Source organism: Lissotriton helveticus, chromosome 8, assembly GCF_964261635.1.
Source record: "Lissotriton helveticus chromosome 8, aLisHel1.1, whole genome shotgun sequence".
In the NCBI taxonomy this organism is placed as follows: Eukaryota; Metazoa; Chordata; class Amphibia; order Caudata; family Salamandridae; genus Lissotriton; species Lissotriton helveticus.
The window spans coordinates 1,687,630,515-1,687,910,623 of NC_136069.1; the positions used below are offsets into that span (position 1 = coordinate 1,687,630,515).

At 42.6% G+C, this 280,109-nt stretch overlaps 1 protein-coding gene across 1 annotated transcript; it reads right to left on the reverse strand.

Moving 5' to 3' along the window:
- Window positions 1–37,412: 37,412 nt before the first annotated feature.
- Window positions 37,413–220,562, reverse strand: LOC144774090 (extracellular calcium-sensing receptor-like). The gene is made up of 6 exons (XM_078659116.1): window positions 220,339–220,562; window positions 214,696–214,987; window positions 110,976–111,800; window positions 71,427–71,654; window positions 59,263–59,386; window positions 37,413–38,335 (listed from the first exon to the last, which is right to left on the reverse strand). Exons 1-6 carry the CDS (start codon window positions 220,560–220,562, stop codon window positions 37,413–37,415), a joined length of 2,616 nt encoding a protein of 871 aa, XP_078515242.1.
- Window positions 220,563–280,109: the final 59,547 nt, after the last annotated feature.

Consider the following 280,109-nt stretch of genomic DNA (forward strand, 5'->3'; position numbering starts at 1 on the left):
TATTCAAACAAAAGCATGGATCATAAAAATGCGCAAACACCTTGTAACAAGAGGAAGCAACAGGTTTCTTCTCCTCCTGTTAAATCTAAGGTGGTTGAGTCAAGTGAACCTTCTTTGTCATTGATTCTTAACGAGATTCAAGCACTTTGTGCCAACACAGACACAATTTCAGCTTTTAAAAATGTGCGCAAAGACATCGCTAGTACGTGAATGAAAATGTCTGATATTTCAATTAAACATAAATGACAATAAAGTTAAAATCAACGCTTTCTCTCTGCTTGTGGCAAAAATCTCTAATATGTCTGCTCACATTCTTGATATGGAAAATCATAACAGACAACATAATATGCACATTTTTAACTTGCCAGAGGATGTTGACGGTTCCAAATGCATATTATATTTGGAGAATCTGATACCTGGTCTTCAGAACATCAAATTTCCTGAAAAATGTGAAATTGATAAGGCGCATAGGATTCCATCACATCGTAATCCTTGCCATACAAAACCTCGACAAATGATTTTTAAAGTTCTTTGCCACCATCATTTGGTTTTGATAAGAAAAGCAGAACCAGAAATTCCTTCTTTGATGGTCAATGGAAATAATATTTTTTGCCAACAAGACTATGCTAAAGAAACCATTTCTATCCACAAGGAATGTACTGCTCTTCGTCCTGAGCTCAAAAGTCTTGGATTTAAATATGGTCTTTTTGACCCATCAACAATGCGTATTTGGAAAGATAATTTCTCTAAATCCTTCCAACGACCTGAAGATTTAAGATTGTTCCTGGATCAGCATTCATAGCATTCAATGTATACTCATGACTCTGCTACCTGAACATCAGTTTTACAACTTGTCCTGACCATTTTTATGGTTATATTCACAGGGGGCTCCCAACAGTTTCAGTCATGCTTGTAAAGTGTGTGTGCGTTTCATTCCTGTTAATGTTTAGTGTTTGTCGTTTTCTTTCCCCTATCTCTCTTTATCACCTGTTTTGGAGTTACTATTTTCCACTCTCTACCTATATCTTTGTCTCCTCTTCTTGACCTTCTTTTTCTTTCTTTTTCACCATGGCTAGTGTTCATATTATTAAAATAGTTTCTTTAAATGTCAAGGGGTAACGTCATCCTGTAGTTGTAAAGTGGATATTTGTTTTATACAAGAAACTCATATTGATGACAACATTTTAGAGCATATAAAAAATGGATTTATAGTATTGTCTCATCTCCTGCAAATGGCAAAAAAATGGTGTTGCTATTCTTTTTGCAAAAAGACTACATTGCCAAATTCTGAGCAAATTTCAGATACAGATGGAAGATAAGTTCATGATTCGGTTATGTTTTTATTAAATGTTTATGGTCCTACTGCTGATGATCCTCACTTTTGGTCTGTCCTGACAATCTGAAGTTCTCAAATTAGGTAAAGTTCCTCTTATAGTTGGTGGAGATTTTAATGTTATATCTAATCCCTTATTAGATTGATTATCTCTTACTAAATTTCGAGCTTCTAAAGTTTTTTTTGCTTTTGAATAATTTCTTCAAACTACAAAGCTAGTTGACATTTGGAGATTACATTTTCCCACTGAAAAAATGTTTACAATTTTTTCTAACCCACATAATTCTCGTTCTAGACTTGATTATCTATTAATTTACAGACAACTAATTACTCCAAGGTCACTCCTAATATTGGTAATATTGATATTTAGGATCATGCCTTAATTTCTTTTATTTTGAAATTGAATTCTAATGTTACATCGCAATCCAGATGGACAACAAATACTGGTATTGTTCTTAATGAACAAAATAAACCTAAATTCCTAAATGCTATACATGATTACTTTTTTCTTAACCCTGAAGGCTCTACTTCTATGGTGAATAAATGGGACACCTTTAAACTTATATTAGAGGTGTTACTATTTCTCTTATGGCCCATGACAATTAAACTGTTAATGCTAATATTAAAAATTTGGATAAACAAATTTCAAAATATGAGAGACTTTTTATTACGTCTAATGACACTCAATAAAGATTCACATTACAGAACTTAGATATGAGTTTAACTCAATCCTTAGCAGAAAAGCTGGTATTCAGCTTTCAAATTCTAAAGCCAAATTTCGCATCAAAAAAGATAAAACATAAATAAATTCAATTCATGGCTCTAATGGTAAAATTGCTCTATCCCCAAATGATATTGTTAATGAATTCCTGGATTTTTATACTACTCTATATAACAAACCACATTTTGACGATGCCTCCTTAATTGATTATTTCTTATCAAATTGTGGTTTACCCAAGATTTCTCAGTCAGATAAAATTGAACTTGACTTAACTATTATTCAAGGTAAAATTAGATTAGCCATAAAATCTCTTAAAATAAATAAATATCCTGGTCCTGATGGTATTCCCGCTGAATTTTATAAAGAATTTCAGTTACAGTTTATCCCTAATTTATTTCAACTTTTTCCTTTTTTTGGTTTTACGGGAACTAGTACCGGTTCTTTTAATGAGGCTCTAATTATTGGTTTACCCACATCTAGTAAAGACCCTACCCTTGCAGTAAATTATCGCCCTATCTCTTTAATAAACCAAGATTGTAAATTGTATGCTAAAATACTTGCTTCTAGATTATCCTCTGTATTACATTTTATTATTCATCCAGATCATTCTGGTTTTATGTAGAATAGACATTCAGCCAATAATACAAGAACCGTGTTGCACGTTATTGAACAAGGATGCACTTTATCTCTACCATCAGGAATCCTCGCATTGGATGCTGAAAAAGCATTTGATAAAATTCACTGGCAGTTTTTGTTTCATACTTTATTATCATTTAATTTTGATGACATGTTTATCTGTATGATTTCTGCTTTATACCTTACACCTCCTTTGTTTATTAACGGCCACATTTCTAATCAATTTTCTGTTCTCAGAGGTACAAGACAAGGTTATCCACTTTTCCCCCTTCAGTTTCTTCATGGCAACAAACCCTTGTTTCTATAAGAAAATGTGATAATCTTACAGGAATTCATATCAAGGAGGTTATTATTAAAACTTTAGCATATGCTGATGATGTATTGTTATTTATTAATGATCCTTTAGCCTCATTCCCTTCCTTACTTGAAATTATTTCATTTTATTCCACAGTTTCTGGATAAAGGTAAAATATAAATAAAACAAAATTCTTTCCTTTAAATATTTATTGCACTCCTGATATGATACCTGTGAATGATATCATTTGGCAAAATGATAAATGGAAATATCTTGGAATTTAATTTTCTTCATCTATGAAATCAACAGTATCGTTAAACTGTGACTCCATCAAAAATGTTATTAAAGAATAACAAAAATAAATGGTCTTCACTTCATCTTTCATGGAGGGTTTCGAATGGATTCTATAAATATGACTATCTCACCAAACAATTTTGACATTCCTCTCCAAATTTCTTTGGAATAGTAAATCATCTCGTATCAGTTATAAAAAATTTAAAATACCCACGTGTGTAATGGAGGCTTTGGATTACCAGATTTATTATATTATCACAAAGCTTTTATCTTAAAACAGAGCTCTATTTGGTTTCACCACTCTTTCTTAAATAACCCCCCTACTTGGCTTTTAATTGAAAAGACTTGAATAGAACCTTGTCCATTACCCACTTTGTTAAATATGTCTAATAAATCTCAATTTGTTTATGAATCTGTTATTTTAAAATCCACCAAGCTAAGTTTTTATGATTTGGATTTAATTTTTCAATCACCTATATCTTCTACCAAAGATATGTCATTATGGTATAACACTGTCATAAAACTTAATAGAAATGTTAGATTTTGGTCCTCATAGATTAAAGCTGGTATTTATTTCTACCTCAAAGATGTTCATCACAATAATGCTTTCTTATCATTTGAAGTTTTGCAAACATATTTTCTTTTACCTTCTTTTTTTTTTTTTAAATATGATTCACTATGTAACTCTATTTTAGATTAATTTCCTCATAGAAGTCCTTCTAATGTTAAATCAGACTTCTCAATTTATATTCAAACTGTTTCCACTTTACCTCATGGTGTGTCTATTCTATGTTAAAACATCTCCATCTCTCAAGGAACCAACATTAATGTGATAGAGCGCGCGAGGTCACCCAGCCAATAATTTCGCCGTTTCCGGCTTCGGGCCCATATACTTTCAATTCACAATATTCATTGACAGGGCGACTTCACGGGCTGGTACCAATTTGTGTGAATTCCCTACTGTTATTACTCAGTGTACCCGACTTACCATCCACCGACACGGGTACCTATGACCTCAACGGATCAGGGAGCTAGCTGTAAAAGGAAAGGCAGCAAAATACAAACTCAAAATGACATTCCATACTGTTGTAAAATGACCACGGACAACTGGAAGTTTTAAAAGCTTTATCTAAAGTTCGTTTTCATTAAGCATCAAGTTTACAAGAATAAGGCAATCAATAATCAAGATAATGAAAAGTACATAACTATAGAGAAATAAAGTCAGAGTAATCATGGAAATGCTAATATGAGATGCAATAGGAAACGCTATGAATTTAAGGCAACAGTTCTTTAGACAGTTTAAGTAAGGCCGTTCTAGGCCATATCAGAAAATGACAAACTGCAATGCAAAATATGATTTCTAAAAGGTAGGGTAACATGGGAACACGTTATGAAAATATGCAAATGACTTTACGTTTCAATAGTTGCGGCAAAGCATGGAAAAATCAACATGTGCAAGGTGTCTCTTTATTGAAGCAAAAGACAGAAAAATAGAAAGGTGCAAGTTTAAAGAACTTAGAGCAGTATTTACCTAGACTGGTGTGGAAACCAAACCCTGGCCACGGGTCAGTTAAGGATAGGAAACCCTCAAGGAAGGATACCCCTCAAAGGACAGCAGGTGCAGAATGGACACCCAGGACAGGACAGGATACCCTCGGATTAGGAATCAGGACAGGACCTCAGGACAGGACAGCAAACCCTCAGGACAGGACCGCTCAGGACAGGACCGCACCCGCAGTTTGGAAGCAACGCCTGCGCTCCACCCTCTCTGCAGCTATCGATCAAGACCCCGATTGGGTCAGCGAACTCCCAGCAAAGTGCTTCGCCAGCACTTTAAGGTTCAGTAGAACCTTAGTCTATGGTCAATTTCGGACAGAGTGCTCCGCAGCGCTCTGTATCTTCAGTCACCTATTGAGTACGATGGGTCAGTGACAGGTCAGCTAAACCAGACAAGTCGGACAATTTCCCTAGGTGCACCCAGGGTAGATATACAGTTTGGGGACGGTGTACCACCCCCCAATGTTGCAAAGTGTCAGAATCCCTCAATTTGGATTGGTCCTAAGATAGGATTTGGGTAACACACCAATCAGAATACACTATTTGGAGGCCTTATTTACATCTCAGGGCACCGCCTAGCAAGATTGGGGTTCCCATGAGAAAGTTGCGCAGAATACAGGCAAAGAATACATTTTTGCAACATATTAGAACAATATCATGACGTTGCGGGGCGAAGGTGCTGTTTCCCAGGCTTGCTTCTGGTATCAACCTTCTTTGGCAGCTATTCAATGCCGAGATGACTTTCGGCGAGTCTGCGCACAAGTACCCTCCAAGATGGCTCTCAGTTCAGTCAGACCCCCATTCCCCGCGGTACATGAAAAGTAAGCGAGAACAAATTAATACATAGAAATAACATTATGAAAACACATCACAGGGTTTGTACTTTCAACTTATCACTAAGAAATATACTTATGCAGTCTAAATGTTAGCTACATATAAACAGATACAAGAGCAGTGGCACGAGCAGTACCACGTTATTGGCAAAGCTATGCATTACGCATGCGCAACTATTTCCCTCCAACTCTGCAAACACATCAGGACACGTGAGTGTGACTGACGCATGCGCAGACACTTACTTCCAAGCAGCGGCCATTTTAAAAGACTCAAGTTAATTATTTTAGTAAAACACATAGGCAAGCTTCAGGGAACCTCGTTTAAACATAGAATAAACGTTAGTAAGACGTACACCGTATTACTGGATTACACACGGGCGAGGTTCATGAATAAAGCACGTCGCAAATGCGAAGCTTTGCTTCATCAAATGTGATCTCAACATTTTAGAATAATGACCTTTCAACCTCTTTCTCTATTGATACATGGAAAACTATTTGGCTTAATAGTATTTCTGGTTGATTACCTGTTTCGCTCCATCAAACTAACTCATATATTTTATATAACTGTTTATGGACTCCATTTAGATTATTTCATGCTAAACTTCTTCTGTCTTCAATTTGTTGGCACTGTAAGTTACATACTGGTTCATTACAGCATATACTTTATGATTGTCCTTTTGTTTTTAAATTTTGGACTGACATTTGGGTTATTATAAAAAAAGATATTTAATATTCATGAAGATGTTTCATTCAAATTAATAATATGCAAATCTGATGTTCTTTCACAAAAAGTAACTGAATTCGAAGGTAAACTTTTAATTTTTAATTGTCAGCTGCTTTAAAATCGATTACAACATGTTGGAGAGATGTTTCATTAATATCTGTTCACGCTTGGTGGTCTTGGGTTATTTTTGCTAGAAGTGGAGCTCAGTTATCTTTACATGGTATTAATCATAATTCTAACTCATCTCATTCTTTTTGAAAACCTGTAGATATCTATAATTCTTCTTAAATAGCTTTTATTTCAAGATATCTATTGTTATTATAATAATCCGGAGTTTAAATTTTTAGTAACCCTTTTTCGTCACTAATATAATACAGTTTTGAATGCTCCTTTTCCCTCCCCCTCTTTTTAATTTCTATAAATATTATGCTTACTATTTTACCAATTGGAATTTAATTGATGTTCTCATAATTTCTCTATTGTTATTGGGTATTTATTCTGTACTATGTTTTGTATTGTCTCTTATTATTGATTTATTATGAAAATTCAGTACCCTTTTTTGAACACAAGACATATACAATCGTGGTGGAAGCCAGTTTTATTACTGCTGTTTTTCACACAGGGTGAGACAATGACTATGGATGGACTTGTCATGGAGTGTTGGTCTCACGCCTTAGCTTCATGGTCAGGTCTGGTTATCCCTGCGTGCACTGATGTTATGTTGACAATGACAGTGCTGTGTCTTTCAGGTTGGCCCGAGTTAGAGACTTCTTGTTTTTGGTGTGTTTCAGGTGACATCAACCTATTTGTGTATGGAGGTCGCTCTGTCGTGGACAACGTGTTTGAGGATTGGCATTTTCTGCACTCGAAGAAGCTGAGCTGGGAGAAGTAGGTGTGTTTGTGATGAACCCACAGGAGCAGCCCTCGATTCTGGATCTTCATTCCCTGCTGCTAGACATTCTTGTTGTTACACGTCAAGCCTTGGTCACCTTTTCCCTGCCCCTAAAACTAGAAAAAACTACAAGTCCCAGAATGCCATATTAAGGAATAGTTGGTATGCCTAACCAGAATACCTTGCTGGCGATCAGCTGACTTGCTTCAAGCATATAGGCGGTCAGCTCGAGTCATCAGATGCTTGGCTTCCTCTTCCTCTGGACCACGCCCCGTTTTTGCTTCACTCGAGGGATTGGAGGCCTTCGATTCTACAAACTTTGGTACCTGTCCTGTGTGAGTCCTTTTCCTGAAATTGGATTCCGCTTTCCCGCTCCTTTTTATAATCGTTTTGTTTGGCAGCATTTTTATTTGCTGCTTGTCTTCTTTTCCTTGCGCGTCCTGTGATTCAGTTTTGTTTCGGAAGGACGCGGACGCCTCTTTCTGGAACGCGTTGTAGCTTGTGCTGGCTCCGCTTTTCTGCCGCTTCGGATCCATGCTCGGCAGTCTTTTTTTAAAATGTCTTTATTTTTTTTGGCATGAGATTTTACAACTCGGTTTGTTGACATTTCTGGGCTATTTCCTCGCGCATTTTCTCCGTTCGTGGAGGTCTGACTAACAGCGCCCCTGAGCCTCAGGTAATTTCATTATATGCATGCATGTATTTTTTTTTATCAACCATTAATGGATATTAGATACGGTTAAGTCTCTGTGTTTATTTTTGTTTACTTGGAATATTTCTCAGGGATTATTTTGTATGAACTGAACTTATCTGGATACAGTTGTGGTGATAAGACATTTGACATCGCACTGGAATATATTCATTAACCTCTGTGATGATCTTCTGCAAGTATGGAGAGACTTTGAATCAAACCAACTTTATTAAGAAACTTGATTATTGGAATTAGGTTCTCTATCTGAATTACCACGAAATCAAGCCCACATTGCTTGATTATCAAGGAGCATTACCCAGCTCATTCAAGATCATATTCAGGTAGGTCTGGGGTGGCATACAAGGCTATCTACATATTTATATTATAAAAGAAAACAATTATCTAAAATTTCTCCGATTGCTATTTTCTTGTCTTCCTGCAGGATTGCCTTCTCCCGACTTATTTAATCTGACAGAACACCCTGGTGGTCCTTCCGCTTCTCTTCACTCCTTACGGGAATTAGCACCCCCAGTTTAGTCTCTGTGTTCTGGGGTGGCTGTAACCTCTTGGAGTGAACAGATGACATCTTCGCTCCCATGGATTATTGAGTTGCTCTGTCCTGACACCCGGGACAGAACTCGAGAACCCCCAAGCCTACGAAAAAGAGGAATCCCCTGAGCGAAGATGAATAAGGGTACTTCCTGTGACACACTCATGTCTGATCCCCTATCCCTAGATAATCCTGAAATCACCAATTGCTGAGTTAGAAGCCGCTGTAGTTAATCTGCAAACAGAGCTTAAACTTGTAAGGGGAGAAAACCAGAGGCTGGTGACTGAACTTAATGTTTTAAAGACCCAAAAACAAATAGAAACCTCTAGAGCGGACACATTACCCAAACCTAAATGCAGTTATAGGTACCTTCCCCTAACTCTACAACTGCCCCATCTGATTCTATGCCTCCCCGGTTAACGTCACGGTTGTCACTCCATCACAAACACCTTTAGCCATGCCCGAACAGTTCTATGGAGACAGCAATAAGTACGCTGTATTCATGAATCAGTGTCAGTTACAGTTCCTATGTCGTGCATCCTCCTTTCCTGATGATGCGGCTAAAGTAGCCTTTATTATATCTTACTTAAGTGGGAATGCTGCTCTTTGGGCTGTGCCCCTAGTAGAAAATAACAATCCCATTTTATATGATTTAGCTCAATTCAAGGACAGAATGAGGAGCCTTTTTGCTCGACATTCATACATGCAGGCTAGCGATAATGAGCTACTTAATCTCAATCAGGGATCAAAAGACCTATTGACATATATTACCACCTTTAAAAGACTAGTGGCAGAGACTCAGTGGCCTGAGGAGAAGCAAACATCTTTGTTTTATAGGGGGTTAAAAGATGAGCTCAAAGATATTTTGTCATAAATAGTGGACCCTCTGGAAAAAAATTCCTCTTTGTTCCTCTTTCATAGATTTAGTTGTAGAACTTGATCATCGTTTGACAGAACGGAAAGGAGATAAGAACAAGGGAGACTTTATATGTCTTCTCCTCCCTAGGAGTGAAAAGAGAGAGAACAAAGACCAGAGTGAACCTATGAGTAAGAGGGCACCTGTCTCAAGAGGAACGAGAAAAATGCTAGAGACTGCCCACAATGACCGAAGATTACCGTGAAAAGTGCTGCAATAGGTTGTTGTCGGAAAACTAGTAGACTTGGAGAATACCGAGACCGCTCCTCCAAGTTTATCCTTGCCCGAGGTGTCACAGTCGCTGTCTACCACAGTTCCATCTGTACCTGAACATTTCGTCATTACAGTAGTTTTTATACTACAGTCTCAACATAGAAAGTCTATGTCAATATTGTTAGATTCAGGGTCCACCGGAATTTTTTTAGACATATGAGTGGCTAAAGCTCTCGGATTGGAGTTCATTCCTAAGCTCCATAACGAAAACGTAAGAGCAGTGGATGGATCGGAATTGTTCTCTGGGTTAGTAGAGTATCATACCCCTGATCTTGTCATGGTATGCGATAATGGTCACTCGGAAGTAGTATCTTTTGATTTAATTGATACCCCAAATTTTGGGGCTATACTTGGAGTGCCCTGGCTCCAGTTGCATAATACGCACATAGATTAGGTCTCTCGAAACGTGACACTTAGATCTGCATACTGTATGTTATATTGCTACAAAGAGTCAACCTTATGGCAAACTCCCTTATGATGTGCACTGTCCACTACTGAAAAAACTAGTTTACCTCAGGAGTATCTCGAATTCTCTGACATCTTTTACGAAGCTAAAGCGGTGGCATTTCCTCCGCACCGATCCTATGATTGCAGAATAGATTTGATCCCTGGTGAAGAATTGCCTGTTAGTCGGGTATACGCGTTAACGGAGTCAGAGTCTCAATATCTCTATGAATATATGCACAACATGCTAAAAAGAGGATTTATACGCCATTCAACATCCCCAGTGTCCTCTCCCATTTTTGTTATTCCTAAAGGGGAAGGGGTTTGGAGAGCATGCCTAGATTATAGAGCCCTGAACAAGGTGATGATAAAAAACAAATATCCGCTTCCACTTATCTCCTCCCTGTTGGACCAGGTACGTAAGGCCAAGATTTTTACCAAGTTAGATTTGAGAGACGCTTACCATCTGATCAGAATACGTGAAGGAGATGAGTGGAAGACGGCCTTCCGCACTAAGGGGCCGATTAGGATTGCGGTTATTCCGCATCCTCCGTGCCGGCTGAAGCCACCGCCGGCCCGGAAGATGCGGATTCACCACTGCGGTGATTGAAAAGACCCCGCCAGATTAGGATGGCAGGGGGGTCATCTGCGGACGGGAAGACCGTCCGCTGCCTTTATGCCGCGGTCGCCTTCCGACCATGGCGGAAAAGCTCTAATATGGTGGCGGTGTCTATCAGACATCGCCAGCCATATTAGGATGTATGCGGAAACATGCTTTTCCACGGCAGGTTTTCCGCTGTGGAAAAGCATGTGGTCTTTTGTGGTTTTGGGGCCCGTTGCGGGCCCCCAGGGGCGATGGGGGGTGCACATGGGGGGTACCTATGGTACCCCCGTGCCTTTGCATGCACAAAGCGGCAGGCACCGCGCAGTGCCTGCCGCTTTGCGCACCCATATTTAACATTGCGGAGGGTGCTGCTTCAAGCAGCACCCGGTGCAATGTTAACTATACGGGATGTGACCGCCAGGGTGGCGGTCACATCCTAATTCCAAGGGAGGAAATGCCGTAGGCCCTGCGGACGGTCCCTCCACCTCAGGGGTGGCGGACGGACGCAGGTCCGTCTGCCATCCTAATAGGCCCCTAAGTTCTGATTATATGAATATTGTGTTATGCTTTTTGGATTATGCAATGCCCCTGCGGCATTTCAATTTTTTATTAATGACATCCTCCGAGAATATCTTGATATCTTTGTTAACATGTAAGATTGATACTACAAATTTTAAAAGAGCGTCATCTATTCGCCAAGTTAGAAAAGTGTTTTTTCCATACACAGGAGGTGGATTTCTTAGGTTTTGTTATCTCCCCTGAGGGGGGTTCACATGGACCCTGCTAAGGTGTCGGCCATAATCAACTGGGTTAGTCCTAAAACGGTCAGAGAAGTACAATCCTTTTTGGGATTTGCTAACTTCTATAGAAGATTCATACATCATTTCTCCGACTTAGTAGCACCAATAACTAGGTTACAAAAGAAGGGAGTATCTTTTAATTGGGATAACGCTATGGAGACAGCTTTTTGTGAATTAAAGCGCAGATTTACATCAGCCCCCATCATGAGACATGCAGATGAGACACAACCATATTTTGTTGAAACCGATGCCTCTCAATATGCGGTAGGAGGAGTATTATCGCAGAGAGATGTTAAGACAGGTGTTCTACATCCAGTCACCTATTTCTCAAAGACCCTATCACAAGTAGAACAGAACTATACTATAGAGGAGCGAGAACTTCTGGTTAAGATGGCTTTCCAGGAGTGGCATCACTATCTGTTGGGTTCTCACCACACTATAACAATCTACTCTGTTCATAAAAATCTCCAGTTTTTTAGGTCTGCTAGAGCCCTTACCCCTAGACAGATGAGATGGGTATCCTTCTTTAGTGAATATGATTTTGTTATTACTTTTCACCCTGGCACTAAACACGGAAAAGCAGATGCCCTATCATGGTTAGGAAAGGATCATAGGTACACAGAAAAACCCCTGCACCCATTATTCCAGAACAGAAAATCATAGCGGTGGGTGACAATCAAATCTTGAGCTCTGACTCTTTCCTCAAGTAGAACAGGAATGTGCCAAGCTAGATCACGAACAATGGTTAGTGTATCCTGAAAACAAGATAGTTAAAGGCTTGTTTTATCACAACAGCAGTCTGTTTATCCCTTCAGAAGAGTTAAGACAATTAGTCATAAAATGGTGTCATATCCTACCCATGGCAGCTCATCCAGGTGCAGAGAAAACTCTAAAAATCTCTCAGAGATGGTTTTGGTGGAAGGGAATGGCACAAGACATTTCCTCATTTGTCAAGGCCTGCCCTACGTGTGCGAGACAGAAATCACAACATTGTGCCCCTGCTGGTCTCCTACAACCTTTACCTGTCCCTAGTCATCCCTGGCCTTGTATCAGTATGGATGTGATCATGGACCGTCCAGTGAGTAGAGGATATTCCGTCATACTAGTAGTAGTGGATATGCGATCTAAGATGGTGCATTTTGTGCTCTAAAAAAGATCCTGAAAGCTAAATAGTTAGCTGAAACCTTTATTGAACATGTGATAAAGTTTCCTCGGCTACCTTCTGTTACTATATCAGATAGGGGACCTCAGTTCATGTCATAATTTTTGGCAAGGGCTGTGCACTGCACTTCACATAGACCATAGACTCTCGTCTGCTTGCCATCCTCAAACAGACAGACAAACGGAGAGAACTAACCAAACCCTAGAACAGAATCTCCGTTGCCTATTAAGTACCATAACTAGTGACTGGGTACGAGCCCTTCCATTAGCGGAATTCACTTATAATAATTCCACACGTTCCGCTTCCAAGATCTCTCCCTTCTACTTTGTTACAGGCTGTCACCTTAGATTTCTCCCGTTGCACCTCCCATCTGAGATGTTAGATGTACCAGCAGTCACAGAACATTCCTTAAATCTATATGGGAACAGGCTAAAATAGAATTAACTGTAGCTAAAAATCAGATCAAAAAGTACGCTGACTGACATCAACAAGAAGCACCCGCATATGCGGTGGGAGATCAAGTATGGTTATCTACAAAGAACATTAAGTTACCAGGACCACGTAAATTGCATCCTTGTTTTTTGGGTCCCTTCATGATTTTACAGGTGGTTAACCCAGTAGCTATGAAATTAGAACTGCCGACAGATATGTGAGTCCATCCTGTTTTCCATACATCACTTCTCAAAAGCTATGTCCAACCTTCATATCCTTTACCACCCTCTCCTCCCATTACTGTGGACGGCAAACTAGAGTACGAGGTTAAACACATTTTAGATTAACGTAGACACCTAGGGAAGTTACAGTGTCTTGTAGATTAGGTAGGGTTTACCCCGGAAGATAGAACTTGGGAACCAGCTGAAAACGTTCATGCCCCTTCTTTAGTAGACACAAGGTCTGAGATGTTAGATGTACCAGCAGTCACAGAACACCATAAATTACTTAAATCTATATGGGAACAGGCTGAACGGTTGAGTCTCTGTGTTTATTTTTGTTTACATGGAATATTTCTCAAGGATTATTTTTATGAACTGAACTTATCTGGATATAGTTGTGGTGATAAGACATTTGACATCGCACTGGAAGATATTCATTAACCTCTGTGTTGATCTTCTGCAAGTATGGAGAGACTTTGAATCAATCCAACTTTATTAAGAGACCTGATTATTGGAATTAGGTGCTCTATCTGAATTACCACGAAATCAAGCCCACATTGCTTGATTATCAAGGAGCATTACCCAGCTCATTCAAGATCATATTCAGGTAGGTCTGGGGTGGCATACACGGCTATCTACGTATTTATATTATAAAAGAAAACAATTTGATCTAATTTCTCGGCGTACTATTTTCTTGTCTTCCTGCAGGATTGCCTTCTCCCGACTTATTTCATCTGACAGAACACCCTGGTGGTCCTTCCGTGTCTCTCTACTCCTTACGGGAATTAGCACCCCCAATTTAGTCTCTGTGTTCTGGGGTGGCTGTACCCTCTTGGAGTGAAGAGACGACATCTTCGCTCCCCTGGATTATTGAGTTGCTCTGTCCTGACACCTGGGACAGAAATCGAGATCCGTGACACTTGTGGCCACAGATCAGGCCTTCGCCTCTCCTCGTAGGGCCGGTGCTCACACTTATAGTTGGTATTTTATACCATTGCTTTACGGAGCCTGTTTAAATATATTGCATCTGCTATTAATGTTTAGAACTCAGTAACCCCTTTAAAGACCCTCAATTAGTATTGTCCAGGTAGTGCCTCTTTAAAAAAAAAGAAAGGGCGCTTTAATGCCCTTAAGGCTAAATACTGCACACAAAATTACAAATGTATATTTACACGTGGAATACACTGTTGGCGAAATAGCATACCAAGCAGTACGTAAGTTCTTGCTGGGAAACTCCTCTAAAGGGGATTAGCAGATAGAAAGGATGCAAATCATGTACCCTACAGAAAGGTCACTACCTGTGCTGTGCGACCCTTTGCTCACCTGCAGGTCCTAAGCTCTGCAACTCGACCTGCCTCTACCAAGCCTACTGCAAAAACAAGGACTCTTAATTGTTAACATAGTGAGGCCTACAGAAATTGACAAAGTAGTCACAATCAATATGAAATAAAAGGATGAACAAGTGTAAGGCAAATATTACAGATAATACTAAAGCAAACAAACAATACAGTGAATTCACATTCACGAAATAGGTGCTAGAAGCAACCACAACAATCCTTCTTAAAGTTCAACCAAATGGAGACAACAGAACCAGAGGAAACGGTTAATAAGGGAAAGTCTGTTTATTGCAGAAATCTCAGCAATATTATGCAACGTGGGCTTCAAAGGGCTCAGGTGGTCTCGGAGGGCTCAGGAATCCACCACTGGTAGCTGCGGGAGGCTCCCACAATGTAGAGACCCTTAAACAGTGATTTGACATCTGTATTATTCACTTTTTTGTGCTCAATAAACATAAAAGTAGAGGGGACACCCTTGATGATAGGGTATGCAGACAAAATATCGAAATTAAAATATCGATATACAATAATATCGATGTTTTAATATTGATGGTATAGTATATCGATGTGCCATGATATCGACAGACAGAATATCGAGATTAAGGTATGTATGTTCGAAATTTTGTTGTTTAGTGTTATGTATTTTATTTTGTTGTTTATATGTTTGCTAAATATGTTTAGAAATGTATGTTTGAAAATTAGTAATTTTTTTAACATTTTGCGTTTTAGTATTAGAGCGGGTTGTGGGTTTATAGGGGAATAGGGTGGGAAGTAATTTAATAATAATTAATTAATTAATATATGTTTGTAAATAGTTTTAATTAATAATTAATTGGTAATTAATTAATATTAATTAGTTAATTAATTAATATAGTGTTGTACATATTTTTAATTAATAATTAATTGGTAATTAAGTAATATTAATTAGTTAATTAATTACTATAATTTTGTACATATTTTTAATTAGTAATTAATTGGTAATTAATTAATATTAATTAGTTAATTAATATAATTTTGTACATATTTTTAATTAATAATTAATTGGTAATTAATTAATATTAATTAGTTAATTACATTAATTAGAGTAATTTTTTAATATATATTTTTTTTGTTATTGTTAATTAATTATTTGGGAAAAATTAATATTAATTAGTAAATGTAATTAATTATAGCTAATGTGCTAATATATTTACTTTATTGTTATTGTTAATTAATAATTAATTGGTAATTAAATAATGTTAATTAATTTTGGGTAAAGGAGTATTTTTAGGGTTCAGGGTCCGTTTTCAGTTCTTGGGTAAAGGGGTATTTTTAGGGTTCAGGGTCAGTTTTCAGTTCTTGGGTAAAGGGGTATTTTTAGGGTTCAGGGTCAGTTTTCAGTTTTTGGGTAAAGGGGTATTTTTAGGGTTCAGGGTCAGTTTTCAGTTTTTGGGTAAAGGGGTATTTTTAGGGTTCAGGGTCAGTTTTCAGTTTTTGGGTAAAGGGGTATTTTTAGGGTTCAGGGTCAGTTTTCAGTTTTTGGGTAAAGGGTTTTTTTTAGGGTTCAGGGTCAGTTTTCCGTTTTTGGGTAAAGGGGTATTTTTAGGGTTCTGGGTCAGTTTTCAGTTCTTGGGTAAAGGGGTATTTTTAGGGTTCAGGGTCAGTTTTGGGTTTTTGGGGTAAAGGGGTATTTTTAGGGTTCAGGGTCAGTTTTGGGTTTTTGGGGTACAGGGGTATTTTTAGGGTTCAGGGTCAGTTTTGGGATTTTGGGGTACAGGCGTACAGGGTAAAAATAAAATAAATTTAAATTTAAGTTAAATCAATTAAATGAAATTAAAAAAAATAAAAGTACATTAAATTATTAAGTTTTTAATTTATTTTAAATGTATATGTATTAGTTTTAATTTTTTAATTATGTTTTAATGTTTTTATTTAATATTTGTTAAATTATATGTATTTTAAAATTATTTTTACATTATTATTAATACATTTAAAAAAACGATATTTTTAATTTCGATATTTTTGTACTACGATATTAATTTTTGGATATTTTTGTACTTACCTTTATGAAGATATGACTCCGATATTTTTGATTTCGATATTTTTGTGTCGATATTTTTGTATGTAGATATTCTGTCTGTCGATATTATGTCATACATTCACTGGAGAACCGAGGAATCCAGGGAGCACGAAGGACCCACGATCTCTGGCCCTCGGGAAACATTACCCCAGGTTTCTGTGTTATTTTGATTATAACTCTGAACTGCAGAGATCCTAAACGGACTCCGACTTTGGCCCTAGTTCTCAGACCCTTTAACTAGAACCTTTGTTTTTTGGGTCTGTTCTATTTATTTTTCTTTTTTACATTTGCTGTTGTAAATAAAAACAAACCTTTATTTGATCAAATTCACTGGATAGCGCCTTTTAAGCAACTCCTTGTGCTTTGCTTTATCAAAGTTTGAAACGTCAAGCCTCGAGTGTTGAACGAGCAGCCTCTTGGAGTGTCAGGATCCAGTGAGGACTGTGTCATGAGGCGAGCAGGGTGATGGTACTCAATGGCCTGGGACTTTAGTGGTAAAGGACAGGTATTCAACCGAGGACTGTCCCTGCTGCTACAGGACCCGGAGTAAAGTTCTGCCAGGAACCATGAGATGCTCTCCGCTTTGTGTCCTTCTTTGCATCACCTCCTGTGTGTTTGGTGGTCTTGAATGTATACTTTTGAATTGACCAAACAAGATTGTTCCTTATGTTGGCCAAGAAGCCAGTTGCTTTCAGGAAGGTGCGTGAAAGGACACTGATAAGACGTCTCTTTATGAGAAAGGATACTGATGAGACATCTCTTTGTGCAAAAGGACAATAATGAGATTCCCTTTATGCAAAAGGACACTAATGAGATTTCCCTTTGTGCGAAGGGAGAGTGTTTATCCCTTTGTGCGAAAGGACCGTGATGAGGCTTCCCTTTGTGCGAAAGGAGAGTGTTGAGATATCCCTTTGTGCGAAAGGACAGTGATGAGACGTCTCATATTCCGGAAGGACAATGATGAGATATCCCTTTGTGCAAAAGGACAGTTATGAGATGTCCCTTTGTGCAAAAGGACGATGGTGAGATGTCCCTTTGTGCGAAAGGACAGTGATGAGACGTCTCTTTGTGCGAAAGGACACTGATGAGACGCCTCTGTGTGCAAAAAGGACAGTGATGAGATGGTTCTTTGTGCAAAAAAACACTGATGAGACACCTCTTTGTGCAAAAAGACACTGATGAGACGGCTCTTTGTGCAAAAAGACACTTATGAGATGCCTCTGTGCAAAAAGACACCGATAAGACGCTTCTTTGTGCGAAAAGGACAATGATGAGATGCCTCTTTGTGCAAAAAAGACACTGATGAGATGCCTCTTTGTGCAAAAAGACACTGATGAGACGCCTCTTTGTGCGGAAAGGACAATGATGATAGGTTCCTTTGTGCGAAAGGACAGTGATGAGACGCCTCTTTGTGCGAAAGGAGAGTGTTGAGATATCCCTTTGTGCTAAAAGACAATGATGACATATCTCATATTCCAAAAGGACACTGAAGAGACGTTCCTTTGTGCGAAAGGACACTGATGAGACGTCCCTTTATGCGAAAGGACACTGATGAGACGTCTCTTTATGAGAAAGGACACTGATGAGACGTATCTTTATGTGAAAGGACACCGATGAGATGTCTCTTTGTGCGAAAGGACACTGATGAGACGTCCCTTTGTGTGAAAGGACACTGATGAGATATCTTTGTGCGAAAGGACACTGATGAGACGTCTCTTTATGCGAAAGGACACTGATGAGACGTCTCTTTATGCGAAAGGACACTGATGAGATGTCCCGTTCTGCGAAAGGACAGTGATGAGGCGTCCCTTTTTGCTAAAGGACAGTGATGAGACGTCTCTTTGTGCAAAAGAACACTGATGAGACGCCTCCTTGTGCGAAAGGACAGTGATAGGATGCGTCTTTGTGCGAAAGAACAAGGATGAGGTGTACCATTATGCTAAAGGAGAGTGTTGAGATATCCCTTTGTGCAAAAGGACAGTGATGAGTCGTCTCATGTTCCGAAAGGACAGTGATAAGAAGTCCTTTTTTGCAAAAGGACAATGATGAGACTTCTCTTTGTGCAAAAAAACACTGATGAGACGTCTCTTTGTGTGAAAGGACAGTGATGAGACGCCCCTTTGTGTTAAAGGACAGTGATGAGACGCTCCTTTGTGTTAAAGGACAGTGATGAGTCAGCCGTCTCTTATTCTTTAAGTCGGTTCAGATGGTGAAGGCCGTGGCTTCCTGAACTGTGTCCTCATTTTATGATTTTCTCCCCTTTTAGATCCCAGTGGAGGGTCCGGTTCCCGAGAGACGACATTTGCACAGTGCCTGCAGTTGGGAGGTGGGTTGCCTTATCGCTGGAGGTTTGCGTGTGAAGGGTCTGCCACTTGGGTCTGTGCTCTTCCTAAAACCAGCAGCTACTGGCTTTGTGTGGTAGAGGATTGAAACCCACCCCTCCATTGTCCCCAGGTAAGACCATGTGTACAACAATATCACCAGCTTATTTGTTTATAGTTCTATTAATTAAATATTGGCCATGAAGCTATTTTCAAGGAACAATGCTGATAGCTGCATAACGACTGCAGTATTCTGGAGGTCGTTTCGATGTTGAGATGCCCTTCTGGTGGGAGGTAGGGATTAAATACAACCATCACACTGATTGCTATGTGGACTCCCCCCCCCTCTTGATTGAAAAATATGCTACCTTACAAACACTTTCCTGCAAAATAAAATATTAACTGTGTCAGAATGTAACCAATCCCAGCAGTGGAGTGTTTTGCAGGCACTTTGTGCCTAGAACCTCTTATGAGCACTAGTTCTGCTGTTTATGGCTATCAAGTTGGTTGGGAGTTGTATTCTGGCGTTGTCACATTGCTCACGGATGCCTCAAACACCACTGAAAAAAAACATTGAAATGTCGATGTTCAGAGCTTGGTAACAGAAGGTTTGCAGCATGTTACCTGTTGCAGATTCTGCCCAGTCCTTCTCTGTGAAGTTTAGACCTTTTTCTCAATGCTGAAAACTCAACATTTTCTTTGTGGTTTTCCGAAGCATACATTGCCAGTAAATTGTGGACTTCCCTGGAGTCCTTAGGCCAAAACACCGGTTTACAGAACATCTACTGGAACATTTCTATACCCAAACCTAAGGTCCAGGCATGGGTGCAAGTTGTGCATGGCATGTGTCTCTGAAACAGAACAATCTGCAAACAGGGTTATGTTGTGCCTCCTCTTTGTGCCATAAGCTTCGGCCCTGGTGCCATCTGAACCCAATTCCTGCAGCAGTAACAGGCTCTCGCTTTTGCTTCCTTCTCCTTCCAGGTACTCTCATACGTCCTATGTGTACAATGGAAAACTCCCGCTGGGGGGGGGCATTTGAATTCACTCTCCATCGGTCCCAGGAGTGACTGTGATCGTCTTGACCTCTGGTCAGGCCTCTGAGTTCAAATCAACACCGCAAGTAGAAAGCCTCGCTCCCCAACCATTTAACATTTACTATTCTGTGTACCATGATCAGTGAATTTATGTATGATCTACTCAAACTGAAGCCGATGAGGAGAGTGCCACCTGCTTGTGTCTCTTCAGGTCCCTCAGCATCACATTGCTTATCGTGATAAGCAGGTACCTAGCCTTTTCTTCACCGGTTAGGTGTGTTTCTGACATGAGCCTTACTAGGAAAGATCAGACATTGTAAATAGAATTTTTGGGTGGCAAATGTTGGCCAACTCCATAGATTTGAAAGCTGCCAGAAAGTGAGCATTTGACAGCTGCCAGAAAGTAGGCATTTGAAAGCTGCCAGATAGTGAGCATTTGAAAGCTGCCAGATAGTGAGCATTTGAAAGATGCCAGATAGTAGGCATTTGAAAGCTGCCAGATAGTGAGCATTTGAAAACTGCCAGATAGTGATCATTTGAAAGCTGCCAGATAGTGAGCATTTGAAAGCTGCCAGATAGTGAGCATTTGAAAGCTGCCAGAAAATACGCATTTGAAAGCTGCCATATGGTGAGCATTTGAAAGCTGCGAGATAGTGAGCATTTGAAAGCTGGCAGATAGTGAGCATTTGAAAGCTGCCAGATAGTGAGTATTTGAAAGCTGCCAGATAGTGAGCATTTGAAAGCTGCCAGATAGTGAGCATTTGAAAGCTGCCAGATAGTGAGCATTTGAAAGCTGCCAGATAATGAGCATTTGAAAGCTGCCAGATAGTGAGCATTTGAAAGCTCTCAGATAGTGAGCATTTGAAAGCTGCCAGAAAGTAGGCATTTGAAAGCTGCCAGATAGTAGGCATTTGAAAGCTGCCAGATAGTGAGCATTTGAAAGCTGCCAGATAGTGAGCATTTGAAAGCTGCCAGATAGTGAGCATTTGAAAGCTGCCAGATAGTGAGCATTTGAAAGCTGCCAGATAGTGAGCATTTGAAAGCTGCCAGATAGTGAGCATTTGAAAGCTGCCAGATAGTAGGCATTTGAAAGCTGCCAGATAGTGAGCATTTGAAAGCTGCCAGATAGTGAGCATTTGAAAGCTGCCAGATAGTGAGCATTTGAAAGCTGCCAGATAGTGAGCATTTGAAAGCTGCCAGATAGTAGGCATTTGAAAGCTGCCAGATAGTGAGCATTTGAAAGCTGCCAGATAGTGAGCATTTGAAAGCTGCCAGATAGTGAGCATTTGAAAGCAGGCAGATAGTGAGCATTTGAAAGCTGCCAGATAGTGAGCATTTGAAAGCTGCCAGATAGTGAGCATTTGAAACATGCCAGATAGTGGGCATTTGAAAGCTGCCAGATAGTGAGCATTTGAAAGCAGCCAGATAGTGAGCATTTGAAAGCTGCCAGATTGTGAGCATTTGCAAGCTGCCAGAAAGTAGGCATTTGAAAGCTGCCAGATAGTGAGCATTTGAAAGCTGCCAGATAGTGAGCATTTGAAAGCTGCTAGATAGTGAGCATTTGGAAGCTGCCAGATAGTAAGCTTTTGTAAGCTGCCAGATAGTAGGCATTTGAAAGCTGCCAGATAGTGAGCATTTGAAAGCTGCCAGATAGTGAGCATTTGAAAACTACCAGATAGTGAGCATTTGAAACATGCCAGAAAGTAGGCATTTGAAAACTGCCAGATAGTGAGCATTTAAAAGCTGCCAGATAGTGAGTATTTGAAAGCTGCCAGATAGTGAGTATTTGAAAGCTGCCAGATAGTGAGCATTTGAAAGCTGCCAGATAGTAGGCATTTGAAAGCTGACAGATAGTGAGTATTTGAAAGCTGCCAGAAAGTAGACATTTGAAAGCTGCCAGATAGTGAGCATTTGAAAGCTGCCAGATAGTGAGCATTTGAAAGCTGCCAGATAGTGAGCATTTGAAAGCTGCCAGATAGTAGGTATTTGAAAGCTGCCAGATAGTGACCAATTGAAAGCTGCCAGATAGTAGGCATTTGAAAGCAGCCAGATAGTGCGCATTTGAAAGCAGCCAGATAGTGAGAATTTGCGAGCTGCCAGAAAGTAGGCATTTGAAAGCTGCCAGAAAGTAGGCATTTGAAAGCTGCCAGATAGTGAGCATTTGAAAGCTGCCAGATAGTAGGCATTTGAAAGCTGCCAGATAGTAGGCATTTGAAAGCTGCCAGATAGTGAGTATTTGAAAGCTGCCAGATAGTGAGCATTTGAAACCTGCCAGATAGTGAGCATTTGAAAGCTGCCAGTTTCTGAGCATTTGAAAGCTGCCAGATAGTGAGCATTTGAAAGCTGCCAGATGGTGAGCATTTGAAAGCTGCCAGATAGTAGGTATTTGAAAGCTGCCAGATAGTGACCAATTGAAAGCTGCCAGATAGTAGGCATTTGAAAGCAGCCAGATAGTGCGCATTTGAAAGCAGCCAGATAGTGAGCATTTGCGAGCTGCCAGAAAGTAGGCATTTGAAAGCTGCCAGAAAGTAGGCATTTGAAAGCTGCCAGATAGTGAGCATTTGAAAGCTGCCAGATAGTAGGCATTTGAAAGCTGCCAGATAGTAGGCATTTGAAAGCTGCCAGATAGTGAGTATTTGAAAGCTGCCAGATAGTGAGCATTTGAAACCTGCCAGATAGTGAGCATTTGAAAGCTGCCAGTTTCTGAGCATTTGAAAGCTGCCAGATAGTGAGCATTTGAAAGCTGCCAGATAGTGAGCATTTGAAAGCTGCCCGAAAGTAGGCATTTGAAAGCTGCCAGATAGTGAGCATATTAAAGCTGCCAGATAGTGAGCATTTGAAAGCTGTCAGAAAGTATGCATTTGAAAGCTGCCATATAGTGAGCATTTGAAAGCTGCCAGATAGTGAGCATTTGAAAGCTGCCAGATAGTAGGCATTTGAAAGCTGGCAGATAGTGAGCATTTAAAAGCTGCCAGATAGTTAGCATTTGAAAGCTGCAGATGGTAGGCATTTGAAAGCTGCCAGATAGTGAGCATTTGAAAGCTGGCAGATAGTGAGCATTTGAAAGCTGCCAGATAGTGAGCATTTGAAAGCTGCCAGATGGCAGGCATTTGAAAGCTGGCAGATAGTGAGCATTTGAAAGTTGGCAGATAGTAGGCATTTGAAAGCTGGCAGATAGTGAGCATTTGAAAGCTGTCAGAAAGTATGCATTTGAAAGCTGGCAGATAGTGAGCATTAGAAAGCTGCCAGATAGTGAGCATTTGAAAGCTGCCAGATAGTAGGCATTTGAAAGCTGCCAGATAGTGAGCATTTGAAAGCTGGCAGATAGTGAGCATTTGAAAGCTGGCAGATAGTGAGCATTTGAAAGCTGCCAGATAGTGAGCATTTGCAAGCTGCCAGATAGTGAGCATTTGAAAGCTGGCAGATAGTGAGCATTTGAAAGCTGCCAGAAAGTAGGCATTTGAAAGCTGCCAGATAGTGAGCATTTGAAAGCTGGCAGATAGTGAGCATTGAAAGCTGCCAGATAGTGAGCATTTGAAAGCTGCCAGATAGCTAGCATTTGAAAGCTCCCTACACTGCTCACTTGAGAGTATGAAGCTACCAGATGTAGTTGTGAGAACTGTCCAGACTGCCTGCTCCGCCACTCTTCACCCTCTGCTGAGGCTGCCAGCATAGAATGATAGTGAATTTTCCTGATGTGGTCAGAATCAATGGTGAGACCACTTTGTGCTGGGATGGTCCATCTCAGAAGTAGCAGCCTCCACTATACTCTCCCTATCCCTTCTATGAAACCCTTGTGCCTGGCAGTGGGGGTGATTTCAAATGCATCCTCTTTGTATTTAGTGCAGGCTTCTCATGCCTGAGAGGAGCTCACCTGACCTCCTTCTCTGGTGTGCAGACCATTTCCCTTCATAATAAGCCTCCAAATGGAGGCCAAGACACATTACACCCGAATCAGCCCAAACTGCTCTTTGTGGACTGGGCAGAAAATCCATGACAACTGGCCAGCTACAAAAAGAGGCTTTAGACCTTTTATTTTAGAAGCCCCTCTTGTTATTCTGACAGCCCACTTTGACAAAAGTATTATAAGCACTAACCCCCTCAGTCAGTACATGCTTCATCTACGTCAGTCAAACAGCGAGAAAACTCAACGATCCACTTATAGAATGAAGACAGTGACCACGCATGGGCCCTCTGTTGTTGTCCATTCTCCCATCAGGCTGTCCCTCTGTCTTTGAAAGCCTGTGCAGGCTCCTTGTTGCTGTGCCCAGACAAGAGGACGCTCATCCTGTCCACAAGAGGCACTGAACTGTCCCTGCGCGGAAGAGAATCCTGAGTCCTGGGTAGACCGCACAAAGCGCATCTGGCTCCATGTTAACTGGAAACATGTTGTGTGGTTTGAGGGAGCTGTGGGGAGGTTTTGGGCTTGTAAGTTCTGCTCAGGAGGAGATTGTACCTTCTGGTTTTCTTTGTTATTGTGAATGTAATTTTCACATACTCTTTATTGAAAGTCTTTTCCCTTCTCTAAAGTAAAGCAGTGACTAAACATTGAAGTTACTTATTGATGTTCAATTTAATACATCATTTGAGTTTATTAAAACCATTAAATACACTATGAAAATTTAGTTCTACTTATTGACCGTCCTCCTTTTCAATTTGTCTATTTTACAGAAACACCTCTAGCTTTAGAGGAGCGTCAATGGTCCAGAACACTGTATGCATCTCCAGTTAGAATATTTGCTGTTACAACCCAGTCTCACCTGTGCCAGATCCTCTCCTTGAGCATTGCACAGACTACATTGATGGTTTCTCCAATGAGAACCCTTACCCTTGCAAACTGGGTCTAAAACGGCAGCAGATCCAGTGTTCTTGGCCCTCATTCTATTGAAAGCGTACAGTAAACTGGCAACGAGACACGATCAGTAAGACTCAAACATAAAGGAGTAGACTTTCCAGATAGAGGCATCTCTTTATCATTTGCCAACCCACATATATTGATTGTTTTTCAGACTATGTTTGAGTAAGCCTTGTTAGATTCCACATGTCAAGGGTTCTGTGCAAAGCCCACATGTGCTGGATGTCATGAGTTTTAGTGTGGCCATTTCCAAGAAGAGAGAGCAGGTTATCCTAGCAAACTTTCTAGTTCCCAAAAAAAATGCATCGTAGATGTCCAAACAGTGTTAAATTTCTGACCGATATCTACCACAGGCATACATGTCCTCAACCCTAGTCCTGCCTGGTTCTGTCACATTGAATGTAGGCTTTGACTGCTTGGCCTCGAGACCTAAGCCAGTCAAGTGCCTAAAGGGAATGTCTTGGCTGTCTAGTTTAGCGTGCACCGGTATCGTGTGCCAGGGACACCAGAAGTAAACCACATTACCCACACAGTATACTGCCCAGTAACCTCTGACTGCCCCTGGTCGCACTTACTCACTGTTGGAGCACAGCGGATACAGGTTGGAATCCACACCTTCTCAAGGTGATCATCATGGCATGGGCCAGCGCTGGTAGAGATCTGGCCATGCCCCTGACAGCTATTGCACCACAAATACATTCAGCAGTTGGCCGTGATCTAGATGTGTTCAGCTAGTTTCTGGGTTAGACAGGAATAGAAAAGGAAACAAAGCAACCATAACAATAAAAGGTCTTGCAGTGGCGCCTCAGGGACCAATCTGCTCATATTTACTCAGGATGTACACTACACAGTACAGGTCCTTTGCAGTGCCATCTTGTTCCAGCCAGCACCACTTTCAGGGGGGGAAGCTTCCTGTTCCAGTTAAAGATAATTTTCTGCCATGTCGGGTCATGAGCAGCTGAGTCTGACGTGGGATAATCGGTAGATGTTGTCCTGCAGTCCTTTTTTTTTTTTATTTCTTTATTGAAATTGCAAAGGTAAATGTCATACATAGAAGCAACAATCAGTACACATCCACATATGTAATATAACATAAAACATTTGTTAAGTTGCGCGCGTCATTCCCACATACAAATCAATTCCAGTATAAAGTATGCTTCGAGGTACAACGCGGCTATCCAGTGGGTTCTGCAAGTGCAGACTTCTTTAGAGATATATGCAGCATACCCTCACTAAACAAGAAGAACAAATAAAACAAAGAAGAAAAGAAAGCACCAAAACAGTCCGCGATCTCACCCCGCCTCATCAGTAGTATAGAGGAAGTTTCATGTGTTCTTCTGGTGTTGAAATATAGACCGTAGTACTCCCGTATTCCATTAGGGGGGCCCAACCCCGGTCCCTCCCCCGCAGTCTCCACCACCTCCCAAAACTGATCGATCTGTGCTCTCATCAGAATGGGCCAGCAAGTATGTCCTCAGCGGTTACCAGATGTCTCTTGGTCTGGACCGGACGGGCAATTCCTCCGCATAGACACTAAGACTATCCCTGCAGTAAACCAAATCAGCCAGCCAATCCTTCAGACCTGGGCGTCTACCCTTCCCCCATGCGATCGCCACTCTTCTAGCCGCCATGAGCAGTGCCAATCTCACCAGTTTGCCACCTGCACCCTTAATGTGGTGGACACAACACAAGAGGCACACCAGTGGCGTACAGGGGACATCCACGCCGGCCATTTCACTCACGCAATTCACTACTGCCTCCCAAAAGGCAGCCACCGGCTGGCAATTCCAGGCCAGGTGTAGAAAATCCGCGCCATCTTGACCGCATCTCTCATACCGTGCCGTGTCACGCAGGCCATATTTATATAATCGTGCCGGCGTGTAGTATGGTTGATGTAAATACTTATAGTGTATAATCCTAAGATTACCATTCATACTTAGCGTACCAGTCAACTCGCATACATGCTTCTAGTTGACATCCGAGATATCATCGCCAAGACATTCATTCCATTTAGCCCTACTTTCATCCACATTTCCTTCCGATTCCTCCTTAATCAGCGCATACAATTTTGATAATAGATGTTTGTTATTAGACACTGTGAGGACCATCTGTAGCGATCTCAAAGGTGGGGGCTCCTCCGGGAAGGTAGTGTAGTGCTCTCTAGCCGCCCCCCTCAGTCTATGTACCGCGAATCTGAACATGAGTGTCTGATTCACAACATGTCCAAGGTCCTCTTGATCTAGGAAGGTGCCGTCCGAGGTATATATCCTTGAGGTGAGTAATACCCGCCTCTCTAAGCACTCTCATTGATGGGCCCTCCCTGGTAACTGACAGCCGTCCATGCCACTCCAGTCTCAGGTCGGGCGCGTAAAGCGGCAGCTTCTGCGCCATTCGTCCTATACACTGCCATGCAGATATCGTTGCGTCTACTGAATTTATCTCTGATTTAGGAGTACCCCTCGAACTGTGTGTGACAATGCTATGCAGTGGGACCGGTGCCGCACCCCCCTGTTCCACCGCGACATGAGGTGTGAAAGCATGCGGTCTGCACCAGTAATACAGGTATTGAGCCTGTGCGCTCAAGTAATAGACATAGAAATCTGGGACCGCAAATCCGCCACGTTCATATCGCAATGTGAGAGTGGACCATTTAACTCTCGCGTGCTTACCACCCCAGACCAGACGAAGCAGGTGTCTTAAAGAAGGCTAAGTTCAGTACTATTGGTATGTTCACAAATAAATATAGAAAGCGGGGCAAAACCACGATTTTGATGAGGGCTATGCGATCTGCCAACAACAGCGGTAACAATAGCCAACTCTCAAGATTCACACAGGCTTTACCGTGGTTTTCCCGCACTACTGTCGTCGGATCGCGGTGCACCCAGACTCCCAGTTTATCTGGAGGCCAGACAGACATCCAAACCGTACAAGCTCTCTGAGTAGTTGGAGCAGAAATCGGGATGGCTCGCGCACAAAAGCACCATGTCGTCTGCATAGAGGGAGATCGAGACCGGTCGGTGATTAAAATTGAGGGCCGTCTCCCTATGCCTCTGGCGGATAACACAAGCGAGCGGTTCCAGGACAACTGCAAACAGCAGGTGCGATAGCGGGCAGCCCTGCCGGGTGCCTCGCCCTATCATCAATGGTTCAGACGTCAAGCCACCAACCCTCACCCTGGCCGACGGCGCTGTATACAGGACCGTTATCCATTGGAGAAACAGAGGGGGGAACCCCATCCGGTTCAGGACATAATACATGTATCGCCATCCTACCGAATCGAACTCCTTAGCGGCGTTGAGTAGTACCGCCGCAGCCTCCAGCGAGGGCTCTAGCACGTGGAACATAGAGAAGAGAGTGCGCAGATTGTGTGACGTGGACCGCTATGCATTAGGGGCTGCAGTTTAGTGGCTATGATTTTCGCCAGGATCTTCGCATCTATGTTGATCAGGGACAGTGGGCGATATGTTTCACACCGCTCCGGGGGCTTGTCCTTTTTAAGAAGTGTGATGATGAGTGCCTAACGAAGGGATGTATGAAGTATCCCCACCTCATGCGCTTCTGGGTAGACTTCCAAAAGACGCGGCGCCAGGAGATCGGCATATTTTTTGTAAAACTCGACCGGGAGCCCATCTGGGCCCGGCGCCTTCCCATTGGCTAGTGCTGCTATTGCCTGCTAACAGCCTGCTTGTCGATAGGGAGACACAGGTATTGGCGGTGTGCATCAGACAGCCATGCACACGCTATACCATCAAGATATGTATCCAATTCCTCATGAGATGGCGCAGTACGCTCGCCATATAGGTCAGAGTAAAAGCGACGGAATTGTTCCGTTATGGCCTCTGAAGCGTAGTGTTCACCGCCCTCATCATCCACTATACGATCAATCCGGTGTTGCTCCAATCGCGTTCTAATCTTGGACGCGAGCGTCCTTCCTGTACGGCCCGCTTCACCATAACACCTGGCGACATGTCTGCGTGACATATATTTGATTTCCGCCTCCGCCTGCTCGTTATATTCCGCAAGCAGTTCCGCTATTTTGGCTAGCGTGTCCAGATCCAGACGTTGGGCGTAATCTCGCTCTAGGGCGCCGAGATCAGACTCCAGTCTCTGTAGTCTCGCCCGAATATCCCGTAGAATGCCCGCCGAAGTACCTATACAGGCCCCTCTGATAGTGACCTTAAAGGCCTCCCATAACGTTGCTGCATGGTCCACCGTGCCCGTATTAAGCTCAAAATATTGTACTATTGCGTCACGTATTGTTTTGTCATAGAGTGGGTCCAGAAGCGCCTCAGGTCGCAGCCGCCAAATAAAAGGGCGACGGACTCAATCCAGGCTCCTCAGCGACAGCCGCACCGGATTGTGATCCGACAGTGTGCGAGCTAGAATTACCACCTCGCTCACCCTCTCTAGTAAGTCTTCCTCCACTAGCCAGTAGTCCAGTCCCGACCAGCTGCCGTGCATTGGTGTTGCATGCGTGCCCTCCCGTTTGTCCGGATGTCTCACTCGCCATCCTTCATGCAGACCAAACTCTGTCATAGCGCGCAATATGCTCGAGGTGACCTTGGGGGTGCGATGTGTTTCTGGATTGGATTTGTCTAATTGTGGATCGAGATACATGTTCAAATCGCCTCCCCATACTACAGGTGCCTCCGGCCATTTACGCAGCCGTGCACAGATCCGGGCCATGCAGTTCGGGTAATCCACTATGGGACCGTACATGTTCACAAACACTAGAAGCGTGCCATCGCACATCTGTCCTCCTCATCAGCATACGTGTGTACCATCTTGAAATCAGTCCCCCTTCTCACCAGGAACAACACCCCCCGCGCATAGGAGGAATAAGATGCGGCAAATTGGAAGCCCGCCCATCTGCCCAGTGCCCCATGGACTGTATTCGAGGCTAGGTGTGTCTCCTGCAACAGTGCTACCTGTATGTCATGTCTAGTTAAGTAAGCTGCCACCTGGCGACCCTTCTTGGGGGAGTTGAGCCATCGCACATTCCAAGTCAAGCAAGTACAGTCGGCAGACATCACGTTAGGAAAGGGACATTAGTAGTGGATGGCGATAGGGATGTCTTTGCAGCGCCCCCCTCCGGGAACCGGAAGGCAAAATATTATACAACACCAACATCACTGCATACATTGAGGCTCGAGATATATGTGGGAAGAAAAAAGAAAAATATACAATCATCAACTTCAACAAATCGCCTCCCCTCCGCCCACCGCCCTCTCCAACCTCCCAATCAGGTCGAGACCAGCCCCCCCGCCCCTCCCCAAGCTACAACTACGTGGGTGATACCCGTTGGGGGAAGAGGTACAGCTGCGTGTAACCGCACCAAGGTGCGGTCGCCAGAATTGGTCCCATGTTCGAACCCTGGGGACTCCGGTATCAGTCACACTATGAGAGTACATAGACCCCTCCTGAGCACCAGGGAGAGCTGCGAATGTTCATCAGCGCCTCGCATCCCGTCTCCTCCCCTCGTTCCGCGGCCACAGGTCTGCGGTGTAATCACGCATGAAGAAGTCGCCCAGCACCACAGCTCCGAAAGAGAGGACCATCATCGTATGCAGTAGTAACTTAGTCCGCATCTTCCAGGCCCGACTCCTGCCATTCCGGTGCTGGTTGTTGATCACGTGGTCTGCCTTTGCAGATGTGTTTCGTGAATTTCAATGCCGATTTAGCATCAGTGAAAAAATGATTTTGCTCCTCAGGAGTCACCTTCAGTTTCGCGGGATATAGCATGACGTAGGGCACCGCTGCCTCACGGAGTAGTTTTTTCACAGGTGCAAATTCGCGCCTCGCAGATTGAACCATTGGGGTGTAATCTGGGAAAAAGGATAGGGTGTCACCTTTGTATTGCACTGGTGCCTTTGCCCTGGCCTCAAGAAGGATCGAGTCACGATCAGCATAATTAAGGAGCCTTGCTTTCATTGGACGCGGCGGCGCGCCCGGCTTTGGTTTGGGCCCCAGCGACCTGTGAGCTCTCTCCACAATCATCACGTTGGACAGGGCAGGTCCAAAGAGTTCACGGAGCATTCCATCAATGAAGGTCTCCATCTTGTTAATCGGTGTTGTCTCCGAAAGGCCTAGGATACGCACATTATTGTGTCTAGAGCGCGCTTCTAAGTCCTCGTTCTTCGCGCTTATTACCTCTAGGACCTTTTCCATTTGTAATAATTGTGTACCCGCCTCAGCCTGCGAGTCATGATCATCCGAGACCCTGTTTTCCAATACATCTAGGCGCTTTTCATGCTTGTCTACCTTTTTTTTCACAATATCCAACCCAGTGGCCAAGGCATCGATCTTGCTATCAATAGTCTTCATCCCGGCTCGCAGTTCGAGCAGGATAGTGCGAGTGTCATCATCAGCCCCATCCTGTGTAGAGGAGGTCCCTCCAGTGGCACCTTGCTCCTGCGCTTCCTCCGCATGACGCGTCTGCCGCTTAGCCTCAAATGCCAGCTTGGCCTGTCTCGGTTCAGTCTTGCCCATCGCTTCCACTTCCGCAGTCTGGGCAGACGACGCCGGTCAAATCAGCAAGGGGGTCCTGGCAATATATCGTCCTGCACAGCAGCCACTCGTAGTCAACGGCCGTCTGCTGCACGCCACGACCACTAGGCAGGGCGACCTCTTCACTTCCCCTCCACGTTGGTCAGTAAGCGGCCGCCAGTTCTGCAGGCCTACCAGCGGTTCTGGGCCCCCACCTCGCGCAACCGGTGGTGTGCGCTGCACCTCACCGACCCCCCCCCGCTGCCCGCGGCCCCCACAGAATGCCCGCTCCGGCCTCCCCCTCGCCCTCAGGCTACAGTGGTCCCGAGGGGCGCCGTGTGCGGGCCCGCGGGAAGTGCTCCACAGAGACCCCAGACAACGTGCAGACCAGCAGGGCACCGCGAGTGGCTTTGCTTCGGCCCAAACCCGCCCAGGCTGCACCGCACAGTCCCTGCAGGTCGCACTTGTTACTGCATGCGCCCCGTGAGTCCCGCTCAGCCAGCCCCCACAGGCCTGACCTCTCACAAAGCCCCCACTCACCAACAGGCACTGTTCTTCTCTGCTCCTCCACCGCAGGGCATCAGCACTTAGGTCGGGTGTCTTCCAGTCAGCCGCCACTCTCCCACGTCGGATTGGCCTCCTCCGGAGCTCCGGACCGGGCTCCTCCCGAAAGCGGTATCGGACCAGCACCACTCGCGTAGGATCGGCTCCCCGCAGCAACAGTCAGACAAGCTCCGCTGGGCAGTCAGGCGGCGCCGTTCACGCTTGCCGGCGCCCCGCTCTCTGCAGCCTAGGCTCGGCCCTTCCTCCAGGCGCTCTCACTGTGAAGTGCGCGAAGCCGCCATCTTGTATCGCCACGCCAGCCAGGTTTCACCAGGAGTTTCGGGGGTGCAGACGCGGTGGCGGTCCGTCCGCAAGCCAACAAGTTGTGCATGTGCTCCCCGCGGTCCCACAGGAGCAATTACGGGCCCCAGTCAGGGGTATCAGGATGGTATTCGCCCGGTATATGATTCTGGCTCACGGAGCTCCCTTACAGGGCAGCCATTCCATGTCGCGCAGTAGCCACACCCCCCTGTCCTGCAGTATTTGTGTTGAATCTATCTTTTGACTTGTGGTGTTCTTGCTTTGCAGGCATTGCTGGGGTGGCCAGTGATGCTCCACAATCACAGCAGCATCCTCCTTACTGATGAGATGTCCTTGCTGGTTTTGGGTGGTGGAGGGAACTGCTTCTCCTTCGGAACTCACCTGAACCATCAGCCTGTTTTATTGGACTTGGTGGAGATCCTGTGAACCTCACTGCAGGAAGTGAAATGGACTCTTGATCGTAGTCATGCTTGCATCAACAAAGGAGCCTTCATTGTGCTACTTGTGACCGGCCATTGTGTGGTTCAAAACAGAGAATCCTAGTACTCCTACAAGCTCTGCAGATGGAGGGATTAACGTGTCATGAAAAATGTTCTGGACAATCATGGCTTCACTGATGTGCATCTTTGAAATGTTAAAATGGACTATTATAGTTTGGCAAACAGAGAGAATATTTTCATATGCAGCTAGTTGACAAGCAATATCTTAAATAAATTTGGTAGGACACATCTGAGCCTCCATAGTTTGGAAAATTCCTCAAGTCACCTTTTGTTGCCAGCGGGTCCTCGATTTGGCCTGACAGACCCTTTTCCATTGGGCTTCTGCCCAGCTTTGCTTTCCTTCAAGGATGACCTGTGATTGGTTGCGTTGATAGCAATGCTAGCACCCTGATCGATCGTAGGATGTATCTTCAAAAGCAGTTGGAAACAAAGCATATGCCGAGCTATTTTGTGGTAAGGTTAACTTGGGGGACAAGTCTCGCAAGGTGACTAGCACATTCCTACTAAGAACCCCTTCATTTGATTTCTGTCTGCCAGTGGGCATTTGCAATCTGGTAAGTTCGCCCTTTCACATGTTTGAGGTTGTTCAGTAATGGCGTGACACGTCCGACTCAATGCTTTTAGAATCTATGGCAGCGAGTGAAACCTGTCCCCATGCTCGTGGTCTGTACCTGAACACCTAAATCCCTCCTTTCCCCTATATGAGACCCATCGGCTTACAGATCCCTTTTGCTGCTCTCTGCTTTGTAAGATCATATGTTTTTGTACAACTCTCGCATATCATTTCTTGGTTCTCCATGATCTTAGATCTGGAGGATGTGTTCTAAGAGGGGAGTTGGTGAGATGTCCTCTCCTTGTCTTCTCTGGGTCTGCTTTTGCCACAGTCCTTTTTTTCCTGCCTTAACTCCAAACGTACTGCTTTAAATGCTTTGAACCCAGCATCACATGTTCTTTCAGTGCAAGCCGTAAACAACTATTTTATGTAGCATGCAGCCTCTTCCGGGTGTTTATCTGCACAGGGATTCGGAGGGTTTCACACAAGAGAGAAATTATGCAGACACCTTCTGTTCACGCTTCTTAAGGAAATCACTGGATCCCAGAAATGAAGGCTTGTTTCCTTAGAAGTTACTGTGGAGGCCTTCTGAGCAGCCCAGAGGCCTTACTATTGCTTGACTTCCACAGAGGTTTGCATTTATACAGCATTATCTGAAAGAGACCATAGGTATAGATTCCTTACCTTAGATCCGCACCTCGTATGTCTCTGGTGCCTGGAGCGCGACCACGACTCGAAGTCCGGCTACTGGGCCATGAACCCTAAGTCTTTGCTGGAGCAGTCCTGAAATATTTTGAAGGCCCGGCAGTCTACTCCATGCCGTTCAAGGTCCCGGTCAAGGGGAAGGTCGCAGACTCACCACCATTCATCCTTGAAGTCTTCGCACTCCTCTGGTAAGTCGAAGCACAAGAATAAGGCGAAGAAGCATTGTTGCTCTTCGCCCTTCTCCCCGTCCGTCAGCCAACACGAAACAGAACCCAGAGCATCGTCACTCTCTTGCTTCTTCCTCGGAGCCCGCTGGGTTGGTACTGCGCTTCCCTCTTTTGCCCATGGCCGGAGCCTCCCCTGTCCAGCTTCTTGCATTTTACGATGCGCTGCACAGAATCTTTGGGCAGCCCGGCTCCGCAGGCGGGCCTTCGGGACCCACGACCTCAACTGGGGGCCCTGGGCCTTCGATTCCGGAAGCTATGGCAAAAAGCAGTGTTCAACATAGCATAACTCAGTCTTCCTCAATCTTGACGACTGGCCTTTGGAAGGCGGGCTCGCTCCTGGCTGTCATCTCCCACCTCCAGACTACTGCGGACCGCTTGCACTCGCTGGGGTCCACTATCAACATGCCGAAGTCACGCCTGTTTCCCTCTAAGAAGCTCCTTTTCATCGGAGCAGTTCTGGATACAGAGCAGTTTCAGGATTATCCTCCCTAGCAGCGAGTCTGGGATATTCGGGATATGATATCGATGTTTCAGCCTTTATCCCGGATTTCAGTGAGAATGACTCTGAGATTGCTAGACCTCATGGCCTCCTGCATCCCGCTGGTATATCATGCCAGATGGCATATGCAGGCTCTTCAATGGGACCTGAAGTTCCAGTGGGCGCAGCATCAGGGCTGATGTTGTCCAGATTTCAGAGGGGACTGTGAGTCAGTTGCAGTGGTGGCTAACGAACCAAGTTTGGGTCAGAGGCAGATCCCTCTCCCTTCCCCAACCAGAGTTCACAGTGGTGACGGATGCGTCAGTCCCGGGATGGGGCAGCCACATGGGAGAGGCGGGGATCAGGGGTCTCTGGTCTGTCATTGGAAGGGTAGTGCAGGCGTTCATGGACAACACCACTGCCATTTGGTACTGCAACAAACAAGGCGGGATGTGGTCGTGGACCCTATGTCAAGAGGCCTTTGGACATAGCTGGAACATCACAGCATATCCTTGGTGGTGCAACACCTGGCGGGATCCCTGAACTACAGGGTGGACATACTCAGCTGGCGGTGCATGGTGGATCATGAATGGTGTCTTCACTCGGAGGTCGTGCAAGGTCTCTTTCAGCAGTGGAGAAAGCCTTGGTTAGATCTATTCGCCACCGAAGAGAACGCGCAATGTCAGCAGTTCTGCACATTGGATTTTACAGGGCGGCACTCGCTCAGCAACACCTTTCGTCACAAGTGGAATTGTGGCCTGTACCACTTCTACCCAGAGTGCTGAAGAAGATCAAACGTGACTGGCCCAAGTAATTCTTGTGGCTCTGGACTGGGCACAAAGAGTCTGGATTCCAAAGCTATTACACATGGCCATTGATCCTCCAATCAGACTACCTCTTCGGGAGGATCTTCTGTCGAAGCAGGGGACGGTTCTCCACCCGAACCTGTCCAGCGTCCACCTCCTTGCGTGGAGATAGGGCGGGGACAGTTGACTGCTTTCCTCCCGAAGTCTGTAACGTCATCTTGGCAGGAAGCCAAGCGGAAGAAGGACTCTGAGTAATGCAATTATCAGTAAGTAATCGAAACCTTCCAATAGCATTCTTACTTTTGAAGAGTTGAAAGAATTAATGAGCTGCTTTCTGGAAGTGAGACTCTCTGGTTGTGGCCTGATTTTGTTGAATACCTGAGACAGGATGTAGTGGTGTGTCCTTGATCACTGCTCGTGTGGCTGTGCTCTGAACACAAGCTTCTATTGCCATTGTCTTTATCTCTTAAAAACAGAGAAAAGGAGTGCAGGGACAGTAATATATTTTTCATTTTTTAATTGAACTTGGCAGGTGTTAAAATTGAGGCATTTTTTCATTACACTATGAAAACCAAAGACAATTTATTATAGCACCTGGATACATGGTGTTTGGTGCTTTTTAAGCAATAACATAAACCAGCATTGATAATCACCTATTCAAAACAAGTATGAGATACAAATCCTGACTGTGTTGTACGTTTGCTTCAACTCACATCCTGCAGTCTGGTCCGCTGTTCCAGTAGATGAGCCACTGGATGGAGTTTCTGCTGCAGATCTGCTTGGTTGAACTAGAGTTTAGATCTCAGGTGTTTTTATTGCTTGTGGTATTTATTTATAAGTTCTAGAGACATGGACAATGGTTGCCAATTCTGTCTTTTTACTTTCTTGATTGTTTAAAATATATGTTCTTCAATCACATGAATGTATTATATGCTCGGCCAATCTCATCCAAAGATAAGAATCATGTTCACCTTCTGAGGCACAGCTGCACCTAAGAGTAACTGAGCATCAATGACCTTTCTTGGGATCTCTGATTAGATCAGAAGTTGTACCAATTTGCAATACCTTTAGGAGAAGGTTAGACCAGCAGATGGATGGCAGAGCATTTTAAAAGGAAGTTAGGATGAATGCTTCTTTTAAAGGTGAGCAACACTGGCATTTTGTGACCATACACATGAGATTTGGAAATACCACCTGATTGCCATTGGGCTGTATTTGATATGTTTAAATTTAGGACAGGGCGACCTAGGATTTAACTTGTGCAAGGAACAGTATAGACAGATATTTTGTGACATGGTATTTCTTATTTGTGCACCATATGCTTACAATTGAAAGTAATAAAAATTAGCCATTGCAACGGCTTTCCGATGTCAAAGCTGTTGACGTTGCAAATGCTTGTTTTATCTTGTTTTTGGAAAGCTAAAAGTACATTGTACACTTACTATAGTTTACTCAGAATGGGAAGCAGCGCCCAAAATTGATTTGAGAAAAAGAAAATAGAGACTTTCATACTAAAAATCCAGCATTTCTGTCCACAGGGCAGGGGAACTTGACCTACTGTGTCTGCTTTGTGAACTGAGGTGAGCAACAGGAAAAGGTAATAATGAAGCTTGCAGCTCCCTTTGCCAATCATTTATTACACCAAAGTGGCATTAATAACCAAAACTACATGTCTATTCACTTCTTAGTTCAGGACTAACAGGCGAGATTATGCTGAAAGGGCAAAAGCCATGACACTTCACACTGTAGAGAGATAGGGGGTTCAATAGCCTGCTGTCTTGCAAGGTACAATATTTGTTGTGCATCTTATTCTCTATTTATATGATTAAAATGTGATTTGCCTACTAGATGTTCTTTGGTGTTTTTCTCAGGTCTCAGCAGAATAATATAGCACTTGGGAAAAAACATGCAGCCCAGCAGCCCTGCACTGGAGCACAGGATGGCAAACACCTCCACGGCCACCATGTACTTCCCCCGTGTGCTCAGGTACGCAGGGATGAAGGAGATCCACACACTGACAAACACCAGCATACTGAAGGTGATCAGCTTGGCCTCGTTGAAGCTTCCAGGCAGATTCCTTGACAGAAAGGCAACTACAAAGCTGACTGTGGCAAGGAGGCCCATGTATCCAAGCATGCAGTAGAAGAAGATGGCCTCTCCTTCATTACATTGCAAGACGATTTTCTCATTATAAGACATTGTGTTCAGTTCTGGAAAAGGTGGAGACCTCAGTAACCAAACCACACAGATAAGAACTTGTATTAGACAGCAAAGAGAAATGACGCATTTTGGTGTCTTGGAGCCCAGCCATCTCTTTGCTCTACTGTTGGGATGTGTTGCCTTGAATGCCATGACCACAATAAGCGTTTTTGCCAAAACTATGGAGACATTCAGGGAAAAAATGACTCCAAAGACTGTCTGCTGTAGCATACAGGTGAGCCTCCTGGGACGGCCGACCATTATGAAGGCACAAAGGAAGGAGGCCATGAGGGTGATGAGAAACAGGTAGCTGAGCCCACGGTTGTTGGCTTTCACAATGGGGCTGTCTCTGTATTTAATGAAGAAAAACAAGACATATGCAGTCAGAAAGACCAGGACAGCAGCTGAGGCAATGAGGGTCATACCCAGCGGCTCTTCATAGCTCAGAAACTCGATAATTTTTTTGATGCATTGATCACGCCTCTCATTGGACCACTGGTCATCAGGACATTTTAGACATTTCACTGTATCTGAAAAACAGGAGGGTACCGTTCAGTAGTTTTAGAGAGGTTCTGTAAGTATGACTTTAGGAAATGGAAAGCAGCATTTTATCCTGCGGTTCAATAAATTTTTTTTAGCTAACAGTGGACCAGCACTTCTGAAAAAATAATGAATTTTTTTATTTTTATTTTATTTTTTGTTAGCTAGCCATTAAGGTGTATTTTGAGTCTGAGGACTGAGCACTTTATTTCCTACACCAAATATATGTAACCTGATTAACATCAATGTAATTGATAATTATTTCCACAAAACTTTGGCCTATAACATGTAGGCAAAATTGGATGTTATTCAAGGAATGCACAAAATAATGACAACACCAGAAGATGTAACAAACACGTATGCAGCAGATATGTTATTTGGAAACCCATATGCAAATGTGTACTGTCATTTAACAAATGAAGACACATCTTCCCTATGGTAGGAGAGTGTATGCATGGAGACTGCTTCTCTTTAATGGTATTTTTGAATGATGTTTCTAACTGCAGATTCTTAACTTGAACGCCAGGCTGGATCTGAAAACTTTTTAAGGTAGGTTTCCCCTGCATCACTAGGTGTGCTTCTCTGCGTAGACTTCATTCATCTCCAAAAGTAAGGGGACAATGCTTCAGATTAGCATCACTCCTGTGTACCAACGTTCATTCCTGTCTATCCTAAATTCATATCCAGATCTCTGCTCTCCTTTCCATCAGTCATGTGACAGCATCCAATTGAAATTTAGAGTGCAAGGGAAACATTGTTCCCTCTTAAAACAACATGCTTCAAACCATGACGTGACTGCAGAAAATAGATTTCGATCACAGCTGAGTCTTAAGATACTTGGTTTCGAGACATGATGCTAAGTCGTGCGATGAGTGCGCCCTCATGCACCGAAGGAGATCCAGGACTGCAGAGCTTCATGTCACCAGGACACAGGAAGATGTCACAGGCCTTGCAGAAGCCTGTCTCCAAGTGAGGGTATGGACCCACTTCAGATGCCATTCCTGCAAGCATCTGAAAGCGAAGCAGGACTTGACCCCATCCCACCACTATATGAACAGAGGAGTTCTGTAGTAGGGGATCTCTGTGTATAGTCATAAACTGTGAATAGTCCCGCCCATGTGCGCGGACCCAGGAGCAATCAAAATAGTCTCTTAAGTTGTCCTCTTCTGCAGTCCTGCATAGACACTCAAGAGAAAATCAAAGATAAATATTGGAGCCTGAAATTAACGAGCTCAAACCAAAAGGACAACATTTTCAGATACTGGTTCTGACACCGATAGTGAACAAACACCATCAGGTCCATATAGACAAACCTATGATCAACAACCCTCTACTTCAAGGCAGTCTTTTTTAGGCCAGGACAGGAGAGTTTCGGGTCCACCTTGGAGATCCCGGGGTGCAAAAAGAGGATGGTTCCGCAATCAATACATGCCAGGACAGCGGCAGACTCGCAATCAATATTATCTAAACTTCAACTAACAGAAGCAGAAACAACAGTCTTGACAGCTGGACTATCTTTTGTTCCAACGAATAGAAAGGAGGAATTTCAAACTTAATTAGAGCTGTACAAGTTCTTTCTTATGATAAGACTCAAAAATGTATTTTCAAACAAACCACCAAATATTGAAAAGAACACTACTGGTCTACGCCATCCATCTACATGTTTTCCTCCAAATAATTTGGTGGCTAACGAAATTTAAACTTTTGAGAATGCTGCGATTATAAAAAACTGAAAACATCTTCAAAAAGAATGATTTCTTCAAAAATAACCAGACTAAAGCTGAACAACGGGCCCTAAAAAATCTTCAATCTCTTTCAAATAGCATCAAAAAACCAGCTGACAAAGGTGGAGGGATTCTTGTGGGATCTCGAAGCCTATAGAAAGGAGATGTTGAAATTACTAACGGTAGAATCCCATTATAAACAACTATCTGGCAATCCCACAGGCCGCATACAAACACACATTTCAATACTGAGCCAAAGAGGCCTAGAAGGAGGCTGGTTAAGTGAAAACGAATCAGCCTTTCTTGTCAACAAATCACCGACAGTACCGGCCATATATATTTTGCCAAAAGTGCATAAAAACACACAGGCCCCACTGGGCAGGCCCATTGTGCCTGGGTGTAATTCAATACTCAAACTCCTGGCACAATATTCTGAATTTTTCATCAGGCCATTTGTGATTGAGTCTCAGACTTACATAAGAGACACTACTGCATTCATCAGAGTTTTAGAAAATCATGACTTTGACCCAATGTGTGAGCTCCTAGAATCCATGGATATAGAGAGTCTCTACACAAACATTCCACAAGATGAGGGTCTAATGATTATAACTGATTTATTAGACACCAGGACGAGACCACATAATGTACCTACTGAATACATAGTAGACTGTATAAAGATCCCTTTATGTGAAAACTTTTTTCTGTTCGAGAAAACATTCTACCAACAACTGAAAGGAGTAGCAATGGGGGCCGTTTATGCCCCCAATATAGCAAACATCTATGTGTCCAATTTCGAACATAAACACATCTATGAGGCATTAAATCCTTTTGCTGCCAACATCTCTTGTTGGCTGTGGTATATAGATGATGTTTTCCTAATTTGGAAGGGAAGTAACCAGCTGCTATTAGATGTCCATGAATGGCTTAACACCCAGAACGCTCATTTGAAATTTACACTTGACAGTAGTAACAAAGAGATGAACTTCTTAGATATCACATTCAAAGCAGGGGAGGATAACACACTTTTTACTACTCTGTTTACCAAGCCACCAGCTAAAAACACCCTACAAGAATACAGCAGTGACCACCCGCAATCATTTAAGGATAGCCTACCCTTCGGGCAGTTTCTCCGTTTACGGAGAAATTGTACTCGTAAACTTGATTATTTCCATGAGGCAAGGACATTGAAAATCAAATTACATGAAAAGGGCTATCCCAATAAACTGTTGAAAAGATCATTAAAAAGGGCATGGTACAATAACAGGGAAGCGCTACTGGAAGACAAACAGAAAATGAACCAACCACGGTTGGTATGTGTAACAACTTTTGGTACGGCCACCAATCAGATCAAGAAAACAATAAATAAGCATTGGCCTTTACTTTCATCACTACCAGAACTGGTAGAAAAACCCATGTTTGCAGTTAAACGTGGCTCCAACTTCAAAGACCATCTAGTAAATGCCTATAATACAGTGGAGACCAACGTAGTTGATAACATGAGACAATTAGCACCTGTGACAGGGCATTATAGTTGTAATCATTGCACTGCCTGTGCCTCCACAACTACCAAAACATTCTTTGAACTTAATGGAATGATCATAACAACCAAACACTTTTCTAATTGTAATACCACAAACGTGGTTTACTGTATAGTCTGACCTTGTGGGTTACCATATATTGGCAAAACAACCAAAATGGTGAAAAAACGGATCCTGCAACACGAGTCAAGGATCCGCTGCAATACTGAAAATGCCCCCTGGTAGAACAATTTCATCAGGCTGACCTGGTGGGTCACAGAGGTAGTTAAGCCCACTATCAGACAAAACAATGTGAACAAAATCCTCACATTGAAAGAGAACTGCTGGATATATAAGGCTGACAGCATTAAACGGGGCCTTAACTCAACGACTGAATGGCATACTTTAGCTTTTATGACGTAGATCTATCACAACTACTGCAAAGGAAAGTTTATAAGGAGTGTGGATAAATGTCGAATTGTAAAATGTTGTATATCAGCTTGTATCTTTTCAACTTTCAACATTGTGATATAATATCCCAAAGGTACATTTTAATCTATATCTTCTATATAATCAATATCATTTATTAGAACTACCATTGTGTAACGCTTTGTCTTTTTTTTCTTACAAATGATAATTTGTTATGGAAGAAGATACTAACTGAATTATGATATGTTGTATACTTGCTTATATCAGTTTGTCTATGAACATTGTGGTGTAACATCTTCATTGTACAATTTGGGTTCTAGACAATGAAGCTCAGTGTAAAATTGTCATCAAGTCAATGCTTCTCTTAGATTGATTTCTAATCTATGAGCTTTATCACATGTACTGTTCGATATGTTATGTACAGGGAAGAGGTGTGGCGCCATGGCCAGGGCGACTGACACTGGACGCTGGGGGTCGCGGTTTGATCCCTGGCTCTGGCGGCAGGCGTCTACCTAGCACCATGCAACTCTGGGCAATAGCTCGCTTAATCTTCCCAACGGCCCCAAGCGCTTTGAGACCCCTTCGGGGGTGATTTGTGCGCTATACAAGTACTGGATTTTTTTTTACATGTTTTGATACAATTACAGACCTCTTGGATTGTGAGCGCAGATGGTATATAGAAGCGACAGTCAACCGTTGAAGATAAACTACATGCCATACAATTAATTGATTTAACCAGAAAAATTCAGTAGTGGTTATCTCAAATACAATACATAGGATTTGATCAAAGATAATTAAAACAGTTGATGGTTTGATATATATGCATTCATCTAAAACAGCAGTTGTACATGAATCACCATAAACTTACAAGAATATTTACATGTTCCACTAACGCTCGAGTGTAGTTGGTATCATGACAATACAAAACCACAACCAAGATGACGTAATGCTGTGATTTTAACATTCTAAAATTGCTTGACCTAATTCTACGCAGCAGAATTTGTCCTTATAGAACGGTGCATTCATTTAACCAGGTGATATATAGACACCCAATTTAGAATATCATATTTAAGATTTCTTCATTTTGATATTTTTATCATGAGCCATAATGACGATCACAAAAACCCTATGGTAATATCGAAACATCCTATAAGAACTGGGATGTTTAAGATGGCCGACTCTTTGCGAGACTCTCGGAGATCATTTTAGTTCCGGGTCACATGATTTAACTATCCAAACGCGCTACCGCACCATATCGAGGCTATCATGGAAGTGTCATACGGAAGCTCCGATACGCTACGCCGGATTGAACTTTTCAGGTGAGTAACTCGAATACGCTAGATATCAGACAAAAACGACAGACTCGCTGCATTTGCACATCTTTCCGTTTCAATTCCCTAAACAAGTGAATTTAGTACGCTTGGCATTATATAAACGACAGACTCTTTATGATAGTGCCCCATTTTTGTCACTGATCTTAGTCTATTTATTAACAGCACGGAAGCTAGTCTCTCGGTTTTTGAATCATGAGGGGTCGGTTTCTGAATCGTGAGGATGACATTCACTGTACTAAATTGATACGCAAGCTTTCTGACGGCGATAGGCTTCAAAATTGTAGGAAACTATATTTTATTCTTTTTTTTTTTAAAGCATCCTTGGCATTACACAAATGACAGACTCTCTATGATAGCACCTTATTTCGGCAGACACTGCTTGTCATTGATCTGAGTCTATTTACCGATAGCACGAAAGCCAGTCTTTCGGTCTCTGAACCATGAGGGATCGGTTCCTGAATCATGAGGATTACAAATACAGTATTACATTTATACGCGAGTTTTCGGACCGCGATACGCTCTAAAACTGTTTGGAAACTATATGTTTTTTAATAATGAAATACAAAATAGCGTTCTAGGCACATGAGAGATTGAATTATACTATGCTCCTCACGAGATACAGTCAATATTTTTGATGTGGGATGAAAGGCTTTAAAGTACTATATAGGCAATTTAAATATGAGCCCGAAATTTCCAAATACAGTTAAATATAGAGCCATTGCATTTATGGTGGACATTGCTACACCTTAATGAATATCAATGCTTGGCATTCAATGAGATAGGAATGTAAGTAATAATCAGAATGATACTACTTATCCCTAGATCTCAAGCACCATTTTGACCTAAAGTTAAGGATTAAAGGACGGCCGATCTCTGAAGAATGATAATCCATAATTGAAAGGAGGTAATTCTTTCGTTATTTTGAGCAGCGATGCCTCATTAAACAATGAAATAAAACAGCGCTCTAATTGCATACATGATTTTTACTTCTAGATGGATAACATAAAACTCCAATGTGATTCATTCAACCATTGGTGGATACATACATGAGCAGATTAGGATCACACTGTGAAGTAAGTTGCTTTAAAATATACAATTGAATTGATGACTGTAAATGTATATAATTTGACACGGATATTTATGAATTATTGACAACAAGATAGTTGTTTTGCCTCAGAGATGGGAGGCATCTATAGACACATGGAACTTTTTGAAATTTGTTTTGTGAAATCTGGTTAAATCTGTATTGACTACAATGACATATATATAATTTATTAAACTATGTTTTTAGGGGTCACTACCGTTTGCACATTTCTCTGTCCTGAAGATGGTCTGAAGGATTAATTTAAGTCAAGACCGAAACGTCAACTATACAGTCCTTTTCCCTGTTTATGATTAATATACATTGGTGATTATTTTATTGTGGCAGAATAGATGTCATCGAATAACTGAATTTAGGATTGGACTTTTTTTTACAAATGAAGTATAGGCTGATTCGACAAAGTCCGTGTTCATTTGTTTAGCATTGCGATCAACAATTCCTGTTGATATGTACCCTTTAAATTTACAAATTATATAAAGACAAATTTTACTAAAGAATATTTTTCCATGTGTCCATCTCTGTGAATTTACTGATCAATTGACATGAAATGCTTTGCTTGTAATTATTATAATATAGATTCTCATACTGAAAGTCGTTAGTTTGAAACAGAGTCCCTTGCTAGCATCTTTAACCTTACATTGTCTGAAATTACAAGGCTACACTGGCCAGCACTTCATCCTGAAGTGAAAAAGGATATCCAAATAATATTGAAATGTATACATTTGCTAAGTTTCACAAATAGAGAAACTCCCCTTCACAAAAATCCTTTGTCATGATGGGACGGAAGGGTTGGACAGACCAGCCCCATAGGCTGTCATTATGTGTGTGGAAAAGGGATACTGTGCCTTTAAGGATACCTCTAGACACCTCTGGTATCCCATGATGCACAGCCAAAGGATAGTTACTTTCAGTTCTTTTTTTTGGCTCCTGCTAGCAGGACCCTGGAGCATTGAGCTCTACCTTTATTGATATTTCTTCAATTTGTGGAGGTTTTTTGATAGTTTTAGTGTTTCATTCGACATCTGGGGCCTTTATCTTCCATTTGCTGTCCTTTTTGGGTAGCGAAGCAACTTCTTTCTTGTCACAATGCCAGCTTTATTTGAGAAGTGCCCTGAGTGTGGCAGGAAGAAGGCCAAGTCAGACTTTCACAGGGTTTGCATACTCTATCTTCCATCATCTCATGTTCCTGACTCCTGTGTCATCTGCACGTCATTCCCCAGGAGGACTCTGCGTGACAGGGAGAAGATCTTCAAGGCCTGGAGCAGAAAAGACATTAGGATGTAGGTGGGACCTCTGAGCATGGAGGGACTTTCATCTTACTCTAGCAATGCATTGGCCTCTGGGGGGCTCCCCAGTCACAAGAAGGTCCAGAAACGGCACCGGTCGACGTCGACGGCAACCATGTCGACGTCAAAAGGTATGACGACGATATGCTCCCCGTCAACCTGGGGTTCTAGGTCTAAACAATGCCGACGAGCAGCGTCGAGGGGAAGGACGTCGAGACCTTGGACGAGGTTGACATCGAGGACAACACAGACGACGTCGACACATCATTGTCGTCAATCTGGGACCCGGAGACATTGGCGCTCACCGTCGAGGCGACACCACCGCTTGCCGTAAACGTCGATGTGCAGGTCGCCGTCAAAAAGGAAATCCATGCCATCAAGGAGCAAGTCGACATTGAGAAAGAAGTCGACGTCGAGAAGGAGGTCGTCATCGAGAAGCCTGTCACCCTCTGTGGTTAGGATTTCCACATCTGAGGGTTCTAGGTCCCGGCGGCACCGGTGTTCGCCATCGGGGGATACTGCCTCCAGCGCACCCTCTTCGAGGCCTGCCCGCAAGAGGAGGAGAGTGATTTGTACCTCGGACTCGAAATACTCCAGGACCTATTCACCATCTAGGTCTCTGGAAACAGACCAGCCTGTGGCTCCTTGTCTGTCACTTCCTCCTCCTCCAATTCCTAGTCCTCCTCCACTTTCTCCGCCGCCTCCACCTCCTCCTCTGGCTCTGCTTCCGCCACCACCACCTCCCCAGCCGTCTGTGCTGGTGATTCCGGCTGTGCCCAGAAGGCCGAGATCTCGTTCCTGGATGGGGCATCGCTCTCGCAACCGGCACAGATCTTCTACCCGATCTCGACATCGTCACCGCTGCAAGAGGTCATGGTCCAGGTACACTATAGACACAGACTCCTCTAGTGGTGAAAGATATGTCCACCTACGAGGGTTTCACCAGTCGATGACATTGGTATGTTTCAAGATGTGCTGTTAAGGGGAGCGGTGAAACTAGGGATCGCACTGGCTGTGCCTGCCCCATCCACCTCTGTCATCTTCGAGACACTACAACGGAAGCAACTCTCTTGCCCTCTGCTTCCTTTAGTGCCCGGTTTGGAGGAACCGGCTATGGAACTGTTTCTGACGGCTGCCTCTGTGAAGTTGGCTCCATCGAGACTTCAAAAGAAGTACAGGCCCCCGGACTCGGATCCTGCATTCCTTCAAACCAATCCTCCTCCGGATTCGGTAATGGTGGTGGCGGCTAAGAAACAGCACTCTACGGATCCATCTTCTACTGTTCCACCGGACTAAGAAAGCCACAGACTTGATTCAGCGGGGAGGAATGTCTGCAGCACAGGAGCCACTTCCATGAAGGCAGCAAGCTTGACTGCTCTCTTGGGCCGATATGACAGCTCCTTGTGGGAGTCTCCAACAGTTCGTTGAACTCCTCCCTGGGTCAAGCACAAAGACTTTCAGGAGGTTCTTAATGAGTGTATGATGGTGTTGATGGAGCGAGATAGAAAACAAAATTTTGTTTAAACTCGCAAAGTCACATTTCCATAACATGAATAATAATATTAATAATTTGTAATGTATCGTGTTAATACAACCTAGATAAAATTTTACACATGGGGGGACTAACATGTGTGCTCATAAACGTGCATAAATGTTGCATCTTTTGTTCGTACAAAATAATAAAATAATTTGTCGTTTTCGTTTTTGTCATTACTAACTGCAGCAAACTTAAAAGAAGCATGTGCTTATTTTGCTTTTCCTTGTCCATGTGATGTCATTTCCACTATTCTAGGTGCACATAAGTCTCATGGATTAATGAAGACTGGTAGATATAAATGCTGCTTTATTTGTTTGCATTTTGCTAGGTAACATTAGACTAATCGGGAGGGTTAATTAATTAGTAAACCTAGGGTGGATACAGAATCAACATTATTTCTTACATTAATACTTTTCTTGTTTTTGTTTATTACTAGAAAGCATAAGTTGCCTGCTTTTGGGCCTAGTTTGCTCGAGTTTACTATAGCTGAATTTTACTTCTGCACAAGTCACGAGAAGCCCATTCTGAAAAAAGTGTTCGTCAAAGCTGCATTCACAAAGCAAAAACTGATGTGTTGTCATCATTCTGTCGGACGTGGCCAAGGTCGAATATGTGATAAAGGACAATTTTGTCAGCTCTAACTTGGCACCCGCGGAAACGAAATGAACACTGTGAGAATATTGATTTACAAATGTTGCAAACCAAGGAAGCTCCTGGTTGCATTCGGAAAAGGACAATGGTCTTTAAGAAACGTGACCTAATGGAACTTTTGAAAAATGGGTGACATGTCACTTGTCACTCTCAGCCAATGGGACTTCGAGGATCTTTGAAAACTTTCCTTCACTTAGTTTAGTTAGCATAGAAAGGTATAAAAAGTCATGCCCTTAGGGATGGGCTGGCTGCTGCTTTCTGACTTTCCGATGAGGGTGAAGTGCTGCTGAACTTTGCGTGGAACACGTAAGAATCCTCAAAGAACTTTACTTTATTTTCCATTTATTTAGCTTAGCTAGGGACTTAGGTTTTAGAAATGCTAAACTGCTAAATTCTTACTTAAACTTTGAATTTCTTACTAAATTGTGTTTTTCTCATGAAGCTTTTCAAACATGCTTACTTTAATGCTAATAAAATTACAATAATAAATTTACATTTTGAAATACCATAATTTAGTAAATAAAATCTTACTTTTGACAAACAAGCTGGTCTTGATTATTCAGAAGTGCAGGTTACTATTAGCTAGATCCCATCGCCAATGGTGGTCGTTTAAATGGTTAGGATTTATTCTAATGATAATATTCCTTCCGCAGATGTATAAATTGTATATAGTTTGTAAATAATATGTATATAGATTTAATCTGACCACCTGATTCAGTAGGCCCAAAATATGTCATGTTTATAAATGGGTCCATAAGTTAGTGTAGAATTTCGTTTATAGGTTATGAAGTTGGGTAGCGTTGTTTATGATATATTTTCTATAGGCCGCTGGATCAATTCTCTGGTAGCAGAAATTGATGGTTGCTAAGGGTAACCAAGGTAATATGTTGGTTGCTAAGGGTTACTAAAGCGTTATGGTATAGAAATAGGATCGATGTTTTAACACATGTTGAGTTTGTTTTTCGTGCTATCCGTAAGCTATACCGGTATAGATTGTGTGGCGAGAAATTAGTCACGCAAGTCATCTGTTCTGTTTGCAGTGATATCGTCGAGTATCACAAGAGGTACCGCCGTGTACCATAGTGTTGTCGCCGAGCAGCACAGTGTTAGGGCTAGGTGTGAATCTTGTAAAGTGAGGGTTTTCTAAGAAATTAGAGCAGCATGAGAATAGGGACAAAGCGCCTTCCATAAAACTCACTGTGATAAGAGTATTAGTTATATCCGAGCTTGAGTGAAGGGCAGAGTAGCGTCGGTGCATGATTATCTATAAACAGGTTAGAGTCCTGTAGGGGTACATGTTTTATATCTATAAACAGGTTAGAGTCCTGTACGGATAACGTCGTTATTTTGCTAACGGTGCATGATTTCTATAAACAGGTGAGAGTCCTGTACGGATTTCATGTGTGTTTGAAATTAGGGAATTTTCCGTGTGAAAGTGCGAATTTGATTTGTAATTTATGTTCAAGTGGAACTCTTAGAACTGTCACTTCGCAGTGCGTTCAGAGGAAAACGAGTTCATAATTTTACGTGTTAGAAGGGTGGGGTAAGAGTTACTCTACCGACGATTGAAAATTATCCTTAGTGTGAATAGCGCCGACTATTCCGAAGTGTGGATACTTGAATGTATGTAAACTATCCTAAATAGTGAAACGAACAGATGAGTCCTTATTGTCATTGTTAAAGAATTAATTTACACTGAAAAGTGTCCTTAAAATGGCGCTGTGAAAAGATCTTGTGAAGGAGGGGTAAGCGCTAGGAGTGAGAAGCGAGAAACCGCAGCTGCTGTATACGTCACAGAGCCGCGCTAGGATTGGGTGACCTACGTCACAAGCTATACTCTGATTGGCTCTTGAGTCTCTGACGACCTGTAAGCTGATTGGTCCTTCAGAAAAACTCCATTTTTATTCGTTGAGCAGGAAACTGACGTAGCTCAACTGTCATTGGCTTGTTGGTGTGTTTCGCGCACGGATTGGTTGCTTTGCGGAACATCCCGGAAATATTTTACGAACGATTTTACGAATTAAATTTAACTTTTAAAAATGAGTTATCATTTTAAACATGTCGAGAAAAAGCCAACATTATTTCAGAAACTTAAAAATTTATTTTCACCCGACAAGAAAATCGAAACGCGAGGTGGTAAATTACTTCATAAGTATAAAACACCTGCAGCGTACATGTAAGGTGAATATGGATATCATACTGTTTTATGGTTTGATAGCTGGAAACGTTATACTAAGAACGACGGTATTTTAACTTGGCCTGATGATGGTTCATTTAATGTAAAAGTCTTGAGAAATTTACGAGAGAAAATGAACGCTCTTATTCCAAAACCGAGACCAACTCAATTCGAAGCTTTAGTTGAGTGGGAAGATGAGATGTATCAGTTACAAAGAGAAGCTAGTGGAATCAAAAGAACTACTAAAACTCCACCTTGGAGAAGAGAAACTCATGAAGACAGATTGCGAATGTGAAGTCAAAATTCTGGCAAAAAGAGGATGAGAAATTAAATGGCAAAATGCTTGAAAATGTTGCAATTCACATAGATAAACCAGTTAGTGGAAAGCTTTGCATTAGAAGAGATAATACACTTTTTGATAATTATTTTGTAGGTGCGAGTAACTGTGAAGATACTTATCAGATTTTGGGAGGTTGGGGATTCAAAGGTGGAAAAGATCCAATCTTCCCCAGGATTTATTTTGTTTGTGGTGACAAAGCCTACTACAACCTTCCAGACCATTGGTATGGAACTTGTTATGTGGGAATTGTTTTTCCTAAAGTGTTTCATGTTGATAGAGATTCAGAAGGATTGTTCAAAATTCATAATTATGTAAATAGAGTCAAAAGAGAAACTTTTACAGAAGTTCTGGGAGATATTTTTCAAGCTGTAATACCTTTTGTTGGTATAACCCTAAATGCAGGGAGAATTAGAAAATTGTCCACAATTGTTGACAGATTGTCAACAGACACAGCTGATGGATTTCAATTAGTTAATGTCGAAGTAGTTGCAATCAGATCTATGGTGATTCAAGATCGTCTTGCTTTAGACATACTCCTAGCAAAAGAGGGAGGAGTCTGTGGCATTTTACATGTACAACATTGTTGCACATATATACCTGATGAAAGTAAGAATATTGAGATGTACATTAAAAACATTACACACATGCATTCTGAAATAATTCCTTTAGAAGAAGATGATTTTACAGGGAAACTTTCAAAAAGATTCCAAGCTATTAAAAATTGGTTTCATGATATTGGTAGTTCAATTCTTGGTAAGATTTTGGCACCTTTGATTATAATAGTATTCATTTTTATTTTGACAAAAATAGGTTGTTTGTTGCATAAGAGAAAGAAGCAGTTGAAAGAAAAGAAAAGAATCTATAAACTTAGAAAAGAAGAAGAAAGGGAGATTGAATTACAGGAGTTACATAGAGAGCGTTATGCTAATTCCAAAGATTATGCAGAAACAGATTTTTAGGATTACTGATACAAATGAATTTGAATCAATTTCTCGGAAATCTAAATTACCAAAATTTTGGGTGTTGGTGTGGTGATTTGTTAATCACCAGATGAGGGAGTTGATGGAGCGAGATAGAAAACAAAATTTTGTTTAAACTCGCAAAGTCACATTTCCATAACATGAATAATAATATTAATAATTTGTAATGTATCGTGTTAATACAACCTAGATTAAATTTTACACATGGGGGGACTAACATGTGTGCTCATAAACGTGCATAAATGTTGCATCTTTTGTTCGTACAAAATAATAAAATAATTTGTCGTTTTCGTTTTTGTCATTACTAACTGCAGCAAACTTAAAAGAAGCATGTGCTTATTTTGCTTTTCCTTGTCCATGTGATGTCATTTCCACTATTCTAGGTGCACATAAGTCTCATGGATTAATGAAGACTGGTAGATATAAATGCTGCTTTATTTGTTTGCATTTTGCTAGGTAACATTAGACTAATCGGGAGGGTTAATTAATTAGTAAACCTAGGGTGGATACAGAATCAACATTATTTCTTACATTAATACTTTTCTTGTTTTTGTTTATTACTAGAAAGCATAAGTTGCCTGCTTTTGGGCCTAGTTTGCTCGAGTTTACTAAAGCTGAATTTTACTTCTGCACAAGTCACGAGAAGCCCATTCTGAAAAAAGTGTTTGTCAAAGCTGCATTCACAAAGCAAAAACTGATGTGTTGTCATCATTCTGTCGGACGTGGCCAAGGTCGAATATGTGATAAAGGACAATTTTGTCAGCTCTAACTTGGCACCCGCGGAAACGAAATGAACACTGTGAGAATATTGATTTACAATTGTTGCAAACCAAGGAAGCTCCTGGTTGCATTCGGAAAAGGACAATGGTCTTTAAGAAACGTGACCTAATGGAACTTTTGAAAAATGGGTGACATGTCACTTGTCACTCTCAGCCAATGGGACTTCGAGGATCTTTGAAAACTTTCCTTCACTTAGTTTAGTTAGCATAGAAAGGTATAAAAAGTCATGCCCTTAGGGATGGGCTGGCTGCTGCTTTCTGACTTTCCGATGAGGGTGAAGTGCTGCTGAACTTTGCGTGGAACACGTAAGAATCCTCAAAGAACTTTACTTTATTTTCCATTTATTTAGCTTAGCTAGGGACTTAGGTTTTAGAAATGCTAAACTGCTAAATTCTTACTTAAACTTTGAATTTCTTACTAAATTGTGTTTTTTCCCATGAAGCTTTTCAAACATGCTTACTTTAATGCTAATAAAATTACAATAATAAATTTACATTTTGAAATACCATAATTTAGTAAATAAAATCTTACTTTTGACAAACAAGCTGGTCTTGATTATTCAGAAGTGCAGGTTACTATTAGCTAGATCCCATCGCCAATGGTGGTCGTTTAAATGGTTAGGATTTATTCTAATGATAATATTCCTTCCGCAGATGTATAAATTGTATATAGTTTGTAAATAATATGTATATAGATTTAATCTGACTACTTGATTCAGTAGGCCCAAAATATGTCATGTTTATAAATGGGTCCATAAGTTAGTGTAGAATTTCGTTTATAGGTTATGAAGTTGGGTAGCGTTGTTTATGATATATTTTCTATAGGCCGCTGGATCAGTGTCAAATCAGATCAGCAGTGCGCAGCAGTGCGGCTGCGGATACCTCTCTCCTGGCTGCCCATGCATACTGTCACGGTGTGACTCTGAGGTGACACTCCTGGTTGTGGCTTGCCTCCCAGAAACCGGGGGCCCAGCAACGGATTGCTAACCTGACCTGACCTTTTCGGGTTTCACGCTTTTTGGTGCCCATGCAGACGAGGAAATGTCTCGCATGAAGGTGGAGGTTGAGACGCTCAAGGCTGTTGGCTTGCAGAAGCCTTAAGAGCAACATAAGACTTTCCGCCCCTACCAACGACGCTATTCTTCCCAGCGGTTCCAACATGGGCAGGGTCGTCAGGCTGGACAGCAGCAGCAGTTTCTGCGGCAGCCCTTCCAGAGACTTCAAAGGGGCAGAGGCAACCAAGTTTTTCTTTCTTGTGCGCAAAAATGACAAAAACGAGTTCAGGCCTATTCTGGATTTGCGGGAAGCAAACAAATGGATTCGCATAGAAAAGTTCTGCATGCTGTCCCTGCACCAGATTTATTCTCAGCTACATCGAGGAGACTGGCTTTGCACCATAGATCTGCAGGACGCGTACTTCCATGTCCCAATTGCAAAGAAGCATCGGAAGTTCCTGTGGTTCCTTGTTGGCATCAACCACCATCAGTATACAGTACTTCCGTTCGGCCTGAAGTCTGCGCCCATGACTTTTTCAAAGTGCATGGCAGTGGTTGCAGTGCACCTGAGAAAGAACAAGGTGTTTTTATCCGTACCTGGACGACTGGCTGATCAAAGCATCCACGTTCCAGGAAGCTCAACTACATTTCAACAGGACGGCTGTTCTATTGAACCAATTGGGTCTGCACATCAACATATCTAAATCTGTCCAGACTCAAGTTCAGTGTCTGCAGTGCTTGGGAGCCTCCATCGATACTCTGAAGCCAAGCGTGTGTCCTTTGGAGGAGCGAAGTTTATCGAGCCTTCGGAAGGCTCAGACTCTCATGTCCATTCCAACTATGAAGGTGAGAACGGTGTCCTCTCTCCTGGGGTCGCTGGTCTCTTGTATCTTTCTCACGCCACATGTACGCCTCTATTTAAGGCCGCTGCAGGAATGTCTGGAGGATCAGTGGGAACAAAAACGAGGGAGCTGGGAAGACAGGATCCAACTGTCTCAACACGCTCTACAATCCCTGAAGTGGTGGTCTTCACCAGCGAATCTCCTCAGAGGGATTCTGTTCCACAAAGAGATACCAACTCAGACCATTGTGACAGATGCGTCTCTCCAGGGCTGGGGAGCGCATTCAGATCACCTTCAGATACAAGGCACATGGTCTCAGACAGAATCCATGTATCACATCAATTTTCTGGAACTCAAAGCGGTTCATCTGGCACTGAAAGCCTTCCAGCCGTCCTTTCGGACCAATTCCCTGCTTGTACAGATGGACAACACAACAACAATTTATTACCTCAATAAGCAGGGGGGCTCAAGATCGCGCACACTGTCTCAGGAAGCGCAAGCGATCTGGAACTGGCTGATGCCCAGGGGACTGACGATAACGGCGACCCATCTGCCAGGTTTGCAGAATGCTCAGGCAGTCGCGCTCAGCAGGCTCGTTCAAGAAAACCACAAATGGGTCTTAAATGACAAGGTGTTAAGAGACATCTTCGCAGGGTTGGGCACTTCAGAAATCAACCTGTTTGCCACCGCAGAAAACAGCAAATGCCGAGACTTCGCTTCCAGGTTTTACCAACTGGGGATGCTGGGGAATGCACTGTGGATCAACTGGTCGAACAGCTTTCGCTACGCTTTTCCACCCATTCCCTTGATCCCGGCTGTATTGATCAAGCTGTCCCAGTCTCGAGCCAGGATGATCCTCATTGCTCCGGAATGGCTTCGGCAGTGGTGGTTCACCGACCTCCTACACCGGTCTCTCCTGCCACATCTTTGACTACCATGTCGGCCAGACCTTCTCACGAAGTTCGGAGGGCAGATGGTGCATCCCCACCTCTCGTCGTTGAGTTTGGCAACATTGCTCCTGAGCTAGTGCAGTATGGACATTTAAAGATTCCTCAGAACTGCATGGAGATACTAAAAGAGGCAAAAAGACTGTCTACAAGGACTTCCTACGCATACAAGTAGAAGAGATTCTGCATTTGGTGTGCCTCTAAGGATACCGATCCTACATCCTGCAAGGAGGATGTCATCCTTCCGTACTTGTTGCATTTCGCTAAACCGGGCCCTAATTTTCATTCCATTAAGGTTCACCTCAAAGCTTTAACTGCGTATAGGAAATGCCCTACACAAACTTCCTTTTTCCAAATCCCTGTCATCAAAGATTTTCTGAAAGCTTTGAATAAGGTGTTTCCTTCCATTATGTGCCCATCGCTTCCGTGGGAGCTTAATGTGGTGCTGTCTAGGTTGATGAAGGAGCCTTTTGAGCCTATTCATAAGGCTTATCTACAGCATTGTCCTGGAAGGCAGCTTTCCTTGTGGCTATAACATCAGCTCGCAGGGTGAATGAGATCCAGGCCCTGTGTTGCCATCAGCCCTATACTGTGTTTCATGCATCTAAGGTTGTGATGAGGACTCACCCTAAGTTTCTTCCTAAGGTGGTGTCCGTTTTCTATGTGAATCAGACGATCATTTTACCAACGTTTTTTCAACATTCTTACTCTCTGGCGGAGAGGTCCCTTCATTCCCTTGATGTGAGAAGGGTGTTGAAATTCTACTTTGATAAGACTAAGGAGATTCGTAGAACAGAACAATTATTTGTTAATTATGGATCAGCCAGGACTGGTCTTGCTACCTCTAAACAGACCATCTCTAGGTGGATTGTGTCCTGTATTACCAGAAGGCTAACAAAACTCTAGGGGTTAAGCCTAAAGCTCACTCGACCAGAAGCAAAGCAGCTACAGCGGCTTTCCTGCGCAATGTTCCCATTGCAGACATCTGTAGGGCTGCCACTTGGAAGTCCGTTCATACCTTTGCTAAACACTACTGCCTGGACTCTGATGCCAGGGCAGATGCTCAGGTTGGGCAAGCTTTGCTGAGAAATGTATTTGCACAGTAGTGGTTTTGTCTGTTTCTTCCACCTCTGGGTTGGTTTATTTGAGATGGGCTTGCCATTCTATTCACAGATTATGACTAAACACAGAGATCCCCTACTACAGAAGGAGTAGTTTCTTACCTGTAACTCCAGTTCTGTAGTAGGGGTATCTCTGCTATAGTCATAAGTGACCCGCCCTGCTCCCCGGTAGATGAAAGGATAATATCCTGAATGCTACAGGCCTGGCTTTATACACCTTCAAAAAGAACTGAAAGTAACTAGCCTTTGGCTGTGCATCATGGGATACCAGGGTCTCTAGGGTTCCTTATGGGCATGGTATCCCTTTTCCAGACACATAATGACAGCCTATGGGGCTTGTCTGTCCAACCCTTCCTCTCTATCATGACAAAGGATTTTTGTGAAGGGGAGTTTCTCTGCAGGACTGCAGAAGAGGACAACTTAAGAGACTATTTCGATTGCTCCGGGGTCCACGCGCATGAGTGGGACTATTCACAGATTATGACTATAACAAAGATACCCCTACTACAGAACTGGAGTTACAGGTAAAAAACTATTCCTTGCAAGGGTTTAAAGGAGCAGTTGATCTCTCTTCCGATCTCTGATTGAGGAGCCAATCCCGGAGTTGATCCCGGCGCACCCAAGTTTCCCATTTTCTCAGGCAACACATCAGCAATTCGAGGCCTATGGGCCAACCGGTCCCTACTTTCTGACTGAGGTAGCGCTCCAAAACCGCAACAGCTCACCAGTCCTCATAAAAATTGAGGGTGATCTGCTGCTTCCACTGTCTGTTTGGCTCTGGCTTGCCAGCTGATGATGGTGGCAATGGGGATAATTTACCCCACTCCTCCCACAATAATGATGACAGTCTTCACATGAATTTACAGGAGGCTAGCGGGCTTAGTACTTCCTCTGATACAGGGTTGAATTGTCTTCTTGGGCCCCCAATGGAAGAGGATGCTTCCTTTGAAGTGGTAATTTGATGAGCAGCTGAGGTCCCGGATCTCCAACTGCCTTGAGTTGTAGTCAAGACAAATGTCCTTATTAAAGTTTTGCAACCTGGCCACCCTTTCAATCCATTTCACCCTGCAATCCCACTGACCTAACTAGAAGTTCATGGTAGGCCAGGAGCATTTTCAGTTTGTTGTGTTCCCATTAGGTCTCATCAGTGGCCCTTTGATGTTCACCAAAGTGGTGGAGGTCAGAGATACTGGTTCCCCTACCTGGACCAGTTGTTTGCCACTGGATTCAAGCAAGCCGGGCTGAAGACAGCTGGAATGCCAGAAACCGGTCCTCGGAAGCTTGTTTCTGGTCCAGGGAAGACATGGCTTGGCAGTTCGGGCTGGACTGTTCCCATGAGGCACAGGGTCAGACTGATTTGCATATAGCCATGTCTGAACTGGGGTGGCAGAGTGGGCTAAAGAACGGATATGGATTAAACCCAGATCTTTTGACTGGGTGTGAGTGTTTGATTGATTCAGATGCTCCGTCCATCACCACCCCCTTTTGTACCGCTTTTGGCCGCAATAAGTGTGGCAGGGTATGCTCAGACGTGAGTCCCTTGCTCACTTTGCCACTGGATTCAAGCAAGCCGGGCTGAAGACGTCTGGAATGCCAGAAACCGGTCCTCGGAAGCATGTTTCCGGTCCAGGGAAGACATGGCTTGGCAGTTCGGGCTGGACTGTTCCCATGAGGCACAGGGTCAGACTGATGTGCATATAGCCATGTCTGAACTGGGGTGGCAGAGTGGGCTAAAGAATGGTGATGGATTAAACCCAGATCTTTTGACTGGGTGTGAGTGTTTGATTGATTCAGATGCTCCGTCCATCACCACCCCCTTTTGTACCGCAGTTGTTGTTAAAGGCAAGCTCACTTGTAGACCACCTCCAGAGAACGGCGAATCTCTTGACAACATTGGTGCTCACAATCAATCAGGCTTAGTCAAATCGGATGCCTTCTCAAAGGACTCCTTTCATAGGAGTTATCTCGGACAAAGTGCAGTACAAGGCCTTCCCTCTGTCTGAAATGGCCCAGGACATTTGGGCTGTGATACAGATATTTCATCTTCACTCCTTGATCTTTTTAAGAATAGATCTTGAAGCTTCTTGGCCTGCTAGCCTCCTGCATCCTACTTGTCAACTACACCAGCTGGAATATGCAGGTTTGGTAGTGGAATCTTGAAGTCCCAATGGACCCAGCACGAAGGCAACCTCTCAGAAGCCATCCATGTTTTGGAAATGACAGCATGTAATCTGCAATGGTGGCTATTCAATTGCAATTGGACCAATGGCAGTGCCTCTCCCTCGGGCTGGGTTGTGGAGGTAGTGATTAGAGGACTCTGGACTCCAGCACAAACCTGGCTACATACTTTTAGGGCAGACAATCTCAGCTGGTGCTTCACGAATCGGATCTGCATCCGAAGTGGCACAAGGCATCTTCCGACAATGAAGAGAACCTTTGCTAACTCTTTTTACTACTGTTGAGATTGCACAGTGTCAAACATTTTGCACATTGGAGCACAAGACTCCTGTACGCCTTCCTGCCTTTGCCTGTCATGCCCCGAGTTCATATGAAGATCAGGAGCAACGGGGACAAGTCATCCTAGTGGCACCAAGTGGTGCCATCAGAGTGTGGTACCTGTATCATCTGGGCATTAGTCCGGTCCCCTGATCGCATTTCCACTCCAGAGCATCTTCTGTAGCATCAGCATGGGAGGGTTAGGCACCCAAGCCTGCTCATTATACAGCTCTGTGCATTAATGATATGAACCATCAAATGATTAAGTATTCTCTACAGATATGACCTACCTGTACGATTGCTCACTATCTAGGTGTGTAGGGACTTCTTTATATAAACCTTTTTAATTGTTTTAGTCATTATTATAGAATATTTACTATCAAAGGTGAGTAAATGTGGCATTAGCAGAGTAAATGTACACTTGTAAGTTTAACTTGGCGATATGTTGAACATTGATATTGTGCATTTGATACAAGTATAGGTTGATATTATTGACTTCAGTATTCTGACAACTAAATTATCCGATATAAGTGTCATCCAGTCCACCCGATCATTACAATGTCCAAGGGCAAAAGCAGAAACATCTTGCTCCACAACTGTACATTTGTCAGTGACTTTTTAGTAGTACTTAACATCCTCAATATAAGAAACCCAAGTCCACCTGTGCCATTGCTGACCTCTCCCTGGGAGCAGGGGATACAGTCAAAGCAGCACACGGGCTCCCCTTCTCTGGCGGCCTTTCTGTATCCAGGAGGACAACTCTCACTGCAGACAGAGCGGGGGACCTGCAGGAAGAAAAGATGACTGTATTCAAAAGATGACGTACATGGGTAACACTTTATGCCTGGTTAGGATAAACACCTATAAGCAGGGCTGATGTAATTATTATGTTTTTTATGGGGTGATACCAAAAAAGGGGCTTACCAGTCCCAGACTTCTACATGTGTTCACACTGAATTTGAACTGTTGCATGGGGGGGGACACTAAATCCAATTCACCTACCTACCCACCAAGCCATGTCTCACGTAATACTCAATGTCTACCCCTTTCTGCTTACATTTTATCCATTGCCCTTACTCCTGAAGTGAAATACTTTTATTTGACATTACTAACACTACTCAATGGGGGTGTTGTCCCTTGTATTTCACAGAATCAGTGCACCTCAGAACAGGTGCTATACTACATATAGGGCAGTACCTGTACTTTTCCATAGTTCTCAATACTGCTGCTATATTTTACTGGAACGTTTGATGTCTCAAGCTGTGACCAAAATCAAAGGCTCCTTGCTAGACCAAAGTGGCTGGTGCATCTGGCTGGATTTGGTAAGGCAGTGAATTTCACTCATGCCCCAGCTTTTATATAACAATTAACTTGTGTACCAACGTGCAAGGCCAAAACACTATCTAAGGAGACTATTGCCTAGTGCCAGGGTTGCATCTTTCTTCTACCATCCTGTAGTTCTTACCTCTTTATCACACTCATCCAGGTTATATTTCAGCCCTGCTTTCTTCCTTTGTCACTATTTACCCATATTTCTCTTCCCCTCCTTTCTCTAATTTTCTCGGGCCAATCAATGTCTGATGATGCAAAATAATTTCCAATCCATCAAAAAAAATGAGTGTCGGTGTTCAGCACCTGCAACCACCCACAAAAAGTAAGCACTGCATTTACATTACTGTTGGTAATACACTGCATTTGCTGAAGTGCCTCTCATGGCACTGGACCAGATGGCAGCCAGGAGTGGGCAAGGGTGAAATGGAGTGTGTCATTCACAACAACAATAGGATCCATTCTGTAAGCTCATCTAATGCTTCCTCCTGCTTAGAAGGATGTGTTCCGTCAAGCTGAGGTGAAAATGCCAAAGGGCTCTGGCTGCTTCCCCTTATGGATTTACTAAGATTATATAATCTGTGCTCAGTGGCATATCAAGATGCCATGTGCCTTTTATCAGCCTTGGTTGGGTGCCTAAAGACAGCATAAACAGGGTGCAATGAGTCTCCAGCACCTCATTAAACTGTACATTCCAAGCTAATGATAGCAACACAACTGCTGCAGAAGAAAGAACAATACAGCCCCAAAGAACTGTACTCTACAGGTGAGAAGAGACAACTTGTTTTGACTCCTTAGATGCCAAATGACCTTCCTCTCAATTCATAAATACTTCATTCTCACATTGAGCATTGTGACTGCTCTACTAATTCTTGGACCAGCTTTGTTATTGTTTTTTAAAGGGGATTGTAAGCACTTGTTCTATGAATGCATGCTGTTGCCTGCCTTGCAGAAATACATTTTTGCTGATGCACATTAGTCTGAAAATGTCAGAACAGGCTGGTGCTTGTGAGTGATTCGGACAGAGTCTGTCACAGCTGGCCACCTTTGGCACATTACTTAAAAATATCTCTCAATCCTCTTAACACACAAGGTAATTACCAGACTGAAGAAGGAGATAACAATCACTGGCCTAGATGCACTGAACCTACATCAGATCGTCCACAAACCCACACATGTTGCTGGACACATTCTAAATGTAATTTTTGCTGATACAGAACTAGTTACCTTTCAAACAATAACTCCACTCACATGGTCAGACCACCATTTGCTTGCTTTCCAACATAAAACAACCCTGCAAGCTACCATGGAACAAACTCAATTTTGAACACTTAGAAACAGAGTCAACTTCCAGTACAGATCTAGATACAATACATTTAGTTCAAAAACTATATGAGTGGCTACAGGAAGCTTTTAATATCCTAAAACCAATAAAACCAACATAGCAGAACAAAAGAAAACAGACACCTTGTAGAACTACATAACTAAAAGAGATAAAACAACAAATTAGAAAACTGCAACGTGCGTTTCTCAAAACTAACATCAATCAAGACAAACCCTGCCAACAGAAACTTAACAGGTTATACAAAGCAGCTATCAAAAAAAATCCCAAAATCTAAAACAAATACTATTCAGACAGAATAAAAAATGCTAAATGTGCAAATAAAGAATTCTATCAAATTCTCACTGAAACAAAATTGCGTAGCAGGAGCTCATCCCATTATTCAATATTTCACAGACAACCTGGCAAATCATTACATGGCCAAAGCATACACATTGGACTCATATTTAAAACTAAAAAAAAACAACAGCACCAACCCTTTTCCAAAAAAACAATCCAAGAATATGCTAACCCAGCCTCTTCATTTCCTTGTAACAAATTCTACTTGATGAATTTATGGACCTGATCGAAGCAAGCAGGCCTGTCGGCACTCCTTCTGACCCATGTCCACCCCAAACCATTAAGAGAATTCTTCTAACAACCTCTGCTGCCACACCAGTAAGAAGAATCATCAACAATTCCTTAACTACAAGAATATTTCCAAAGAACTAAAAAAGTCATACCTACGCCCATTTACTAAAGAAAACAAACCTGGACCCACTGAACCCCGACAACTACAGACCGATTACAAATGGACCTTTCCAGAGCAAACTGATAAAAAGAGCAGCATTGGCCCAGATGTCACAGTTCATTGAAGATTATGCGATACTTTCATACTTCTAAAAGGTATTCCACCAGAAAGAGGCACTGAATCTGCCCTTGTTGCCTTCTAGGATGACCTTAAGAATACAGTTACCCAGAATGGGGTTGCTTCATTACCTCTCTTTGACCTCTTGGCTTTCTTTGACATGGTTGACAATGACACTCTTATTAAAAAGACTCTACGAAGCAGGCAGAGAGAGGACTGCACTAGACTGGATCACATCCTACCTTTACTACAGAATTAAAATGTATTTCATACCCCCCCTTTCTCTACCAAACCATACTTCACAAAAGCTTGGGTCTCTCAAGGCTCTATCATCTCACACATGCTTTTCAACATCTACATAAGGTCATTACCAGCTCTAGTCAACCAATTTCACTTCACATGCTATAACTATGCAGATGACACACGCATACTCCTTAAACTGGAATGCCCCAAATTCATTGGAAACCCACCCATTTTCAGTTGTCTCAGAGACATGGATGAATGGATGACATAGAGCCATCTCAAATTGAATGCTTCCAAAATGGAAATACTTGTGTGGCGACTGAAAAAATGATGACCTCTTCACGTATGGACTGATGATCTGGTAACACTGCCAAAAGTATTGAAGGAAGTAAAAAAATCTTAGAATTATCATGCACTACAAGCTATCAATGAATGTTCAAGTGGTCAAACTGGCAAGATCAATTTTTGTTATTATAAAAACTCTGCAACCATCTCCCCCCACCTGGGATTTCAACAAAAGGTCCAGGCAACCATCTCTCTTGTTCTGTCCAAACTCGATTCCACAGATCATCTTTGACAAATATGAAAAGTCTAAAACGGATTCAGAACTTCCAGATTACTCTTACGTATAAAGCCAGAAGCCCACATCTCCCTGCTCAGAAAGCCCTACATTGGTTACCGGTTTACAGAAGATCCACATTCAAGCTGCTTTGTATCACTCACAAAGCAATACATTCAGAATAAAATCACAAAATACATTAATCAAAGGAACCTCCTCTCTCGAGTTTCACCCCGCCTCAAAATCCCACCATACAAGAATAAACCACCCTCCACCTCCTCTTTACTCATCCCAAACCCCCTCCTACTGCTATGAACGTCAAAACATTTTTTAGATCCTTCCCTCTTCTATTCCTCCACACTTCCGTTTAAATCCAAATAGCAGACTAGCATGTTCACCGCTTAAGTAAATTTCATATTACCCTATACTAATTTCCCCACTAGTCCTGTTTAGGTTCCGGTGTCGCATGGGACCTGCCAAAAAGCGCTTCAACACCTCATCAGGGGTAGCAAGCACTATATAAAGGCAAACCCTTCCCTCTTCTATCCTTCTACGCTGAAATCAAATTAATTTCCTGTTTCCATGCACTATTCGCTACTAATCCTTGTTGGGTTCCGCAGTTCGTGATACTCGCCGAAAAGTGCTTTATCACCTCATCAGGGTAAGAAAGAGCTATATAAATGCAAACCTTTCCCTCGTCTATGCCTCCACTATCCTTCTCAATCCAAATAACAGACTAACATATCCATCGCTCAAATTAATTTAATATTTGACTATACTAATTCACCACTAATCCTTTTGTGTTCCTGTGTAGCAAGCGCATCGCCCAAAAAAGTGCCCTGATGCCTTGTTAGGGTGTCAAAACCTGATACCAAATCCGAACCTTCCACAGGAGCTGAATGGCTGAAGACACTAGATGAATATTTCCCAACTCCCCAATTCCTCTGCGCCAGAATAACTCTGATATCAGAAACAGGGGGGAAACGGGAATGGGATTGAAAGAGAGACTGCCACACTGGTTTTGTCACTGGATTCCTTCCTGGGGGACCCCTGACTGCACCTGTAAAGAAGCACAGAACTAAGACACAAAACTCAAACACTCTAATTAAATGTTTTGCAAACCAACATTCTATCTGAACTATACCTTAGTGTATGTGGAATTTGCCTCTCTCTTATGCCAGTTGAAGAATTAAATAAAACATAGATTATTCTCTATGTATATATATTGCAACTAAAAAGACCTTGCAATCAGGAAAAATAAACAATGTCTTCCTTGTCTTCTCTCAACAGGTATGAAAATCCAAAGAGACAACTGAAGCAACTGGTATGGAGGTAAGTACAAATATATATATATATTTTTCAGCTTACATGTAGTCTGTAGAATAATTTCTGTACTCAGGCATTTAGTGTAATTTAGAGTCTAGGAAATGCCACTGAAAAAACTGTCGAAGGAATTCAAGGACAACTTAGTAGGAGCAAGAATAATTGTTCAAAATGAAATAAACATTAATGCCTTCAAAATATGTCACCACCAGTTGACAATGTTAAGTGTGAGCAGATTGAGTCTGCTTCTTTAAATGAAAACGATAAAAAAACAAATGTTCAGGCATTTCACTGTGGCTCTGCTGACATTTATACTTGCTTCACTTTTAAAAGATAGTTCGTAATGTTGATGATCCTTCTGGAAAGCAGCTGACAAGAAAATAATAAACAGCTGAAGAATGCAAGCTAATTCACACTGACGCTGCATTCACCAAAGTCTCTTGAAGCCTGAAAAACGACGCTCTCTCGCTCCGAAGATTTTCTTTGGACATAAACAATAATTTCCTCAGGAACTCTGCATGCCATGTACAACCGGAGAGAAGCTTCAGTTGAAGTGCGCAGTTATTTAGTAGCACGAGCTACTTGCAGCTGAGCTGTCACTGAAAGCGGAAATGGCTAGAACGCTAACATTCACCGCCATGTTGAGTTGGGTGAGAATGATGAACAGACCTAACTATGGGCCAGATGTAGGTAGGCAAATACCGGTCGGAAACGGCCGAAAATACCGATTTTCGGCCGTTTCCGACCGGTATGTGGATATTGAGATGTAGGGGCATCTAAAATTACAGAACCGGAAATTTTACCGATTCTGGAATTTTACCGATTCGGTAAAATACAGAATTTGTAAAATTACCGAATCTGTAATTTCAGATGTAGGTAGCACTGTTTTCAGTGCTACAAGGGTTTACGAATTCTTAATTTACCCCCAACTAGTAGTTGGTGGTAAATTAAGAAAACCATTTAAAAGGCATTTTTTTTGCTTTTTAAACAGTGCCATGTTGCAGACATACATGTGCACCCATGCGCAATTGAGGGGTGCAACAGGGTGTCAAAGTGACACCCTGCCACCCTTCAATATTTCCCACAATTACCGAATCGGTATTTACCGATTTGGTAATTGACATTGATTCCTATGGGCCTCAAGGCCCATAGGAATCAATGGCAGTTACAGAATCGGTAAATACCGATTCCTTAATTACCGAATCATACCGATTCGGTAATTAATTCGGTAAATATACCTACATCCCGATTGCCAGTTCTTTAATACCGAATCGGTATGATTCGGTATTTAAGAATCGGTAATCGGGGATTACCTACCTCTGGCCCTAAGTGTATGTAATCCCTGCGCAACCAGGTGACTCCAAATAGCTGGGACATGACGGAAAGAGCGACAATGTTTTAAATTGAAAGAGGAACTTTTACTTCTCAACCGGTGTGAATCTTGAACCAATCTGACACAGGGGCAGTAAGCGATATATAAATGCAATTACAATAAGTAAGGCAGTCTTAACAACTGCTACTTCCTTTTGGCTGCATATGCATGTATTATGCCTTTGTATTAACTCTGCCTCCGTTGACCTAGAAGTGCTACTTGCTGTGGCAGACTCTAGTGTTTCTGGTGTAGCGTGACAGACATGCCTTGTCCTCGGAAATTCTTGCCCTGCCTATGCATGTCTATATTTTCTGTTGCTGTGTTCGCCTTCCTTGTTGTTACTGCAGTCTTTTCTGAGCTATAGCATCCGATGACTTGACAGTACCCCTGCAAAGTCTCCCTTTTAAAGGGAACAGGCAAGTTGTATGCTTCAAGTCTATGAGCATTCCGTTTCCCACCCGCCATCCTTGGGACCAGGAAAGCAATGCAGGAAACTCCCAATCCCAATTATGATGCATGGGGGCTTTCACAGTTGCTTGTTTCTAAAGTAACACATGAACAGCTTGAGGAACTGCTAACCTGTTATTTGGCCGGAATGGCCATGAAGTTGGTTTGACCCATGATTCTGATGGAGGCGAAGAAAAGTCAATCTTGTATCCTGGTCTGACCACTTGAAGGACCCATTGGTCTGAGGAAATATTTTTCTCAGGCCTCTATGAAATAATGTAGGCAACCTCCTTCCAAAAATCCATGGTAACTTTCAGCATTGATAGGACCACTGTTGATTTGATTACATCTGTTTCTGGTTCTTAAATTTGCAATCATTCTAGTTGTTCCTTTTGACTTCCTGGACTGAGTTTGAGCGGCTGCATGGAAGGTTAACTAAAGCAATACTTCCCATAACTCAAGGTCAAAGAAAATGATATGTACTGTTGCTGCAGTTAACTAAAAGAGGAAATATGTGCTCTCTTGCTAAACAGCCTATCTATCTTCTCTTCCGGACCAAACTGCTGAGTGCCTTCAAATGGCAAAGAAGGAGCAACCGATTTTTGTGCTGTGTCGGTATGCCACTCTTGACATTCTGTACTGGACTAGAAGCGAGTTTAGTTTCCTGAGGAGGGGTGTGATGTGGGTCCTTCTGGGTAAGTCAAGTATGAGTCTTGCAGCTGAGTTCTGTAATATTTGGAGTCTCTTCAGCAGGTTTACTGTGATTCCTACATAGAGCGTGTTCCTGACGTCCAGGCTGCTGGTGATGAGTGCCTGCGTAATGGTTCTTCTGGTGTTTACTGGGAGCCACCTGAAGATCTTGCAGCGCATTCGCAGGGTGTAGAAGCAGGCGGAAGGGTCTGCGTTGGCTTGTTTCTTCATGGATAGCTTGTTATCCAGGACAATACCTAGGATACGGGTCTGGTAAGTTGGGTCAGGAATTGCGCCGAGCTCTACGGGCCACCATGAGCGGTTCCTCAGTGAGATGTTGTTCCCAAAGATGAGGACATCTGTTTTCTCTGAGTTGAGTTTAAGACAGTGGTCCTTCATCCAGTCTGCAACTTTCATCATGCATCTGTGGAAGTTAAATTTCATGGTTGGGGGAGTCTTTGAACAGAGAGAGGATGATCTGTGTGTTGTCAGCATAGGAGATGATGTAGAGGCTGTGTGATCTGACAGTGTCGGCCAGGGGGGTCATGTAGGTGTTAAAGAGGGCCGGGCTAGGGGAGAACACTGTGGGACCCCCAGATGACATTCCTTGGCTCTGAGGTGAACAGCGGCAGACAATATTTTGGCTTCTGCCAGAGAGGTATGAGGCGATCCATTTGAAGGCATTTCCTTGAATGTGGTGAAGTCTGTTGATCAGGATGTGGCGAGATACAGTGTCAATCACGGTGGAAAGGTCCAAGAGGATGAAGGCTGCTGTTTAACCGTTGTCTAGGAGGGCTCTGATATCGTTAGTGGCTTGAATCAGGGCTGTCTTGGTGCTGTGGTTGGTTTGAAATCTGGATTGGGAAGGGTCCAGGAGGTTCTGTCTTCTAGGTGTTGGGTGAGTTGCTGGTTAATCTCTTTCTCAAGAACTTTTGCTGGGTAGGGGAGTAGTGAGATGGGCTGGTAGTTCTTTAGATTGGCTCGGTCGGCAGATGGTTTCTTTGGGAGGGGCCTCACTTCAGCGGGTTTCCATTCCTCAGGAAAAAAGGCTGCGGTGATGTATGTGTTCAGGACCTTCCTGAGTTTGTTGCCGATTGTCTTGCTTCCTAGGTTGTAGACATGGTGGGGTCATGGGTGCCCCAGAGTGCAAGGAGTTCACGATGGCAGTAGTGTCTAGCGTGTTGAGAGGTTCTCGGTGGGTTTGTAGGTGTATGGCGTTTGTGTTCGTGGGTGTGAGTCGGTTGATGCTGTCTGTTTCGGAATGTTGGCGTTCAAAGTTTTCATAGATGGTAGAGATCTTGTCATGGAAGAAGACTGCAAGGTCGTCGCACAGTTCCTGGGAGGGAGTGATGTCATTTACGATTGGTGAACTCCTTCATGATGATGAAGAGTTCTTTGCTGTGGCTTGCACTGGCTTCAATGTGGTCTCCTTTGGTGTTCTTTGTTTCTTTCAGGAGTGGTGGTACTGGTTGAGAGCAGGGTTGTAGGTGTTGCGGTCTTCTGTGTTTTGCTTTTGCACCACTTCCTTTTGAGTGCAGTTCCTCATTGATCCAGCTTGCTCTTTTCTTCAGGAAGGTCCTGCCTTTGTTGTCTTGGCGGGGGTGATGGTATTGGCACATTTTGTGATCCACTGAGCAAAATTATTTGCTGCTTGTTTGGGGTCATGTGTAAGATCTGGGAGGCAGGAGCAGAGTGTATCATTCCACTGGTTTTCTGCTACCCTTCCAGTCTCTGCGCATGAATCGGATGGGGCCGGCACTTGAGTAGTTGGGTCCTGTGATGGTGAAATGTACACTGTGGTGGTCGGACCAGGTGAGTGGTGTGCTGTAGTGTGGATGTATCTGACTGTTGCTGGAGGTAAAGATGGGGTTGAGGGTGTGTCTTGTGATATGGGTGGGTTCGGTAACAAGCTGCTTGAATTCGATGTTGCTCATGCTTTCCAGGAGGTCGATGGAGTTGCCTTCACTGGGTTCGTCAAGGTGGAAGTTAAGGTCCCTCAGGAAGATGAAGTTCTCCGAGTCGATTGCTAGTGGGGCGATGATGTTTGGGATGGTGTTGCAGAAGCTGGGGTGTGGTGCTGGTGGTCTGGAGGCAAGGGTACCTCTTATGGTGCTTTTCCCATCTGTGTGGAGCTGGTATTCCATTACTGGTGTTGGATCGTTGGGCAGGATGTGCAGCGGATTTTGTCCCTGTAGATGATTGGAATTCCCCCTCTGTGCTTGTTGGTTTGGGGTCTGTGTATGATCGTATAACCTTCATAGATGGCGGTAGCAATGTCTGGTGCGGATGCAGGGTAAAGCCAGGTTTCTGTGAAAAGAGAATGACCGGGGTGCTGGAGGAGAGCATGTCCCAGATCTCGTCAGCACGTTTCCCAAAAGAACGTGCATTGAGTGGGATGCCCTGGTGGGTCGCTTTGGGGGTCTTGGTTTATGTAGCTAGCCAAGCTTCTTTGGCGGTGTTGCTGGTGTCGTTGGATGCCTCAGTGCTGATGGTGAAGAGACAGTGTCAACAGGAGGATTGTCCTTTGGTGGTCCATGGGGATGTGCAGCAGCAGAGATTGTTGGCATATCTGGGGTTCTGGGGCTCGAAGGTCTGCTGCAGTGTATCTTCGTGGGGTCAAAGAGCCAGGGGTCCTGGTGCTGGGTGCGGTCCAGGTGTGGGTGGGCACAAACAGGCTTGCTTTAGTCGTGGCCGCGCAGCGGCTTCCATATGTAACACTGGGTAGTGGGAGGGGTCAGCAGAAAGGTTAGAGCTAGAAGCAGTGGAAATGGCAAAAAAATAAAAGGCACCCAAGAACTTACAATCAGCAAAGTCTGATGCAGATGTGGCAAAGGTGCAACAAGTGGAAATTAAGCAACATGTGGAAACCATTAGAACACTAAATTAGACCAATAAAGTAACAATAGCAAACAATCTCAGGCAGTCAAAGTTTATCTAGCGGGGTCGAACCAGGAGCTCAGGTACTTCTGTGCAGTCAATGACCCTGGGAAATTGTTGCTGGTGTGAGTAGCAGCAGGGGCGAGCGGAGCTTAGCGCCACCGAGGTGTAAGGCTGATCTAAATATCTTTACTGGTGAGCATAATTAATGACTGCACTTTAAAGAAAAGTGGCATTGACTATCATGACATCGAGAAACACTGACACTCCCATTGTTCAAAGACAACTACATCCGTCTTGAAGGTTTCCTTGCTGGAGGCAAAGGTAATGCCTCAGTTGGACGTATATTGACAATTATAGGGCACCTCAGATCACTTTGGAGTACAGGTTTGTAGCTAAATGTGTGAGGATCTTTGTAAGGGTCTTTGTGGAGTTCTTATGCACCACCGTTCCTGTTGAATTTAGGACTTCTTCTGGACTAGGTGGAGAAATAGCATTTTTATGCTGGGTGAAAGATTCTGCCTGGAGTTTCTTCTGTGATCACACCACAAAACAAAGGGACCCCAAAGGCTAGTCATTTTTAAATAATTTTTCCTGTTCATAAAATGAACACTGTATCGCCAAAGCATTTCTGTTGAGCAGCACACAAATGCAATTTAGGGCAAACAAAGTCTTAACTGCATAATAAACATAGATGTGTATGCGAAGAAATGCAATATAAAAGAAAAGAAACTGCCTTGAAAAAATAACTTTCATACAATTAAGTCCACATAACAGCATTAGGCATCTTTGGAGCCTGATATAACCTAAGAAGTTCAGTTGACAGCCTGAGCCTACTAACCTGCACCCGATATGTGCTAGAACCACTGGGGACGGGTGTGTGTGTATGTGTTTTAGGGTCTCTATCAGAGTATCTCAAACTGAAGAGGATTCCCTGTCTATTTCTCACTTTGCTTGAATGCTGCCTCCACTTCCACACTTGGACCTCGACCAATAGATGAGCGTTGATAAGTGACCACTGTGTCTGTTTTTAATCGGGGGTTGCGCTACACTGGCCAGCAGTTCCTGTTCCTCCTAACTAAGGTGGTGGCATGTTGGTTTGTTGAGTTCTTCTGGTAATACTATGCTGCACAGACCCATACTTGTTATCATTAGCTCACTCCTCTTTACCAAGATAGGTTGCACCATTCTGGAACCTAACCTAAGGGGACATTTTAGATAGTAGACCATAGTTCACACCAAGGGACTGGTTAGTACTAAGGTCTACATATGATGAACTGTGGGAGTTTGTAAAATATTTGTTTGATATTAAGTTGAATTTATGCAATTTAATTTGAAAATCATGAAATACAATTATTCAAAAAAAGTTTGTTTTCAGTAAATGTGGTGCTTGGAAATAAGCGAGCTAGCGCATGAATGAAGAGGTGAACCATCATACAGTTTTTTAAAGGTGGGGACAATGTCTTATAAATATGTATGTTTTACCCTAAGTAAAACTACTTTTAGTGATATAATTAACTCTTCTCTCAAGGGTTTTTGTGGCACACACTTTGTTATTGTTTCTTATAGTATTTATCTGTGATGCTTTCTATAAACACATTTTTCAGTTTTGGGAGGCACAATAAATGTGTAGTAAGCTGAGACTAAAACAAACCACTATACCAAGATAGTTCACGGTAGTATTTTTTGCCAAAGTGCTCATACCAACACTGGAAAACAGTTGAGTGTGACACTGATGATAAAACAAGAAATGAAGCTAGGACATTGTGATTGAATGAACAGAACTTCATTTTCACCTGAGAGGACCCATCCCCCCACAGGATGGTGCTTGCGTTGACTGTTATGGCTTTACTTCCAGGAGCACGGGGGTCAAATTTTCCCACTTTGACAAGATGGAAGATGCCATCTTCAGAAATCTGAACATTAAGGATGTCATACGAAGCAGGCGCGTCTCCATACTCATCGAAGTAGATTTCTTCCCCAGTCCGAGTTTTAAAATGCAAATTTTTTAGATAATGGAGAATCTGGGGAGAGAAGCAAAATGAAAAACAAATATCATTTTCATCTGTTAAATTTAAGTTTTTTGTGAAGCATTACAAGCCACAAAGTTGATGTTTCAGAGAGCTCAAGTAGGGGTGGGGTATTGAATGAGAGGCAGCCTGTCTAGTCAATACCAGAAAATGGTGTTAGTGCTCATGAACATTGACATTGAGTCACCAGGATAACGGGAAGGGAAAGCATGCATCAACATCCTCCTAAAGACTTCTTTGAAACTAAAGCAAAGTCACTGATTAGAAACTACCCAAAGTAGACGTGGTTCTTAGAACCTTGCTTACTTCCTGTTCATGCTGCTAGCATGGTGTTTAGCAAGGGCAGAGCTATTGGTATCAAAAGGCAACCAAGTGGTAGTAGCTGCTGCCACTGAATACCCATGATTGACATCCATATTGCTAGAGGTAAAGGGCCTGACTCAAAAAGATGTATATTGACACAGGTGTAGATGTACTGCTATTCCTGTGTTTAACTCTCCGCTTTCTTCCTATTCTCTATTTCCTACTGGAGATTTATACCTAACTGTAGACGTACATGCATCAATCCCTCCAGAAAGAGGTTGGAGCCTCCTGCAAAAAAAATTGTAAGTGTTAAGTTACTACTGGAAAATGTTCACATGTGGGTGGAGTTCTCCAACACTGGGCTTGAGAGCTCCCGCTTGGAATGTTGATGGAAATTAAATAAAGTTCAGTATTTAAAAATATTTGAATGTGTAAGATAAATGTAAAATATTTAATACTAACATGGAACTAATGAAATATAATTTTAGAGCACAGTAACTCATCAAATTAAATATAGTATAAAAATAAATATGGCAAATATATTAATATTATCACTTTTCTTTCAATATATCTTATTTATGCGGCACTTTAAGTCTGAAAGGGTATTGATGTGACTTATATTGCGTACTCCCTTGTATGTGGAGAAAGCCAAGCCTCTCTGATGAGCTATAATGATTGAGTGAAGCACGTCAGAGGATGATTTTATTCATTCAAGGTTGGTTTGGTTGGTATTGTACCAATTCAAAGCTATACTACTCTGCCTGGAGTGGTAAAAGGCTTATGTAATTTTACAACTCGGCATGAATGGCAATGTTCTAATCCTGTTCTTAAAGACATCACAGTAGAAATAGCAAAATACTTTGTCCCTTTCTACCCCTGCCTTGAAGGCACTGTGCTAATCCTATGCTTAAACACTTTTCTAGAAAAACAGAGTGTTGCTGGTATTGTAGGGTGCTCTATACAGGAGCTGCTCTCCATTTAAACTTGGAAACTACCAAGAGTTCTCTGATATATATACGTCGAGGAGAGTACTCGCTCTGTGATTGCTGACAATAAAATCACCACTGCTGACAGGACTGATGGTGTGATGGCGCTTTATTAAAAAGCTTGAATTCACTAAAATAGGAGAAGAGGTCTGCACCTGTTTCAACCCGCGCTGACAGCGGCCAGGATTGTTTCGATATATCTACATATGAATATAGATATCCTACTGACGGTCGCCAGTAGGTAGGTATAGGTGGGAACTAATTTCCAAAGGAAAAACATTTTATTGACTTTCCTATAACTTTGGTGTTGTGTGACCAATCTGCATACACATTTCCCCAACAGGAGTCAAAGTACATTCCGTGTGTCATGGAAAGTTTGGGGGTGATCCTTGCAGTGGGGGCCAAGAAATAGGGATTTAAAATAAGGGTGCATTTGTAATGTTAATTCCCATAGGAACATGTTTTCTAACTTACAGCCCGAACCGCTCGACAGAGTTACATCAAATGTGGCAGAAAGGTAGATGTTGTTACGTAGATTGTGCTTTTTGTTATTTGGTGCAAATCCGTTCAGTAGTTTTTGTGAAATTTAAGGTGAAAATTCTAGTGATAACTTTGGCCGCAGATATTTCGCGTCTGCGTGTTCTAACAGGAATGCTGTGATTGGGTTTATGCAACTTGAAGAGAAATTTGCAGCCACCATTTTATCTATCTATCAGAAACGGTTCCGGGGCTAAAGTTTTCTATGAAAGCAAACATAAGGAGTCAGGGTTGAGGTACTCTGACCCCATGTTTTAGACATGTAAGTGACACTAGTTATGTGTCCAAAATAGATTTTTTCAATCACGCGCAATTTTCGTGACGATGCCACAATCACCAGTCCGACTCCTGTGTACCATTGCGGAGACATCATGAATATTGCGGCTACACCGTGAATATTGAGGAAAATCAAAAATATAAATAATTGAATCGTTAATACATATTGTATTATATTGAGATTTTGATAAATGTTTTAATAGATATTTACATATTGATTTATCTAGTGTGATGGTTAGATTTAGTCATATAGGTATAATTTTTTAATGTGGTGGTGGCTATTGAATTCCGGATTTTGCTTTCCACTTTCGCGCCATATCCGCAGGGATCACGCTTACTGATGTCGGTGCCATCTCAAGCCTCACTCCGAAAACAGAAAATGGGTTTTAAAGATGATTGTCCTAGAAATACACTAGAAAAACATTAGTTTGAAATGTACAGTAATACACCCCTAGTGTGTAAAAAACTATAAATGGGTGCACATATGTGTTTTTCACTTTATGGCAAAGGTGCGATTATCGCCGTTAAGGGCATTGTTGTGCCTCCCTGAATAACTGCGAAAACAGAAAATACGTTTTAGAGATAGATTTTTAAGAAACTTAGTACAAAAACACGAGTTTAAACATGTTTTTAAAGACGCATGTATATAGTAATATGGGTAGAGCAATGTTTAGAATACATTTTTTTAGTTAATATTTTTGGATGTGCTGGTGGCTGTTGAATGTCTGCTTTTCTTTTGTGATTTCACGACATATTCATGGCAATCTCAATATTGTCGTGAAGATACCCAAAAACTAAAAAAAGGGATTTTTATTCAAATAAATAATATTTTGTGTACTAAGGTGGTCCTGACAAGAGCCTTTGTGTTGAATGTGTGTATATGACAGCTACGCATAAGACCGGATGCAGAGTTTCAGATTACTTAGAAACACTATGTTGCCTTCGTCTGTAAAGTGCACTCCATCATTTCTATAAATTCCATGCATGTCAAAATGCAGATTGTTATAGATACAGCCCATGCGCTGGTCTCTGAGGAATGCGAAAACATTTCAAATAACATGTCTTCCGGCTTTGTCAGTCTGTGGACAGAATTCATTTGACCACTTCCATTTCAGTCTTTGGCCTATATTAGAGTATACTAAGACAGTGGAAGGGAAAAGTGACATCAGTTCTGCAATGGCATCTTGCATTAGGATTTCCAGCCCTACCCCAGTCAATGTGCCTAGGTCAATGCCAGCACTGCCACAATTATGTGGTGAGGAGCTTTGTAATCCACAATGGTAGTAACCAAAGTCAGCAACTGATTAAACTTCAACTCTCTCTGGCCAAGCTAAGTAAGCTCCACATTTAGCAAACCCAAGTCCCTGTCAATACTCTTTTTTGAACCAGCTTCAGCCCAATATACATAGCTGTGGCCAACCACCCATAGTGTAAGCATTTTGAAGTGAAGGTGAAATAGTAGTCGGGGGAAGGCTGTAGCTGAATGATATAGTCTTCCAAATAAATTGGAAGTGCTTTCTTTATATATATATATATATATATATATATATATATATATATATATATATATATATATATATATAAAATTCATTTGATATTTTCAGTAAGTAAGGGAATGCAATTAGAAAGTACGTTGGATGCATTAAGAAGCAGGCCTATTATTGGCTGTTGTTTTAAAATAATACGGGCATGGATATGGTTTTAACCCCTTCAGCGCTGATGACAAAGCCAGCTCGTCATGGGCGTTACCTGCATTACACGCATGACGAGCTGGCTTTGTCACGATACGCGCGATTTTCAAATTTCAGCGAACAGCGGGAAAACCCGCTAGCGCGGTAGAGGTTAAATCTGGGCACTAAACCACGCCTGTTGTATTCCATTTGCCAGTAGCATTCTAGAATGTGCTGTGAACTTGTGACCTACTGGTACCACTGGGTTGCTAGATGCATCTATCTAACTGTATATTGAGTCAGAGCGTTATTTTTATACATTTGAGGAGTTATGACACAATTTAAGTAATGACAAGCTTTACATTCCAACTCAGGACTATGTAATAAACTGTTGTGCAGTATCTAAATATAAAAAAAAACTGAGGGAAAATATTAGTTTGGACTCCCGTTTTCTTTTTACGATTATTCCTTGATCATCATGAAAAAATAACAGACATTCGGAGACAGGAACCTCCTTTTGAAAGAGAGGGAAGTGTTAACAGATGCTAACCATTCACAAGTGCAGATAGAATATACTAAAATGAAAGACATGATTTTATTTGCTGCCTTTCTAATGATCTTAGAGAGGAAAGTTAAAGAGGTTGCCATTTTTTGGTTGTTTTGTATGAGAGTGGTGTACCATTGTGCTTGTGCTTAGTTTTTACAAATCCTACAAGAGAGCTAAAACAACAATATAATCTACAAACTCAATTCACTGGATGTATATAACTTTTTAGCTATTTTAAAAAATACATTATAAATGAAGATGTATATGGGATTTTTATAAAAAAGAGTATCAGAGTGATATGAAAAAAATATATGAGATGAACTGTATCTATCAGAGGGAGTGTTTAAGATGTTAGCACTAAACATTTTGGTAAGCAAGAGAAACATGAATTAGTGCTCCTTTATACCACTGTGTAGTTTATAGAAAAATAACAGTATATTATTGTTCAAAGTTGCAATGAGCAAGGTACTTAAAAGTAAGAATGTTTTAATGTCTAAACATTATGTGCAGAATATATACATCTATGTTTTTGCATTTTGGGAGTTGTAGTGCTTTTGGTCACATTATCAAGCAGGAGTAGTGTAGTCAAAAGTAAAACATTAAAGTAAAACATTAAAAAAAGGAAATTGCTCTGTGCCTGTATATGTATTATAAAGTAGTAATATTTGTTTGGTATGTTGTGTGAGTGGTATGTGATTTTTTTGTGGGTGCAGATTGTTATATGATCTGTGGGACTCGAGTTTATTTAAAGATGTAGAGATCTATCTATTTTTGGAAAGATGGCTTAAAGGTGTATATCTATTATGGAATCACATATATGTTTACATGGTGATCTATGTTCTTTAAGGCTAATGAAAATGGCATGTATGTGATGAGGGTGGTGTATTTCTTTAAACATGCTCTGATTAAAATTGAGGAACTTTTACAGTGCAGAAGGTTTGTTGAGAGTACTTGTGCTACTTTAATTTTAATAGGTGGATAACTTTTCTTTGAGAAATGCTGAATATATGTTTCCGCACACAAGAAAAATTTGAGAAATGATGTAGGTGTGCCATTAGGAAAACATTTTGTGCTTTGAAAAAGTGAGATTTGTTGTTTTCAGTTTTAGAAACTTACTATTGCATGTGAATAGCAATGTATGCCCGTAGAGAGGCATGTATCCAAATAAAAATAGAGTGTGAAGTCTAGACTTTTCTGACATATAGGTCATTAGAAAAAGATAGTTACACTAAAACAGATAGTTTGATACTGACAGAAGAAGTTCAACAATGAGTTAGAGCTATAGTCACAACTGTTACGTATCTAACAGCAATGGAGATACTTTACAATCACCTAAACACTACTCAGGCAGTTATCGAATCATCACGCACTATGTATTCAGTTACTGCATCACCCAGGCATTTACACATGTACTCTTCCAATCATGGAGGCACTAATTATGTTCTCCTTAAAGTACGCAGGCAACACCTATGCATTCATCTAATCACTAGGCACTAACCATTCACACATACAGTCACTAAAGTTGTACCTGGGCAGTTATTCAAACACCTCCTCAATGTGCGCTCCCTGCACAGATATGCCGTAGTGGTCTGGAACCTCCACGACAACCTCTCGCCAGATGTCACCTTCTTCACTGAAACCTGGAACAACGCCTCTTCTGTCCCCAACATCGCCACCACCATCCCTGATGGATACAAGATCAAGAGGAAGGACCGCACCCACCGCCCAGGAGGAGAACTCGCTATCACACATAAGAGCTCCCTCTCCAACACCTAACATATCCACTTCCAGACACAGACCGCTCCGGAACCACACTTCGTGGCACCCTCGCCTACAAATCCCCATGACCTTTTGCCTCGTTCACCACTACCATTGCTGACCTCATCGCACCCCACGCCACTGCCTCCATGTACTACATACACATCGGAGACCTGAACTTCCACCTTGACAGCCACAGCAACCCCAACTCCACCGCCCTCTGCAACAACTTTGCCAACCTCAGACTGAGCAGCTCTTCACCACCCTCACCCACAAGGCAGGACACATCCTCAACCCCATCTCTGCAGTAGGGACCAACATCTGCTTCAGCCACACATCACAGCCACTATGGACAGACCACCACTCGTACACTTCTCCTTCAATATCACCACCAATCACAAGCCCACTTCATGCCTACCACAAAGGAATTGGAGCAAGATCACAGAGTATCACCTCAGCTCCACCCTCGTCCACGACCACTCCTCCACCAGGACCAATGGCAACACTGCAGCCAAGGAACTACACCACTGGATCACCAGCTGCATTGACAAGCTTGTCCCCCTCCGCAACCCCGACAGACAACACCCCCTGAAGGCCACCTTGTTCACAACTGACCTCCAAGAACCTGCGGTACAAAATCCTCACCAACTCCAGCAACTGGAAGGAACTCTTTAACATCATCCAGCAACTCATCAAACTACCCAGTAAAGCCACAGACATCACACCTTCCCAGGACCTCTGGAACAAGCTTGGCTCCTACTTCCACTTGAAAATCAAGGCTCTCTATGACAACTTCAGTGAACAGGCTCCAAAACGACCGTTCCCTCCTGTGATGACAGCCAACCCACCATCACCACCTGGACAGCGGTCACCACCGAAGACACCACCACCACCACGACCATGAACAGCACCCACTCAGGAGCCCCCATGGACCCCTGCTCAGAGCACATCTTCCACAGATCCTTCACCTCCCTTGCACCCGAGCTGCGCCACACCATTAACACCAGCTTCGAATATGGCATTTTCCTTGATGCCTGGAGGTGGGAAGAGGACAAGCCCCTCATCAAGACCCGACGGACCTGTAAAACTACCGTCCCATCTCTCTCCTTCACTTCGCAGCCAAAGTCACAGAGAAAATCATCAACTCCCAGCTAACTACCTTCATCAAAGAGGACGTCATCCATGATCCTTCCCAGTCCAGATTTCGCAGAACCACAGCACCAAGACCGCCCTCCTTGCCACCACCGATGACATCCTCACACTCCTCGACCAGGGTCTCACCGTGGCCCTCAATCTGCTAGACCTCTCCGCAGCCTTTGACACCGTCTCCCACTGTACTCTGTCAGCCAGACTCCACGATGCTCGTATACGGGAACCGCCCTTGACTGGATCGCTCCTTTCTCCCCGGCAGAACCCCAAGGATCAGACTCTCATCCTTCCTCTCCGAACTCACAGCGATCAACTGCGGCATACCCCAAGGATCATCGGTCAGCCCCACGCTCTTCAATATCTACATTGCCCCCCTTGCCGCCATCGTCAGACAGTATGGACTCAGCATAGTATTATATGCTGACAACACCCAGCTCATCCTCTCCCTCATGAAGAACTCCGAGGACACCAGACTCAGCTTCCAGGAAGGAATGAAAGACATCACAGCCTGGATGAGCAGCAGCTGCCTAATGCTCAACTCAGAGAAGACAGAGCTCCTCCTTCTCTGACCCTCCGCCACCTCCTGGGACAGCACCTGGTAGCCCTCCACCCTCGGAAACCCACCCACCCCTAAGGACCATGCTTATAACCTCTACATCATTCTCAACTCCTCCCTCACCATGATACCAGATCAACGCCGTCGCCTCCCCCTGCTTCAACTTCCTCTGCATCCTCTGCAAAACCTTCAAATGGATCCCCCGAAACCAGGAAATCCGACACCTATGCACACATAACTAGCAGACTGAACAACGGAAAACGCGCTCTATGCTGGAATCAACACATCCCTGCTACACAAACTCCAGACCATCCAGAACACCGTGGCCAGACTCGTCCTCTGCACCCCAGGATGTGAGCACATGACCCAACACTTGTGAGACCTCCACTGGCTCCCCGTCAACAAGAGAGTAGCCTTCAAGCTAATCACCCATGCCTACAATTCCCTCCACTACATCGGACCCAAATGCCTCAATGAAACAGTATATTTTCACATACCCAAAAGAAACATCCACTTCACCAACGTTACCTTAGTAGAAACCCATGCATCCACAGAACCAGAGCAGGTGGAAGAGTCTTCTCTCATGTCGCAGCCAAGGCATGGAACGAGCTCCCAGTAAACATCAGACGCTACCCTACTCTGCACACCTTCAGGAAGAACCTCAAGACCTGGCTTTTTGACTGACCAGGAGCTGCACCCCTCGTGCCTTGAGACACTCACCGGTGAGTAGCGTGCTTTAAAATTCCAAGATTGATTGTTGAAAGCATTTCCCTGCCTGCTAGTGCTCCTGCCCAGTGCTCCAGGGATTGCTCATCTCGGAACATCATCACTGAGCCGGCCCCGGGAGATGCAGTCCCCAGGGCCTTTGTATGGTTCAGGAGGGTGGGCTGCATGTCCCCCCTCCCCTTTATTGAAAGTACCAGCCCTGTGATTGATGGGGTCAAGGAGGCCGTTCTATGGCTCAGGGAGTGGGCGGCGTGCCCATTCCGCTAAAACATACCCCATGCCTCCTCCCCTGGCCCTGGTCCACCCAGGAATGGGTCTTTCAATAGAAATGTGTGGAAGCCCACACTTTTTTTTTTCCATCAGATTCCAGGGAAAAACACCTTTGGTCACGGACCACCAGTTTTAGGGGCCAAGGGTATTACTGCCCTGCCCTCTATGTCTTATTTTTTTAAATTTTCCTGCATCCTAAGATGGCTGCCGCCACTTCCTGGTTAAAGTGGTGGAAGTAATCAGATCCCAGGATGATTTATGTCGGGTCCGCAGATCCTCAATGGCATGATATATACAATTTTGTGACCCTTTATTTTTTCAAAACTACTGCATGGATTTTCACCAATACACATAAAGTCCTCTTTCTGGGCCAACATCTAGCTTTCTGCCTAGTTTGGTATAAATCTGTTCAGCCGTTTGGCCTGTAGCTCTGTCAAACATTTCATTGGAAAGATGAATAGGGAGAATGTATTTTGGGCTCCACTGTTTTGTTGCTCCCCGCTTGATGGATCAACCCAAAACTTCCCATGTGTAAACTACTCACAAAGTAACACTTTTGTGGAAACACAAATAAGGCTTTTCCTAATTTCCTAAGGAAACATGATCTTGATAATAACTTCCCATGTTTGTGTATATATATATATATATGTATTCACTGAAAAAATCCAAGGTTACAGGGATGGTATAGTTAGGAAATAAAATTGAAGAAGCCTTAGAAATGTATTGGAAAAAACAAAGCTTACACGGCCGATATAGTTAGGAAATAGAATTTAAAAAAACATTTGAAAGTCACTGAAATAAACAAATGTTAAAGGGACGTTATAGTTAGGCTCTGATTTCACTCCTACAAAACCAGTAAAATTCAGCAGTTATAATTAGCTGAGCTAACTATATCTGATACCCCAGCAGTGCGCTGCTCATGGTCTCAAATATTACATCACTAATTATATGGTCAGTGACATCATTGATGACATCTCAAATAACATCATTGATTACATCACTGATGATATCACCAGTGAGTATAAGTATTTTCTAAAAGTTTATGATTGTTAAACATACTACAAAAGTGAAATTACTATACTAGGTGCACTACTAATGAGTAGTACTACTTCTAATGTATATTATGTGAGTGACTGTATATGCATGTGTGAGTAGGTGCCTGAGTGACTGCATAGGTGTGGGAGTGGCTGTATGGGTGTTTAAGTGGTGTGTGAGTAGCTATGTGGGTAAGTGAGTGACTGTGTGAGTAGCTGTATTGGTAAGTGAGTGGGTATGTGAGTGAATGTATAGGTGAGTGAGTGGATGTCTAATTGGCTGTATGAGTGATAGACTGGATATGTAAGTAGCTGTATGGGTGAGTGAATGGCTGTTTGAGTGGGTGTTTGGTTAAGTGAGTTGGTGTGTGAGTGGCTGTATCGGAGAGTGTAGTAGTAGTAGTAGTAGTAGTAGTAGTAGTAGTAGTAGTAGTAGTCAAAATTACTTTATTTGGTATTTCATTACCATAAAGCATACATGTACAAAAACAATTTAAAATAGCAAACACTTAAAAGTTCCTTTAGTTAAAAATGTATTTTCTCATTTTTCATTTACAAATTAACCCAGACATTATCGGTGGTCTGTTTCTGCTTTTCGGCTGTATCGGAGAGTGAGTGTCTTTATAAATGGTTATATGGATGAGTGAGTGGATGAGGGCATGCTTGCATGGAAGTGTGAATGGGTATGTAAGTAGTTGTGTGGGTGTGTGAGTGAGTGTGTAAGTATTTGTGTGGGTGAGTGAGTGCCTATTCTGAGAGGCTGGCTGTATGGGTGAGTGAGTGTGTTTGTGATTGACTGTCTAGGTTATTATTGATTTTGTATTGTTTTCATGTATTAACCAAAACCCGTTTGTTTTGTTAAGTGTTGTCTAGAAGCGCCGGGGATATGGAATAGTGGGTGGTACATGGAAGCCACACTGCAGTGAGGATACTTGCCAGATGAAGCTAGGGCCAGATTTAGGAGGCCATTTACCGGTCGGTAACGGCGGATTTCGGCCGTTACCGACCGGTAAATGGGTATTTGGAATGTAGGGGGCCATTTTTACAGATTCGGTAAATTTACCGAATCGGTAAATTTACCGATTCTGTAAAATACTGAATCGGTATTTTTACCGATTCGGTAATGGGCAGATGTAGGTGGGACTCTTCAGAGTCCCTAAGGCCTTACAGATTCGGTATTTTACCACCCAATCCAATTGGGTGGTAAAATACCGAATCCAGGTGTGCATGCACATGTGTGCATGCACACCTAGCCATGTGACAGACAGACATGCCCTTAGGGCATGTCTGTGTGCCACATGGCACACATGCCCGTCTTTGGGGTGCTAGAGGGTGACAAAGTGACACCCCCTGCACCCTTCCAAAAATCGGTATTTACCGAATCGGTAAATACCGATTCGGTATTCCCCATTGATTCCTATGGGCTTCAGGGCCCATAGGAATCAATGGGCAATACCGAATCGGTATTTACAGAATCGGTAATTACCGAATCTTAACGATTCTGTATTTACCGATTCTGAAATACCTACACCCCCCCCTCTATTTTACCACTTCTTAAATACCGAATCGGTAAAATTCGGTATTTAAGAAGTGGTAAATAAGAATTACCTACATCTAGCCCTTAGTGCGTAAAGTTAGGTAGAACTTGAAGCACTAAATAGAGATTTCTTGTATAAAAGTGTGAATAAGTAACAGCTAAAGAGTTTGCTGGTGAAACTTTGGCATTATATCACCTAGAAAAGTTAAGCCTGAAGGAGTAACAGGTTCTTTGATGCTTGTGTGAAGGGTAAGCTGAAGAGATTTACTCGTAGCGAGTGGAGAATAATTAGGAGGGATTTACTTGCAGTAAAAGAAATTGTCTTTTATTTGAACTTTAGTCAATCAGGCACAGTAGCGAATGTTTTATGTTGTTAATGAATGAATTTTGCATTAAAAAGTGAAAAGAATTAAGTTTTTGTATTACCTTGCAAAGGAGGGCGTCAGTCACAGTGGTGTGCTGATGTCACAGGGAGTAGCGCTGGTATTGGTTGAGATAGAGGGTGTGTAACATCGCTAACATTTGTAAAGGAGGGGTGGGTGCAGGAGCGTGAGAATGCATCTCACAGGAGAAGCAGCGCAATTATTGGTTGAATTTATTTAAAATCTAATCGTTGATTGGTGATTGAAAATAAGAAACGTGCTGGTATTGGGAAAGCATTTAAGTGAACAATTGAGTATAACTGCAAAATAATGTGGCATCTAGATCCAGCAGGTATAGGAAATCGACTCGATAAGAGGTACTTACGGTTTGCACAAGAACAGTACATAAGAGGAAGACCTTATATCATATCTTAATTTAGTTTTTCCATAAAATATAGACTTTTTTCAAAAAGGATAAAGCCATTAAAACAAGAGAAGGGATTATTATTCCACCACCAAATACACCCGCATCATACATGATGATAGAGAGGGGCTACCACACTTGTGTGTGGTTAGAAAACTGGATAATGTACACTAAGGAAGACCCTATTTTGGCATTTCCAGAAAATGGTACCTTTAATGGTAGGATTTTGTACAATTTAAGAACCCGCATGAATGAGTTAGATCCTGGACGTAGATTAACGCAGTTTGAAGCATTAGAAGAATGGGAAACAGAGGCTTTTGAGTGAGCCAGGCCCAGAAGTGACAGAAATTGGAGTAGAGTCTATCTCAGATTTCCCAGAGAGTCAAGAGATAAGCAAATGAAAAAATGGAGACAATCCATGTTAGTGGAAGGATTATATCCTGTATTAACTTTGGAAGAACCTTCAGGAGATAAAAGAAAACGAAAAATAATATGACTAGTGGTCATTCAGAAGATGATTACCTTGAGGATTTAATAATGAAAAATCCACTACCTTATCATGAAGAAACATATAGAATAGACCCTAGTGCTCCATCCTTAAAGCCACCCTTGATTCCAAAGGTTATACAAGAGACCACTTTGGAAAGGGTACTACAAGAAAAAGAAAGAAAAGCAATAAATAAACAGAGAATTGAGTTAATTCTGAAGATTATCCAATTAAACACGAGTCCTGAAGCCTTGACGATACCGGTAACTATAGGTCCTGTTGTTCCCTTGTATGGAGATAAACAGCCATGGCCTAAAACTCATGTTTTGAATACACCTGTAGTACAACCAAGAAAGGAAAACTTAATAATTGATGACCAGGCAAGTGAGTGTGAATCAGTGATTTCCCTGATGGATTTATCTATAAGGGAACCTGTGGGTGGTTCGATCAGGAGAAGCACTGCTTTGGCCTCTAGAGAAGTACAGATGGAAACCTGCACAGGAACTAGAAGTGCCACAGTAATAACCCCAGAAGAAATAGAGAGGTGGTCCAGAGAAGTAGAAATACCGAAATCACAGCCAAAAGTATTAGACATTTTTAAATTAAGAGTCGAATTAGAAGAAATGATTGCTGGAAATGTGGGATTGGAAAGGTTAAATACATTCAGTGAAGAAGAGTTGTTATTCATATGCAGGAGTATCACTCGAAATACAAAAACGTTTCATGAGAAATAGATGAATTTGGCCTCTGACATGGGAATTGACAAAGGTAAATCTAAGGTGTTACAGAAACCTTACCGAGCTGAAGTTTCTGACAAAGATTTAGAAAACATGAATATGTCAGGATGAAAATTACAAATAAAAGAAGTATTGTTGTTGTTATAAAATGGGGAGATCTAGACAGCTGGAAAGCTAGATGGACAAATAAAAAGATAGAAGCTCAGGCAAATCGAAATACATCCAAGTATTTAATGAAAGAAACTGAAAAGGTTGAAAGGTTATGCCCAATGAGAGAAGTGCCAGGAGGAGGGTATGTACATGTCCCATGGTCCCGACAGGATATGTTGTCATTCACAAATGACTTCTCAAAAATTAGAGAGAAACCTGTAGAATGGTATTTGATTTGTATTGTATTGTATGATTTGTAAAGGTTTCAAATGTATTGTTAAAAGATTTAGATGGTTTATTTGATGTTGTTCCTGCAGATTTGTGGACAGAATGTAAAATTACAATAGATTGGACCAATGACGAGTACCCTAGAGACCCAAAGACAGGAGCCCTGTCAGATGACGTCATGAAAAAGTACCATCAAGTAATAACTTATTTGAAAGGAAAGGTACCCCCAAAAGAGACAGATTGGATGAGAATAGACAGAACTACCCAAAATAAGGATGAATCAGTGCATGGATATTGTAAACACCTTTTACAGGTATTCAAACAGTACAGTAGGTTAGAAAACATTTATACCAAAGACATGACACATTTTATTTATTGTTTTGTATCAGGTTTGAGACCAGAAATTTCGCAAATGATTAATGATCATAAAATCTGCTGGTAGGCAAAGCCTGTTGACGAAATTCTTAAGTATGCAAAATATTGTGGGGATGAAATTGACAATAGGCAAAAGAATTTAGAAGAAAAAGTAATGTGGGCACAGGTAAAACTAGAAGAGCAACAGGAACTCTAGTTAAGTCAGCAGAAAAATAATCAAGGGAAAGGTGAAGTTCAAGGAGAAGGAAGTGGGGGCAGACCAAGGGGAAGAATGAACAGGGAAGTGGCAAAGAAAAAGCTTCATTGTCACCGGTGCGGAAAATTGGGGCATTTCAAGAAAGAGTGTAAGGCTGTACAAAGTAATGTCCAAAATGAAAATTTAAATCCACAGACAGAGAATGCGGTGTCAAGGAAACAAAAGCAACAGGTAATACAAAACCAGTTACCCTTTGCCCATATGCCAGATTTTGGGAGTCAAGCTAAATTCAGTGTGGATACAACAAATTAGGAGTGAAGTGGCAAGAAAAACGTAGTGACACCACAGTTTCTTTTGCACGACACATTTTTTGAGGAGGATAATTACTGACGGTGCCTGAGAGGGGGGAAGAGGAATGCGTACCTTGCGCATCCTTGCCGGTAGATCAGTCGGATCCATACATTTAGGAAAAAGTTGAGGGAAATGATGTTAACTTTTTGTTGGGCACTGGTGCTACCCGTTCTACTGTGAGAACAGTGGATGTTCCAAACCTACCCCTCTCAGGAGAAGCGATCCAAGTAGTGGGCATTTCTAATAAACAAATTAGGACCCCTGTTACAGAACCCATGGAAGTACGAATTGGAAACTTTACAGAAATGCATAAGTTTGTTGTATGTGACTCAAGTCCAGTAAACTTACTAGGCAGGGACTTGTTGTGTAAAATGAACTGCACAAGCTTGCACCCCAAGTGGTGTTGAAATTCAGACTCCAGACGAGGATGGAATCTATAAATTAATGCTAGCTAAACAGGAAGCTGAAATTAAAAAGATTACCATAAAAGATTTACCAGAAGAGCTGCAGAATACCGTAAATCCTGATGTGTGGGATTTTACCAGAAAAGAAGTAGTATTAATGGCAAATATAGACCCGATAAAAGTGACAGTAAAAGAAGGTGCAGTTTACCCCAATACTCGACAGTACAAAATGAGCCCAGAAATAAAAGCAGGTGTTGCAGCAGAAATTGAGCGTTTGGTTGAGCAAGGCATTCTAAAAGAAATAATGAGCAGTCCATGTAATTCACCTATAATTGGCATAAAGAAACCAGGCGCAAAATATAGGGTTGTGCAAGACCTGCGCAAAATGAATAAAATTGTTGTCCCATGTTGTCCAGTAGTGCCAAACCCTTCAGTAATTTTGTACCAGATACCATGTGGTGCCGGATGGTTTACTGTAATTGATTTATGCCACGCGTTTTTCTCCATTCCATTGCATCCAGACAGTACATTTTTATTCACGTTTAAGTTTGACGAGCATGTATATGTCTCGAATCGTGTTCCTCAAGGGTACACCGAAAGTATATCGATTTTTAATCACATTTTAAGAAAATGTCTTGAATCTTTGGTGCTGCCGGGACAGTCTGTTCTGGTGCAGTATATCAACAACCTATTAGTTGGGTCCAAAACACGAGATGACTGCATTGTTGACACAATTGCATTACTGAATCATTTGGCTGAAGGAGGACATAAAGTGTCACCTGAAAAGCTACAATTTTGCACCACATTGGTGAAATATCTGGGACACCAGATAGAGAGAGGTGTAGGAAGAGTGACTTTAGAAAGAATCAAAATAATCAGAAACATGAATTTGCCCTAGACACAAAAAGAAATAAGGATGTTTCTCGGAGTAGTGGGTTACTGTAGGCAGTGGATTGTGGGATTTGCAGCCCTAGCTAAGCCATTGATACAAATGACAAAGAAAAAAGCGAGAGACCCAGTAGAATGGGATGAAGAGAGCATGACTGCTTTTCTAAAACTACGAAACTGTTTGTTTCAGCTCCAGCATTAGGGATGCCTGATTGTTCGAAAGAATTTGCACTATTCTGTGATGCATGAGACAAATGTGCACTTTCAGTTCTGTCCCAACCCCATGGTCTAATGTGACGTCCTGGGGCATATTTTTCTGCTACACTAGATCCCGTGGCATCTGCTTTGCCAGGATGCCTAATAGCGGTAGCTGCAATATGCATGAGTTTAGAAAAGAGTGAGTCCATTATAATGGGACATTCTGTAACCGTGCAGTTGTGATTTTATTGACAAGAACACGCACTCAGTGCCTGACTCCTAGTCGGCTGACTAAGTATGAACGAGTAATTCTAGTTGCAGAAAATGTAACAATTGCTAGATGGACTGTCCTGATCCCAGCAACATTGTTACCTAATTCACATTTTGAAGAGGTAAGGGAAGAAGTCGAACATGATTGTGTCGACCTCACAGAATAATGTACTAAACCACGCCCAGACATACAGGAAGAGCCACAAAAAGATTCAGAGTATGAGCTATTTGTAGATGACTCATGCATGCGACATGAGGAAGGAGGATTGAGTGCTGCTTATGCTGTGTCAACATTGGGTGGTATAGTCGAAGCATCCTATTTACCAGGAGTCAAGTCTGCACAAGTAGCTGAATTGATCGCTCTAATAAAAGCTTGCAAAATTGGGAAAAATTGGAAAGTAACCATATACACTGATAGCCATTATGGTTACAGGGTTGTGCATGACTTTGGCCAAATTTGGATGCTAAGGGAGTTCATGACTTCTTCAGGTACTCCTATTAAAAATGGATGTTTTGTAAAAGAGTTGCTTGAAGCGATTCAATTACCAAAATAAGTGGCTGTGGTCAAGTGTGCTGCTCACCAATCTGGAAATGACAAAGTGACAGCAAGTCAAGTCAAGTCAAGTCGGAATTTATATAGCGCACTACATACCCAGAGGGTCTCAAGCCGCTTGAGGAAGGGGGTAGGTTTATTTATCGAATATCCAGGTTTTAAGCTATTTTCTGAAGGCTAGGTGGTTTTGAGTAAGGCGTAGGTGGATGGGAAGGGAGTTCCAGGTCTTGGCCGCTAAGTAGGAGAAGGATCTTCCCCCCATGGTGGCTTTGTGGATGCGCGGCACAGCGGCGAGTGCTTGGTTGGACAAACGCAGCTGACGGGTGGGGGTGTAAAAGGAGAGGCGCGTGTTGAGGCAATCAGGTCCAAGTTCGTATAGGGCTTTGTGTGCGTGGGTAAGTAGACGGAACGTTATCCTCTTGTTGATGGGGAGCCAGTGGAGGTATTTCAGGTGAGCGGAAATGTGGTCTGTGCGGGGGATGTCTAGTATGAGTCTGGCTGAAGCATTTTGGATGCGTTGGAGTTTTTTCTGCAGTTTTTCGGTGGTACCGGCATAAAGGGTGTTTCCGTAGTCCAGACGGCTTGTAACCAGTGCGTGGGTGACCGTCTTTCTTGTTTCGGTGGGGATCCAGCAAAATGTTTTTTTGAGCATGCGTAGGATGTTGAAGCATGATGATGAGACGGCGTTGACTTGTTTGGTCATCGAGAGTGAGGAGTCCAGGAAGATGCCTAGGTTCTGTGCGTGATCCGTTGGTATGGGGGCTTTTCATAGTGCCGTTGGCCACCAAGAGTCGTCCCAGGCGGAAGGGGGTGCGCCTAAGATAAGGACTTCAGTTTTGTCCGAGTTTAGTTTCAGACGGCTGTGCTTCATCCACTCGGCTACTTCTTTCATCCCTTCATGTAGTTTGGTTTTGGCGGAGATTGGGTCTTTGGTGAGTGAGAGGATCAGCTGAGTGTCATCAGCGTAGGAGATGATGTTGAGGTTGTGTTGACGTGCGATGGTTGCGAGGGGGCTCATGTAGACGTTGAAGAGGGTGGGGCTGAGTGATGATCCTTGCGGGACGCCGCAGGTGACTTCGGTGGCCACTGACTTAAAAGGGGGGAGGCGGACTCTCTGAGTTCTTCCAGCGAGGAACGAGATGATCCAGTCTAATGCTTTTCCTTGAATTCCGATGTCTCTGAGGCGTTGTATCAGGGTGCTATGGCAGACTGTGTCGAAGGCTGCAGAGAGGTCAAGGAGGATGAGGGTGACTGTTTCTCCGTTGTCCAGTAGTGTTCGAATGTCGTCTGTTGCTGCGATGAGGGCGGTCTCGGTGCTGTGTTTGGCTCGGAATCCAGACTGAGAGGAGTCAAGTGATTTGTTGGTTTCGAGGAAGGCGGCAAGCTGATTGTTGATGGCTTTCTCAATGACTTTGGCAGGGAATGGGAGGAGCGAGATGGGGCGGTAATTTTTCAGTTCGGTGGGGTCAGCTGTGGGCTTTTTCAGAAGGGCGCTGAGTTCGGCGTGTTTCCAGCTTTCTGGGAATGTGGCGGAGTTCGGGGAGCAGTTGATGACGTCTCGGAGATGGGGTGCAATAATGGAGTTTGCTTTGTTGAAGATGTGATGGGGGCATGGGTCTGTAGGGGATCCTGAGTGGATGGAGTTCATTAGGCGGATGGTGTCTTCTGTGGTTCTTGGATTCCAGTTGAAAAGGTTATTCGGAGGAGTTACAGGTTCGAAGGTAAGTGAGGTTGACTGGTTTACGGGTTGGTTGTCAAAGCTGTTATGAATGTCGGCGATTTTGTCATGGAAGAATGAGGCTAGGGAGTCGCAGAGGACTTGAGAGGGGGTGATGTTGTTTGAGCTGGCGGTGGGGTTGGAGAATTCTTTGATGATGTTGAAAAGTTCTTTGCTGTTGCGGGCGTTGTTGTCTAGTCGGTCTTTGAGTGATGATTTCTTGGCTGTCCGGATTAGTTGGTGATGTTTGCGGGTTGAGTTTTTGAAGGCGGCTTGGGAGATAGTGTTTGGGTCTTTTTTCCAAGTTTTCTCGAGGGAACGACAGAGCTTCTTGGATTTTTTAAGGTCATCGTTGAACCAGGGGGCGTTCTTGCTGCCTTGTTTGGTTTGATGTGTTTTCAAGGGAGCTAGTTTGTCGGCGGTTTGGGTTAACCATTGTGTGAAGTTGATGGCGGCTTGGTTAGGGTTCGTTGAGTAGGCCGGGGGTTTTTGAAGAAGCGATGTGGAGATCTGGTCGATGGTGATTTTGTTCCAATTTCTTCGCAGAGTTGGTTGAGGGAGGTTGTGGATCGTGGTCTTAGTGTAAGTGAAGTGGATGCAACTGTGGTCCGTCCAGTGGAGGGGTGTGGTGTGCGTGAAGGAGATATGCTTGCTGGAAGTGAAGATAGGGTCGAGTGTGTGTCCTGCATAGTGTGTGGGGGTGTTAACAAGTTGTTTGAGTCCTAGATTGGCGAGGTTGTCCAGGAGGGTGGTAGTGTTACTGTCGTTGCTCTTTCCCAGGTGGAAATTGAGGTCTCCCAGTAGAATGTATTCTTCCGAGGGGAGGGCGTGTGGGGTGATGAAGTCAGTGATGTCTTCGCTGAATCTAGTGCGGGGTCCTGGTGGCCTGTAGAGGAGGGTGCCTCTAAGTGTGGTCTTGGGGTCGGTGTGGATCTGGAAGTGAAGGTGTTCGGCGAAAGCTAGTTTGTCTTCTGAGCTGGTTGAGACGCGGATGGTGTTCTTGTGGACGATGGCGATGCCTCATCCTGTTTGGAGGGTGCGGTCCTTACGGATGATCTTGTAGCCGTCCGGGATGGCTATGGTGATGTCTGGAGCTGAAGAGGCATTCATCCAAGTTTCTGTTAGGAAGGCGATGTCCGGAGAAATGGTGTCGAGTAGATTCCAAAGGTCGATGGCGTGTTTGTGAACCGAGCGGGTTTTGAGAAGGATGCATTTGAGGTTGTTGGTATTGGATCTTTGTTTGATGTTTGAGGGTTTGGTGTGGGTCTTAATGCAGCTGAATTTGCAGGAGTGGCAGGTGAAGGGTCCGTGGGTGTGTCCTGGTGCTGCTTGGGCGCAGTTAGGGAATCGGCCGGGGTTAAGTGCTAAGAGGGTGGAGGCGTTGTATGTAATGCGGGTGGGGGGGTGGTACGGGAGCCATGGGGTCTGGCGCTGGGCGCGGTCTTGGCGCGGACGGGCATAGACGGGCTTACCTTTGGCGCACCTTCGGCGCGGCCGTAGCGCGTGGACGCTGCGCGTTGGGACATCTGCCTTAAATGGATAGTGGAGGGGGCGGAGCATGGGAGGGGCAGCTGGGAGGCGGTCGCGGGGAGGTCGAGGCGGGCCAGGAGAGATGACAACAACAACAAAATGGTGGCTAACAGAGTCAAAACGAAACCGGGGCACAGTCGAAGTAAAGGCAGAGCTATTTCCACACAATTACAGACCAATGGTGGGTCCGGCCAGAAGCGCTATGTAAACAAATGACAAGCAGCTCACAAGTAATTGCAGAAACGAGTTGCGTGCAGAAGCGCGGTGTTATTTCAATATGTGCAGAATGCGAAACCAGTATTCAGGCAGCAAATTACAAAGGTAACAGTTCTGTGCAAGAGCGCTGTATGAAATCAATGCAAGCAGCACTGTATGGAATCAATGCAAGCAGCTAACGATACCAGTACTCGTTCCAGGGCCAAGGGAGCGTGGGGAGCGACCGTGCAGGAGCGAGTCCAGGCGGTCACAGCGGGAAAGTGTTATGCTGACCAGGTAGCCCAACATTGTGTCAAATACTAAATGGCAGTGAACAAGAAAATCGATGCATGTGGATCAGCTGTCAACTTATGTTACTTCAAGGTGTAAGAACGTGGGAGGAAGTGAGAGATTTACAAAATGTTGCAAAACAAAAAGAAAAGGACGAATGGAAGAAAATAGGTTGTCAGAGAAGGGCTGAAGATGGTGTTATTGTTTACTTGAATGGGAGACCTGTATTACCAGACTGTATTCTTGCTCCTATGGCTAGGATGTATCACAGGGAAACACATATAGGTGGAGACGCAATGATAACGTTGTTCAGACAAACTTGGTTCAATGCGAAGTTCAGAAATGTAGCAGGGAGTCTTTGCCAACGGTGCTTAATTTGTCAACAAAGGAATCCTGGTAGGAAATCAATAGTTTGCCCCGGGAAGATTGGACTACAAATTGATTTCATTCAACTACCTCCTTGTCGAGGATTGAAATATGTCCTTGTCATTGTCTGCCTATTTTCAAAATGGGTGGAAGCCTACTCTACTCGGAGGAATAGCTCCAAGCTCCTTCGGTTTTCCAATAACGATTGAGTCAGAACGAGGGTCTCATTTTAATAATGAAATAATTTGCACTGCACTGTGCATACTGCCCAGATGCTTCGGGAGTGGTAGAACAACTAAACGGTACAATCAAGTCCCAATCTTGACTGGGAAAGCTGTATGAATCTACCCAATTGGAGTAGCCTGATGCTTTACCTCGTGTTCCGATGGGACTCAGAAGCATTTCAGACAAGAGCACAGGCTTGAGTCCCCATGAGACACTCATGGGAAGAACAATGAAGCAAGCGAGGGTACCAGGACACAAGCTAATAAATATAACTGATGGTTTAATACTAGAGTACTGCAAAGCACTTGTTGATCAAGTGTGTTCTATCTCTCACAAGGTTGGGGAAGACGCTGTGGCCAGACAATCAACTCCAGCACATGACCTGAATCCAGGTGACTGAGTAGTGATAAAGGAACACACCCGAATACTTGCCTAGCACCACGGTGGGGAGAGCCACACCAAGTAATATTGGTTACCACCACATCTGTAAAGTGCAAGGGAATTCCAAACTGGATCCATGCCAGTCACACTAAAAGAGTGCCTGAACCTGATGAAGAAGAAGCTGAAGGTTGGTCAGCTGAAGGGTCCCAAGAAATAAATCCTGGAGTAACTGATGAGGAACAACTGAGCACCAGTCAGGATGAATGGATTCCAGTAGTCGATATACCTGAAGAGATTGTGAGAACCATAAGTCAAATATATTTAGATAGACAAAGTGATAGTGAGGATGTGATAGAAATAAAAGAACACACTCAGATTACAGAAATCAAAGCCAATAGTAATTTTGAGGAGAATCGGATAAGGAGAGATCAATATACTTAGACATCCAAAACACCCACCAGAACTCCTGAGTCTGAGGAGGGACAGACTGGTATTAGAGCAAAGGCTCAGGCGGAAGACAATCAAGTGATTAAAAGACATGAGCAGGACCAGACGGGTATAGAAAAACATGTTCACGAAGAAGAATGCAAACAAAGTAAAAGTCAAAATCAAATTCAGCAAAGTCCTGAACAAGGTCAGATTAGTCTGGAACGCATCCAGGCAGAACTGACAAAAAGAAAACCCTGGACAAGGTCAGATAGAGAGGAATTCAGAAGATGGCAAAGAACTAATTGTGCATCAACTGAATGAAAATAAAAGAGCATCTGAAGGAAACCAAAGCACAGTGCCTGCTAAAAGACTCAGAAAGGGAGATAAGTGGCCTGGGTTTATCAAAAGACTAAAATTTTGCCTTAAATCAAGAAATGAAGAATCAGAACAAGTAAATGAAATAAAAAGCGAAGCTGGACCATTCACAGAAAAACCAAAAAGGAGGAGTCCACGATTGAAAAGACTGAATAATAAATTCAAGAGTCCTGAATGGCCCCATGTCATCCTTGAAGACTTCGAAAACTTAGAAATAAGTGATGAAAGTGAGGACAAATTAATTGTTAATCAGATTGACGAAGAAGTGAGACCAACCTGAAGAAAGTTCACAGGTGATAATCTGTGTGAAAGTTACAAAGAGGGTTCTCTCCTTAGTCAGAAATGGCTGATTATAATGTTGTTGGAAAACCGAAAGAAATTGTATAAAAACATGCTGTAGACTATGCACATGTAGTATATTGATAGTACTCATAGCATGGTTAGGACTGACAGAAGCTATACTCTATATAATGAGTGAGAATAGACAATATGACACTAGCACATATGAAAAGGGAGATAAAACTAAACAAAACAGAATAGAATTAGAAGCACCAGAAGTGGTAGAACTACACTATATTAGAGCTAACAAAAACAGATCTAAATATATTTGCTAATTTACTAGTACACTATGTAGAAGCTATGGAAGTCAGTGATTGCTATGTGTGCAAGAAATTGCCCACATCAGTAGCAGAAGGGGTTACCTATCATCATTTAACCCTGCCATATGGTATCTCATGTAGTATTTTAGCTATTCTATTTTACAGAACTGGAAAGTTGCAGTATTACTATTCTTATTTTGAAGTAGTTTTTTGTGAAGTTCCTTTGCGTAGAAATATGAACCCTGTCCTTAGTACTAGTGATTCAACACATTTAATGGGCGAATATTTTCTAACAATGAAAGCAATAGATACAGCTGAAGCGCACAAAGACAATTTAACATGTAAGCTACATGAAAAAGAGAAAGTATTTTTGAATTTAGTAGACACTAGGAGACAGGATTTCCATAGAAAAGACACTGGATCGAAACGTAAGATTCCTAAGTAGGCTGAAAGTAATGAATTTACTGCGAATGGCAAGACTCATGCTGCTATGTTGATGGACTTCGAAAAGAAAGGGAAAATCTGTCTCCATAGAGAGAAAACAGACTAATATAATAATATATTCATTGGTTCTAGTGAATGTGAGCACAATTTTAAGGTAATGGGCGGTTGGGGTTTTAAAGATGGAACTGAATCAGTATTTCCTGGAATTTATTATATTTGTGGGAACAAGGCGTGTTTTAAACTGCCTGATCACTGGTATGGCAGTTGCTATTTCGGAATAGTATTCCTAAAGGTATATCATGTAAAAAGAATCACTGGAAGCAATGAAGAAAATATGGGACTAACACAAAATGAAAGAGCTAGTTTTGCTGAATTGTAGGTGATATATTTAGTGCATTGATACCTTCAGTGGAAGTGGTTCTGAATACTCAAAGAATTTGTAAATTGTCAACAGTGGTGGATCGCTTATCGACTGACACTGCTGGAGGATTTTTGATGATCAATACCGAATTAGTTAAGCGGTAAGATCAATGGTTTTCCAGAATCAACTTGCTCTTGATATGTTATTGGCAAAGAGGGCGGAGTCTGTAGAATGCTACAAATGCAACATTGTTGCACGTATATTCCTGATGAAAGTGTAGAGATTGGAAAGTCTGCTAAAACATTACACATCTGAATGAAGAATTGAAACCCCTGGAGGTTGATAGTGCATGGAAGAGACTAACTTATGGTCTCTCCTCTGCAGGTAGTTGGTTTTCTAACATAGGAAAAAGTATTGTAGGTAGAATACTGATGCCAGTAATGCGAATAACCCTACTGATTTTAGGGATAATGATTTGGTGCAAGTGCTGCAGAAACAAAAAGACATATACAGTAAACACGAAAGGAAAGGAGAGGAATTTTGAAGAAATTGAGCTTGAAGAATTGAATGGAAATTTAAATAAGAAAATGAAACATTTCCGAATGAATTATGAAAAGAGACCTAACAGAATAATTGTTAAAGTTGGCATCTGGTTCTGTAATTAGTGATGGTATCAAAGAGGGGATTGATGAAGCAAGGTTTCATACATAATGAGACTTACTCGGATTCAATCCTCTTGAAATAATATGAAACCTATTAATCAACATGTTTTGTATTACTAATAATTGCACCACACGACATTTATAGTATCTAGGGGAAGTTCTCCTATGTGCTTTCACTAACAGTAAATCGAGTGACCTGAAATGGCTGCAGAAAATGCTGGAACTTTTCTGCGCATGCGTCTACCACATCTACGTGGTGTGAAGTCTTTCACTGTTGGTGGGAATCTCTTGCAGCTGCGAATTAGTATTAAAGATGGCCACTTCATGTCTCACATACTAAAGCACCTGCTCCTGCTTTAACTAAACTTTGTTAGTTCTGATTAACTATTAATGCTATAGATAAAATAAAGTAATGGGAATAGAGTAGAGATAAGTGGTATACAGTGCATTCATTTATTTTCGCATTCTAATGTGTTTCTCTTTGACTTTATTGTTAACTCATATTTGTTCCTGAAGGTTGATCCTGAACTCCATTTTGGAAAGACTGTGTCTGCGCACTGAAACTCATAAATCCTTGAAGACGCTGCCATTGACAGGAAGCCAAGTCCTGACTTACTTGAAATATTCCTGGGAAGACGGCCGCCTGACCTCTCAAAAGGAAGAAAATATGAACTGATTGTATACGATATGGAAACATTTATTGCTGGGTGGAATGAAAGTACATGGGAAAGTAAAATTATGGCCGGGAACATTTGATCTAAATTATCGAATGGAAATGATCTCATACTGGTATGGTGTGATGACCTCTCCTCGCCTTTCTGACCAATCAAGTCAAGGGAATACACAAATTTGCAACACTGGGGGGTGGTACATTGCCCTGAAAATGGTATAACTAAGGTAGGCTTAGCTAGTTAGATTGTCCGACTTGTCACAGACCTGTCACTGACCCAATGTATGCTGAAGGAGATCAAGAGCAGAGGTGCTAGTTGAGCACTCTGTCAGAAGAATCGGGAATTGCTGAGGAAGAAGAATCGATGACCCAGTCAGGGTCCGAGTGTTAGCCACAGAGAGAGAGGGGTGTGACGCTGGCGTTGCACTTAGCTGAGGTCCTGTCCTGAACTGCATCTGTCCTGTCCTGATCCGCATCGGTCTTGTCCTGATATAATTTGTGTGGTATGTCATTGAACTGTTTCCCTTTCTCACCCTTCCCAGGTATTAATGTCTAAAAGAAATCTAGTAATATTTCTACATATCATTGCAATAGTTATTATTTTCCTAATTAAAAAGGCTTTAACTGTTCTTGTATGGACTCTGACATGTAAGACTTTGCATAGATAAAGTGTTTAACATTTTCTCGAGTCAGTGGCTATTTATGAAGGTACATGCTATTATGTACCTATTATGCTAACTCCCTTTTCGATCCCCTAGGACTTTAAATACAGGTGACAAGGATTGGTAAATCAAATATGTATAGGTATGAGTCCCAAAGTTAATAAAATCCTGATAGGCAGTAAAGTAAAGCAGGATTACTTGTTCAAATTGTGTGTGGTTATGGGCCAAGGTGCGTATGGTAATTGAGCGGGTAACTCCGCGTTCCATCACTGTCAAAGGGTAAGGAGCTTGGCTAATAATTCAGTACAAGGCTGTGTTGAGGAATCCTTGAGACCTTTGGAACAGGTTTCCCTCCTCTTTAAGCCCCCTCCGCGCCCCCCGGCTATATATTCCATGGCAGATCAGTAGGTGTTGTCTCTGCAGTACTAGAAGAGCTGTCTGTGTCTCAAATGTGACATTCTCCCGCACAGCACCCCCACCCCCTCCCACGACTACCACAACAGTGTTGTTACATTATATCGAACATACATTTGCATTTATCAACATAAATCAATTATTGACCACTCGGGTGTGCAGGGGGCATGGCAACTAACACGCTAATTGGCTGGCACATGCCAGAGGTGCAGCAAATGGCTTCATAAACCCCAAACAAGTGAGGAAATTTCTCTCTTCTAAAGTTGTGATGGCAAGAAATCTGAATTTGAGTGTTGCAACATGCCCCCCGGACCTGGCAACACACAGGGGCTACACTCTAAACTAGTGTGGCAACAATGTTAAAAAAAAATTGTTTGCCCTAGTGGAGTCCCAGGGGGACCCCAGGACTAGGGCTAGAGGGTCATGGTATCCCTACCCTGTCCCCTTTTCCTTTTTTTAACATTCGGATGCCAGCACTTCCGAGTTAAGGTGTTGGCAGACAATCAGATATTAGCAAGGCGACTGATCCTCAGAGGATCAGCGTCCATATATATACAAATGTGGATTTATTTTATTAAGTCTAAAACTACTGAATAGATTTACAACAAATAACAAAATAAATCGCTTTCTGGATCAAGACCTACATTTTTGCCATATTTGGTGTAATTCCATTCAGCGGGTCGGGCTGCAGTGGTGCCTAAAATCTCCATGGGAAAAGCAGTACCCCCCCTTTTCTTGGCCCCCTCTTGACGGATAGCCTCGAAACATTCCATGCACAGCTGAGTTACCAGCCCACTTGTTTTGGGAACAGTTTGTGAAGACTCGTCAAACAGTATCAAAGATATAGGCAAGTCAAAAAATGATTTTCCTGCAATGACTTACCTGGGGGTCCTCCTTCTGGCTTAAGTTCTTCTCACCTCGAACTAAGTGACAACCTAGTATTACCCCACAAGGAGCCCCTATGAAAAATGTTAAAGAGGTCGGACTAGAGAGTCACAACCCTCTAAAGCTAAAAGACCAAGGAACCTTGATTGACCCCTAAATTCAAACACCGGCTGCTCATATCTTGAATTTGGCCGAACTCTATGATAAATTGAAATGTGTTTTGTTAACTATGGTGCAACCCTTATTGACTCACCTGGATAATATTGAACAATAGGTATCTAAAATAAATGAGCTGGGTGGGCAAATGCAAACCTTAGGGGCTAATGTGTCAGTTTCCAACACTACAACAGCCACATGCATCAAGCTTTTTTGCATTCGCAAACGGTGCCAATCGCAAAATTCGTCCGTTTGCGAATGCAAAAACCTTTTTGGGATGCATCATTTTTTTTTCATTTTTCGCAATGTAAGAAATCGCAATTTTTTGCGATTTCTTAAATTGCGATAGCATTTAAGAAATCGCACATTTTGAGATTTCTTAAATGCTATGCATGATTTTTTTAAATTTGCGAATTCGCAGTTAGGAAGGGGAAAGTTACCATGAAGTAAACCTTTGTGGTAATTTGCGAAAAGTTTCAAAAATGCACAAAAGTGCATTTTCGAAACTTATATTTTACACACACACATGCCTTTGGGACATGTGTGTGAGTAAAATGTACTTACATGACATTTCAGGGGTGCAGGGGGGTCCTTTGGATCCCCCCCTGCACCCTTGAAATTGCATACTCATTTTGCGATTCTTTATTTGTGAATTCGCAAAATGAGACTGCCTTCCCATTGATTCCGATGGGCCTCTAGGCCCATAGGAATCAATGTAAAGCGATTCCTTAATTGCGATTCGCAATTAAGGAATCGCAAATAAGGAAAATTAAGAAATCGCAAAAACTTTTTGCATAGGAATTTGCGATTCCTATATTGCGATTCCTTAATTTTCGCAATTTAGGGATCGCAAATTCCTACAATGATGCATGTGGCTGCAAATGCCTTGAATACTCTTCAAAAATCTCACGTGCAAACCTGGGGGGGGGGGGACAAGGAAAAGACAGGGGCTAGCCTGGCAAACACCCAGAATACCCCACTGATGTGTGACCCAGGTGCTAGATAGGCAGAGAAAGTATACAGAGAGGGGGCAATAGGGATTGCACCCCCAGCTGCCCTAGATATGAGGCCCATTTTAAATCAACATCGCCCAAGGGAAGAAGAAAGTCGGTTAGAAACGGGGGAGGAAAGGGCGACAAGAGGGCGGGAGCAAGACCTCATACCTAAACCATCCACCAGTAGCATGCCTATTTGCCATCATAACTGTCAATGTTCTGATGCTAAGGCACTCGCAACGTGAGTCTCCAGAGCAACTAATAGATAAAGTGTGTCATTGGTTGACTAAGTTTGCTAGAATGGATTTGCATATCCAGGGACATCTCCTCGTGGCAAGGAGAATACCCTGGGTAGAACCAAATTAACAAAAATTGTGGGGTATTGCATTGTTGTAAATTTTGAAAATCCATATCTAATAGGTGACCTCTAAGTCAACTTATTATAGCACCATCTACAGGTTCTCAGATGTATACTTTACATCTAGGATTTTTTTTATAATCCCCAAGATATTTCTAGATTTCAGAAAGAGAGAGAATGGGATATGGTTCCCTCTTGTATCAACTGTGTACCTTTTAGAGGTTTACATGGTGCCAGTTGAATTCACACCAGTAATCAGTTTCCACCTCTGGGAAGTCTAGAAGGTTGCGATTGACTCCCTGGGACTGCACACACGGGGGTCTATATGGCATTAACAGGCAATTAGATATAAGGGTAAAAAAAAAGATCGATGGAATAATGGGATGGAGGCTGATAACAATGAATATTGCAGGATATATTAGTAAGAGAAATAATAAAGAGATGATAGAAGAAATTACAAAATTTGATATTATTTGCCTCCAGGAAACATGGGAGGTGGGGCCTATTTTAGTGGATTGATATCAATCGTATCAAACCCCCGTATTGCCACCCAGAGCTGTCAGGGCAAAGGGAGGTATACTGACATTATTAGCAAATATTGTCAGGTTTGAGGGCCATATGTATCAAAAAGTCATTTTGTGATTCTCAAATAGCGATTTTTTGCGAATCGCTATTTGAGAATAGCAAAGTACTATGTATATAGGATTTGCAATACATTTTGCGAATCCTGCATATTTCTTAATTGTGAATCGCAAATTGTGATTCGCATTTAAGGAATACCTCCTCATTTATTCCTATATGCCTAAAGGCCGATAGGAATGAATGGGAAGATATTCTCAATTTGCGATTAGCAATTAGCGAATCGCAAATTGAGAATGCAATTTCAAGGGTGCAGGGGTGTCAAAAGGACACCCTGGTGCACCTCTGAAATAAGCATGGGTGCACATTGGCGCGCCCACATGCCCTAAGGGCATGTATGTGCTTCACATTGCACTTTGAAAAATGCAAAAAAGTGCATTTTCCCAAAAAATCGCAAATAACCACCAACTTGAAGTTGGTGGTAATTTGCGATTCCTTAAGGCCAATTTGCACTTTTTGGGTGCTTCTTACATTTCATTTAAGGAATCGCAAAATTTGCAATTCCTTAAATGCTATCGCAAAATAATTATTTTGCACGCATATTTGTTTAATGCATACCATTTGGCAATATTGCATTCGCAAACGCCGAAATTCGCAGAATTTTTTAATTGTTCTAAGACTCCCCCTATTTTCATTCTTTGAGTTGAGAGGTACAAGGTAATTGAGATTTAGTCATTATAAATTATTATAACAATCATTTTATTGATATGGCACTAGTGGCAGAAGAAGTTGATAGGACGATTATTGAAATTAGCCACCAACATCCTAAACCCTTGACAGTCCTCTATACGGGTGATTCTAATGCTTAGAACTGCCAGAAAGTAAAAAACTCTACTTGTGTGATAACAGATTGCGATGTAGATCCTATAGTACAATTCAGCCACACCTCTATGGGAGTGCCCTAAATAGGCTATTGATGAAATGGAGCTTGCGGTCGGTAATAGAATAAATCCGCAGACAGGATTAATGGACAAAACCTTTGAAAGCGTTGGAATGGGGTCCACAATCAATAATATTATTGCCTTAGACAATCGGAAACACAGCATTAAAAACATGCAGGTACTGTCTATAGATTTTAGTGATCCTGTCCCACTTACTTGTGAACCGGGATAGGGAGTATACACCAAATCTGTGGAGAAGGTAGCCCCAAAGCCAATCTGAACCAAGTCAAATGGTTATATACCAAAATGGGACAGAGTGGAGGAGGCTAATTTATTTACCTCAATTCTTACATTTAATAATTTGGAGGTCATGATGCGCTTAGACGATACTGCCACCTCGATCCATGAGCTGGGGGCCCTACTAAAAGGCATTAAGCATCACCTAACCCACCCATTACACATTAAAGAGCTCCAATTGATGCGATGGTTTGATATAAATTACTCTAGGGCCCTAGCAAACTTGCGTAAAGCTTTGAATAAGGTTCCAAGAGATAGGCAGCTTATACGGACCTTAAGCTCAAGGTATAAAGAAGGATAATAGGTTGAAACATCTAAGAGAGAATGAATGGGGGGGGATCTAAGGCAAGCCCTGTGAGAAATGATAATAATGGTTTCTGGAAGGTGGTAAACGCTCCATTTTTATTAAAAGATACAGGGGAGCCGTCCTTAGATACATTGAGGAGGACAGTTGGGTTACGCATTATCAAAACATCTTTCAAAATAATGATGGAGCAATACACCTTGTAGACAGTCTGAAGTTGGTAGATCACCCACATATGACTTTTGAAGTGACAGAAATGGAAGCAGCTCTACAGCAGTCATCCCCCATCAAGGCCCCTGGACTTGATGAGGTTTCTGTTGATATCTGTTTAACTAACAAGACAGTGTGACTTCCATTTCTGGTAAATGTTGTCTATTCTATAGCCAAACCGGGTCTGCCCACTTCTTGGAAGCATTAAACAATTATACCGGTTTTTAAAAAGGGGGATGGATCTTATCCAAAAAACTATAGACTCATCTTCCTAATTGATTGTACAGCCAAGACAGTGGATTGTCTCCTATTGAACAGGCTTGAAGAAAGGGTAGAGGAAGGAAGACCCTCTCTGAGGCCCAGTATTGCTTCAGGATGGGCAAAGGAACAATAGATCCATGTCTGAATGTAATGATGGTGCCTGCAAAATATTCTGTGGTAAAGAATGGTCAACTGTCATGGTGATGACCTTTGCCTTTAAACTGTGTTAAGTTAGCATGAGCTTATTAGAAGTTTAAACACCATTTTTCCTCTCTGGACACGGCACATGATATTATAAATGTTTAGAGTCTAGCAGAATATGTTGCTTCGCACGAGAATAATATGTTTTTCCAATAGTATCAGCCTTGCTTAGAAAGCTATGTCTGAACAATGAGTGCCGAGGCCTTCAAGCTTATTCCAACACAGTGGTTGTTGTCCGGTCTGATCAGCGCACGTTCTAAACATAACATATTTGCAGCTGCGGGCACCTCTGATTGTTGGCGCGTTTAATAATGCACTGTGCAGAGTATGCAAACACACTTTGGAGAACATTCGCATGCAGAGAGCCGGTGTAGGAAATGATGTGATACCTTCCTACTAGGACCAGAGGTATGGGGCGACCGTGTAATCCCAAGAGACCTTCTGTAGATATAATATAATATACTAGCAAGGGAGGGTAAGATTTAGGTGCCAATTAGCCTTCTTCCCTTTAGCATTTTAACATGCTTTCTCCCTTTGTATTTTATGGAATTGTAACTATGCTGATAACCTTGTTGCTTATAATATGTTTGCTTGTATTAGCTAAGATACTGCGCTTGAGAACACGGCATTAGAAATAAATATTCCAAACTTGCACATGTCTTCATTTACTCCTCTTTTTGGACTGATATGATAGTATAATGAAAGAGTGTTTATGTGTTCCACGTTACCTGTGGTGTTCTAAGTTCATGTTCTGGGTTGTCTAATCATTGGGGGTATGGAAGATCAAATGAGACACTGATTGCTAGTCTTGTAGGGGATTTTGGCTACTAAGGTGAGTTTTGGCACACCCTAACTCACTAAGGTTCCAAGTCTCTGTGCACAGTTGTGTGTAAAGAGCAGGATCCCTGTGACACAACTTTTTATAGCCTTGATGGACCTCTTGTGTGGTCCACAGTAAACTGTGGGTCATTATGGAGAATATAGGATTAGATGCACCGATAATCTCTGTTATAAGACAGCTTTATGTGGGAGCAGCAGTAAGTGCCCAGATCGGGAGACAGGGGGAGTGCTCAAAATCCTTTAAAATTGAAAAAGGCTTGAGACAGGGCTGTATCCTTGCCCCATTCCTACTCACTCTTTTACGCAAAAAATCTAGAAATGGTCCTGATGGAGAATGCAACAGAGACTCCATATGTTGAGTCTCTTTCCCTACCAGTACTTCCCAATGCAGATAACGCAGCGCTATTGGCTAGAATGCCTTTGGCACTGCGGAACCTCATAGATGTGTACACAGCCTTTATGGCCAACCGGGACTTGCATGTCAACAAGTCCAAAACATCTGTATTAATCACTGGGGCAGTTACCGAGAAATCTATGAGATTCTCCATAGGAAATAGAAGAATAGAAGTGGTGGATAAATGTACATATCTGAGAGTTCTCTGATTCTAGATTAAACTGGAAGGATATGGTGCTTAATAGAGCTCATGGGAAAAAGCATAGCTGCATTTATTTGATTTTGAAAAAATTAGGCTCAAAATCTATCCCAGAAATGATAAAGATTTATGTAGCCAAAGGGAAAGACTTTGCAACATATGGGGCAGCAATTTGGGGTATGGTGGATGTTGGAGCGTTGCTGCGTATAGAGGATATATTCTGTAAAAGATTATGATCCATGCCCTGCGCCTGCCCAAATCACAGGTGCCATTTGGAGTGAGGATATTGTATATTAGTGATTCAATCAAACTGGCTCCCATATTGTTGGGGCATTCTATATGGAAAAGAGCCAGTGTCAAAGTGAATCAGCAAGTGTTAAGAGACTGCTTAAAAATGGATTATGCACTTAGAATCCCATGGTTGAGCTATGTACAGACCACTCTCAAATCCCTGGACTTATGCGATCTTTATGATATCGCCCTGCTATGTGATGGCTTCCCAAAGACCAAGCTAAAAGAAATCTTACTGGCTAAGACAGCAAGTGATTGGTGGGCTATAAATTAAGACAAAAGCACAGCAGCCTTGTACCAGCTATTACACGCCATGAAGCATGGTGCACGTTCTTATCTGTCCTTCATAGAGAACTCACCTCATTGGTTTGTTTTGTCAAGGTTTTGTTTAAACCACATCCCACTCATGGTGGGTTACCCTGTAAATTCCTATTCATTGAATCAGTTGTCACCTTGCCCATGTGATAAAGTCTACACAGTGACATTTGCATATTCAATTTTCTTGTCCCTTGTGTAGCCAGCAGAGAAAAAAGTACATTGTTCCTTTCTTATGTAAATATGAGTTTCAATAGTGTTTACCAGCTTTACTTTGTATACAACAATTGGAAAAGCCTTATGTATGTTATATGCTCACATGCTTTCTCTGTGCAGTTTTGAAACACCAACATTTATTCCAATCGATGTGATCTTGATTTATCGGCTGGTCTATCACCATAATTAGTGGGAATCATTTGAACAAGTGTTTGGAATATTTAACAGATATCTGCACTTTATGAGATTTATACAGCTGCAGGTCCGGGGACTGATTAAGTACCATACAGATGCAGAGTTAAAAGGAGTGCATTTTTACTAACTTCACCAAATTATAAATTATCTATGGATTTTAGTATTATAAATGATGGTTTAAATGGTCTCTTTTATCTATTTTATGTATTTCTACCTATTAGGTGCTTGTAACATTTAGTAGATATGAATATTTTATGAGTTCTTATACAGATGAATTAACTGATGGATTAAAATAGGGGCAGGTTGTGAGATTATTCAAACATTGTACAGATGTTGAGTCTAAAGTTATGGATTTATTAATTATTTATATTATTTAACCGTACATTTGTGATTTATGTATGGGTGTTAGCAACATTTGATTCTGTATACGATGGTCCCTTTTACTTTTTGTATGTACTTTTATGCATTTTAATTTATGCAAAATAAAGTTTAGTGACTGACTTGACCGATGAGAGCCTCCAAAGAAGAGTAAAGCATACTGCTGTATGTGGCCAAAGCACTGTCTGTTCTTCTTCCATGTGTTTGCTTTGCTCGCCCTAAATTGGCGGGGTGTTCCCAGATGTGGGTCCCTGGCACACTTTGCCACCGGATTCAAGCTAGCCTGGCTGATGAGGGCTATTAGCCCAAAACCGGTCCCACAATGCTTGTTTCTGGTCCAGGGAAGACATGGCTTGGCAGTTCGGGCTGGACTGTTCCCGTGAGGCACAGGGTCAAGACTGATTTGCTCTGAACTGGGGTGGCAGAGTGGGCTAAAGAATGATGATGGATTCAACCCAGAGGCTCTCATAGGTCAAGTCAGAAGAATGAACAGGCAAATGAGACAGCAGTTGAATGGATGACAACTCCTATACATTGTTTTTTAAAAGCTTAGTAAAACTGAAACGACTTTGGCTAATAACAAACCTAAGTGCCTCTAATTAACTCTTTTCTCCTCCAGTAAATTTGTTTTAATACATCATTTTATTCTGATGCTTAATCGACTTGTAAGAGCTCATACATGTATCAGCACTGAAATAATGGTAGAGGTTGGGAGTTAAAGCACACAAACTATATAAATGTAGGAATCGATGACCTAAGATCCCATAATTATAAGCCCAGTGTTTGATGCAATATTTAGCGCACATAATAAATCATGATACCCTAGGATTTAATATTTACAAGGTGTGATAAACAGCACAACCTTTTCACCATCATGAGGAATAACTTGCAGATTTTGGTGCTTAATAAACCAAAATACCCAGGCTCCGGTCATTTCTGGGCATTTATTTCAATGCTAATTCTTGCAAAATGGACCTGCGGAAATGTAACTGAGGGGCTGCACTTGATTGCACCTGAGAATTATCAGGTGTAATACAGGTATAATTCTGAACCCTACTAAACAGAGATTTGTGCAGAAGTCAGAAATATTTAGGGCATTCATAAAGAGGGGTTTATTTGAAAGATTTATGTAGCTTCATGTATTTTTGCTATTGCACAATATCCAAGAGGAGTTATACAAATTATAGAGTTAGTGGCATCCGCCATATATTTCTACATATTTATTCATGATGAAAATATTTTTCCTGTGAAAAAATCACATGCTACAAGTCTTTGAAGTCTTTGAAAAAGGCCAATGTCCTCAATACCAATTGAATACCTCCAGGACCAGACTGGGATCCCAAAGCAGCCCTGGGAATTTTCTTGGACCAGCCCCAGGGTAAGCACTGCCTGGCCTCGCAGGGCAGCAAATGATTGCATGCTGCTTTTGTTACTGGGGGCCAATATTGCAGTACCGCTGCAAAACTGGCCCCCAGTAACAACACGAAAAGACAAAGAATGCTTGCGTCCCTCGAAGACCTCGCGCAGCTTCACCACCAGCGAGGCACCAAACAGACGGGCACTAGTGAAAGGCAGCCCCAAAGCCAAGGAACGCTGGGCCGCGTCCATCTCCCAATCCCGCAGCAACAGGCAACGACGGGCAGCAATAGAGAAATCACAGGACAACGCAGAAGCCCACACAGAAAACAAAAGCATCGTCCAACAGGAATCCCGCCAGGCTCTCTAAAGACTCCAGCAAATCTGGACAACAGCCACCCACCAGTATAGCAGAAAACAGGGACTCGAAACCGGTCAGCAAAGACTGGGTAACATAGGCTCCATAAACCCAGAACGAAGAGCCAGGTGAGAGGCTGCGTAAGACAACATCAGAGCCGAAGCCAACGAGGATCAACACCGTCCATCAGAAAGACATCAGACGTTATGGAAGGACGACCCACAAGACTGGCCACAATGGAAACCATAGGAATGGAACCAGGAAAAGAGTCCGCCAAATCCTAAATGGAGAAAGCATGGACACAAACCCGGGCATGGAGAAATGATCCATGTCCTTCCATGCCTATAACAGAACCACGGACACAAAAAGGATGCTCCGGCAGAGAAGAGGCAACAGGCCACCAGGACTGTGGCAAGAGAACATCCAGAGCAGAGCAGGGCGCAGAATCCCCAGGAAACCCCATGCCAACCCACACATAGGCAAGGACGTCAGGCAAGAGCACCCTGGAAATGGATACGCCCTGCAGCGCAACATCAGCAAGCGAAGACCCAACGGAATCAACACAGGAAGAAACATCCGAAGTAAGGCAGAAATCCCAACAGCAAGCCACAGATGAGCCTCAATAACAGAAGAGCCTCCAGAAGAAGGCGCCCAATCCGGGCATCAGCACACCTCCAGGCATGCATCACAGGAGAGAGGGGAAGGCCCCACCGGAATCAGGGAAAGAGGCAGGTACTGGAGAATGCACATGACCAACGCCCCCAAGGTAGAACCCCAAAGAAAAGAAAAACAGCGGCCAAACAGCCGGCGTACAACTACCCCCGTAAGAACATTAGAGGGCAGGAGAGGGGACGTAGCACAGTTTAAAAGAAGCACTAGGAAGTGACAAATCGTTTGAGGGTCAGGCGAGGCTCGAACCTCGATTCCCAGCACCAAAGTCGGCAACGCTAACTGTATGGCCACATCTCACCCTAGGAAGAGTGCAGGCTGCGCAAGGATGAGGCCCCGGGTCAATCCCCGGCAGCTCCTTTTAAAGGCTGTGAACTGAGAGCGCGAGCACTGCTCGCAGAGGCACATTTCCGTGCATTAGTGCGCAGGCGCCTGCTGTTTTATGGAGTAGCTTTATTTCTATTTTAGGCTATTCGAAATAATTCAAAAGTTTCAAATATCGTAGACACGCAACCGTGTACGAACACGGAACAGGCATGTCCCTGTCCAGCGAGGAAATGGCCCCAAGAACCGGAGCGCCCGGAGCCCACCCGGGTGCCCGCCCACACAAGCACCCAGCACCGAACACGGCCGATGGGTGTAATAGAGGACAATGCGCATGTGTGCAAACCCAGGAAGACGCCGCCGAGACAGCATGCAAAGCACCGCCGCCGGCCACCCCAGTGTAGCAGGGCGAACAACGCGTCCCGGAGGCACACTCAGGAGCCGACACCAGGGCCCCCACAAGACAAAGAGGCACTGGCGAGATCGGGGAATCCAAAGGGGAGGAGTGCGTTCCACAACAGCCCAGCGCTCACAGCCCCAAACCCCTACCTGCACGTCCGGATCCAGCAGGGAAGAACATCGAGGTGCAGGAGTTCTGGAAGATCCACAGCAGACCAGCAGCGTGAACAGAGACCAGGGCAGGAAACGAAAAAGGAAGACCCACGAAGCCAAGCAGCATAGGTCACCTGAGCCCAGGAGGAGAAAGGGAAGCCCAGCAGCCCCACTCCAAGGAATCCCACGACAGTCCATGGGAGCCACCCAGAGACCAGCAGAGGAGGATCCACAGGACAAACGAAGCAGGTAAACGCCCGGCACTCACCCCTGCGTCTCCCATCAAGTAAACCACCAACAGGAAACAAAACAGGATGTGCTTCTGGTGGTTAGGTCTGATATAGCACCTGGCAGGAGGGGGGGGGGTGGAGCCTAAAAGCGTTTCCTGTTTTGTTTCCTGTCTGTGGAATACCTCATGAGTGATGACTGGGTCGAGGACGAGGGACGTAGAGGTAATGCCCAATTCCCGGTCCGGCCAGTCCGGCCCTGAATGCCTCCTTTATTTCTTTGTGTTACAACCCATCACAAATCTGCAAATACCAATGCATCACTTTGCATCGGCCCTGCATTGAAAAAGTAACGAAAACTCAACACAATGTTGTAAATCTGGTCTGTAATTGAAAGAGTTTTCATATCAAACCTTTTGAGTCAAATACTGCTGTATTGAGGATATTTCCAAACATTTCCAAACCATCTCTACTGGGAAAGGGAAGAACCTTAGAAACTTGTGAACTCTAACAATGTCAGGCTGGATGTAGAAACCTGGACTTGAATGAGAGTGAAGCCATGAACAGAAGCTTCATCACAGGTGGGGGCTTTTACATTGAAATTCTGTCTATTGATCACTGAGAAGACCCTGGATGCAAGCTTGTCCTTGTAAGCCGTGGAGTGTTAATTCATTTTTAAGACCATTCTGCAAGCACTTTAAAATTGTTCTGTAAGGTTGAATTCAATGATATAATGTTGGAAGAGTATTCCTTTTTTGAATTATGAATTGGTCTATTACATCTTTGTAAAATTAATTTGCTGTTTAACATTGAGGATTCCCCCTGAAGACCCTTCTCTCATCCAGTGAGGACTCAAACAGAGCCTTAACTATTGTTAAACGTTCCCAAACACTGAAGTGTGTGCAATGGTCAAAGGTTTGAAGATTCTTCTGTACATTGGGGGACAGTAAAATATAGCTGAAATGGGATCCCGGTGAGTTTTCAGACACCTTAGCTATAGAGAAGTGGGTGTTGTTTGTAGTATATCACCTGTGTGGTCTAGATATGTGAAAGTGCCAGAAGAATAGGTGTTTCCATGATCCAACCTCCAGTCTGCTTCTCGCCGTTGCTAAGGTAATCATGTGGACTTCAGATAGTAATGGTCTTTTTATGCATTTAAACAATTTCTTGTGGATATTCTTAGTATGGATCTATTGCAGTGTCTGTAACAATATTTGTTGTAAATTGTTTATACATTAGTTATTTCAATATGACATATCAATTTTTCTTTACAATTGTTTACCTACATTGTTCACAGTATTTGTAAGATTTTCTTTGTTTAATCCAATTACTCACTGAACTGAATAGCTGATTTTGCACCACTCACTCACTCACTCACTCACTCACTCACTCACTCACTCACTCACTCACTCACTCACTCACTCACTCACTCACTTACTGACTGACACACTCTACGACTCTTCCTCCAGAGATGATTGCCATCACATGAGCCACAGTAAGATTGCTAAGTTCTATTCTCACCTGCCATGGTTGGATGTCATTGATATCAGCACATGTCCCCTTGGTGAAGGGCCCCTGCCCTGGTGTGCAGGACATGAGTGTGTGCAGTGCATATGCAAAAGCATAGACTGCCAGGTAACTGTGGTAAGTGTAGCTGAGGTCATTCAGTTCAAACACAGACGTGGTATTTTGATCCAATGCCTCATTTCCAGAGCACAGCCTCTCTGTGGCTATGTTGTTTGTTGCATTGCCCAATGGCCACATGCAGCTGAACACTTTCACCCATAATAGCTTTAAAAACACATCCTCTGGAGAAGTGGTGGGGTGGAGGTGATGTAAGAAGTCTTCAAAGCCAGGCATGCTGGTTGTGTAAGGCGCAAGTCCTAGCGTCCCATTTAGTGTTTTCCAGGCCGACTTATCGAAAAGTCCATAGGTCATAGCAAAGTAGGCAGTGAATATCCAGACTTTATCCACCACGTTCTGAGTGTACAGAGTTTCCAATAAAAGCTTCATGTGCACCTCAGCACCGTGAACTATGATGACCGTCACAGAAGATGTCTGGATCTTCGCAATGATGCTCAGAACCTGCTCCGTGGTGTATCGCTGGTGCACCTTCTCTATGAAAGCTACACAGCCACCATGCATTTCAATCTCCTTCCTAAGCTCCTCACCCCCCTGAATACCAGAGTCTGTGTCAGAAATTAGCATTCCCAGCCATGTCCAGTTGAAGTATGCCAGCAGTTGTGCCAGGGCTGTGTTATGGAAGAAGTTACCGGGGACAGTGCGCAGGAAGGACGGGAAGTGCAGCTTGTCACTTAAGAAGGAGCCCCCAGCTGAGTGGCTGATCTGTGAAAAGTAGAGTTCCATATTAGATGTATAAATATTTCAGAAGGGACATCTAAATATGTTTTCTGATCTCAAAAAGCATCTGCTTACTCAGACCCAGTCAGAGACCATACACTCCAGCACCAGCTTCCCTCCCTTATTGATTCATTCTGAAAGAATATCAGAGATGAAGGGGTAACAACCAGATAGAGATGTTGCTATCTTGCCCAACTAGTAGTTGGGTATGCAGCTCAGTGTTGAGTTCCTCTTGCTCTGGACTGTAACTAAGAGAATTCTTATCAATGCTAGCATCTTTGAAACACCTGCATACCACCTCTATCCTGTGTTCCACTCCATCTTAGGTCATCTTAGACGCAGTGGACCCTCTCCAATCCTTAATCATCTTTGTCTGTCTCCTTGCAACCCTGACACTGGCTTTTGAATCAAAGCATAAAAGGGCAGTGCCAGCAAGAAATACATAAATATGGCCCAGTCCTGGCCCGTCATAGGTGTCCCTTCATTATAAATGGAGTCCAAGCCAATTCACAATTTATCAGGATCACACTTTCATTCTAGGGGACAGATTTACTTCTGCCTGAAGCACCACATCACATAGTACTGTGGGTGGACAAAAAGCAAAGGCAGAGGGAGAATAATTGTTTTACCTTGTCTTCATTGATCACTCTTCACTAAAATCAGGAACCTACTTGCTTCATGGCACCCCAATGTTTTTTTAGACCAGGAGTCTCCAACAGGTCGATCTAAAGCTACAAGTAGTTCAATGATTGCCTTGGAGTAGCTCCCAGGAAGACTTTGGTTGAGGTCTGCTCCAAGGACCATCAATAAATATGTTGACCAGCCTTCTTTCCCCCAGAAGGAAGGCGTTATCACTGCACAACCCATACATTTAATGCCGTCCTCACACGGAACTGGACACTTTGTTTGAGGTCTCCTCCACTGACCACCAGGACTATGTGGACCAGCCTGCTTTTCCATCAGGAGGTGGGAAAGCAAAAGACACACAGATGCTGGATGGAATGCAGAGCAAATCAAACATTTACCCCCAGTCAAGAGATCTGGGTTGAATCCATCATTCTTTTGCTCACCATTCCACCCCAGTTCAAACCCAGCATTATGCAAATCAGTCCTGACCCTGTGCCTCATGGGAATAGTCCAGCCCAAACTGACAAACCAGGTCTTTCCTGGACTGGAAAAAAATCCTGGGACCGGTTTCGGGCATCACCCCTCATCAGCCTGGGTAGCTTGAATCCAGTGGCACAGTGAGCCCGGGAACCACGTCTGTGCATACCCAGCATACTTAGGGGGAGAAAGCAAAAGACACACAGCTGATGGATGGATTGCAGAGCAAATCAAACATTCATTCCCAGTCAAGAGATCTAGGTGAAATCCATTGTTCTTTTGCTTGCCATCCCAGTTTAGACCCAGCAATATGCAAATCAGTCTTGACCCTGTGTCTCATGGGAACAGTCCAGCCCAAACTGCTAAGCCGGGTCCTGCCTGGACCGGAAACAAGCATCCTGGGACCGGTTTTGGGCCATCACCCCTCATTTTATTTGTTAGATTTTTATTTGTTAGATTTATATTGCGCATGGCTGCCCCAGCGACGGGGTGTCCCAGCGCAAACCAACACTCCTAAACCAGAAACCGCAACAAACAGCCTTAAGCCGGAAAGACCCAGGTCTTAATAGCTTTCCGGAATGCAAGATGGTTTTGAATTATTCTGATAGACCCGGGGAGAGAATTCCAGAGTTGCGCAGCCAGGCAATGAAAGGAACGGCCACCCGCTCTGGCTCTCCAGACGCGCGGGATGCATGCCAACACTAAAGTGGCAGATCTTAAAGGACGTCGGGTGCGTAAGACTGCAGCAAACCCCTCAAACCAGCCAGTGCCAGCGGTGATGAGATCATATGTCACCCCTCATCAGCCAGACCAGCTGGAATCCAGTGGCACAGTGAGCCCAGGACCCACGTCAGGGCATACCTGATGAACTTTGGGCGAGAAAGCAAAAGACACGCAGATGATGGACGGAATGCAGAGGAAATCAAACATTCATCACCAGTCAAGAGATCTGGGTTAAATACATTGTTCTTTTGCTCGCCATGCCACCCCAGTTCAGACCCAGACATATGCAAATCAGTCTTGACCTTGTGCCTCATGGGAACAGTCCAGCCCGAACTGCTAAGGCAGGTCTTTCCTGGACCGGAAATAAGTATCCTGGGACCGTTTTTGGGGCATCACCGCTAATCCCGGTACCCACGTCTAGGCATACCCGGCTCACTTAGGGTGAGAAAGCAAAAGACACACAGACGATGATGGAATGAGGAGCAAATCAAACATTCATCCCCAGTTAAGAGATCTGGGTTAAATACATTATTCTTTTGCTCACCATGCCCATGCCACCCCAGTTCAGACCCACCATTTGCAAATCAGTCTTGACCGTGTGCCTCATGGGAAAAGTCCAGCCCAAACTGTCAAGCCAGTTCCTCCCTGGACCGGAAACAAGCATCATGTGACTGGTTTAATGCCATCACCCCATATCAACGATGATGGATTCAACACATATCTGTGACTGGGGTCTGACAAATTTCAGTGCTCCGCCCATCATCTCCTTGTGTTTGCTTTGATCAGGAGGTGGGGCATCAAAAGCAAACAGTCCATGAAGTGAATGTGGCTCTCCTGTGGGGTGAGACTATTTGGTTGAGGTCTGCTCCACAGACCACTAGGGACTACGTGAACCAGCCTGCCTTGACCTCAGGTGGTGGGGCTTCATCACCACATGGAACATGCCTGGGACAATAGCAGGCCCATCTGCACCCGTCCACGCCCGGCTGAAGCAGGGCTGGGCCCCCTCCTGATCTGACAATTTCTTGGCATTGTGTTTTTCTCTATATAAAGACTCCAGATAGGCTGTGCCTTTTTATATATCATGGTCAAAAGAAAGGTCACTCTGCTTAAAGGGGCGAAAGAATTGATATTACCCGGATCGTCCTCTATAAAAAAATATTTGACAACAGCAATGGGGCTTGGTCTTGTAGAAGAGAGAATAGATGCTGTTCAGAGCCTTTCTACGAGTTCTCCTACCAATGCACTTGAGCATGCACAGGCTTGTGTTACAACTTCATCCATTTATGCCTCTTTGACGTCTACTGATAATTACAATACGATATTTGACAAACAAAGGGTCCCATGCATATCATTAGCAGAACATGTAGCTCAGCTGTCAATGAAATTTCAGCCCCATCCAGTGATAATGCAACATGAGGTCCCTGAGAAATACTTCTAATAGTCGCTGTACGGTGGTGAGTACACCACCTCTGAAAAGGAAAATGACAGATGGACAGGCTTTAAAACCGGTAAAGGTAATCCCTAGCAGCCGGTCTGTTACAACTGAAAAGGAGGGGGATGATTTGGCAGTACCAACATGATGGATATTGGATTGGCAAATAATAGCAAAAAATATTCTCATTACTGGATAGCAAATTTGAAGACCTTTGAAGAAAATCCAGATTTAAAAAAAAATCTACGGAGGATAAAATTAACATGGGGATGAGGATAGCATGAGGATAGCATGATGTGCCAGTAAAGATTCCCAGATGGGTGTGCCCCAATTATGGAAAAGCAAAGTCATCTCTAGTGCTAGATAATAAATTAGACACTCGTGACCAGCCGATTCTCGTGGGGCATGCACACTCAACCGCTTCCTCATATGGGAAGCGAATGGAAAATCTTGCAGTGATGCTCCCAGATGATAAACTAGAACATGTGACCCAAGAGGAAGGAGGCATTAATCTAAGATTCCCCAGCGAATCATCTACCACTCCTTATGCAATTGTTCTAGAATCAGTCCCTCCTTTAAAAACTAAGCAGACAGAAGAAGGCCTAGACTTAATCCGTAAGAGCACTGATTGGCTAGGGTAAAATGCAGGTTGACATAGTGATTTAAATAGGGAACTACTCTTTACAAGAAGAGTGTGCTGGGTGGGGTCGGAACCTAAACAATCATCAGGGGATTGAGTTGCCATTAATTTCAGGAGGACAACAATGGTTAAAACATTCTTACAACAATTGAACTATCTGGCCAAATTGCCTGGAAGAATTTGCGCTCACCTACTAGGCTTTTTTTACAGACCTCCATCTCATCTCGATATCCCTGACCGTGATATAAACTGAAGCCAATTGGAAAGGCCCTCACCACCTTCGGATTTTAATTTCAATTTAACAGATTTACTTCTTTGGTCTCTCTACATGATGTTGAGTGCCTGGAAAATCAGTTTGCTTTCATAAAATCCATTTTAATCTGACATTCATGGTATAAAGGAAGCCCTCTCCCCAATTACAGGTGATAAGCCAACTCAATCACCCATAGTATAAATAGAGGCCAAAACTTTCTTTCCTGGAATATAGCTGGCATTCGTTCCAAATGGGCTAACTTAGAATGGCTGGAGTCTATAAATAACCATGACATCATATGCTGTCAAGAGAAATGGGCTTTAGATAACTTTTTTTAATGGTTTTTGAACATTTTGTAAAGCAGCTAGGGGGCTAGCGGCGGTTCTGGCTGTCCTGTCACATGAGGAAAAGGGTCAAGACTGATTTGCATATGGCTGGGTCCAAATTAGGGAGATTGTCAGTGGTTAGACTTCTTGCAAGAAAACTTCCATCACCTTTTGTGTGTTTCATGTACTGTCTGAGTGGCACGGGTATGCCCAAACGTAGGTCATATCACTGTGCCACTGGAACCAAGCTGTACCCAGCTGATGAGCCCTAACAAGGTTGAAACCAGTCCTGGGTTGCTTGTGTTCAGGGAGGACCTGGCTTGGCAGTTCAGGCTGGATTGTTCCATGAGGAACAGGGTCAAGATTGATTTGCATATGGCTGGGTCCAAACTGAGGAGGTACGGTGAGGAAAAGAACAATGGTTTGGAGTGCTACTCCGAGCTGTTGCCAGTGGTTATACTTATTTCAAGCAGCCTCCTGTCACCTTTTGTGTGTTTCATGTAAGGAGGACCTACCATCTGATGAAGTTGTGAATATTAACTCTCATGTTCTCCATGGCTATAGTAGTGCTATTGTAGTCACTGAAATTACCTAAGCAATAAGACTTTTCATCAGTTAAAACCCCAGGGCCGGACAGAGTACGCGTGGACATCTCTAAATTCAATATTGCTTTATAGGCTTTAATTATCACTAATGTATTACGAGCCATGATTCAAAGTGATCCCATAGGGATATGGTGCAAGGCAGTTATTGTTTCTATTTACAAGAAAGAAAATGGGAGCAATCCAAAGTCTTACTGTCCATTGTATCTTCTTGATTCAATCTCAAAAAAATTGGGAAGCGTCCTTTTAATAAGATTGAAGGATTGGGCTGAAGGAAATTCCATCTTGTTTGATGTCCACACTGGCTTTTGCCCGGGTATTTACACCGTAAAACAATCTTTAAATTTCTCATTAATAATTGGGCATTAAGTCAAGGTCTGGGGGAGTCATCCATATGGATTTTATAGACCTACCCTATGCCTTTGATAACATAAACCAATCCAAATTATGGGATATCCTAGAAGTCATGGGGGTTGGGAAACCTTTGATTATTTTGCTTAAAAACTCCACATGGACATTTCAGTTAGAATAAGATATGACCCAGATAGTGAATGTATAGCTCCAGTAAGTACCAAGTGCGCTGCACCTGGTACTTACTGGTACAGCAGGGTTGTAAGTAAGTTCCCTTTTTATCTCCTCTATGTGGATGGACTGGAGTCCTTCCTCTTTCAACATATAACGGAGGTCCCTGGTCTGCAAACACCCTATCCAACTTTACTGTACCGCAAATGCACTGCAGATCCTTCTTCATGCTTCTAATGGTTTAAGGAATACTCTGGATTTAAAAGTTTATTTTAGCAAATTGTTTATAATGAAGTAAATGTTTCACAGTTACTTCATATGGGGCAGGTGTGTGGGGGCATGCAAATATAGAAGCTATCCAAAAAGTATAAAATATCTTCCTACCTAGACTCCTATCTGTCCCAAAGAGCACCGCTACACACATTTGCCATTCTGAGCTAAAGGCACATTATTTATCAGACACTATTTGAGCAGCCCCCTTGTATTTATGAGTTAAGATTTTGCTTTCCTCAGAGGCTTTATTTTCTAGACAAGTGTTGAACAATTTCTTAGATCAAATAAATCACTAAATGACTCATTGTAAACTTATATGAAGAATACAATGTCAGAGTTGGTCATGCCACAATATTTTTTAAATCCTAAGAGTATTAATAATCACTGTAAACCCAGCATCAACTCTCTGCTTTTAAATTATTGCATTATTGCAAGAATGAAACAGTAATATGCCTTGCTTTCTGTAGTTAAATATATTCCTCTAATTACCACTCACACTATAGAACCATATTTAATTTTTCTAAGCCATCTTCAGTATTGTTTTTATTAGGTTTTACCTGCACAGCGCTTGAGATATCTATTGTTTTTAATATAAACTTAAAAGGAGTAACATCCCTCTCCCTCCCTTTCCTGGCCTCTCATTGGTTGCTGTGCGTGCTACTTATTATATCTCAATTTCTATTAGCTGTAGCATATTTTCCGTCATTTACCAATGCTTGTTCCTTGTCTGCTTCTCTTATCAGTTTACCGCTACCAAAATACTGTTAAAATCCGCACTGGTGGAATTATTTTTTCATAAATAAAGAGAGATTAAGTAATTTGCCCAGAATCACAGGATGTTGAGCCGATGAGAGTCAAACCGGGATCCCAAGCGCTCGAGTGAGCAGCTCAGGCAACTGCGCCACATCCTCTCCACTCACATGATGGTTGCAAGGGAGCTCTTTACTTCGACCCTTAGTCCTGGATGGTGATTGATAAAAACAGCCTATTTTCATCTTATAGGTGAACCTGATGCATTACCAATGCTTATCTTTTCATGTTATGTGATTGGCATTGGGTGCATTTGGTGTGTGTTGGTTGATACATGACAATGTTTGTCCAGAATGCCTAAGGGAAATAAAAATCTCCCTGTGCCCCCAAAGCTATGTATTTGTTTTAATTATTTTCCTGCTGCTATCTGCTATGAGAACTGGCCATGAACAATCTAAAACTTTAGTATGTTCACGACCCACCTTGATGCAAGTAAAACACTCTTGTTCGTAAAGGTGTCTTCACAGGAAAATCAGAGAAACTAACTTTTCTAATGAGTTTTTCATTTTTTTATTTCCTTATTTACAAGATGTAGTCTCGTAGCATGGTGTGATTCTCGCTCTCCTCATTCACTCTCTCACCGCCCTCTTTCCTTCATCTCTGTTCCTTTCTATCCTACTTTTCTGTGCTTTTCGCCGCCTCTCTCTTTCCGTACCATTCTTCTCCAACATAGGCAAAACCAATGCATTATCAATACTTTTCTTATACGTTTCCGTTTAAGTACATTTCATTCGCTGGTTGCGTTTCCTTGTCAGGGGTGGTTGGACTGTAAATATGTCAGAGTGCCCTTATAAGAACATGTGCCAACAAAGCACAATTCATTTAAAAAAAAAATCAGCATTTTATATAGCACCCAACATAGACAGTTCATACTGCCAATCCCACGCTTCTCTTGTATTACATCTCACAAGCTGGGCATGTTATACTTACAGGGGCTTGATATGCATGAAATTTGCTCTGTTGTATTCAATTTTATCTTTACAGCATAAACAGTGAGACGAAGATATGAACTTGTATTTTGAATAATGATTAAGGGCCTCATTTAGATGACGGATGTCCTGTATGCCAAAATATAAATCCCATGGGTTATGAAATATATATTTCGACGGACAGGATATCCATCAGTGTTGTGACAGAGTAACCCATCCGCCAAGATTGAAATCAGGCCCTAAATGTTTATTCTGGGTCTGTTTTTAATATTTGTTTAGTTGAAATTCACTAATGTTTTTATTGTAAATGCTCATTGTATTTTTCATAAATGACTAACTTCAGGGCACAGCGTATAGAAACCTTTACCCTGAAAACAATGTTGTATCCGGGGGAAGTTCATTTTATTAAAGTCAATGGCAGTTGTATATTTTGAAGAGAGTTGCATAAACAGCATTAACATTTAAATATTTATTTGTATTTCTCTTCCTTGTGCTCTTTCCCTTTCTTTTTCAATTCCGTATTTAATTTATTTCCCCTCACTTTTTGTTTTTCTCTTTCATTTACCCTCCTTCATTTTCTCTTATTTTTCTATCGCCTTAATTTTCTTTCTTTTTCACCTTTTATCTTCTTTCTTTCTCTTTTTTTTCTTTCCTTCCTTTTCTTTTTTTCTCTTTTTAAAATTTGCATTCTGGTTCTTCCTCTCACTTGCTCTTTTTCTTTTTTACTTCTGTCTTTTTTTTCTTCTCTATTAGACTCCATCTCACATTTGTTCATACTTTTCTTTCTCTTCTCTGGTCATATGTATTTATATATATTTAATGGGCTGTTACTCACCTGTAAAATACTTACATTTGTTTTGGTAAAAGATATCTGTGATGACGGCATATGTTTTGTACAAAAGTAACAGGTAAGTTTAACTGATTATTATAGTGAGGAAATAAAATGTAATAAACAGTAGAAATTCACAGAAAAAAACCAAAGGTTGCAGGGGTGTTATAGTTAGGCTCAGATTTTCCTACTACAAAACCAGAGGAATTCAATAGTTATACTTAGCTGAACCAAGAATAACGTATGCCCCACAATGCACTACTTATGACTTCACAGATTACACCACTCATGACATGGTCAGTGACATCACTGATGGCATCATCAACAGAATCACACACACCTACTCACACCCCATACAACCTCTTGTATGCCCACTCACACAACCGTTCTAAGTATAAAAAATCCCTTGCCACCCAAAAGACCATACCTACCTTAAACCCAAAAATAACCCTTGTCACCCAAAAACCCATACCCACCTAAACCCTAAAATAACCCCTTATATTACCCATGCGTGTGTGTGTGTGTATATATATTCACTGAAAAAACCATAGGTTTTACAGATGTTATAGTTAGGAATTAGCATTTAAAAAACCTTTGAAATTCACTAAAAACCATAGGTTTCAGGGACGTTATTGTTCGTTGGATATTTAACTCATATAAAACCTGAGATATTCACCCTTTATAGTTAGTTGAGATAACTATAACTTGCATGCCCACAATGCACTGCTGATGACGTCACATATTACATCATTCATGACATGGTCAGTGACATCACTGATGACATCACTGATGACATCTCAAATGACATCACTGATGAAATCACTGATGACATCATCCAGTGAATGTGGTTTGGTTCGATATTTAAATAAGTATTATATATATAGCAATCTGCCTTGAAGACTGAATGAATGTATAAGTGTCTGAATGGAGAATTTTGTGGCAATGTGATTGACTGTCTAAGTGACAAATCTAAAGTGTCTCACTAAATATATGGGATAGTGATTAAACTGTGTGAATACCTGAATCACTCTTGCTCTTGTTGCGTAAACTACTACATAAGTTGGTTACTAGCCATGTGAAAGTCTATATTAGTTATTTATTAGTTAAGTGAGTATTTGTATGTGATATAGAATGAAACTGTGTGTGGTTGGGTGGGAGGTGTATGACTGTTGAAAGATGTGTAAATAGTTGATTTAGTAGCTATATGAGGTATAGACTGTATGTGGAAACAGTTGTTTGGGTGAATGAATCTCTTTCTGGGTGTGGTGATGAGTAAATATATTTCTCAATTATACATGTCCAACAAACTAGAAATACAAAAGGCAATGTATGTGACAGTTGTTGTGAATAAATAAGTATAACTAAAAATCAGTGTTTATAGGAGTGACTGTATGGATAACTGTATACTTATAATAGTGATGTTATAACACACTAGGTATAACTTTCTAACTTTATGAATGAATAAAATGGTGTTTGTATAAGTGTGTAGGTTAGTAAATATAAGTATGATCAATTGTTTGCATAAGTGAGTAGGATTTCTGTAAAAATGGAATAGGATGTGTTCTGGTGTGTAATGTTAATGTCGGTGTATAAGTATTTAATAGTATACTATTGATCTTTTTCAGCATGTATGACTGAATGTATACGTAATTGTTTACATGTGTGTGTAGATGTAGGAATCACTAAGTGGGTTTTTAGAAACTTGTATTTGTGTGTCACTGGTTTCAAACATGATCCTCCATATTTTATAATGTGTGTTAAAAAGTTATGCTACTGTATGATCAGGTGTATCAGCTTGTCACATGGATGATGCCATCAGTGATGTCATCAGTGATGTCATTTGATATGTCATCATTGATGTCATCAGTGATGTCACTGACCATGTCTAAATGATGTAATATGTGATATCATCAGAAGTGGATTGCGGGCGCGCGAGTTATAGATAGTACAACTAACTAACTATAACACCCCTGAAACCTATGTTTTTTTTCAGTGAATTTCTAAGGTATTTTAAATGCTAATTCCTAACTATGATTTGTCTGAAACTTATGGTTTTTTCAGTGAATTTGAAAGGTTTTTTAAATGCTAATTCCTAACTGTAACATGTCTGAAACGTATGTTTTTTCAGTGAATTTCAAAGGTTTTGTGAATGCTAATTCGTAACTATAACAAATGAAAAACCTATGTTCTTTTTAGTGAATTTCAAAGATTTTTTAAATCATAATTTAAAAATATATTTATTGTTTTTTTATATATTTTCCAACCATATTTTTTCATCTTTTTATTTTTAGATGTTGTTTTTTAAATTACAATACACAGTTTTCCCAAAATTTTTTTTACATCAAAATATTTTTTTTCAATATTATATATTGTTCATAATATACTATTTAAAATTATTTTTATTTATTTTCTCTTATTTTGCACACCATACGAACACCCTGCTCGTTTACTGCGCAAAACTTGTCTGCCATTTTACGATCGTTGTGTAGGATCCGAGTAGGGTGCACGACGGGTATGACTTTTCCAACGCGGTAGTGAGTGACGTGATATGCATATCGGAAGTGATGGGTGTGCTGCTTCCACGATTTTTTTAATGTTGGAAAAGTTATTTCTATATATTTAATATAAATATAAGGAGAAGACATTTTCAGAGGTTATTTTAAAAATAATATTCTTTAACTTTCTTAAAAAGTACATAACTTTTTAATGCAATTTGGCGAATTCGCGCTGGACGTGAGCATGATGCAAGCAGGGTGCGTATTGACTGTCCACATCCTACGTGCATCCTACTCGCACCCCACGTGACATTAAAAGTTCTGATTTCATTGGTTCATTACACGTCCCATTGAAACTATTATATGACCCCACCCATTTCAATCACTCTTATTATAACTTTTATGAGGGAAAGACCTCCTGTGAAAATCTGCCGCTCTTTCTTCTTAAAAGAAGACATTCATTTAAAGATACTATGGCTGCTAATCCACCATCATCCTCTGATTCAGAGAACTCATCACAGCAAGAATTGGTTTCTGAACCTCCACTAAAGCAAAAATATACCAGCATTGTCTGGAAATTTTTCACCTTTCCACCAGGCTTAAAAAAGGGGACTACAACAAAAGTTACTTACCGAATATGCAATGAAGTGCTCTCAAGAAGAGACCCCAACAAAAGGGTATTCATGCGGAACTGCTAGCATGCGGAAGCACTTGCAATCTAAGCATCCGGTAAACTTTGCAAAAGAGGAGTTAAGGAGATTGAGAGAGGCTCTTCCTGCTTCATCAGAAGGCCCAAGTACACGTGGACCAACACCATCAATCCCTCCCACACACACTGATATTCATCCTCAATTTGGGAAACTTAGAATGACCTGTGTAAAATGTGGACGGTTGATAGCTTATGGAGAGCAGTCGGTGGATCTGGTGTGTCGAGTTGTTGACCAACACCATTGTTAGATTTCTTTTCTCCTACAGAAAGAAAAAAAAGTTATTTTCAGAACTAACTACTCTGGTTAAAGAAAGATCTAAACTAGTATGCTAATGTGTGAAAGTTGAGATGAATGTATGTGTAGTCCATAATTGACTATAAAAATACATTTCTGATGTGTGGTGAATGCATAAGTGCAGAATTATAAGGAAGTGCCGCAGCCTGACACTGTAAACTGTTTAACTACAGAGAGCTGTGGTACTTCCGAAGCACAAGGAGGTAACATATATTTATAAATATGTTGCAACTCTGTGCTTCTCTCTGCACAGCTGCAGAAACTACAGGCATGTGGTGACACAAGCGCCCTTGTACCATGCAGCAAAGATGTCCGTGTCATGTGGAGATTGTGTGTGTGCAAGAAGGGACACCTTCCTGCACAAAAACGAACAGTAAAGGCAATTTTCTCCTTCAATATATGCTGTGCATTCCAGCATATATTGAAAGTGAAAAAATGAGGAGAAATGAAAACAATTTTTCTCGTTGCGCGTTGCTATACCAATAAAAGGAGGGTATAGCATTCACAAACATGTCCAGATACATGATTTCTGATAAATCTGGAAATGTGTCTTCTTTTATGAGTGCTCTGTGCAAACACGCAAAACAAAACTTATAGAACACCTTTTCAATGCAAAGTACTGTGTATAATGAGATTATATTTACATGGAAAAGAAAAGGTATACAGAATGCCTTTTCCTCACCTTATAAATGAGAAAGAGAGTTAATGGCTAGCCCATTTGTTATTATAGTGGCACATTTCGGTACTGATAACAGAGAACAAGATACATTTACAACTATTTACGTTTTTAGGGAACTAATTGGACATGTTCATATATTACTGAAGGGAAGCGATGCGACCTCATATGACATTTGCAAAAACACTGACTGATGTCGTTTAAATTAAACAGTTTCATTTCTTTTAAGTCTAAATTACCAAGACCTGCAAAAGAACCATATTAGTATATTCTATAGTATACCATGGGCCTCATTTATGAGGCTGTGTGTCACTTTTACGCCACCGGTGCATCACTTTTTGTGCCTTGTTGCGCCATATTTGCAAAGTGACGCATCTAGGTAGATGTGTCACTTTGTAAACCTCTCCGCCACATTATACCTGTGCCAGGTATAATGTATGCAAGGGGGCGTTTTGACGCAAGAAAGGGTCATGGAAGTGACACAGTGAAATTTATGAGATTTCACTGAGCCATTTCTAGGACTTAGATGCATCAAAATCTTACGCCTGCCTCACAGCAGGCGTAAGACTGACGCAGGCCTTTACACACGGGGCTTGCCCCATGTGAAAGGATACATTACTGGAGTTGCGTCACTTTTGTGACACACTCCAGCAATGCGTCACTTTTGCGCCATACATATACGTCAGAAATACTGACGTATCTGTAACTCCTTGCGCAATGATGCTTCATACTGTAAATATGACGCATCATTGGTGTCGCAAGAAGGGCGCAGTGAAAAGTGACGCATCGCTGTTTTCTCGCAGCGATGCGTCACTTTTCATAAACGAGGCCCCATATATCTTGCAGACAGGTGTTCTGAAGCTGTCCCCTATTTTATACCTTTTTGCATTCCAATTTTCGAACAGAAATCTAGTCCATCCATATTCCTTTTCTTCCACTGTGTGGAAACACAGTTCAGTCTCCATTTTAAGACTTACTAAAACTTGCCTCAACAGTAATACACGTAAAAAACAGTACACATTTTATTCACTTGTTTTTTATAATCTAAATGGTATTAAATATGATAAGATCTGTAAAAAAAAAGAAAAAATAGTTATAACATATAATAATACATTTTTAACAGCACAGCATAATTTAAACATTTTACAAAGTATTTTCTTTACCTTTTTTGCTGGTTTGAATATAGTGAATTTCACTAGAAACAGTGATTTCATTTGTACTCATCACATAACAGCTGGCAAAAAACCAATCAATTAGATTGTTTAAAAAAAACACAATAGTATATCTACAGTAAAATACTAGATAATACAAATCACACGTATATAAAATGATTACTGTAAAGAAAATGTTATAACTTAAATTTATAAATACTATAAATAATTCCACTTAAAATTATACATACAGACAATGCGCAACAAAAAGTCCATAATTCAAATAAATGCATTTCCTTGAGGCCAAATTGTATTTTTGCAGTAATTTTTATGTAAATTGTCCAATGATAATCCTATAAAATGATAACAATAAATTCCTCAGAGGCTGAATTATTTTCTCAAAACTTTGGCTTTAAAAATATTAGATAGGAATTTGGCAATTCGAAAGGCAATCGTTGCTTGAAAAGTAACTCAGCATCATTACAAAGACTCCAGCCTTTCTCACTTTTGAGATATGCAGTGTAATGTCCTGATGTTATTGAAGGATCATTGTAGAAAATGATTGCTACTGCTACAAAAGTCCTTCCAGATATTGAAAGTTGTGCAGCAACAAAATGTTTTATTAAAGTGTCCAATTTTCTTCCATCAGCTGTACAACGTTAAAATCATATATTTTCCATGCATTTGGATAAATAATGTTGATAACATTTCTGATTTGCATTGCCTACACTCCATGTTTTGGTTTGCAGCTTTAACTAATTTACTGAAAGACTCTGATTTACAGTCCGGTAATGTCTAATATAAAAATCTTTCAGTGTCTACATCAGTGCTACATGTATACATACAATTTTCACATTGATATTCCCAATTTTAACAAAGGCCAAACATATTCTCTTTGTCTCTTTGTCTACACGTTAATTTTCCAATTCTGTAAGCATATACATTAAAAACTCCTGAGCATCTTGCTGAATATTTTGTGTAAATTGTGTAGAACCAGAACATACATTCAAAAGATTACGAACATCAGAAACACTTTGTATTTTACTTGTATCTGTTCTCAATTTTTCATAAAGAGTATGTAACAAAGAACAACATCTTTTTTCCTGATTCTTCATAATTTTCTGTTTCAAACCTTCAAGAAAAAAACAACATTGACCATTATATTAGCATAGCTGTTGACACCAGAACTGTTTTCAAACTGAAAACCAACAATCTCTTCAACAGTGTCCTTTTTCATTTTGCTTGCAATCACAAAATGTTCTTTGTTTTTTCCCCTTTGCTACTCCTTCGGTACAGATATTCTCATACCTTCTTTTTTGAGCAACCACACACTTTTCGAATACAGGATATTTACATAAATTAGGAGCTTATGTTCTTTTTAACCTATTGTATTGTTAGACACAGTAGGCATCTGCAGTAATCTTGGTATCATCAAAATGTAAATGTAAATGTAAATGTAGTTGAGCTTATATAGCGCACAGCTACCCGCAGTGGGTTTCCCGGCGCTTGCTTAGGGAACCCTTCCTGATATTCCCCTGTGAGATAGCAGGGTATCCACATGGTGAAAGTCAGGCATCCCGCCAGATAATGTTCTGACTCTAGACAAAGTAACATATGCCATACCATCTTTAAACACAGTACTTCCAATGTTCACCAAAGCACTGTCAACACTTAAACCTTGAGATTTATGACTAGTCACTGCATATGCCAGAGAAAATGGAAACTGTTTTCTACGGACATATACATCTTTAACAAGCAAAAAATGAACAGAACAACAACCAATTTGTTTCACTTCTTCAATCTGATCAAATTTAATCTTTAGGAATTCGACACCATATTTATTTTGATAATTAACAAAATCCACAACTTTGCCCATTGCTCCATTAACTAAACCTTTTTCTACATCCAAATTACGCCTTAAAATGATCCGACTGTTTCCACATACATAAAGATTTGTTTCTAAACCAGCAGTTTTAGATATTGATTTTTCTAAAGAATCCAATTTTGTCTTCAATTTGTCGTTCAAAATAATAGTGATTCCTTCATGTTCTATTTTATTGATGGCTTCCAATTTTATTATTTCTTAATTTTCCAGTTTCAAAAGTTGTTAGTTGAATATGAAAAAAATCACGCAGTGTTGGCCTTAAGCAGATTACAGATTTCTTAGCTGCAATTTCCATGTATATTTTCTCAGGAACTATATTTTCATTTGGAAACAAATTGGAAAGTAATCGAGTCTGTAAAGTTTGTTCGCCATGTTCTGTCAGTAGTCCAATTCTTATATCTTGGAGAATACTTCCATAATCAGCATAATTTGCCTATCGCATATTTGTAATGAGTTCTTTGTATTCAAAGTATGACCAAATGTTCACGTTTCCAACACTACCAAGAGACTTTCTGGTGTCTTCATGCGCAAGTGTTTTAATAACTGGTTGTCATTTTACAGGAGTCAGTTGCAGTAGACATCAAAAAACGATGACGTGTTTTCCCCCAAATAATACGTCATACTCTGTTTTAAGAATTTGCTGCATTCTTAAATGCACAAAGGCAAGCATTAAGTTTGAGATCATGCTTCCCTCATCAACAATGAGAAGTTTAATTTTCTTCAAGACTCTTGAAACTTCACAGCAAGCTTCTCCAGATAGCTTGTGATATTCCAATTTGTTTCATGCTCTACTGGTAGCATTAGTAAACGATGTAAAGTAATTCCTTTAATGCTGTGTGCTGCCAACCCAGTAGCAGTAGTGACAACACAAGACAAATGCGACTCCATTGATTTCTGTAGATAACTTGTAATTACTTTAAATAAAACACTTTTTCCTGTTCCAGCTTGTCCACTCACGTACATTTGGATAGTTTGAAAAGGCGTACATGAGCACTCTTTCTTTTCATGAAGTAATCCATGGTCAATCTGTTGTCTCACTTGCTCATATATTTCTTTCTACTCAACATTTAGTTTTTCTTCTAAATTTCCTAAGTTTGTTACATCTTCTTGAGCTTGATACATTGCTGTTTCCACCTCATTCATGGCAATTGCTGCTTCGTTTTCAACAATTGGTTGTCCTAGTGGATCTTGACTCTGCGCAGCAGAACTTTGACTGTCTCTAGCAATCTCAGCTGCAATTGTAGCTTCTTGATCAATTTCATCATTCAACATTTTCACATAATTTGCAAAAGCACTGTTTTTCCACAGGAGTGGGATTAGGAAAATCTGCCTCCAGTTGGTCAAATGTCTCGGAAAGCCAGAAAGGCATTTCATCCTTATCCAGGGGACACTTGCCCATAACCGCATTAACCATAATGGGACTTAGCTTCAACCCATTCCGTCCAACTGGATGAGCCGCACCTCCGGGGGCCCCACCCGGGAGGTTACGGGAAATGTAATGAACCAGACCCCTTATAACCGCTACAGCAGAGGCATAAAGGGGTCTCAATTCAACAGCACTACACCGTGGTGAATTAGGGACCGGTGTATAGCCAGCTAACACAAGCCATGAAGCGCCTGCGATTGACAACGGTCCCATTCTGACCACTGTAAGAGTGTGGGGAAGGGCGCCATTAAACCAAGCGCTGTGCTGCCAAGCAGAAATCGGAATTTCCTGTTGTCTATACTGAGTGTACTCCGCAGGTACGGCAGTGTGTGTGTAAGAATGAAACACTTAAGTATTAGCATCAACCGCAGGAACCGTAACCCATGAGTAAAACAGCTCAAATGGTATGCTGCATCAGCAGATACAACAAAAACCACTGCCATGCCTTCTAAGGTGACGTTGTAATCCTGCAAGTGATTGGGCAAAACCAAGCGACTGTGCAGCGGGATTTCAATGGCCATAACGACACAGAAAGTAAAAGTTACAATGCAAAGAAATGACGCACAACTGGGTAGTAATTCAAGTAGAAACCATCTGAAATTCTCAAGCTTGAAAAAGAACTATGTAACTATAGGTAGGATTATCCCTACACCACTGTCATCCGGAAACAATAGTGAGGGGGTCGTGGACGGATATAAGCACTACTCGAGAGTCTCAAATTAAGACCACATCATTAGGTGCGCCATGTTGCAAGGAAACTGCTCCTACACAGAACTGTGCACAGAGACCTAGGACATCAGTGAATTGTGGTGTACCAGAAACTCACCTCAGTACCTAGAAACCCCAACCAGCTAGCATCAGTGTCACATTAGCTCTTCGTCCTATAGCAAAGGAACCAATGATTAGATAACCTAGAATATGTGACTTAAGATAAACTCAGGAATGGTGGGAAGTGAGAACACTCTTTCGTTATACTCTCATACCAGTCCACAACAGGAGAAAATAAGGGACACGGGTAAGGTTAAAATATTAATTTTAAAGACATGCTCTACGGTGCAGTATATTTGCCAACATAAGCAGAAATATGACTAGAAATAATATGGTCAGCATTGTTACAATTCCATAAAACACAAAGGGAGAAATCATATTACAATGATGGTGAAAACAGGTCATATAGAGCCTAGTTATAACACCCTCCCTATCTAGGAACTATGGGTCAGATGTAGGTATCCAAATATCGGTCGGTAACGGCCGAAAATACAGATTTTTGGCCGGTATTTGGATACTGAGATGTAGGGCATCTCAAAATACAGATTCAGTAATTTTACCGAATCGGTAAATTTACCGAATCTGTATTTTGAGATGTAAGTGGCACAGTAAACAGTGCCACAGGGCTTTAAGGATTCGTTATTTACCACCAACTATTAGTTGTTGGTAAATAACGAATACCTGTGTATATGCAAATCTTTGCATGTACACCTATGCCATGTGACAGACATGTATGTGTGCCACATGGCACACAAGCACTAATCAGGGGTGCAACAGGGTGTCAAAGTGACACCCTGCCACCCTTGACCATTTCACAATGTTATCGAATCGGTATTTACTGATTCGGAAATTTACATTCATTCCTATGGGCCTGGAGGCCCATAGGAATGAATGGCAATTACCGAATCGGTAAATACCGATTCGGTAATTACCGAATCTTACAGATTCTGTAAAAAATACAGAATTATTACCTACATCTAATTTACCGATTCTAAAATACCGAATCGGTGAAATTCTGGATTTTAGAATCGGTAAAAAAGATTTACCTACATCTAGCCCCTTGTTTTATAAACTAAAGAAGGTCTCTTAGGCTTGTTTAGAGGGACCCCATTACCTCTCAGCTCAGCGAAGGTAAATCACTTCAGGCTAAGCAAAAGCTCTCTGCATCACTGGAAAAGGGAAATCTTCCAAGTGTCGAAATCATAGCTGCAGTGTAATAATAAGGGTGCCAGGATTTTGGTTGGCTCGCATCTGGCATTTGTTGTGTCTAAAAGCATTAGCCGATTAGTTCGAACAACAGCTACCATGTTATGATAACCTTGACAGCTTCAGCACTCACTGTGCAGACTAGGGTCACGATGTAAGTCTAGGGATGTCGAAAACAAGCTTTTCTCACGTGAAGACATTTGCGTAGCCTAACTTACAAAAACGTCTATATGCAGGGTCGTGTGCAAAAGCGGCAACAGGTAAAATGGGATTAAAACTTCTACTAAGCCATGCTAACATAACAATGTGTGCAACCCAGGCTTCAGCCCACACTACAGGGTGTTCCTAAACAACTTGAAAGACTGCATCCTGTTTTATGCGTGGTTATCATCTATGCTGCCCTGCTTCATTTTCTTTTAAAATCCAATTTTGTCGCAAATTCACAAATATGTTGTGAATACAGAAAACAAAACAGAACTTCAATGCACATTTAAAATTCACAAGTATATAAGTGACTCTGGTCATCTGACTGGGTGCATCAGTGTCTGAATGAGTCTGTGAATAGCTGAATAATTCTCTGGGTGGGTCTGTGACTGCGTGTTTGAGTCTGAGTGGGTGTGTGAGTGTGTACATAAGTGTCTGTGTGGGTCTGTGACTGAGTGCATGAGTGTCTCATTGGGTCTGTGAGTGGGTATGTGACTAAATGGGTCTGTAAGTGGGTGCATGAGTCTCTTAACCCCTTCAGCGCGGATGACAAAGCCAGCTCGTCATGGGCGTTACCTGCGCTGCGCGCATGACGAGCTGGCTTTGTCACAATCAAGCCATTTTTGAAATTTCAGCGCACGGCGGGGATTCGCGGTAGCGCGGAAGCGGTTAATGGGTCTGTCAGTGGGTGTGTGAGTTGGTCTGTGAGTGGGCATATAAGTCTCAGCAGCTATGAGTCAGTGCATAAGTGTCTGAGTACATCTGTGACTGGGAGCAAGAGTGTCTGAGTGGGCCTGTGAGTCTCTCAGTAGCTCTATGATTGAGTGCATATCTGAGTGAGTCTGTGAGTGGGTGCATGAGTATCTGAGAGGGTCTGTGAGTGGGTATTTTAGTGTCTGAGTGAGTCTGTGAATGGATATGTGAGTGGGTGGGTGAGAGGCTGAGTGGGTCTGTAAGTAGGTGTGCGAGGCTCTGAGTGGGCACATCAGTGTCTGAGTAGGTCTCTAAGTGGGTGCATGAGTGTATGAGTGAATAGATGGGTGAGGCTCTGAGTGGGTCTGTGAGTGGGTGCATGAGTGTCTGAGTGGGTCTGTAAAGAGGTGCATGTGTCTCTGAGTGGTGGGAAACAACCTTTACAACGCAACTTTTACAATGCACCACCATTACAACGCAATCATACAACACAACATCCCTCCCAACGCTTGCCATTACAACGCAACCATTACCACGCATGGCACTACAACGCATACAATTACAACTCATGCCATTAAAATGCAGTCATTACAGCACATACCAATACAACGCATACTATTACAACGCATAGTACCCTTACACTATCCAACACTTACCCTACTGTTGCACCCCCTGGAGTTAGAATAGTAATTTTTACCCCTACACTATCCAACACATACCCTACTGTTGCACCCCCCTGGAGTTAGAATAGCAATTTTTGCCCCTACACTATCCAATACTTACCATACATGCAATGTAATGGTATGCATTTCACATACAATTCTCCTGACTACACTAGAGAGAATTGGCATCCGAAATGAGGCCCTTCAGTGGATAAAGTCTTTTCTAACCAATAGATCTTTCCAGATCAAATCCAGCATTGCATGCTCGGACACGTTCCTCACCCCCTATGGAGTTCCACAGGGCTCTATTTTGAGCCCGCTGTTTTTTAACTTATACCTGCGACCACTGGCCGATCTAGCCGACAGCGTAGGCCTCACTTTAATGTCATACGCTGACGACTCGCAGATCATTTTTTCCCTATCTGACTCAAACCCCTGAACCCCATCTGTTCTGAAAAATGGTCTTCAGGAAATCTTTAACTGGATGACGACCAACCAGTTGAAGCTAAACGGGGATAAAACGGAGGTCCTCCTTCTAGGAAGAAATAAAGAGCTCTGGTGCCCCTTACACTGGCCAGCAGAGATGGGTAATCTTCCCATCCCAGCCACACAAGTGAGGAATCTAGGAGTCATTATCGACAATACTTTGTCGATGAAACAGCAGGCAAATAAAGTCGCTGGCCTCTGTTTCACCATAATAAAATGGCTAAAGAAAATTATTTGGATGTTGCCCCAAAACACCCAAAAGACCATAGTCAACGCACTAATAACATCACGCATTGACTACGGTAACATTCTTTACTTGAGCTCAAATCTAGCAGTGATCAAACGACTCCAAATGATCCAAAACGCGGCTGCACGACTCCTGTGTAGGATCCCAAAGTTTGAGAGAATATCAAAACATCTGAATGATTTACACTGGCTCAGGATAGAACATCGGATCAGCTTTAAAACCCTGATATATATGTTTAAAATTAAAACCAGAACTGCACCTGGCTACCTACAGGCCTTGGCCTCTCCCTACCTCCCAACAAGAAATCTCCGATCTCAAACAGCAGAAAATTTCGCTGTTCCGAGATTTAAACTGCAAAGAACGGGAGGGCGTTCTTTTTCTGTGAGAGGGCCCACTCTATGGAACTCACTTCCCCCTCAGATCCGGAAAGAAGAAAGCTATACGAAATTCCGGAAATACGTAAAAACCTGGCTGTTCCAGAAGGAACTGCAGTAATACTACAAATTTGGCAACTTTCCTTCTATCTAATCAAATGTCACAGGCGCCGGGAAACCCTTTTTGGGTAGCTGTAGCGCCATACAAATTAAAAAAATAAATAAATAAATATGCGTTGTAATGGTATATGTTGTGAAGGTAGTATGCGTTGTAATGGAATGCGTTGTAAAGGTAGTTTTTAAAAATTCGTTGTAATGGCATGCGTTTTAATGGAATGCATTGTAAAGGATGTTGCGTTGCAAAGGTATGCGTTGTGAAAGTATGCGTTGTAACGTCATACATCCCTGAGTGGGTCTATGAGTGGGTGCATGAGTATGTGAGTGGGTACATGAATCTTTTAATAGCTCCATGAATCAGCGCATAAGTGCCTGAGTAGGTCAGTGTGTATATATATATATATATATATATATATATATATATATTCACTGAAAAAACCATAGGTTATAGACCATATATAGTTAGGAATTAGCATTTACAAAACCTTGAAAATTCACTGAAAAAACCATAGGTTATAGACCATATATAGTTAGGAATTAGCATTTAAAAAACCTTATTTTACTCACACAAAACCATTGAAATTCCATATATAGTTAGTTGCACTAACTATATATCGCGCACCCGCAATCCACTGCTGATGATGTCACATATTACATCATTCATGACATGGTCAGTGACATCACTGATGACATCACTGATGACATCTCAAATGACATCACTGATGACATCACTGATGACAACATCCAGTGACTGCATGTTTCTGTAAAGTTAAAATATGTCTTACATATTGAAGAATGAGTAGATGTATAAGTGTCTGGACGAAGGATTTAGTAGGTGCATGACTGAATGTATGAGTGAGTGATTAAATGTGTCTCACTGAGTGCATGGGTTAGTGACTAAACTGTCTTAATTTGTGCATCATTATGGCTGTTGTTCTGTAAACTGCTGCATGTGTTGATCAGTAGCTATATGAGTAACTATATGGGTTATTGATTGATTGCCCAAGTATTTGTATGGGAGACTGAGTGTGTGTGTGGCTGGCTGGGAGGTGTGTGACTCTGTGCAGATCAATGTGTACTTGTATCAATAATTGTATAAGAGAGTAAGTATGTGTTAGTATATGTTTCAAAATGTAAGGTGCTCTATGTTTAACTGTATGTATAGATTAGAAAATGGAAGTGTGATTGATTCTTTACAGGACTGACTAGGTGTGTGAGTAACTCCATGGATGAGTGACAGAGTGTGAGGGTCTGTATAGGTGTATGAGTGCATATGATAGTGTTGTAAAGATGAGTGATTGTATGTATGAATGATTGTATGGGTGAATGAGTGAATATGTGTGTAAACATAGGAATCACTGAGTACGTATGTTGTAACTAGTATTGGTGTGTCAATGGTTTAAAAAATTATACTCTGTATTTAACACTGGGTGTAAAAGAGGTTATATTAAAGTGTGAGGAGATGCATTGTATTGTCACATGAATGATATCATCAGTGATGTGGTCATTGATGTCAAATGAGATGTCATCAGTGATGTCATCAGTGATGTCATTTGAGATGTCATCAGTGATGTCATTTGAGATGTTATCAGTGATGTCATTTGAGATGTCATCAGTGATGTCATTTGAGATGTCATCAGTAATGTCATCAGTGATGTCACTGACCATGTCATGAATGATGTAATATGTGACATCATCAGCAGTGGATTGCGGGTGCGCGATATATAGTTAGTGCAACTAACTATATATGGAATTTCAATGGTTTTGTGTGAGTAAAATAAGGTTTTTTAAATGCTAATTCCTAACTATATATGGTCTATAACCTATGGTTTTTTCAGTGAATTTTCAAGGTTTTGTAAATGCTAATTCCTAACTATATATGGTCTATAACCTATGGTTTTTTCAGTGAATTTCAATGGTTTTTTAATAGCAAATATCATAAACTGTCGAATGTCAAGTACGTGGTAAGTGAAAACATTTTCGTGTTTATGCACACTGATCTGCTTTGAATGGTCCCCCCCCCTCATTTCTATTAGGAGTACTCTCTCTTTGCACATAGTGAAGGGTAGTTAACGCAGGCCTTTGCCCCCGTTGTAATACGTCGTGCCTGCTTCTCTCTCCATTTGATTGATTGTTATCCAAGTATTTACTGTTTTAGAATTGGTTCTCTTTGGTTCATTCTCTATTTACAAACAAACACAGAGTCGCAATACTCTGTTTAGTCTCTGCAGATAACGAAAAATCGTGTAAAAAAAAAAAGAAAAGGAATCGAGCAAAATCAGTAGGCCACTAATGGGATCTCTTTTTGACCTCGCTAAAATAGAAACATTAGGAACAACCCCTCATGACAAATACAAAACTAGGGAAATGAACTGAACTCCACACAATGATGACTGCAAAACAGCTCGGCTCCGCCACCCACCCCGCCCAAAATAACGATAAAGAGCGGCTGCCATGATTGGTTGCGGAATGGCCACGACGGAGCTACGAAATGGTGCTGCTCTCATGCTAACCCCAGCTTCAGTCTGAAACATCCAGAAACACTGTAAACTACCAATTCGATCAGTTCCGGTAGCGCCCCAATGTAACCCGGTAGAGAAGAACTAGCCCTCCCCTCTTTGACTAATGGTTCTTGTTGCCTGTCCCTTCTGTTGTCATTTAACAGAACTATTTAGCCTGCTGAAAGGGGTTGTGTTCCGACCGCTGGTTGGTGGACACATTTTGACTATATTCTGGACCTGCGTTGTCGCGTAATGCGTCATATGACGCGCCGCGTTAGCGCATCCGGAAGTCATCCGGGGCGCGCAGCGCGTAACGTAAGCATAACAAGTCATGTGACTTGTTAATAAAACTTTTCATTGGTTCATTTTACTTTTCTTATTCTAATGATGAAAGGCTTGGTCATATGACCTAAAAATTACGCTTTTTATTACTTCCGAACATTATTTTTTCTTAAATATATGTTATAATGTTCCAGGCTAATGTACTTTCCCGGAAAATTTACAACTGTCCTGCAAGTAAAATATATTCTTTTTTCGAGAAAAAGAGCGTTTCTTCGTCCCATGACGGAGCCGTTGAGCAAAAGAGGGTCGACCTGCTGTCTTAGTCGCCGATACGCCTGAATATGAGATTCTTATCGATCACTTTATGTTGCAGGAATAGAAAACACAACAGCCCTTGACCATTTATCTTTACTGCGTTCCTTCGTATTATACCTTTTACCCTTCATGTAATTGGTCTGCTTTATTTCACTTGCCTTGTAATGATTCTAAAACAGTGACTATTATTAAAAACTTTACCAATGTATATACTACTACCATGTTTTCTTTTAAAAACCTTTATTGTGAAAATTTCATTATACAAATACGAGCCTATAACCACGTGGGCCGGCCACGGAGCAAACTGTAATCGTATATGATGAGTAGACATTTACACTGTAGAGGAACGTAACGGGCGGGCCATTAGGTTGCAAGAACTAAGGTGTCTAACAGTTACGGAATCGGTGGACGTACATTTTATAATTAAAATACGACAGGGCCAGTTACAATAAAATTATCTAGATATACATTTGCGGGCAAGTACCATGGGTGACGTTAATTCGAACTTTCAGTAATCAATAACACATCAGAACTTAATATCAATAGGGATGTCAAAATATTCAATCAATTCTCGTCCCCGCCCGCCATGTGCTTCAAAACTGCATACGTATCTCGTGATTTCAAGGTTCTGCAACCAGTACACAACAAGGAGTTACGAGTCCCATTTATTCCGCCGCCATTTTGGGCGAGGACGGGCAGGTCCAGGATATAGTCAAAATGTCTCTACCAACCATCGACTATGATGATGTTCATATGCTGTATTTATTAGAGTAACACTCATCTGTCCACATGAAATTAATTTGCCACAATCTAAACATGTCATTTTAATCTTTCCAAAGTTCTTCTAAATATTTAGGACCGTTTCCCTTGCCACTGATGCTGTCAGTGCCACTTCTTTGATGAATGTACTAGCAGGTCAGGGGTTCTCCTCCAAATCTCTCTTTTATGCAGCACTATAATTAATTGGTGCCACCTCTCCATATGAAGATGCATGGTATAGTTACCATAACTATATTTATTTTCGGTTCCTCTGGAGAGTTCATCGTGGCAGATGAAGCGTGTAACGTACCGGGCATTTACCTTTTTTTGCATGTACAGGAAAGGAAAAAAAAATCGAGCTTCCGAGTTCTAAGGTGTCCCAGGGCCATTTTAGTGGACCAGGCCCAAATCCAAAGAACAGGCCGCCATTTTGAGAGTCCTGTTGCAGCCGCCTGTCGCTGTAGCATCAAGAGCAGCCGAAACTCAGCTGAATGGCAACTGAAACGGTAAAGGGGCGCCCCACTACAGCAGACGAGCCTCCACCTAGGAAGGCCCGTTCCCGCCGCCTCCCCCCCCCTTCGGGCACCCCACGCCGTTATTCGGAGCAGTATTGTAGGATGGCCACACCAGTGCGGCAACTTGCTAGACATCACCTCGGTGGTAACCGAATCTCAGCGCCTTGTGGTGTCTCCTCTTCAGAAAATATTCTTGCGCTACCTTTGCCCCATTCACACATCGGTCCGCTACTGACGCCATCTCACAGGCTAATGGGGCGCCCCACGCCGAGTTTCAGCATTGTAGGATGACCACACCAGTAAAGCAACTTGCTAGACATCACCTCGGTGCCATCCGGATCTCGGCGCCCCACTGCAGATGAAGTGCCTCTCAACTATGAAACCACCACGGTGACATCCGGATCTTGGCGCCTTGTGCTGGTTCCGGCCTATTCACACATCGGTCCGCTACTGACGCCATCTCACAGGCTAATGGGGCGCCCCACGCCGAGTTTCAGCATTGTAGGATGACCACACCAGTACAGCAACTTGCTAGACATCACCTCGGTGCCATCCGGATCTTGGCATCTCAACGCCTAGTGGTATCTTCCATACAGAAAATATTGTTGCGCTGCCTTTGGCCCCATTCGCACATCGGTCCGCAACTGACACCATCTCACAGGCCAACAGGGCGCCCCACGCCGACTTTTACCATTGTAGGATGGCCACACCAGTGCCACAACTTGCTAGACATCACCTCGTTGCCATCCGGATCTTGGCATCTCAGCGCCTTGTGGTGTCAGTCAGAAACTATTGTGGCGCTGCCTTTGGCCCCATTCGCACATCGGTCCGCTACTGACGCCATCTCACAGGCTAACGGGGCGCCCCACGCCGACTTTCAACATTGTAGGATGGCCACACCAGTACAGCAACTTGCTAGACACCACCTCGGTGCCATCCAGATCTTGGCATCTCAGCGCCTAGTGGTGTCTTCTATTCAGGAAATATTGTTGCGCTGCCTTTGGCCCCATTCGCACATCGGTCCGCAACTGACACCATCTCACAGGCCAACAGGGCGCCCCACGCCGACTTTTACCATTGTAGGATGGCCACACCAGTGCCACAACTTGCTAGACACCACCTCGGTGCCATCCGGATCTTGGCATCTCAGCGCCTTGTGGTGTCTTTTATTCAGAAAACATTGTTGCGCTGCCTTTGGCCCCATTCGCACATCGGTCCGCTACTGACGCCATCTCACAGGCTAATGGGGCACCCCACGCCGAGTTTCAGCATTGTAGGATGACCACACCAGTGCACCTTACTAGACACCACCTCGGTGCCATCCGGATCTCGGCGCCCCACTGCAGATGAAGTGCCTCTCAACTATGAAACCACCACGGTGACATCCGGATCTTGGCGCGTTGTGCTGCCTTCGGCCTATTCGCACATCGGTCCGCTACTGACGCCATCTCACAGACTAATGGGGCGCCCCACGCCGACTTTCAGCATTGTAGGATGGCCACACCAGTGCTGCAACTTGCTGGACACCACCTCGGTGCCATCCGGATCTTGGCGCGTTGTGTTGCCTTCTGCCTATTCGCACATCGGTCCGCTACTGACGCCGCCTCACGTGCCAACGTATTTTCTCCGCATTTTATACCCTATGCCGCATAACAGGTCATGTGACTTGTTTATAAAACTTTTCATTGGTTCATTTTACTTTTGGTTTCCTAATGATGGAAGGCTTGATCATATGACCTAAAAACAACACTTTTCATTGGATGAAAACTTTTTTTTTTTCCCAAACGATGAAAGCCCCACCTTGTTTCTGGATGTTTCAGACTGAAGCTGGTGTCACCATGAGAGCACCACCATCTCGTAGCTCCGTCGTGGTCATTCCGCGAGCAATCATGGCAGCCGCTCCCCACCAGAAGCCTACAGGAGTCGGGGGCCCCCAAAACTTTTGATGAATCCTCAAGGCGGAGGGGACGCTTTCGAGAATGGGGTCCAAGACCTAGCAGACAAGCGTCCGATTTCCAAGGTGTCCCAGGGCCATTTCAGTGGACCAGGCCCAAAAAGGAAACAGCCTGCCGCCATTTTGAGAGTCCTGTGACAGCCGCCTATTGCTGCACCGCAAGAGTGGGCGCAACTCAGCTGAATTGCGGCTTTTGACACAGTGGACCAAAAACGGACGGAATGGCAACTGAAACGGTAAAGGGGCGCCCCACTACAACAGATGAGACTCCACCTGGAGAGGCCCGTTCACGCCGCCTCCCCCGGGGCGCCCCACGCCGTTATTCGGAGCAGCATTGTAGGATACCAAAACCAGTGCGGCAACTTACTGGACATCACCTTGGTGCCATCGTTCTGCTGCCTTGGAACTATTCGCACAACAGTTTGCTACTGATGACCCACCCCCCGCGACGCCCCACGCCAGAAATCTGGACGTTGTGCTGCGTTGGGACTATTCGCACAGCCGACCGCTACTTCGTTGTTTTTCCCTAAAAATGTTTATATGTTATTACTGTTTTTGTTTTCTTGTATATATTTATAAGTTATTAAAGTTTTATAATCTTACTACTTTGTCGGAGTGCTATATATTTTTAATGTGACACATAATTGTAAAAACTTTGATGTACAAAGAGTCATCCCTGGAATCTTCCGCTTCAGGCTCGGTCCCCTCCCCAATCACAATACAGGATGGTTTTCAGATAATAGGAACGCGTCTGCTGTGACGGATCTCATCGAGTGTGGGCCTTGATCTACTATAACTCCTTTGAAGAGGGGTGATTCTTTACAGCTGGGGCCATAAACTACATCTGCAGGGCTAGCTGATGCCCTAGGACCGGCCTGGACAATCGGACACAGAGGAAAAGGAGTGTCAGAGGGTGCGGTAGTGAATAGGGCGAAAGGGAGGTGTCGGGCGGGCACAGGGTGTGATTCTCAGGGAAGAGCAGCGCAGATGGGGGGAGGTTTATTACCCATGCATAACACAGAGAGCGGGGGTGACCACTGCCTGGGGGAGATGCTTGCGAGGGTGGGGAGCCATGCTAAGGATCGACAGCGTGCACAGAGTGGGTCTGGTCAAGGCATCTAAAATGACTGCCGTGCACGACAAAAGTGTGGCATTTGAAAAAAGACAAGATGGCGCAGACAATGTTTTTCAACACTTCCTGATTTCCTTCGAATCGAACGTTAACAGACGTTGGGGCATATTACCAAAGTTAAGCGATATTTATCCCTAACGATGCTTAGCAACGATTTTTTTACCGCTAAGCATCGTCAGAAATTATCGCAGATAAACCTTGCTATTATCAAGGTTTATCGCAAATACGATAAAAAACGACCGCAATGCATTAATATCGCTGAAAACTCAGCGATATTCATGCATTACCGAGCTAATGCTCTTAGCCATGTTATCCACCTCCCATTGGATGACATGGCTAAGAACTGCTCAGGGCAGGTGCTAGCTTTTGGAGATATTCGCGCTTATCGCGAATATTTCCAAAAGTTGATAATAGGAGATAGCGATGTTAGCGACTGTTTCCAGTCGCTAACATCTTGGCATCCCCACTTTGCATGTCATTAGTGATAAATATCACTCACATGCAAAGTGGGGCCCAAGATGGTCGCTATCTCCTACTAGCCGTCGCTAACTGGTGTTAGCAACAGCTAGGTAATACAGATATAATTTTATCTCCGCGAAGTGGAGCGCTGTTACAGATATATATCTTGTTTTTGAACGTTAATTTCTCAAAATCCACTGAAGCACATATATTGACACCTAGCAAAGGCACATCGAGCTACCAGTCCCTACAATTTTGCCAAGTTTCGTGCAAATCCATTCAGCTGTTCGATTATTATTATTTTTTTTTTTTTTGCCCCGCGGGGCCCTTTTAAAACCTCCACATCAAACCTAGGGGGTCAGCGAGAATCTACTATGCCCCCTTATCGTCATTTGCCCCTTCGCTTTGGCCTCCTCTTGTCTCTCGATCCTACCGAGAGACAAGATGGCGGCCGCTACGGACTGTTTGGAATGTTTACAGACGCCGGAGAACCAATCAGCTTCGCTTCACAAAGCTCCGTTGCGCGAAAAGTACGCGAACTGGAGCGCTGCCCGGTCCGCTGTTACAGATATATATCTTTTTTTAAACGTTAATTTCTCAAAATCCACTGTAGCACATATATTGAGACCTACAAAAGGCACATCGGGCTACCAGTCCCTACAATTTTGCCAAGTTTCGTGCAAATCCATTCAGCCGTTCGGGCTAAAAGTGAGGCCAACTGCCCTATGGAAAACTCAATGTTAAAAACACGTTTTGGGACCCCCCTTTTTTCTCGACCCCCCCTGGACGAACCCCCCCCCCAATTTTCAGGGGCTGCTCAGAAACAAAATGTGCCATTTTCCTGAAAATTTCAGCCAATTCCGTCCACAAACGCCAAAGTTATTAGACATAGAATTTTCAAAAATCCCATAGAGAAAAAATCCTAACTATACATACCTACTGGCGACCGCCAGTAGGTAATATTACCTACTGGCGGTCGCCAGTAGGTATATATAGTTAGGATTTTTTCTCTATGGGATTTTTGAAAATTCTATGTCTAATAACTTTGCCGTTTGTGGACGGAATTGGCTGAAATTTTCAGGAAAATGGCACATTTTGTTTCTGAGCAGCCTTTGAAAATTTGGGGGGGGTTCGTCAAGGGGGGGCCGAGAAAAAAGGGGGGTCCCAAAACGCGTTTTTCCCATGTTAATTTCCATAGGGCGGTTGGCCTCACTTTTAGACCGAACGGCTGAATGGATTTGCACGAAACTTGGCAAAATTGTAGGGACTGGTAGCCCGATGTGCCTTTTGTAGGTCTCAATATATGTGCTCCAGTGGATTTTGAGAAATTAACGTTTAAAAAAAGATATATATCTGTAAGCGCGGACCGGGCAGCGGCCTAGGACGCGTACTTTTCGCGCAACGGAGCTTTGTGAAGCGAAGCTGATTGGTTCTCCGGCGTCTGTCAACATTCCAAACAGTCCGTAGTGGCCGCAAACAGTCCGTAGTGGCCGCCATCTTGTCTCTCGGTAGGATCGAGAGACAAGAGGAGGCCAAAGCGAAGGGGTAAATGACCATAAGGGGGAATAGTAGATCCTCGCTGACCCCCTAGGTTTGATGTGGAGGTTTTAAAAGGGCCCCGCGGGGCAAAAAAAAAAAATTATAATAATAATCTTACGGCTGAATGGATTTGCACGAAACTTGGCAAAATTGTAGGGACTGGTAGCCCGATGTGCCTTTGCTAGGTCTCAATATATGTGCTTCAGTGGATTTTGAGAAATTAACGTTCAAAAAAAGATATATATCTGTAACAGCGCACCGCTTCGCGTACTTTTCGCGTTACGGAGCTTTGCGAAGCGAAGCTGATTGGCTCTCCGGTGTCTGTAAACATTCCAAACAGTCCGTAGCGGCCGCCATCTTGTCTCTCGGTAGGATCGAGAGACAAGAGGAGGCCAAAGCGAAGGGGCAAATGACCATAAGGGGGCATAGTAGATCCTCGCTGATCCCCTAGGTTTGATGTGGAGGTTTTAAAAGGGCCCCGCGGGGCAAAAAAAATAAATAATAATAATAATCGAACGGCTGAATGGATTTGCACGAAACTTGGTAAAATATTAGGGACTGGTAGCCCGATGTGCCTTTGCTAGGTCTCAATATATGTGCTTCAGTGCATTTTGAGAAATTAACGTTCAAAAACAAGATATATATCTGTAACAGCGCTCCGCTTCGCGGAGATAAAATTATATCTGTATTACCTAGCTGTTGCTAACACCAGTTAGCGACGGCTAGTAGGAGATAGCGACCATCTTGGGCCCCACTTTGCATGTGAGTGATATTTATCACTAATGACATGCAAAGTGGGCATGCCAAGATGTTAGCGACTGGAAACAGTCGCTAACATCGCTATCTCCTATTATCAACTTTTGGAAATATTCGAGATAAGCGCGAATATCTCCAAAAAGTAACAGCTGCCCTGAGCAGTTCTTAGCCATGTTATCCTATGGGAGGTGGATAACATGGCTAAGAGGATTAGCTCGGTAATGCATGAATATCGCTGAGTTTTCAGCGATATTAATGCATTGCGGTCGGTTTTTATCGTATTTGCGATAAACTTTGATAATAGCAAGGTTTATCTGCGATAATTTCTGACGGTAAAAAAATCTTTGCAATGCATCGTTAGGGATAAATATCGCTTAACTTTGGTAATATGCCCCAACGTCTGTTAACGTTCGATTCGAAGGAAATCAGGAAGTGTTGAAAAACATTGTCTGCGCCATCTTGTCTTTTTTCAAATGCCACACTTTTGTCGTGCACGGCAGCCATTTTAGATGCCTTGACCAGACCCACTCTGTGCACGCTGTCGATCCTTAGCATGGCTCCCCACCCTCGCAAGCATCTCCCCCAGGCAGTGGTCACCCCCGCTCTCTGTCTTATGCATGGGTAATAAACCTCCCCCCATCTGCGCTGCTCTTTCCTGAGAATCACACCCTGTGCCCGCCCGACACCTCCCTTTCGCCCTATTCACTACTGCACCCTCTGACACTCCTTTTCCTCTGTGTCCGATTGTCCAGGCTGGTCCTAGGGTATCAGCTAGCCCTGCAGATGTAGTTTATGGCCACAGCTGTAAAGATTCACCCCTCTTCAAAGGAGTTATAGTAGATCAAGGCCCACACTCGATGAGATCCGTCACAGCAGAAGCGTTGCTATTATCTGAAAACCATCCTGTATTGTGATTGGGGAGGGGACCGAGCGTGAAGCGGAAGATTCCAGGGATGACTCTTTGTACATCAAAGTTTTTACAATTATGTGTCACATTAAAAATATATAGCACTCCGACAAAGTAGTAAGATTATAAAACTTTAATAATTTATAAATATATACAAGAAAACAAAAATAGTAATAACATATAAACATTTTTAGGGAAAAACAACGAAGTAGCGGTCGGCTGTGCGAATAGTCCCAACGCAGCACAACGTCCAGATTTCCGGCGTGGGGCGGGTCATCAGTAGCAAACTGTTGTGCGAATAGTTCCAAGGCAGCAGAACGCGCTGAAATCTAGATGACACGAAAGTGATGTCTAGTAAGTTGCCACCCAGCAAATAACGGCGTGGGGCGTCGCGGGGGGTGGGTCTTCAGTAGCAAACTGTTGTGCGAATAGTTCCAAGGCAGCAGAACGATGGCACCAAGGTGATGTCCAGTAAGTTGCCGCACTGGTTTTGGTATCCTACAATGCTGCTCCGAATAACGGCGTGGGGCGCCCCGGGGGAGGCGGCGTGAACGGGCCTCTCCAGGTGGAGTGTCATCTGTTGTAGTGGGGCGCCCCTTTACCGTTTCAGTTGCCATTCCGTCCGTTTTTGGTCCACTGTGTCAAAAGCCGCAATTCAGCTGAGTTGCGCCCACTCTTGCGGTGCAGCGATAGGCGGCTGTCACAGGACTCTCAAAATGGCGGCAGGCTCTTTCCTTTTTGGGCCTGGTCCACTGAAATGGCCCTGGGACACCTTGGAAATCGGACGCTTGTCTGCTAGGTCTTGGACCCCATTCTCGAAAGCGTCCCCTCCGCCTTGAGAATTCATCAAAAGTTTTGGGGGCCCCGACTCCTGCAGGCTTCTGGTGGGGAGCGGCTGCCATGATTGCTCGCGGAATGACTACGACGGAGCTACGAGATGGTGGTGCTCTCATGCTGACGCCAGCTTCAGTCTGAAACATCCAGAAACAAGGTGGGGCTTTCATCGTTTGGAAAAAAAAAAAGTTTTCATCCAATGAAAAGTGTTGTTTTTAGGTCATATGATCAAGCCTTCCATCATTAGGAAACCAAAAGTAAAATGAACCAATGAAAAGTTTTATAAACAAGTCACATGACCTGTTATGCGGCATAGGGTATAAAATGCGGAGAAAATACGTTGGCACGTGAGGCGGCGTCAGTAGCGGACCGATGTGCGAATAGGCCGAAGGCAGCACAACGCGCCAAGATCCGGATGGCACCGAGGTGGTGTCCAGCAAGTTGCAGCACTGGTGTGGCCATCCTACAATGTTGAAAGTCGGCGTGGGGCGCCCCGTTGGCCTGTGAGTTTGCGTCAGTAGCGGACCGATGTGCGAATAGGCCGAAGGCAGCACAACGCGCCAAGATCCGGATGGCACCGAGGTGGTGTCTAGTAAGTTGCCGCACTGGTGTGGCCATCCTACAATGCTGAAAGTCGGCGTGGGGCGCCCTGTTGGCCTGTGAGATGGTGTCAGTAGCGGACTGATGTGCGAATGGGGCCAAAGGCAGCGCAACAATATTTTCTGACGAGAAGACACCACAAGGCGCTGAGATGCCAAGATCCGGATGGCACCGAGGTGATGTCTAAGTTGCGGACTGATGTGCGAATGGGGCCAAAGGTAGCGTAACAATATTTTCTGTATGGAAGATACCACTAGGCGTTGAGATGCCAAGATTCGGATGGCACCGAGGTGATGTCTAGCAAGTTGGTGTGGTCATCCTACAATGCTGAAACTCGGCGTGGGTCGCCCCATTAGCCTGTGAGATGGCGTCAGTAGCGGACCGATGTGCGAATAGGCCGAAGGCAGCACAACGCGCCAAGATCCGGATGTCACAGTGGTGGTTTCATAGTTGAGAGGCACTTCATCTGCAGTGGGGCGCCGAGATCCGGATGGCACCGAGGTGATGTCTAGCAAGTTGCTGTACTGGTGTGGTCATCCTACAATGCTGAAAGTCGGCGTGGGGCGCCCCATTAGCCTGTGAGATGGCGTCAGTAGCGGACTGATGTGCGAATGGGGCCAAAGGCAGCACAACGCGCCAAGATCCGGATGGCACCGAGGTGGTGTCCAGCAACTTGCCGCACTGGTGTGGCCATCCTACAATGCTGCGCCGAAAGTCGGCGTGGGGCGCCCCGTTGGCCTGTGAGTTCGCGTCAGTCAGTGGGGGCTGTTTGAGGATCTGACTGCATTGGAAAGCAATGTGATGCTGTGCGTCGCCCCCAAGATGGAGGTTCCTCGGCTGCAGTGGGGCGCCCCTTGGTGTTTCACTCGCTATGCAGCTGAGTTGCGTGCGCACTTGTGGCGAATAGGCCGAAGGCAGCACAACGCGCCGAGATCTGGATGGCACCGAGGTGGTGTCCAGCAATTTGCCGCACTGGTGTGGCCATCCTACAATGCTGCGCCGAAAGTCGGCGTGGGGTGCCCCGTTGGCCTGTGAGGTGGCGTCAGTAGCGGACCGATGTGTGAATAGGCCGGAACCAGCACAAGGCGCCAAGATCCGGATGGCACCGAGGTGGTGTCATAGTTGAGAGTTCTGAGCAGCGCTTGTAACACTGTCTGAAGCTTATTTGCACCTGCTGCAGCTTCACTATTGCCCTGGTGTGGCCTAAGATCGCCCATGACATAGGCGGCCACCTCCCGGGGTCCGGCGGAACTTTTTTCCTTTTCCTTTCTGCATCTTGTCCCAAATTCGTTTGACCTGAAGACACGACCAGGTCCCTGATTGTGTGCAGGGGGACGCTATTGATTGAATCAAAATGGCGGCTTCACACAAAGCTGACTCAAGCGTTTTCTGGTGGTTTCATAGTTGAGAGGCACTTCATCTGCAGTGGGGCGCCGAGATCCGGATGGCACCGAGGTGATGTCTAGCAAGTTGCTGTACTTGTGTGGTCATCCTACAATGCTGAAACTCGGCGTGGGTCGCCCCATTAGCCTGTGAGATAGCTGTTCTTTGGATTTGGGCCTGGTCCACTAAAATGGCCCTGGGACACCTAAGAACTCGAACGCTCGATTTTTTTTTCCTTTCCTGTACATGCAAAAAAAGGTAAATGCCCGGTATGTTACACGCTTCATCTGCCACGATGAACTCTCCAGAGGAAACGAAAAAATATATAGTTGTGGTAACTATACCATGCATCGTCATATGGAGAGGTGGCACCAATTAATTATAGTGCTGCATAAAAGAGAGATTTGGAGGAGAACCCCTGACCTGCTAGTACATTCATCAAAGAAGTGGCACTGAGAGCTTCAGAGGCAAGGGAAACGGTCCCAAATATTTAGAAGAACTTTGGAAAGATTAAAATGACATGTTTAGATTGTGGTAAATTAATTTCATGTGGGCAGATGAGTGTTACTCTAATAAATACAGCATATGAACATCATCATAGTCGATGGTTGGTAGAGACATTTTGACTATATCCTGGACCTGCCCGTCCTCGCCCAAAATGGCGCCGGAATAAATGGGACTCGTAACTCCTTGTTGTGTACTGGTTGCAGAACCTTGAAATCACGAGATACGTATGCAGTTTTGAAGCACATGGCGGGCGGGGACGAGAATTGATTGAATATTTCGACATCCCTATTGATATTAAGTTCTGATGTGTTATTGATTACTGTACTGTTGAAAGTTCGAATTAACGTCACCCATGGTACTTGCCCGCCAATGTATATCTAGATAATTTTATTGTAACTGGCCCTGTCGTATTTTAATTATAAAATGTACGTCCACCGATTCCATAACTGTTAGACACCTTAGTTCTTGCAACCTAATGGCCCGCCCGTTACGTTCCTCTACAGTGTAAATGTCTACTCATCACATACGATTACAGTTTGGTCCGTGGCCGGCCCACGTGGTTATAGGCTCGTATTTGTATAATGAAATTTTCACAATAAAGGTTTTTAAAAGAAAACATGGTAGTAGTATATACATTGGTAAAGTTTGTAATAATAGTCACTGTTTTAGAATCATTAAAAGGCAAGTGAAATAAAGCAGACCAATTACATGAAGGGTAAAAGGTATAATACGAAGGAACGCAGTAAAGATAAATGGTCAAGGGCTGTTGTGTTTTCTATTCCTGCAACATAAAGTGATCGATAAGAATCTCATATTCAGGCGTATCGGCGACTAAGACAGCAGGTCGACCCTCTTTTGCTCAACGGGTCCATCATGGGACGAAGAAACGCTCTTTTTCTCGAAAAAAGAATATATTTTACTTGCAGGACAGTTGTAAAATTTCCGGGAAAGTACATTAGCCTGGAACATTATAACATATATTTAAGAAAAAATAATGTTCGGAAGTAATGAAAAGCGTAATTTTTAGGTCATATGAGCAAGCCTTTCATCATTACAATAAGAAAAGTAAAATGAACCAATGAAAAGTTTTATTAACAAGTCACATGACTTGTTATGCTTACGTTACGCGCTGCGCGCCCCGGATGACTTCCGGATGCGCTAACGCGGCGCGTCATATGACGCATTACGCGACAACGCAGGTCCAGAATATAGTCAAAATGTCTCCACCAACCAGCGGTCGGAACACAACCCCTTTCAGCAGGCTAAATAGTTCTGTTAAATGAGAACAGAAGGGACAGGCAACAAGAACCATCAGTGAAAGAGGGGAGGGCTAGTTCTTCTCTACCGGGTTACATTGGGGCGCTACCGGAACTGATCGAATTGGTAGTCTACAGTGTTTCTGGATGTTTCAGACTGAAGCTGGGGTTAGCATGAGAGCAGCATCATTTCGTAGCTCCGTCGTGGCCATTCCGCAACCAATCATGGCAGCCGCTCTTTATCGTTATTTTGGGCGGGGTGGGTGGCGGAGCCGAGCTGTTTTGCAGCCATCATTGTGTGGAGTTCAGTTCATCTCACTAGTTTTGTATTTGTCATGAGGGGTTGTTCCTAATGTTTCTATTTTAGCGAGGTCAAAAAGAGATCCCATTAGTGGCCTACTGATTTTGCTCGATTCCTTTTCTTTTTTTTTACACGATTTTTCGTTATCTGCAAAGACTAAACAGAGTATTGCGACTCTGTGTTTGTTTGTAAATAGAGAATGAACCAAAGAGAACTAATTCTAAAACAGTAAATACTTGGATAACAATCAATCAAATGGAGAGAGAAGCAGGCACGACGGATTACAACGGGGGCAAAGGCCTGCGTTAACTACCTTTCACTATCTGCAAAGAGAGAGTACTCCTAATAGAAATGAGGGGGGGGGGGCACCATTCAAAGCAGATCAGTGTGCATAAACACGAAAATGTTTTCACTTACCACGTACTTGACATTCGACAGCTTATGATATTTGCTATTAAAAAACCATTGAAATTCACTGAAAAAACCATAGGTTATAGACCATATATAGTTAGGAATTAGCATTTACAAAACCTTGAAAATTCACTGAAAAAACCATAGGTTATAGACCATATATAGTTAGGAATTAGCATTTAAAAAACCTTATTTTACTCACACAAAACCATTGAAATTACATATATAGTTAGTTGCACTAACTATATATCGCGCACCTGCAATCCACTGCTGATGATGTCACATATTACATCATTCATGACATGGTCAGTGACATCACTGATGACATCACTGATGACATCTCAAATGACATCACTGATGACATCACTGATGACAACATCCAGTGACTGTATGTTTCTGTAAAGTTAAAATGTGTCTTACATATTGAAGAATGAGTGGAAGTATAAGTGTCTGGACAAAGGATTTAGTAGGTGCATGACTGAATGCATGAGTGAGTGATTAAATGTGTCTCACTGAGTGCATGGGTTAGTGACTAAAGTGTCTTAATTTGTGCATCATTATGTCTGTTGTTCTGTAAACTGCTGCATGTTTTGATCAGTAGCTATATAATTAACTATATGGGTTACTGATTGATTGTCCAAGTATTTGTATGGGAGACTGAGTGTGTGTGTGGCTGGCTGGGAGGTGTGTGACTCTGTGCAGATCAATGTGTACTTGTATCAATGATTGTATAACAAGGTAAGTATGTGTTAGTATATGTTTGAAAATGTAAGGTGCTCTATGTTTAACTGTATAGACAAGAAAATGGAAGTGTCATTGATTCTTTACAGGACTGACTAGGTGTGTGAGTAACTCCATGGATGAGTGGCAGACTGTGAGTGTCTGTATAGGTGTATGAGTGCATATGATAGTGTTGTAAAGATGAGTGATTGTATGTATGAATGATAGTATGGGTGAATGAGTGAAGGTGTGTGTAGACGTAGGAATCAGTGAGTGCGTATGTAGTAACTAGTATTGGTGTGTCAATGGTTTCAAAAATTATATTCTGTATTTAACACTGGGTGAAACAGAGGTTATATTAAAATGTGAGGAGATGCATTGTATTGTCATATGAATGATATCATCAGTGATGTGGTCATTGATGTCAAATGAGATGTCATCAGTGATGTCATCAGTGATGTCATTTGAGATGTCATCAGTGATGTCATCAGTGATGTCACTGACCATGTCATGAATGATGTAATATGTGACATCATCAGCAGTGGATTGCAGGTGCGCGATATATAGTTAGTGCAACTAACTATATATGTAATTTCAATGGTTTTGTGTGAGTAAAATAAGGTTTTTTAAATGCTAATTCCTAACTATATATGGTCTATAACCTATGGTTTTTTCAGTGAATATATATATATATACATATTCACTGAAAAAACCATAGGTTTCACACCAGTTATAGTTAGCTGGAAATTTTACTGATATAAAACCAATGAAATTCCACGTTATAGTTAGTTGGACTCACTATAACTTGCGCGTGTAATGCACTGCTGATGACGTCACATATTACATCACTCATGACATCACTGATGACACCATCCAGTGAATGTGTGTCTTTCTGAAAAATAAATATGTGTTATATATGTATATATTATTAAATATCTTAATGAATACATATATTACTGAGTAATGCTTAAATATTTAAATATATGTATTAGTGTTTCACTTTGTGTATAAGTGGCTGCATGGGTTGATGAGTAGGTACATGTGTATGTATATAGGTTATTAGATGTTTTTCTTAGTATCAGTATGAGTGTTTGCATGGTTTGGTGGGGGTATTACTTACTACATAGATGCAAGAATGACTGAGTCTCTGTTTGTATGTGTTTTGAAGACAGCATATGTGCAGGACTGTATGGGTGGATTAGTGTGCATATGTCTGTGTTAGTGAGTGAATGACTGTCTTATTAGTGTCTTTATCAGTAACTACATATGTTTTAATGTAGTATATGTGAATATTGATGTATATAGTGACTATATGTGAGAGTGAGGGATTGTACGAGTTCCTGTTTAAATTAGTATGTGTTTCTATAAGTGATTTTTTAAGAGAGTAAGTATGTGTAAGTTTCCTTAGAAGTAAAGTGGTAGTGTGTGTATAGCTGTTTATGCAAAAAAATCGATGTTCAATAGTTTATTTGCATGTGTGAGTATGTGTGTGAATAACTTTTGGATGACTGTCGGTGTGTAACAGGATGTGTAGGTGTATCACTACATATGATTAGTGAATATATGTATGAGTGACTATATAGAACTGTTGGTGAATTAGTGCATGTGTATATAGATGGTGGAATTATTGAATTGGTTGTTGTAACTGGTATGGGTATGTCCATTTTTTTAAACATTTTAGTTTCTATTTTTGAATATGCGTTTCAAGGGTTAGATTACAGTGAAAGGAGGTCTGTCACTGTGTCACAAGGATGGTGTCATCAGTGATGTCATGAGTGATGTAATATGTGACGTCATCAGCAGTGCATTACACGCGCAAGTTATAGTGAGTCCAACTAACTATAACGTGGAATTTCATTGGTTTTATATCAGTAAAATTTCCACCTAACTATAACTGGTGTCAAACCTATGGTTTTTTCAGTGAATTTCATAGGTTTTGTAAATGCTACTTCCTAACTATAACGTGTGTAAAACCTATGTTTTTTTCAGTGAATTTCATTGGTTTTTAAAATGCTAATTCAGAAATATCTCGTGTATACAACCTATACTTTTGTCAATAAAGTTCTGGCAATATTTTTTTCGGAAACAAGCCGTTTTCTTCACTGTTCAAGTTGCATAGAGACTCCTTGTAAAACGATACAGAATTAGAAAGTCTGTACCTTGCCTTTTTTTCAACGCATTAAAATTTGTCTGTAAATAAAAATAGCCTTTCTAAACTTTCGTGCACGACCCGGTGTGCGCACTCTCGGCAACAGTTCTCAATAAAATGGATAGCGCATTTCCAGGCTTTCGTGCGTGACCGACTGCGCGCACCCGCCTATATATTTCGTGAAAACTTTGCAATCTGAACTTATTGAATTTCTTCATAGACCCATCAAAGAACTTATACTACGTCAAAGACACTAAACGTAGGCTTCTTTTTTATTATTATGAAAATTTTCATTAAATGGAGCCGAATGTCTTTTTAAACTTTCGTGCGTGACCGAATGTACACACCTTGGTATTTAAAAAAAAATATATAAAAGGTTTTATACTTTAACAATTGTATGCTTGAATCGAGCTCAGAAGATATATTAAATCCGGATGTGTTTGGATTTACTCCTTTTCACGTTTTGAAACTTCGCTGAATTAGACCGCTTCTTCCAAATGGCGTACGTGACCAGATACTATCACCGCGTACACGTCATGAGACGCGCATGTGAAGTCATGTGACTTGAAAACAACACTTCCAATTGGTTCTTAGTAGTTTCTATTCTGCAATTTACACGGAGCACTCCACCCACTTCTCTCACCATCTTTTCTACTCTCAAAAGAGAACAACGTTCAACACCCTTCGGAAGACTTTGCTGAAATGGCTGCCGCCCCGCATTCATCATCCGAATCTGAAGGAAATGAGCGACTACCTTTAAAAAGAAAAAAGGAATCTTTTATTTGGCAATTTTTCACTTATCCTGAAGAACAAAAGAAAGTAAATGCGCCAAAAGTTACCTGCACGATATGCAATTCGGTTCTCTCAAGAGGAAATCCAAGAAAAAAATATTCCTTTTCCATACATACCATGGTGCGGCATGTCAAACAAGTGCACCCTGTGGAATTTGCAAAGGCATCGACAAGAGCCCTGGCCACGCTATTACCATCAGAGGTGGCCAGCACATCTTCTGGTGGACGACCTGTATCTCCATCGAGTGCTGTGATGGACTTGAGACCATATCTTGCAAAGGTGCACATGGAATGCAACGAGTGTGGAGAAATTCTTCTGTACGGAGAGCAGAGCCTCATTCTTACTAAACTAAAAATTGAGAGTCATAAATGCCCCGTGAAAAGATAAATTTCTTCATTTCATTTTGATCCTGTGTCACACATGAAAATGTTGTTGCAAGTTTAAAAAATCAAAAACAACATAACACTTGTTTAAAAAAAAACAAAAAAAAAATAGTTCTTTTCAGAACTAACTCATTCTACCAAAAAGAGCTCCAGGAGCATATTATAAAGGGGGTTTATCTCCGCTTTTTTGGCTTTCGTTCGTGCGCGACTGTGTGCGCGCACCCGCCTATATATTTCGTGAAAACTTTGCAATTGCAACTTATTAAATTTCTTCATAGACCCATCAAAGAACTTATACTACGTTAAAGACACTAAACCTAGGCTTCTTTTTTATTATTATGAAAATTTTCATTAAATGGAGCCGAATGTCTTTTTAAACTTTCGTGCGTGACCGAATGTACACACCTTGGTATTTTTAAAAAAAAATATAAAAGGTTTTATACTTTAACAATTGTATGCTTGAATCGAGCTCAGAAGATATATTAAATCCGGATGTGTTTGGATTTACTCCTTTTCACGTTTTGAAACTTCGCTGAATTAGACCGTTACTTCCAAATGGCGTACGTGACCAGATACTATCACCGCGTACACGTCCTGAGACGCGCATGTGAAGTCATGTGACTTGAAAACAACACTTCCAATTGGTTCTTAGTAGTTTCTATTCTGCAATTTACACGGAGCACTCCACCCACTTCTCTCACTATCTTATCTTCCCTGTAAGAGGCCTCACTCCCACTGCTGCAACGGCTTGGCAGTCCTCCAGATGCACAGGAATAGCCCCTTCGATCCATTGAAGTTCTGTGTCGGTCTCAATACCACTTACGAAATGAAAATAAGCACTGAAGAATATTTACGCTTTAAGATTTCATAAACCCTCTAGACACTTACGATCTATGACGTTAGGAATTTACACGCAGCACTCCACCCACTTCTCTCACTATCTTTTCTACTCTCAAGAGAGAACAACGTCCTACATTTTTCGGAAGACTTTGGTGAAATGGCTACCGTATCTCATTCATCTTCCGAATCTGAACAAAATGATCGACTACCTTTAAGAAGAAAAAAAGAATCTTTCATCTGGCAATTTTTCACTTATCCTGAAGACCAAAAGAAAGTAAATGCATCAAAAGTAACCTGCACGATATGTGACTCGTTTCTCTCAAGAGGAAATATAACAAAAAATATTCCTTTTCCATACATACCATGGTGCGGCATGTCAAACAAGTGCACCCTGTGCAATTTGCAGAGGCATCGACAAAAGCCCTGGCCACGCTATTACCATTAGAGGTGGCCAGCACATTTTCTGATCGACGACCTGTATCTCCATCGAGTGAAGAGATGGACTTGAGATATTTAACTATATATGATCTATAACCTATGGTTTTTTCAGTGAATTTTCAAGGTTTTCTAAATACTAATTCCTAACTATATATGGTCTATAACCTATGGTTTTTTCAGTGAATTTGCTCCGCCGCCCACCCCGCCCAAAATAACGACAAACCCTATGCAAATATTATAAATATATACAACACACCAACAAAGTAACAGGGTAAAACGTTTCATTAAATAACTATTTACATGGCAGCCTGCTGCAACATCGATCCAAATGCATGACACTGTTCCTGTCAAGGTAGCATAGCTGGCGGCCTAGGGGTGGAGGACCGTTGTGCAAATGCCCCGGGGAGGACTCTGGATATGCTTGGTCCCTGAGATTCTTCGATGTCACTGCCTTCCACAAATGGCATAAGTCCTGGATGTTCGGTGCCATACTTGAGGGTTTGACCTAAAGACACGTCCTGCGGTGCCCTGGTCCAACCATCACATATACCTGCGCCAGGAGATGGCGTGGGGTGCACTGGAAGGGAGAGGCGGCGCGAACGAGCCTCCCCCACCTCCCCAGGTGGAGGTTTCTCAGCTACACCCCTAAAGACACGTCCTGCAGTGCCCTGGTCCAACCATCACATATACCTGCGCCAGGAGACGGCAACATCCACGACTTATACCATTTGTGGAAGGCAGTGACATGGAAGAATTTCAGGGACCAAGCATATCCAGAGTCGTGGATGTTGGCTGCCATAGTTGAGGGTTTGACCTAAAGACACGTCCTGTGGTGCCCTGGTCCAACCATCACATATACCTGCGCCAGGAGACGGCATGGGGTGCACTGGAAGGGAGAGGTGGCGCGAACGAGCCTCCCCCACCTCCCCAGGTGGAGGTTTCTCAGCTACACCCCTAAAGACACGTCCTGCGGTGCCCTGGTCCAACCATCACATATACCTGCGCCAGGAGACGGCAACATCCACGACTTATACCATTTGTGGAAGGCAGTGACATGGAAGAATTTCAGGGACCAAGCATATCCAGAGTCGTGGATGTTGGGTGCCATAGTTGAGGGTTTGACCTAAAGACACGTCCTGCGGTGCCCTGGTCCAACCATCACATATACCTGCGCCAAGAGACGGTGTGGGGTGCACTGGAAGGGAGAGGCGGCGCGAACGAGCCTCCCCCACCTCCCCAGGTGGAGGTTTCTCAGCTAAACCCCTAAAGACACGTCCTGCGGTGCCCTGGTCCAACCATCCCATATACCTGCGCCAGGAGACGGCAACATCCACGACTTATACCATTTGTGGAAGGCAGTGACATGGAAGAATTTCAGGGACCAAGCATATCCAGAGTCGTGGATGTTGGGTGCCATAGTTGAGGGTTTGACCTAAAGACACGTCCTGCGGTGCCCTGGTCCAACCATCACATATACCTGCGCCAGGAGACGGCGTGGGGTGCACTGGAAGGGAGAGGTGGCGCGAACGAGCCTCCCCACCTCCCCAGGTGGAGGTTTCTCAGCTACACCCCTAAAGACACGTCCTGCGGTGCCCTGGTCCAACCATCACATATACCTGCGCCAGGAGACGGCAACATCCACGACTTATACCATTTGTGGAAGGCAGTGACATGGAAGAATTTCAGGGACCAAGCATATCCAGAGTCGTGGATGTTGGGTGCCATAGTTGAGGGTTTGACCTAAAGACACGTCCTGCGGTGCCCTGGTCCAACCATCACATATACCTGCGCCAGGAGACGGCATGGGGTGCACTGGAAGAGAGAGGCGGCGCAAACGAGCCTCCCCCACCTCCCCAGGTGGAGGTTTCTCAGCTACACCCCTAAAGACACGTCCTGCGGTGCCCTGGTCCAACCATCACATATACCTGCGCCAGGAGACGGCGTGGGGTGCACCGGAAGGGAGAGGCGGCGCGAACGAGCCTCCCCCACCTCCCCAGGTGGAGGTTTCTCAGCTACACCCCAGCGCTTCACTGATCTCCTTGTCCTCAGTCAAGCATAAATAGTAAGATTTTCATAGGTGAGTGTAGGTTCATAGTTTGCCATCCACAGACTAAAAGCCTGGAGTGGGAGTGAAAAAACCATAACTAGGTAAGAAGGAACGCAGAGGCTGTAGGAAGGACTCTGGATATGGTTGGTCCCTGAGATGCTTCGATGTCACTGCCTTCCACAAATGGCATAAGTCCTGGATGTTGGGTGCCATAGTTGAGGGTTTCACCTAAAGACACGTCCTGCGGTGCCCTGGTCCAACCATCACATATACCTGCGCCAGGAGACGGAGTGGGGTGCACTGGAAGGGAGAGGTGGCGCAAACGAGCCTCCCCCACCTCCCCAGGTGGAGGTTTCTCAGATGCACCCCAGCGCTTCACTCAACGTAGGCGACCGGCTCCCGGAGTCCGGCAGAACTTTTAACCTTTTGGTGACTCTCCCATTCTGGACCTTGTCTCACAATCCGTTTGACCTGGAGACACATCCTGCGGTGCCCTGGTCCAACCATCACGTATACCTGCGCCAGGAGACGGCGTGGGGTGCACTGGAAGGGAGAGGCGGCGCGAACGAGCCTCCCCCACTTCCCCAGGTGGAGGTTTCTCAGCTGCACCCCAGCGCTTCACTCAACGTAGGCGGCCGGCTCCCGGAGTCCGGCGGAACTTTTAGCCTTTTGGTGACTCTTCCATTCTGGACCTTGTCCCACAATCCGTTTGACCTGAAGACACGTCCTGCGGTGCCCTGGTCCAACCATCACATATACCTGCGCCAGGAGACGGCGTGGTGTGCACTGGAAAGGAGAGGCGGCGCGAACGAGCCTCCCCCACCTCCCCAGGTGGAGGTTTCTCAGCTGCACCCCAGCGCTTCACTCGACAAGATGAGTTGCGCCCGCTCCTGCGGCACATTGCCTCGCTCGGCCAGCTCAATTACGCCTCCTCTTGCTATTACAGCGTCTCACCCGCCATCCGGCTGAATTGCGGGACAGCGACAGGCGGCTGCCACGGAGCTCAGGAAATGGCGGTCGGCTCCACAGACTTGGGCCTGGCCTGCAAGGATGGCTCTGGACAACCCTGGAACTCGGACCCTTGACTGCTACGGCATGGGCCCCATTCCCAAAAGCGTCCCATCAGCCTTGAAGATTCTACAAGAGTCACCGGGGCCCCCGACTCCCGCAGAGTTCCGGTGGGGAGCTTCTGCCATGATTGCTCGCAGAATGGCCACGACGTAGCCACGGGGTGCTCTCATGCTGACGCCAGCTTCAGTCTGAAACTTCCAGAAACACTGTAGACTACCAATTCAATCAGTTTTGGTGGAGCCCCAACGACGTATTGTGTTGTTGCATAATGCGTCATATGACACGCCGCGTTAGCGCACCCGGAAGTGCTCCGGTGCGCGAGGCGCGAAGCGCAGCTTCCCGGAAGCAATCTGGGGCGCGGCACGGAGCGCGTAATGTAAGCATAACAGGTCATGTGACTTGTTAATAAAACTTTTCATTGGTTTAGAAATATTTTTTGTCCCAAATGATGAAAACCCCTCCTTGTTTCCTCTTGGCTCCTGCCCCCTCCCCAAGTCTTGCTCGGCCAGCTGAGTTTCGCCCACTCTTGCGGCCTACGATATGGATACGCCGGGGCGTTATGGATCAGTATGAGCAAATATACACTTGGGGATTCACAAGCAACAACAAGCCTTTGTATTTGGGGCTCTAAATCAACAACAGTGACAGAGAACAGAACCGAACTAAGCACTCAGGGGCTACGTTTAAACGTAACATCATCTCCCCAGAGGTACATCACCTTACACACACATGCACTCTGATCTCCTTGGCCTCAGTCAAGCATCAATAGTATGATTTATCTCCATTTTCACACTCTTGTAAATAGGTGTGCGCGCCCGAGTGCGCGCACCCCGCAACTTTTAAAAAAAAAAAAATATATATTTTCGCCTTTAAGGACCTAACTGCACACCCTGAGAAAACCTACGCAGCAAAACAATCTCTACCTTCTCCCCTTTCCATGTTCCAACGCTTTGAAATGAACAATATATTTACTCGCAGTGACAAAATGGCGGTCAACACTTCCTGATTTCCTTCGAATCGAACGTTAACAGACGTCACGCAGCAACAAAACAAATTCCGCGCGCGCGATGCCGCTTGAGTGCGCACACCCGTGCGCGTATGGATATATAATTGACTTTAACTTTAATTTTCTCAGCAACTACTGAACGGATTTACACCATTCCAAAAAAAGCGTAATCTGCGAGCCGGACTCTACAGTTTTGCCAAATTTCTTATAAATCCATTCAGTCGTTCGACCTGTAGCCGTGTCTAAACGTCCTATGGAAAATAACATGGAGAAAACACGTTTTGGGACCCCCCTTTTATCTCAGCCCCCACTTCACCAATCCCCCCCAAACTTTCATGGAAGGAGCGCAGCGGACCGAGCCATCTTCTTTGAGAAATTCGCAAAGATTCATCCAACAGGGCCAAAGTTAATCCAAATAGAATGTTGAAGATTTCCTATGGAAACTAGGTCCTAACTATAACTACCTACTGGCGACCGCCAGTAGGTAATATATATATATATATATATATATATATATATATATATATATATATATACATATATATATATATATATATTCACAGAAAAAACCATAGGTTATAGACCATATATAGTTAGGAATTAGCATTTACAAAACCTTGAAAATTCACTGAAAAAACCATAGGTTATAGACCATATATAGTTAGGAATTAGCATTTAAAAAACCTTATTTTACTCACACAAAACCATTGAAATTCCATATATAGTTAGTTGCACTAACTATATATCGCGCACCCGTAATCCACTGCTGATGATGTCACATATTACATCATTCATGACATGGTCAGTGACATCACTGATGACATCACTGATGACATCTCAAATGACATCACTGATGACAACATCCAGTGATTATGTGTTTCTGTAAAGTTTAAATATGTTTTACATATTGAAGAATGAGTGGATGTATAAGTGTCTCAATGAAGGTTTTAGTAGGTGCGTGATTGACTGTATGAGTGAGTGATTAAATGCGTCTTACTAAATGCACGGGTTAGTGACTAAACTGTCTGAAAGTGTGCATCAGCATGTCTGTTGTTGTGCAAGCTGCTGCATGTGTTGATCAGTAGCTATATAAGTAGCTATATGGGTTATTGATTGGTTGCACAAGTATTTGTATGGGAGACTGAGTGTGTGTATGACTGGCTGGGAGGTGTGTGACTCTGTGCAGATCAATGTGTACTTGTATCAGTGATTCTATAAGAGAGTAAGTATGTGTTAGTATATGTTTTAAAATGTAAGGTACTCTATGTTTAACTGTGTAGATTAGAAAATGGAACTGTGATTGATTCTTTACAGGACTGACTAGGTGTGTGAGTAACTCCATGGATGAGTGGCAGAGTGTGAGTGTCTGTATAGGTGTATGAGTGCATATGATAGTGTTGTAAAGATGAGTGATTGTATGTATGAATGATTGTATGGGTGAATGAGTGAATGTGTGTGTAGACGTAGGAATCAGTGAGTGGGTATGTAGTAACTAGTATTGGTGTGTCAATGGTTTCAAAAATTATACTCTGTATTTAACACTGGGTGTAACAGAGGTTATATTAAAGTGTGAGGAGATTCATTGTATTGTCACATTAATGATATCATCATTGATGTGACCATTGATGTCAAATGAGATATCATCAGTGATGTCATTTGAGATGTCATCAGTGATGTCATCAGTGATGTCACTGACCATGTCATGAATGATGTAATATGTGACATCATCAGCAGTGGATTACGGGTGCGCGATATATAGTTAGTGCAACTAACTATATATGGAATTTCAATGGTTTTGTGTGAGTAAAATAAGGTTTTTTAAATGCTAATTCCTAACTATATATGGTCTATAACCTATGGTTTTTTCAGTGAATTTTCAAGGTTTTGTAAATGCTAATTCCTAACTATATATGGTCTATAACCTATGGTTTTTTCTGTGAATTTCATTGGTTTTTTAACAGCTAATATCTGTAGCTGTCAAATGTATTCTTCTTTAAATCCAAAAATATATTTTATATGTTTATGAATAATTTTTTTTTTAAAATATTTTTTTTTCTTCGTTCCCGCTTCGCGAATCGGGAAGCTTCCCGTTAGCTGACCTTGATGCCGCGAAATAGACCGCGAGCCGGTAAACGTTTCTTTACCGCAACTGCCGCGTTAGAAAACAACATCGTGACGCCTCCCGTCCGCATGATGTTTCGCGTTGTCGCGTGATACGTCATATGACGTGCTACGTTAGCGAACTCGTACGCTTACCGAGTCGCAAAGCACAGGTTTCTGGAAGCAAACCGGGAGGCCCTGCAAAGCGCGTAACGTAAACACAGCAGGTCATGTGACTTGGTAATAACACTTTTCATTGGTTCATTTCACTTTCGGTTTCCTAATGATGTAAGACTAGGTCATATGATCTAAAATGAACACTTTTCATTGGTTGAGAACTATTTTTTTTCCCAAATGGTGAAAATCCCTCCTTCTTTCCTCACTCTGACTTTCATCATTGTGAGAGAAAGACCCTTTGTTACCAGTGAGCAATGGCTTCTTTACTAGCTTCAGCTGGTGCTTCCCCACCACCTCCACCACATCCAAGGAAGAGTGGACCACCTGCTAAAGTTATAATTCAGCAAGAAGAGGAAGAAGAGGAACAGGACGACCTAGATAATCTCCCTATTATGGCCAGAAGATCTGTTGTACCGGAAGTAACGGGACCAGAGGGCAGGGAGATGGTGCCAAATATACAAACGAGATTTCGTGAAGTAAAACAAGTCTGCGTACATTGCAGTGGAATCATTTGCTACGCAGAAAGTAGCATCACTCTGATCAACAGAGCTATTAACAATCATGCTCATGTTTGTCCGAAACTCCCCAAACAATAAATTCTTTTTTTTGTTTTCTTCCTCCTGTTGAGCCCTTTACAATGAATCGTTTTCGTTGCCCCCTCCGAAAAAAAAACAAAAAAAATATAAAACTGTTCAGAAAAATTCAAAAAAAGTAAAAAAATGTTCAGAAAAATAATAAAAAAAATATAAAACAACAAAAACAATTTAAAAAAAAGTTCTTTTCAGAACTACCTCCCCGTTATAAAAAAATTGGTACAATATTTGCAACTGTGCCAACCTCTATTTCTCTTAGTTCGCTTCCCAGTTCGCTCCCCGGTACGCGAACCGGAAGCGAACCAAAAAATTTTTTTTATAAAAAAGAACAGTAAGTATAAGGGAAGGAAACAGACAGTTATGTTAAAAGAAAGACAGCTATAGGGGAGTAAACTAGAGATACTATTACCCGTAATCCACTGCTGATGATGTCACATATTACATCATTCATGACATGCTCAGTGACATCATCAGCAGAGGATTGCGGGTAACAGTATCCCTAGTTTATTCCCTATAGCTGTGTTTCTTTTAACATAACTGTCTGTTTCCTTCCCTTATACTTACTGTTCTTTTAAAAAAATTTTTTTTAGATCTGTCAGAAACAGTGAAAGTAATGAAATATAAAAGACTACGTAGAATATGAGCACTGTATGCAACAACTTTGACACTGACAGAAGCCTCACCTTCTCCATGCCTCCTACACAGTTCTACATGTACATCATAAATGCAAACAGAACAGAATTAATTATACATGTTAAATGGTTTATTTTTGCTGTTCTCAGAATGTATCAAATTTCACTAAAACAGTGACTTGAAGGTATTCATCATATAACAGCGGGGAAAAAAAAACACAATCAAAATGATTGTGTTTAAAAAACCCATACATTACAAATCAGAATTCAGAACTCCTTAAAGTTAACTTACTTTCCATGACGGCCAAGGATGTCCTATGAACAGCTTACACTCTGTTGTGCTGTTATTACTTTCAACCCGCCACTTTCTGAAAGAAAACCTTCATCGTTTTCAAAAACATGTTACATACAATAAATGACTTCTCGCTCTCTACCACACGATTCCACAAGGCCAAATCGTGTCAGAGCCATGTATAACTCTTGGATTTCTTGTAAGCCAATCCCGTCTTTTCGCATTTCCGCAACTTTCAGAATTAAAATGTTGAAGATCATTTACACAATCCTGGACTAGTAATATCTTCCCCTTCTTGCTCAATCATGTTCTACATTTCCTATCACACTGATACTGCTTACTATGAAGCAGACTTACACTACCTTTATGACTAGTACAATTATTTAATTCTCTACATCACTTTTAATCACAAAGCAATGTAAAACAGTAGACAGCATTGCAGACTTACATTCCCTCTAATCCATGTTTTGATTCGCTGCTTCAATTAGCTTATAAAAAGAAATAGTTTTTCTGAACTCATTCAAAGTGCACGTATTTCTCAATAACGTCCAGTGTTATGGTAAAAAGTTATGTCTCTGTACTACACTTATCCTCAAGGCCAAATAGTGTAGGAGCCATGAGAACTTCTTGAAATTCCTCAGAGCACATCCCGAGATTCTTTCCCTAAAATTTTGGTTTTAAAAACACCAGGTAAGAGTTTTTAAGGTCATATGGCAATTTTTTTTTGAAAATTAAAACAGAATCATTGCAGAATGACCAGCCATTTCTACACTTTAAATAAGCTGTATAATGTCCTGATGTTATTGAAGGACCATCATGATATATAATTGCTACAGTTACAAAAGTCCTTCCTGATATTGACAACTGTGAAGCCACAAAATTTTTAATTAAAGTTGTCAATTTTGTTCCATCAGGCCTACATCGTTGGAACATTAAAATGACATACTGGCCATATGTTCGTATAAATAAAGTGGACATCATTTCAGATTTACATTGGCTACACTCCATGTTGTGATCAGCTGCTTTTACTAGCTTATTAAAAGAGACTGATTTACTGTCTGGCAAAGTTAAATATATAAATCTTTCTGAGTCTACACTAGTAGTAGCTGATACCCTACAGTTCTCGCAGTCATGCTGCCATTGATAAGAAAGCCCAAACAGGTGATCTACATCTACACCTTCATCATGCAATACATCAAGCATATACATTAAAAACTCCTGACAATCTTGCTGACTATTTTGAGAGAATTGTGTTTGGCCTGAACATCTGTCTAACAGATTTCGAATTTCAGACACACTTTCTATGTTTGTTCTATCAGTGCTACATTTCTCTAACACAGAATTTAACAAACTGCAAAATCTTTGATCCGAATTGACCACAATCTGTTCTTTTAAAGTTTCTAGAGAAAAGACAACATTAACCACTACATTAGCATAGCAGTTGACACCAGAACTGTTTTCAAATTGAAAACCAACAACATCTTCAACAGAATCCTTTTTGTTTCTGCTTATAATTTCAGGTTCATCAACTTTTCGTCTTTTTGCTACAACCTCCCCAGTATTGGTCACATTTCTTCGTTTCCGGCCTACCACACGTTTCTCAAACAAAGGATACTGAGGCAAATGTGGCGCATACTCTCTTCTCAACCTATTGTATTCCTTAACACAATCTAGATCCGCACAAATGTTTGTGACATCACACTCAATCAAGTACAATCCCGATAAAGTCCTAACTCGTGACAATGCCACATATGCCATACCCTCCTTGAACACAGAACTGCCAATATTCACCAATGCACAGTCTACACTTAAACCTTGCGATTTATGGATTGTCACCGCATATGCCAAGCAAACAGGAAACTGCTTACGACGAACATATAAGTCTTTTACAAGCAAAAATCTAGCAGAACAACGAGCAATTAGCTGTACTTCCTCAATGCCATCAAATTTAATTTTTAAAAATTCAATTCCATCTCTATTTCTGTATTTCACAAAATCAACAACATTACCCATTGATCCATTTACCAGACCTCTTTCATGTAAATTCCTTCTTAAAATTATACGGCAGTTCAAGCACACATTCAGAGTCTTTTCAAAACCCGCAGTTTTAGATATACTCTTCTCTAATGAATCCAATTTTGTTTTCAGATTCTCAGACAAAATAATTGTTGATCCCATATGCTCTACTCTGTCAATAGCTTCCAATTTCACAATCTCTTGCTTTTCTAAATGCAACATTTTGTTGTTGAATTTGGCACATTCTGCAAGAGTTGGCATCAAACATATTCCAGATTTTTTCTCAGTAACTTTCTGAAAAATATTCTCAGGCACAACATCTTCGTCTGGATATAAATTTGTCAATAATCGTGCATGTAAAGCTTCTTTCCCATGCTCGGTCACTTTTCCAATTCTAACATCTTGTAGAATAGTCTTGTAAACTTCATCCTTTGCCTGACGCATATTTTCATGCAGTTCAGCATAATTGAAGTTTAACCATATATTGACGTTGCCAATACTCCCTAAGCACTTCCTGGTATCTTCATGCGTGAGCATTTTGAACACAGGTTGCCCTTTCACTGGTGTCAGCTGCAGAAGATCTCCAAAAACAATGATGTGTTTGCCACCAAATAACACATCATACTCTGTTTTGAGAACTTCTTGCATTCTCAAATGCACAAAGGCAAGCATAACATTGGAAACCATGCTTACTTCGTCAATGATAAGAAGTTTCATTTTCCTCAAGACTCTTGAAACTTCAAAACAAGCATCTCCAGATAGCTTGTGATATTCTAATTTGTTGTCATGCTCCACTGGCAGCATCAGTAAACGATGTAAAGTAATCCCTTTAATGTTATGTGCTGCCAGTCCAGTTGGAGCGGTGACAACACAAGACAGCGATGACTCTGTCCTTTCCTGCAAATAACATGAAATTGCTTTAATAAGGAAACTTTTTCCAGTTCCCGCTTCTCCACTCACGTACAGTCGGACAGGCTTCAACGACGTACATGAGCACTCTTTCTTATCATGACTTAATCCATGATCAATTTGCATGGTAAGTTCGTCATATATTTTCCTCTGCTCAACGTTGAGTTGTCTTTCCAACTCTTCTAAGTTAACCGCATCCTCCTGAGCATGTGCCATGGCTCTTTCCACTTCATTCATAGCAGTGGCAGCTTCATTTTCGATAAGAGGTCCTCCTAGTGGATCCTGACTCAATGAAGCAGAACTCTGACTGTCCTGAGAACTGTCTCTGGCAATCTCGGCTGCAATCGTTGCTTCCTGCTCAATTTCCACATTCAACATTTCTACATATTTGGGAAAAGCAGGACATTCTATGGTCTCCTTGGCAGCATTGAAAGAGTCTTCGTAACAGAGGAAATCTCCAAGCAGTTCCTCTTCTGCACGCCAAGGCTTAAAAAGTTGCAAAAGTGCTAAATAGAAAAACTCCTTTTTTTCAGGAGATTCGCCACTCAATTTTCGATGGTTTATCAAGTGGCATTTTCTTTGCTTGACCAGACATCCCTCACTTCCTATTACAGCATACACTCCTTTCTCAGTATCTTCTTTGATGTTCCTCTTGAATATGTAATTTTGCAGAACCTCATACAGACAAACATTCTCGAGGTGACTGCTTCGATTTGGATAATATGTATCCAACATGTTGCTCTTCAAAATGTCGGTACTGTTTGGCTCCTTTTCCGCCAAATACTCAATTTCCCGCACAGGTTTCAGAACTCGATTACGCGTTGCAGCAAGACCAACACTCGCCCAAACGATACTCCTGGACTTGGCATAGAGACTTGCTGAAGACAACCGGTCAGAACATTCGTAAGCTCCGATTTCTCGATGCGACAACATCTTCAGACTGAAACTGTACAACTTCTTGCTGAGGCTCTTTTCATGGGAAATGTCCTCCCACATATCCTTCAATTCTGTCTTCTCTTTTTTGGTGATGTAAGATGTCACATACCTAGCCACAGCCATACAGTTATCAGCCACAAACTGTATATCCATGTTAGCATTCCACATGGACAAAATCACCGGGTTGTAGTCGTTGATGTACTTAGACTCTTCGTTCCTCTTCAAATTGTATGTGTTTTTAGGTGATTTCTTCATCACATTATGTCGCAGCGAAGACATCAAACTGTTCACTCTTCCTTTAGAAATCACCGATCGTGGAAAGCCGAAACGACATTTGGTGTAGAACTTGTCTTTGTTCCGGAATTTACGACGACAGTACTTTCCACATCGATGGCTTTGGAAACGTAGAACTTTTTCTCTTAGGCTTTTTTTCTCCTTTGCGTTTGGAACAGCACACGTAGAATACTGTTCTATGAAACTCATCACTGAGTCGTCTGCATCCGTTCCAAATTTAGGTGCATCCTTGATCCACAGCAACATATGTATATGAGGAGCACCTCTTGCTTGGTACTCCTTCCTCCAGAAGAAATCCAACACCTCTCCAAGAGGTGGATTCTTCTTATTCATGATGAAAGACATCATACCTTCAAATCTATGATTGAAGTACCTACATACATTGACTGGATCCAAAGAGCACAGTTCTCCGGGTGTCTTGAATTCGATGTTTTCTACGTTAGCATTTGCCTCTCGTAGAAATTCAAGTAAGTCTTCCCAGCCATACTCAGCACAGCTCAAAGTGAGGAACCATGTGGGAGTTCCTAAGTTCCTCAGCATACATTTTAAATCACCATGACGACGGTACCAGTACTCATTAGTACCACGCTGACACGCCATGAGATTAATCAGGTGAGAATCCAAAATACTGTCTTGGACATTGACTTTATCCATAAAGTCACTTGCCGAGATGTTTTGCATGTGTATACCACTTTTCAAGATGTGGTTCACTGCATATGACAGTCCAGACAGATCGCTTTCAAACAGGAGATGAAACAAATAAGGAATGCATTGTCGAAACCTAGGATCTCCTGCATACAATCGCAAAGTCCGGTATTCAGAAGCAGGAATTTGATGAGGTCGCTCATCATATCTTCCTCCCTGACCTGTTGGAAAAAGTTGTGGGAAACACCGAGCTTCCAAACTTTCCTCCCAAACACTAATGGGACTCCCTTTCGCTTGTTTCATTTGAAACAACTCAATAGCATTCCCCATGACTTCCTTGGAATGCAAAGGATGAACACTATAATGTTCATATATTTCTTCACTAGTACAGGGTTCTACTTTCTCAATTTGACCAGCACACAAATCGCTATCCTCTTCCTCACTTACTTCCTCTTCTGCAACATATACATTTTTATAGTATTTATTATATTTTTTCAAATACAATGTTGCCCTTTTGACTTTCCTAACATCTACTAAATCTTGCCATATTTTCTTATTCTTTGTCGGAACCCCATTAACTAAGATAACCAGAGGTTCCTCTTCCACTTTTTCTACTCCAATTGTGTTAATGTTTTTCTTCAAATCTAGAGGCAAATAAACAACTCTTCCCTTTAATCCTCTCTGTAAATCTGATGGAGGCAATTTCCCTGTCTTTGGCTCCATTCTTACAATAGCCTGAAAGGGATGGATACTTAGAATCAAAATAGATTCATAAGTATTTAAATCCTTCAATTCAGAAGGAATTTCAACCAATTCCAGATTATTATGAACTGCTCTAGCAGGCATCTGGTTTTGATTTAATTTGTTACAACAATAAGTACACACACGTTGATCCAATCCCAAATCAAAACAATTTTCTACCATCAAGTATGTTGTAAAATCCTTCCATTCACTATTATTTTCCCTTTCACTTTTTCCATATAAATCCACTAACTTAGTCTGATTCTTATAATAAGTGCGTCGACAACACACACAAGTGAAATTTGGCCTCTCACTTGATTTCACCTCAAACGTCGCAATTTCCCTCTGGAAATTATCTGTACTGGAAACCTGTACACTATCTTCCACATTACTCTCTTCTTCTTGGTCAATTTCAACATTCTCCTCTTTACTTCCAAAGTAACAAAACTCAATTTCTTCACATATATTCTTCACATCTATTTCAGAACCATGCAAAAGAGCAGCGCATAATTGTTTTAGCATAATTGCTGGACTCTTAGCATAATACAACATTCTAACTAATTTCCTCACTTTATTATGATGCACTGCTAGCATCCTGAAATGATGAAAAACACTCTGGCATACTCTCCTGGAAAGACAAGCCAGTGAATGACCATGCAAACCGATCACTTCTCTCACTCTGCAAGGATCTAATTCTTGCAACAACTTCATTTTCTGCTTCAAACTTTTCTTACTAAATGACCGTATAAAATCACAAAGCAAATTGATGGAATCCTGTCGTACACTGCAAATACTACTACACTTCCAGGTGTACACAGGACCCTTAGGACGTCTCCCTAAAACCTCATTACCTAACACCTCTTCTATCTCTGTTCTCACAAGTTTTTCTTTTTCAACTGGACAACCATCTTTCACTTCATAAGCTCGACCACTGGTGTCAACTGCATGCACCAAATCATTATCCTGGAAATAACTCTCCTCATTAAAAAATGCCTCAGAGCTTGAACTATGCATCCATTCTCCAGAAAAAACTTCACAAAAATTACTACGATTAACTATTCTCTTCCATCTACTATTTCTTTTGAAATCATAAATTACCTTGTTTAGCTTCCTAATTCTATTGATTGTCAAAATAAATAACTTACGTTTAATTTCAAATGCCTGATCAATAACTTTCTCAACTATTTTTTTTCTCTTATAAAAAACCACTTTCTGCTGACCTTTCTTAATATTTTTTAACAAATTCCCAATTATCCTGTTGCGGAACATTCGTTTACGAATATCCCTAAACTGTTGTTTCCTTCTACTTTCATGCATAGAGTTATCTCTTACTCTAGCAGTAACATTTCTCATTGGCCTTTCCTTACCATTTGAATTCGGTCTCCTTTTCTGGAGTGAAACATTTTCTGTAGTAATATGTTTTTTTACTACACATATTTCTTATGACTGTTTTTCGACTCTTACCCGGTGCTTTCTTGGTGACTTGACAAATCTTTTTGTTAGAGGACTGCTGCAATATTCCATGCTCCTGCTGTCTTTGACGTTTTCCAGCCTTTCTTACTCTTTCTTTGCTAGGCATCCTAAAATCTTGAAATAATGTGCAGTTGAATCTGTGGTAAAATATAATAAAAAATGTTATTAACCACTATTACCCAACAGTAAATTAATAACAGTCATCAAAAACTTAACACACTACTTAAGTATATAATATACTGAAGCCTATCTCCAATTTTTCACTGAACAGGACTCATCTCTTCTTAACCTTGGATAAACCTCACCTACTCTGTGTCCCCTGCACATAATTAAATGTAAAGGGGCAGATTTATATTAACTAGCACATCCCCAGGGATGCACCAGTTAACGTGCACCGCTGCTCTGCCACCCACGGTGTGCCGCATTTACAATCAGATAGGACAAAGCTACATCAAAACCCTGCGCCTGCTTGAAGCAGGCATAGATCTTGACGCAGGTAGGCTGAAAGCTAAAGCAACAACTAAGTGTCGTGTGCAGAAGTTACAAAAAAGGAAAAATGGCGTTTAAACCAGTAATGAGACCATGCTAACGTAATACAGAGTAAAAATATCCAGGATCTACATCAGTTTGGGGTTCACGAACCTGGCAGGTACAAGGCACTGAGGCTTTCCACCGTGCATGTCTCATCCCAAAACATATGTTGTTTGTGAATGAAACAATTTCCCAGACCAAATGCTTTGGATTGGCTACTTCTAAAAAATTAAACACCCCTACTATCCCGGAGTTAGAGGAATACGATGGTTGGAGTAATTTTACTCGTTGTCTATTAAAGATTTACAGGCCCTACTCCGTAATTCTTCCTTTAACATTTCCAGTATAAATCCAAAAGGTTGACTGCTTTGGCAACGTGCCTTATCCACGGTTTAATAACGCTGCCTTTTGCTTTATATAAGTTTTCAAATTGTATGAAATATATACCAATAGGTCGTTATTAACCTTTAGGTAGTGGTTTTCTTCATCAAGTCTGGTCGCTTCCATACACATACAGATTTTCAAAGATGATCAAGAACTTTATCTGAATGGAGAGGAATGCACTGAGACGCCAGATCATTCACTAATGTGTAGGCACAGACAGTTACACGGTTCATGCAACAAACACCGACCAAATATGGCTTGCGTGTTGCAAGGCACGCCAGTTCCTGCTATCATCCCCACGTTCAAGTTCTTGGAAAATGGTAGTTATTTGATGCTCAATAATGAAGATTGTTCTGGGTTAATTAAAAGTATTCATTTTATCGTAACAGTAAATGAACGGGTTATTTGCTGCAGAAATGTTCTATTTCCTCCCACACATGAACATAGGGAGTTTTCAATCTGGCAACAAATACCAACCTTGGGAGCACATTTCAACAGCATGGCAAGAATAAGAGCTCTTTTGTCTCAGAGAGAGGTGGCCTTGAGTTCGGCCCGTGAAACTTTCGTGCTTCACATAGCGAACACCCGTACAGAGGTGCAGACCCTTTTAAATACAGATTCGACTTTGCATTTCAGCAAGATTACCCATTCATTTCCATGCAGCAGGAGGCCCATAGGAATGAAGGTGCAATTTGTGATTAGCAATTACCTCATCGCAAATTACGAATTTTTCCGACGGTGCAGGGGTATCTCAAGAACACCCTGCTGCACCCCTGAAAAAAAAATTTGGGGTCATATGGCGCACATAAATTTTGAAAACATTCCTTTACCTCAAAAACGATTTTCAACTCATAATTTGAAAACACTGCACATGGGGAAATGACTTAAAATGTCCTTAAGACACATAAAAGCATTTTTTGATTGCCTTTGCAGCATGTTTCAGTCACCTTTAACATGCCTATGTAACGGAAACATTCAAAATCTAAATTTGCCATGCACCGGTGGGAGCATATTTACAAGCAATTTGCTCCACAGACAAACTTCTTACATTGAAATGGGAAAGACTCTCAATTACCTTATAAAGAAGCAGACACCATTATGTCCTTCTCATCAATATTAAAACCATTGCTTTTTCTCAAAAACGATTTACAAGTCATAATTTGAAAACACTCCACAGCTCCTATGCACATAAAAGCCCTGTCAGTGCTAATACTTCACATTTTCTCCAATTACAATTTCTCAAACAAACAAAATCTATTTGTGAAACACTTGAGACAAAGCAACATTTGAAAAACACAACTTTCTTCATAATTTTCTCCTTAAAGCACACTATTTTCTATCTAAATTAAAGAAATTTTTTCTCACCTTAGCAAATACTTTGAGTTTCAAAACAGTCTCAGAAACACACCAATTTGTCTTCAGCAGAGCAAAAGGTATGCACTCCAGAGTCTGCAGCTATCAAAAGCACAGAAATGCTGTAATTCCTCACACAGATCTCTCATGTCACCCAATCAAAACTCTTCCCTCACTTTTTTTCAAAGCAAAACCCTTCCCCCCTCTGCCCCCTCTCTGCTTTTTCTGCATAGCAACCACCTCTTGCAAGACCTCTCACACAACAATGTTGCAATTGAACTCTGAACTCTCAGTGCACCTGCATATCCAAAGCATTCTTTCATTTAATGATTTTTTCTTCGCCACTCAAAATACATCTTTCAACGAACTCATCCATGCACACTAACTTTCTGTTTTCAGCAATCAAAATCCACCAATCACTCTTACTGCTTCATTAACACAGAAACTCCTCAGTTTTTTTCATTTTACACTCTCATTTTTTCAACTGCCATTTCATTGCCACACTTCATCTGACTGCAGGAGAACCTTCTCTCGCCATGTTTTCTGTCTGGATTGTTGGACATAGCTACATCTATTGGGCTCAAAGGTACGCTGAAAACAGGAATTTACCTAACCTCAATTTACAAGATGTGGAAATTAAGTGGTTTGGCCACAGAGGATTAAAATGTCACCAATTGATACCATTGGTGAAAACCTTTATGCATTTGCCAAAACCTGACCTGTTAATTGTGCACTGTGGAGGTAATGATTTGGGCACTTTGACTGGGGTAGGTCTGGAAATGCTTTTAAAGGACACCTTTGAGCAATTGATGGCACTTTTTCCTCAGACTGCCTTGGTATATTCAAATATATGCCAAAGACAGAAATGGAGGTGGTCGAACCAATTTTGTCCACAAATTGAGAAATCGAGGAAGCATGTAAACAAATCTGTTTCAGCTTACATGAGAGACCATGGAATGGGCTCCCTGTACAACAATAACTTGCGTTACTACATGCAAGATATCTACAGAGGAGATGGAGTTCACTTCTCAGATGAGGGCAACAGAGTTTTCACTCTGAATTTAAGAATGTGCATTGGTACCTACTTATAAGTACCTAAATGTACCATAAACCCAAAAGCTCTTCTCAGAGCTACCCTACATCTGATCACTCACAATTATTATTGTACTCTAACTTTTTTCACTAATTTTCAAGAAAGTACGCTCCCCAGAACGCTTCCCGGTTCGCGAACCGAGCGCACTCCACGCAAAAAAACAAAAAAAACGGTATATATTTTTTTGCCCTGCGAGAACCTTTCAAAGCCTCCACATCAAACCTAGGGGGTCAGGGACGATCTACTATGCCCCCTTATGGTCATTTGCCCCTTCGCTTTGGCCTCCTCTTGTCTCTCGATCCTACCGAGAGACAAGATGGCGGCCGCTACGGACTGTTTGGAATGTTTACAGACGCCGAAAAACCAATCAGCTTCGCAAACCTCCGTAACGCGAAAAGTACGCGAAGCGGAGCGCTGTTACAGATATATATCTTTTTTTGAACGTTAATTTCTCAAAATCCACTGGAGCACATATATTGAGACCTAGCAAAGGCACATCGGGCTACCAGTCCCTACAATTTTGCCAAGTTTCGTGCAAATCCATTCAGCCGTTTGATTATTATTATTATTTTTTTTTTTGCCCCGCGGGGCCCTTTTAAAACCTCCACATCAAACCTAGGGGGTCAGCGAGGATCTACTATTCCCCCTTATGGTCATTTGCCCCTTCGCTTTCGCCTCCTCTTGTCTCTCGATCCTACCGAGAGACAAGATGGCGGCCGCTACGGACTGTTTGGAATGTTGACAGACGCCGGAGAACCAATCAGCTTCGCTTCACAAAGCTCCGTTGCGCGAAAAGTCCGCGAACCAGACCGCTGCCTGGTCCGCGCTTACAGATATATATCTTTTTTTAAACGTTAATTTCTCAAAATCCACTGGAGCACATATATTGAGACCTACAAAAGGCACATCGGGCTACAGGTCCCTACAATTTTGCCAAGTTTTGTGCAAATCCATTCAGCCGTTCGGGCTAAAAGTGAGGCCAACCGCCCTATGGAAATTAACATGGGAAAAACGCGTTTTGGGACCCCCCTTTTTTCTCGGCCCCCCCTTGACAAACCCCCCCCCAAATTTTCAAAGGCTGCTCAGAAACAAAATGTGCCATTTTCCTGAAAATTTCAGCCAATTCCGTCCACAAACGGCAAAGTTATTAGACATAGAATTTTCAAAAAACCCATAGAGAAAAAATCCTAACTATATATACCTACTGGCGACCGCCAGTAGGTAATATATATGACAGCTCAAGTGTAAAACACCAACCACACTCACGGGGCTTCCAGGCAAGGCTTTTATTCACGACAGGTCGCTAAATAGCTGGAAAACCGGGAACAAGGTTCTTGATAATTGTCCTGCTTCGTCGAGTATCCTGACGCGTTTCGAAGGCGGTTGCCTTCTTCTTCAGAGGAAGACGAATTAGATTGCAGGGTAGTAGCAGGAAGTACCCTTCTTTTATGTTCATTGCACGTCCCTGGATGGACGCCGTGCCTTGTGGTACTTGTAGTCCTGCAAGTGATGCCTACTCACATATGGTGTGCAAGTTCAAAGTTTTCCTTAGTCGTGCAGACGGCTCTGTCCTGGAGACCCCTCGCCAGCCAGGCAGCGTGATGGTAATGGAGCAAGGGAGAGGTATATGATCATCTCCCCACAAGCTGGATGCTTGCCGTTTCTGGGCTCGTGACATCTCGCTGCATGGCGGTGCTCGGCGAAATGCAGTGCTTCTGCGACGCTCTTTCCCATCAATGCGCCGTTCACTCTTCTCAGGCGGGTGCAGCTAGGAAGGTGATAGGGCCTTCCAATATGTGACAGCTCAAGTGTAAAACACCAACCACACTCACGGGGCTTCCAGGCAAGGCTTTTATTCACGACAGGTCGCTAAATAGCTGGAAAAACGGGAACAAGGTTCTTGATAATTGTCCTGCTTCGTCGAGTATCCTGACGCGTTTCGAAGGCGGCTGCCTTCTTCTTCAGAGGAAGATGAATTACATTGCAGGGTAGTATCAGGAAGAACCCTTCTTTTATGTTCATTGCACGTCCCTGGATGGGCGCCGTGCCTTGTGGTACTTGTAGTCCTGCAAGTGATGCCTACTCACATATGGTGTGCAAGTTCAAAGTTTTCCTTAGTCGTGCAGACGGCCCTGTCCTGGAGACCCCTCGCCAGCCAGGCAGCGTGATGGTAATGGAGCAAGGGAGAGGTATATGATCATCTCCCCACAAGCTGGATGCTCGCCGTTTCTGGGCTCGTGACATCTCGCTGCATGGCGGTGCTCGGCGAAATGCAGTGCTTCTGCGACGCTCTTTCCCATCAATGCGCCGTTCACTCTTCTCAGGCGGGTGCAGCTAGGAAGGTGATAGGGCCTTCCAATATGTGACAGCTCAAGTGTAAAACACCAACCACACTCACGGGGCTTCCAGGCAAGGCTTTTATTCACGACAGGTCGCTAAATAGCTGGAAAACCGGGAATAAGGTTCTTGATAATTGTCCTGCTTCGTCGAGTATCCTGACGCGTTTCGAAGGCGGCTGCCTTCTTCTTCAGAGGAAGACGAATTAGATTGCATGGTAGTAGCAGGAAGTACCCTTCTTTTATGTTCATTGCACGTCCCTGGATGGACGCCGTGCCTTGTGGTACTTGTAGTCCTGCAAGTGATGCCTACTCACATATGGTGTGCAAGTTCAAAGTTTTCCTTAGTCGTGCAGACGGCCCTGTCCTGGAGACCCCTCGCCAGCCAGGCAGCGTGATGGTAATGGAGCAAGGGAGAGGTATATGATCATCTCCCCACAAGCTGGATGCTTGCCGTTTCTGGGCTCGTGACATCTCGCTGCATGGCGGTGCTCGGCGAAATGCAGTGCTTCTGCGACGCTCTTTCCCATCAATGCGCCGTTCACTCTTCTCAGGCGGGTGCAGCTAGGAAGGTGATAGGGCCTTCCAATATGTGACAGCTCAAGTGTAAAACACCAACCACACTCACGGGGCTTCCAGGCAAGGCTTTTATTCACGACAGGTCGCTAAATAGCTGGAAAAACGGGAACAAGGTTCTTGATAATTGTCCTGCTTCGTCGAGTATCCTGACGCGTTTCGAAGGCGGCTGCCTTCTTCTTCAGAGGAAGACGAATTAGATTGCAGGGTAGTAGCAGGAAGTACCCTTCTTTTATGTTCATTGCACGTCCCTGGATGGGCGCCGTGCCTTGTGGTACTTGTAGTCCTGCAAGTGATGCCTACTCACATATGGTGTGCAAGTTCAAAGTTTTCCTTAGTCGTGCAGACGGCCCTGTCCTGGAGACCACTCGCCAGCCAGGCCGCGTGATGGTAATGGAGCAAGGGAGAGGTATATGATCATCTCCCCATAAGCTGGATGCTCGCCGTTTCTGGGCTCGTGACATCTCGCTGCATGGCGGTGCTCGGCGAAATGCAGTGCTTCTGCGACGCTCTTTCCCATCAATGCGCCGTTCACTCTTCTCAGGCGGGTGCAGCTAGGAAGGTGATAGGGCCTTCCAACATGTGACAGCTCAAGTGTAAAACACCAACCACACTCACGGGGCTTCCAGGCAAGGCTTTTATTCACGACAGGTCGCTAAATAGCTGGAAAACCGGGAACAAGGTTCTTGATAATTGTCCTGCTTCGTCGAGTATCCTGACGCGTTTCGAAGGCGGCTGCCTTCTTCTTCAGAGGAAGACGAATTAGATTGCAGGGTAGTAGCAGGAAGTACCCTTCTTTTATGTTCATTGCACGTCCCTGGATGGGCGCCGTGCCTTGTGGTACTTGTAGTCCTGCAAGTGATGCCTACTCACATATGGTGTGCAAGTTCAAAGTTTTCCTTAGTCGTGCAGACGGCCCTGTCCTGGAGACCCCTCCCCAGCCAGGCAGCGTGATGGTAATGGAGCAAGGGAGAGGTATATGATCATCTCCCCACAAGCTGGATGCTCGCCGTTTCTGGGCTCGTGACATCTCGCTGCATGGCGGTGCTCGGCGAAATGCAGTGCTTCTGCGACGCTCTTTCCCATCAATGCGCCGTTCACTCTTCTCAGGCGGGTGCAGCTAGGAAGGTGATAGGGCCTTCCAATATGTGACAGCTCAAGTGTAAAACACCAACCACACTCACGGGGCTTCCAGGCAAGGCTTTTATTCACGACAGGCCGCTAAATAGCTGGAAAACCGGGAACAAGGTTCTTGATAATTGTCCTGCTTCGTCGAGTATCCTGACGCGTTTCAAAGGCGGCTGCCTTCTTCTTCAGAGGAAGACGAATTAGATTGCAGGGTAGTAGCAGGAAGTACCCTTCTTATATGTTCATTGCACGTCCCTGGATGGGCGCCGTGCCTTGTGGTACTTGTAGTCCTGCAAGTGATGCCTACTCACATATGGTGTGCAAGTTCAAAGTTTTCCTTAGTCGTGCAGACGGCTCTGTCCTGGAGACCCCTCGCCAGCCAGGCAGCGTGATGGTAATGGAGCAAGGGAGAGGTATATGATCATCTCCCCACAAGCTGGATGCTTGCCGTTTCTGGGCTCGTGACATCTCGCTGCATGGCGGTGCTCGGCGAAATGCAGTGCTTCTGCAACGCTCTTTCCCATCAATGCGCCGTTCACTCTTCTCAGGCGGGTGCAGCTAGGAAGGTGATAGGGCCTTCCAATATGTGACAGCTCAAGTGTAAAACACCAACCACACTCACGGGGCTTCCAGGCAAGGCTTTTATTCACGACAGGTCGCTAAATAGCTGGAAAAACGGGAACAAGGTTCTTGATAATTGTCCTGCTTCGTCGAGTATCCTGACGCGTTTCGAAGGCGGCTGCCTTCTTCTTCAGAGGAAGATGAATTAGATTGCAGGGTAGTATCAGGAAGAACCCTTCTTTTATGTTCATTGCACGTCCCTGGATGGGCGCCGTGCCTTGTGGTACTTGTAGTCCTGCAAGTGATGCCTACTCACATATGGTGTGCAAGTTCAAAGTTTTCCTTAGTCGTGCAGACGGCCCTGTCCTGGAGACCCCTCGCCAGCCAGGCAGCGTGATGGTAATGGAGCAAGGGAGAGGTATATGATCATCTCCCCACAAGCTGGATGCTCGCCGTTTCTGGGCTCGTGACATCTCGCTGCATGGCGGTGCTCGGCGAAATGCAGTGCTTCTGCGACGCTCTTTCCCATCAATGCGCCGTTCACTCTTCTCAGGCGGGTGCAGCTAGGAAGGTGATAGGGCCTTCCAATATGTGACAGCTCAAGTGTAAAACACCAACCACACTCACGGGGCTTCCAGGCAAGGCTTTTATTCACGACAGGTCGCTAAATAGCTGGAAAACCGGGAATAAGGTTCTTGATAATTGTCCTGCTTCGTCGAGTATCCTGACGCGTTTCGAAGGCGGCTGCCTTCTTCTTCAGAGGAAGACGAATTAGATTGCATGGTAGTAGCAGGAAGTACCCTTCTTTTATGTTCATTGCACGTCCCTGGATGGACGCCGTGCCTTGTGGTACTTGTAGTCCTGCAAGTGATGCCTACTCACATATGGTGTGAAAGTTCAAAGTTTTCCTTAGTCGTGCAGACGGCCCTGTCCTGGAGACCCCTCGCCAGCCAGGCAGCGTGATGGTAATGGAGCAAGGGAGAGGTATATGATCATCTCCCCACAAGCTGGATGCTTGCCGTTTCTGGGCTCGTGACATCTCGCTGCATGGCGGTGCTCGGCGAAATGCAGTGCTTCTGCGACGCTCTTTCCCATCAATGCGCCGTTCACTCTTCTCAGGCGGGTGCAGCTAGGAAGGTGATAGGGCCTTCCAATATGTGACAGCTCAAGTGTAAAACACCAACCACACTCACGGGGCTTCCAGGCAAGGCTTTTATTCACGACAGGTCGCTAAATAGCTGGAAAAACGGGAACAAGGTTCTTGATAATTGTCCTGCTTCGTCGAGTATCCTGACGCGTTTCGAAGGCGGCTGCCTTCTTCTTCAGAGGAAGACGAATTAGATTGCAGGGTAGTAGCAGGAAGTACCCTTCTTTTATGTTCATTGCACGTCCCTGGATGGGCGCCGTGCCTTGTGGTACTTGTAGTCCTGCAAGTGATGCCTACTCACATATGGTGTGCAAGTTCAAAGTTTTCCTTAGTCGTGCAGACGGCCCTGTCCTGGAGACCACTCGCCAGCCAGGCCGCGTGATGGTAATGGAGCAAGGGAGAGGTATATGATCATCTCCCCATAAGCTGGATGCTCGCCGTTTCTGGGCTCGTGACATCTCGCTGCATGGCGGTGCTCGGCGAAATGCAGTGCTTCTGCGACGCTCTTTCCCATCAATGCGCCGTTCACTCTTCTCAGGCGGGTGCAGCTAGGAAGGTGATAGGGCCTTCCAACATGTGACAGCTCAAGTGTAAAACACCAACCACACTCACGGGGCTTCCAGGCAAGGCTTTTATTCACGACAGGTCGCTAAATAGCTGGAAAACCGGGAACAAGGTTCTTGATAATTGTCCTGCTTCGTCGAGTATCCTGACGCGTTTCGAAGGCGGCTGCCTTCTTCTTCAGAGGAAGACGAATTAGATTGCAGGGTAGTAGCAGGAAGTACCCTTCTTTTATGTTCATTGCACGTCCCTGGATGGGCGCCGTGCCTTGTGGTACTTGTAGTCCTGCAAGTGATGCCTACTCACATATGGTGTGCAAGTTCAAAGTTTTCCTTAGTCGTGCAGACGGCCCTGTCCTGGAGACCCCTCCCCAGCCAGGCAGCGTGATGGTAATGGAGCAAGGGAGAGGTATATGATCATCTCCCCACAAGCTGGATGCTCGCCGTTTCTGGGCTCGTGACATCTCGCTGCATGGCGGTGCTCGGCGAAATGCAGTGCTTCTGCGACGCTCTTTCCCATCAATGCGCCGTTCACTCTTCTCAGGCGGGTGCAGCTAGGAAGGTGATAGGGCCTTCCAATATGTGACAGCTCAAGTGTAAAACACCAACCACACTCACGGGGCTTCCAGGCAAGGCTTTTATTCACGACAGGCCGCTAAATAGCTGGAAAACCGGGAACAAGGTTCTTGATAATTGTCCTGCTTCGTCGAGTATCCTGACGCGTTTCAAAGGCGGCTGCCTTCTTCTTCAGAGGAAGACGAATTAGATTGCAGGGTAGTAGCAGGAAGTACCCTTCTTATATGTTCATTGCACGTCCCTGGATGGGCGCCGTGCCTTGTGGTACTTGTAGTCCTGCAAGTGATGCCTACTCACATATGGTGTGCAAGTTCAAAGTTTTCCTTAGTCGTGCAGACGGCCCTGTCCTGGAGACCCCTCGCCAGCCAGGCAGTGTGATGGTAATGGAGCAAGGGAGAGGTATATGATCATCTCCCCACAAGCTGGATGCTCGCCGTTTCTGGGCTCGTGACATCTCGCTGCATGGCGGTGCTCGGCGAAATGCAGTGCTTCTGCGACGCTCTTTCCCATCAATGCGCCGTTCACTCTTCTCAGGCGGGTGCAGCTAGGAAGGTGATAGGGCCTTCCAATATGTGACAGCTCAAGTGTAAAACACCAACCACACTCACGGGGCTTCCAGGCAAGGCTTTTATTAACGACAGGTCGCTAAATAGCTGGAAAACCGGGAACAAGGTTCTTGATAATTGTCCTGCTTCGTCGAGTATCCTGGCTCGTTTCGAAGGCGGCTGCCTTCTTCTTCAGAGGAAGACGAATTAGATTGCAGGGTAGTAGCAGGAAGTACCCTTCTTTTATGTTCATTGCACCTCCCGGGATGGGCGCCGTGCCTTGTGGTACTTGTAGTCCTGCAAGTGATGCCTACTCACATATGGTGTGCAAGTTCAAAGTTTTCCTTAGTCGTGCAGACGGCCCTGTCCTGGAGACCCCTCCCCAGCCAGGCAGCGTGATTTTAATGGAGCAAGGGAGAGGTATATGATCATCTCCCCACAAGCTGGATGCTCGCCGTTTCTGGGCTCGTGACATCTCGCTGCATGGCGGTGCTCGGCGAAATGCAGTGCTTCTGCGACGCTCTTTCCCATCAATGCGCCGTTCACTCTTCTCAGGCGGGTGCAGCTAGGAAGGTGATAGGGCCTTCCAATATGTGACAGCTCAAGTGTAAAACACCAACCACACTCATGGGGCTTCCAGGCAAGGCTTTTATTCACGACAGGCCGCTAAATAGCTGGAAAACCGGGAACAAGGTTCTTGATAATTGTCCTGCTTCGTCGAATATCCTGACGCGTTTCGAAGGTGGCTGCCTTCTTCTTCAGAGGAAGACAAATTAGATTGCAGGGTAGTAGCAGGAAGTACCCTTCTTTTATGTTCATTGCACGTCCCTGGATGGGCGCCGTGCCTTGTGGTACTTGTAGTCCTGCAAGTGATGCCTACTCACATATGGTGTGCAAGTTCAAAGTTTTCCTTAGTCGTGCAGACGGCCCTGTCCTGGAGACCCCTCGCCAGCCAGGCAGCGTGATGGTAATGGAGCAAGGGAGAGGTATATGATCATCTCCCCACAAGCTGGATGCTCGCCGTTTCTGGGCTCGTGACATCTCGCTGCATGGCGGTGCTCGGCGAAATGCAGTGCTTCTGCGACGCTCTTTCCCATCAATGCGCCGTTCACTCTTCTCAGGCGGGTGCAGCTAGGAAGGTGATAGGGCCTTCCAATATGTGACAGCTCAAGTGTAAAACACCAACCACACTCACGGGGCTTCCAGGCAAGGCTTTTATTCACGACAGGTCGCTAAATAGCTGGAAAACCGGGAACAAGGTTCTTGATAATTGTCCTGCTTCGTCGAGTATCCTGACGCGTTTCGAAGGTGGCTGCCTTCTTCTTCAGAGGAAGACGAATTAGATTGCAGGGTAGTAGCAGGAAGTACCCTTCTTTTATGTTCATTGCACGTCCCTGGATGGGCGCCGTGCCTTGTGGTACTTGTAGTCCTGCAGTCCGGGAAGCGGTCCGGGGAGCGTACTATGAGGAAAAAAGAATGATAGACTTTTCAAATATTGTATGTTTATTGATTGTTCATTTTGTTATTTCTTTTTTTGCTTTTTTTATTAAATAGAAATTTATTTTTGTGATTCTTTTTCCAAATTTAACAGAACATTTAACAACACATTGTCGGAAATGTCCTCATTTTCAATCAGCGAATCTACTGCATCTACACATTGAACTAATTCATGGTCCCGTGATTCATCCATGAAATCTGAGTCATCATTGTCCTCAATATCTTTTTCGGTGTTGTTCTCCAGAACAATTTTGAAGGAAATATTCTGCTCTCCTTCCATTTTCTTGCTGTAATTTGCATAAAAAATAAATATATCAGTAGAGATAGGGCACTGTTGGGTTTAAGTTCAGACAGGTACTTGTGTGTTTATAACAGAGAAGTTATCTATCGGCACTGTATGGTTTCAGGCGTGAAGTAGTACTATTAAAAAGTGCCTGTGAAGAAGCCTAAGTAAATTCATAATTATACCACAGAAACCCAAATCAATCCATAATTATAATAAACAAGCCTTTCTCAATGTGTAACTCTTACAGAGGGACAGTATATACCTATCTGAAAATGTTTTCCCAAATTAATTTAAAGTGCATAACATAGTTCTTCTTTCAAATTTATAAAATAACATCTTACCTTTTAAAAACAAGTTTAAGTTGTCAGTGAAAATACTCTTGCAATGTACTTCAGGAAGTAGTAGTCAAAATGGCTTTGTTTCTCTCTGTTTCTTTATATATATTCAGGTACATAACCAATCAAATGTCAGGTAAAAAAAGTAGAAAATGAAAGTAACATTTTAATTGGTTGTCAATTCCAACACTTCAGATGTGTTTTGTGAAGTAATTTACCTCAGGGTATTTAGAGAGGTCTATAGGCTAAATGGCTAAATGGAATTCCAACCAAATTTGTGAAAATGGTAGGGATTGGTATGTAGTATGAGCTAATCTATATTTGGTGAAAGTGTCTCCAGTGGTTTTTCTGTAAATTACTTTCCCACCTTTTTTAATCGAGCGCTTCCCGGTGCGCGCCCCGGTACGTAAACCGACAGCGTTACGGGAGTCCTCCATTTTGTGTTTCGGTAGAATTGAGATACAAGATGGAGGGCAAATAATGTTCAGAATGGGTAGAAGGGGGCACGGTAGACGTATCCTGACCCCCTAGGTTTTCTGAGGGTGGCTGAGGAGGCCCATATGTGCGAGAAAAAAATAAAAAAAAATTCAAATTTTCGCGCGGTTAGCGTCTGATGCGCGTACCGGGTAGCGCTCCGGAAAGCGTAAATTGTGAAAATTAGTAAAAAAAAAGTTACATTTAAAATTTGTTTATAGTGATCATAGTTAGGGTAGCTCTGAGAAGAGATTTTGGGTCTGTGGTAGATTTAGGTACTTATAAGTAGGTACCAATACATAGTCTTAAATTCAGGATGAAAACTCTGTTCCCCTCATCTGAGAAGTGAACTCCAACTCCTCTGTAGATATCTTGCATGTAGTAACGCAAGTTATTGTTGTACATGGAGCCCATTCCATGGTCTCTCATGTAAGCTGAAACAGACTTATTTACATGCTTCCTCGATTTCTCAATTTGTGGACAAAATTGGTTCGACCACCTCCATTTCTGTCTTTGGCATATATTTGAATATACCAAGGCAGTTTGAGGAAAAAGTGCCATCAATTGCTCAAAGGTGTCCTTTAAAAGCATTTCCAGACCTACCCCAGTCAAAGTGCCCAAGTAATTTCCTCCACAGTGCACAATTAACAGGTCAGGTTTTGGCAAATGCAAAAAGGTTTTCACCAATGGTATCAATTGGTGACATCTTAATCCTCTGTGGCCAATCCACTTGATTTCCACATTTTGTAAATTGAGGTTGTGTAAATTTCTGTTATCAGCATACCTTTGAGCCCAGTAGATGTAACTATGTCCAACAATCCAGACAGAAAACATGGTGAGAGAAGGTTCTGCTGCAGTCAGATGAAGTGTGGTAATGAAATGGCAGTTGAAATAGTAGGAGTATGTAATGAAAAAAACTGTGGAGTTTCTGTGCTAATGAATCAGTAGCAGTGATTGGTGGATTTTGATTGCGGAAAACAGAAAGTTAGGGTGCATGGATGAGTTCTTTGAAAGATGTAATTTGAATGGTCAAGAAAAAATCATTTTATGAAAGATTGCACTGGATACGCAGGTGTACTGAGAGTTCAGAGTTCAATTGAAACATTTTTGTGTGAACTTGCAAACATGAGAGGTCTTTCAGGAGGTGGTTTCTATGGAAAAAAGGCAGAAAGGGCAGAAGGGGAAGGGTGTTGATTTGAAAAAAGTGAGGGAAGAGTTTTGATTGGGTGACATGAGAGATATGTGTGATGAATTACAGCATTTCTGTGCCATTGTTGGTTGCAGCCTCTGGAGTGCATACCCTTTGCTCTGCTAAAGAATATTTGGTGTGTGTCTGAGACTGTTTTTAAACTCAAAAAGTATTTGCTAAGGTGAGAAAAGATTCATTTAATTTAAATAGAGAATAGTATGCTTTAAGGAGAAAATTATGAAGAAAGTTGTGTATTTAAAATGTTGCTTTGTGTCAAGTGTTTTACAAATAGATTTGGTTTCTTTGAGTTACATAGCCATGTTAAAAGTGAAGCAAAAATGGTGCAAGGGCCTTAAAAATACGTTTTCGTGTGTGTTAGGGCATTTTAAGTCACTTCCCCATGAATGTGGGAAAATAATTGCTTTACTTCATGTGTTTAAAAACGTTTTTTGAAATCAATTAGGTTTCTTGATATGTACTGCTAGAGTTTCATAGGCTGCTTGGGGCATATTTAGAAGGACATTAAGTCACTTTGATGTTATTTTCCCCATTTTAATTTAGGTCATTTACCCATGGTGCAAGGTCCTTGTAAATACGCCCCCATGTGTGCTTGGCAAATTTAGATTTTGTTTCTTTGAGTTACATAGCCATGTTAAAAGTGATGCAAAAATGGTGCAAGGGCCTTAAAAATACGCTTTCATGTGTGTTAGGGCATTTTAAGTTACTTCCCCATGAATGTGTTTGAATAATTGCTTTACTTGATGTGTTTAAAAACGTTTCTTGAAGTCATTTAGGTTTCTTGATTGCTTTACTTCATGTGTTTAAAAACGTTTTTTGAAATCAATTAGGTTTCTTGATATGTACTGCTAGAGTTTCATAGGCTGCTTGGTGCATATTTAGAAGGACTTTGAGTCTCTTTGATGTTATTTTCCCCATTTTAATTTAGTTCATTTACCTATGGTGCAAGGTCCTTGTAAATACGCCCCCATGTGTGCTTGGCAAATTTAGATTTTGTTTCTTTGAGTTACATAGCCATGTTAAAAGTGATGCAAAAATGGTGCAAGGGCCTTAAAAATACGCTTTCATGTGTGTTAGGGCATTTTAAGTTACTTCCCCATGAATGTGTTTGAATAATTGCTTTACTTGATGTGTTTAAAAACGTTTCTTGAAGTCATTTAGGTTTCTTGATATGTACTGCTAGAGTTTCATAGGCTGCTTGGGGCATATTTAGAAGGACTTTGAGTCACTTTGATGTTATTTTTCCCATTTTAATTTAAGACATTTGCCTGTGGTGCAAGTTCTTTTTAAATACGCCCCCATGTGTGCTTGGCAAATTTAGATTTTGTTTCTTTGAGTTACATAGCCATGTTAAAAGTGATGTAAAAATGGTGCAAGGGCCTTAAAAATACGCTTTCATGTGTGTTAGGGTATTTAAAGTTACTTCCCCATGAATTTGGTTGAATAATTGTTTTACTTGATGTGTTTAAAAACGTTTATTGAAGTCATTTAGGTTTTTTGATATGTACTGCTAGAGTTTCATAGGCTGCTTGGGGCATATTTACAAGGCCTTTGAGTCCCTTTGATGTTATTTTCCCCATTTTAATTCAAGTAATTTCCCCGTGGTGCAAGGTCCTTTTAAATACGCCCCCATGTGTGCTTGGCTAATTTAAGTACTGACAGGGTGTGCTTCTACATAGGACCTGTGTAGGAGGCATGGAGAAGCTGAATCTTCTGTAAGTGTCAAAATTGTTCTATACAGTGCTCACCTTCTGCGTACTCTTTCATATGCTAGACTACATCTGCACAATGAGATACCTAAGCAAAGGAAACACAAGTAATGTGATTGTGAAATGAGCAAAAGTAATTGCACATTTTTCAATTACATCACCTGTGTTTCCTAACATTACAAATTACATTGTGCAGATGAGGTTTAGGCCTGTCCAGGGACACAGAGGAGGTGTGGCCTTTGTACAAGAGTGCAGTGGACATGACTCACTTCATTGGTAGGCCTGCACATGTATTATCTCCTCTGTACTCTTCAATAAGCCTAAATTTCATCTGCAACCCTGAGTAGGCCTCACTTCAAACAAACCTCTGGATAGGCCACACCTTATCGTCATCTTGAATCAATCATTTAAAATGTTAGGGGCAGATTTATGATGGCCGTGCGCCTCTTTTGTGCCGCTGTTGCGTCACTTTTGTGACGCAGCAGTGATGCAAAAGATGCACCATGTTGCAAGATAGGCCTCACTTCATCTGCAACAAGATACCGTCAGTGTAAACTCTCCTCTGTACTCTTCAATAAGCCTAAATTTCATCTGCAACCCTGAGTAGGCCTCACTTCAAACAAACCTCTGGATAGGCCACACCTTATCGTCATCTTGAATCAATCATTTAAAATGTTAGGGGCAGATTTATGATGGCCGTGCGCCTCTTTTGTGCCGCTGTTGCGTCACTTTTGTGACGCAGCAGTGATGCAAAAGATGCACCATGTTGCAAGATAGGCCTCACTTTATCTGCAACAAGATACCGTCAGTTTAAACTGTAAACATTTCGGACTGTGTAGGGGGCATGGAGAAGCTGAATCTTCTGTAAGTGTCAAAATTGTTCCATACAGTGCTCACCTTCTGTGTACTCTTTCATTTGCTAGACTACATCTGCACAATGAGATACCTAAGCAAAGGAAACACAAGTGATGTGATTGTGAAATGAGCAAAAGAAATTCCACATTTTTCAATTTCATCACCTGTGTTTCCTAACATTACGAATCACATTGTGCAGATCAGGTTTAGGCCTGTTTAGGGAGACAGAGGAGGTCTGGCCTTTGTTCAAGAGTGCAGTGGACATGACTCACTTCATTGGTAGGCCTGCACATGTACTATCTCCTCTGTACTCTTCAGCAAGCCTAAATTTCATCTGCAACCCTGAGTAGGCCTCACCTCAAACAAACCTCTGGATAGGACACACCTTATTGGCATCCTGAATCAGTCATTTAAAATGTTAGGGGCAGATTTATGATGGCTGTGCATCTCTTTTGCGCCGCTGTTGCATCACTTTTGTGATGCAGCAGTGGTGCAAAAGATAAACCATGTTGCAAGATAGGCCTCACTTCATCTGCAACAAGATACCGTCAGTTTAAACTGTATAAATTTAGGACTGTGTAGGGGGCATGGAGAAGATGAGCAAAAGATGTGCTATGTTGCGACATATTTACAACTTGATGCATCTAGGCAGATGTGTCATGCCGTAAAGTCCTGTGCCACATGAAACCTGCATCAGGTTTCATGTGGGCGTTTTGTTGCAGGGTGGGCAGTCATTTGCATGAAAGCCCTGTAAAACTAACACAGTAAAATTAAGAAGAATACACTGAGTCAGCTTTATGGCATTGCTGAATCAAATCCTTACGTCTGTTTGAAACAGGCATAAGGAGTGATGCACCATGCAATGTGTGACTTGCCCCTGTGCATTGCAGTAGATATGTCATGCTTACGACGTGATTCCTGCAATGCGCCGCTTTTGTGGAACAGATGCGTGACGCATCTGTGCTGTTTTTGCTCAATGGTGCTCCGCATTGTAAATGCGGCACATCATGGGTGGCAGAGCAGTGGCGCACGTTAACTGGTGCATCCCGGTGGATGCGCCAGTTAACATAAATCTGCCCCTTTACATTTAAGTATGAGCAGGGGACACAGAGTTGGTGAGACTTATCCAAGGTTAAGAAGAGATGAATCCTGTTCACTGAAAACCTGGACATAGGCCTCACCTCCTCAGCATCGCTGGACATGGTTAAATAATATCTGCAAAATGTTACTCTTGTTAAACAATTTTACTATTATAGTCTCTGAGATTTGTCTCTTACTCTGCAACATCTCATTGTTGTTCTCTTTCTTTAAAGATAACGACAACATCAAGCATGAGTGATAATGAGCAATCTGTTGATCTCGATCTTATCATTGAACTTGTCATTGAAACGTCAGTGGAAGTAGATCCCTTGGATGATTTGTATCCTGTGGATTATGAAGAATATGATGAGGATACTGATTTGTCAGAATTGTATGACATAGGGTGGGCAGCTGACCTGCTCGAGCCTATTAACCTATAAGGACTTTTAAAAATAAATTTAAGTTACTCGAAATGAAAAGTAACCATGTAAACCGTTTCATTTAAAATTAAATACAACTTCAAAAACAGCTTGTGTGAAGTGTCTTTAATAAAATAGTGAAATATGCTAATAAAATTAGTACAGATTCACATATAAAAGAGCACAGGTCAAATGTAGAAGCATTCCATTTCTTTGCTACTATTTGTGAGTTTTAAATTTATTAATGCACTAAAAATTATTGTATGTAGAATTGACAACTAGTATGTTAATTTTTTGATGACTGTTAGCGTGGCTCAGTGGTTAGAGGCGGCAGACCCGGAAGCTGAGATCGGCCGTGGACCAGGGTTCGATTCCCCGCCTCGGCGGGTCTCGGGCTCAAAATTCCACGGACTCGGCAATTCTCGCTCCGGTGCCTACTTGACTCATGGGGTCACACTCTGCGACTCTGGGCAATAGCTTGCTTAATCTCCACTACGGCCCCTCGCGGTGGGATGCCTGGCTTTCACCTTGTGGATACTCTGCCGGGGTATCTCACAGGGGAATACCAGGACGGGTTCCCTAAGCAAGCGCCTTGAGACCCCTGGGTGATTCGTGCGCTATATAAGTCGAAATACATTTACATTTACATTTACATTTACTGTTTGGTAATAGTGGTTAATAACATTTTTTATTATATTTTACCACAGATTCAACTGCAGATCATTTCAAAACTACAATATGCCATCTAAAGAAAGAAGCCGAAAGGCTACAAAACGTCAAAGACAGCAGATTACTGTGGGCCCGATTCACAGAAATAATTTAAGACTAAATCCTAATCTTACTACTTTTGGTATTCACAGAAGTTCGTTTTTTTTCTTAAGTTTGTCTTAAGACAGACTTAAGACAGACTTAAGTTAGGATTTTGTCTTAAGTCTGTCTTAAGACAAATTTAAGACAAAATCCTAACTTCTGTGAATACCAAAAGTAGTAAGTTTAGGATTTTGTCTTAAATTAGTTCTGTGAATCGGGCCCTAAATGCTCGCAGCAGTCCTCTACAATAAAAACTTGTCAAGTCACCAAGAAAGCTCCGGGTAAGAGAACGAAATCATTCCTAAGAAACATTTGTTGAAAAAAAAGTATCACTACAGAACATGTTTTAGTCCAGAAAAAGAGAGCCAATTTAAACGGAAAGGAAAGGCCAATCAAAAATGTTACTGCTAGAGCAGGAGATAACTCTGTGCATGGTAGTAGAAGGAAAAATCAGTTTAGGGACATCCGTGGACGAATGTTTCGCAACAGGATAATTGGCAATTTGTTAAAAAATATTAAGAAAGGTCAACAGAAAGTGGTTTTTTATAAGAGAAAAAAAAAGTTGAGAAAATTATTGATCAGGCATTCGAAATTAAGCGAAAGTTATTTATTTTGATAATCAATAGAATTAGGAAACTAAACAAGGCAATTTATGATTTCAAAACAAATAGTAGATGGAAGAGAACAGTTAATCGTAGTAATTTTTGTGAAGTTTTTTCAGGAGAATGGATGCATAGGTCAAGTTGTGAGGCATTTTTAATGAGGAGAGTTATTTCCAGGATAATGATTTGGTGCATGCAGTTGACACCAGTGGTCGAGCTTATGAGGTGAAAGATGGTTGTCCAGTTGAAAAGAGAAAAACTTGTGACAACAGAGGCAGAAGAGGTGTTAGGTAATGAGGTTTTAGGAAGACGTCCTAAGGGACCAGTGTATACCTGGAAGTGTAGTAGTATTTGCAGTGTGCGACAGGTTTCCATCAATTTGCTTTGTGATTTTGTACGGACATCTAATAAGAAAAGTTTAAAACAGAAAATGAAGTTGTTGCAAGAATTAGATCCTTGCAGAGTGAGAGAAGTGACAGGTTTGCATGGTCATTCACTGGCTTGTCTTTCCAGGAGAGTATGCCAGAGTGTTTTTCATCATTTCAGGATGCTAGCAGTGCATCATAATAAAGTGAGGAAATTAGTTAGAATGTTGTATTATGCTAAGAGTCCAGCAATTATGCTTAAACAATTATGCACTGCTCTTTTGCATGGTTCTGAAGTAGATGTGAAGAATATTTGTGAAGAAATTGAGTTTTGTTACTTTGCAAGTAAAGAGGAGAATGTTGAAATTGACCCAGAAGAAGAAGGTAATGTGGAAGATAGTGCACAGGTTTCCAGTACAGATAATTTTCAGAAGGAAATTGCCACGTTTCAGGTGAAATCAAGTGAGAGGCCTAACTTCACTTGTGTGTGTTGTCGACGCACTTATTATAAGAATCAGACTAAGTTAGTGGATTTATATGCGAAAAGTGAAAGGGCAAATAATAGTGAATGGAAGGATTTTGCAACATACTTGATGGTAGAAAATTGTTTTGATTTGGGATCGGATCATTGTGTGTGTACTTATTGTTGTAACAAATTAAATCAAAACCGGATGCCTGCTAGAGCGGTTCATAATAATCTGGAATTGGTTGAGATTCCTTCTGAATTCAAGGATTTAAATACTTATGAATCTATTTTGATTCAAAGTGTCCATCCCTTTCAGGCTATTGTACGAATGGAGCCAAAGACTGGGAAATTGCCTCCATCAGATTTACAGAGAGGATTAAAGGGAAGAGTTGTTTATTTGCCTCTAGATTTGAAGAAAAACATTAATACAATTGGAGTAGAGAAAGTGGAAGAGGAAACTCTGGTTATCTTAGTTAATGGGGTTCCGACAAAGAGTAAGAAAATATGGCAAGATTTAGTGGATGTTAGGAAAGTCAAAAAGGCAACATTGTATTTGAAGAAAAACAATAAGTACTATAAGAAGGTATATGTTGCAGAAGAGGAAGTAAGTGAAGAAGAGGATAGCGATGTGTGTGCTGGTCAAATTGAGAAAGTAGAAGCCTCTAAAAATGAAGAAATATATGAATATTATAGTGTTCATCCTTTGCATTCCAAGGAAGTCATGGGGAATGCTATTGAGTTGTTTCAAATGAAACAAGCCACAGGGAGTCCCATTAGTGTTTGGGAGGAAAGTTTGGAAGCTCGGTGTTTCCCACAACTATTTCCAACAGGTGAAGGAGGAAGATATGATGAGCGACCTGATCAAATTCCTGCTTCTGAATACCGGACTTTACGATTGTATGCAGAAGATCCTAGGTTTCGTCAATGCATTCCCTATTTGTTTCATCTACTGTTTGAAAGCGATCTGTCTGGACTGTCATATGCAGTGAACCACATCTTGAAAAGTGGTGTACAGATGCAAAATATCTCGGCAAGGGACTTTATGGATAAAGTCAATGTGCAAGACAGTATTTTGGATTCTCACCTGATTAATCTCATGGCGTGTCAGCGTGGTACTAATGAGTACTGGTCCTGTCGTCATGGTGATTTAAAATGTATGCTGAGGAACTTCGGAACTCCCACATGGTTCCTCACTCTCAGCTGTGCCGAGTATGTCTGGGAAGACTTACTTGAATTTCTACGAGAGGCAAATGGAAACATTGATAATATCGAATTCAAGACACCCGGAGAACTGTGCTCTTTGGATCCAGTGAATGTATGCAGGTACTTCAATCATAGATTTGAAGCTATGATGTCTTTCATCATGAACAAGAAAAATCCACCTCTTGGAGAGGTGTTGGATTTCTTCTGGAGAAAGGAGTACCAAGCAAGAGGTGCTCCTCATATACATATGCTGCTGTGGATCAAAGATGCACCCAAATTTGGAACAGATCCGGATGACTTAGTGATGAGTTTCATAGAACAGTATTCTACATGTGCTGTTCCAAAGGCAAAGGAAGACAAAAGCCTAAGAGAACAAGTTTTACGCTTCCAAAGCCATCGTTGTGGAAAGTACTGTCGTCGTAAATTCAGAAACAAGGACAAGTTCTACACAAAATGTCGTTTCGCCTTTCCACGACCGGTGATTTCTAAAGGAAGAGTGAACAGTTTGATGTCTTCGCTGTGACATAATGTGATGAAGAAATCACCCAAAAATACATACAATTTGAAAAGGAACGAAGAGTCCAAGTACATCAACGACTACAACCCAGTGATTTTGTCCATGTGGAATGCTAACATGGATATACAGTTTGTGGCTGATAACTGTATGGCAGTGGCTCGGTATGTGACATCTTACATCACCAAAAAAGAAAAGACAGAATTGAAGGATATGTGGGAGGACATTTCCCATGAAAAGAGCCTCAGTAAGAAGTTGTACAGTTTCAGTCTGAAGATGTTGTCGCATCGAGAAATCGGAGCTTACGAATGTTCTGACCGGTTGTCTTCAGCAAGTCTCTATGCCAAATCCAGGAGTATCATTTGGGCGAGTCTTGGTCTTGCTGCAACGCGTAATCGAGTTCTGAAACCTGTACGGGAAATTGAGTATTTGGTGGAAAAGGAGCCAAACAGTACAGATATTTTGAAGACCAACATGTTGGATACATATTATCCAAATAGAAGCAGTCACCTCGAGAATGTTTGTCTGTATGAGGTTCTACAAAATTACATATTCAAGAGGAACATCAAAGAAGATATTGATAAAGGAGTGTATGCTGTAATTGGAAGTGAGGGATGTCTGGTCAAGCAAAGAAAATGCCAATTGGTAAATCATCGAAAATTGAGTGGCGAATCTCCTGAAAGAAAAGAGTTTTTCTATTTAGCACTTTTGCAACTTTTCAAGCCTTGGCGTGCAGAAGAGGAACTGCTTGGAGATTTCCTCTGTTACGAAGACTCTTTCAATGCCGCCAAGGAGACCATAGATTGTCCTGTTTTATCCAAATATCTACAAATGTTGAATGCGGAAATCGAGCAGGAAGCAACGATTGCAGCCGAGATTGCTAGAGACAGTTCTCAGGACAGTCAGAGTTCTGTTTCATTGAGTCAGGATCCACTAGGAGGACCAGTTATCGAAAATGAAGCTTCCACTGCCATGATTGAAGTGGAAAGAGCCATGGCACATGCTCAGGAGGATGCGGTTAACTTAGAAGACTTGGAAAGACAACTCAACGTTGAGCAGAGGAAAATATATGACGAAGTTACCAACCAAATTGATCGTGGATTAAGTCATGAGAAGAAAGAGTGCTCATGTACGGCGTTGAAGCCTGTCCGACTGTACATGAGTGGAGAAACGGGAACTGGAAAAAGTTTCCTCATTAAAGCAATTTCATGTTATTTGCAGAAAAGGACTGAGTCATCGCTGTCTTGTGTTGTCACCGCTCCAACTGGACTGGCAGCACATAACATTAAAGGTATTACTTTGCATAGTCTACTGATGCTGCCAGTGGAGCATGATAACAAATTACAATACCACAAGTTATCTGGAGATGCTTGTTGTGAAGTTGCAAGAGTCTTGAGGAAAATGAAACTTCTGATCATTGACGAAGTAAGCATGGTTTCCAATCTCATGCTTGCCTTTGTGCATTTGAGAATGCAAGAAGTTCTCAAAACAGAGTATGATGTGTTATTTGGTGGCAAACACATCATTGTTTTCGGTGATCTTCTGCAGCTGACACCAGTGAAAGGACAACCTGTGTTCAAAATGCTCACGCATGAAGATACCAGGAAGTGCCTAGGGAGTATTGGCAACGTCAATATATGGTTAAACTTCAATTATGCTGAACTGCGTGAAAATATGCGTCAAGCGAAGGATGAAGATTATAAGAATATTCTACAAGATGTTAGAATCGGAAAAGTGACCGAGCATGGGAAAGAAGCTTTACATGCACGATTACTGTCAAATTTGTATCCAGAAGAAGATGTTCTGCCAGAGAATATTTTTCGGAAAATTACTGAGAAGAAATCTGGAATATGTTTGATGCCAACTCTTGCAGAATGTGCCATCTTCAACAACAAAATGTTGAATTTAGAAAACCAAGAGATTGTGAAACTGGAAGCTATTGACAGAATAGAACATATGGGAGCAACAATTATTTTGTCTGAGAATTTGAAATCTAAATTGGATTCATTAGAGAAGACTATATCTAAAACTGCAGGTTTTGAAAAGACTCTGAATGTGTGCTTAAATTGCCGTATAATTTTGAGAAGGAATTTACATGTTGAAAGAGGTCTGGTAAATAGATCAATGGGTAATGTTGTTGATTTTGAGAAATACAGAAATAGAGATGGAATTGCATTTTTTAAAATTAAATTTGACGGCATTGAGGAAGTACAGCTAATTGGTCGTTGCTCTGCTAGGTTTTTGCTTGTAAAAGACTTATATGTTCGCCGTAGGCAGTTTCCTGTTTGCTTGGCATATGCGGTGACAATCCATAAATCGCAAAGTTTAAGTGTAGACAGTGCATTGGTGAATATTGGCAGTTCTGTGTTCAAGGAGGGTATGGCATATGTGGCATTGTCACGAGTCAGAAGTTTATCGGGATTGTACTTGATTGAGTGTGATGTCACATACATTTGTGCGTATCTAGATTGTGTTAAGGAATACAATAGGTTAAGAAGAGAGTATGCACCACATTTGCCTCAATATCCTTTGTTTGTGAAACGTGTGGTAGGCCGGAAATGAAGAAATGTGACCAATAGTAGGGAGGTTGTAGCAAAAAGACAAAAAGTCGATGAACCTGAAATTATAAGCAGAAAAAAAATGGATTCTGTTGAAGATGTTGTTGGTTTTCAATTTGAAAACAGTTCTGGTGTCAACTGCTATGCTAATGTAGTGGTTAATGTTGTATTTTCTCTAGAAACTTTAAAAGAAGAGATTGTGGTCAATTCGGATCAAAGATTTTGCAGTTTGTTGAATTTTGTGTTAGAGAAATGTAGCACTGATAGAACAAAAATAGAAAGTGTGTCTGAAATTCGAAATCTGTTAGACAAATCTTCAGGTCAAACGCAATTCTCTCAAAATATTCAGCAAGATTGTCAGGAGTTTTTAATGTATATGCTTGATGTATTGCAAGATGAAGGTGTAGATGTAGATCATCTGTTTGGCCTTTCTTATCAATGGCAGCATGACTGCGAGAACTGTAGGTTATCAAGTACTACTATTGTAGACTCAGAAAGATTTATATATTTAACTTTGCCAGACAGTAAATCAGTGTCCTTTAATAAGCTAGTAAAAGCAGCTGATCACAACATGGAGTGTAGCCAATGTAAGTCTGCAATGTTGTCAACATTATTTATACGAACATATGGCCAGTATGTCATTTTAATGTTCCAACGATGTAGGCCTGATGGAACAAAATTGACAACTTTAATTAAAAATTTTGTGGCTTCGCAGTTGTCAATATCAGGAAGGACTTTTGTAACTGCAGTAATTATATATCATGACGGTCCTTCAACAACATCAGGACATTACACAGCTTATTTGAAGTCTAGAAACGGCTGGTCATTCTTCAATGATTCTGTTTTAACTTTAAAAAAAAATTGCCTTTTGACCTTAAAAATTCTTACCTGGTGTTTTTACAACCAAAATTTTAGGGAAAGAATCTCGGGATTTGCTCTGAGGAATTTCAAGAGGTTCTAATGGCTCCTACACTATTTGGCCTTGAGGATAAGTGTAGTACAGAGTAAAAAGTTATTTTTGAGTGTTATGTAGTTCCTGAAAAAAAAGAAGGTTTTCTTACAGAAAGTGGTGGGCACGGATTAGTTAAAGGACAACAGAGTATTCCCCAAAGCAAACGGTGTTCTTACCATAATACTTGACGTCATGGAAAAATAAGTGCACTTTGAATGGGTTCAGAAAAACTGTTTCTTTTAATAAGCTAATTCAAGCAGCCAATCAAAACATGGAGTAGAGGTAATGTAAGTCTGCAATGGTGTACACATTTTTTGAACAAACTTTTGGTTATAATGTCATTTTAAAATTCCAACTATATAAACCTGATGAAAGTAAGTTTTCAACTTCAATTACAAATGTTGTGGCTACACAGTTGTTGATTTTAGGAAGAACATTTCTAACTGCAGCTATTATATGACATGATGGTCCTTTGACAACATCCACTGTGATCAAGAGAATTAAATAATTGTAGTGGTCATAGAGGTAGTGTAATGTGCCTCATAGTAAGCAGTATCAGTGTCATAGGAAATGTGGAACATGAGTGAGCAAGAAGGGTGAGCTATTACTAGTACAGGATTGTGAAAGTGATTTTGAACGTTTTCTTTCTGAAAGTTGCGGAAAAAGAAAATGACGGGATTTGCTTAGAAGAATTCCAAGAGTTATAAATGGCTCTTGCACGATTTGGCCTTGAGGAGAAGTGCGGTAGAGAGCGAGAAGTCATTTATTGTATGTAACATATTTGTCAAAACGATGGAGTTTTTCTTTCAGAAAGTGGCGGGCTGAAAATAATAACAGCACAACAGAGTATAAGCTGTTCATAGGACATCCTTCGACGTCATGGAAAGTAAGTTACTTTTGAGGAGTTCTGATTTCTGATTGGTTATGTTATATGGGTTTTTTAAACACAATCATTTTGATTGTGTTTTTTTTCCCTGCTGTTATATGATGAATACCTTCAAGTCACTGTTTTTAGTGAAATTTGATATATTCTGAGAACAGCAAAAATAAACCATTTAACATGTATAATTAATTCTGTACTTTTTGTATTTATGATATACATTTAGAACTGTGTAGGAGGCATGGAGAAACTGAGGCTTCTGTAAGTGTCAAGGGAGGTGAGTAATGTACATTGCTCTGTTGCATACAGTCCTCACCTTCTGCGTACTCTTGGATATGCTAGACTACATCTGTACAATGAGATACCTAAGATGAGGAAATACAGGTGATGTGATTGTTAAATGAGCAAAAATATTTGCACGTTTTTCAATTATATCACCTGTGTTTCCTAACATTACGAATCACATTGTGCAGATAAGGTTTAGGCCTGTCCAGGGAGACAGAGGAGGTTTGGCCTTTGTTCAAGAGTGCAGTGGACATTACTCACTTCGTTGGTAGGCCTGCACATGTATTATCTCCTCTGTACTCTTCAACAAGCCTAAATTTTATCTGTAACTCTGAGTAGACCTCACCTCAAACAAATCTCTGGATAGGACACACCTTATCGGCATCCTGAAACAATTATTTAAAATGTTAGGGGCAGTTTTATGATGGCCGTGCACCTCTTTTGCGCCGCCGTTGCATCACTTTTGTGACACAGCAGCAGTGCAAAAGATGCACCATGTTGCAAGATAGGCCTCACTTCATCTGCAACAAGATACCGTCAGTTTAAAATGTATATATTTAGGACTGTGTAGGGGGCATGGAGAAGCAGAGGCTTCTGTAAGTGTCAAAGTTGTTGCATACAGTGCTTACCTTCTGCGTAGACTTTCATATGCTAGACTACATCTGCACAATGAGATACCTAAGCAAAGGAAACACAGGTGATGTGATTGTGGAATGAGCAAAAACAATTGAACGTTTTTCAATTACATTACCTGTGTTTCCTAACATTATGAATCACATTGTGTAGATGCCTCACTCAGTCTGTATCTGACTCTCTTTCCTTTACTTCCTCTGTCTCCTCTCTCCCTCACTCTCTTTTCCTTATTCACCCTTTCCTTATATAGTTTACCTTACTCACTTTCTTTTAGTAGCTTACACAACTTCAATTTAGTTTTCTCTTCTATCCTTCTTTTCTGTCACTGAAAGTATCTTCTTTTTTTTTCTCTTAGTAATTTACTCTATTTCAATTTCTTTTTGTGTCTGACTGTCTATCACCGTTTCTTTCTCTTTTTTTCTGCATGTTTATCTCTAACTTTATTTCTTTGTAAAATTGGATGATTGTCAATCTTTTCCCTTGTCTTTTTTAATTTTTAAATACATGTTTTAATATTTTTCAAATTTTTGTTCTTTCTTTCACAGATTGAAAGTATAAAAATAACAAGTGACTAAGTTACCGACAATTATAAGGTAAATGTTTTGTACTCTTTTCGTTACATTTCTATCACATTTCACTTCTATTAGTTCCACTGCTTCATTTCTTTAACCCTCAGTTTCCTGCCTTTGCTACTTCCCTCATTCCTTTCTCTATTACTTACTTACAGCTGAGTGAGTAAGTCCTGAGGCGGAAAGCCGGGACTCTGCTTGTGTGATCTTTGATGCTTGCGCTCTGGTGCTTATTATTTTAAAAATTGCCATACATTGTATGTAAAGTTTATTTTTCACTCTCGCCCACAATTTTAAAAATAACTTTTATTGCCTTTGCGCACTCGGCGCTTACATTTTGTGTATTACCTGCCTCTCCCTGAAGCGCTGTAGCCCCCACCACAGACGACTAAGGTCTGGCTGGGTTCGACTACTTTGGGCGCCATCTTGTGTGAGGCGAGGAGCCGGCGAGCGGTCTAGTGCTCTGCCCCTCCCGCCCCACAAGCTTAAAACCATCGGCTTTTCACTCACTCGGCGATTTACAGCTGAGTGAGTAAGTCCTGAGGCGGAAAGCCGGGACTCTGCTTGTGTGATCTTTGATGCTTGCGCTCTGGTGCTTATTATTTTAAAAATTGCCATACATTGTATGTAAAGTTTATTTTTCACTCTCGCCCACAATTTTAAAAATAACTTTTATTGCCTTTGCACACTCGGCGCTTACATTTTGTGTATTACCTGCCTCTCCCTGAAGCGCTGTAGCCCCCACCACAGACGACTAAGGTCTGGCTGGGTCCGACTACTTTGGGCGCCATCTTGTGTGAGGCGAGGAGCCGGCGAGCGGTCTAGTGCTCTGCCCCTCCCGCCCCACAAGCTTAAAACCATCGGCTTTTCACTCACTCGGCGATTTACAGCTGAGTGAGTAAGTCCTGAGGCGGAAAGCCGGGACTCTGCTTGTGTGATCTTTGATGCTTGCGCTCTGGTGCTTATTATTTTAAAAATTGCCATACATTGTATGTAAAGTTTATTTTTCACTCTCGCCCACAATTTTAAAAATAACTTTTATTGCCTTTGCGCACTCGGCGCTTACATTTTGTGTATTACCTGCCTCTCCCTGAAGCGCTGTAGCCCCCACCACAGACGACTAAGGTCTGGCTGGGTTCGACTACTTTGGGCGCCATCTTGTGTGAGGCGAGGAGCCGGCGAACGGTCTAGTGCTCTGCCCCTCCCGCCCCACAAGCTTAAATGGTCCTTTTGTGCCGGAAGCGCAGCGGACGAGCGCAGCGGGAGCGCCGACTTCGCGCCGAAGTCGTGCCAAAGTCCTGCCCGTCTGCGCCCGTCCGCGCCAGGCCGGGACCAGGGGCCACTCGTTCTGCCCCTGATCACATTAGTTATTCACGCTTGGCCCTATTGAGTCTACAGCCACCTCCCTGCACTTTTGCCCCTAGCCTGAACTGTCAAGATGCTCCATTAAAATGTCTTAAATGTGCTCTTACACTAGACTCTGTTACCTCGGTCACAGATTCCCTCTCATCCACCTTCTGGGACACTTTGCCTACTATACATCAGGTTCCTTTTTCTAAGTCGAAATGCCCTGATTTGAACTTTGTTAGCATCAATTGCCGATCTCTTCCTAGGCATAGGAGAGATATCTTTGACCTCCTTGAGTCATCCAGCCCGGCAGCCATGTTCGTAACAGAAACATGGCTCAACGAGAGCTCTGGCCCTGACATCGCCATGGCCCTCCCCAACAATTACACCTTTGTGGGGAGAAACCGTGCTCTCAAGGAGGGCGGAGGGATTGCTGTCATTTTTAAAAGAGATTTTTCCTGTTTATGGGAAGACCTTGATTTTCCGGGTTGCGAAGCAGGTCTCTTTAAACTTCTCCTCTCTCCTTCTTTCACTCTGACAGGAATCCTCATTTACCGTCCCCCTGGTTCAGCCTCTGCATGGGCCTCTGCTCTTCCTGAGCTTATTGCCCCTATGATTTTACAATCCACTAATCTCCTTATAGTGGGAGATCTAAATATTCATTTTAATCAAGCATCTTGCCCTATAAGTACGCGCCTATTATTGGACTTAGCCGCCTTGGACCTCCACTTACTTAACTCCGGCCCTACCCACAAAGCCGGTAACTTATTAGATCCCCTTATTTCGAATCTTAAGTGTATTACTTACCACTCCTCTTCTCCTGTTATCTGGTCTGCTCATTTTATTATTGATTTTTCAATTAGGATATCCACTCACAATTCTTCCACTAGTCTAGACCCTCACAAGGCTAGTAGGAATTGGAAACGACTAGACAAGGATAAGTTGAACACCTGCCTTGACATCTCCAAACCTACGTGCTCTATCATCACCACGAAAGAGGTGTCTGTCGTCAGCTCTTGGTTGACATCAGCCCTAGACTCCTGCCTCCCAACTCAGAGAAATAAATCTCAGATCCATCACCCTCCGGCTCCCTGGTTTAATGACGCACTTCGCCTTGAAAAATCCTGTTGTAAGAAATTGGAACGCATTTGGCGCTCCAATTACTGTACGACTAGTAAAACAAGATATAAGGACGCCTTGCGGGCTTACCATTCTGCCTGTGACACCGCCAGAGCTAATCATGCTAACATTACCATACTCAATGCCCAAAATCGACCAAAGGCCTTGTTCAAAGTGGTAAAAGATCTTTCAGGCATGTCTTCTGCGCCTAAAGACCCCTGTCTGGACACAATCCAATGTAATGCCCTGGCAACATTTTTTCTGGAGAAAATAGATAAGATCTACGCTATTTTCGATGCTACTCCCATTGTTTTTTCCACGTCTGTGTCTCATTTACCCAATCTTGGTCCCACCGATATATTTAATTCAACTCCCACTGCCCCCCTACTTCACTCCTGGGAGCCGATTTCGCTCTCACTTTTTCAAAACTATCTTAAAGAAATTAAATCTGGCTCTCCCCTTGATTCTATGCCTCCACAAATACTGCGCACCATGGATCCAACCATACTTCAGATCATTCTGAATCTTCTAAATGCTTCTTTGGTTGAAGCTACGGTCCCTAACGAATGGAAGCATGCAATAGTGGTTCCATTGATAAAAAAGGCCAACGCGGTCCCAAATAACCCTTCCAACTTTCGTCCTATTTCTCTGCTTCCCTGCTATTCTAAGGTTCTTGAAAAACATGTTAACTCTCTTCTTACCTCTTATGTTGAATCTTCCAACCTTCTACATTGTTCTCAATCTGGGTTCAGGGCTGGCTTCTCTACTGAGACCACACTTCTCGGTGTGTCTGAGACCATCAGAAGACAGGTGGACAGCGGGGAGACAGTGGTACTCATTCTGTTAGACTTGAGTGCCGCGTTTGACATCGTCTCCCACTCCATCTTGCTGTCCACCTTGAAATCTGTGGGTATTGCTGGTCCCGCCCTGGCCTGGATTGCTAGTTTTCTTTCTAATCGCACTTTTCAAGTCTTTTCTTCCTCGTCTGTCTCCTCCATCTTTTCCTCCCCTCAAGGTGTGCCCCAGGGGTCTATTCCCAGCCCTCTCTTTTTTAATCTCTACGTGAGACCTCTTGCCTTTTTGGCAGAACAAGCAGGCCTCACGATCTATTCTTATGCTGACGATACACAAATCGTCTATTCGTTAACCACCAATAAACATCTTCCTACGTCCTCTCTACAGTCCGGGTTGGAGCAAATCTCCAACTGGATGCACAGACATAAATTAAAATTGAATAGTGATAAAACTGAGCTACTTCTATTCGGCCCTCTCACTTCTCTCTGGGGCCCTCAACATTGGCCTCATCAGATGGGTCCCATTCCTACCCCTTCAGCCTCAGTTCGCAACCTCGGGGTCTTTTTTGACAACCAGCTGTCATTTAAGCAACATGTTGTAAAAGTCTCTGCCACCTGTACTACCATCATAAGGTGGCTGAGAAAAATCACGTGGATGCTTCCAGCTCACACCCTGAGGACTGTGGTCCAGGCCCTTGTCGCCTCTCGCATGGACTACGGGAACATTCTGCTTCTGGGTGCTTGTAAGGAGGTAACAAAGAAATTTCAGGTGGTCCAGAATATGGCAGTCCGCCTTCTCTGTAACTTGCCTGCCAGGTCATCGGCCTCCATCCATCTGCGCAAGCTGCACTGGTTGCGCATTGAGAACCGAGTAAAATTTAAAGCTCTTTGCATAATGCACCATATTAAAATGGGTAAAGCCCCCAAATATCTATCCTCCTTAGTCCAGCATTATGTTCCCTCCCGTACACTGAGATCCTCCACACAAAATAAATTTCAGATCCCTCGGGTCAATAGAGCTAAAATGGGCGGCCGCTCGTTTGCTCTACTGGCACCGTCCTTATGGAATTCCATGCCCCAATCTTTGCGATGATTTGAAATCTGTTACTTGACATTCCGCAAAGGAATTAAGACCTGGCTTTTTAATACTTAATTTGTGTCCTGATTCCCTCTTAAACTCACTCACTTTCTGTTTTTCTTTAGCGCCGGGAAACCTTCGGGTAGCTGCGCGCTCAACAAATGCAATTATAATAATAATTACTCTACTCCTTCCACTCCTTTTCTCAGTCCCTCTGTTCTCATAGTTCCTCACTCCTGTTCTATTACTCTCACTGTCTCTGACTGATCACTCTTTCACTACTTGTTCATTATGCTTTCTCCCTGTAGTTCAAGCACACTAAGGGGCATATTATCAACACAGGCGATAAAATTATCGCTGCTTTTATCGGCAGAAAACTGCCACAAAAGCGGCTTTAGCGGCAGTTTTCTGCTGCAAAAGCGGCTTTAGCGGCAGTTTTCTGCCGATAAAAGCAGCGAAAATTTTATCGCCTGTGTTGATAATATGCCCCTATGTTATTTACATTTCTTTGCTGTTTCAATCATTCCTTTTCTGTCACTTTTTCTTTTCTGCTTTCTGTTTTTTCTCTCTGTTATTCTACATGTTTTAACGTTAGTCACTATCATACATCTTGTTTTATTCCTATTTACTTTTGCTCACTGTTTTCTTAACACTTTCCCTCAGGATTGTTCTTTTAGTCCGGTTCTATCCCCACCTCTCATTCCACATCCTTTACTATTTTTCTTCTTATTTTGAACATTCACTCACATTCTCTAAGAAACTCTTGTTTATTATTCTTCTACTCTCCTTTTTTTCTTTCACTTCCTTATCTATTTTGTTTTTTCACAATTATACCCTCTTCCATCTTTTCTTCGGTAAATAGATCTATTAAACAGTATCTCTCTGTTACTCCCTCTAGCTGTCTTTCTTTTAACATTACTCTCTGTTTCCTTCCCTTATACTAACTCGACTTTTTTTTTGAAATTTTTTTTGGTTCGCTTCCGGTTCGCGTACCGGGAAGCGCACCAATGAGAAAAATGAAGTCAAGAGTGCTAAAGGAGGTGGTGGCAGCGTCCCCCGACCCGCTGTTGTGAACGAAGGTGAAGATACTGACTGCCTGCTTGTCCTGACTGCGAGGGCTGCGAGGAGTTAGGAAAGACAACGACACCCAGTAACCCTAGAAATGTCCTCATTCATTCATCTTCGGAACAACACAGCGCGGAGATATCTCCCTGGAGATTGAATTCCTGCGCTATACAAGAAACATAAATAAATAAATAAAAATGTTTGTAATTTTTTTAAAATGGGAGGTAGTTCTGAAAAGAACTTTTTTTTAATGTTTTTGTTGTTTTATATATTTTTTTAATTTTCTGAACATTTTTTTTTTTGTATTTTTTGAACAATTTTATGTTTTTTTTGGGGGCGAAAGAACAAAAAACAGCCATTATAAAGGGCTCAACAAAAAAACAAGAAACACAAAACTGGGAATTAACAGTGGCTCAAGAGGAGCAAAAAAAAATAAAATACTTCTTTCTTCTCTTGCTGCAGTTGTGGTTGTCGATGGAATCATTAATAAGGTGAATGCTTAGTTCCCCGTAGCAGAGGGTCTTTCCGCAAAAAATGCAGACCATTTTTATTACACCAAATTTTTTTTGTATATTTGGTACTGTTTCGCGCCCTTCTGGTGCTGCAACTGAAGATTCACCTGAGGAGGTGCTGGCCTGATGGTCTCTTTTTTTCTTAGCCAGATCCCGTACCTCAGCTTGTGCCAGATTGTTAGGGTGCCACCTCTGCATGTGGCGGATCATTGTGTAGTTCCCAAATGAATATTTTTTATTTGGGTTGCCCCTGGACAAGACCTCGTTGCAAATTAAGCATGTCACCTTCGGGCATTCACTTTTTTTTGCCCAGCAGGGATGGAAAAATACTGCCATATATAATGAACTTTTACATGGCTTTGTCTTGGTTCTTCAGGCAAGTATGTTCTTGTTTGTTGGTCCTCCTCATCTTCTTCTTCAACTCCTGGAAGGATCTGGGGTGGTGGACCTTCCTTTCTGGGTGGTGGTGGTGGTGGTGGGGGTGCACAAGCTGCAGCTGCTACTGAAGCCAAGTCTCACAAATAGCTCTTGCTTTCTCAAAGAAAAAAGTAAGAATGAGGAAAAAAGGAGGGGGCTTTCATCATTTGTAGAAAAAAAAAGTTGAGAACCAATGAAAAGTGTTATTTTCAGGTCACATGTCCCGACACGCTTACGCTACGCGCACAGGAGCGCTTACGTTGCGCGCTGCGGGTCGCGCCATGGAGCGCTTCCGGGTACGCTTACGGAGCGCGCCGAAGAAACGCATCACGCGGTTACGCGATGCGTCACGTTTACGCGGCGCATCACGCGACTACGCGAAACGTCATCATGTTGTTTTCATTCGCGGGAAAAGCGCTCACGGGACGCTCACCCGTACGTTCACCGGTACGTGCCCCGGGAGCGCCCCGGGGCGCGTACCGGGGCAAATAATAAAAAAAAAACTTTACACATTTTAAAATTTCTAATAAAAATTATTACTTTCATACATATAGATATTTGCTATTAAAAAACCTATGAAATTCACTGAAAAAACTATAGGTTAAACACCATATATAGTTAGGAATTAGCATTTACAAAACCATTGAAATTCACTGAAAAAAACATAGGTTATAGACCATATATAGTTAGGAATTAGCATTTACAAAACCTTGAAAATTCACTGAAAAAACCATAGGTTTTACAGCATATATAGTTAGGAATTAGCATTTACAAAACCTTATTTTACTCACACCTCCATTTCCTCAACTATACAGTTATACACACCTTACTTATTTAAACAGATACTAACACATATTTACTCTCTTTACAATCCCTGATACAATTTCATAATGATCCATACAGCCACTTACACATTCACTGGCTCTTATGCACAGTTATTTATATATGTCAACTCTCACATATACTGTGTTTTACATATGTCTTTACTTTGACATGTAGCACTGAGATATCCATTCACTCACCAATACACTCATGCACACAGTCAACCACCCATACAGCTGTTTCCACATGCACTTTTGAACCCATACATCTAGTGAATCAACTGCTCACACATCTATGCACAGAGTCATACACCTCTTAACCACCAACACACATACTCAGTCTCCCATACAAATACTTGGGCAACCAATTAATAACCCATATAGTTACTCATATAGCTACTGATCAACACATGCAGCAGTTTACAGAACAACAGACATATTGCTGCACAAATTAAGACAGTTTAGTCACTAACCCATGCACTCAGTGAGACATATTTAATCAATCACTCATACAGTCAGTCATGCACCTACTAAATCCTTCATCCAGACACTTATACATCCACTCATTCTTCAATATGTAAGACATATTTAAACTTTACAGAAACATAAAATCACTGGATGTTGTTTTCAGTGATGTCATCAGTGATGTCATTTGAGATGTCATCAGTGATGTCATCAGTGATGTCACTGACCATGTCATGAATGATGTAATATGTGACATCATCAGCAGTGGATTGCGGGTGCGCGAAATATATAGTTAGTGCAACTAACTATATATGTGAATTTCAATGGTTTTGTGTGAGTAAAATAAGGTTTTATAAATGCTAATTCCTAACTATATATGGTCTATAACCTATGGTTTTTTCAGTGAAAAAAAAAAAAAAAAAAAATATATATATATATATATATATATATATATATATATATATATATATAAATATATTCACTGAAAAAACATAGGTTTCACACATGTTATAGTTAGCTGGACGTTTCGCTCATACAAAACCTTTGAAATTCCCCCGTTATAGTTAGTTCAGCTAACTATAACTCGCGCGACCGCAATGCACTGATGATGATGTCACATATTACATCACTCATGACATGGTCAGTGACATCACTCATGACATCACTGATGACATGAAATATTGCTCTGTGTACTCGATGGAACATGAGGAAAATATAGCCCTATGAAGTCTGTGGCTTCCTTACAGTCTACACTTTTCCTGCTAGTAGAAGTGCCATGGAACAATGTATTTATTATTGAAAATAGGTAGAGGAATGGTTCTTATGTTGGAAATAGAAGTTCTGCCTTTCTAGGTTTTATGCACGCTGAGTTAAACATACTGAGTAAAGGTGTCATCACTTTTTTCTCATTTCTTAGCTTGCAATCGCCTTGTCATTTTCCTCAAAATGTTTAATCTTTCGGCATTCCCTCTCCTACTATCTCACTTACATATATCCTTTTTTTGTGTATCAATTTATTGTTAAAATCTCCTGTTGTCTACACAGTTGTCTCTGAGACTGCTTCTTTTGTTTTCTATACACACACCTCCTTCACCTCCTCTCTTTCCTACAACATCACGTTCATGGAAAGTATGTCAGAGTGTAACACAGTGTTTAACTAGTGAATCATTAGTTACATGCCTGAACTGTGACTGACACCCCTTCCGTGTGACGATAGGTCAGTGAGATATGCTCTACCGGTCAAGATGGGTGCATATATGTGTGTTTATAATCTGCAAGCGTCACACTTAGTCATTAATTCTTCTTAAGTAGATCCAATTAATAGTAACACTTACTATTTACAGTGCTTTAAAGTGACAAAATCCACAGTTAGCAAGCACAATAAAACAAGTTATCACATTTTATGGTTCTAATATTTAAACCATTCATAACACTATATGAAGTGAATTGTCCTGGCATAGATGTTATATTCACTTATTTGCGTCAGTCCGAAGGCTCCCTTGATAAAATTCAGCAGTGCCAGTTGAGGATGTGGGTGGGGCCAATAGAGTAAGTGGGCAGGGCTGACAGAAGTGGGTGTGGCCCCCGACAAACATTTGAGCACCTGGACTTCATATTTTACAAATTAAGCTCTGTGTACAGGGGTACTTCTAAGTGCTTAATTCCGTGCAAGGAGCGCATTACCTGGGAGAAAACTGCAAACGTTTGATAACATGATGGTGGCTGAAGTTTTGTTTTCATTTTATCGCACAGTGGAAGTGTGTTGCAAAACAGAACTTAAAGTTGGTAATCAGTGCAGGAAGTGCATTACCCCTGGGGAATCTGGTTTTCAGTCAAACAGCACCCGGTGGTAGGGTGTTGTATTAGGCATTTTACGGTGTTTATCTCACGCAAGGAGCACATTATTATATGTGGAGATCAGCACATAGTTAATCTGGGCTTTTTAAGTTGGAACGACACTTGGGAAAAATGCAGGAGCCCTCATTTTACTTTTTCATTATGTAGAGACACAACCTATCACTCAGTGATGTTCAACTGAGTATATAAACGATATCCTGGACCAAGGGGCCACTCCTGCTTGACAAGGTTAATGTTTCTCCTTAACTCTTTCTTACCGGTTGTGATTGAATGAATAGTAATTTTACATGGTGTAAAACAGAACCCTGTTCCTTTTATATGTCGTGGGATCCTGATTACGCCTACCATGAAAGAACTGTTCAGACTCTTTAGACCCATACAACACTCCCTTCCTACTGTTCACTCTCTTTTTCAGGTAGGTATAGGGAACCAAGGGTGGGCACTAAAAGAAGGAGGGGTGTGCACTGACTTCTATGCTCTCTTGTTCCAGTCATTTTGTTCCTTACTTTTTAAAGGTCTTAGATCGTATTTCTTTGAAGAGTGACAACTCACCACTGTTCTGCTGCAGCTTTTCATATGACAATTGGGGAGGACTTCAAAGAGGCCTCCCTTGTCGAAGGAAAATGTTAGCTGACACATAGACAGGCCCCTTCTATTGTCTTCCCAGCCAGTCAGACTGTAATCACTCTGGGTCTCTTTTCACAGTACAGTGTCACAGCTTGAAGACAGGTCTGCTTGTTTACTTATTACATCTGGGGTGTACTTCAAAGGAGGGAAACAGAATGCCAAAACAAGCTGTGTGCATTCATAGTCTGATTGCTGAAAGCTTACCTATGCTATACTAGACTTTTGTCTCTGGGCTGTTTTTGGTGCAGGGGCAGAATCAAACTAGATTTTGGTGTTTGATATGGGAGGTTGCTGAGATTATCATATAACACTCCCCACACGCAACTTTCAGAGTCCATGTTTATGCCCAAGGTGGGTAAGGTTAGCCCAGGGATCCTTTATCTCACTGGTTAGGATGTCCCCATGTATTATTCTCTTATACTTTACTATACTTTTCTAATTCCTTTTCCTGATGTGTTTGCATTTCAACTTTATTACTGTTTTTAGTACTGCACACATACTTTACATATTGCCTTTTAGTTAAGCCGGTCTCCTCTCCGCTATAGGTACCAAGGAATTGAGCTCAAGTTTATTTAGTGACTTTAGTGGTTCACCCTGACAAGGATTGTGATTATTACTTGGGCTGGGTACTTAACCTTCCTGTCTAAATAACAAGTAATAACCCAATTTCTTACATAGGGCATATGGCCATTTCCCATGAGTAGTGTGAATATCCACTGATCACTTTACAAATCTACAAATCTACCATAGCAATCCCCTGAAGTAGCTTTCCTGTTGGATTCTAAGCTCTGAATCAGATGGTGCTTCTACCTCTGGGCACAATTTCAGGGCCAAGATTGGCTGACATTTAAGCTCCCCACATTACTGGTGTTAAGGCAATCTCTTGTCAGACACAGCTGCATTCACTTTCTATCAGATCGTATCTTACTGCTCTTGATTGGCACTAGGGAGCCATGTACCTATGGGTCCTATGCAATCCTTACTTTGAGAACTTCCTTATTCAGTGAGTGCACACTGCTCACTCTCTTCTATTAGAATTGATTGTCTGCTATTTCTGTTCTCTTTTTCACTCTTCCAGGGTCTTCTTACTTAGTTTTTCCATCGTGCCATGCGTCTCAGGATGCCATTCTTTACAAAGTATTATTACACCCAACAATTGGTTCAGGTGAAAAAATATACAAAATCAACAATTAAACAATAAACAATAAATCGTTAAAAATAGAAAAATGAAGAAGCCTATGCACACACATTAATAGATTTACAAAAACAATTATAATTTATTAAAGATATACTTTTTTTAAAAACGTTCCTAGAGAGAACAATCACACTCCAAAAAGTGGAGTGTTGGCAAATGAAAAACAAACAATTCAAATGCCAAACAAGTGGCTGACGTACAGACATAAAAGATACAAAAAAGGAACAACAAAATAAATTATATGTCCTTTCACAAATTATAGCTACAAATAGCGTCAACGGCGTTTCAACCGCTGGTTAACTGTGCGGTCATCTTCAGGACAACGAGTAGTTTTGAGCGTACAATTTCTGTGTAATAAAAACTCATAAAATTACATTTTTTCTTGGTATAATGTATAATTTGTGTGAGAAATTCATGGTTTACATGTATACGCATGGACAGTTAGGTACCTAAAGATGATAATCCAATTACCCTCTTGTGTACAAAACGCTCATGAGGTCTAGTGTATGGCCACTTCCTAAGTCACATGGTAAATGGGAAGGCTGCCAGCAGGTCCACCTTTATACTTCTCTACCTACTGCATGCACGCTAAACCCTATGCTGTAGCTGCTAGCAATTTTTTACTTTTTATCTTATTTGATACTCGCGCTGCCACATAGGTCGCAGGCGCTTTGTGTAGCTTGGACATTTGGGGGCAAAGACTCAGGCTCTTACCTGCACTATAATCGTGGAACCACCCGCACTTTACGGGACTTAGGCAGAATAGTCGGCGATTGGAACTGCTCGCGGCGTTTTCGGCTGCCATCTTTTGTGGGTGTTCTCCTGGTCGGGTCGTTTTTCCGGTGCCATCTTTTTGCGGGTCCAGAGGCTTTCCTCACAGGACTCCCGTGCACTGGAAAGAGCATTTAAGATGCTCCTCTCTGGTCACTTGTAGACTTCTCTACCTACTGCATGCACGCTAAACCCTATGCTGTAGCTGCTAGCTATTTTTTAACTTTTTATCTTATTTGATACTCGCACTGCCACATAGGTCGCAGGTGCTTTGTGTAGCTTGGACATTTGGGGGCATAGACTCAGGCTCTTACCTGCACTATAATCGTGGAACCACCCTCACTTTGCGGGACTTAGGCAGAATAGTGGGCGATTGCAACTGCTCGCGGCGTTTTCGGCTGCCATCCTGGGTGGGTGTTCTCCTGGTCGGGCCGTTTTTCAGGCGCCATCTTTTTGCGGGTGCCGAGGATTTCCTCACAGGACTCCCGCGAAGCTCAGTTTATAAGGGATGAGTGAGCAGGCGCGCAGCGTGGGCGCGCAGCGGGTGAGCCAGCGGCGCGCCGGAGGTGCACCAGAGGTAAGCCCGTTTGCGCCCGTTCGCGCACCGGTCGCGTCTAGCGCTAGCCATGCTGCCCCTACTTGCCTGGTGTATTCCAGGGCCGAGTTGTGCTCGCTGGGCTGCCATTCTAGCATGGGCAGGCAACCGGTTACTATTCCTGCTTCCTCGGGGGCTCTTTCTTGCGGATTGCTTAACGTTCGCTCGCTCTGCAAACATCATGCAGAGATTGCCCTCCTTGTTGAATCCTCGAAGCTGGATGTACTTTTTTTGACCGAAACTTGGACAAGGGCGGATAGTGGAGTCGAGCTCGGCTGGGCCTGTCCCCCGGGCTACACGATCAAGCATAATCCGCGAGTAAGTGTGAGAGGCGGTGGAGTGGGCTTTATTTTTAAGGATTCACTCGCCCTTTCGCAGACTGTAGTCAAAGGGGTCACTGGCTTCGAACTTTTGGGATTCTCCCTAAAAGGCCAGAGTGGTGTACTGGTTGCTGGGTTACTCTGCTATAGAGCTCCCGGCAGCGCTGTGCCACCCCCTCAGGAATTGATAGATGTTATCTATGATCTGTCTAACTCACATGCCAGGTTTTTAGTGTTGGGCGATTTCAATCTATGGCCTAATGGCCCACATGACCTCGCCTATCGAGAACTCTGCCAGGCTTGCAGTAATGTACATCTCACGCAGCTGGTGCTCTCCCCTACCCATGTAAAAGGTCATACCTTGGACATGATTTTTGCAGATGACTCGCAGGTCTCGATTAAGGGGATAGTGGAGCAATGCTGGACGGACCACGCATTGATCCACTTTTCCATCTTTTTACCAGCAGGCTTGTTGAATAAGAGCGGCTCTGGTAATCCAAAGCTTAGTCGGCAATGGTCGCGGATCCTGAAGTGTTCCAGTCTACCCACATTACTTCCTAGGGTTTTTACCTTGGGGGAGAATGTGGAGGAAAGCTATTCTGCTCTTTGTCAGCAGATTCTGGATTCACTGGATAAGGTGGCTCCCCCTCGTAAGGCAAAACATAAACCCTAGAGGGTCACTCCCTGGTTTTCCAATGACCTTCTCCAACAGAAACTACGCTGCAAATTGGCGGAGAGAGCGTGGAGAAGGCACTATTTTGAACCAGATAAACTGCTCTATAAAAAATCCCTTCAGGACTATAAAATGCTGATTAGGGGTGCTAAGGCGTAGTAACTGGAGGACACTTTGGCCAAGGCAGCGAACAAGTCTCGAACTTTGTTCAAAATAGTTAATGACCTATCTAATCCTGCCTGTATTTCGAACACCATTCCAGCTTCCCAGGAGCTATGTGATTCCTTAGACTCTGCTTTTGAGGAAAAAATCTGGAATATACTGAATGGGCTCTCGGCTTCCTGTCTGCTTGGCTCTCCACTTTCTCCCTCCTTGGACTTTGCTGGTATAGCGGTCCCTGATGCGGCTAGTGAGGAGGTGGCACAGCCTCAGTTGACCTGCTTTCCTACTCCTTCCTGCTGGCTAACAGCGTCTCTTCTGGATCTCCATTAGATCCGCTACCCCATAAATTCTGGAAGTTGTTCCAGGCGGAGTTGTTTTCCCCGCTTCATGCCATCTGTTGCCAGTCCTTAGCTACGGCCCCGGTTCCAGACTGCTGGAAGCTCGCAGTGGTTTCACCTCTGCTAAAAAAAGCCACCTTGGATCCTTTGTGCCTGGCGAATTACAGGCCCACCTCGCTGTTGCCTTTCTCTGTAAAAATACTGGAGAAATTGGTCATTAGGGTCCTGTCTAGCTTCCTTGAATCCAACGCCTGCCTGGACGTGGCCCAATTTGGATTTAGGCCGGCTCACGGCACTGAGTCAGCTTTGGTGGCAGTTTTGGATACCCTACGTTCGCGTGTCGACATGGGAAGAGCGGCATTTCTTGTGCTGCTCGACATGTCTGCCGCGTTCGATACGGTTGACCATGCTCTACTACTAGGCAGGCTGCAGAAGGCCGGGGTGACCGGTCAGGCCTTGGACTGGTTGACTTCCTACCTCTGCAATAGGCAACAAGCTGTGGCTTTGCCACCTTTTCGGCCAGCTGTCAAAAAAGTAAATCAGGTCGTGCCTCAGGGCTCGGCTATTAGCCTGATCCTATTTAACCTGTATCTTCGCCCGTTGATAAGATTGATTAAGTCATTCGGCATATCGGTCATCAATTATGCCGATGACACTCAACTTATTTTTTCTTTTGAAGGCGAGGATGCGGTTTCTAGGGAAACATTTCATCGTTGCATGACCTCCACGGCTGACTGGCTGCGCCAGAACTCACTCCAGTTTAATGGATCGAAAACGGAGGTTCTCCATTGCACTCTGGATCGGCTGCCTCGCCCTCTACCTGAGGAGTTCTGGCCTACCTCCATCCTAGGCACAGTGGCGGCTGCTGAGTCTGCGCGCAATCTGGGTGTCATGTTTGGGCCCAACCTTCAGTTGGATGCCTTTGTCAACAAAACCACGGTGACATGCATGCTATTGCTCCGTACATTACGGAAAATTCTTCCGCTATTTCCCCCTTCAGCTAGGATTGAAATAGTGCGTAGTATCATTCTCAGTAGATTAGAATACTGCAACGCACTGCTCTTAGGGGCTCCTAATATTTTGGTCTTGAAGCTGCAGCGGGTTCAGAATATGGTGGCTAAGCTGGCCCTGTCTCGTCCTCGCTTTGCTTCTTCTTGCCTTGCACTCTCAGATCTTCATTGGCTGCCGGTTCAGCAACGGATCTGTTTTAAGGCTTCCTGCTTGGTTTTCAGAGCTCTGCAGGGTCTGGGTCCAGTGATGTTGCAAGATCTCTTCTCCTGGTACTCAGCCTCCAGAACCCTGAGGTCCTCCTCGGCATTCTTGGTAACAGTCCCCAGGGTAAAAAGGGTAAGGATGGGCGGCCGCTCTTTCAGATTTACAGCCGCCAAACTGGAATTCCTTACCGCTATCCCTGAGGTGTAGGCAGGATCTGCTGTCTTTTAAAAAGGATCTTAAAAATCATCTTTTTCCAAGGGCTGTGTAATGCATGTCATATGTAGGTAGTGTTATGGTCAAGCGCCAGGATATCCTTTGGGTGACAGCTGCACTCTATAAGTATGCGTTACTACTGCTACTACTACTATATATCTTGAAAGGCATTGTCTGAGTTTATGCTTGATTAGTCTCACTTAAGGAAAACTGGTGGCACATCCCTAATGCTTCCATAATGCATTAATTTACCCCTGGAACGTACTTGTAAAGTTTACCCATTACTCCCTCTTTCCATTTACCTGTGGGTAATGAAGGGCCCCCATGATCCTGGCCATTGGGACCGTCAGGGGTGCAAATGTCTCCCCGATGATTCCAGCCAGCTGTGCGTGGGTTGCACATCTGTATCCAGGAAAAGACCACTGGTTCCCAGAGAGCAGTGCCAACGTACCCTTGATGGCTCTATCCATAGAAGTGCAGGAGTCGAAGATCTGGAAACCCAGAGTGATGTTAGGTAGTAGGTCAGTGGCTTGGTTGAGTTCTCTGATTGCAAACACCATAGCTAGAACATCGCGGTAATATCGGACGTAGAATCTATGGCATAGGGAGAGAAATTGTAGTTACTGATCAGAAAATTGGTATGAACATAACTGATCAAAGTCTTTGGAATCAATTAACAAAGATAAATTGCTCATATAAATACAGATACCAATTTAAATATGAGTAAATGAGGGATATCTACAGTGTTGGTTGCGCTTTTCTCATTCCTCTCAATATTTATTGTGTGGAAAGTCTATACAATGGGGCCTATTCACAAACTGCAGTCTTTAGTACCTTAGTAGTAATACATCTTAGTACTACAAAATGCTATAGTGAATTCTCACAAATAGCAGAGAAATAGTGGAGCTTCCTACATAGAATCATTTGCCTTGGAGAAATATAAACTCTATGCTACAACTCAACCATGTGAAATAAGACAACATAACCTGCCTCCTGACCTTAGATCTCAGTGAGAGGCCTAGTAGGAATACCAATAAACCTCCAGATACCCCTTTCCTGTCTCATCAGTTCTGAGTAGTTACCCTTGGTGGTCCTGAAGAAGGTGGACTCCTAATATACTTCACACTGAAACGTACGTAACCTGGAGCAACAATATCTCACCCTAACACAGCAACGGTTGAAAAAGAGAGTTATTTTCCCATTTTGTTCGGATAGTGATTGTATTTCTAGGCTGGGAATGGTATGATGATTGTTATGAGAGTGCATGTGTGAAGTCAGAGTGGAGTTGTATGCATGGGTTATGAAAACAAATTTGAAGTATTAATTTGGTGTATTTATTGTTCAATAATATTAGTTGCCTTGCGTATGATCAACCACAAATAGGAAATAAAAAACAGTAGCTAAAAGATTTTATCAATATATTGGATCAAATTGTGCAATTGTATATAGGTATTGTGTGTATTTATGTTACATAATTTTATTTCACTGAATAAACAGAGGAACACATTATATAGCAATGTATGTATACTATGTAATTATGTATTGTTGTATGTTTAATAGTGAAAAGTAAAATGTATAAAAAGATTATAAATTAAAGAAATTAATATTTGAATGAAAATAAAAACCAATACATTTAGATTAATATGAGACACAAGGATTATTTTATTTATTTATTAGACTAGTCATGAGCTAAATGTAGCCCTGGTAGGAGCAATACAGGTCCGATAGGACATCCCTTTACATTTATCATTTCTATCCTTTCACCAGGGCTTGTGAAAAATGGGCTGCCTAGAGCCAATGCAGGCACCCTTGCACCATTGTGCAAGGGTGCCTGCCTTGCAGGCAAGATTTTTTTTGTGCAGGAAGAGGTACCTTCCTGCACAAAAATAATCCTGTGAGGCACAAAAACAATCGTGAGAGGCATATTCCTCTTTCAATGTGCAGCACACATAGAAAAATGAAGTAACAAGTAAAGATAAAGATATTTCTCCTTGTTACTCCCCCCCTGTGAAGGCATAACTTTTTTTGTGCATTCTCAGGTCTAGCAAACACTAATGGAAGTCCAAGGGTCTAGCAGGTCAAGGTAGCCTTGCAAAACCGCAATGATCTCACAGACAAAATAGTTAAAGTGGAGGAAAAATTCCCTATTAAACAAAAAATAATACAAACCACCTAAAGTAAAATTCTTAAAGAATTGTGAAAAGTTTGATTTAAAATTGAATAACAGGAGAAAAAAGTATTTAAAAGATATCCCCTGCTATCCAAACTAAAAACAGTGCAAGAGCAGTTTTGACAAAATAACTGCCGAGAACAGGTCTACATGTTTCAGCTAACTGGACACACAATCGTCCAAGACTTTCTTCAGGACCACTGCATAAAATTTTGCTACTGCGTATGTGAAAAAACTAATAGTTACACAGAACAAATCAAATTACTAACATTTAAAGAGGTTGAAATAAATACAACCAATAAACCTGAACTCCAGGCATACTAATCCTCCCCAAATCACCGGATGCTGATGGCACCTGTGGAGAAATATGTCTGTGAGAAACAGTGCCATTTAAAATGTAAGAAACTTATAATGCAAGCCACACATATCTTCAATGTTCATTAGTGCGTACAATTATTGCCTGGATAAATGTCTGTGTAATTAATGCTCAAGTGTGATTCACGAAGATCGGACCTCACTTCACCTGGCCAGGGCTCAGGAAAAGAGGCCCCACTCTGTAGATAAAGAGAGAGAAAAATATGCAATCAAGGGTAGACCATAAGTCTTTCCTCTTATGTGACTTCTCTGCTCCTCTGATATCTTACAACCTGTGTACTTGCTTTGTCCGTTAAAACTAAAAACACTAAAGAAACTGAAAAAAGGCAAAGCAGTCCATAATGTCAAAAGAAATAATGTGTGACAAAAATCTAAATATATATATTTATTCAGTAATTAAAAGTTTTCCTGCATAATCACTTGAGTTGATTCGTTTGTGAGCAACTTTGGCCGTTTGTTGTGGCGTCCTGAGGTCTGCACCCTGCTGTTGCCTGTCGTCCATTGACAGGTTGGGATCTCTCTTTCATATATATATATATATATATATCATGTCCTTCAATATATATTGCACCAAAAGGTGTCATAAGGACTATGCTGTCCATACAAGATCTTAATCATACATCTATATAAAGATGTCCCAATCACGCAACATTGTCAACCTTATTCAAGAGGACAAACTGCTAGCATAACGTTGTACCTCTGGCTCTTGTGGAGAAGTGTGGCTCACTGGTTAGAGGCGGCAGACCCATAAGCAGAGAACGGCCCGGGACCAGGGTTCGATTCCCGACGCGGCAGGGTCGTGGACCAGGGTCAGCGGACTCGATAATTCTCGCCTCGGTGCCTACTCTAGTCAGAAACCACACTCGGCAAACTCTGGGCATCAGCTTGCCTCATCTTCACAACAGGCCCCCCAGACCGCGGGGGATGCTTGGTCGCACCTTAGAGATACCCATCAAGGACCATCTCTCAGGGTGAGCCAGGGCGGGCTCCCCAGCGGTCGAAGCGTGGAGATACTCCTCCGGGAGTCGATTCCTAGCGCTATATAAACCTACAATCAATCAATCATGTATTTCCAATCAAATGATGAACATTCAGTTGTAACTTAGCTGTTGTCCACCTACAGCATTTAAGGATTTTGTGCTGCTCTTGTATGTATATATGGTGAGAGCACAACTAACTTATATTGCCAACTATCAAATGGATACCAGCTCTGGCAAAATCTGGGAATTCATCAAAAAGCATGGAGCAGCACTCATGGAACTCCTTCCCAGGGCAGTTTGTGCAGCGTTGCATTACCCAAGATTTATGAAACCACTCAGGGCTTGGCAAAGTGGCCTTGTGCGGCTTCATAAATCTCATATTGAATGTGCGTGATTTGTACCACGTTGGATGTTGCAGGAGCGACGCAACTCCACTCGTAAATATGCTCCCTAGGAGCGAACCTTCCAATTAGTGTAGCGGCAGCCCCTCTGACTGATGACCGGTTGGTACCTGTAGCAGAATCGAAATGACACCCGTAATCACTCTCATCTCAGAGAGCTTATACACTGTATAGGAATTATCTCCACCCTGCCTAGATCACCAATAAGGAAGTTCTTCAGAAACTTAAACAAGCAATTGTTATGCTGACCTGAAGAAGGATACTGTAAGCCCAGAAATGCTTTGCAACTACCAAATCCATCCTAGGACTCTAGGATCCAAACTGGAAATTTCTGTCCCAAACCAATGTACCTTTTTGGACTGGAATATTCCCCTGCATGGTAAATGGGTGTGTGCCCTTACCCTGAGCGACCTGACTACATGTCAAAGTAGTATCCTGAGTTCTTGTTGGTCCAGGTGTTCAGCTCGTCCACCGCCTGCTCTGAAGTCTAGGTCTGCCCATGGTGAATTTGAGATCCAGAGCCTGCTCTCTGACCTGGAGGGGTGCACCACGTGTGCACTCTTTGCTGACACAGATCTACTGTCCTTGTCCAGGGTTGTTGATATGAAGTGGTGTGGCAGCAAACTGACTTTTAAGGATTAACAGACCTAAACAGAGGTCTTCTCTGCTCCAGGGTTGGTGCAGCCTACTTGTCCCATTCCTGTAAAATGAGTGAAAATGGTGTGATTGAGAGGATCGGACTGCTACTACCAGTGGGATCTATTTTGGATTGCTGAACGTGTAGCATGGCACTAGGAGGATGACGAGGCAATCACTTAGTCAAGTGGGACCTCTGCCTAATCGTTGCCTTTGACCATTCATCTCTGCTAAGTGACCGATGTGTGACAGCCTGGAGCCCTGGTAGATGAATGGAAATAGAGGTAGATCTGAACAAAAGCAGTGTCGCAAGGGACAGACACTTCTCTGGAGTGCAATCAGATTGGGTTTTAAAAATAAGTGTACTCTTGATGAGTGTTTGTCCCTTGCAACACTGTTTTACTTACATTGTCGTTCTATACATTTCTACCCTGAGGAAGCCTGTGATAAGGCAAAAATGTGTTGGCTGAGCTTGTTAGTATTTTCTGAAGAAGGACACGATTAAAAAGACAAACACAAGCAATGGACCCATTTGTTTTTTGTCATTTCATGTACAACATTTTATATGATAACTTTGCTTGTTTGCCTCTCAATAGTGTTTAAGGATATCAGCTATGCACTGTGAAAACCTGTTCCAACCCATCACAGGATATCAGCTGTGACACTTCTAAATGTGCTGTAATAAAACACTGTTTTTGCCCTTTTAGGACATCAAATCTGACACTTCTAGACTAGCAACCCCCGCAATATACCAGTCATGACACTTCTATGTGTACTGTAATACACTGTTCTTGTTTTCCCCTGGAAAATCCACACATAATCTAATAAACTGTTCTGTAACACCTTTGTACAATTTTTTTATTTGCACAGGACATAAGCTGTGACAAATCTCTGCCTACTGTAATATGACTGTTGTTACCCATTATAAGATATCAAGTATGACATTTGTAAACATGTTTTAATAAACTGTTCATATCTATGACAGGATATCAGCTGTGACACTTCTGTACATACTGCAATAAACTGTTCTAAACTCTCACAGGATATAAAATGTGACAGATCTATACATAATGTAATAATGGTTCTCACTCCTCAAAGTACATCAGCTGTGACACTTCTATACATCCTGTAATACACAGTTCTTACCCCTCACAGGATATCAGCTGTGATACTTCCACAAATACTGGAATAGGCAGCACTTACCATGCACAGGAAATCAGCTGTGACACTTCTATACATCTATACATACTGGAATAGGCAGGACTTTACCCGTCACAGGTTATCAACTGTGACAATTCCATACATACTGGAATAGGCAGCACTTACCCCTCACAGGGTATCAGTTGTGACACTTCTATACATCCTGAAACAGGCTGCGCTTACCCTTCACAGGTCAGTGGCTTCGGCTCCTCCTCAAACGTCAGCTCTCTATAGATGTATCCTGAGTGAATCACGAACACCCCTCCTATGATGATGTCCCCCTCTTTAGAGACAGACTCTTGTGTCCACCTGGGGAGTCTGCATATCTCCTGGAGAGTGCTCACCATAGCACAGGAAAACCACAGAAGGACCAGAGACACAGCCAACCCAGAGGGAGCTGCAGACATTCTTCAATTCTCTATTGCTGGTTCTTCCGCGGTCAGAAGATGGCTTTCAGCTCCGGGTCACAGTTGATGTCATGTCCCTTTTGCTACAGCTTAGGGGCCTGTTTGTGGTACCTTCTTCCATATGGCACAATGAGAATCAGAAATGCAAATAATCTAATGGAATAATTCTTCTAAAAGAGACAGCAGGTTATGCACTTTACGCCTCCTGCCAGGCCTGTAGTCAGCGAGGCTGACTCAGTGTTTCATCCTTAATCTTTGTAACATTGAGTCAGACAGTTATAACTAATGATTCAATTATAAAAGACAATTTTACTGGTGGTAGGCACTTTATAAATTCAGAAATTTTTGAATATTAATAATGAACTGATTTTGTAACAAGGCGCTTGAATCAGTGGTTCTGGCACTTATAGCCTCCATTGACATTGTGTTGCTAGTTTTATACTCCCTGGTATGCCTTAGGAAGCGAGTAATTTAAAAATAATGAATACTTTCCAATGCAAGCAATTATAGTGACATAATTATACATAGTTTCATAAAATCACTCATCCCTGGTGCTTTTCAAGATGGTGGATAAAAACTATATTTTAGTGGCATTCATGACAGCGAAGGTGGGCTTGCTTTAATGATACCTTTCGGCTATTATTATATTCAGATATCGTTTTTAAGTTATGTGTGCAACTAATTATGGATGGCAAGAAGGCTAACTGTGCAAGCTCTGGAGTCTGTCATTTTCTTCATTTAAAACATTTCTTTGATAGCCAATATTATTTTTTTTTTATTGTCTGAACTGAGCAGGTTTGCAATGCATTTTGTATTGTTTGCTTTCTTCAGTACCCTGGCTTTAGTGGAATTACTATAAGGAAGTGTCTATCCAACCACTGGACAAAGAAAACATCATGTCTAACATCATAAGTGCCAAGTTGCCACTTTACTTATGCTTGCTATCCTTTAAAACCCAGATCTCAGCAGCAGGTAAAACCTCCTATTGGATACTGAGGATGTTCAGAACATTTCTTACACTTCTGCCTTTGGGAAGTCCAGAAAACAATAGTTCAGACATCAATCCACTCAAACATTCTGGGCCTTATTTATGAGGCCTTGTGTCATTTTTGCGCTTTCGTTGCATCAACTTTTGTGACGCATCGGCGGCATAAATCATGCCCCTTTGCGTTCTATTTACAAAGTGACACATCTAAGCAGAGGCGTCACTTTTTAAACCCTTGCGCTACATTATACCTACGTCAGGTACAATGTATGCGGGGAGTCTTCTTACGCAAGTAAGCCTCGTAGAAGTGACGCAGTGAAATCTATGAGATTTCATTGCACCACTTCTAGGATGAAAATGCGTCAATATCTTACGCCTGCCTCAAAGCAGGCATAAGACTGACGCAGGCCCTTTCACATGGGGCTTGCCACGTGTTAAAGGACACAAAGCTGGAGGTGCGTCGCTTTTTTTACACACTCCAGCAATGCGTCACCTTGGCGCTTACACCTCTGTACCTAGGGGTCCCTGACTCCCTAATCCAATAACTGCAAATCGTTTAGAATTTGGCAATTCACCTGCTGGTTAAACTTCCCAAGCATGCCTCCATCGCCTACTACCATGACCAATTGCACTGGCTACCGGTGAAGAAAGGGTTATGTTCATAGCGCTGATGTGGCACATGCCGCCTTCTGTAAGGCAGGGCCCAAATACCTGTCCAAAAGAATTGTTGAATACTGTCCAGAAAGAACTCTGCGATCAGAGTCTGCTTGGTTGTTGGCTATCCCCTACACCAAGCAAAACAATTGGAGTGGCTCAGCCTGCTCATTTTGACAGTCAAAAAGTGGAACAATCGCTCCCTCCCTGCTAGGTGCATCCCAGAGAAGAACTCAGGGCATATTATCAGGAAGGGCATTAAAATTATTGCCGCTTTAGCAGCAGGAAACTGCCACTAAACCGGCGATAATCGGCTTGATAATATGCCCTTCAGAATTCCCATAGAAGCCCATGTTCTGGTTTGAACATGGGCTTCTACCTGCCGCATCGACCCTCTCCCATCCTCCATCTCCCATCCTCCACGGAAAACTATGAAGCACTGCACTTTATTATACAGTTAAATCCCTCTGCCTCCTTCGCTGGTATTCTCTGTTACAGGCCCCCTGGCCCCAGAACTAATTTTTGTCACAATCTACTTACATTATTAGAACCATTCATTAGTAGGTCCAATTTCACTCTCCTCGGCGACTTCAACTTTTATTTGGAATCACTCACTCTTGTGGGCTAAACCAACTTGTCGGAGGTCCTACCCATACTGCTGGACATACCTTGGATGGTATTTTCTCTAGTGTTTTTAGACTGACGACTGGATCCCCTATCCCTCTCTCCTGGTCTGACCGTAAAGCAGTCCCTCTCTTTCTTAAGCTGACCTCCTCTGGTCCTGACCAAGCCAATAAGAAAGTATGGGAGTACAGACGAAAGTACAATAAAATCTCAAACTCCACTCTCTCCCCTTTCCTGACTGGTTTTTATCCTCTCTCCTTACCCGACGCTAATGAAGCTGCCCTAGGCCTGTCGGATACTCTCTCCAATGCTGTGGACGTGCTAGCACCCTCTAAAAAACACTACTCCGCTCGGAAACGTTCATCGTCACCCTGGTTCTCGGAACATCTTAGATCATTACGACAGAAATGTAGACAGATGGAGAGAGCCTGGTGTGTACGTCCTGACCTTCTAGGGAAAAATCTACATAAATCTGCCCTGAGAGATTATAAAAAGGCCATAGCTGAAGAAAAAAAGATCTACTACAGCAAGGTTACCACCTCACTTAAATCACCCAGGGAGCTTTTTAAAGTCATTGATTCACTTTCAGTACCTAAAGCCATTGAGTCAGTCAACGAGTCCCAGGAGCTTTGCAACAACATCGCAAGCTTCTTCCTCACCAAAATTTCTGATATCCATGTCTCTTTAACTTCTCTTAATACTGAATTAGATGCTAATAGCGCACTCTTGCCCCTTTCCTCTCTTTCTTCACACAATGAAATCCCCGAATTTGATCCCTCGTCTAATTTTTCTAAATTTCCTCGTCTGACACTTGACGATCTATATCGCCTCCTTGACTCCACCAAATCATCTTTGCCTCTTGACCCATGTCCTTTAAAGATAATGAAGTCATGTAGAGAGACGGTTCTTCCTTCTCTTCTGCAAGTTATGAACATGGCTATAGATGAGGGGTATTTTCCTACCCCTTAGAAATCAGCGGTTGTCAAGCCCCTTTTAAAGAAACCCTCCCTAAACCCTGAAATCCTAAAAAAATTCCGGCCAATATCTTTGCTTCCCGCCCCAGCAAAGATACTTGAGGCTCACCTCAATTCCCATCTCACTACCTATCTGGAGACGATGGGCCTTCTTGATATCTCCCAGCACGAGTTTCGTGCTGCTCATAGCACAGAGTCTGCCCTCATTGTCGTAGCTAACAACATCCGCTCCGAAGTGGACAGAGGGCAGACCGCACTATTGGTGCTACTTGACCTTACAGCAGCATTTGATACCCTATCCCCTTCCATTCTGGTTGATCATTTGAAGGGGATAGGAGTAGAGGGAACTGCTCTGAGCCTCCTGTCTTCTTTTCTCTCTCAGAGACAACAGAGGGTCCAGCTTGGTAGTTTCCTTTCCCCCTCCCAGGCCGTGCAATGTGGGGTTCCTCAGGGCTCTTCCCTGAGTCCCCTGTTATTCAACATCTATGTAACCCCACTTTCCGAGGTAATAAGATCTTTTGGGTATCAAATACTGTCTTATGCAGATGATACCCAGATTATCATTTCCACCATCTCACAGGCCTCAGCGGCTGCCTCAAGATTTCGATCTTGTATGGAGGCAGTGTCGCAATGGATGGTGCGTAACTACCTAAAGCTCAAAGGGGGGAATACGGAGGTCCTAGTCTTTGGAGGTAACCATGACATCTGGTCCGAAGACTGGAGGCCCCCTTTCCTAGGTGACTGCCCTAAACCTTCCAACTCGGCTAGAAACCTGGGTGTCCTCATAGACTCAGCCCTCTCCTTCGACATTCAGGTCAAAAGAACTGTATCCACCTGCTGCAATACCATCCGCATGCTGAAAGAAATTGCCCCCTTTTTGTCATCTGACGCTCGTAAGCAGGCCACAGTCGCCCTGGTATCTTCCAGGCTCGACTACTGTAATGCGTTAAATGGGGGCATAAACAAGAAATCCCTACATCGTCTCCAGATGGTCCAAAACTCTGCTGCTGGGATGGCCCTAACGCTGCCTAGGCTTACATCTGCAACACAGGCCAGGAAGGACCTCCATTGGCTTCCAATGCACGCCAGGATTTCCCTCAAACTTATCTGTTTGACCCACAGGGCTGTGTTTGGATCTGCCCCCAAAGGTATAAAGACTCTTGTTAGTCTTTACTCCCCTAATAGACCCTTACGGTCATCCTCGCGAAATCTGCTTGTTATTCCCAGATTCAAAAAGGCCAGATGGGGTGGACGAGCCTTTTCCACCCTAACTCCCAAATTTTGGAATAGTCTCCCTCCCGAACTCTCTAACCAACCCTCTCTGGCCATATTTCGGAAACTTTTGAAGACTTGGCTTTTCTCTCAGGCCTATCACTAAATTCAGTTTTATTTTGTATGAATGTATATGTACGCACTGCGCCTTGATGCCCGTTGGGCTAAGTTTGCGCATTATAAATTAAATTTCATTCATTCATTCATTCATTCTATGGGAATTCACAAGGGCATATTATCAAGCCCAATATTGCTTATTTAGCAGCAGTTTTATTGCCGCGAAAGCGGCGATAATTTTAATGCCGTTCTTGATAAAAAAAAACTCAGTCTGCAAACAACGGAAAACTATACACTGATTCTTTAGTTTTGCTCTGGAGAGATGCAAAAGAATGGTTTGCGCTGCTTTGCATCAAGGAGTTACTACTGAGGAGTTAACAGTTCAAACACCCGTAGTTTGTGGCCGAAAGCCCAATCTACTAACATAGCCAGACTGGCCTATGCGTCAAGAACTAATTCTCCTTGAAGCAGCTGTTAGCAAGGAGAAATGTTTTAATTTCTCAAAAACGCCCACACATTGCTTGGGTGCTAAAGTGCAGAGCACACGTTCAGTGTGAGAGAGATCCTTCTAAGTTTGTCTAGACAGAAACATTTGTGCTGGATGTGCATGCTTTTTGTACAAATACTATACTAGATAGTGCACGCTCAACTCTAAGAGGCTGTGCATCATGCAAGGCAGCCTTTAAGTGCGCCAGTGACAGGGAAGACAACAGCAGCAGTAACTCCTATAGCCTTAAAGCCCGCCAAAGCGGGCTGTACTGACCAGTAAAAGCCTGCTTAAGTACTAAAGGCCTGAGCCAAAGGCGCGTGCCTTTAACAAGGTAGCGGGCCTTTAGTGGTTGGTATGGCCCTCTACGGAGGGCTTTAGGGCTGTTAGAACATTCAGCCACCAGAGGGCAGAATGTTCTAATTAGTAAAACAAAGGCATCATGGAGTCTGAGGGAGTTTAAATCTCCTCAGGCTCCGAGAGACCTTTCACAGCAAAAGATTTGAAATAAAAAAAAAACATTGAAATGTTGCTCTACGGGCTTCTACCAGCCATTAGCTGCCTGTGGCACTCCATTGTCTTCAATAGATCTCTCAACATTCCAGTGTTCTAATTATAGATATGGCTCTACCCAACAGATTGCTGCACTGCGTTAACAATAAATCTCAGGCAATTGTCTAATTGTCACCTGGAAGTAGGATTGCTGCTCCAATGCCACTCTGTGCAGCAATTTAACTTAAACCTAACCAGACGAATAATGAAATCCATACAGTCCAAATCACTTGGTTGGTGTGGGGGAGCCTGGCTCAAAAGTTTGGAATTATAGAGATGTACTCTCCTTTATTAAGAACCCCAGATTGGCCTTGACAATGAGGTAGGTGTTGTTAGGCAAGTGCGAGAAAAATAGTCTAGACACACTGGGAAGTCAGTTCATTGACAAACATTTTATGTCAATAGTTGACTATCTGAGTTATGCCCGCGCCAGCCACAATGGCGGTACTAACATACCACCGCCTTAGAAACCCTTTGAAGGAGCTCTACCCATCTTTTTAAAAAAGAACCATGTGAATGGCAGCTATTGTCCTTGGTGGTGACCAATTCTAGCCTGTCCAAACTGATAACTTGCATGTACCCCTGCAGGTAAGTAGCTTAAGCTATGGCACTTTGCATATGAAGAGTAGATAGGTGCGTACATTGCTTTGTTGCACTACTCTCTGCCATTGAAGAGTTTCCTTGGGCGTTGCATGGTGTTCCTTGGCAACATCCATGGATTCCCAGATTTAACAGAAGATCCGCAGGTGAGGCGTAATGAGGAGAAATATGTTTATTTTGCCTCGTCTTTTTCTCATTCTGCCGCACACATAGTAAGAGGAAAAAGGCTCAATGGATTGTTTTTTATGTAGGACGGTGCCCCTTTCTGCACAAAACAGTCCTCCTTACAATGCAGGCACTCTTGCCCTATGGTGGAAGGGTGTCTGCATTGGCGCTAGGCAGCCAAACGGGCACCAGCAGAGGGGAAAAGGCTGGAATGCACCATACTGACTTAAATATGGTGCAGTCCTGCCCTTCACCTGCCATGCAGTGCAGCAATGTGCAGCAAGGTGACTTGCTGCTCTGCCCTGCACTGATTGACTTGGCCATGGGACACAACCTTTAGTCTGTGGCTCGAACCAGGCTGTGCCTTTACAACGTGGTTTGAACCACAAACACATCTTTACAATGCATTAATTTACCATGCAAGTCGTTACAATCACTTGCCATATCAGTCCAACACTTTCCCTACTGGAGGGTTCCCTACAGGCTGGAGGTGTAATGGTAAATGATACTGTTCCAACTCCAATGCTTTCCATAACAACTGTAACAACTTGCGGGGTAATTGAACGTGTTGTAAAGATAGGTTTCAGACAACATTGTATAGGCATGCAGAAAAAATGCCTGTGCTGTTCCGACATGTCGCTTGGCCATAAGTATGGGACTTAATATATTACATTTAGCAATCATAACTGTTTCTCATATTATTTTCTCATCTGAGCTCTATAAAGATCATACCATCCCTGGAATAGCACATTCAATGTAATTGTATTTGTTTATACACTTACTTACTTAATAAAAACCATTGCATAAAACATAACCCTTTTTTTTAAGACAATAAAATTGGATCATTCGGCAAATCTGCAGTCACAATGTCACAGGCAGGTAAGATGCAGAATGCTGGTGAAGCCCAAGCTTTATAAAAGATTAAGACCAATAAATGCACCCCAAATTATATGCATACACCTCCCATCCTTAAGCCTTTTGATGTGAATGATAGCAGCTTGCAATGATGATTCAAATAATTCCTTTATTTACGTAGGACTAAACCATTGCCATATAATACATAACCGAGAAAAGGCAATTGCAATGAACATAAGTGGAGCTGCTCAGTGTTGCAGCAAGGACCAGCAGGACACACTTCTTATTAAGTAGCATATTACTATTAGGACAAACTGAAAATCAGCATGTAACAGCCACTTACATTTGTTTTTAGGTTTTAACAACTAACAAACATGTGCAACTCATCTGCACTCTCATATCCACTCTTGAGACATGGTGGGCTTGTTCATAAACTGCATTATGTAGTATCTTTAGTACTGCTACAATACTCCTACTAATGTACTAATAAATGCTATTCAGAAACCTCTGTGCAGCGATCTCCACCTCGCCGATCTCCATCTCACCGATCTCCACCTCGCCGATCTCCATCTCGCCGATCTCCACCTCTCCGATCTCCACCTCACCGATCTCCACCTCGCCGATCTCCACCTCGCCGATCTCCATCTCGCCGATCTCCACCTCGCCGATCTCCATCTCGCCGATCTCCATCTCGCCCATATTTTCTGTGCAGTGATCTACGCCTGACTGCGAATCTCTCCCAAGACATACTCCTACGTTTTTATAGTAACTGCTGGAGGGACAAAGGGGAGTGAATACTTTCTACAAAACAGGAAGGGCATGCCAAGTGGTAAGGAGAAGGGAAGTGATGGTTAAGGGATGGTTTAAGGAGGGAAAACACCCACCCACAATAGAGTAAGCCCAGTTCTACTCACGAACGGAACTTCTAAAGTTATTACAGCCAAACAGATACCACACTTGTCGTAAATGTACTCCAACTCATACAGCAATATGTCTGGCCAACCACAGGATCTACAACAACTCTCCATACAACATAATGAAGACAGGGGCTTATTTATCTTAGTGTCTGCATCAATTAAAGAGATGGACCTCTATGACCCAATCTTGCAAAGAGGTATAAACTTTTTTAAAAATATGGCGATACTAACTGCAGTGAATGTTTTCTGCAATTCCCCCTGAGAACTGTAATCAGGGAGAGACTGCCCCCCATGTTGTTAGGGCTTGGAGAATTCTTTCCACAGTCTTCCTTCTGATGGCACAATTATACAGCATCAGGGTCAAACTGCTTCTGGCAATCACTGCACACACACTTTCTGCAGGGTTGGATAGCTCCTTCCCTCTCTTAGCTTTCAGGCTGGCTTCAAGACACTCAGGTCAATGGAACTAATTCTTCCAGTAAAACAAGACTCAGGTGATGTCTCTTCCACACTGGGAGTTGAGCCATCAGCAAACACCAGCTCTGGCTTCACAGTACTCTGCGATGTACTCCCTTCCTTGGTCAAAGAGAACTTGTGGGTCAGCGCGTATATACAGTCAAAGCTAACAGGAGATGCAGGTTCCTGTGTGCATTGTAAGAACTGGTTTTGTGCCGTTCTTCTTTGAAGTGTTTTTTCAGGCTACTCTCCAGATGCAGCTTTTGTGTAAATTGATGCTCATCTCAGCAGTGTAGTCTCCAACCTGGAGCAACCACAACAGAGACACAAAGAGGCATGAGCTTTCTGCACCAGGCTATCAACAGCCACACTGAACAGTGATCAGGAAAGAAACAAACAGGTGCCCTCACCTCCACACCTGTAGGGCCTTATTCAGCTCAATCAACAGACTGCAGTCCCATCTTTCACCTTCACTATCTAACAAACGGCAGTGCTACGGCAAGTCTAATAAGCAACCTCCCCATCAGTTAAAAGGCCTAATCGATCCCTATTTGAATGTCTAAGGGTCTGAATTACATGTTGGCAACAACAATGGAGTACCCTTTCCCCAGCCTGAAGGTTGGACTGTCTATTTAAGGGCAGACCTTCAGTGTGTAGATGAAGGACACTCCTCTGTCTCTGTCACCTACACACACCTCCAATGGCCAGGCAGAGTAGGGGCAGTCGGAGGTTTGGCCATATTCAATTGGGCCAGTTTTCAATGCCCATTACTGCAATGAAAATCATGAGGGTAGGGCAGTGAAAACATTTAAATTACCCCCACGGGTACCATGGGTCATACCAGTCACTACTATAAAGGAGAAGAGATGAAAATGAGAAGTATTAGTTGACTATGACCTTAAGTGTGGGTGAATATATTGCTTGGCGATAATCAAAGTGTGCCAGTTCCATTTTGAAACCCGATTAGTGTATTACCATGGATGTTTCACAAGATAGTCACTGATTACATAGTAATGTGGAAGTTCTGAAACTACTTCAATATTATGTCATTACCAAACTCGGCATCATTTGGTCTAAGCCTTCATATTCCATATAATTTACTCCATGCACAGTCCCAGTTTGTGAACACTCTGGTAGCTTCTGCACTAAAGTGGGTGGTCAAAATAGGTTTGCTGATTTTTACTTAAATAATCCAGATAGCACACTGACAATGTGTGCACAAATGTTATGGTTCCTGAAGTAGAAGAGTCCCCTTGACTGGCTTATGAGAAGATAAATAAAGGCACAGCTTTGAAGAAGCTGGACAGCAGGACTACCAGAGTAAAACACATATTGACTGTACCAGAAAATCCAATGTAAGTCAGGTGTAATGGAGAGAATTGAAATTAACCACTCCTTTTAGAATTTCACTTGTGAAAATTGTTGTGTCATTAAACCGATTGACCTTAGATGTCACTCATGATCCTGGTTTTATTGTCACATTATGTGTAAACTACTTATTCACCTGAGGGATAGGCATGTCTGTTCAATATACGGCAATGCCAGACTCCCCAGTCAGACCTTGACGCATGCATTGGAGAGATGAATATTCACAACAGTCAACCATGTTGATGGGGGAGCTTGGAAAGCCAAGGACATGTTAATTGTGGTGGTTGTAGTAAGAGGGCCTCTTGGGATGAACACCAGTGGTATTATGAATTGGCCCTAAAAGGTACATATTTACAAATGCTTCACAGAAAGTAGAGTTACGAAAAGTGGACGCCACGTCACCATGCCGGCTGATAGACTGACAGAATCACCTATGAAATAACGTAGAGGACACTTTTGCCTTTGGAACTGGTTTGTTGCCAACCGTGATAATTTGACAAAGGAGGATAGACCAATGTCCTATACTATATGTGAAATATCAGATACAATCACATATCCTCTGATTTTAGAAGGAGAAACCACATAAGGCAATAAAGGCATAAGGCAATAAATACAGTCAAGAATTCCAGACAGTGTGTTTTTGTTCTGTCCTGAAGAAGTCCGCGAGGACGAAACGCATCGGCTTCGGTCTTTTATCTTATCTAAAATAAGAAGTCACTAATAAAGGATTTGAGAGAACAACCCTGCTGAATTGCCATTTCTTGATTTTGATATTTGATTTATAAATGTGAAAGCTACATCAGTCACTTTTGTTAAACTTTGACCTAAATTAAGTGTGCTGAACCATTGTGTTGTTTATGGAATTGAGAGATACTGTGTATCTCGGGAGATTTAGGGGCATGGAATTTGCGGTCCTTAGCACCTTGTGCATTTGAATAAAAATTAAGCCACTATGGATAGGTGCCATCTGTCTCTGCCTCAATCCCCATCCAATTTGTTTTGTAGCAGAAAGTAGAGTTGCTGTGGCGCATTGCGTCACTAGGAGAGATTAGAAGTGCACCACGGCCCACATTTACTTAGATTTTGCATTGGGATAGCATCACTGATTACCCCCACTCCAATACAACATCTACTTCAGCATTTACTAAGCAACACAAAGTTGATTTGCATGGTTTAGTAAATACAAATGCCCTATATATGAGGCCGCTTGTGTTGCTCTTGCACCACGCAATGTGGTGCAAGAGCAACGTAAACAGCAAGACAGATTTCTGAAGCTTTGCAAATCCACTTTATGTGGCTCTGAGTGGCTCACAAAATCTGGAAGAACACAGCGTAAATCCCTGTGTTGCATTACTCTGCCCTGGGAAGGCATTCCATGGGCGTTACATGGGTGTCCCACGCTACTCCCATAAATGTTGGCATATCCCCAAATTTACAAGGACTTGTAATCCTGTGGATCTGCCAAAATCTTACACCTTCCCTGGGGAGGCGTAACGAGGAGACATATCTCTATTTCTCCTCTTTTATTCCTTTCTATGTCTGCTACTTTGTGCAGCACACATAGAAAGAGGACTATGCCTTCCAGGATTCTTTTTGTGCAGGAAGGTGTCCTGACTCTCAATTGTCAAACATGCACCTCTGCTGATTTGTAAACCTTTTGATGTAGTGCCAGTGATGCTCAATATCATGAACAGCCCTCCCTATGGGTGCACAATCATTAATTTTCATGAAAATCTAGATAGAGAATACTGCACTTTTTAGCAAGTTTGGAGCTGTCAATACATTTGTCCTTATTTTTGTTCACTTCACTTATTAGTGTTTCAGCTCCTCAGTGAACTGTTATTCTCTCTTCCTCCACTCAGTATTATGGGGTGTTCATGACACCCAGTGGTCTCCTCCTGCCCTTGTTCCCCATAACCTTCCACTTCTGGGGTGTCCAGAGGATTTTGTAGTAATTTAATGTCTGTTCACAGTTTCCTCCTTGCGCCTGTGTGCTTTGTGTCAGTTCTACTTACCATTATCTGACATGATGGCCACACTATCTACTTAGTATCCACAATACCAATTTCATTATTAAATATCATGTGCTGTGCAATTTGTCCTTGATTGCACAATGAAGCCCTGCTATTTACCAGAATATTGTGGCCTAAATATTGTCTGAAAGAACCACGCTCAAAAATATTGGCTACAGAAACTTCACCCCATTGAAGTTAGCAATAGAAAATGTACACCAAATTCAGTGATCCATCCATACTAATATTATAAAGCGAGAGCCCAAACCTTTGAGGCGGGTAATCTCAGTAACCACAGCACCAATCACAACACCCATTACAGCGCTGGAAAGGGCAGTTGCCGCAGAAGGACATAGGCTATGCAGATGGCCATAATATATATCTTTTTTTTGCGGAGTTTTATATAGCGCGAACTTGACCCGAACTGCATCAGGTATCAGAGTGCTTTACATAGCACCAGTTACGTTACATGAGGACACACATTCATTTTTGTTAGGCACGGGGAGATTAAGTGATTTACCCAGGATCACAGGATGTTTGGCGTTGTTACCAAGACTCGAACCCAGATCCCCAGGTCCGAGGTCGAGCGCCTTAGCTGTTAGGCCAACTCCTCTATACATTTAAAAGGTAAAAGACCGTGCCAGCAAAGTAGTCCCTTGTGGGCGTGTCTGCGTTGTGCTGTGGGCGTGGGCTGGGGGCGTGACTAACGCTGGGGGCGTGTGGTACGGCCATCCCATCGTGGGCTGTGGGCGTGTGCTGGGGGGTGTGATAAGTGCTGGGGGCGTGTGTCCGCCCTTCATGCCATGTGAGTCGTACATAGAAGGGCCAATTACGTTGCTGCGCAGCATCAAGGGGCACGCTGGGGGCGTGAGAAACACTGGGGGCATGTGTCCGGCCTTCATGCCATGTGAACGCAATTGTGCCGCATCAAGGGGCACGCTGGGGACGTGAGAAACGCTCTGGGCGTGTGCTACGTTCCGCCGTTCATGCCATGTGGGTCATACATTAATCAGATGATAGTCTGCTGTGGCCGTGTGCTGGGGGCGTGACAAACGCGTTCACCTGGAGGTCTGGTAAGTAATGTTACTGCAGCCTCTCCTGCGCGCTGTTACTGAACTCTCTCATTCAACGAACTTACACGCGCCTGCTACCATCAACCAGGGATCTAGCCTGGCTCAGGTGGCGGAACACTACACCAATTACACGCACCTGCTAACATTAACCAGGGCTGCAGCTGGGCCTTCTCCGTCCCTATTCTAATGAAACAAAAAATGTTGTCTACCGCGAGATTTTAAATTAAATTGCCCTTGCCAAATACACACATTACACACATTCTATTTCATACCCGGACAATGTCGGGACGGGCTGCTAGTATATTTGTAAACCACATTTAGAACATGGTATTTTAATCAGACAATATTTTTGTTGTCAATATTCTGATATAGAATCGTGCTCAATGGATAGTTGGGTGGAATTGGCGAGTTTCCACTATTGATAGATGTTGTAATGTTATTTCTTGTCTTCCTCCTTTTCATTCTGTATTCCCTCTTGGTCCAGCCTGAGTATATTTAGAATGTTATATTATGTCACAGAATGTGGGGTGACTCATGTTAGTCAGTTGACTTCAGGCTGAGCAGAAGGAAGCTGTTCCTGGTGGGGCCTCCATACCAACTTACCTACTGGCCTACCTACCACCATGGCTACCTAACTTATCTCCTTTGTAACTACAACCTGAATAAAGTTACTTCCTGGAACCACTGCCTGGCCTCCTGTGGACTTCTTACTACGACAATAGACTTTCTAGGCATCTGAAGACCATTGTGTGACATCTACTGTCCTGTGATGGACTCCAGACTCTGTGCAATGCCCTGGTACCTGGTGCACCTCTTTACAAGCCTAATGGAGGTGTCTGGAGCCTCTGATGCTGCCTCTTCAAACACCTTTGTAGCACACCTTACCGCTCCATCGAGGTCCACAGCTCTCCACTTTTCAACAATGATAGCTCTTTAGGGGATTTCTCCGCCAGTGGAGCAGAAGTTATCATCAAGCCAACAGGCCAGGTTTCACCCATTACAGACCATTTGAACAGGTGTTAGTTTTTATCTTTTTGCAGTATTTAAGGTCTATCACAACACCATCACAATGGCAAAGAACACTTAAAATGTCCAAATGTAACGGAAGCTTTCCACAAGGCAAGCAGGTACCAAATCAAATCTCCAAGAGTCTGATTTTAATGAAGCAACTCTGTGCTGTTAAATATGATATGGGGGTATATCCCAAATCTTATTGAACAACACAGATTTACTTTGGGGGTTGGGGTAAGACTTCATTAGTTTTAGATAGTTTAACTTGTCTTTGCCTTTGTGATGGTGTTGTGACAAGCCATAAATAATGCGAATAGATAAAAACTTGCATCTGAGCCCTCTGTTATGGTGTTGGAGATATTTATGGTCAAAAGTATCCACATGAAACAGTAGGACACTGGCCAATAATGAGAGAGACAGAGACTTGTCATTTCACCATGGTTCTTGAGATTTGAAATGAAGGAGCCTTTGTGACGATATACAGCCCTGAAGAAGCGTGGATACCCACAAGACGTTACTGCCCTAAAGAAGTGAGGATGCCTGCAAAACATGTGTTGGCCGCTAACATCGACATTGGCTGCTAACATTGGGACTTGAAGGCTGTATTAAATGCACATGTCATAGATTGGGCTATAATATCAAATTGATTTCCCCTTTTTTCTCAACATTGTACTAGGAGCATAAGATATTACATTTTGTTAGCTGAATTTTATTGAAAAAACTATAAATGAAATAAATGATACTTTATTACATATTGATTTGCAGATGGTTTTTGGCACCTAGTCCAACGCTCAAAGGTTGTTATCTATGTACGACTAATGAGGGAACAACAAATGTAACCAGAGCTTCGTCTGAAGAGCTTGGATGGGCCTTCTCGCGGCATCACACTGGCAAACTGGCAAACTACAGGCAGCAACAGACTGTCCTTAGAGTTTTCCAAGAATTTCCAAGGCCACTTGATTCTCAATCTATTAAATCACTGCAAACCAGCGTATGCCATGGGGCGACTGCGATCGACTCCAAAGGAAGCAGTGATGGTGATGCTGTCGGATGTGGGCTGTGACCCACTGGAGGTTGTCTGTTACCCGCCACTTTCGCTTCTTAACCTGGATTGTAAAGATCCAGAGAAGATCCTTGCCAAAAGAAGTCTCAAAGTATTACACTGCCTGATACAAGACAAGACTGGGTTTGTCCCGGGTCAAAGCACGGTCCAAATCTTAGACAACTGTTCCATGTCTTGAGCAGCGTTGATGTGGACTCTGCTGAGTACCTCCATTGACATGACGAACGCCTTTGATTATCTTGAGTAGATTTTTTGTTGGTGACTATGACCAGCAGGGGGTTGGCAGTGGCATCATTAGATGGGTGCAGCTACTTTACTTGACTACCTTTGATCTTGAACGTATGGCCCCTGCAGCATTGGGATCATCAGGACCAATCTCTTTCTCCACTGCTGTTTCCACTTGCCATGGAGCCCTTTACACAACAGATCTGAAGGCACAGGCCACAGATCATCATGATTGCCAGTTTTTACCTTTGGTCTGCGTTTGATGCATGAGGTTCTGAGCCAGTATGGGCCATATTCTGGCATACAGGTAAATGTATATAAGTCATGCTTCTCCCCTGTTGACCGAGTGAGGTGCCAGTAGACTAACCACATCAGTGATTAAGGGATAACTGGCAGACCACACTCTGTTCAAATATCTAGGTTTATGGGTGCATAGAGACCACCAAGATGTAGTGCAGGGCAATCTTTGTCTCAATGACTTCTGCGGTAAGCCTTCTGTTGGTGATGGGCTGAGAGGCTTAGACTAGAGTGGTGTTATTACCCTGGTTCCTGTATTCTTTCACCAATATTCCCCTAAACATTTTTCAATAGCCTGCCTAACTGCAGACAGAATTGATTGGCGGAACACAAACGAGAAGAGGTGTCATGGACGCCCTGTATCTCCCGCTGGATGGGGAGGGCTGGGAGTTACGGACTTCAAGTCTTATTACATGGCCTCCCAGCTCCAAGGTGAGATAGGATGGCTCAGGATAGGCGCCTCCTTTCAAAATGTTTACTGGAAGGGTGAACTGGCCCTTAAGGGAGTGGGAGAGGATGTTTTAGATGAGTGTTACAGCGCTAACTAAGCCTGTATCCATTTTATTGCAGGTGGCACAATATAATTGGTGCCACTACATGCGTTGTAGGTGAAGTGCGACCCCATACGCCCGGAGGTTTGGTCATTCCTCTGTTGTGCACAGCTCGCACAAGAGGCAAATAGACACATTTTGGCCTGTGCCAGGATCACTCCTCTGGGGGCCTGTTTGACTCTGGTTACCTTTTGTACGTTGAGGAACTTTGACACACAAATAATCTCCCCTCAACACAGTTTCTAACTCTCGTGGCTCTGACCTTACTGAGAGAGGGCTCTTCATATGTGGCAGCGTGCTGGTGCTGTGCTGCGGCAGGACCTACGAAAAGGGAATAGCTTTGTTCTCAGTCTTTGTTGAATAGTGGTAAAACTCATGTCAACCAGGAGGACTTTAGAAGCCACCCCAGAGTCCCTGGATGATCAGCCAGCTACATTAGAAGTCATTTTCCCATCATCCGACATCATCATGCTCTGATAGCCATCAGCAAAGTATAGAAACCTGTCCCAGATGACTTCAGGAAGACTTAAAAACTAGCATCTGATGACGTCACAAGATGTGACTTTTCCTGATGAGTTAAAAATCAGTTTTTGATGGCTTCACAAGGTTGAGTTTTCTGACTGATTTGAGAATGACTAGAAAATAAGTATTTGAATCTTCACAAGCATTAACACGTTGACATTATTCCTGATGATTCATGGATGATTTGCTGTTTACTTCAAGGGCACGTCAACCGTTTTAGTTAGATTTTTGTTAGAAATGTTGAACCAATCACATTATTCCAGAATTATTTGCTGACTGCTGAACAACTGGTATTGTGAAAATACAGGATAACTTATCCATTAAATGGAAAAAATATAAATTGAGCTTCCAACAACAGAGAATAACTTGTCACAGATTCATATATGTTTCTGCCATTTATATAATGCTTAAACCAACTTTATTTGATAATAATGGGCAAGCATCCAGTGAAAAAGCGGCAAATACACACACAATATCCGTTGATCTTTAATGCGCTTCTTTGCCTGTCTGGCTCGGCACATCAAAACACCCCCATTCTCTAGATTACCCAGTGTTTATATAGCCATATTTCTAAAACACGTCACCAGGCTCCTTTGCTTCTAAATGTATAGACCGTAATATAACCCCTAAATGCCCGAATATGTCTCAGTTCAGGTGCTACAAAGATCAGCCGCAGTGATGGTGTGTTTGGGGGTTTTGACAATCCACGGGCGGGGGCAGTTTCATTGCAGCAGGGCCAAATTACTTTACAAATTTGTGAGAAGTTGGCCTGGTATATGATGTCCACAGTTCTGTGGGCACCCTGTGTCAGTCCAAACAATCCCTTATGGTGGTGGTTGTAAGTCAACCATATAGACAAGCTATCCTAGGGGTAGCATGGGCTAAGCAGCCTTAAAGGCTTAACTCCAAAGGACATGTGAAGCCAGCTGTTTTACCATATACAATCCTGTAATATCAAATGAAAGGACACCACACAAGTTATATATTATCAAAATATATGTATTTATTCTTAGAATAATCCCCACTACTCTTTATGAGCAATGAAGCACAAGCGTTTAAATAAAAGCACTGTTAAACATAGACAAGTTGCACGTTTTTGGGTGAGGCCGGTGGCCACTCAAACCATATATAAAAAAAAGTGATATAACAATCACTATTTGATCGGGGGTAAGGCCTGGGGCCTTGGGAATCGCTGGGACTACACTGGACTAACCACAGTTAGGACGGGAGTAGCCCGCAGGATTCGGGAGCAGTGCGGGAAGCACGGCTTTCACCAATGTAAAGTCAATGGTGCGTAAAAGTTACAATGTTATTGCAAAAGATGTCTTCTGACTGGACTAGGACTGCCAAACTTTGGACTTAGGCACTAGAGGTGTGTACCAGTGTGGGAACACCGGCGCTAGTAAGTTACCTCACCCACAGGAAGCGGGTGCACAGGTGGCAACCTGTGTCGGATTTCGTCACGCAGTTCGATGGTGCCTGAGGATGAAGATGCTGCAGGCATCCAGGAGAGAAGTGTCCGGTGCGATCCAAGGGTGGATCGAAGTTGAAGGGTACCTGAAAGCAGATGGGACAGAGTCTGGGTCACTAGCCAGTGACCAGAAAGGAACCAGGAAGGAACCAGGCAATGTCGGGCGCAATCAGGTTGTTGTCGGGTGCCTTGTCTCAGCTGCCACGTAGACTCTGGGGCACTGAGGATGTCCTGGAGTGAATCACGAGCTGTCCCACAAAGGCTCTCGCTGATGGCGGTGTCGGCTTCACGATCGGAGTCAACAGGCCTTGGCAAAGGCAACCCACGCAGGATTCGAAGAAGGCTTAACACTCGGACCAGCAAGGTCTGAGCGGGTGCTCCTTTTCAGGGGAGCTGCTGCTAATCTGGAGCAACCAGATCAGCTGTGTAAATTTGTAGGTTCGTTGGTTCTGGGGCCACTAGCCAAGGGGCAAGCGACCAGATCAATGTGTCAAGCAGGAAAATGCAAAACGGCCCCACGCAGCACTCGTCGAGTGTGGAGGGGTGAGCTTCGGTGCACAAGCTGCTCGGGGTTGGAGCTTCTCAGACTCTAATGCACAGCTTCAAGGGAGCCTCGGGTGCTGCACGGTCACCGCTTTGTGGTTTATTCAAGATGGCCGCTCCCACGCTTCAGGTCGCTTCCACGGGTCCCAGCTCTGCATGGACTGTGGATCTGGCTGTTGGAAGTTGGGAAGGCTGGCTCTTGTCGATCTCTGTTGCTCGATTTCCGGCAGGAACTGCAACAAAGCAAACGTCGAGATGCTGGATGGTGCCTGTTTGCACAGGGTGGTCACTCCTTGACCACAAGGGAGATTCTTCAGTCTTCTACGTTGAGTAGGATGTCGAAGGGTCCAGAGTATCGTTTCATAAATTTCAGTCAGGATAATGTGATGTGCATTGGCACTGCTCCCACCTATATTCCAAATCTGGGGGCTGGATTACCTGCTAGGTCACTCCTATGGGTGGGACCCAGGAAGGGGGTGGTTACACCCCTTTCCTTTGTCCAGTTTCGCACCAGGACTGGGGCTGGATGGCCCCAGAACCGGTTTGACTGGAATCTGCCCAGCAACACCTTGTGTGCCCCAGGCAGTGTCTAGTTTCTTTCAACCCTCCCTGCTACAATCCACTATCTCCTGTCTGGGGTGGTGTGACACCTCCCTGTGACAGGAAACTCTTTGTCCAGGCGTCCTCTGCCAGCTTTCGGCCAGCAGCAGGAGGTCAGACATGTGTCTGTGGCAGCAGCATCCATTTTGTGATGCTGGGGCTCTGGTTAGGATTAACCGCATTTGCAGTAAGTAACATGTCTTATCCCTCTAGAAGGGTGGAATGCTACCCCGTCGCCAGAATTGGCCAGGGTGTAGTATTCCAAAATGTATGACACAAAACACGACATGTTTTGATAAAGCCAAACCAAAGTTAGCATTAACCGCGAGGATTATAATGCACTTAGGAGTATATGGCATGGCAGTATCACTGTAACAGCAGTAAGGAAATGGTTCCGAACACTGCAGACAGGCTCAGCTCATGCTAGAGCACCATCTCACATAAAACCAAGCACTCTGCCTCCAGGATTGTAAAGGCCTGCCATAGGAGTGACTTATAGGTATATATGTGTCCAGATATAGGTTTAGACATAGGTATACTATATCTAAGCAAGGGGTGATTACACCACCTTGCCCCAGCTGTGTGAACAGCCAGTTGTGTCAATTTAAGGACCAGCCAAGGGTGGCAAAAGATATGCTGCAGCCCCTGGTAGGCCGTGGATGCACCTATGCCCTGGGCACCTATAGTGCACTGTATAGGGGCTGACAAGGTGTCCAGTACCAATTTGGTTATGCATCTAGGGTGCATGGAGTCCATTTTAGGAGAGAGCAGATAGCCTGGGGCACTGATTAGCAGGATCCCAGGCCAACTAAGTCGAAAACCAGCTAAACACAAGGCAAAAAATCTGGGGTAATCATAGTCAGGTATCCACCTTCCTACATAGCCCCCCCAAACGAAAGGAGATAAGGCTATCTTTGACAAGGTAAGCCTATATTGCCTAAGTGGCCATATAAGGAAGTACCTGCACTAGCATGGTTACCCCCTGTCTCATGGTCCACTAAGCAATCCCTCACCCTAGGGGTATCAGAGGGTCTCCACCATAGGGAATCACTACCTTTGGTGTGTTTTGGCAAGGTAAAAGGCTGGTGTTGAGATGGAGTACTGAAGAGAGGCTCCACTAAATTAGGGCTCAGCTTCCTCCAATCCTCTTCCACCTTGTGTGCCTTTCTTTCCTTGACTGAGTTGCACTGTGCTCTCAGGGTCAACCTCTGGCTGCCTACAGCTGGAGGCTGGGTCCCTTCTGTTGGCTTACTGGAGGGACAGGTCAGGTTTGGGGCCCTTAGGTCCCAGGTTTGGCTGTGCCCAACAGTTTCCATCTGTGGGAGGTCCCTAACTAGTGGTAAGGGTGATCCCTCAGGAGTTTTTTAACTTTTTCACCTTGCTAGGGCTGCTAGCTTTGGTGCCCCTAATCTGCTGATGGGGGTGCTTTATTTGATAGGGGGCCCTTTGGGGCTCCCTGACCTCCTTGACCTCTGTAGCCCTGGGCTGACTGAGGCAGGGTAGAGAGGGGCAGGTTACCTGATCCAGACTGGGTCCCACCTTGGAAGGGTCCACTGACATCAGGGGCTCTGTCAGGCTAGGCCTGACTACCTCTGGGGCAGTTCCTTCACAAGGGGTAAGATCAGTTCCCTGAGGAGGTTGATCCTTACCTAATGTCTGGTGGGAGGGGGATTTCTCCTCCTCCTCCATGCTCTCTGTTTGTGTGGAGTGATCCATAGTTTCAGGCTTCACAACACATAATTCAGTTTGAGTTTGGGCTGTGGCCATCACAGCCCCACCAACCTTTTCAGGAAGGGACTCAGTTTGGGTATGGGCTGTTATCATAACAGCTTTGCTAACCTTTTCAGGAAGGCATTCTGCTGAAGATGGGGCTGAGTCTTGCACAGCCCTACCAACCTTTTCAGGAAGGACATCTTGGATTGGGGCTCTAGCCATTACAGCCCCACTAACCTTTCCATGGACATTTACCATTTTAAAATGGGTTTCTTGTTCAACCTCAGCCCAGGCTGAGATTTCCAAATCATTCCCAAGTAGACAATCTACAGGCAAGTTTGCTGACACTGCCACTCTCTTTGGGCCAGTGACACCTCCCCAGCTGAGATTTACTACCGCCATGGGATGATTTTTCTGAACTCCATCAATGTTAGTCACCTGATATGTGGCACCAGGTAAAAGTTGCCTTGAGGGGACTAGATTCTCAGTCACCATGGTGATACTAACCCCTGTGTCTCTGTAGGCCTCAACTTTTTGACCATTGATGATGGGTTCCTGTCTATACTTGCTCAAAGTGTTTAGGCAATCAGTGAAGTTGGCAAACCCCTTGCTATTCTCATAGACAAGAGTATCTGGAATAGGGGACCTGGTTAGGCCAGAATCCACCTGAGCTCCAAAAGTAAACCCACCCAAATTTTTGGGGGTGCTCACCACCTGGGGGATTACTGCTGACAGTAACAGGAGGTGTTGGAGCTTTACTTGGAGGTATATTTTCCTTATTGTTATTCTTGGGACAACTGCTGTCAGTTTTCCAGTGGCCAGGCTGTTTACAGACATGGCAATAAGGTTTCTTCTGGTCAGAGGAAGTGTTTTGGGACCCACCCCCACCCTTGGAGTTTTGGGGCCCTGTGGGAGACTTGTCTTTAGATTTATCCCCACCCTTCTCTTGAGCCTTGGAAGTATCCTTCTTTTGGTCATTACCTTTATTCTTAGGCCTAATCCTGGTTCTGACCCATTTGTCTGCCCTCTTACCCAATTCTTGAGGAGAGGTCAGATCTGAGTCCACCAGGTGCTGGTGTAAAAGCTGCTTCTGACAATTACTTAGGATCTGCTCCCTTATAATCAAATTATACAATCCTGTATAGTCATGTACTTTGCTGCCATTTAGCCAACCTTCCAGAGCCTTAGTAGCACAATCTACAAAATCAGTCCAGTCCTGAGTCTGAGCTTTTTGGGTGTCTCTGAACAACAACCTGTATTGTTCAGTGGTTAATCCAAACCCATCAATAAGAGCACTCTTCAGGACAGTGTAATTTTTAGCATCCTCAGCTCTAACAGTGAGGAGCTTATCTCTCCCTTTCTCAGAAAAGGAGAGCCACAAGATTGCTGCCCACTGATCTTGGGGGACCTGCTGTACCATGCAGGCCCTCTCAAGAGCAGTTATCCATTTGTGGATATCATTCCCATCTTTGTAGTGGGGCACAATTTTACTCAGGTTTCTATTGTTATAGGACCTGTCCTTATCTCTTGGGATAATGCTGCCACCAGTGGGAGTCTCCCCACTCAATCTCTGCTCTCTTGCAAGAGCAAGTCTAGCTTGGGCCAGGGCTAATTCCTCTCTTTCTATCTGGAGATTCACTGCTCTCATCCTGGCCTTATGCTCTCTTCTTTGAGGGGAAGTCATTCCTCTCTGTGATTCCCTTGAGGCACTAGAAATGTGAGAATCCCTGGAAGGGCTTCTCTCTCTCCTATTGCCTGGAAGAATCCTGTTATGTACTCTGGGGAGGTGCTGGCCCTCTCCATTTCCATGTAGGTCCAAGTTGGCTTGGCTAAGCCTTCCAATTGGTATCTGGTTATCCCCTGGATCCACATCTGAATCTTCACCATTAGATTCTGGGTCTGCCTCCACATTTTCTACTTCTGGGGAGGTGTTCTCAGTCTCTGGGGGATCTACTCCTTCACCTGATCCTGAGGGAACTACCTTAGCTCTCTCTAAGTCATCCTTTTCTAGAATGGCTATCATGATGGGAATAGTAGGGTTGTGACCCTTTCTCAGCTTCTTTGCAGTGCATAAGGCACTCATGTCTTTGTAGCTGAATTTGTCATAGCTGGAGGTTGCCTGTGGAAGGTCAACCTTCACAGGTAGAGACCCTGAGGGTTCACCTGTGCCAGACATGACTCTAGTGTGGTGTAAGTGATGCACCTACCTACACTAAGTGTTTTCCTACTGTCCCTTACTAGTGAGTTGTAGTCAGGGTGTGCTAAGCCCTTCTACCTACAACCACTAAGTTCAGTAGAACTTAAATATGCTAAGCTTTTATTTATATGTACCTATGGTACTTAATGTGATCTTTCAATTTGATAAAAAGATTGCAAAGGCAAAAGAACAGCAAGCTCAAATCCGTACAGCTGCTCACGAATGTGAGAAGTTGGCCTGGTATATGATGTCCACAGTTCTGTGGGCACCCTGTATCAGTCCAAACAATCCCTTATGGTGGTGGTTGTAAGTCAACCTTATAGACAAGCTATCCTAGGGGTAGCATGGACTAAACAGCCTTAAAGGCTTAACTCCAAAGGACATGTGAAGCCAGCTGTTTTACCATACACAATCCTGTAATATCAAATGAAAGTACACCACACAAGTTATATATTATCAAAATATATGTATTTATTCTTAGAATAATCCCCACTACTCTTTATGAGCAATGAAGCATAAGCGTTTAAATAAAAGCACAGTTAAACATAGACAAGTTGCACGTTTTTGGATGAGGACGGTGGCCACTCAAACCATATATCAAAAAAGTGGTATAACAATCACTATTCGATCGGGGGTAAGGCCTGGGGCCTTGGGAATTGCTGAGATTACACTGGACTTACCACAGTTAGGACAGGAGTAGCCTGCGGGATTCGGGAGCAGTGCGGGAAGCACGGCTTTCACCAATGTAAAGTCAATGGTGCGTAAAAGTTACAATGTTATTGCAAAAGGAGTCTTCCGACTGGACTAGGACTACCAAACTTTGGACTTAGGCACTAGAGGTGTGTATCAGTGTGGGAACACTGGCGCTAGTAAGTTACCTCACCCACAGGAAGCGGGTGCACAGGTGCCAACCTGTATCGGGTTTCGTCAGGCAGTTCGATGGTGCCTGAGGATGAAGATGCTGCAGGTGTCCAGGAGAGAAGTGTCCGGTGCGATCCAAGGGTGGATCGAAGTTAAAGGGTACCTGAAAGCAGAGGGGACAGAGTCTGGGTCACTAGCCAGTGACCAGGAAGGAACCAGGCAATGTCGGGCGCAATCAGGTCATTGTTGGGTGCCTTGTCTCCGCTGCCACGTGGACTCTGGGGCACCAAGGATGACCTGGAGTGAATCACGACCTGTCCCACGAAGGTTCTCGCTGTTGGCGGTGTCGGCTTCACGATCAGAGTCAACAGGCTTTGGCAAAGGCAACCCACGCAGGATTCAAAGAAGGCTTAACACTCGGACCAGCAAGGTCTGAGCGGGTGCTCCTTTTCAGGGGAGCTGATGCCAATCTGGAGCAACCAGATCAGCTGTGTAAATTTGTAGGTTCGTCGGTTCTGGGGCCACTAGCCAAGGAGCAAACGACAAGACCAACGCGTCGAGCAGGAAAATGCAAAAGGGCCCCATGCAGCACTCGTCGAGTGTGGAAGGGTGAGCTTCGGTGCACAAGCTGCTCGGGGCTGGAGCTTCTCAGACTCCAATGCACAGCTTCGAGGAAGCCTCGGGTGCTGCAGGTCAGTGCTTTGTGGTTTATTCAAGATGGCCGCTCCCACGCTTCAGGTCGCCTCCACGGGTCCCAGCTCTGCATGGACTGTGGATCGGGCTGTTGGAAGTTGGGAAGGCTGGCTCTTGTCGATCTCTGTCACTCGAGTTCCGGCGGGAACTGCAACAAAGCAAACGTCGAGGTGCTGGATGGTGCCTGTTTGCACAGGGTGGTCACTCCTTGACCACAAGGGAGATTCTTCAGTCTTCTACGCCGAGTAGGATATCGAAGGGTCCAGAGTTTCGTTTCATAAGTTTCAGTCAGGATAATCTGATGTGCAGTGGCGCTGCTCCCACCTATATTCCAAATCTGGGGGCTGGATTACCTGCTAGGTCCCTCCTATGGGTGGGACCCAGGAAGGGGGTGGTTACACCCCTTTCCTTTGTCCAGTTTCGCACCAGGACTGGGGCTGGATGGCCCCAGAACCGGTTTGACTGGAATCTGCCCAGCAACACCTTGTGTGCCCCAGGCAGTGTCTAGTTTCTTTCAACCATCCCTGCTACAATCCACTATCTCCTGTCTGGGGTGGTGTGACACCTCCCTGTGACAGGAAACTCTTTGTCCAGGCGCCCTCTGCCAGGTTTCGGCCAGCAGCAGGAGGTCAGACATGTGTCTGTGGCAGCAGCATCCATTTTGTGATGCTGGGGCTCTGGTTAGGATTAACCGCATTTGCAGTAAGTAACATGTCTTATCCCTCTAGAAGGGTGGAATGCTACCCCCGTCGCCAGAATTGGCGAGGGGGTAGTATTCCAAAATGTATGACACCAAACACGACATGTTTTGATAAAGCCAAACCAAAGTTAGCATTAACGGCGAGGATTATAATGCACTTAAGAGTATATGGTGCGGCAGTATCACTGGAACAGCAGTAAGGAAATGGTTCCGAACACTGCAGACAGGCTCAGCTCATGCTAGAGCACCATCTCACATAAAACCAAGCACTCTGCCTCCAGGATTGTAAAGGCCTGCCATAGGAGTGACTTATAGGTATATATGTGTCCAGATATAGGTTTAGACATAGGTATACTATATCTAAGCAAGGGGTGATTACACCACCTTGCCCCAGCTGTGTGAACAGCCAGTTGTGTTGATTTAAGGACCAGCCAGGGGTGGCAAAGGGTATGCTGCAACCCCTGGTAGGCCTTGGTTGCACCTATGCCCTGGGCACCTATAGTGCACTGTATAGGAACTGACAAGGTGTCCAGTACCAATTTGGTTATGCACCTAGGGTGCATGGAGTCCATTTTAAGAGAGAGCAGATAGCCTGGGGCCCTGATTAGCAGGATCCCAGGCCAACTAAGTCGAAAACCAGCTAAACACAAGGCAAAAAATCTGGGGTAACCATAGTCAGGTATCCACCTTCCTACAAAATTCATACAGTGATAAAAAACATTAGCATCTGTATTATGCGCACCAGGCAGCCATGGCAGGGACTACAGGTGTGATGATGCTGGAGCAGAGCTCAGAGACCCTGCATGTGGGATTCTTTCCTCCTCTGGATGTGAGGGGGCTTGGGTGGGATAGAGCTGTGAGGGTGGGAGACCACAAAGCCCAGTGAGGTTTCCTTCCACTTGTGGTTGTGAGGGGGCTTGTGGTCGGATGGAGCTGTGAGGGTGGGTGAGCACAAAGCCCAATGAGGTTTCCTTCCTCTTGTGAGTTTACCTTCTTCTTCTGGCTGTGAGGGGCCTTAGGGTGGGATTAGGCTGTAAAGGTGGTGTGGTATCCTCAGGGTAAATGAAAAAGAAGCCGATTGCTGTTATAAAGTAGGTCCGGTTTATTTCACCTGAGCCATTCGCTCTTTTTAACACAACTGTCAAATATAGAATATCGGGTAATATCAATTCTAACATAAGAACTCTAACAAGGTTCTAACTGGAACAAGCCATGACGTCACACATCTTCTCTCTTTACAATAAAAAAAGACAAAAACATGTTACATGTGAAAATAATCAATGATAAAGAAACTAAAACTTAAGTAACATAGTCTTTTAAATGCAACAGAACCCTGTGTACCCTCTAACTTCTTCTCTTGTCATTACCTGGTGATGTACCCAAACAACTAGGAGAAGAATCTGCGACAAAAGAAGTAGAAGAACAGAAGTCATTATTAACAGAATTGAAATTGGGATTAATGAACACAACACAACTTTTATTCAAAATTATTCCATCCTCAGTTTTAGCTTGATTCTTGAAAATCTTAACAACTCTTTTCTATTTAGTGAACTTGGACCAGGGTTGACATCCAATAGGTGCCCTAATCTTAACAACATCCCCAACTTTCAAATCATTCTTCTGAACACATTTGTTCTCATCAAAAAGTTGCTTACCATACTCCCTACATCTCCAATCACCCAAGGGAATTTCTTTAAAACCTTTGTCAAAACTCATCTACCCTGGACAAAGTTTAGAATCACAAGCTCTTCCCTTGAACAACTCAAAGGGCGATCTTCCTGTAGTCATGTGAGGAGACATATGATAAGCTGTGATCCTGTCTTGCAGAACAGCTTTCCAAATTTAAATTATTCTCTCTGGGTAATTGCATACTTTCCTAAAGTGTTTTATTAACTCTTTCAACAGTCCCATTGGTTTCTGGGTGATACACTGAACTGCACCAGTGTTTTATGCCTCACTCTTTCAAGAAAGACTGGAATTCAGAGGAACAAAACTGAGGACCATTATCAGAGAGAATACAATTGGGAAAACTCTCTCTCTTAAAAAACCTCATCCAGAAGCTTTTTGACAATAGTTGAAGAAATATCCCCGACTGAACTTACTTCAGTCCACCTGGAATACAAATCCAGCAGAACAATTAAATATGGAGTGCCAGACACACCATGTAAAGGTCCAACAATATTGATGGCTACCTCATCCCAAAGGTAATCAGGTAATTTTAGGCAGACCATAGGCATCTGTTTAGTTTTGAGTATCTTGTCACTACAAAAGCACTCTATGCAATCACAAACCATCCTTTCAATCTTCTTGTCCATTTCTGGCCACCAAAATTGCATTCTTAAATACTCTTTAGTCTTGACAATTCCAAGATGCCCTGTGTGTGCATGACTAAGTAATTTATTATGCACACCTAAAGGAGGAACTAGTTTAGAACCCCTTGTAAGAATGCCATCCACAACGGACAATTCATCACCAACCAAAATCCAAGTCTTCTCAAGATGCTTGTTTTTTCTCAACATAAGTAGATCTATAACTTTCATGATTTCTTGATCTTTTCTAATTTCAGTTTTCCACTCTGATTCTTCCACAGCGCCCAATGTGACTTCACATACATTGACTACATCATCCACAAGACTCACATCATTAATATCCACCACATCAACATCAACCAACAGAGACAAACAATCAGCTGACTTGTTTATAACACATGGTATATAATCTACATCAAAACCAAATTCCTGCAGAGAAATATATATGTTTTGATCTGAGAAAAAATAGAGTGCAAACCTTTTTTTCCGAATACCTCCTTTAGAGGTTTGTGGTCAGATAGAACTTTCACTTTAGTGCCCCAAATCAAGTTTCTGAATTTCTTCAATGCCCAAAAAATATCCAAAGACTTCTTCTCTATCACTGAGTAGTTAATCTCAGATCCCCTCAGGCATCTAGACGCACAAGCAATCAAACGTTCAACTCCACCAATTTCTGGTACCACACAGCTCCTAATCCTTTAGCACTAGCATCCGTCAAAATACAAGTTTCTTCACAAGGCAAAAATGTCTGCAAAGGGGATGCTTTCATTAATTCCGCTTTGATGCTGACAAATTCCTTGTCACATTCATCATTAAAGTAAAAAAATGATAGACCTGCCAGTAAGTTTCCTTAAACACGCAGTCTTATCAGCGTAGTTATGGATGAACGAACTATAAAACTCTACCATCCCAGGAAAAGAGAGTAAGTCATCCTTGTTGGAAGGTACACTGATCTTTACAATAGATTCTACTAAATCCTTTTTCGGAAAAAAAACATGTCCAGTAAGGTAATGACCCAGGTAATTCCCTTTCTCAACAGCAAACTTGCATTCCTCCTTCTTAAGAGTCAATCCTGCCACCCTAATACGTTCCAAAACTGCACAAGCTCTTGAAAAATGCTCTGCCTTGGTGTTACCATAAATGAATAGATCGTCTTGATAGCATTTAACTCCTGACACACCCTTTAGAACACTGGACATTATCCATTGAAAAACAGACGCAGCAGAGACTAGCCCTAATGGCCCTAGCCCTAATGGCGTGGAGAAGTGTGGCTCACTGGTTAGAAGCGGCAGACCCTGAAGCAGAGGTCGGCCCGGGACCAGGGTTCAATTCCCGATGCGGCAGGGTCTTGGGTCAATGTCCGCGGACTCGATAATTCTCGCTTAGGTGCCTACGCTAACCATGGGTCCCACTCTGCAACTCTGGGCAATAGCTTGCTTAATCTCCACAACGGCCCCAGCAACGCCGGGGATGCCTGGCTTCACCTTGGGGTGCCCTCTCACAGGGAAAGCCAGGACGGGTTCCCCAGCGGTATACAGCGCCAGGACGCCACGTAACGAGGTAACAGTGCGCTTTACAAGTATACATACATTACATTACATTACATTACATTACATCCTGCGAAATTGGAAAGTACCCTTTGGTATCACAAAGGCTGTCAGATTCTGTGAAAATTTGTCTAACTCCACCTGATGGTATGCAAAGGCAAGGTCCAGCGTAGTAATGTATTTGGCACCCACCAAAGTAGAAATCATCTCATCAATATTAGGCAAAGGAAACCTGTCCACAATTACCTCTTTGTTAAGTGAACGCAAGTCAATGCAAAGGCATAACTCACCATTGGCCTTCTAGGCAACGACTATGGGAGTCAACAGACTCAATCACTCCCAAATCCATCAGGGGTTCAATCTCTTTCTGAACCTCTACTTGTTTATTCAAAGGGACTCTCCTAACTTTCACAACCACAAGCACAGCACACTTTTCTTAATTTTCTTAATTTAATATGATGTTTGTACCATTTTAAACACCGAAGAGTATCACTAAAAACATTAGCAAATCTCTCAGCTATAGTAGAAACAGAATCATCCACAAATTGAACTTGAACTTGAGGTACAGAATTTGGGTTCACAAGCACCCCAAGCAAACGTTGATGAGGCCAACCCAGTAATGAATTGCTACATAAATGTTTCCAGCACTCAGTTCAATACAAGCTATAAAATAACCAAACATCCTTATTGGTAATCCTCCATATCCAATGGGTGAACTTCACTCTTTAAGAGAGAAACTCTATCTTTAAAATGTCAATCATAAATATCTTTGCTAATCATAGTGAGATGTGAACATGCCTAAAATGTCTGCTTAGCATCCCAAGACCGGTGATGTACCATTGCGTTCCAGCAAACTAAATGGACACCAATCACCAACTGGAACACAGATGCATTCCAACGCATCCCACTGCCTGTTTGTCCAATGGCACGGTGAAACGCAGACGCTTTTCAACATGGACTACTCCCACAACTCTCCTCCCCTCAAAGCAATATTTGACACCACAAACTGCAGCTGGAGAAGTGATTGATAACCTTCTCTTCTGGTTTCCTTACCGCCGCTGGAGGAGATTGTTAGGAATTTGTTTTCTTTTGCAAACTATTGAAAGCGACTCCGCTGGATGTTGAGATGAGCAAAACCACTGTCGCTCATCGCCAAATAAATGTGGTGTCCTCAGGGTAAATGAAACAGAAGCCGATTGCTGTTATGAAGCAGGTCCGGTTTATTTCACCTCAATCATCCGCTCTTTTTAACACAGCTTTCAAATGTAGAACATTGGGTAACATCAATTCTATCATGGTACAAGCCATGATGTCACAGGTGGGAGAGCACAACGCCCAGTAAGTTTTCCTTCCTCCTTTGGCTGTGAGAGGCCTAGGAGTGGAATAAGGCTGTGAGGATGGGAGAGCACAAAGGCAGTGAGCTTTCCTTCCTCTTCTGGCTGTGAGGGACCATAGGGTGGGATTAGGCTATGAGGGTGGGCGAGCACAACACCCAGTCAGTTTCCTTCCTCCCCTGGCTGTGAGGGGCCTTGGGTGGGATAAGGCTCTGAGGGTGGTAGAGCACAAAGTCGAGTGAGGTTTCCTTCCTCCCCTGGCTGTGAGAGGCCTTGGGGTGGGATAGAGCTGTGAGGGTGGGAGAGCACAAAGCCCAGTAAGTTCTCCTTCCTCCTTTGGCTGTGAGAGGCCTTGGAGTGGGATAAGGCTGTGAGGGTGGGATAGCACACTGCCCAGTGAGGTTTCCTTCCTCTTGTGGTTGTGAGGAGGCTTTGGATGGGATAGAGCTGTGAGGGTGGGAGAGTACAAATCCCAGTACGATTTCGTTCCCCCTTTGACTGTGGGAGTCCTTGGAGTGGGCTAAGGCTGTGAGGGTGGGAGAGCACAAAGGCAATGAGTTTTCCTTCCTCTTCTGGCTGTGAGGGGTGTAATGACCGGATTTTCCTGATCAAGTTATCAGCTCACCCAAACACCACAAACTCAGTCATCACGTAACTTTAATCCCTTCCCAGTCCCTATTTACAACAGTACCTGCGGTACTTACCTGGGAATGGGGAACCCACAATATATACAAGCTTATACAGCTAATATACTACTATATCCTAGAGAAACTACGGAATTCCATCTTACATCCTATTATCTTGCCTTATAACCCCACAGCAATCTGGCTTGGGCTATTCTACCCCCTCTCGTGTCGGGGAGCAGCTCTATTCACTTTATAACCCCACAGCAATCTGGCTAGGGCTATTCTACCCCCTCTCGTGTCGGGGAGCAGCACTTTTTATAGTGTTCCCAGTTGTAGCCCCACGACTATCCTGCCTGGACTACTCTACCCCCTCGCTTCTCGGGGAGCAGCTCTAATATACATCTTTCCACTGTCCTATTGATACCCCTCTCTCTCTCTCTCTCTTGGGGAATCTCCTAAGTACCTAATATCTACTAAGAGTGTCTATCTCATATGAATTGTTGTTATTATCCAAGTCATCACATCCAAGAATTATTTCCTGGTGTGAAACTTACATTACTCTCCGTCATCAGTTACCTGTAGGCTGGGAATAGCCCATCCTTCCATACGACAGTATCTGGCTAAAAAAGAAGGTTAGCTCTATCATTGAAACAATACTCAGATGCAAAAGGGGTCTCTTTATTACACAATGATAAAATGACAAGAAGCTAAACAACTAATGCTCTTTATGACACAATGATTGAATGACAAGACAAAGAAAACATTGCATTATGAGATCATATGAACACCTAGCAACCCAAACATAGCTTGGAAAGTAAAGAAAAGAGTTAATGTATGTGTGCACTTTAATGGCAGGACAGACTTCACCTAGAAAGCAAAAAAGGGGGGTGAATGATTAATTATATGTTGCAAACTAACTAAGAATACCTCACTTTGTTAAGAAGGGTCCAACTGTCTGTTCCTCTCTCTGGTGGAATCAGGACTCTCTCTCCTGCACCATCACCACTGCACGTTCCCTTCTGCACATGTAATTCCAACTGCTCCAAAATCCATCTGCTCTTCCTCTCCCAAGGATCGTCTCTGTCTAACAGACCAACTGACTGCTCCAACTTCGAAGACCAACTGACAAACTGACTTCTCTGCACTTCAGTAATATAGAATGCTCTCTACTCCTGGAAATTTCCAACAGAAAGCTGCCTCCCACCGAATTCCTGTGCCAGCTCCAAGGCTCTCTGCGCAACCGCAGTGGCCACTTGCTTTTTGCTTCTAGGCCTAAGAGACAAACACATTCCTTCGATAAGAACCAGTCTTCACTGGCTCCTCTCTAGCACATAACAGGCTGAACTCTAAACATTACCTTTACCCTACAAGCATCTCAGGAAGCTGAGGCAAGGAACAAAGATGGCTTCTCTCTAGTTTAGGCCTCCAGGCCCAAAAAGAGGCAAAGAAGGCACAGAATCATGCCAAAGCCAATAGGTAAACCCTACAAATAGGCACACATAAGGCTGAAATAAAGGATTCATGAATATATACTGAGATAGCGGTGGACAACAGTCACCATCAGTCCAAATAGCACAAATTATCCGGGCACCACAAGGGGCCTTAGGGTGGGATTAGGCTGTGAGGTTGGGAGAGCGCAATGCCCAGTGAGTTTCCTTCCTCTTGTGGTTGTGAAGGGCTTGGGGTGGGATAAGGTTGTGAGGGTGGGAAAGCACAAAGGCAGTGAGTTTTCCTTCCTCTTCTGGCTGTGAGAGGCCTTGGGGTGGGATAGAGCTGTGAGGGTGGGAGAGCACAACGCCCAGTGAGGTTCCCTTCTTCCTGCTGGCTTTGAGAGGCCTTGGGCTGGCATAAACCTGTAGGAGTGAGATAGCTCAATATCCCGTGAGGTTTCTCTTCCTCTTGTGATTGTGAGAGGGCTTGTGGTGGGATAAGGCTGTGAGGGTGGGAGATCACAAAGCCCAGTGAGTTTTCCTTCCTCTTCTGGCTGTGAGGGCCTTGGGGTGCGGCAGCCAGGCACAAACAGCAGGATGTCTTGTCCAGGGGACCTGTGGTAAGGAAGTGAGGATCAGTTCTCTGTGTATTACAAGTGGGCTCACATCACATTCCCTCAATGTGAAATATTACCTTCGGGAAAGAGCATCATGATACAGAAACAAACATTACATCTACAGATGTACTTCATCCACACATCACTTAGTAAGAATATATACCATTACATTGCATGCATTTACAATGTATCATATTACAATGTGGTCATTACAACAACCGCATTGTTACATCCCAGTACATTACAACGCAAGTTGTTACAACGACTTGCTCTAGATGGCGCACTGCACTTAGGAATAGTATAATTTACTATTCCAACTCCAGTGTGTGCAACAGTAGGGAAGGTTTTGGTATAGTAAATTACATTATTCCTTAGTTTAGAGCGCCATCTAGAGCAAGTTGTTGTAACGACTTGCGTTGTAATTTACTGTGATGTAACAACGTGGTTGTTGTAACAACCGTGTTGTAAAGGAAACGCGATGTAATGACCCCATTGGTAAGGTTGTTTCCCCTTAGGAAATAAAGGTCGATGAAATCTGCATTGCCCAAAATTCACAGAATTCAGTTGGTTGAACCCACAAATCCTTTTTCAAATGTGAGCTTGAGGTTTGTGGGTGTGTAACATGGGGAGTGGGCAGTCTGGCATCTATTTTAATATGTGCTGCACTTCTGTAACATGTAAGAGACATTGGCAGAATTCAGAAGTACCACACACTATTGATTGCACTAACTTCTTCTATCGTAGACTGCCTGATGTCAAAATAGCAAATTTTCACGCTTCATATCATCAAGAATGGTACAACCAGATGATTAGCGTAACAAGGCCTACATTATAATCCAATGCATGTTTGTTTAAAAAGTATTTATCAATCAGATGGGAGGTAATAATTTCCATCCGCTCTGTTATTTACCAGATAACTAACAGTAAATAAGTTGAATGAACTTGGGCACTCCTGCAGGGAGTAACAGAATGTAAGTAATGTTAGCCCAGCACAGTGTCTTAGAATCATGAAGTCAAGTGGGTGGTAATGATGCAACACAACACTGCCTGGCTTCCATACATTTGAAATACACTCCAGCTATTTTTCTCAGCAGTTGGCATTAATGATGACAAACAGTTCCGTAGCGCTGCTGAGACAGTTTCAAGTTAATGTCCATCAATTTAAATTCTAATTCAGGCCCTACATAGTTGTTCTTTGTTCTTCAGCGATAGGCAGTTCCAGAGACAACAGGACCGCTCCGTTCTGATTGCTGTCTCAGTTAAATAATCTGCTCTTGACAATGTTACAATGACATAGTTTTATATGTTAAGAATGTTTCCCACTTTCTCATTAGAACTTTGAGCTAGACAATATAGAGGCATTTCATTAAATATTGGAGGTTTCAAATCAAAATCTACCAGATTTGTGGACGGTGGGGAAAAGTGGAAGGTGGTGGGCCGGGTGGACAGGGGGGCCTCCTTCCTGTACTTTGCAATGTGGCCCCCTCAAGTTTGTTACACCACTGGCTCTTGGAGCAATGCACTAGAGACCGCTAGAGAAGTGGAGGCTGGGACACCCCTCACCGGAGGGTCGTGTGCTCAGGCAATAGCCCAACACATGTAGGTTTTCTCTTAAGGGTTGTTATGCTGGCTTGCGGGACACTCTGGCTTGATACACTATAATTCCCCGCACTTAGGCACCACACATTTATGGCACTGGTGAAGGGAGCACACCCCCACCCTAAAATCATGAGGACAGCAGTGTGACCCTGTTCTTGTTTTGGTTTGGAAGTCAACACCGGGCATTCTCTCTTCGCTTTTCATCTCCTATTCCCGTCAAACCCTGTGTTGTGTTTTGAACTTCCCTCAAATCACTTAACCACATCAAGGACAAAATATTAAAAACCCAGGCTGTGAAAAGAGTTCATCAATAAATGATCCTACAACCAAGAAGCCTAACAATACCCTATGTAACAAAGGCAGGTGCCTGGGGCACCCGGTGTGGCCACATACCCACAGATATCTGTATTAGAAGCTCAGACTCATGTCTTGCACTCCCATCTCCCCACGCACAGGCATGATCACAGACCACCAGCTCACTCTGGGATGCCTCTAGTGCACACACATGTCGTTGTGAGCACTTTGACTTGCACCCTCCTCTACACCCCTTCCCACTGGCAGAACAATTCAACATGAGCTTAAATATGTACTGGCTCTGCACCATCCATCAGCATGCACAGGGCTCCTCACATGTGCCATCAACTTGGACTATTTATTTGTAATATCGAAATACATTTATTGTATTTTGCATAATTTATCTAGAGCCACAGATGCAGTTTAGCTTTAGGTGAAGTGCAGCTCCAGAATTAGATCTTCAGTACAAATTGTGCACAGTTAATATCTTGGGGAATACATGACATAATGATCATATTCAGAAGGTTGGAAAATACATTTTTCAGTATATAATTACATGAGCTGCTATTATCTACATTGCTGTTACTATCCACCCTCTTGATGAGTTACAACAAACCCCTGGGAGGAAGATATTTACAGTTCCAAATGCCCAGGCCATTTGTGACAGACTTTAAAAACCTGCACCAGAGAAGCTAATAGCTACAACCTTTCAAGATGTGGAAAGACATTTGTTTGATATCCTGGAAACCACAAATACAAACTTTTCCCTTTTTTAATGTATTATTGTTACTTTGTGAACCAGTGACTAAATTTTAAGACAAAAATATTTGTGAGGAATCACTGTTGAAAATACTTTGATTCCTAGTAAAACGTCCATCCTGTTCTGAGAATAGAGTGTCTGTGTTCACTTGAGTGTATCAATGATTCCTTTAGTTCTTGCGGTGCTTCTCCCTCTCCTGTCTGCCGGGGAGGGGTCCCAACCATCCGCATGCAGACTACGGGTCTGGGGCCAGGATTCCTACTCCCGAGATGGGGACATCATCATTGGTGGATCATTCGTCATTCGCTCCAAACCTTCATCCCCTGAAACAACATTTGAAGAAGAACCAGAAGCAATAACATGTGAGGGGTAAGAGAAGTTTGCTAAAGTAGTAATATAAGTGTCACAGCTGGTATCCTGTGCGAGGTAGAATGACAGATGGCAGTATGTATAGAAGTGTCACAGGTGTTATCCTGTGCGAGGTAAGAATGACAGATGGCAGTATGTATAGAAGTGTCAGAGCTATAGTCCACTAAGGGGTAAGAACAGTTTACTACAGTAGTTATAAAAGTGTCACAGCTGATATCCTGTGCGAGGTAAGAATGACAGATGGCGGTATGTATAGAAGTGGCACAGGTGTTATCCTGTGAGAGGTAACAACAACTTACTGATGTATGCATAGAAGTGTCACAAGGGGTATCCTGTGAGAACTAAGAATGACTAATTAATGTACATATAGAAGTGTCACAGGTCACACATGGAGAGGTTAAGAATTGTTTAGTACAGTAAGTGTCACAGGTAAAGTCCTGTGACATGTGAGAATGCCTTATGGCAGTATGTCACACTGAGAGGTTAAGAATAGTTAATTGCAGTTTGTATAGGACTCACATAATGGATATCCTATGAGGGTTAGAAGAGTTCAATACAGTATGACTAAAAGTGTCAGAGCTCATATCGTTTAGAGGTGTCACAGATGATATCCTGAAAAGGTTACAACAGTTTATCACAGTGTCACAGCTGATATTCTATGAGGGATAAAAATGGATATACATGTATGTTTATAAGTGTCACAGCTCATATCCTTCTAGGGGTGGAAGAGTTTATTACATTATATATATATAGATATGCCACAGCTCATATCTTGTGAGAGGTGAGAAAAATGTATTATATTATGAAGGGAAGTTCCACAGATAATATCCGCAGATCCTTTCTTTTTTTTGTATGACTTTTAGTCACTGCCTGTTAGTCAGTCATCTCGGCTAGCCTCTCACATTGGTTTGTAGCTGGGATGGCTCAGGTGTGCCCGGGTCATGGGTGGAAGTTAAAAAGGGTCTGCCACACCCTGTGCAGTACTTCTTCTACGCTATTGGTTGAAGAATACTGCACTGCACATGCCATGTGCATTAAAGTGGCCAGGACTGTATTTACTGCCCATTGATGATGACTGCAAGCCCTGGTGCTGATGCCCATCCACTTGGCTGCTGTTTTCACTTTTTAGGTGCTCTTAAATAACACAGTTGAAGCTGTTGGTGGGGGAAGTGGTTGTGGTGGTGGGTGGCAAGGTCTCCTATAGTTTGTGTGGTATTAAAGACAGCAGTCCCTTTCAAGCAAGATACATAATTATAGCCACAAATCTTCAATAAGGATTGGGTCTATTTATGTCCAAATGTACAGTGTTAGGATTTATTTAACAAACACAATAAAAGAAGGAAACATTACATAACCATAATGTGAGCAAGAAGTGACAGGGTTTCTGGAAATTAAATGATTTCCTTACCTCAGGCATGTAACTTTAGAGTGACTTTTTGGTGAGATAAGAAAAAACAATAGTCACAATGAAAAGAACATCTTGTACTCCACATACATCATCAATAACGGTTAGAGTTAAGATGTGGTTGTCAACGACGTTTCGATCTCCAACAACGGTTGTGGGATCAACATCAGGACTAGTGAATCAAAATGCCTGAGAAGTTGCCTGGATAAGGCAAGGGAGAGGGGTAAGAAGGTTAAAGTAGAAAGGGCAGGAAAATAAGGAGAGACAAGAGATAATAGATCAGAGGGTGAGGTGAATCTCTGCATTCTCGTGCTGCCACTAATGTGAGCAATATTAAAATGAATGCAGGTGGCGCACCGCATATATAATAAATAATAATAATAATAAAAGGAATTTATAAAGCGCCTGGTGACGCCATCACGGCGTGTCCCCGCGCTACGGAGAGAGAAAGATGCGGATAGCGGGCTGGCCAGAAGGATTAGCTTTTATACAGGTAGGTCTTCAGGAGTTTCCTGAACTGCATTTCAGATCCTTCTAGCCTTAAGCTGACCGGGAGTTTATTCCAGTTGCTGGCTGATAGCCGTCTGAAGGAGCGTCCACCCATTTTTGCTTTTTTGACATGGGGAATTTTAAGTAGCCCTGCTCCGGCTGAGCGTAGTGCTCTAGTAGGTTCATAGATCCGAACCAAGTCAGAGAGATAGGACGGTGCCTTATGCCAAACAATCCTGTGGCAGATTAGGAGTGCTTTATAAAGAACTCTCTTTCTGACTGGAAGCCAGTGTAATGCCTCCAGCGCAGGCCTGGATGCTGCTCTTTTGGGGAGTCTCAACACTAACCGAGCAGCAGTGTTCTGGAGGACTTGCATTCGTCTTAGGTTTTTTTCCGTAGTACCTAAGAGCAGCACATTGCCATAGTCCATGCGAGATGTCACTAAGGCTGGGGACCCATACTGTGACGCTGATGCTGATGATGCTGAGTATGATGCTGTGACGCAGGAATATGTGAAAGTGAGATGATTAAGGCATATGTGCCCTAAAGTGATGCCCATTAAGCATACTGTAGATAGAGATGGGTCTTACAGGGGAGGAACAGTGTCCCACCCAAGGATGAATGTTGGTGCACGGACTGCAGGGTTCTGGGTAGATGGTTCTGGGGGAATCAAGGGGAGTAATAAGGCAGAGGCAGCAGAGATCCCTGATAATGAATAGTAATTGAACCGTAGCAATTCTTATCGGGAAGGCATCGAGGGGGCACAGCAATGGCTCTCTGGTCTCAGGAAGTCTTCTTTACCCTTTTTGTGATTTCAGTTTTATTAAATGGAAATACCACATATACCATTTGACTTCAATATTGTCAATTCTATTGTTTTGCTGTGTAAGAAGTTACTGGAAATGAGCTGCAACATTTTCACAATATACTCCCATAATGTTATACTTTTTTGCAACCCCACAAAATATGCTTTAAACTTCCTGTACTATTTTCACAAATTCAACTGACGTTATCACTTGTAACTTCCCACTTTATACATACTCTCTTTTGCCCAGTTCATTTGTAAAATGATTTTATGGTGTTGTGTTCCTAGACTGAAGTCCCAAGAACACATTGTCAGTGTCTAAGTCGTCTATGTCCAAGGTTTCTCCACTCCAAGATGCTTTCAATGTTAGCATAGAATCCACCTACCAGAAATATTCTACACCGACCACTAATTTTATATGCAGCTAAATGTACTCGGTATGACATATTAGTGACATCAAACTTCTGGAAAATACCACTGCCTTGAGTTACCCCAACAGATTAACCATTGGTCACCTCAATAGATCTACTCAGCCCTGATTCATGAAGGCTTCTCAACTCCATATCTTATTTATTTATTATTTATTTATTAATACAATTTATAAAGCACGTACGTATGCCCGTGGGCGTCTTGGCGCTAGGAATACTACATAGGATCTCTGAGGGAAGTGGCGCGTGGCCATGAAAGCTCAATTACTGATGGAATAGCCATGTCTTCACCAGTTTCCTAAACTGGAGGAGAGATTGCACCACTCGAATAGACAGCGGGAGCGAGTTCCAGAGTCTGGCTGCGGACACCGTGAAGCGCCTGTCTCCCCAAGTGACCGTCCTAGTGCGTGGTACTGCTAATTGATGCAGAACCATTGATCGTAGTTGTCGAGCCGGGCAATAGGTGGTGAGCTGTTCTTGCAGAAACCTTGAGCCTTGGTTGTGAATAGCTTTGAACGTTAGGCAGAGTGTCTTGAATTTAAAGCATTTTTTTATTGAAAGCCAGTGGTAACTTTTAATTACTTGACTAACTGATGTGAATTTAGGAGTTTTGGAGAGTAATCTTGCTGCCGCATTTTGAATCATTTGCAGCTTAGAGATTACCCGGGATTGTGCGTTGGCAAATGGGCCATTGCAATAATCAAGAGATGAGAGCACCAGTGTGCTCAACACTGTTTGATTGGCATGTGCTACAAAGTTTAGCTTCTCGTCGAAGACTATGCCCAGATTTCTGACCTTATTGGAAGGGATTGGTAAAGCTCCTAAGGATGAAGGCCACCACACAGGAGACCATTGTGGGGCGATCTTTCCAAAAATGACTACCTCCGTTTTCTCAGAGTTCAACCTTAAAAAGTTGGCCTGCATCCAGTCTTTGATAGCCAGTATACCTTCTTGAAACCGTGCCGCTACCTGTTCCCCATCATTGTTGATAGCAAGCACCAGCTGAGTATCATCAGCATAGGAGGTGAGGCTCATCTGGTAGGTTTTAATAACTCTCGCTAAGTCCAACACATAGATATTAAACAGTGTTGGACTTAGCGATGAGCCTTGAGGCACTCCACAGGGTAAGGTAAGCTCCGGCGATTTAAAAGATCCCAGTGTGACTGCCTGTGTTCTACTGGACAGAAACGAGGTTAACAGATCCCTAGCGCTGGCTCGGATGCCCAGGCTTCCGACACGGTCAATCAGGATGGAATGACTGACCGTGTCGAAGGCCGCCGATAAGTCCTGCATTATAAGGATAGATGTCCCTCCATGATCTTTAATAGTTCTTATGTCATCTGCCGCTTTGATGAGAGCCGTCTCCGTACCATGGAGCTTTCGAAACCCAAACTGCGTGTCGTCCAGCAGCTTGTTTTGCTCAAGGTAGTCTGCCAGCTGAATGTTCATTGCCTTTTCGAGCACTTTGGCTAAAAAGGGCAGACTGGCTATAGGCCTGTAATTTTTCAGCAACTCCTTGTCTAAAGATGGTTTTTTGAGGAGTGGATTTAATAGGGTGTTCTTTAGCATGTCCGGGTATATCCCAGACCCAAGGATTACGTTACAGACTTGTGTCATTACTGTACTGATGGTATCAATCACTGGCATATAGACCCTAGGAGGATATGGGTCCAAAGCCGATCCTGTTTTAATAGACACCATGATATCCCTAATTTGTTCCTCCTCCACTTCTTTGAATTGAGCTAGTGAGCAGGGAGGAAGGTTGATTTGTGGTATCGGGGAGGCAGTATTATTAGTCGCGAACTCTGAATGGATGTCGTTGACTTTAGTGAAAAAGAAGTTGGCCAAGGAGTCACAGAGAGCTTGCGATGGAGTGGGTGCTGTGTCTGTGAACTTCCCGGCCAACTGTTTCACTACTTCGAATAGCTGTTTGCTAGAGTCTTGGGACCTTTTTTGTTTAATTTTTATAACTTCTGTGCCTAGCTTTTCCCGCTACATGCTCTTCTGATCAATATTAGTCATATTAGTCAATGTCTTGTTCCAATTACAGTTCTGTGGAAAAGGCAGCTTGTTACAGAAATCGAGATATACTTGACCAGATTGTTTTGCAATTTTTTTTTTTTTGCAGCCGTTTTTTATTTTATTTAATTTTAATAAAATCAACATGTTTACTGTAGCGATATCGCTCTGTAATACTTAGTCAAAATTGTTAACCTAAAACCACTCTAATTATTTAATAGATTTTGGGATTTGTTTAATGCAACATAAGAATACACTAAAGAGCAACAAAAAGCCATGTTTTGAACATCTTTCTGCACTTGTTTAGATTGGGGGGCTCATTTATGCTCAAGTGACGCAGTGCTGCGTGACAGGTGAAGAGCATGAATGGACTGTATTTAAATCAGTGCGGCACATTCCTGCCTTTTCTCCTCAGCTAGTGCCCTTTTGGCTGGCACCCTTGCAGCATGTGTTGTAAGCAGGATTGTTTTTGTACAGGAAGGGGCACCCTGCTGCCCAAAAATAATCCTGGGAGACATATTTACATCACACATAGAAAGAGGAAGAAACCAGGAGAAATAGAGCTATTTCTCCTCGTTATGTCTCCCCTGGGAAGTTGTAAAATGTTGACACTTTCCCAGGTTTACAAGTTCTTGAAAATCTGGGGATGCGTCAAAATCCATGATGTCGTGTGGGAACACCTATGCAATGCCAATGGAATACTTACCTAGGGCAGAGTAGCTCAGCACAGCATTTTGAGCTGCGTTGTGTTACTTCAGATTTTTCAAACCACTCAGACCATGCAAAGTCACTTTGCATAACTTAAAAAATCTGACTTAGAGGTTTGTATCACGCATTCACCATGTTGCATGGTGCAAATGTGCACAACCCTCGCAAAACCAAGCCCCTCGGGCGTTCGGTAAGTCAGACAACAGTTTGTTCCACTCTTTTGAGTGATTCGTATGAAGGTAGAAATGTGCACTAAAGGCAGTCCTTCTGATCCTAATGATTGTTTTTGTTTGTATGAGGTCAGGATCCTAAAAGGTTACAGATTTGAAACCACTTCTCTGGGATATTGGGAGCCAAAGCAGTTCGGTCAGAGCTGGTCCTAGTGAATCCTATTTTCTTATCGTTAGTACCCTTCTGCCAGCAGTTGTCTAGTTTACAGGAACACATTAACAGTCATAGGGCCTCATTCATGAGGCCCCTTGCGCCATTGGAATGTCCCTTTTTGTGATGTTCTGTGGTGCAGGAGCCTGCTCCATATTTACGACACAGCACTAAGCCACATATTTTGGCTTAATTTTGCCTCGTAAATATTTCCCCCTTTAACACAGTTTTCTGCCTTTAAGGGCTGTTCCATGGGTGTTGCTGGGGGAATTCTCCCAGCAACATCCATGGCCTTTTGACACTGCCCCAGATTTACAGGAAATCATAAATCTGAGGCAGTACCAAAAACCTACGCCACCCCAGGGGAGGCGTAAGGGAGCCACAACGAGGAGAAATATTCTTTATTTCTACTCGTTATTCCTTTTTCTATGTGTGTTGCATTTTCCATGGTGCAAATGTGCCTGTGTTGGCTCACGGCAGCCCAATGTGCGGCGGCACCGGAGAAAAGGTCAGGAATGCGCTGTATCTCATAGATAAGGTGTTTTCCTGCTCTTTTCTTGTACCGTAGGGCAGCTCTGTAGGAACGCCTGCGTTGCTGGCCCATGGCAAAACCTCATTAATTAGGTCCCCAGTTACCAGGTTTACAGTAAACAGATCAAAATCTTTGTCCCAAGACTCAGATACTAATCAGATACTGATGGAAGAAGAAACTGCTCGGTACGTAAATCTCTGTTCGTGCACGGGGACATCATACGTTAAATGCATTGTACTATGCTTAAGAAGTCTTGGCTTGTTTGATGCAGTGTAAGTAAGTACATTTTATTATGTATAGTTAATTAAAACCGGTACATTCGCTACATTTAAAACAATTTCTTGAAATATGATAAAAAAATATAGTCTGTGTAATCGTCTTTGTCAAAAGGCATGCGGTGAGAGACCGAGGGTAGTTGTGGAGCAGTATTCCCTGAGCCAGGGCAGGCTAGACTTTTATGGCCCAAGGTTCGTCCATTCGGTCCCAGAGCCAAGAGTTGCTGCCAGTTGTAAGTTTTGCAGGCTTTGCTCTATCGTAGTCAGAAATTTGACATATCTACAGTTCAATTTTGTGTTTACAGGGTTCAAGTATGCAAGCACAGCCTGCTGGTCCCTATCTGCTTGAGCTGGTCCCTTAATAGCTGTCGACGGACTTGTCGGAACTCTTCACAGAGACAGGTCATGTGTAATATGTCTCCGGTTGCTAGATTGCAGAGCGGACAGACTTCGTGGCCATTGCTCCTGAGCCATGGTGGTTGATGCTCTCTGCTGGGCAGGATCCCTAATCTATATTTCAAAAACTTCAGTTTTGTAATTTTTGGGTAGCCACGGCTGAAGTAAGGTTGTGGTGTCAGGGATTTGTACATGTTTAATGTCATCCACACATGGTTTCTTTTTGCAAAAGCGGCCTTGTCCTCTATTAAGGAAATAGTTTTTACGTTTTTCCAAACCACTTTTTTAAAGGGGTTGTGCCCCAGTTGCATGTCCCAGAGTGCGGTTGCCTTGACAGCCCCCAAAGCTGCCTTCAAGTAGGAGCGTGCCTGAGATTCATCCCTGCTTTGTATATCTTGCCACAGCATCGGGGTTTAAGATGTCCTTAAGAAGTCTTGGCTTGTTTGATGCAGTGAGTACATTTAGGGAGGGTTCTTTATATTTAATTCATGCATAAAGTCATATATTTTAGACTATTATTTCACATCATGCAAAATATCAGCCCCCACCCCACACTTCCTTTCTATATTCCCCCGAAGATCACACAAACAAGTAAGGAAAGCGGAAGAAACATTATATGCATTAAACTCTAATATAATGTAATGCAATATGAATATCTCTCAGATTGTTTCCCAAATCAATCAGAGGGGCTGAATGAATGTAATATTTGTATAAAAAGACTAGACTTGTACCATCTACCGAAAGTCTGTGCAATATTTCAATCTGATGATAGAGTGCAACGAGGGGGGAAACAATTGAAGGACACATTACAGAGGCAAGAAATTAACCACTGACTGCAAATTTGGTGATAATATGGAGGAAAGATTGAGAGATCATTGTATGCTTCAATGCAACTCAGAAAAAGTCAGAGATGAACTCTTGTTAAAAGATGATCATAATCCTGCAGGGGGTTTGCAAGCAGCTAAAAAAAGTGAACATATGTTGAAGACATGAGAAAAGGAAATGGGAGCACAAATAGAGTATATGCGATGGCAAACAGGGTCAAACGTGACAAAGGTAGGTGTGCAAAAAATGCACTCAATTGTTTTATCTTTGGAAACAAGGGCATTTTACGAATGTCAAAGATTGGCCAGGAAAGAAATCTGTACACAAACAATGCGGGAAGTGGGATCCTTTTTCAATTTCTCAAAATTACGAGAGAGTTATGTGAAGAACAAATATTGAAAATAAGAAGGAAAAGAGAATCAGCTCCAGTAGATAAGATTGACGGTCATGAAGATTCTGAGGCAAAAGTCACATTGACTACGAAGAGTTGTATCAAAAACATTTCAAAAGGAAAGTTAAAATGTAAAAATCAGACATTAGACCTACAAGCTATGGAGGAGAATCAATGCGCTTGTCTGGCTATTTGGTTCCATTGATTACAAAGAGGTTTCTCACACCCTATTCTTACATTTCTATATTTATAAAGCATGTTAATACTGTAACTAAATAATTTCAATTGCTTTAAAAAATATTAGTGCCTTACAATAGTATATTTTTCTTTCGGTAATGATTTTCTTTTAAATTTAAACTTCAGAACAATAATCTAAATTTGATATATTTCCATGAATTAAGATTTATTTAAAAATTAAGTTAATAGTGCTGCAGCATTTTGTTTATTTTGTTCTACATTTAAAATAAATATTTAAACCACATTTGCATCAATATTTAATGTAAACATAATTTTAATATTTTTAATATCATTTTTCTATACTTTACCATTTGAAGATCCCCCCCCTCACTGTGGAGTCTCCCTATAGAAGGTATAGTAAACAATGTTCAGGGTGTGTCAAGACGATGCATTAGTTTATGGCAGCAATCAGGAACAGCATTTTAGCAGACTAAAATTAGTTTTGAAGAGCCTACAAAACAATTGGTTTATGCCTAAAATGTAAAATTTTTAATTCACTCAGAAGGAACTGTGGGGCATATTACCGAGGAGTGCGTTGGAAAAAGCACAACGCACATTCCCGTATCGCCGGCTATTGCCGGATTTCATCGCCTTTTTAGCACGCAATTATCAATGCGCATCAGGCAGGCGAATAGAAATCCGGTGATAGTCGGCAATATGGCACATTAGCGCATGAAAACAAACTTTGTTTTCATGCGCTAATGTGGGCCTTGATAATATGGGGGGTGGATTCAGCTTTATGATCCACACCCCTATGTTATCAATGCCTAACGCCTGGTCAGAGCAGGCGTTGGGAGAACTGCGATAAATGAGTTTATCGCAGGTCTTTTCCTCCCATCGCCTTCCTTGGTAATAGGGTGTTCCCAACTCCAACCACATTTATCATGTGGTTGGACGTGGGAACGCCCACTTTGCATGTCATTAGCGATGTTTATCGCCGACATGCAAAGTGGGCTTGGGGCAGGCTTTAAAATGCCCTTGTGAATAGGGCTCCGGCAGTATCGCTGCTTTCTCAGCACAATTCGCAGAGAAAGCGGCAATACTAGCCGTTGGTAATATGCCCCTCAATTATTTAGGCAATAGGCTGACTCCAGATGGTAGCAAACCTAGATACTCCAAATGTTTAGTAGTCACTGATGCTAGCACAAAAGGTATATGAGCGATACTGCTACCGATAAATGGCAACGTTGAAAAACGAATATATTCATGGGTTAAAAAGACCCATCGTATATGTGCTCTGTCATTGAAAGAGACTCATAAGCTGTACACAGGGTGGTAAGAAGACTGAAAACTTTTCTATGGGGAAGTTATTTTGTGATCAGGGTGCATCATACACAGCTTAGGAAAATCTTAATAAAAAAGGGAATTGATTCAGTCTTTAGTTGGATTTGCAAGTCCATCACTGCTTTGCAAGAATACCAGTTTCATGTTGAGAGACATATTTATGGAAGGGTTGCATCGCTTTTTCTCCACACAACGGGGTACAAGCACAACTAAAACTTTATGTGATTTTTCAAGCCCCGCAAGGCCACCTTGAGTGGCCCCCAGTGGCTTGATAAATCCAGAGTAACACAACACAGTGATTTGGGCTGCATTGCGTTACTCTACCCAACAGAGATGTTCCATGGGTGATGCGTGGGTGTTCCCGTGCAACACCCATGGATTTTGACGCATTTCCAGATCTACTATAGGGGGTAGACCTGGGAATCCCCAGGTGAGTTGTAACGAGGAGAAATATATTTATTTATCCTTATTTTTTCCTCTTTCTATGTATGCTGCATTCTGGAGCACCCGTAGATAGAGGAAAATGCCTCAGGGGGTTGATTTTGTGCAGAAAGGTGCCGCTTCCTACACAAAGAAAAATCTGAGATGCAAGAGTGGCTGCGTTGCCGCTAGGCAGTAGATCGTGCCACAGTGCTGTGAAAAGACAGGAGTGCACTGTACTATGTTAAAAATGGTACATTCCTGCCCTTTCCCTATCATACAGCACAGCAAGATGGCTCGCTGCGTCACATAATAATACAAATGCCCCTTACTATATACCAGGGTCCATCCAATACTAGGGCTGTGTGTGCCTCTCAATATTTGTTCAAAATCATAAGTATGAGGTGTTTCAGAATGATACAATGATGATGAAATTAATGATCAAATTACTGTGTGCTCTATCATGGAAAGTTGCCGTACTAAGGATGAACTGAACCGAGAAGTTAAAGAAGATGAAATTATTCAGGAAGTAATGGGAAAAGGTTAAAGAAAAATGGGAAGAAAGGACGAAGTGTAGTGATAAAGTTGGCAAGTTCAGGTGGACTAGGACAAAATTATCCATAAACAAAAGAATATTTTATAGGGGTAACAGGCCCATTATACTCACTGAAATGAGGGAAAAAGTAATAATTTTTGCCCATGAAGGACACCTGGGATTAGCAAAATCAAGGAAAGTTTAAGCCAAAGCTATAAGTGGACAGGGTTGGATCTGCAGGTTGAGAGAAGAGTGAAGAGTGAGGGGGTGTGTAGAGTATAAAAGTAATGATACGATTTGTAAAACACACACTCAGTCATTAGAAAAGCACACAATACCAAGGAATCTGTGGAAAGAAATAGAACTTGATATTATAGGTCCCATTTATGTGATGAAAGAGGGTAAATATGTTGTGGCATTTATTGATACACATTCCAGAAGGCTAAAATTCAGAATAGTAAATAGCATAGACACACATATCTTCATTAGATTTTCAATAGAGAAGGATTCCCAAAATGATATTGACGGCCAAATGTGCACAGCTTGTATCAAAGGATATGAAACTTTTTTGGGAAGATAGGAATATCATGCTTAAGGAATGTGCTCACTATCACCCAAAAAGTTATTGCATGATAGATAGATTCAACAAGTGCACTAAAACTGCATTCTACTTGCTGGATTGTGTGGTATTGGCAGGGCTCAAATTGGGGTACCACGCAGGTGGATGGCGTCCCCCCACTTATTTTACCAGGTGGACGCTGTCCCCCCTGCCCAAAAGCTGGACTTTCAGTAATGACGTTGACGGCCCCCCTATTGCTCAGGGCTGGCTGGCTGTCAATCTTGTTTAGCGCGCCATCGCCTTATAAGCTTTGTTATGTTGAACCTGGGCAGGAGCGCGCTGACACTGTTATGCAAAATGTAATCCACCCCCGCCAGCTGCTATCTTAAAGCAATATGTACCTCTCTTGGTCAAATTAAAGTCACAATACAAATGTCCCGGCTCCATGTTGCTGGCTTAACATGTTTACTTGGTTACATTAAGGCTAGTTTGAAGATAAACAATGGCGATACACTGCCCGAGGGCTACTGACAGCGGGTGTTCCTCTCCCACAACTAAACACTCACTCTCCTGTCGTCTCCAAGAGAGAACCCATCCGTATGTCCCGCACATTTCAAGGGCGGGTGCCGCACTCTCAGCTGTCCCTCTGGCCCAAATCAGCTCAAGCACCCCGGTATCAGGCGGATTACTTGTAAAGTTTCCTATTGTGAAACCACTCCACTTTTGGTACAAATCGGAGGGTAAGAGTTATTTACTGAGGCAGCAAAACAATTATTGAAAATAAGTTTATGGAACAAATTCATAAATCCACCAACTTGAAATTGGAAATAAGTGCGTGCAAGCCTTCTGCCAGAGTCTTGTCTGTCGGGAATCTGGGGAGGCAGCAGAGTCCTGCGAGGACTCCCTGTAAATGAGAGGGGACTACATTTTGTGATGTCACTTCCCGCCGTGAAGTCACTTTCGATGACACCACCTAACTTGGAGCGTCCCCCCACTTCTTTTTTTAGGACTTGTGCCTTGGGTATTGGAGAGATAATATTAAAGTCAAGGGGAATATTTAAAGGGTTCCTCCACCCACTGTGAATAGAAGATCTCATTTCAAACAGTCCAGAGGAAGGATATCTAATATATTTCAAAGTCCTTCTTGGACAAGTTAAGACAAAACATTCTAGTTGACACATCTCAATGTGACAAGAGGAGCAAGATAGACGAAATAAATGTAGACTACAGGAAGACATTGTTTGAAAAAGTGATTTGTTGAATGCAGGCCATGCTGTAAATATTAAACTTCTGGTCAACAGAAGGAGTCACTCAAAGTTCTCTCAACCTCTATAGGTGGTGAACATTTTTAACAATTCTGTGAAAATGGATCACAATCGGATTTGAACCTCAACAGGGTGTTTCAAATTGATTTAAATGAGGAGAGCTGAAAACAGATGTAAATCTAAATATGGCTTCCACACTAGATTACTGTAATAATGCAGGAAACAGGTACATTTTTATGAGTTTTATTCAGCAGCACAGCATCATAACATGAGTCTTCAAAGTCCAGGTGAAACTGACTCAAAGATACAGAATGCATCATCAGGAAAGTTCTGTTAAGAATATAGAACTAGAACAATGAACAAGTAGGTCTCATGCTATTAAAGGGGAAGGAAAATAATGCAGGATATAACACATCTTCCCTTTAAAATAAATGAAATGAAAGTAAACATATTATACATAATCCCGTAACGATACGGGTCTTCTTCTAATCCGAAAATCTTCTTTGACTCTAGAAGCAATAGTTTCAGGTGAAGAGCTGGAAAACTGATCTGGTACATAACCAGTACAACTCTGAGAATGAGGATATGCATCGGAATTATGTTGGATAGGACATTTCGCTACTTTGCTTATATTCCAGACTTTGCCATCTTGTGTGATAACAGAATTTTTAAAAACATTCTTAATCTGAATGGGCCTACTATACCTGCTCATGCCTTTATTAACAAAAGATGGTTTTTGGATTTTGCCCCAATCTCCAACAGCCAAACCATGCTCTCTTGCTTTCCACTTCTTGTTATACCACACAGCAGACTTATTCTGTTTACAAGAAACCCTGTCCGCAACAACTTTGACATCCACTATATTCTCTCCTAAATTCTTACACTTCTCCTTAAACCACCAAGGACAAATCACAGAAGCTGGATCTCTCCCTTTTAGAAGTTTGAAAGGACTAATTTCTGTGGTGGTGTGAGCTGTAATGCGATAATTCCAAAGTTTCTCTCTGAGATCATTCAACCAATTACCCTTCTCTTTAATTGCATCAACAATAAAATTCTTTAATACCCGGTTGAAACGCTCAACTTGACCGTTTTCATGCGGTTCATAGAGAGAAGTTCTAACATGTTTGATATTGCAAGATTTTAAAAATGATTGCATTTCTGACGAAACTAATTGCACACCGTTATCTGATACCAAAACAGAGGGACAACCTTCTCTAGAAAATACTTCTTTAACTGCTTCAGCGCTACCGCGTTTACCTGCTGTGCGCTGAAAAAGTAATAAATGGCTTGTTTGTGAAAAAGCCAGCTCGTCATGAGCGCAGGGCAGGTAACGCCCATGACGAGCTGGCTTTGTCATTAGCGTCGAAGTGGTTAAAGAATGAAATGATGACTTCAGAAGTGACTTTGGACACAAATTTCACTTCTGGCCATTTTGAATGGTAATCTATAATTACCAGAGCAAAACGAGAAGACTCGGGTAAAATATGGAACGGACCAGAAATATCGAAGGCAATTTTTTTCCATGGAACTTCAGGCCACACTACTGGTTTAAGGGGTGGGACAAAAACTTTTAACATCTTGTATTTATCACAACACTCACTGCATTCTCTAACAACACGATCTACAAATCTGTCTAAACCTGGCCACCAAAAGTTCAGCCTAATGAGACGCTTCATGGCAGGAATACCCGGATGGGTTTTATGAGCTAACTTGAGTATTAAATCTTGAACCCCAATCGGTGGAACACACTTATCTTCTTTGAAGATTAAATCTCCTTCACAGAACAATTCATGGGCAACATTAAAAAAGGCACAATATCTTCCCTGATATTACCTTTGTTGGGCCATCCTTCTAAAAGATATTTTCTTAAAGTAATTAATTTATCATCTTCATTCTGACACTTGATCCACAATTGTTCAGTAATATCTTGGTACTGAGTAGAAACAAAATCTTGCAGACTAGAAACAAAATCGACATCTTTAGATTCACCAACATTGTCAATCAGATTAACACACGGAAGGCGTGATAGACAATCAGCCGTAACATTGTTCTTCCCAGGTATATATTCCACCGTAAAGTTATATTCTTGCAATCTTGATGTTAAACGAGCAATTCTTGCAGTGGAATTCCAACCTCCACCCACTGATAGAATATGGACAAGAGGCTTGTGATCAGTTCTTAAAATGAACTTACTACCCCAAATGTAGATCCTATAATGTTCAATAGCCCACACACATGACAGTAACTCTCGCTCAATGACCGCATACCTGCGTTCTGTCTCACTCAGTGTCCTAGAGGAAAAGGCAACATTCCACTCTGTCATACCATCTGTTTGAGACATCACACATCCCAATCCATATAAACTTGTATCCGTTGTAATGATACATTTCTTGCCCATTCTAAAGGGTTTTAAAGTAGGAGAATTGACAATGTCATTTTTTAGCTCAGTGAAAGCCTTTCCTTGTTCTGTGTCCCAAATAAACTCATGTTTTTGTCTCAACAGTTTTCTCAAAGGCTCAATTTTAGTGGCAAAATTAACCACAAATTTGCTGTAATATTCGCACATGCCTAAAAAGGACAGAAGTTGTTCTTTAGTACTAGGAGCTGGAGCATTGAGAATGGCTTCAACATTTGATTTTTTCGGGACTAAACCTTTCCCCGATAGAGTATGTCCCAAATAGTCCACTGATTTCTTAAACAAATTGCATTTATGTGCTTTAAGAGTGAGACCATAGTTTTGCAATCTAGAACATACTTTATCAAGATGAGCAGAGTGTTCATCCTCATTTTTAGAAAAAATCAGGATGTCATCCTGGAAACACTTAACAAAAGAATCAAGGTCTCTAAATATTTGAAACATTACACGCTGAAAAACAGAAGCAGCAGATGCCAACCCAAATGGCATTCTTCTATACTGGAATAGGCCCATGGGTGTAATAAAGGCTGTTAACTTTTTGGAATCTTCTGTAAGCTCAATTTGATGGTACGCTGACCTAAGATCCAGGGTAGAAAAAATTTGCGCACCATCAAAAAGAGAAACCAGTTCATTAATATTGGGGAGTGGATGACAGTCAATTATAATATTTGAATTAAGAGCTCTCAGGTCAATGCAGACTCTCAACTTTTGATCAGCTTTTCGTACGAGAACTATGGGTGAAACCCATTCGGATGACTCAATCGGTTCGATAATATTATCCTTCAATAAATCATCTATCATTTCTTTTAGTTCAGGCCTAACATTTAGAGGTACACCTCTTAATTTTTGTTTAACAGGAATAGCTCCATCTTTCAACACTATTTTATGTGCAAAGTCTTTCAACTTTCCCAACTGATCACAAAAGACTTTGTCAAATTTCTTTTTCCACAATGAGATAACATCCTCTCTTCCATCACTAATAGTATTAATCATTTCCTGATCACTACAAAGTTCAATGGGATCTTTAGCACGTTGATTCAATTTGATACCAAGTTCCCATTGATCATGCCATCCCAGAACATTAACGCCCTTGGTAGCAATATATAACTTGATGTGAGCTAACCTGCCTCTAAAAGTCAAAGGAACATTCAAAAATGCTTCAATGGAAATGTTGTTTCCATTAAAACCTTCAGCTAAAATGTCAGATGGTTGTAATTTTGAAAAGTCACACATACACTGTAATTTTTCATCAAAGTATTGTTTCGTGATAATGGTCCAAGGAGACCCAGAATCTACCATTAGTTCAATGTCAATCTCAAAAATACGAAATACACACTTAGGTGATTTCATCCTGGTCAAAACAACAGATCCATTTTGAATGACAGAAACAACATAACCTTTTGTAACTTCTTGGGTTGTGATTTCAGAATCACTAACAGAAGAAATTTTAGCAGGAGTGGGATAATTAGAATTAGAACGGGATTGTCCTGTTCTCCCTTGTGTATTAAAACGTTTTTCTCTGCAAACATTGCTAAAATGTCTCATCCTACCACATACATTAGAAGTTCTGGAACGAGGCAATGTGCGATTTATTACCGCATCTGAAGCAAGATATAGAATTATTGTGAAAATCAGGCTTCTTGTAATTGCCACCTGAAATATTCTTTGCACCCAAATGTGTAGTAGTGAAATTTTTTCCTTCATTTGTTGACTTAACTAAGCATACTTCTTCCTCAAAGTTAGCTTTGTTACTATTGGTATTCTGCTTCTCTACAATATTCGTCCACTTTCCAGACATTTCTGTGGACTTCGCAATGGCAATGCTTTCTTCTAAACTTGGATCACCTAAACACCATAATTTATCTTGGACTTTCTTATTCTTAACATGTACAATGATTTGGGCACGTATCATCTCATCAGCAATGGTACCAAAGTTGCAACGTAAGGTAAGTGCTCTTAAAGAAGTAAGAAAGTCATCGAATGATTCATCTTGCTTCTGCGCCCTGGTGTAAAATTTAAAACGATTAAGTGCAATATTGGTAGTTGGTTTAAATCTCTTTTCCAATCTGGCAAGAGCTTCAGAGTATACATTAAGGTTATCACCACTTCCAGAAGGAGCAGTAACTTGAGGCAAGGTTCTAAAGATTTCTTGCCCTTCTGAACCTAAACAATGTAATAATATACTCTTTTTTCTCTCTGCACCCATTCGCTCTCCATCGATGGCTCTCATATAATTGAAGAATTCCTCCTTCCACCTAGCCCAAGGCAAAGGAGGGTCACCCTTGATTTGTAAAAATTTTGCAGGAGGGTCAAATTGCATTCTGAATAATGTAAGCAAACAAAAAGATAAGTAAATATCAATACATTGAGAAGGCAAATGGAACTTCTTATTAGAAACGTACTCAAAATACAGGTACATTTTTATGAGTTTTATTCAGCAGCACAGCATCATAACATGAGTCTTCAAAGTCCAGGTGAAACTGACTCAAAGATACAGAATGCATCATCAGGAAAGTTCTGTTAAGAATATAGAACTAGAACAATGAACAAGTAGGTCTCATGCTATTAAAAGGGAAGGAAAATAATGCAGGATATAACACATCTTCCCTTTAAAATAAATGAAATGAAAGTAAACATATTATACATAATCCCGTAACGATACGGGTCTTCTTCTAATCCGAAAATCTTCTTTGACTCTAGAAGCAATAGTTTCAGGTGAAGAGCCGGAAAACTGATCTGGTACATAACCAGTACAACTCTGAGAATAAGGATATGCATCGGAATTATGTTGGATAGGACATTTCGCTACTTTTCTTATATTCCAGACTTTGCCATCTTGTGTGATAACAGAATTTTTAAAAACATTCTTAATCTGAATGGGCCTACTATACCTGCTCATGCCTTTATTAACAAAAGATGGTTTTTGGATTTTGCCCCAATCTCCAACAGCCAAACCATGCTCTCTTGCTTTCCACTTCTTGTTATACCACACAGCAGACTTATTCTGTTTACAAGAAACCCTGTCCGCAACAACTTTGACATCCACTATATTCTCTCCTAAATTCTTACACTTCTCCTTAAACCACCAAGGACAAATCACAGAAGCTGGATCTCTCCCTTTTAGAAGTTTGAAAGGACTAATTTCTGTGGTGGTGTGAGCTGTAATGCGATAATTCCAAAGTTTCTCTCTGAGATCATTCAACCAATTACCCTTCTCTTTAATTGCATCAACAATAAAATTCTTTAATACCCGGTTGAAACGCTCAACTTGACCGTTTTCATGCGGTTCATAGAGAGAAGTTCTAACATGTTTGATATTGCAAGATTTTAAAAATGATTGCATTTCTGACGAAACTAATTGCACACCGTTATCTGATACCAAAACAGAGGGACAACCTTCTCTAGAAAATACTTCTTTAACTGCTTCAGCGCTACCGCGTTTACCTGCTGTGCGCTGAAAAAGTAATAAATGGCTTGTTTGTGACAAAGCCAGCTCGTCATGAGCGCAGGGCAGGTAACGCCCATGACGAGCTGGCTTTGTCATTAGCGTTGAAGCGGTTAAAGAATGAAATGATGACTTCAGAAGTGACTTTGGACACAAATTTCACTTCTGGCCATTTTGAATGGTAATCTATAATTATCAGAGCAAAACGAGAAGACTCGGGTAAAATATGGAACGGACCAGAAATATCGAAGGCAATTTTTTTCCATTGAACTTCAGGCCACACTACTGGTTTAAGGGGTGGGACAAAAACTTTTAACATCTTGTATTTATCACAACACTCACTGCATTCTCTAACAACACGATCTACAAATCTGTCTAAACCTGGCCACCAAAAGTTCAGCCTAATGAGACGCTTCATGGCAGGAATACCCGGATGGGTTTTATGAGCTAACTTGAGTATTAAATCTTGAACCCCAATCGGTGGAACACACTTATCTTCTTTGAAGATTAAATCTCCTTCACAGAACAATTCATGGGCAACATTAAAAAACGGCACAATATCTTCCCTGATATTACCTTTGTTGGGCCATCCTTCTAAAAGATATTTTCTTAAAGTAATTAATTTATCATCTTCATTCTGACACTTGATCCACAATTGTTCAGTAATATCTTGGTACTGAGTAGAAACAAAATCTTGCAGACTAGAAACAAAATCAACATCTTTAGATTCACCAACATTGTCAATCAGATTAACACACGGAAGGCGTGATAGACAATCAGCCGTAACATTGTTCTTCCCAGGTATATATTCCACCGTAAAGTTATATTCTTGCAATCTTGATGTTAAACGAGCAATTCTTGCAGTGGAATTCCAACCTCCACCCACTGATAGAATATGGACAAGAGGCTTGTGATCAGTTCTTAAAATGAACTTACTACCCCAAATGTAGATCCTATAATGTTCAATAGCCCACACACATGACAGTAACTCTCGCTCAATGACCGCATACCTGCGTTCTGTCTCACTCAGTGTCCTAGAGGAAAAGGCAACATTCCACTCTGTCATACCATCTGTTTGAGACATCACACATCCCAATCCATATAAACTTGTATCCGTTGTAATGATACATTTCTTGCCCATTCTAAAGGGTTTTAAAGTAGGAGAATTGACAATGTCATTTTTTAGCTCAGTGAAAGCCTTTCCTTGTTCTGTGTCCCAAATAAACTCAAGTTTTTGTCTCAACAGTTTTCTCAAAGGCTCAATTTTAGTGGCAAAATTAACCACAAATTTGCTGTAATATTCGCACATGCCTAAAAAGGACAGAAGTTGTTCTTTAGTACTAGGAGCTGGAGCATTGAGAATGGCTTCAACATTTGATTTTTTCGGGACTAAACCTTTCCCCGATAGAGTATGTCCCAAATAGTCCACTGATTTCTTAAACAAATTGCATTTATGTGCTTTAAGAGTGAGACCATAGTTTTGCAATCTAGAACATACTTTATCAAGATGAACAGAGTGTTCATCCTCATTTTTAGAAAAAATCAGGATGTCATCCTGGAAACACTTAACAAAAGAATCAAGGTCTCTAAATATTTGAAACATTACACGCTGAAAAACAGAAGCAGCAGATGCCAACCCAAATGGCATTCTTCTATACTGGAATAGGCCCATGGGTGTAATAAAGGCTGTTAACTTTTTGGAATCTTCTGTAAGCTCAATTTGATGGTACGCTGACCTAAGATCCAGGGTAGAAAAAATTTGCGCACCATCAAAAAGAGAAACCAGTTCATTAATATTGGGGAGTGGATGACAGTCAATTATAATATTTGAATTAAGAGCTCTCAGGTCAATGCAGACTCTCAACTTTTGATCAGCTTTTCGTACGAGAACTATGGGTGAAACCCATTCGGATGACTCAATCGGTTCGATAATATTATCCTTCAATAAATCATCTATCATTTCTTTTAGTTCAGGCCTAACATTTAGAGGTACACCTCTTAATTTTTGTTTAACAGGAATAGCTCCATCTTTCAACACTATTTTATGTGCAAAGTCTTTCAACTTTCCCAACTGATCACAAAAGACTTTGTCAAATTTCTTTTTCCACAATGAGATAACATCCTCTCTTCCATCACTAATAGTATTAATCATTTCCTGATCACTACAAAGTTCAATGGGATCTTTAGCACGTTGATTCAATTTGATACCAAGTTCCCATTGATCATGCCATCCCAGAACATTAACGCCCTTGGTAGCAATATATAACTTGATGTGAGCTAACCTGCCTCTAAAAGTCAAAGGAACATTCAAAAATGCTTCAATGGAAATGTTGTTTCCATTAAAACCTTCAGCTAAAATGTCAGATGGTTGTAATTTTGAAAAGTCACACATACACTGTAATTTTTCATCAAAGTATTGTTTCGTGATAATGGTCCAAGGAGACCCAGAATCTACCATTAGTTCAATGTCAATCTCAAAAATACGAAATACACACTTAGGTGATTTCATCCTGGTCAAAACAACAGATCCATTTTGAATGACAGAAACAACATAACCTTTTGTAACTTCTTGGGTTGTGATTTCAGAATCACTAACAGAAGAAATTTTAGCAGGAGTGGGATAATTAGAATTAGAACGGGATTGTCCTGTTCTCCCTTGTGTATTAAAACGTTTTTCTCTGCAAACATTGCTAAAATGTCTCATCCTACCACATACATTAGAAGTTCTATTCATAGCGGGACAACCTTGGAACGAGGCAATGTGCGATTTATTACCGCATCTGAAGCAAGATATAGAATTATTGTGAAAATCAGGCTTCTTGTAATTGCCACCTGAAATATTCTTTGCACCCAAATGTGTAGTAGTGAAATTTTTTCCTTCATTTGTTGACTTAACTAAGCATACTTCTTCCTCAAAGTTAGCTTTGTTACTATTGGTATTCTGCTTCTCTACAATATTCGTCCACTTTCCAGACATTTCTGTGGACTTCGCAATGGCAATGCTTTCTTCTAAACTTGGATCACCTAAACACCATAATTTATCTTGGACTTTCTTATTCTTAACATGTACAATGATTTGGGCACGTATCATCTCATCAGCAATGGTACCAAAGTTGCAACGTAAGGTAAGTGCTCTTAAAGAAGTAAGAAAGTCATCGAATGATTCATCTTGCTTCTGCGCCCTGGTGTAAAATTTAAAACGATTAAGTGCAATATTGGTAGTTGGTTTAAATCTCTTTTCCAATCTGGCAAGAGCTTCAGAGTATACATTAAGGTTATCACCACTTCCAGAAGGAGCAGTAACTTGAGGCAAGGTTCTAAAGATTTCTTGCCCTTCTGAACCTAAACAATGTAATAATATACTCTTTTTTCTCTCTGCACCCATTCGCTCTCCATCGATGGCTCTCATATAATTGAAGAATTCCTCCTACCACCTAGCCCAAGGCAAAGGAGGGTCACCCTTGATTTGTAAAAATTTTGCAGGAGGGTCAAATTGCATTCTGAATAATGTAAGCAAACAAAAAGATAAGTACATATCAATACATTGAGAAGGCAAATGGAACTTCTTAATTAGAAACTTACTCAAAATATAGGTAAGTTATAAGCAGAAAGAAAGTATGGAGCTTTTCTAAATATAAAGAGTTAAGCATACATGTGACTCTAGGAAAATAAATTGTACTTATTTGTAAATCGTAAATGTAATTGGTCTTTGTGGTAATTGGAGTAAAATATTTAAGTTCCTCCACTAGATGGTAGCAGAATAAAGTACCTTCGTGTTTTTTAAAGATGGCTGAGAAAAGATCGAAAATCCAATGTAAATCAGCTAAAATGCCTTAAAATTGGAATGTACTACTATTTTGAGCGATGAAACGCTGCTCAAAATAGTATAGAAATAATCATTTTTGTGAAGTAACCGGCAAAGATGGAAAGCCTTGCTGCCTAACAGTCGTTGCTAAGCAGCAAAATGCTCAGGGAAGCAAAATGGCGGCACGTTGCACGCAGCGTCAAACACGTAGGACGTTACGTGATGCTGCGTGTGTAAGGAGAAGGGCGCTGCGTGTCACAGTGGAAAGACGTAATGAGATTCTGTCGCGTTGAAATGCTGTATACGTCGGTTACTGTGTGACTCAGCAGCAGCCAATCAATGACGTAGACAAGAACCCTCGATGCACTATTACGCCTCATACGCCGTGTTCCACCACTCGGATAGCGTCCAGGCAGGAGATTGGAATCTTGCAGAGGGAGCCTTGTGCGTCGTGAGCAGGTACAAATACTTGAAAGATGCACAACTCGAATCTCGATGTATATAGGTTAAAAATTAGTTGTAAATTCTCCAAAACGGTGGAAGA

Excerpts from the sequence above, each read along its gene's own strand:
- LOC144774090 (XM_078659116.1), bottom strand. The coding sequence starts at position 220,562 with ATGTCTGCAGCTCCCTCTGGGTTGGCTGTGTCTCTGGTCCTTCTGTGG. Across the intron at positions 59,387-71,426 it reads GGGGGGATGGGTCCTCTCAG|GTCCCCCGCTCTGTCTGCAG; the intron begins GTGAAAATGAAG and ends TTCTTCCTGCAG. Across the intron at positions 38,336-59,262 it reads AGAGGTCAGCAATGGCACAG|ATACAGTGAAATGTCTAAAA; the intron begins GTGGACTTGGGT and ends CCTGTTTTTCAG.